The 288358-nt window shown below is 44.6% G+C and overlaps 6 protein-coding genes and 1 pseudogene across 17 annotated transcripts; 4 read left to right on the forward strand and 3 right to left on the reverse strand.

Moving 5' to 3' along the window:
- The first annotated feature begins 6064 nt into the window (after positions 1-6064).
- Positions 6065-90766, forward strand: LOC119174691 (uncharacterized). 6 transcript variants are annotated; one of them, XM_037425720.2, is made up of 18 exons: positions 6065-6350; positions 50004-50094; positions 56925-57082; positions 62179-62262; positions 64035-64097; positions 65978-66077; positions 67505-67571; positions 67786-67879; positions 68494-68702; positions 69230-69325; positions 70005-70075; positions 71021-71095; positions 76701-76820; positions 77324-77500; positions 78055-78249; positions 80826-80987; positions 81672-81767; positions 82719-90766. In XM_037425720.2, exons 1-18 carry the CDS (start codon positions 6294-6296, stop codon positions 82877-82879), a joined length of 2076 nt encoding a protein of 691 aa, XP_037281617.2. In that variant the 5' UTR covers positions 6065-6293; the 3' UTR covers positions 82880-90766. The 6 variants fall into 6 exon arrangements, with proteins under 6 accessions (XP_037281617.2, XP_037281619.2, XP_037281618.2 ...); XM_037425721.2 differs by having other exon boundaries at positions 6068-6350; positions 71024-71095; XM_037425725.2 differs by lacking the exon at positions 6065-6350 and adding an exon at positions 46451-46605.
- LOC119172393 (uncharacterized) lies at positions 71245-73576 on the forward strand. The gene is made up of 2 exons (XM_075885137.1): positions 71245-71530; positions 71632-73576. Exons 1-2 carry the CDS (start codon positions 71302-71304, stop codon positions 71745-71747), a joined length of 345 nt encoding a protein of 114 aa, XP_075741252.1. The 5' UTR covers positions 71245-71301; the 3' UTR covers positions 71748-73576.
- A 7191-nt stretch (positions 90767-97957) lies between the features above and the next one.
- Positions 97958-127125, reverse strand: LOC119174169 (acylamino-acid-releasing enzyme-like). 3 transcript variants are annotated; one of them, XM_075885130.1, is made up of 23 exons: positions 126987-127125; positions 122994-123184; positions 114618-114850; positions 113750-113837; positions 112126-112201; positions 111118-111233; positions 109702-109931; positions 107744-107784; positions 106943-107064; positions 106055-106112; positions 105518-105618; positions 104942-104993; positions 104762-104850; positions 103687-103807; positions 103407-103478; positions 103063-103143; positions 102227-102315; positions 101922-102032; positions 101320-101368; positions 101163-101190; positions 100176-100284; positions 99247-99353; positions 97958-98307 (listed from the first exon to the last, which is right to left on the reverse strand). In XM_075885130.1, exons 1-23 carry the CDS (start codon positions 127084-127086, stop codon positions 98208-98210), a joined length of 2364 nt encoding a protein of 787 aa, XP_075741245.1. In that variant the 5' UTR covers positions 127087-127125; the 3' UTR covers positions 97958-98207. The 3 variants fall into 3 exon arrangements, with proteins under 3 accessions (XP_075741245.1, XP_075741246.1, XP_075741247.1); XM_075885131.1 differs by lacking the exon at positions 126987-127125 and adding an exon at positions 126790-126921; XM_075885132.1 differs by lacking the exons at positions 122994-123184; positions 126987-127125 and adding an exon at positions 117781-117973.
- LOC142790145 (uncharacterized) lies at positions 126994-234973 on the forward strand. 3 transcript variants are annotated; one of them, XM_075885128.1, is made up of 20 exons: positions 126994-127123; positions 197111-197274; positions 198476-198669; positions 200700-200829; positions 201632-201748; positions 202670-202798; positions 202980-203084; positions 203363-203502; positions 203956-204515; positions 205502-205668; positions 206929-207011; positions 208068-208137; positions 214447-214492; positions 218057-218268; positions 220036-220112; positions 220719-220787; positions 221545-221594; positions 222285-223801; positions 225329-225746; positions 229771-234973. In XM_075885128.1, the coding sequence occupies exons 3-20, from the start codon at positions 198563-198565 to the stop codon at positions 229797-229799; spliced, it is 4026 nt and encodes a 1341-aa protein (XP_075741243.1). In that variant the 5' UTR covers positions 126994-127123; positions 197111-197274; positions 198476-198562; the 3' UTR covers positions 229800-234973. The 3 variants fall into 3 exon arrangements, with proteins under 3 accessions (XP_075741243.1, XP_075741242.1, XP_075741241.1); XM_075885127.1 differs by lacking the exon at positions 126994-127123 and adding an exon at positions 191299-191676 and having other exon boundaries at positions 208071-208137; XM_075885126.1 differs by lacking the exon at positions 126994-127123 and adding an exon at positions 191303-191676.
- On the reverse strand, positions 130694-141064 carry LOC142790146 (uncharacterized). The gene is made up of 2 exons (XM_075885129.1): positions 140931-141064; positions 130694-136149 (listed from the first exon to the last, which is right to left on the reverse strand). The coding sequence occupies exon 2, from the start codon at positions 135384-135386 to the stop codon at positions 132546-132548; it is 2841 nt and encodes a 946-aa protein (XP_075741244.1). The 5' UTR covers positions 135387-136149; positions 140931-141064; the 3' UTR covers positions 130694-132545.
- LOC142790141 (uncharacterized) lies at positions 137412-140058 on the forward strand (annotated as a pseudogene).
- On the reverse strand, positions 140904-154563 carry LOC119174690 (uncharacterized). 3 transcript variants are annotated; one of them, XM_075885135.1, is made up of 8 exons: positions 154238-154563; positions 152583-152746; positions 151240-151369; positions 150296-150439; positions 147617-147927; positions 145225-145308; positions 144412-144843; positions 140904-141228 (listed from the first exon to the last, which is right to left on the reverse strand). In XM_075885135.1, the coding sequence occupies exons 1-7, from the start codon at positions 154382-154384 to the stop codon at positions 144414-144416; spliced, it is 1410 nt and encodes a 469-aa protein (XP_075741250.1). In that variant the 5' UTR covers positions 154385-154563; the 3' UTR covers positions 140904-141228; positions 144412-144413. The 3 variants fall into 3 exon arrangements, with proteins under 3 accessions (XP_075741250.1, XP_075741251.1, XP_037281616.1); XM_075885136.1 differs by lacking the exon at positions 154238-154563 and adding an exon at positions 153736-154201; XM_037425719.2 differs by lacking the exon at positions 145225-145308 and having other exon boundaries at positions 154238-154550.
- Positions 234974-288358: the final 53385 nt, after the last annotated feature.

Genomic DNA, 288358 nt, shown 5'->3' on the forward strand with positions numbered 1-288358 from the left:
TAGCAGTGAAGGCTAGTTCACATTGGCGACGCTGCAATCATGCAACCGTTTCAACTCTGTCACTCACTGCGTGGTTCACACCACTGAGTCGCACTACTGTAGTTGCAAAGGTGGCAGATCAGTCATCTCAGTCACGCTCAGTTTGTACGTTAAGCAAACTTGACAGGAAGGAAGCGAAGAAAAGACTAGCAGGAACACAGGGACAAAATGTGTCCTTGTCTTGTAAGGTGATGGCAGACATAGACATAATTGGCATTTCGCTTGGGGAGGCGCCTCTTTTGGTGCGGTGATCGATAGATCACACTAGCCGGTGGGATTAGTGGTCGTATTTAAGTGCTTTCTGGTTGCCAGCTGCAAACAGTCATGCGGCACCTTCAAGTCGCTGGTGGGAATAAGTTCTAATAGTGCACTGTCTTTGTTTTATTTATTGTTTATACATGGCACTTCATGCATTTTTTATGCAAGGTTGTGTTTGTTTACTTTCCTTTTTGGCGAGCATACCATTCCAGGACAAAAAAAGAATGCAGTACACATGTATATAGATATATATATCTGGCAAACATTCAGGCTTGCCAAAGATTGAACTCCTAAAATGAAATCCAAGGTTTAAGTTGTACTTCTGTTGACATATAGTGGGGAAAGATGATTCACCTCTGCATCAGTTGTGCATTTTCATGATGTGTTGGGTTGCTTGTGCTGGTTAAATTGTCTCGTCTTTGTTTGTAGTTGTGGACCATTGAGTTGAGGTGGGGTGCCTCTGTCATCAAGGACAAAGAGGCAACGGTGGCTGATTTCTCTGTATATAGGCTGAATGCACAGGGTGGCCTGTACTTTAGTGTGTGATGCCTCTTGAAGCATTGGACATGTGCATCTCTGGAGGAAGTTATTGTCGGAGGGGTCTTGGAATGATAGTGTGGATTGAAGAAAGTTCTGTGCAGTGCAGATGGTTTACCACTTTGCGAAAGTAGAAATCCATGCAGTTTAAATAAGTATTCTGTGCGGCTTACTTATGGTAGTGGCATTAAATTCGTGCAATGGTACAAGTGCCTGTATGCAGACCAAGTGTATTGATAGTGAAAGAATCGCATCATTAGCGGTGGTTACACTGAAATCTCCACTTCTGCCTATGGGCTAAAAATTCTTAGCGACTGCAATTGGTTTCTACAAATATGTAATTGTGATTGTTTGCTATCATTTATTGGCAATTTCTGAAGTATTGTTACGTTATCAATATGCTAGCAATATGATGGCATCCGGCACTTTGTGGAAGCGTTCCAGAGCTGCGAAAAGGCCTTGTGTCCCAACGGAGCCAGTACAGGCTACCCTGTGCACTACTGTATCGCTGTACATAGTTGTCACATAGCACAACACGTGTCCCCTGATGTAATGGTATCCATCACGTGTTGCTTAGTGGGCATGCATTAGATTGCCCCATAGGTGGCCCCACCCCCTCCTTGTTTTTCTCCGTTCGCCTCCGAAGCCATACGCTTGCTGTCGGAACACGCACACGAAAGCATACGTCCTAAGTTATGCATACGTCCTAAGTTATATCTCCTTGCATCATCCTGTTGGCAATGGTTCTCTTGTGTTCCCTGTATGATATGGATGCACTGTAGATACACCCTTTTTCCACTGCAACCACACACACTCTGGGAGACAAGCTGGTGACCAATAAAACACTGCTTCTTTACCACCCTTGCTTCTCGTAAATCTCGTGTTCTTCGATGCTCGTCTCTAGCTGAGCTGCCGATCACCCTCGTAAAGTACTTCTTAACAGCGAAGCTATGTCAAGCCTGTGCTGTCCTGCGTAACACATGTGACATGACCAGGAGATAGTGAATAATGAAATTCACGAAATTATGATGGCACTCATAATTATGGCAATAATGAAACGTTGATGGCTAGGCTTGAGTTGTTGCTTGAAATTAGAGTAGGTTGGCTTAGTTTATGCTTTTGCAGCTTCACTGTCCGATGGTTCTCGTGGCGTAGAAATGGCAAAATTTTGTAACAGTGAAGACGTTGAAACTCGCTGTAATTTGTCTGTTAAATACAGAAATGATGCAGAGATTGGGACCTAGGGTACCGCTACTGTAGCGGGCCAGTCCGCATGCCTGGTCTGTATAGAACCGTAATGTGTAAAACAACGGGTACAGGGGGAAAGAAAGTTAAATTATTGTTAAAAAAGTTCTTCACGAGGTGGGATTTGAACTCGCGTGGGTGAAAGTGAAGTCTTGGATGCCGCATCGAAAGCGGAAACTGACCGTCGCGTTCACATAGTGATTGATTGGTTGAAATAACTATTGTGATTGAAACAATGTTATCAACCCTAGTGACGCAAAAATCAAAATCGTCGTGACATGACATCGCCACGTTTGGTGACAGGGGGGCCGATCTCGGAGACTCTTCAGAACGGTGTGAGGTGCTGGAAGCTTGCAATTCCTGCAATCCCTGGAGACAGTGCAAAACCAAATACAGAATGATTTTGGAAAGGACTGGCACAATAGACTGATGAAAGAAAAAAAAACAGATGGCGTTCGCCTTTGACGTCTTAAGCTAATGCATCGGAGATTGTGGAAATTTACGGTAATAGCCGTATGTAGAAAAAAAAAGGGGGCTTGCAAAGTGTGCGACCGTGGCGCAGTGGATAGCGTGCCGGGCATCTGTTGTCGCCGACCGAGAGATAGTGGGCTCGACTCCTGTTGACGGAACCTCGTGTTTTCTAATCGTGTTTTACGTCATTTCCGTGACGGAAATACGTCACTGAAGTCTTGGTGGACCCCGGTATAAATCATTTACGTGTAAAAAAAAAGACTGATATTGAAGAGACACCTTCTAAACAGCAGCACATTTTTTCGCGTATTAGTAATGTACCATTCAACGATACCGAAAACACCACTCTTACCGCGACACGACGCCTAGTAAGCGAGAAATCGCGCGAAAGGAAAATACGGGTGGCGACGCCAATGAGAGATTTCCGCACTACACACCAGGACGTAATAAAATATGGTGTCTACTGGGTCCTACGCAGCTTCCAATCGATTAAAATAAAGCACATTGTCACTTGTGTGTGTCATAAACTTCGCACACAAAGTTTCAGAAAATCTTGTTGAGCCAATACCATGAACATACCGAAAATACATTTCGAAGTTTCTGACGTCACTCGCAGAGTTTTGGCGTGAAATTTAAAAATTACATTTCAACCTTGATTTTCTCCGCTAATAATGACCTTATAATAGTGAAACATATGGCGTTAAGAGTTTTCCGAGTGCAGTTTGTTAATCTAAACTAAGTCATTATTTCTCTTTGGTGTCCTTTTAAGGGAAGCATATATTAAATACGCGCAGATGTTTCGTCTGTAAAGTTGGCTTCGCCGCGGCACGATGGTGTCATCCTGTACACGGAACGGCTCAATGAACAGACTGGCGCAACTGCTCGTTTGGAGAGCGCCTAAAGGGACACCTGCACCCTGCATCTGCCTTCCCACCACGAAAAACATCGCAGCACAGCTTTGAGTTGGGTCGACGCTTCGTTGTCGTTGCTACTTGTGAAATGTTAATGCCGAACTCGTGCCTCCTCATTGCGATGTGAAATATACGCGCAACAAATCGTGCGCTTGTGCTACGCACCAACCGTTATGGGTGCCTTTAGCGCCGATTTCCATTCCCGGGACTTACCTTTTAGGTGTTCATAAGATCCCGAGACAGCGAACGGGAGCATTAATTGGTGAAGGCACAACGCGTGCAGCGCTGCGCAATCCAGCAAATTGTCTTTTCAACTTTTTTTTTGCCTCTTCCTTCCTATTTCTGTATTCACTCGATTTCCCCCCCAGTCCCTGACTGCGTCGTTATTTTTTTTTTTTTCGTGCGCAGATTATAGGTGGACAACATTGTCACCTCGGCACTGTCGCGAGCGATTAATGATTGCTAGTTAGATGAGTGCGTATTGGCAGCGGTGGAGGCCTTGGAAGAAGCTTGAACGTAGCTAGACAACGTTAATAGGGAAAGGGGGGGGGGGGGGGCATTTGTTCTTCGTGTATGCTGGTGCGTGTTTTTGTGTGCGTAAGTATACATGCACATACGTGAAAAGTTCGAGAATTTAGGGGTGGGGAGCGTTTAACCCTCCCTGACTACGCCAATGGGGAAGGGTAGATCAACCTGCCCTCCGGAGCCCGTTTACCCCAACCATAGCATATCCACGGACGTAGCATATTCATCGCTTACAATAACGCGCAACATCAGTCACTTGCTCAGTATCCCCTTTCCAGTCGAGCGCGTGCGCCAAACCAGAGGGGGTCGGGCACCAAGCACAGACACATTGTACACTGAAGCGTGCCCCGCTTCGTAATTTGACTATGTCACTGCCGATCAGCCAAATATAATTGATCGACCCAACTTAGAGGTTGGAGCACAGTAACCCGGAACGCCGCTTTGTTGGCATACTCCAGCTTCGGAGTTGCCAATACAGGTGCCGTAACTGTTAGCTGAATGACATCGCTCGGCGGCAAAGCCTTTTCTCCATTTTGAACTGAAAAAACTCGCTGAAAGATGGCAGTACGGTGGCAGTGCAGGAAGCCTACCTGGAGGCTGACGATAAACTGCCTCATAGTAAGATGACAATCTTAACGTGCATTGCGAAACAACAGAAACAACAACTACAAAAAAAAAATTTGACGACACGTACTTGATGTGATGGCGTTATCCAAGTTATGAAGGTGATCACCATAAGCGCGCTTCGCCGCAAAAATTATCGTGTTGTGAAAAGGCCATCTTTCGCGAACATTTTTGTTTGTATGGTCGTTCGCGCGTCGTTTAACACATATCTACGAACAGTTGTATCTTTATTAACAAACGCTTTCTTTAACCTTACCGCGAGCTTCCCCAAACGGCTTCCAAGCCGCGATTATGCAGGCTACCTGTGAGGAGAAGGTCTGCGTTCTGCCCCGCCGCAGTGGCCTAGTGGCTAAGTTACTCTCGGCTGCTGACACGCAGGTCGCGGGATCGAATCCCGGTGGCGGCGGCTGCATTTTAGATTGAGGTGAAAATGCTGTAGGCCCGTGTGCTCAGATTTTAGTGCATGTTAAGAACCCCAGGTGGTCTAAATTTCCGGAGCCCTGCACTACGGCGTCTCTCATAATCATATGGTGGTTTTGGGACGTCAAACCCCACATGTCATTCAATGTCTGCGTTCCAAATGGTAAAGAAGCAATATGTATGTATGGCACCTTCGCGCTTTTAACGTTTCAACTACCGTTTTTTTTATCTATTTTTTAAAGATTTTTCTTGATCGCCCATTTCAGAGGGTCATTAGCTTACAATTATAAATTTTCTGAGACTTCAATTGTATTCAAATCAACGAAGCCCGTAGCATTGACATGGTCACTTTTAATGCACGCAATTACATCGCATAATTAGTCCTCGACCATGACGCTTGCAAGAGCATTTGGCAGATTCAAGCTTTAACGGTATAGGTAGACGGCGACGAGTACAGTAACCTTCCCATTAGCAGTTAACCTTTCCTTTTTAAGGGCGTAGGGCTTTTTACAAATTTACATGACATTCTACATTACTAATTTAGCAGTTAATGGTACGTAATAGGACGTATTTTATTATTTTTTTTTGCCTTATCATTGAACGTTTGAAACGTCGTTTACGCCAACGGGTTTGATTTACATATGCCAAAATAAGAAGGAGCTTTTACGATTTCAAAGTCTTAGACATTTGGCACGCTTTCTAGTTCTTTTATTGTTATTATTTTACTCAAGGCGTATGCGACATATAAACATGCAAGAAAAGTAAGAAAGCATGTCTTATTAATTTTATCATCGTACGTCTGTCATGTTTACCCACTTGGAGCCGCACGGGAATATTTCGAAAATGCATGCTTCGAGGACTGACCGGCGGAGCTCTCGGAGCTCTGGCTCGGCTTGGGGCTATAACCGGGTCTTTCAAGCCGGAGTCCGAGAGGCCGGCCGTAAAAAGTGATCGAGGGGGGGGGGGGGGGGCAAGGATTTTCTCGGCGTAAAAGAGGGAAAGGAAGGAGGGGGAGAGAGGCGAGCGCTTGGCGCGCCGCACCGCAACAAGAAGCCAGAGCCGTAGCCGTCGGCAGCGCAGGGCCAAGCCCACCAGCACCCGGCTCTCCTGCGTGCAAACACACACGCACTGCCGCAGCCTCCGCCGTCTCTCCCGTCCCGGCGCCGCAGAGAGCTCCGCTGTCGTCGATACAGCGCGGCGCGGTTTCTTTCCCATCTTTGCTTGTGTTGGCGTGCAGACGAAGTTGTCGCACACGGCAGGCCCATGATTAACACCTTCTGGAATCTGTGTCGCGCCTGCCCCATACCGGCAGAGAGCAAGGTAAGACGCCGCCGATGAAGCTTTTTTTTCCCCCATTCTTTAAGCAGCGCGCTCGCGGGAGGGCTGCGCCGTCGTGCACCTAAGCCTAACGGTGAAGTACGCCCGTCTGCAGCTCACGCTGACGCGCGTGGGAAGCGTGTTTCCCGGTTCTTGTTTTGCCCTTGGTGACCGGAAAGCGGCCCTCTCTCGCGCGTGATTCATGGTCGCGTGCGCTCGCACGGTTTCTCCGCGAGCCGCAACTCAACGAAGAAAGCTGTTTTCCATTTCTGCGAGTCCAACGAGCACTTCCAGTGTCAGTGCGTGGCGCTGCTCTGGCATTGGATCTTCGGTGGGTTAGAAGCGACGGATATTTGTCAACATCGCTCCATCACGGCCGCTTAGGCGTTTGGCCAGAAGGGCCTGAAATCTCTCTTAAACCTCTCGCTCTTCTTGTACGTTAAGCAAACGTTGACAGGAAGGAAGAGAAAAAAAGAAAAGCCGGAACCGCCATATTCAAGTGATATAGGGGCTTTGTGGTTTTCATCCTCGTACTGAGTGTAGGTGCGGTCGCCGTGAATCGGCCCCCCTTTTCTTGCGTCGCACTTACGGGCGTAATTTAATTACCGCGTTAAAGAAATTAGCGCTACTGTCAGGTTACACCTGTCGCCATTAATCAAGGAAACGGGCGCTAGACGGCTCAATCTATTCAGGTAATGAACGGCCTGCCAGGCTTTATTTAACACAACTGGCCTCAGTACGGATAAACCACTTTGTGACGCGACGTCAGGTATAGACATACTGCAGCATAACTTCCCTTCTGCTCAATCCTGTCGGTAGTTTTATACTTACACGATATTTTAGCTCAAAAATACGCCATTGATGCAACAGGGTTTCTTTTGCGACTTCCGCATGCCACATGTATTTCGTTGTTTTCAGCAGTAATACTGACAGCTCAGAACTTCAACTGGAACGAAATCACAAATCAATATGTATCGTACGTGATATTTTCATTTTTTTCATTATCGAAAGATTTTTTTCTGTTTGTTTTCAGCAATGTTTTTAAGCTGACGGCATCTCCGTATCTTCATTTTAAGGTGTGTTTCCTGACGACCGCATTATATTTATCATTGAACTTCTAGCGATTCGCATTTCTAATTAATCGTTGTTCAGCCAATAAATTGCTTATCGCGAGTTATTATATCGTCACATCGTGCTATTTTTCATGGCACTGGCAATAGCATAAATAACGTGTGTCTATACTATCATGAAAGTTTTATATTTTCTCTTAAAAATTACGTGCTAGAGCGGGGGTTAGTAATACCTTGAGTAATAATAAAATAAAATCAGCCACGCTTAATATTTCCTATACTGAGACTTGTGCAAACTTCTTTCGAAATTCCACGAAATTATCGAAGATGTTCGTGTAACACCTTTCGGTACCTGTGTGCTGCAACTTAAAGGACACCTCTGTTCTGCAAGTTAAAGACGGAGTATCCAGAGCACATGTAGCGTCATGGCGCAATTGTTCCCAGCAGCTATTATAATAAGTCAAGTCGCGTTTCTTTACCACAGTCTTCCAAGTATCTGTCACACACAACGAAAGGAGCGTTCCCGCAGTCTCTGACGAGCACGTACTTTACTGAAACGTTCCCGTATGCGAGTCCAATAATTCCATATGTTTCCATACAGAATGCATATGTTTCCCATATATTTCCGTAAGAATCTTACGGAAACATACGGAATTATTGGACATCGCATACGGAACGTTTCAGTAGTGATATAGTGTGCCTCCTGATTGGCTTCCCGAACCCTATGCACTCATCTGGGCGTCACCCAGGAGAAATTACATTGCCTTATATTCCGCCTTCTCTTCCGTAATATAGGAGAGCTAATCTGTGTGTCATCGACCATTCGCATAACCGTGATTAGTGATCCATCACTGAAACTATGCAGGTGACTTTGTCTGGAAAACGTGGTCAGACTTCGATTTAAAGTTTTATTGTACGAATATCACGTCCAGATAAAAAAAAAGAAATATATATATATATATATATATATATATATATATATATATATATATATATATATATATATATATATATATATATATATATATATATATATATAGCATCGAACGCGTAATTCGAAGGTCGTAGGTTCGTTTCCTGCTCACAGTTGGTAATTTTTTCATCCACTTTTCTTTCTTCTTTCTTCTTATTTACATTCCATTGGTTCTAATAACTTCCCCTGTACATTCCTTGGCATTACTGTCTGTTATATCTCATTAATATTGTGTTAAAACACGGAAAAACGAGCCCTTAGGTATACACTTCTTTCCCTTATATATATATATATATATATATATATATATATATATATATATATATATATATATATATATATATATATATATATATATATATATATATATATATATATATATATATATGTATGTATATATATATATATATATATATATATATATATATATATATATATATATATATATATATATATATATATATATATATATATATATATATATTGGGAGTACCAGGGAAAGCCACACTTATATGGGTGCGAAATATATCGCCGGTGTAGTTGTAGTTAGGTTAAGGTGCATGTTAAAAAATACACCCTCCCAGTGTGGTGCTTCTAATATTTATATCTTTTTTTCTTACCCATAAAATCTCTTTTTTTTTTTTTTGCAGACTCGCTGCATCGCTAGTACATGGTGCCGCAAACATAAGACAGTTTATCTCTGTCGCAGCAGCGATACGGCCGTTGCTGTGCCACAAAATTATAAACGGTGTGAACAGTGGTAGCGTGTCGCACTACTGTGCCACCGCAGTGCGACATGCGACCATTGCAAATCGTATGACGATCTCTACAGTTGCGACGGTCGCAACGGTTCGTGAGCAGGAAAACACACAACGTAGTACTTGGTCGTATGGTTCTTCGCTAAGGTGGTTGTTTTGGAGTAGTGCTTGGGGACGTGCGCAAGCTTCTGGTACTAGCTTAACGTTATTCCTTCTTTAGAGAGTGTAATATCCTAGAATTATATTTATTCTTTATTCATACATGTTCCCGCTTTGCCCAGCGGAGTTACAATAGGGTGTTACGAAGTTGAAAAAAAAAATTGTGCCCACTGTGCGTTAGTCGCGCCTCTCGTGACCTATAGGCTCTAAATAAAGTTCCACAATCCATACATCTTCATTAACACTGCACACTTGTTCAGACGTCAGGCTATTCCACTAATTAATAGTTTTCACAGATAAAAAAAAACAAATTTGCGTTCATGTTGTGCTGTTCGGTGTGGCCTTATTTCGAATTTGTCATCTATGTATTCAGATATGTAATCTGGCCGTTTTTAAGCAAATGCCTCTATTAAATCCCCCTTTTTTTACGAAATGTCTAATATGAAAGCTTCAAACACATTTGTATACGACGGAATGACAGTCTTCCAGTTTAACCCCCTTTCTATTTCAGTACAACTGCGATTTTTTTTATACATTACGACTGAAGACAAACCTGGCTTTAGCTGAGAAGTTTTACTTGTCCTGGTTGTTGTTTACAGTATTTTACAATGTGACTGCACCGATCAAATCAATACTTATGGAATCGCTGCGAAGCGATCGCTCTCGCTGAGAGGCTAATCAAGTGCCCTCAGCTGCCGTGGTGGCAACGGTGCCCTTCTGCTGACCCGCTCGTTGTGAGTTCGACCCCAGCCGCGGCGGTCTGATGGAGGGCAAATGCCAGAGTTAAGTATCAGTTTCGTTAGATAATCCCTCCACTGTAATTACGTCCCCATAATCATATCGCTGATTTGGGACGTTAAAGTCCGAACTTATTACTACAAATTAAATGCTCTTCTTCGCCGTCAGTGACGTAGCCAGGGGGGGGGGGGGGCACACCAGACACGTACCCCCCTCCCCCCGACAGATGTTTTTTTCACCGTGGTATATATGTGGAGCGCAATAAGACCGTTTACCTGCCCCGCCCCCGGTTCAGATTAATTTGGTGCCTACCCCCGAAAAAAAATTTTTCACCTCGCCCCCGTTCGCCTTATATATGAATCATGGGTGTTTAGTATGTAGTATACGCACCTCCTCTCTGGTGAATCGGGAACGTGCAAATACTGCCACCATGTGACCAACGAGATCAGAGTGACCGCAGATTACAGACTCCGGGATTGTTCACTTTTGTTACCACGCCATCCGGAGAATAAACCTGGATTATAGCATTACACTAATCGCAGGTTTGGCTCACCTTCGCCGACACCTCCGTGACCCTTGAAACGGACGCGACAATAGACGAGAAAGGCGGCATATATAAAGCGCCTCTTTAACGTTAGTTTCATTTATCTATACCAGACATACAGCCGTTCTCTTTGGTATATCAAGAGGGAGGGCGTATACATAAGAGAATATTGGTACACGAGGGGAAAGGGGGAAAATCACGTACATAGTATTCAATGTAATGCCGATGAAGTGGTGCAACAAAACATACGTCATAAGAACATTTTATAGCGGTTACAAAAAAGAATAAATTTTTTTATTGATGTTAAACGGTAGAGGAGGCAAACATATGTGGTATAAGGACGCTAATAAAGATGACTGAAATGATAATCACGGTTCCTACCTAAATGTAGTGACCGTACGAAAATATTACGTTAGAAAGTGCACATGGCTAACGGAAACTAATACAGGTTACCTGCACGATCAGTGAAAGACCAATATGTGATATAATTAACGCCACAAGGAAAGCAAATGGGGTAATTAAATGTGTTCACATGGTTTATTCAGGCGAAACGCATAAGTCTCTTTCTAGTAATTACAGGAAGCCATCTGAATTATTACATGTCGCAAGTGCTGATATATTGTTCCAATTTCCCTGATTCCCTGCGAAATAAAAATGAGGATTCAGAGCTGTCGGCTTTGAAACGGTACATTGCTGGAACTCTTTGAACGATTATGACGTGAGTGTGTAGTTTCCGCGTTAGAAAGGTACTTGGCGCTGCCAATCAATGCTATAAGTTAGTTGCAGTAAACATTAGATACCATACTTTTCTTCGATTTTCTTCTTCAACATCATGTCGGAACTCGAACGCTGGTTATAGCGTACGATATATAGTTCAAAAGCATTGATCGTTATTGAAACGTTAAATTCTCACACCAATAGCTGTAGGTTCTATGCTTCGTTTCTTTAGAGTGCAACGTTGCTTTTCTTCACCAAAATGTGCATCAGCTTTGTAGGGACTATTAACGTTTATGGCGTCACGGCAAGGTTGCATGGAAACTTATGTGGCGTAGCCACTTGCCCCTCTCCCCCCTCCCTTATTTTTTGCTATACCGCATCACGTCTTCCTTTCATAACATGAGTGGCTACATCTTATTTATTGCGAATACGTCGATTTCCAATGCACCTTGACTTGGTATTAGTGCCGCAGTTGTTGGAAACTCAAAACTGACGCTTGCTGTTGGGTTCGCACTCCTCACCATTTTTATTTCGCCGTCGTCGTCAAAGCCATTGTCTCGAACTGAACTGCACCTCTCACCGTGAAGAGAATGAAACAAATATACATGCAAAACATAGACATGTTGTTATGGCGCCTCAGATATGCGCAATATTTGCTTTTTTAACTGACAATCGCACAACTATGGACGCTAAACCTTGAGCAATATTGGTGGGCGCTGCGGATGGGGTTGGCCGTTTGATGCCGTTCAAGATATCGGTAGGGCAGACAAACAGACAAATGAACAGACAAACAGACAGACAGACAGACAGACAGACAGACAGATAGACAGACAAAGACCGAAATTTTTCCGTCGAAGGTCCCCAAGAAAGACTGTAGTCTTTAAAAAAGAAATTTTCCCCTTACAGTCATTAGGTATCGAACTAATGTCCATGCGGCAATGAGCGTTTGCCGTCTGGAGGCGATAACCAACGTGCTATATCCCGCAGCTTTGAAGCTTCGGCAGCGACAGATGAGTTCCTATATATATAGTATAGCGTAGTCAAGCCTTGCCCAGGCCCTTGCCTCAGCATACCAGCCATTAAGTCTGAACCTTTCTGTCCGAACTCTCGTCGCGTTTATTTGTCCGAGTGTGTAAGCCCGCCACCATCGGCATTACACACACATCGGGAGGAAAACCAGGCTGGGGCATCTAGGCAGTGAATGGGGAAGGAAAAGAGGGAGAACGTGAAAGTGGGGGAATGAAAAGGGGATGAACGGAAGGAGGGCGCCCTCCCGTTTGTGTCTTGCCGCCGTGGCGCGTCGCTCGATAACGGCCAGGATCGAAATGGCCTGTCGATATGTGTACGTGCGTGCGTGCGTGTATGTACACGTGCTGGAATTTACCTTTGAGCTCCGTCTCTCTCTTGTTTCTTTCCCCTCTTTTCCCGGCCGTCCCTATACTCTCCAGACGACCGTGATAACGTCCTTGACGAGAGGCAGGGCGATGGCGCGAGTGTATTGTTTTCTGCCGTGGAGAAGCAGACGTTGTTTGTGTGGTCGTCTGCTACTTCTGTTCCGTTCCGTTTTTCTTTGTTCTGGTACTGCTCCGACTAAAGAAGGTTTTTGCGCTTGTGAAATGTACAGTGCGCGATCTTAAGGGAGGCCAGAGAAGAGTGAGGATAGGTTGAGATATACTGCGCTCTTCTGCTCAAAAATATACACCGTTTGCCCGGTGATAAAATCAACACCTACAAACTTACACACACCCTCCTCACATGCATACATGCAGACACATACAAGTTGATATTTGTTCGGTCGGGGTCTCCTCTTGAACTAAGCTGGACCACCACCTTTTCTTGAGAAAATAGAAACTATAATGCAGTATCGGTGTTTGTAGCGTTAGTTCATGTCTCCTATTTTAGAAATTTATATGGAATATACACACAAAAATGAAGCAACCAAAGGCGTAGCCACGATTTCTTTTTCGGGGGGGGGGGGGAAGGGAGGTTAACGTGAAAAGAGGAGAACTCAAGCACCTTTTGTGCACTCAATCGTTTAGACCTGAATATACACATGCAATTTCGAAGAGAGAGAGAGAGAAACGAATTTTATTTTACCAGGACCTTTATACATCAGCCCTACTGTGGGTGGCCTCCTCAGTCCAGGTACCCAAACCCCAAGCTGCGCCAGTGTAAACAAATTAATCAGTGAAAGGAAATAACTCAGCAGGGCTACTTAACATTTTTCTAGAGTATATATTGAGGAACTTTTTCACAAGCAAGCGAAAGTGCTTCATTAAAAAAAAACTTGCCTGAGATAAAAGCACCAAAAAACTTCCAGACCGGGAAAAAAATGGTGCTCTTATACAAAACTATAATAAGTGTTTTTGTCTGTTGTTGCACCACGTCGCTTCGTATCGGTACGAAGTCTCGTGATTTATATAGCTAGTCACGTGATTCTTTTGTCTATAGTTACTCATCGAACACGTATACGGTACGAAAACGTGAAATAGAAATCGACACAAGAATACGTTGATCGTAGATACGCATCGTTGTGTGATGGCTACACTGTTCTCGCGATTCTTAAGTATGGATAAGCATTACAACAACACCCTGCAAGCTTGCCGTCTCGTTGAGTAAGGTTATAAGATCGGTTCGCATTGGTTCCTGTGCTTGATAGTATGGCTTGTGTTGATTTTATATACCAAGAATAGGAAAGCCGCAGACATGCGGAGCATGTTATTTTATGCGCTTGTTTACTTGCTCATTTTTTGGGTGAATTTGCACTTCGTTCACAGTGTTTGCTTTTGTGAGGGACGCGTTGAGTGGTGGGAGAATTTTGATCAAGCATTGCACGACTGACAAATGCAATGCACAAATAAAAAATTCACAGTGTATGATCGCTGGACTGCATCTGTGTGTCATCAATTAACAATTGTGGCTTATCAGAACATATTAAAAAAACGAAATTTAGATATTAAGAAGGCAATATGGCTTGCCACTAGGAATATTGCTCAGTTTATGACGGTGTCCAACCTGGGAGGTTTTGGGCTAGTGTTGTTTCTTTACAAAGAACAGCAAATTAATTAGAGAGTTTTTCGGGGGCTCGCACACATGAATGCCCAAAAACCATTAGACACTACTTAATTTCTAAATGCAGTGGTTAAATAGAGCGTCATTCAATTCATATATAAGTCAATAAATATCTTTTGCAATTATAAGGTTGTAGACATAAAATGAAATAAAAAGAAAAAAGATACATCCAGGTTGTAATCGGGATATGCGACACCGACAAAACAATGTACTTATGCGAAGTATATATTCCAGAACCTGATTATTTTTACAATTAAGAAAGGGACATAAGGCGAATAGGCTTACCACTGCTTAATAAATAGGAGTATTCTAATATTAAAGTATATTTATAGTTAAGCGAACACGTTCACTGATAAGTTATAACAAAAATGCCGTACGCAGTATTCTGATAACCAAAGTTTTATCACATCGCATATGCGTGTGCGAAGAAGTATATTCAAGTTGATATCATGTCTTCGAAGAGATATCTAAAACCCATCAAGATATTTGAATCTGCCATTTATCGTCACACCTGCTTCAATAAGCGTCGCGCTCAGGTTTAAATTAGGCTGCATGTTTAGGATTGTCTCCACTGAACTTATTCACAAAAAGATACGCAGATATCGCACATTCAACAACAGCATCAGAACGTATCCATTCACTGATGGTGCAACGCGCTCTTGTCCCGACACAATGACTCTACACATGACCGATTTTCCAAAAACGCCGCTATACAATTTAAAGACACAGAGGTCATACATGCGGGACGCGCGTTGAATCTCACGAACGTGCCCCACATTGACGTCGCTGTAGTACGACCCGCTGATTCGCGTTTCGATTTCCTTGTATTACTTTTTAATGGAATAAACTTTCCAAGGTGCTGTAGTCGTAGCGCACAAACTGCGGAAGACATTCTCCGCGCCGTTTGGTCGTCGGAGCGGTACGGCTGGCAACTTGCCAGAAGCGTCTGTGTAGGCTCAACGCGACTAGATTTACACTCTTTAATACTGATCCTTTCGAAGTGTGCTCCGCAGTTTCACTTTTCGCCGCTTTTCCTTGTAGTTTCTCCTTTATTTTTTATGTCCCCCCCCTCTCTCTTCCCTCTGTTATCATTTTGTTTTTGTCGCAGTCATCGCTCTCTATCAAAAGGTGGAAGACGTGGACCGACGTCGTCGGTATTGTCATTTGTTTTTGTCCCCGTTGCTGCGTTTTTCTTCATTTTTTTATTTATATATTTTTATTGATATTCTGGTTATAAAAAGGTTAGGAGAAGGAGATGCATGAAATCGAAACTGGCACCAGATACACTTTTCTGTCGACCGTATAAAGTCGCGATTTGGTTGGGTTATAGATCTGCCTTCTTTTATTTTACTTCATGAATGGCTGCCCCAAGACGAGTGTTTGAAGAAAGAAAAACTATGAATAATAATGTGACCCCGTATCGTGCAGGAATTGCTGCATAAGCTTTGTTACCACAATCATTATGCTACTTTGTCCATACACCATTGCGATCATGTCTGCACGGGCATAATATGCTTTCCGAAAACCATCTGCGAGATTGTGTAAGCACTTCCAGAAAGCACATTATAGAGGCGGCTGGAAAGACAGCGATGCAGCATTAAAGTTTTTATTGTTATTTCAGTCCTCCTCCTTGTGCAACGAGTTATCGTAAACTGATGGATTGGTTCACCCGTTTTTGCCGACAGATCATTGCATTAAGCCCATCAATCATAGCACACTTCATTCGTCTGATTTGATTAAAATAGAAACTGTGAATAAAGAAACAAGAGCATTTCAGTTACTTCTTCAGAACTTTAATGAAAACAAAAAAAATCAAAAGGAGCTTCGCAGAGCAAGCAAAGAAAAATTGGAATAGTTATACGAAACAGGAAGTGATGCAATTTTGGTTCGGCATGTAAACGATGTATGGCACTCTACAAAATGTTCTTCCAAGTGTCGCAGCTTTTCCCACGGTTTCGACATCACCTATTCGCTTCAGTGTTACAGAAATTGCTCCTACGGTCCATGTCCTCCCCAGTGGCTAGACTTGTAGATTCGGGAAGAGTACTCAATATATATTTGGCTTCAGAAGATCAGTGGGTTGCTAACACGCTCCAGTGTTGCGTTAAGATTTGAATGTTTTATTTTTCATTCTTTTAATCTTAGAGGGGGGGGGGGATGGCAACGCGTGCTTCCACGAAAAAAATATAAAAATTTTAGCAAAGATAAGAAATGGATTAGCCTCGAAGAGCTATAGCTACACCAAAACTAATTAAACCTAAATTTTGGTTATAAAAGCTTGGACGTGGGTAATACGCCAGACACTTGCGTCATTATTTGGCTAGAGGTTGCGTAAGGAAGCTTTGACAAGCAGCAAGGATAGATAAGTGGGCTTGTTGAAGTGGGTCGTTTTCTTAAACTTTGTTGCAGCGTGGCAAAGCCCATGGTTCCGCCCTTATTGACTTCATTTCTTGTTCAACGGGCTATGTCGTTCACGAACTCCGTCGATCCTTGTGGTATTGTGACCCACATCGTCAGTTCCGTGTGCAGAGAAGTACAAACTTTTAACGTGATAGTGAATGTTACAAGTACCATTGCAAAGCGGAAAGAAACGCTTGTTGCAAGTTTGCGCTTTGTGTCATCTACGTTTCTTTCTGGTGCCCACGTCCTTTGCCGCGTCGCAACGAAGTTTGATAAAATTTAACACACACGTGACGCTTGTTACAATGCACTAAGGCGGGACATGTGCCTATTGATGGGCACCGAAAGTGTTTACCAATTTCAACATTTACTTCACATCTCGAAGCTCTGTTTACGAAATTTGAGGCACATTTCACTGTGGGAAGATGTATTTGTCTAGGCATTTAAGTGCATAATAGAACACATTTTTTAAAAATTAAATGGACAATATAGATGGTACTAAAACACCCGATAAACGCCTTTAGCCAACAGTTAGCCACAACAAACCTACATTGATGATCAGTAGGTAACGCTAGTCAACACTACGCTGTTATTTTAACTCACTAGATGTTCAACAACAACTACAACAACAACAACAACAACAACAACAACAACAACAACAACAACAACATCAATAATAATAATAATAATAATAATAATAATAATAATAATAATAATAATAATAATAATAATAATAATAATAACTTCCTCATTTCCATCAACCATGGAGGAGACTGTGGGTAAAAGTTGCTTGAGATACAAGCAACTTGACAGAAGGCTCGTATCCACCGTTTCTTCCGCAGTATAAGCTCGAAAAACATTTCTTTTGTCAATAAATGATTCAGGAACTGCTTGTGAAGCACCTCTTATTTTCCCTAAAATTTCTTGCTTGAAAAACTGACTGTCATTTATTGTAGGCTTTGCCACGTGACGTTAGTTCCCACGTGACACATGACAATTAACTTACCGGTGGATTCAGGAGTTTTCTTGGGAAAAGTAATTGTTCAAATTTTCTTAACGAGGTATACAAACATAGCATGCGCAAAGCACTTCCTTTTAGTTACTTCACTAATATATAATAAATAAATGAAGTAATGACGTCATAAAGATATAACCCTGGTTGGTTCTATAAGCTGTACAGCACAAACAGTCGACGTGAAGAAAAGACACAACGTAATACCCTACGTGTGTATTTTTATTCAGTTTATTCGTAAGCACTGCAACACAACTGTGATATCACAGGGGTTGGTTTACATGTGACATCCATCGACAAATCGACAATGATTGTTTCGAAATTGATGACGCAGCGATGTGAAGATACAAGCTGAAGGAGAGAAAAAAAAACTGCCATTGGCGGCCTTTTATCATAATCGTACAACACTTTCTCGTAAATTATAAGCTTTCTTTTATCGTTATATGAAAGGGACTCATAAACCGTGGATCACTGTTTGCGTCAAAGCGAATGAGCGTCGCATACGAGCAAAGTTTACAGTTATAGAAATCTCGTTTACGCAAACAACTCTTCGTGAACTGTCGCGAGCACAACAAAAGAAGACAAATAGTCGCACAATTTAACATCGCTTTGGAGCAATCCGCAGTACAATAGTTAGTGGCGTTGAAACAAACAGAAAATAGCATACACACTCCTGCACTACCGCGTTCAAGCAACTGCCTAACTATAAATAGGCTTTCTATTTACATGTTCTTATCCTGTAAACAGAAGTATAAAGCGTGTTCCGCGCGGCTAGGTTTCAGAACTATAGCTTCTATTTGCTTTGGAAAGATTTGCACTTAAAGAGTATTTGTTCCGTATCTTCTTCTTCTTCTCTCTCTCTCTATCTCTCTTGTCACTTATCGCTATTGTTCCGGGTTGTCACTGTTTTTATTTATAAAATCACGTGAAAGGCGAAGACTGGGTCAAACAACGAAGTGAGGAAATTACTTGCGACAGGGGGACACATATGGCCGCACTGAAAACACGGATTACTACCGCGATGCGTTGCGCAGAAAAACACCATGAGTGGAAATAGCAGCCACAAAAACAATGCTAAAAAATGGTGGCTCGCGTACGCGTATAAATATATAATTTCCACACGACCCGAGCTTTTTATTCTCCATACACTCGCTCGCTCTTCCAGAACGACGAATCGTCAACGCGATGAAAATTATAAAGCTGGAAAAAAAAAGAAACATGTTGAGAAGTAACGATAAGGCTTCCGTACACGCACTCCCCTCTCTCTGCAGACGACACACGCACTCACAGGCCCAGCAGACATCATGAACGTCTGGCATGAGTGCGCACGCACCATAACCTCCTCGATCCTTTTTTGCTGTCCAGACGGCACTCTGGAGCAGACGAACGTTGATGGGGGAAAACGTCGCACCGCTTTCACTTCGCTCCGTAGGCTTCGTTGTGGGCTTGACTCGACCCTTTTTATTTTTACTGTCTTGCTGGCCAGACTCGCCGCCTTTCTCGCTGTTTTTCTTTTGTTGCTGGCTGTCCTTGCTTTATATTTTACTTGCCGGTCGTTGGAATGAGTATTCCGCTCATTCGCCAAGAGCTTGGGCGGAAAGGAGCGCCCTCAGATAGACGAAATGGAGTCTGTGCTGAACGAGACGCACCGTTGGGGAGGAAAAGTGAAGAACTCTTTCGTGGGTACAAAGTTTGAGTGCTTGCGAGCTGGCCTGGGACTCCGTTCCAGAATCTTGAGAACACGAGTCCCTCTAAACGGCGGCAACCGAGTGCCAAGTGTATGCGAGCCAGTGCTCCAAACTAAAACGGCTTGGCTCGGTTCCGTATCAACCTCATTTCGTTATAGCCCTCGAAACATGCCAGCCGTTTTACGGCGGAAACGGAAACAATTTCGCTTGATGTACTTTGGTAATCCGGATGGGAGAAACGAATCGTGAATGCGAGTGGGAGCGGCATAATCCGCAAGCAGCCAAGAAATGGGAAAATGCCTACGTTCTGGTCAAAGTAATGTATACAGTACACACGACACATTGTTCTTCCAGTATCTCCACCGTAATCAATTCTTTGTGCGCGCGTGCTGTTGATCGTCTGTTAGTTTTTTCTTTTTTTTTTAGTTGAGGAGGAGACTTGTGCTGCTAGTGACCATGACTTCGTCTAAATTGTCGTAACTAATCATTCTGACGCCTCTAAGCATTCGCATAAATCGAAATAACAAATCATACTTCTCACAAATAGGTAACCGGTCTGATTTTGTGGAACATGACCTCAACATGGAACACTTCTCTTCAAACACAGCAAAACTATAGTACCCTGTATATTTTATTTAGGTTTGAGACGTTTATTTTTCACTTTTTTGGACTCATTTTCTCGCCGCTAACGAGTGACTAAAACGAAATTTCCAAGTGTGTACGGAATCCGACGACAGATTACTATTAACAGCGTAAATAGAAAGATTGCTCTTGCGCATGATTCATACATTTATGTCCACAAATGTACAATAAAGCTACCTATGGATTAAGAGTTTAGAACAGCATCCTCGATGTGCGTCCATGTTTGACCCTTACTGAGCAATTACTGAGCAATTACTGAGCAATTACTGAGCACCGGGGGAAGCTTCTGTTGCACCGCACTTCATAGACCAACCACTTGTAATTTGTAGCCATTGCAGAAAACAGGCTTTGTCAAGTTTGCGAAGAGGTTATACAAATAGGTTATGTAGGCGCAAAGAATCGCCAGGTTAAGAAAAGTATGGAATACAACGTTTCGTCATTTATACTGCCCAGATTTTTTTTTTCATTCTTTGAAGAAATAATTGTGCCTTAAAAGCTGGCTTCTCCACTTTAATAACCTTTATGAGGTGAAGCTGGCTTTTTATTGTTGATGATAATATTGATGATGGTGATGATGATAATGATGATTTTAACTTTATTTTGGTCCATACAAGACGCAGGGAGTCCCCATGCCACCCGACTAATCTCACGTAGGGATAGTTCCCTTTGATATTCTACTTGACTGTTGTAACCTCTACGAAAAAAGACATTTAAACCATTCCAGTATCACTAGTGAAAGTTGACACAAATGAAAAATTACAAATAAATAATGAAATTCAGCCACACTAAGAATCGTAGAGACAGGTTCTTTTCAATTCACTAGTTGGTGCCTGTAGTGTAGATGTAATAGTTTCTAGAAAATTCGTGGATTCACGTTCAACGCATACCCGCGGTTAGGTTACCAAAATGTAAAAAAAAATAAAGTTATCAGACGGTGACATGCAGTATACAGTTACTGTATGTAAGCAAAGGTAACGTCGGGAACATATACGTAGGGAACATTTACAAAGGATAAATTACATGCAGCACGGGCAAAAAGCCAAGGATTGTCGACTGAAAAGCGACTGCCTTCTCTTGTCGACTGCCTTCTGTCGACTGCCTTCTCTTGTCCGTGTTCGTTGTCTGCGCTACCATCCATCATCATGCAACCATACCAACAAGCCCAAATCGCCACCCTCATTGAAAAGCGAAGGTTCAGAATAATACCATAACGATTGCTTTCACCGTCAGTACCGAGTAACAAAAGATAAGCGAGGTAGTGTATTGGCGTCCTCCTCGCACGGTTGATCACATTCGAGAAAGCGCGTAATGGCATCTTTTGTCAGAGTATCTGGCACGCCATTATTCTACCCTAACGCGGCTCACTCCTGGCACCAATCCAGCTCATGTGCACAACAATGTACGGTATGGGTGCTGCACGCAACTACGAAATCGTTGGTCGTTGACCATGTATACGTCTGCGTGTGCGTATACGCTCGGGAATCGAACAAAACAGTGCCTCGTCTGTTTTGTTTCCGTCACAAATGAATTGCAGCCGGCGCCATCGCGCGGAACGCAGCGAACATTGCCCAATGCGTGCTCAATATGCCACTCGTCATGTGTGAAGTAACCCTTCCCCGATTATTTCTTGTTTTCCCTTTTCTGTTGGTGAGATGGGTGGAGTCGACCTCTGAAAGAGTGCTGCGTCGCAGAGCGACTTGGACTTTTGTGCATTGCGTGCTTACTAACACGGAGGTAACCCGAGGTCACGCGGGTTTGGCTTGTGCAATGTCTTTTGACCCGAGAGGGAAAATTGAATAGAGGGGAAGAACAGAAGTGCGGCGACATTGCTTGCTGTGAGTGAGTGAGTGAAATTGAGTCTGTGAATTGGAGACTGAGTGAAAGTGAGTGAGTGACTGAGAGGATCAGCGAGTGAGTGAGTGATTGAGAGGTTAGGTGCGTGAGTAGGTGAGTGGATGAGCAAGTGAGTAAGAGAGTAAGTGGACTGAGTGATGGAGAGGGTGAGCAAGGGAGGCAATAGGTGAAAGCGAGATTAAGTCTGCGAGTGAAAGACTTCGTGAATGACTGAGTGAGTGCGGTAAGTGTTACGCTATTTTACACTGGTTAGATATGTGATTGTCACAAGTTTTTTTATAATTAAAAGCCCTAGCATGAACCGGGTAATGAGCTTATAGACAACTCTTCCTTGCACAATGTCTTCAACGTGCATGTTCGAAAAAGGAGAGTTACCACTAAAGCCGTCCTACTTGCACAACGTGCCACGAGGGAGATGAAAAGATAAAGAGAGAGGGAAGGGGAAGATGGTGAGAGGAGAGCGGAAGAGTTAACCATGGACGTTTTGTCAGCGTGAGCAAGTAATTTAAGCGCTAACGCTAATTTATTGCACACTTCATGGCTTCGCGACGGCAACTTCTCCCCTTGTAGCACTTCCTTAGCATCACCAAAACAAATTTAGTCTGCATCAGCCTCGTGAATGGTAAGCGGGCTTCAAGGTCATTCAAAGAAAGCACTCTCCAACTGTATTACAGCATACGCTTGGAAGTCTGGGCGTCGGGGGTATGAACTCTTATTTCAAACAAAGCCGCAGGGGAACACGCTCGTTTTGGAGTTCACATGCCCTTGTCGCTACATCCGGCATCACCGGCTGAGAAAGTTGCTTCTCTTTACTTTCAGTCCATACGTTTTCTTTTTATACACTCTAATTTTGCATCTTACGTGCTCACCAGTATGTCGGTGCCTCTACGGCTTGCTGTCACGAAGGATCGTGCCGTTTGACTAAGCTAATCAGCTAGAACAGTGAAACTTTCAAAGCTTGCGTAGTCTAAGTGATCCATCTTTACGAGGTCGAGCATGTTAATTGTATCTCTTCATCGTACTTTTCGTGAGGCAAGCGTGTCGTGCTAACGAGCAGTACATAAGATACACATCCGAGACGCAGCTTTTAGTTCCAAAGCGGCCTATTCTAACAAAAACTAAATGAAACAAAAACAAATTAAAAGCGTCGAAGCAAGAAAAGCTATAGAACGTGAATGTTTTTTTTTACGATAACCAGAGAAAAACATGAGCGCAAAAAAAAAAACACTCTGGAAATTTGATTATGTGTAGTGCTACAGTATAGACAAGTGAAGCCTGTAGACTTTGTAAACTATGAAGCAGCACTGGTCAAAAGGTATTAAGATACCTAAGACGGGTGCTTTGTCCTGCATTGTTCCATTACAATTTGTCGTATCCGTGTAATGGTTCTGAAGACGATTGCTCCGTCTACCTTGGTACGGCACGGTTTGTCTGGCGTTATATGGTTCTTGACGCTCCGATTTCAATGTCAAATAATATAATCGCCTTGTGTTACAAACAATTACATTGACAATGAACATTATCCTGGAACGCTTGAATTATGCAAATAATTATGCAAATAAATGCATTAACTATCGGTGCTGCGTTTGTACAAGTAAATACGGTATGTCAGTCTCCCCCAAACGATTGGGTTCGCAAATACCTATGAAAGTTGCTTGCAAATTCGCCCTTCTTATTGCTAACACATCAAAAACAAAAAGTGCTAACGCATTCCCGCATAGGTAAGTCATGTAATGGCATTACGTGCGCTAGCGTAAGATTGACGTGTTAATACGCCACATTTACACACTAATCTTACGCAAACACATTAAGGCATTTTTGTGCCAATACAATAAAATGTAAGATACAAAATTTCACGTACATGTTGAATGCTTTATGCTTTGCGGGGGATCGACATACTGGTGACATTGGCGTCTGCGACACTGTGACCTTTGAATGACCTCGCGAGCGCCTCTGGGAAATTGGGCGAAAAGCGCTGGGCGACGTCGCCGATTACGTTCTCACTACTCGGTGGCAGTCAGGCTAATTTCATCGATCCTTGACAGAGCTCGTGAAGACCGAAAGCCCTGCCCTTCTCGTGAAAGGCCTCCGCACGTGGCGTGCAGCCGGTATTATGCACGGCCATCCTTGCTGCGTGCTCATGTCTTCGCCCCGTGGCACTAGAGTGCGGCGGCAAAGCACTGCGACTATTTATGTATGTTTGGACACGAATGAATTCGGCTCTCGCTGATCTATTTCCGGGGTAACTGGTTCTATATATACTCCTTATAGAGAACTGACATATTCATACTGACTAAGGAAGTAATGTAGGCATGCAGCTGAAAACACATTTTTTACACATTACCTGAAGGCGCAGAGCGGCTCGCTTTATGCTGAACCTTAATTGGAAAAATAATTAACCTTGTTTGCCTTACAGACAGACAGACAGACAGACAGACAGATAGATAGATAGATAGATAGATAGATAGATAGATAGATAGATAGATAGATAGATAGATAGATAGATAGATAGATAGATAGATAGATAGATAGATAGATAGATAGATAGATAGATAGATAGATAGATAGATAGATAGATAGATTGGATTACCGCAAACTCTGCTCCTGAGTTATTTGAGATTATGAAAAACGCTGTTTTATGTAGCCCACACAAGAGAACACGGTGCAGCGCCTTTGTGGGGAGTGGGAAGGAGAGTGATGAATAGAAGTTAGAAGAAAGGAGATTCCACCTTCCACGGTGCAAGAATGTCGGCCGATTCAACGGACATTTATAGGCGCTCGCGGTGGAAAAGTGGCATTCAATACCATTAAATATACAATCGCTGCTGTGATTTTCATTTCATAGTCATTTTTGTGCCTGTAAGGGTATTCGCTTTTCTCTTTCGCGAATGGCGTGTACTTGTACTCTCTACTCGCGACGCTCGAGTGGGCCTGTTTTCTTCCTGGTGTATGTAAGCGTACGCGTGCCTCTTTTCGTATACGATGTCGTCTCTGGAACGAAGCCAATACTCCCGGTCCGGACTCCTCCGCACCCGCTATTGATGCCAGCGCGCATGCTTTACTCTAACGTTCACATCGTTGCCACGCATAGCGCATTTAGAGAGGCGAACGTAGCAGTGATACAATAAGAGATGCAGGAACATCCTGTCAACTATACGAGGCCGGAAGATTTGTCGATGTTACGCGCGATTGTCGGTAAGCGGAGCTGGCATGCAGGCGCCGACAGCAATGCGGGATATCGCTGCACGTACATGAGCTCGCACCACATGGTATTGTACGGATATGATTGATGCTTTCAGCCGGATATTGAAGTGTGGGCTTTCATCTTAATGCAACCATGTGAACAGAAGGTACGCGCCCGTGGGAGGAGATAGCGAACGCGACAGGGGCTCTTCTTCTTGGTATTCCGCGTACAAGTAATTACGTTACGTTGTGCTATCATGCACTGATTCCCTGGAACTCGTAGCCTGCCATTGCAGCCGACGATCTTTGCCACAACATCGGTGCACCGCCTCCCTCGAGAATCCGTACCGTGTTAATAGTTCGTAAGCTCCTCGGCTCGTTTCTAAATTCAATATTGATCGCATGAGCGCAGCCGATGTGTCGAATCGATTGTTGAGTTACTCCTTCTAGAGCGCAAACGAACAAGCTAGTTTCGGCGTCAGCGTGGTTGTGAGCGAAAAGAATCACGACGGACACAAACAATAAAAAAGCACAGCATATCCACGAAATGAATGATGATCAGAGGGTCGAAGCGTTCGTCAAGCCGCCCATGCGTCCATCCATTCATACGTGCACCTGTTCGTGCGTCCGTTCGTGCGTCCGCCTGTGCGTGCGTCCGTTCGTACGTCCATCCGTCCGTGTGTCTGTCTGTCCGCCTGCTTGCCTGTCTGTTCATTCGTGCGTCTGTCAGTGCGTCCTTCCGTCCATCTAGTGAACAGTTAAAGTACCGCCATCTCGCTTCTTTTTATCATATATTCATCATATACAAGTACCGCCATCCAGCGGACAATTCAAGGACTTAACGAGAGTATGTACCTCATTTCTGCTGTCAGCGCTTTGTTAACACCAAGAGCGTGATAACGACTCCGTGCTACGTTTTTTGTAACACGTGGACTTGCGGATATGTGCCCCAGGGCCGGTATGTGCCACTGGTATGCGGGTATGTCCCACAGGTTACGCACTACGGGGACGCACAAGCTACGAAAAGGAGCTTCACCCAAAAAAATAAAGTCAAGTTCAATAAAGTACAATGCTGGGCCAGTTGGTACAACATAATGTGAAAATATATGAGCGCACAAGGTAGAAGAAAAAAAGGACTTGACAGGAAAGATGCTTTCCGTCTTTCCTGTCTAGTCTTTTTTTCCTTCTACCTTGTGCGCTCGTATATTTCCACATTAAAGACAAGTTATTTCTCCCCTATGGCCCGAGGATTCCAACGAACTATGTTCCGCTATTGCTAACGCACCACTTTTATCACCGCACGGGTTGGTGGTAAGGCAGCGTGCTATACAGGACACGACATTGCACAGTACATACCATGGCACCGTGGGGGTCTTAGGACATCATCGAGACGTATGAGCAGTCGCGTTTAGAACTAGTAGGTAGCCTGCTTGCAAGTGCAAATTGAACCAATCGTGAATGAACTGAAAGGTGTGGCGATATGATTCGCACTTGGACACGGCATCTACAGCACCTTTAACCCTGACCGTGGCACACATTTCAGTGAGTTCGGGGATATTAAGGCGTTCTATACAGTTACTATAGAGCGTACGCAGCAATGGTGTTGCTTCTGACGGGGAAGCGTTTTCGATTCTAAGCGCGTAAAGTGCATTGCCTTTCACACGCACCCCTTTTCTGGCGAGGCCTGATAGAGTGCGCGTGTTCTTTTTTTTTTTTTGTCGTGCGTTTTCTCCTTTATCGCTACGCTGTGCGCTGTTCGGCATCTACGCAGTTGCATTGTATACTCAGTGCGTGCCGCCTGAAAAGCACACTGCTTCTAACCACGGCATTCGCGTTCCTCTCGCAATGCTTCCCTATATGTAGACGACCCACAGTAGGTTAGGCAAGTTTTCGCGGCATTGAAATGGCCACACGTAAAGAGTTGCCGTTTATTCATCGCGTATCCGCCTCTCCAAATTTATTTAGTGTTAAATATAAGCTCTTACAATAAAGAAACGATCTTGTTTTTTTTTTTTTTACATCAGACCATACTACAAGCGCCACGTTGAAGTTTGATACTACATTGTCAAAAACGTCAATCACAGCAATACTTCTCTTTTTTCATTTTTCCCGCCTGTTTGATTTCTGCTCTTCTCTTCTTCATTTTCCGTTTGCCTTCCCTCACTGTGAGGTAGGAAACACGGAGCCTCTTTTTCGGTCAACTTCCCTGCTTTTACCATCTCACTAACTCACTCACTCTCTCACTCACTCAATGTCAAACCGCAGACCGCGCTCGAGTACGTGCGTCAAGGCACCCGTTACTTTGCCGAAGCAGAGATTTGCGCCTTCTTAGGTCCTCGTCAGCATGATGCTCTCACCCTCGTTATGGGTAAGCACTTCGGCCAGGAGGCCAGGTTCTAAGTGGCTTTGTGCGCCAACGCCCCTCAAAGCGTGCCCATACACCGCTGCAGCGAGCAGATGAGAGGGCGAGCTGGCGGTCGCCCCGATCCCGATGCTCTCGGGAGTCGACGCACGTCTGGGCCTGGACAGCAGGGTCGGGCAGAGTGACGGCCCTTTCCTTCTCGCCTGTTCATCGATGCTCGTCGCTCTTCGACCATTCTCTCCCTCTCTCCCAGTCTAGAGCAATCGATGGCAGCAACGTAGCGTGTCTGGGCGTGCGTGCCGAGTCCGCGGACTCCTTCCTTCCTGTACTCGACGCACCGGCGTCTCTCAAAGGAGGCCGGCGAGGACATAGAAATGGTCGCATTACACGGACGGCCGCCGTAAAAAAACAAAGCAAAACAAAAAACCGCGCGGGGAAGAGAGAAAATGCGGCTGTTTCGCGTCACTTCGTCCACGGCCTCTGTCTCTTTCTTTCTCCTTTTCCTCCCTCGGTGCGGCGTATTGGAGGGACACGTGGGCCTGGTATCCGTCAGCGGTTGACATATTGCTTTGCTATACTAACTGTAGGCGTTAAGCTGGCTACACTTCCCCGCCAAGACGCCCATTCCGTGTGGTACGTTCGCATTTCACAGAAACAGTGCAACGTTCAGCTCTCACCAAGTTCACAATGTCATCCCTGAGGGACGTATTGTGACTGTTCACAGACAACGTTGGCGCATAGTACTTTGGTGGGGCTATAGCCATGACTATTTTGTTTTATCGCCCAGCGTCGTCAGATACTCTTATTATATTTCATATTTTTGCTCTTGATTTCCCCTTCTCAAGCACGGGGTAGCAAGCCGGTGGCTTTTTCTTAGTATACCTCTTTGTCTTCTCTTCATCTCTCTCTCTCTGTGTGTCTGTGGCTCCTCCAAAATCCTTCACTGGCGTAGAGCAGCAGGTCAGAGACATTAGGCACTGCACCGTGCTCCCGACTGGGTTGCAGAAATTAGGTGCCTTTTCTCATCTTTTAACCGCTACCACCACCGCCACCACCAGAGACATTGCACTAGAGGTTATCTCTTCGCGTTTCTCTCTCTTGGTAATAGTATGCGAAGGTTGACCTATTTGCTCTCTAGTGATGGCTTGCACGTTTAAGGGTTACAAACCAGCATGTAATAGCGCGAACGCATAGCTCATACACGCTCATGAAATAAACCGCATGGTAACGCGAGAAGTCATAAAGCACGTTTAACGCTCTCTGGAGCGTGTGCATGGTGTACAGTACGTCGCTAAACTTATGCGGTGCAACGCATCTCCAGAGTGCGACGATAGGCCACGGTAACCGAACGCCCACTACTGATTGCAGAGCGGCATCACCTCACGTTTAAACATTTTCAACGTCGAGCTTTTCTTACGTTGTTTCGAATGTGCGGCTTGTAATGTTTCTCGTTAGTGCCAGTTATGTTGAGGAAAACACCGCAGCTAGCCTCCTGACCAGACGGGCTCTAAGGCATCGGGAGACGCCGCGGTGGACTATAGCAGCTACGGTGCCGCACCACTGAACCGAACGTCGACGGATCGAATCCAGGACGCGGTGGACGCTTTTCTATGGAGGCGAAAATGCTTGAGGTCCATTTACTTAGATTTAAGCACACGTCAAAGAAGTCCAGGTGGCTAAAATTTCCGGAGCCCACCAGTACAGTGTCCCCGTAATCATGTCGTGTTTCTGGGACTCAAAACCTCAATCAATAATATCGGCAAACCATCGGGCAAGCCGGACGTACCAGCAATGAAGACGTTGACTCGGGTCTGCTAGCGACGTTCCTTTCAAACGTGCACTGATTCTTCTTTTGTCTTGCAGACCGCCTCGTTGTCCCGGTTATTGCCGCACTTAGTTATTGTTCATTCTTTCGCGGTGGTGCGAGTGTATATCGCGCCGTGCTATTGAATACGGCGAGCAACGAGCGCTGACGTGGCGGGGTGTCCAACGAGACACCGCTTGGGGTGCCTTGGTGAAGCAGATTTTTGTGTGCCAGAGGCGCTGATGGCATGTAGATATTATGCTGGAGGCTACGAGAAATGAAACGGTGATGTAGCGTGTCTGATAAACATTAATTACGCGCTCCCTTTGTCGACGTATTCTTCCTGTAGAGGCTGCTTTGCCTGCATGACTTGTAAGTGCTGAAACGAAGCCAACTTCACTACAAGGCGAAAAAGTGGAGAATGCAAGTGTGCGTACATGCGTGCGTGCGTGAGTGAGTGAGTGAGTGAGGCAGCGAGGGAGGGTGGGAGTGAGGGAGGGAAAGAGAGAGAGAGGGAGAGAGGGAGGGAGCGCACTTATGTGTTTAATTTCTCAGAGCTAGGTTATTCTTTATTGCGCGTGTACGAATGCTTGCGCGTTCGTGTGCGAGCGCATGCGTTGTCCTCAAACCACCATTCAAATGACGTCAGGAACGGGCTGCCCTGAATTCAGAGCTATTTTCTCGTGTATCGTGTCACGCGTGCAAGTATTACCTTCATCTAGTTGTCAATCTGTCTTCCGGAAGTTTCTCTTTATTAATGCGCCATTCTTCCCTCTATTTACGTCACATTTTTACGTCATCAATGGATCTTGATGAGAAAGTTTTGTGAACCCGTGTCTGTCATCTCTTTTGCCGGCTTAAGAGTGGGTACTGAATTTAATTAAAAATATTTTGAAAACGTTACTAATTTTGAAATGCGAAAGCGTGACTGGATCACGCGCCCGACTTAGTCCTATGTAGGTATGGGTGTCGGCTGGATTTCATGTTGGGGTATGCAAATTAGTGTTGCATCGTCGCGGTGTCAGGGGAGCATTGCTGTAGCTTGAGTTGGGAGCAAGAAAGGGAAAATCTACAACCAGCCGATAGCACGAAGCCGAACCGCGGACCAAGACTAAGAAGCTTTTCTTCCTGAGAAATCCGTACGAATTTTCTTGTGGTTTCGTGCTACAAATGAGCGGTTGCCTATTTTTTTTCTCTTTATTTTGACCCTTCCGCCACGTTTCCAGTCTTCGCAGAACTTACTTACATTACTAGTGGGGTGCAAGTGCTGGAGTTGCTTGAGGGAGGAAATTGCCCCTTTTTAACCCCCATGCCGATGCCCATGCATAGGGACCGGCAAGGTCAGTCTAAAGAACCAAAAAAGAAACAACGAACAAAGAAAAAAAACATTACTGATCCCTCTGCAGCCCAGAACATGCCTTCACAGAAGTGGCTGAACATTTACTAGGCATTGTTTTACCACAATGGCGAATGAATGAATGCTATAGCAACAAATTGCAATGTCATGCGAAGAACGGCAAACAGTTCCAGACACGCAACGACCCGTTGAATCAGAAAGAGCGTGCGGAAAGAACATACACGGGCTGAGCGCGAACAACTGTCACGGCTCGACACTCAATGCGGGCTGCTCAAACACAAAGCAGGAGGCACGAAGTCACCTTCGTGCGTTCTGTAACTTGCGGTGAGAGCACAAGGCCTGCAAACCACTCCCATCGCGAGATAATCGCGCGTCGCAACGGGCGGGGCGGCAATCTTAAAAACGCTCTCTTTAGGCCTACGCGCCATATCGCTATTGATGACGAAAACACGCACAAGTGGATGAGTACTACCCAAGGAGAAACCTTCTTGGTACCGCCAGAGAGAAGTGGCGTATATAAATAGCTCGCTGTTAGTACTTTCGACAACGTGTAGTTTTTAGCCGAGAAGTGCACGTTCAACTCCCAGTGGCGCAATTTTTTTCCTAGTTTTTTTTTGCCGTATATGATACATTTTACAACATTATATCCGTGACGAAAAAACGTCAATGAAGCTGTGGTATATTCTGGCATAAAAACCTTTCCTGTTAAAAGGGAAGCAAACAACTGGCTGGTGTTATTTATAGTTCGCAGTGTTTTCCGGCGTTCAGCGTTTTTTTTTTTTTTGCACTGATGGTTATTACTTTTCATTAAGAGCCTAAAATCACAACAGTCTGTTCCAGTAAAGTGCTTTTTGCCAGTTGATTGTAAGTTAGTATAAATCATGCTAATCGATCACTATAAGCAACCGGAATAGATTAACATAATATTCCGCACAGTGTTCCTTTCAAGCAAGAACGAAATACATAGTTAATATTCGTTGAGACCAAGGTTAGGTCGGCAGTGACAGACCATTGTAAATAAATTATGACGACCGAGTCGCGTAAAGAAGAGCACGCCTTATATAGAAAGTCGGTGGGACAAAAATAACACTACACCGCCTTGCAACACTTAGTCAGTCTGGCGTCCGACAACTTGAACGCGGAAGCTATGACTTTTTACAGAACGCTCTCAAAGCATAAGGGAGCAAAGCTGTGTGTGTATGTATTTACAGACTATAGATACTCTGTAAAACAAACGAAAACTTCAAAACTGCGGTTCAGTCATATATATAATGAGGTCTAACAGACAAATATGCCAAGGAATGTATAGGGGAAGTTATTAGAACCAATGTAATGTAAATAAGTAGAAAGAAAAGTGGGTGAAAAAATAACTTGCCGTGAGCAGGAATCGAACCTACGACCTTAGAATAACGCGTTCGATGCTCTACCACGGAGCTACCATGACAGCTCTCCCCCAGCCACTTTATTGGTTTATATATGAATTAAACGTGGCAGTGTCAGTCAGCGCCACCAGTAGCCATGGCGGCGAGTGTGGTACACTCTTTTGAGCTTGTTTGGCGTCACGTAGCACGTGAACTTATTATGAGTGGGCAGCTGACCAATAGTCCCTCGTATACAACCTAAAGACACTAAGTGTGCCAGTACGAGACCCTCGTTAATTAATTAAGAAAAAAAGTGTATACTTAAGGGCTCGTTTTTCCGTGTTTTACACAATAATAATGAGATCTAACAGGCAATAATGCCAAGGAAAGTAAATGGGAAGATATTAGACCAAATTGTAATGTAAAATATGAAGAAAAATGGGTGAAAAGATAACTTGCCGTGGGCAGGATTCGAAGGTGCGACCTTCGAATGACGCGTTCGATGCTCTACCACTGATATATATATATATATATATATATATATATATATATATATATATATATATATATATATATATATATATATATATATATATATATATATATATATATATATATATATATATATATATATATATATAGTAAAGAGATGAACAGACAACGCCCTTGCTGTAAACCGGCTCTTGTTATTAGATGCGAAGCAGCTATTTGACTCACGTGTGTAACGCCATACGTGCGTGCGTCCACCATACGAACGCGCCGCAACGCATTTCCCTCGCCACAGATGTTGAAGCGGTGCAAAGTAGGTCACGCCCCAGCTGCGCGATGACGTCACGCTCTCCTCGCACGCTTCCCTCGAAGGTGCACGCTGACGTCACTTTCCCTCACTCGCAACGCGCTCGCCGCAGCATCGGCAGCTGCCGGCTCCTCCACCCGAAACGCTCGACCGCACGTCGAGTGAAAACACTCTTTCGGCTCGTTTATCTGCCATCCCGGCTGAAAAAACGTCCACCATAGGAATGGTGGATTCCATCATTTTGGTGAATTATGGTGCTGGAAATGTTGGTGGCACATGGTGTGTGGTGGCGTATGGTGGATGGCGCGCTCCAGCCGGTTGGTAATGCTGGAGCGCGAAGCAGTGTCAGAACCACCGTGATGAGCTGCCACTAACGAAATAACAAAAATAATTGTATAAAAACAATGTAGAAAGCACCCGTAAAAAATTAAGGGGCGACCACGCGAAATATAACCTGCCACCTTCAGATTTCCAACTGAGCACACAAGCCACTGCGCCACGCCGACAGATTGCAACGATGGCGTTAAAGAAGTAGTCAACTCACAAACTTAGTGTTTAACTTCAGTTCTGTTTGTCGTTTACGCGAGATGAACGGGATCTGCACCTGCTACTAAAATTTGCACATTTGATAAACACGAACTGCTGCCTGTAACGATTGCCGCTGCGATAATGCCAACAGCGCTATGTTTTCGTTACAATTTGCAACCGCAAGAAGAAAAAAACAACTCAGTGGACTGAGGAGCAGGTATATCGGAGGTTGCTTCCAAGTTTAATATCCGTTTCTCGCTCCTTCCAAAGGGCGATATCTGTTCACGCTTTATGACGCTTCTATGCTCATTCGATTGATACGCCCACACAATTGATTGTGATGTTTCTCGCGCAACGCAGAGCGCTGTCGTGCTAGCGCACCACTGTTGCTCTGTCGTTCGTAGCAATTACATAATGGCTTAGCCAAAACGAATGCAGTGCACCAGAAATATTATGCTATCATATTGGTTCAGTAAGCATACGAATTGACGAGTCTGTGTTCTCGCGTAAGAGCCAGTGAAGTGCCGGCGAGAGCGACCGGTGGCTGTCGGTCAGGGGAAGCGTACATTTAGTGAAAGTGCTGCAAGCGCGTCGCATCGATGTTTGTCGCTTCTTGCACGGACAACGTACGCAATAAAAAAGGCTTCATTTAGGTTAAATGGTGCCACAGCTACTATGTATTTTCATTTGTACTCGTCGAAATCGTGTATTATGAAGCCAAGAAGCGCCGATAACACTTGTAGGGGCTCGGTCGGTAGGGCTATCCTTTGGTGGAAATGGTGGTAGAACAGAAAGGTGAAAGTCAAATTCGCTGGGGCTCGTCTCGACGCTATAGCTGTAGGACTACCGATTAGCACAAGCACCGACAAACTGTTACAGCTGGGCCTGCACAATACCATAGATGAGCTCATTGAGGCGCAGCGTACGGCGCAATATGAACGTCTCTCTAAGACACGAGCAGGAAGACATATTCTAGAGCGACTAGGTATAACGTATAACGCACAACACGGCGTAAAGGTGGACATCCCAAAAGAGACCAGAGAAACAATGATGATACCCCCCTTGCCAAAAAACATGCACCCCGAACACGATAAGGCCAGACGTGAGACAAGAGCAAAGCAAATACAAAAAAAGTTCGGCAATGACAAGGACGCAGTTTTCGTAGACGCTGCTCAATACAAGCGCAGACGGGAGTTTACGGCAGCTGTAATCGATAGCAACAAACGCTGTACGACATGCGCGACGTTACGCACCACAAGAACCGAGACAGCGGAAGAGGTAGCCATAGCGCTCGCAGTAGCTCAGACAAACGCAACCGTGATAGTCAGTGACTCTCGAACGGCAGTGAGAAACTTTGCCAACGGCCGCATCTCCCCGGAGGCACTACGTATTCTACAAGGAGGGTACACCTGCTCATGCCATCGCGGGGGACAGCAACAAAGGGGTGGTACATGACGCAGCTCGAGGGCTCACCGACCGAGCTGCCCTCTCATGTGCCGCCCCAGCCTCCTCCCGTGATTACGGCGCATCAGACGAGTGGGAGTGGGAAGACAGAATGACCAGATACAATGAAATTACAAAACATTATAGATTACAGTGGGGCATATTCCCGCCCCTCACCCAAAATTAACAAAAAGACAGTCTGTCGAATGGCGGCAGTTACAAACCAGGACGTATCCGAATCTTGCACTATTGCACATTATATATCCTGATATATACAAAACGGACAGGTGCAAGCGTTGTGACTCCAGAGCCACTCTGGAGCATATGTTATGGGAATGTAGAGCGATAAATACTCACAACAAGTATGCGGCCTCTGCTGACAGCCTTCGCGCGCACTGGGAAGACGCAATGCTCAGTTCCGTCCTCGAAGACCAAATGTGGGCCGCCCAGCGGGCCGAGGAAGCCGCCAGGATTCAAGGACTCCGGGCCGTAACCTAGGCGGGGCCAATCGCCCACCCCATCTACTCGCCGGACTCAGAATAAAGTTCTTTCCTCCTCCTCCTCCTCGTCTCGACGCATGTCGAAAGTGAAAGTTTATGCATATTCGCACGCACTTTGTTAGCTTAAAAGTATGGCTCAAGGAATAGATCCGAGTGTGCAAGAATCGCTAGAGTTGCGTTTCTTGCGTGGCGACGTCAAGTGACCGCTGTGTTCTGCTCTAACATTGAAAGGGGCAATTGCGAAATGGAGCTCATTTCTTTCTCGACAACTGCGCGCCGATGTAAAACATTTACTGTCACTGTTCACAGTGATACCTCTAGTCTTCTAAACATCTCAACAAAGAAACACATCGCGGATGTCAAACTGATGTAAGTACGTGCGCTAAATGTGAACATATTCACGGTCGCATGTTCTACGCTCTACAAAAATTGAAGCGTTGTTGACACCACGGGAATAAAAAAAAAAATAAACGTGCTAGTAAGCGTAATGAGCAGCGTTGGTTTCTTTAGACCGTTAACATATATAGCTGCGCATTCAAAACACTACAAATAAGTGATTTCACATATATGCTTTTTGATCAGGCCACCATCATCCACCAAGCTTCCATCAGGCCACCGTCATCCACCTTGCTCACCAAGCCTTCCACCAAACACGTTTCGCCTCGCCACCATCAGCCGGCATTTTCCACCATCACCACCAATGGCTCACCACCATTTTTTCCCCTCTAGCCGTCATCTTCATTTTCAATGGAGGCGGAAATGTCGAGGCCCGTGTGCTCAGATTTGGGTGCACGTTAAAGAACCCCAGGTGGTCAAAATTTCCGGAGCCCTCCACTACGGCGTCTCTCATAATCATATGGTGGTTTTGGGACGTTAAACCCCACAAATCAATAGCCGTCATCTTCGTAAGCCGATCATGTACCTGTGCCGTATACCACGCAACCACAACTGTTATTCACACTGCGAATGCGCATTTGAATCGCCATTGGAAAAGATGAACGCAGAATTTTTTTTTGCGGTTTTAAAACTTGTTCTTTTAACGATCGCAGCAGAACACATAAGAGATGTAAACAGCACGGGCGCTCAGACATGAAAGCTTATTTGCATGTATAATACGATGAAAGTGTGCAGACACGCGCAGAATCCACAAAGAACGCAGATATACCAGCTGTAATATCTCTTCAGATACGCGTCAGATATACACACGTGGAAAAAAAAACAGCGCTAGTGAGACAGGGCTTTCAGCGCGCGGCTAGCACAAATTTAAAAGTGAATAACAAATTTATTTGCAATTTTTCGAAATTGTCACAATGCCTAAGATAAAAGTCATATACGGTGATCGAAGCGCTCGCGAAATAACTTGACAAAAAATAAAACGGCGCAAAAATTAGGTGCTAAATTTTCACAAAATACTAAATATTGGCCATCACATTCCTGAAGGGTTTGTAGAGTTACGTGTGAAAGCGAATGCACGTGATTTTGAGTCATGTTATGCCGTGCAATCTTAAATAATATGCCCCACAGTTGAGTACGACGCACTCGAAATCGTTAAACATATTTTTCTAAACACAAGGCCTTCGGGGCGACTTTATGCTTGTGAAGTTTTCGTAGCGAGACGGCTCAGTGCTCTCCCATAGTTGAGTACGAAGTACTCGAAATCGTTAAACATTTTTTCTAAACACACTTCAGGACGGTAAATTACGTCTGTTTTGACATCATCGTTGTCGTATATGTCTAAGAAAAAAATGTTTTGTTGAGTGTTATTGACGTTTGTGACATTTTTTTATTAAACAGGACGGCTTTCAGCTCTCCCATAGTAGAGTACCGAGTACTATAAATCGTTAATAACTTTGTCTAAACATACTTGAAGCGTTGCCCGCTTTTTCTAAACACATAGTAGAATACCTCGTACTCTGAGTATATAGTTAACACCTTCTTCTAAACACACAGGTACCAGACCACCAGTCGACCACGAGTTTTAAGGCACAGCTACATGCCCTACCATAGAAGAGTACCGAATACTCAAAGTCGTTAGCCACTTTTTCTATACACACAAAACGATATGTGTGAATATTTGTAGCACTGGGATGGCTTCAGGCCCTCCCATAGTATACAGAGTGGGTATGGTGCTCTAAAACGTTCACAATTTGACACAGCCTCCCTGAACACAACGAGGAAAATCTACTGCTGTTCATCGTGAGATCAAGGAACATTATTACGCTGCGAAAGCACCTGGCAGCATGCTTTTCAAGGCGTCCAGCGGAATAGACCTCTTCCTGTTTGCAAACAGTGTGACGTCACTTCGAGCCCCGCGACCACCATTCCCTCCCTATGCGCAGAGACAGGTTGGCCAGAAAGTTCCGCCGACGGGATCTTTCTGCATAACAGGGCTGCGTGTGTCTGCATTCCTCGGACACAAATTTTGGCGAATTGTTTTTTTCTAAAGCCTCTAAAAGGAAGGGTCACTGCATATAATGCACGATTCTGTTACATTCACATGCGGCGATTTGCTCGTCGTAGACGGCAGCCATTAAGGAAAAAAAATGTTTTCCTCTTCTAAATTGACCCTTCTACATTTTGTCGGTAACGGATGCTTTGAATTTCCATCGTGACATGTGCACTGCAGTTTTAAACGAAGCACAGCATTGTCGGCAGCATGGTTTTGAGCTGACGTGCGATGTATTTTGTTGCTGGTACAGTCGCATGAATTGTGTGCTTGTTGTTCTAGACTATAATGGTTGCCAACCAGCACACCACCGGATGGTATTATGCGGCCTTCGGACGCTGAATCCTTCCCTCTTCCCTTATCATGTCTTACCTGAAAACTGACATAGCAGTTTTGACCTAATATGGCATTTTCGCTTGTTGCTTATGCTTATTAGCAATTATGACATGCTTACCCAAAATAAACGTGACTTTTTTTTCCTAATCCAGTTTTGTGAATTATAGCAAATTTGCTCAATCTTTTTTCTGCAAAGCCATCTGATCCACTTTAATTTGCTGTGTGGTCACCACACCAACCCACCCCCGCTGTGTCGGCGACATGCAGGTTGGCCCTTCGCCTAAACGGGTTGCCGATCCCCTATTCTAGGAAACGTGTACTTCTTCACTGTCATCACATCCGTGAGGAAAATGATACCAGCCAATCCTTGGTAAAGCCCGGCATAAGACCTGTTCGTATTAAATTGCAAACACTGAATCGGGCAGACGCACAGAGCGAGACGCCTGCACGGCACTGTCACGAAGACGAAAGTGATATATATACAATGTTGGTTGAGCAACCAGTGATGATGACCTATGTATATACGGTCAGCGATAAGCACAACCCATGCTGCATATGAGGATTTAGATATATCACAGTGGCACGTGGATGTTTATAGATGAAGGGGCACACATGCAGGTTCAAGTATAGGTGTACTGTGGCAAAAACGCTACATGAACCACGAGGCAAAAAGAAAAAAAAAAGAAACGCTACATGACAGGATACCCCAAAATATCTCGTTTGTGGACCGTGTAATTGAAAAAACTTTAGGCAACAAAAAAACACGCGCCTTTGCTCCCATTCCTCCCTCCCCAAGGAGGGGCGGGGCAGGGAAGTGAAAAGTTTATGCCAATATGCTTACTCCAAGGAGCCAAAGGAGGGAGGGAGCAGGTACAAATTTTAAGGGAGAAGTCCCCGCTCCCTTCCGCGCCTCCCCATTGCTCTGTTGCACTCGTGTACTCAAACATGGCGATACTATCTATGTCAACCGGCACCAGTGCTGCAGACTATATTGACGAGTTATAGAGGGGTTGCATCATACACGGGTAATTCATATACCCGTTAGTTGGCTCCAGTATTCGGCGCACATATAATCATGCATATATTCTGGGTGAGTGCAAGGTTACAGACCGACCCAAAAACTGCCACGCCAACAGTGAGAGAGTATGTACAGAAGTTTCACTCACATCTGCACTATGCATGCCCGTATAGTTTAAGACATATACTATAACTCAACTTTACGTCATTTTGAGGGGTAATAACTAATTGTTTATGTGCATTATTTGCAATAGTTTTTCTATACTCTCCGATGGAGTACGTTAGCTCTCTTTGTATCCCCAGTCGGAGTACACGTGCTTGAAAAGAAGCGTAGCACCATTCAAGAAATGTGAGCAATCACTCTCGCCAAAGCTGTTTGCACACCGTTCATTCGTAAATCAATAAACCTGACGGACTCCAGTCAGGCGCGTAGCCAGAATTTTATTTGGGGGGGGGGGGGGAGGGGCACCTTTTTGATTTCGGGGAAGACACCCCCTTGGTGTGGTCATGGTCATTTTGTGCTCTCTATGCCATGGCGAAAAAAAATCAGGGGGTGGAGGGCACGGGCCAGGTGTGCCACCTCGTGGCTACGCCCCAGACCACTCCTATCCATCCAAGCACAAGTCTATAATGTTGAACTAATTTGAACTGTACTACTCTGCTGTAGCTCAAATCAATAGGAGTAGGGTATTAAGCACGATCGTATGCAACAGTCAAAACTTGAGCATTGCCACGCTGCCATAGGAGCAATACAACCTGTATATTTATGAGTAAGTGCGGGGCCTCCTTAACAAATTAATGCTGGATACAGCACCAGAAACCAAACCAAGCAAAAACAACAAGAGAAGACGCAAGTTTGCTCTCGGATAGTGCACCAAACGGGAAAGAGCGCAGACTGGGAAGAGAGGCCGGTCGTCTGGAATTATGTTGGTCGCGTCAGCTGTGTTTAGGGGCTAAGCTGTTAGATACACGAGCGAGTCTTTAGTTTATGTTAGTTTGTTAGCTTCTCTTTATTTTTTTTATTACCGTGTCCGTCCAACTCAGTTTGTAGACAACGCCCACTCGCTAATTCACTCAGAACGCTATCATATTTCGTATAAGCTCATATGGCTGACGTTGTATCTCGTCTGCGACAGCACCTTAGTATGCCGACGTACATATATACTAACATGACCAAATTATCTCCAAAAAAGGCAGAAAAAATGGGGGTGGGGTGGAGTACTTTTCAGTTCAAGCACATATGTGCTTGAACTGAAAGCACATATGAGCCCTACAAAAGTCACCATTAGTACTTCATTGGCGTAAATAACGGGAATATAGGACCTTTTTTCCTCGATTTTTTTCATACGGCTTGTCCTTTCTGTGACATCAATCGAGCCTCTATTGATTTTCTTGATTTTTTTTCTGAAAGTAGCATGTTTCAAGTTGTGCACTTCTGCCGACTATTTCAATGCTCGTTTAATTTGGACTTTCACTTACTTGCCTTAGCTGAGGAATAAAATCAAACGAGTATGAAACAAAATTATCCAGGGCCTTTCGTTGATGCCCTTTAAGAGACGTGTTAAGGAACCCTGGTATTATTCTCCCCCCTACGGGGACCACTTTGTGTGGTCACTCGTGGGAAGCACCCCATTTCAGAAATAGACTTTTTAAAACTGTTATGCCAGCGAGTCCTCGTCAAACGTCCGTGCCTCGGAAAAAGGCAATCTGGGTCAAGGCCAGCCCGCAGTCTGCCTGGCGCGATCAACTCGACGGAGTGAACACGCGCGGCGCCTCCCTGGCCCACGTGCATTGAGTCAGCTGCGCGCGTGACAGCGAGCCGGCGTCCGCGTGTCTGGTGGTCTGACGCATGGCGCGGCGACCCCCATTGGCGGAATCTGCCCTGACGACCAGCGGCGCTTCTGATTGGACATTTTGGTTGGACCCGGTGTAAATAAAAGAAGCCCTGCGGCGCGTCGCGATCGGCGGTCCTATGTGAGAGGCGTCCCCGTGTCGGAGTGCCGACATGTGTGTGAGTCAGCGGTCTTAGGCGAAAGGCTGACCTATGTGTTAGAGAGGAGAGCTCGGCTCTTCGAGTCTCTGTCGGCCCCAGTGCCGAAATTGTAACGCCTCTGTATATATGCTGTACATAAACCTTGTTTAACTCACCGTCGTCTCGTCCGCTCGTCTTATCAGCTCTGCGCAGAAGCAGTCGCGAGCTGATAAACATACGCTACCAAACGGCTGGTGACCTTCCCGGCGGAGTTGGAAGCAGTGGCGCCATCGGGACCGTGTTGGCGTCGCCGTCTTTCGCAACAGTGGTGGCTTCGGCGGGATCGGTCCGTCGTTCGCAACAGTGGTTGGCAGCTGCGGGATCGGCCGGCGTCAGCGACATCGATGCGGTGAGTGCCTGATGTTTTCCCCTCAGTTCACCAGACTACTCTAGCTCAGGTTGTAGTAGTTTAGAGAAGGGCTGTGTGAAGCATTAGAGTGAGCTTTGATCGTTTCAAGCAAAGTCGAAGTGCTTTGAAACCAAAGTTAATGCGGAGGGGGTAAACACGGGAGAGTGAAAAATTGCTTGCGCGTCTTGCTAGTTGACTTATAGTGGGTACGGCAAGTAAATTGTTAACAGGGGCAAACAGCAAGAGGCTAGTGTGAACGATGGAGAACCTTAAGGTGAAGGAACTCATCGAAATTTGTGAGGAACTCGGCATTACTTTGGGCCGTGCGAAACGAAAGCAAGCGATCCTTGAGATCATGAAGGATGAGGGAGTGTCGGCTGAGGAAGTCGATGAGGCCTGGGTGGATATTAAAGCACGCCGTGAGGAGGCTGAAAGGCGAGAAGTAGAAGCTCGCGAAGAAGCTGAAAGGCGCGAAGCTCGCGAAGAAGCTGAAAGGCGCGAAGCTCGCGAACGTGAAGAAGCTGAAAGGCGCGAAGCTCGCGAACGTGAAGAAGCTGAAAGGCGCGAAGCTCGCGAAGAAGCTGAAAGGCGCGAACGTCGCGAGGAGGCCGAGAGACAGGAGCGCCTTGAGATGAAACGACTAGAATTGGCAATCCTACAGTGTTCGCAGGCGCCTAGCGTAGCTTCTCCGACGATTCAGGTCAGCGGTTTTAGAATTCGTGACCAACTGCCACCGTTCGTAGTAGGCGAGGACATGGCGAAGTATCTCGTCAAGTTTGAACACGTCTGTGAGCGAAACGCTTTGGAGCGGTCTCTTTGGGCGCGGAACCTGCTAGCTCTTCTTCCCGGCGAAGTGTCCGACGCGATAACTTGCTTGTCGAGGGAAGCGTTTGAGAGCTATGACGAGGTTAAGGAAGTGCTCTTGAGACGTTATAAGTTGTCACCCGAGGCTTTCAGGCAAAGGTTCCGGTATGCTAGAAAGGGAAATGAGTCACACGTTGACTTCGCGTTTCGTCTTAAAGCCGATTTGATTGAATGGCTCAAGGGCGAAGGTGTGTATGACGATCGCGATAAAGTTGTGGAATGCGTTGCATTGGAGCAATTCTACCGCTGCATCGAGGATAATGTCAGACTTTGGCTGCAGGACAGACTTGGTGAAGTACAGCTAAACAAGGCAGCAGAGTTAGCTGAGGAGTATTATACTCGCCGAAAGTTGCACAGCAGGGCAGTGCGCGTTGAAAAGGATGAGAGAAAAGAGGGCTTTTCAAGGAAACCTGATCAACGGAAACCCGTTCCGCACCGTAATTTCAAAAAGGACCCGTCTCTTACGAAGGACAGCGTAGGGGAAGGGCAAACAAAAGCGGAGAAATCGAGTGAGGTTTCTACTACACAGGCATTTGAATCGGAAAACAAACGGAAGCCGCTAATCTGCTACAACTGCAAAAAGGAAGGGCACATCGCGAGAAACTGTCAGGAAAAGTTTGCCTTCGCAACGATCCGAGAATCAGAAAAAAACATTCGGTTGTTGGAGCCGTATCTCCAAGAAATTAGGGTCAATGAGAAAACGTGCCGAGCACTTAGAGACTCAGCGGCAACCATGGACGTTGTCCATCCTTCATTGGTGTCTCCGGATGACTTCACAGGAGAATGCGCGTGGATTAGGCAAGTCGCCGAGGTGCAGAGTGTTCGCTTACCAATCGCCACGGTTGTCATTGAAGGCCCGTTCGGTAAGCTTCGCACCGAAGCAGCTGTGTCTGCCGCGCTAAATGATCGTTTTCCTTATCTTTTCTCCAACAACTCGGAGCAGCTTCTCAAAGAGCAGGGCAAATCGTTCTTCCCCAACTTAGCGTGCATGGCTCTCACGCGATCGCAAGCGCGAAAGCTTTCGCGGAAGCTTGACTTGGTTCCATGCGGTGAACTCTCAAGTGACCTTGTCGGCGGGTCGACGGAACCCCAGAAAGGAAAGTTTCCGCATGAGTCATGTGAGCAGTCACGCGAGCGGCCCGTCGCCGAACCTAGCTGCGCGGTTTCCGGAGAAAGGGGAGACGACATGGCGCCATTGAGTCAGAGCGAGAGGGTTGCAACGCTCTCGCCTGTAGCGGAAAGTTGGAGCGAGCTGCCGAGAGTTGATCGAGAGACGCTCATTCGAGAGCAGCGTGAGGATTTCTCGATTGAAGCGCTAGTGGAAAGCCAAATTGAAGCGCGAGTGGAAAGCCAGAAAAACGCGGCAAAAGTGCTGTCGAAGGAGCACTACGAGGAATCGGTGAAGAAGCGTGCTTTTGAAGTAGGGAGTCAGGTAATGCTGCTGCAGCCGTTCAAAAGGAACAAGCTTGAGGTTGATTGGGAAGGGCCCACCACAGTATTATCGAAGCCTTGCGATTCAAATTATGAAGTGAAATTAGGAAGGCGGCCGGACAAAATTTACAACTTGATGAAACCATACGTTCAACATCAAGCGGTCGTAAATCTGTTGTTGAATGCTTCAAAGGAAGAGGAAGCAGAAATTTTGAGTTCTAGTGAGGTAATTGAAGGGGGATCGAAAGTAATCCGGGAGCAGATAAACCTAGAGCCTAGCTTAAGTGAAGGAGGACCTGAGAAAGAGGACCTGAGAAAGATTGGTTCCGAGTTTGGAGACGTGTTTTCGGACCGCCCCGGAAACACGAGGGTGATCGAACACGATATCGAGCTAAGCGGTGAGGAGTCAATCCGTAGCAAGCCGTATCGTTGTTCCCCTGTGCAACGTCGCAAGTGTGAGCCGCTCTTGGTGCCGCATAGGTATCGTCGCCTAAAAGTGGCCGGTTACTGAGGTGGAGCATGTTGCTCCACAGCGCAACTTTGACGTTCGCTAAAGAAAAAAAAAAAGGAAAGGTAAACGTTAATGCAGGTGCATTGAGCAGTGCGTTTAGTTAGTACCTTCTCAACCTTTCGGTTTCTGGCTGGCGATTCGGGGCAAAATTTTGACCTCATCACGACCTGGGCTGAGCGCTCTCGTTCAGAGTGATCTCAAGGGGCCAACTTTGTGGTATTCTAATTCGTTACGTTGTTGTACGTGGGAAAAAAAAATTGAGTTGTCATTTTAAGAGTCTTGTGTCCCACATGTGCCTCTTGATGTAGAGGGAACAAAATTCCAATAGACACGTAGATAGGTATATGTTGTACTATACTTTGTCTGGTGTTCTGTCGGGTGACCGAGGGCACTTGCTTGTGTCGTGTGTTGTCGAACCGTTCTTGGCAAGTTGCAGAACCATCGACAAGTGCTGAAACCGAAGATGGTCAGAAGAGACGAGTGAAACTGGTCGACAAGTTGTGGCGACAAGCCAGTGGAGCTGGGATCCGTCGTCAAAAATCGGATGTGTTCCCGGAACAGTCTGGAGCTGTATTCTCCCCATGGCCCTGGAGGCGAACCTGGAGGGACCTGGCGAACGAGCGCACCTGACATCCGAGCCCCGTGGAAGCAGCTCGTCTTTCCGGTGCATTGTCTGGCGGCGGGGGTGCTGTTATGCCAGCGAGTCCTCGTCAAACGTCCGTGCCTCGGAAAAAGGCAATCTGGGTCAAGGCCAGCCCGCAGTCTGCCTGGCGCGATCAACTCGACGGAGTGAACACGCGCGGCGCCTCCCTGGCCCACGTGCATTGAGTCAGCTGCGCGCGTGACAGCGAGCCGGCGTCCGCGTGTCTGGTGGTCTGACGCATGGCGCGGCGACCCCCATTGGCGGAATCTGCCCTGACGACCAGCGGCGCTTCTGATTGGACATTTTGGTTGGACCCGGTGTAAATAAAAGAAGCCCTGCGGCGCGTCGCGATCGGCGGTCCTATGTGAGAGGCGTCCCCGTGTCGGAGTGCCGACATGTGTGTGAGTCAGCGGTCTTAGGCGAAAGGCTGACCTATGTGTTAGAGAGGAGAGCTCGGCTCTTCGAGTCTCTGTCGGCCCCAGTGCCGAAATTGTAACGCCTCTGTATATATGCTGTACATAAACCTTGTTTAACTCACCGTCGTCTCGTCCGCTCGTCTTATCAGCTCTGCGCAGAAGCAGTCGCGAGCTGATAAACATACGCTACCAAACGGCTGGTGACCTTCCCGGCGGAGTTGGAAGCAGTGGCGCCATCGGGACCGTGTTGGCGTCGCCGTCTTTCGCAACAGTGGTGGCTTCGGCGGGATCGGTCCGTCGTTCGCAACAAAACATAGTTCTGCATCTACATACAATGCACCGTTCACTTCATTATGCAGTGCCAGTGTTTCGTGGACAGCAGCTCTGTTAGAGCAAACAACGTGAGCCGATATAGTTGAGAAGGTAGCGTTGAAACAACAACAACAACAACAACAACAACAACAACAACAACAACAACAACAACAACAACAACAACAACAACAACAGAGAATAAGATGCAAACTAAAGTAAGCTCAGTTGCAGTCGTCAGAGCGCCGTAGGAAAAAATAATTTAACATTGCGAAGCGTCAAGTCTTAAAGCGTCCAGTCCGGCTGCTTGAACAGACTCCACATCGTAGCTGACGCACGCACGGCGATTCGTTAAAATTGGGCAGGAGATACGCCACGGGTTTCTCCGCGCAGTAGAAACGTTTTCTTCGTGTCGAAAGCGGTCTTAGGACAAGCTATTTCTGCTTTTCAGAGTTGGAGCAACCACTCGTGCACGTTTATTCGCAATGCAGTCGATGGAAAGCGTTCAAAAGAGCCGCCAAAAAGAACCACAATACGAGGGTGGCGATTTGGGCTTGTTGGTATGGTTGCATGATGATGGATGGTAGCGCAGACAACGAACACGGACAAGAGAAGGCATTGTGTCTATGTGCCTTCTCTTGTCCGTGTTCGTTGTCTGCGCTACCATCCATCATCACACAATACGAGTTTAGATTTGTGGCGCCATCTGTGAGCTAAAGATTCAACTAACAACGGCGCCTCGTTCGTGAGGGAGGGTCGACCGACGTACCCCTTGCCGCCAAGCTGGTAGGTGTTCTGTGGGGTCTCCATATGGGACGCACGTTTTCTTGCTTTGTTGCTCGAAACAAGTCTCCCTCGGGCGCTGAAGAAAATCGCCGTGTATTCGGCGTCGTCGTCGTGAGCGCTGGACCTGTCGTCGCCGCGTCGTCAACCGCAGCACCCGGTGAGACGTAGTGCAGCGCCAACGATCCAAGCGGGCAATGTTTCTTTTTCTTTTGACTCTGGACGGGCCGTTTCCACGGCAGCGAAGGACGACGGCGATCGAGGGAACGCGAGGGAGCGGAGGGGTATCCGCTCCGTTTCGTAACATGTCGGCCGCCACGGCCGTCTCGTGAAAGATCAACCGAAAGCTCGATCGCTTGGCCCCTCGTCGGCGTATCCTCGTCAACATGGTAACGTGAAATCGTCGCAACTACCGTTACGAGCGATCACCGCGATGCCAGGTTCCTAGCCTTACCGTGTTTACGTCTCGCATGGTTCTGTTTTGGTCGCCGCGCGGACGTTTAATCCGGTTCTCACTTAGCTCCTCCTCGCGCCCCAAAGAGCACGCGAGTTCAGGTGTCGTTTCCGGGACCGAAAGCGAGTTTTTTTCCTCCGGCGCCTCCGTGTAAGATATGTGGTGGATACCGGTCTCCGCGACGGGCGGATCTAGCGGCCTTGTTTTCTGATGAGCCGCTGAGTGAGTAGCAGACACGTCCGTGTGTGCATTAATTACGTCCGGTCTGAGCGTGCGCGTTCCCTGTCGGAGAGTAGGCCAAGGCAAACGGCAGGCACTTAAAGAGAGGCTAGACGTGTGCTACGTTGCCGTTTTTAGGGACGCGCTGTGACCGATTTGCAGTGGACGCAATGAGTGAAAATCTCGCCGTGAAAACGCCCTCGTTGCGTAATATGCGAGGCAGTGCATTGTATGCACGGAACGTGCATTGCAGCATGCTTTAAAAAATTGCAAGTGTGGAACCGTGAACCTTTTACTTTGTGTGTTGTATATGTTTTTCTCTAAGGTGTGCAAGTTGGCGCACTTTGAGCTCGCGTGCGCGCTCGTGTTGAAGACTAATCGAATGTAAATTTCGCGTGAGTTGTCATGTGTGTCGAACAGAGAATATGATGAATATTATACGCACATAATTTCTGGCGTGTACGACCGTTGGTTGCATTTCTCATTCAAAATAAGTAAACGGGTAAAACATGTGGTGCTCACAGCCGTACTTAAGATCGCTGTGTATGGTAGCTCACAAAAAATAAATAAATAATTGGTGTGTTTGACACCTCACCATAGCTTTAATAAAGTATTGGCATGGTTAAAATTTATCTACTGCCAATGGGGATCGAGCTTTAATGGTGATAAATGGTGTTATATTGCGGAATTTTACACTTGTGCGACCAAAGAGACATGACCTCTGTGTCTGAGTTACGTGTATTTTTGTAGTCCACTCGAGGGCATCCAGCATACACATTTCTGTGTATCAATGTTTTCACTTGCTTGCTTCCTAGTCATGGTGTTTTTAATGCACCAAATTGAAGGCTAGTCTTTCGTGTACTATACTGCAATAGAAGGGAACCTGTGTTTACTTTTAGGGGAAAAATTGTTGACTCGGCATATTTACTTAGCACTCTGAAATTCCGCACGACCGCAATGTACTAAACACATGCAGTCATTGTTTTAACTTTTAGTGAACCTTCTTGACAACCCTTTAATACCTGAATTATGAAAATGCCAAAGAAAATAAATTATCATTTTCGAGCTTTGAATAGCATCTTTTCAATCATTCCACAGTTAAATGATCTAAAATGCACTTATAATGCATACTTTTTGTGCATGTCGCGAATTCTCCACATGCCACAGAAGCGAGGATCTTGCCATAAAAAACGAACTTCAGAACTACGTAACATGTCGGGTGCCATGTCTTGAGTGCATACACATCATATAAACAAAATTATTGAAGACGGAACTTGTGTCAGCCAGGCGAGAAAGAATGAAAAAGGGAACGCTCTTGCATGCGCTTCATGCTATCTGCCATCAGCTACAGAACAATTGGTCCTAGCATAAAATACATTACACGAGATAGCGCTAGATTTTTCATGCTGACAGTTGCGCTCTCAGTGAGTAATTAACAGCCAGGGCTAAAGGTGGCATACATTTCGGGACCTGCTTGCTAGAAGTTTTTCGTTATGTCGCAAATTCATGACATTAGGCAGTAAAGGGTTAAGCTAACCATTGCTGTTGGTGATATCTTCGTAGATGTTGCATGAAAGGAAATGTTATTTTTAACTGAATTGTTTAGCATGAATATATTTAATGGAAGAAACTGTGGTGTTTGTGCTTTCTACTGGTTCTCGCATACTGTTCATACACTCACACAGTGTGCCCTTTATACTATATGTAAAATCTGTGTTGAGTGTTGGAACATGAAGCAGTCTTCGCTACCTTTAGTGCCCACACGATGTGAACCTTATGGCATGTTACACTTGTGCTCACAGGAAATAGAAACAGTAGCCATGTTCAATTGAACGACTCGAGTTGTGCGGAAACTTGACTGTCGCAGGCAACACACCTGCAATTAAAAGGAGACTCAAGTTAACATACTTTAGCTGACACCATGGTGAGCATATTATGAAGCACAGTTTATAAGGCATACACGCAGTAGTTGCACTTTTTATTGTCTTTTCTGAGCATCACGTGCACTTCAGAATTGATATACGCAGCTGTCAATCAGTTCTGAGGGCATGCTATCATATGGCAAACGTTTCGTCTTTATTAAATAAATGAATGACTGAGTTACCATTTATACACTTGTGTTGTCACCAGGCATAACAAGCACCCTGATACTTCAAGCAAGCTGCAGGCAAAATAAACATTCTGTGAACTTGTTCCTCGTGGTGTCATAATTGGATGGGCATGTATACATCTTCAAAGTGACATTTCACGAACTGTGAAGGCCTTTCAGTTATTTAGGAATTTATATTTGTTTATTTATTTATATTCATGTGCTTCAAGGGCTCTGGAAGGAATATAGTATAAATACACTGCCCCTTCAATATTAACTATAGTAATATTAATTTTTATTTGCACTATAATATGAGCCTTCAGGTGACATGCTACACAGATAGACAATTTTCTTATGCACATGCGTGTGCTAGATTGTCTCTGGAGCACAATGCTGACATCAAGATTCCACACATTTTATGAAAATTAGATTTGGTTATCCCTTTCATTATTGATGGGTGATCTGACCATAATCACACTAAAAAGGTTTTTGTGTACGTATAACTGGTAGTTGTTTCCGAATGTTTCGCCTCTCAGTTGCTGTCTTGAAGAAGACAAGTATGTTTCTCGAAAGGTCTTTTCCAGCGACACCCATTGTTTCACAATGTTTATTTTTTCAAATGTGTTGCCTGGAATTAGACTTTTTTCTGAGCAGTAACAAGCCTTGCTGATGGCTATGTAACCTGTTTAAATAAAGCATGAGATGATAAACTGAATTGTGGGGCAGAAGTTTGAATTTGCTGCTGCAACTCGGTAATTATTTTCTTTTCCTCTTCTTTTTCTCTCTGCCATTCCAGTTGCACGCTGAGTACAAGAGGAGCTTTGCGTGGCAGCCAGGTCATCCAGAACCAGCGGGAAATGTCGTCGTGAAGCCACCAGATGCAACTTGTGAGTCGACTTGCATTTCCTCTCGGTTCATGTTGGTGGTGTCTTTAGTGCATAAAAAGAATACTACTGTTTACTTTGATAAGTGCGCTAGCAATCGTGGGGGTTAGTGGCTAAGGCTTTGCTGTTGAGCACAAGAGCAAGGGTTCTATTGCATATCCTGGCAGCCCCATTTCAATGGTCATGAAACAGTGAAATTTAGGCGCTTGCTAGAGGACCTCAGATAGTCAACATTAGCCCAAATTCCCTCACTGCTGCTTCTATTATGTGTCTCATTATTGTATCCCTTTTGCACGCAAAACCCCACAATCTAATTTTCTGTGTGTGTGAATGTGCACAGCTGTATATGCTTTGGGGATGCAGGTATGCCACTGCTGTAATTCGATGACCCTCCAAAAACGTTTCTATATGTTAGCTCTGCCGTAACTACAGCTTTTCTACATTGTCTGATCACATTGATTGGCACCTTGTTTGTACACTGGACGCACCATATATACATGTACCCAGATTGATGCATCACCACTGGATTGTACGTTTTTTCATGTAAAATGCTTTGGAAACCCTACAAGATGTTTTCACTGTAAATACCAATTACATAACATTAGCAGTGGCAATGCACGTATGCAGCTCCTTGTTGCAATCAAAGAGATACACCATTAGCTTTGAAAGTATTGGGGCAACAATTTCCAATTTCCATTGTTTAAACATAATTTTCAGCACAGTTTTAGCAACAACAGTTTGAAGCACTGAATGTGGCATTTTGCCCAGAATGCTGTCATTTGTTTTCACCTAAATGTGAATGTCGTGTTGCTGATATTTTTAAAATAAAATTTTCTGGTTAGAATACGTTAAAAAGAACATAAAATGAAATTTGTTACTTTTTCTTGATTTCTTTATTATGTATAGCAGCCAGCTTCAAGCAAACAAAATATTGTTAGATTTATGTGCTCTTAACATCTTGTCACAATAGCTACAGTTTCTACTGGGGCTTTTGCCATCAAATTCTTTTTTCTTTTTCACTTTTCTTTTTGGAAAGAGGGATCTACTTTGTCTAAGTATAAACGCAAACCTCGTTATGTCTTACAAGAAAAATAAGTTCACTATATCCAAAAATTCCTTATAAAGGTTATTCCTAACACTGTATCTATTGCAAAAATACTTTGTCATTTGCTTTGTTTTAACTTATATTTAATTATATCCACATTCATTATATTCAGGTTTGAGTGTATTATCTTGCATAATTTATAAGAGGTTCTAAAAAAATTGCTGGTGGTGCTTTCAAGGGCATGTGTGAGTCAACTATGGCATTTGACACATTATTGGTAATGGTGGCCAGCCATTGCTAAAAAACATGAGAGCCGCTTATTTCATAGCATACAGAAGTGAGATAGAAAAAACTGGAGTGGGTGGGGGGAACTAATTGAATGAAATGCGGCTCTTTACACAAGACAAGTTTTTTGTTATAAAATCATGTTTAAATGTCAGCCACTGACCTTTCGGTACCTTCTAAAAGCTCTTACTAGAAATACACTTGCTGCTACAGTCCATGCACACACTTCAGCTTGGTATTTGTTCCTGCGTTGTTTGCTTTTGCTTGCCTTTTCTTCTCATCGGTTTTCTTCTGTGTATGGTTGCTTCTTTTCTTTATGAAAGCTGTACGACATTCACCGCATTCTCGTGGCTGAGAAATTCTCTAGCGTCACGCCTCAGCAGTCGCTGACGAGTTAAACTTGTCGTTGTAGGAGAGGCCACGTTGGAGCACAATAGGACTTTCACGTAAGGAGGGAGTATGCTGTTCGGATTACAGCAACAGACCGAGACATTTTTCTCGCGTGCATGTGTGTGTGGGGGGGAGAGGTCATGAACGAATTATGAAAAAAAAAAAAAGAAATCAGCCGTGTAAACTGTCGTACAGCAAAGCTGCAAGTGCACGAGTGTATTGATTGCCTAGCAAGATCACGTGGTGTCGGAAATCTGCCACTAGTTTGAAATACACGTGCTTACACATTCTGAGCATCATCATCATAATCTCATGCGTCGTCATCATTTCATTTTAGTTATTTCTCTGTTCAATCTGCCTTCTGATCATGTAACCTGCGTGATTACTACTACTACTTCTACTACTACTACTACTACTACTATGACGCCGACGATGATGATGGCACAGGGAAGACTAAGATAGCTTTACTGTTAAAAAAGTTCTTTATTACCTGTTGCATATGAGGAAAATGGCATGGCTAATGCATTATTCTGGTATGCTAAGAATATTCATTAATGAATTGCTATAGTAAAAATAAAATCTCAAATGATTTCTACATTTAGCTGCATCTTAAAATGAAGGTAGTAGTAGTTGAAGTAGACGTTCACATTGCTGCCAGCAATCTGCACGTAACTTTCTATTTCTCTTAACAGAGATCATAAAAGCACGGCATACTTACCAAACTAACAGATCTCACGTGAGACCCTGAGGTTGAACTGCTGTGAATGTTCCCTAAATTGTGTTTATAGGAAAGAATAATTAATTAACGGGAGATATCAACCTTTCGTAACATAAGCTTCTTTTATATATAACGCAATGTTTATTGTGAAATAGAAAGCAAGTGCACAGAATGCAAGTCATAATAACACAGCTGTCATTTGGGCCCTATCTCACCTGCCACAAGATGCGGTGCGAGTGAAAGCTAGTTCCTGACCTACATCTTTTTTTTTTTTTTTTAACTGTTGTGCCCAGCTTTACCCAATCCGGTGAGCTGTAGACGGAGCACAGAAAACCGAGCATGTGAGATTCCAGGCTGTAGTACAGCATGAAATTGACAGTAGCTTCATGGCAGTGACGCACGTGTGCTCTTTGTAACTGTTTTGTTTCCCCTTCGTTGCTCGACTGTTGCACGGCAGACGATGGGCTGCCATCAGTCACGCTTGGCTCGTTTGCTGGTCCCCCCCCCCCCCCCCCCATTTTCCTATGCCCTTTGTTAGACTGCACGAGGCATCGTTGGTGTGAGTGCCTCTTTCATCTCATCTCCCGCTGTGTTGTCGTGCTATTGGTTCTTCAAGTCTCCGCATTCGAAGTTGCCCATTTGAAGAAAATGATGAATTTTCTGAGACCAGGTGCGTGTATGTTTGCATGTACTGATGTGTGCTTGTAACCTCGATTGTGTTAGATTTACTTACGACCCGGGCTGCAGGACGTGCTGAGAATCAGTAATTGAATTCACGTAGTTGTGGAAGTCATGTTTACGAGTCGTATTTCTACGTAAGCTAATGAATGAACGGAGATGCCTTAATCGGTGTTCATAAACTTGTATACACCACAGGTACTGACTATAATTGTCATTGACATGGACTAGTACTTGTGCACACAGTTGGTATGATATAAATTATTTTAAACTAACATGGTGTATAATCTGCGTTCACTAAAGTTTACTGTGTTGTGTGAAACAATGTTTGAAGTCAATATGTGCATCGAAGTTTAGGCTTCACAAGGGAATTAGGTATCTTACTGGGCATAACCTGACAATAACTATTCACAGATTTGAATTATAACCCTAGACTATATTTTGCACATTAAAAAAAAAGAAGCTTATTCACTTTAAAATTAAAATCAAGTGTTTTAAACACTTCCTCTCGGCTGTGCTTTCGTCAGTCTGTTTAAGTAAAATAAGGTAACTATAACATAAAAAAAATCATTTGAAGAGCATACGTATCTATTACATTGCTTTCTGGCAGCTATTCTTTATTGATATTTCTTGTATATTTCATAGATATTTTTTATGATCGACAAAACAAGCCGTGTAGTGAGCAGTCTAACATTTTTTTTAAATACATATTTATGTTTTTTTTTGTTTTTTTTAAATGTGTCTGCTGTCTCAATGTTTATTTTTAGCTACTGAGTTATGTTCTAACTGAAGTATTTATATAATAGCACTCCTAGCCTGAGCTAGTAGCTTGAATCCTTTCCAGTTAAACAGCATTAAATGGCATGCTGAGGTAAAGTGAGAAAATTATGGCATGTAGATTCCAGTTTCAGTTAATAATAAATTTCAAACATGCACCATTCTTGAAGTGCATTGCATACAACAGTTATTTGAATATATAACTGTGAAAACAACTTTGTTTGGTTGTTTACTTTTATTTTACTATTTCACCATTTCCTCTCTGCACTACCATGGTTTAATACTTGTTGAGAAAGAAGCAACACTCTGTGAAAATATCTACTGAGTTTTAAACTAGACACATACACAGATTTCTCGTCCTCATGTTCAAAAATATTTTAGTTACAAAAACATACTCATCTGTTTTAGTCACAGTATAAATACCGGAGATTACCAGACCATTTGAAAAATGTACATGACTTGTGCAACTTCTTTTGAAAGTAATGAAAAAAGACCTTCTGCACAATCATATTCTTGACATTATTTAGCTGGCATCTACGTTCCACTTCTTTCACCTGACACAGTCGGCACTTCATTCATAGTAATAGACATTTCAGTATACTCTCATATGTGATCATGCTTGTCCTAAACTGTATACTAATTTTCTTGAATGTCATCATGTAATTTAGATCTTAAGGCCTTCCCTCAACATGTCATAAAATTGTGAATGTAGTTTTCAAAATTGGTTTCTTTTAACGTTTCCAACAAAATATCTCAAACAACTTTCATTGTTGTTCTGTAGAACAGGCTACTTAATTTAGACGGTTACGAGGAGAATACAAGTCATTATCAGCCTGCAAGCAGGTTGCGAAATCGAATCTTGGCTGCGGCGGCTGCATTTCCAATGGAGGCGGAAATGTTGTAGGCCCGTGTGCTCAGATTTGGGCGTACGTTAAAGAACCCCAGGCGGTCGAAATTCCCGGAGCCTTCCACTACGACGTCTCTCATAATCATACGGTGGTTTTGAGATGTTAAACCTCACATATCATTCAATTATCAGCCTGCAAATAGATGAGCCCTTCCCCCATCACCAGTTTGTTGAGCAATTCAAACATTATTTTTTTGAATAAGTACGGACCCAGAAATTTTGCATTATCTTCGTTCAGTTAAAATAAGTGGCTAACGACCCACTTGTTATGGCTTGAAGCCTCATTTCCTAGAGTGTGTAACTGTTAATTACATGGAGACATTTTTATTGGGCTCAGTCACAGTTTTGGTTTCAAGGAGTGCTCAGTGAAGTGGGACCATGTTTTTTTCCTTTCGTAAACACTGCTGGCCCTTCATTCTGCAGAACAGTGATGAACATCATTCTGTGGCAATGCGTATACAAACCTGTGACGCAGGTCGTTGCCAGTTGTTTATATTATTACCAAAGTGATGACAATGTCACGAGGAGGTCTGTATTGTGCTTAGATGCATGGCATACACTTTCAAATTGATTAGAAATATGCTAAGAGTTTTTCTTTGTGGATGTTTTATAGATATTGTGTGTGTATTCACACAAATTTATCTCACGAGTTATCGTGCTGTCAAATTTTATGTCTGTACCTCAAATTTATTTTAATCTCAAATGCTAAAAAAAATGCATCTTATTCATGTTCCTTACATCAGAATATGCCACTAATATTTACTTATCTGTTTTTCTCACCGCAATTGAGAATCAGGAATATGTAACCCCAAACTTTCTGGAATAGTGAAGATTCTATAGTCACACCTGCCAGCCATCCTAAATTTTCCCAATGTTCTTGAGTGGTGGCTCGTCACATGATTTCACGCATGTTTCATAGATGTTTGATGAAATAAGTTTTTTATAAAGCCTCACTTCTCAATCTTCAGCTGTACTCTTGCAAGTATGCTGGCTGTAAAAGGGCACTAGAGTAATTAACACCTGCTTTAAGAAGGTTTATTGAAATGTCTTCAATAAACAGGCAAAGTGTGCAACAATGAAGTCTTGAACATAGTCGAAGAACACTACTGCTTGTTGTTGTTTGTTATCCCTATTGTCCTGTGCATAAAGATAAGTCATGGTTTATGATGTGCATATACACCCTGCGAAATCTGTTTACTCCAAAATAATTGTTTTAAGTTGTGGGCCTCGGTACTGGTGTCCTTATGATGGTGCTTTTCTAAACCAAAAAGTTCACAGGTATCTATTGCTGAATTTCAATGGCGAAGTCGGGGCAAGTTTTTCTGCTATTTTGAAGCAAGTGTGTTCCAATAGCAGAGTGAGGGTGGAAGTCAAGTGCTCTAATGAGAGAGTCGGAGTGGATTCAGAGCGGCAGTGACTCGGAGGAGCAGGAAAAGTTGCTGCGCCGAAATTGGCAGAGTGGACCAGAATTCAGCCTGACGCACTCTCTTTAACACATTCGCACACTTGGGGGCCCCACCGCTGTGACATGTTTTGCGACAGCTCCAAGTCGGTAAGCTCCAGCTACTGCGCAAGCAGTTAATCGGATCATGCCACCCACACTGAAACCACTACGCACGAGCAGCAATTCAACAGAATATGACAGCGGAATCAGCAGAATGTAAACACTACATGCAAGGTATTCTGGGCAGCTTAGGGACTTTCATTTCTTCCTTGCTTATATGCTTACTACGGTGGCAGGGATTGTATTCCAATCGCAGTTTCGTAGGTGTTGCTCCATGCCAGAGTCGAGTGCTTGCTCACGGAATCCATCAGCTGCTCCGACTCTGCTATTGGAATTCAACATAAGAGTTAAGCAGAGTGACTTGTTCGGCGAGTTAGTTCATTCTTAACGAGCTTATGGCGTTAAAAAAACATGAGAAAGATGAGCGCTTGTCCTTCTCATGTTTTTAACTCTTATTAATGTGCCGTAAGCTCGTTAATAAGAATTGACTTTTCTGTGATGTGGGACTGACTTTGGGCCATGAATGTAGCACTGGAACCAGCACTCACAAGGAAGAAGAAGCACCCGGAGGTAGCATATCGGACGAGCGACATCTTGGGCACCGACGGGAGTCACCATCAGGCGGCGGCTGCGGGATCAGCCGAAGCAGTTACCCGTGACAGCAACGACCACTGCTACAGGGCAAGGGTCAGTTACCACCTGCTCTCTCTTATTGTTCGAGCAGTTTAGAAGCACCTCTCAGTGGTGGTTGCTGTACATGATCTGAAGTGGTCATGATTCATGGTTCTGAATGGCTGCACTTGTTTGGCCAACGGTTAACCAATGTGTAGATGCTATTAAAACCCTGACCCATAAATCACATGCTCAGGACGCCCAAATATTTAGATATATTTAGTGTGCTAAAGCTTTTGCCTAATTTGGAAAGGTAAACCATGAAGTACTTGATCATTAGAAACATTCAGAATCTATGTCATTTACTGCAAGTGGAGATGCACATTCTTTTTTTCTTTCACACTTTGCTATCTGAAGTGCCCATTTTCACATGCTTTCTATCTGAAGTGTTCATTTTTGCATGCTTTCATAACGTGTCCACCTGTATTTTAAACAAAGTATTTCATAGAGGTATCTCCTTTGGCAATTCACATGGCAGCAAGAGCGTAGTTTTCATCAAGCACAATATTTGCACTGAGCCGTTTTCCACCCTTTAGTGGAACTGCTGACCCATCTTTTGTCCCAGATTTTTTTCCTACATTTATGTTCCTTCAGAATCCATAATTCAATTGCAGTCGATTCTAGAGGAAGAAATAGCTGAAGGCCAAGTCAAAGTTGTCTATTCAAAGGCACATAAAGTCCTGGAATGCTGCCATTAGGCAACTGGTTTTAATTGGGGTTTGTTGCTTCATTATCATATTATAGTTCTGGCAAAGAAAATGCAATACTTAAAATTTTTTAAAAGCACACACTTGCAAGTTGCTTTCGTTTTAAAAGGTATGCTGAGGTATTGTGAGAAAAATGTGTGTCTTTAGCTGACTTTTGTTTCCACTTCATGACCTGTTCCATATAGCCGCCAACATTAAAGAAAAAAATGATTTTTCGCATATTAGTAAAGTGAGGTTTCACAATCTCGAAAACACCACTCTTAACATGACATGACGCTTGGTAAGCGAAAAAACGCATGAAAAGGAAATGTGGGTGGAGACGCCACCTTGAGATTCTTGTACCAAACGCCGTGATGTCATAGATCTTTAACGTGTCTTTTGAGTCCAGCGTAGCTTATAATTGATAGATATGAAGTACATTGCTATCTGTGGGTGCCATAGACCTAACATACGAAGTTTCAAGAAATTTAGTTGAGCCAACGTTGCAAAAATACACAAAGTACATTTTGAAGTGTTTGATGCCATGTGAGAATATTTCGGTGTGAAATTTTAAAATATAACTTCAACCTTGATTTTCTCCGCTAATGATGAACTTATGATAGTGAGACATATGGCATTAGAGTTATCAGAATGCAGCTTGTCAATCTAAACCAGGTCATTCTTCCTCCTTGGTGTCCCTTTAATTTAATGAAAAGATGTAAAAATAGACTGTTGCACGACTTCGTGTGTTCACATATGTCAACCTTGGCAACATTGACTTTCTATGTAGTATAGTATATTTAGAAACTGACAGTGATGCAATGTAGTACATGCAATTACTGGTAGAAAATAATAAAGCAATATGATAGCTTTTTTTTTTGCTTTTTCATCTCGAACTCAATTCAGACAGTACACAGGTAGAGCAAAGCATGTCCCTGGGTTAGGGCTTTGTCACGTAATGGTTCATTAGGCAGGGCAGGTGTACACGTCGTCGAGAGGGTAGTTGGTGCGGCATTCAATGGGAGTGCTCCTATCCTCACTAAGTGCAAACAAGATTGACCATTTTGCTCCCCCTGTGGAAAGTGGCAAAAGGAGAGGTTGTGATGTAATGAGTGAGAGAAGGAGAGCGAGTGACAGAGGGTGAGGGCAACCATGTTGGAAGGCCTGGAAGAATGGCTCTTAGAAGTTAAAGAGTAATGAGAAGTCAAGAAAGGAGAGGGCGGGGAGGCATGGCATATTGGGTGCGTCTGCTTTAGTCGGTCGGGTGTGTCTGCCTCTGAGGTCACGCATTGCATCGGCAGTGGGGAAGGGACCGGCGGGTAAGGGGAAGAAAGGTAGAGGCTCGCCGCCTGCCAGGTGTTTCACTCGGAAGTCAACCTTTGTGCGAAGGAACACATAAAAATCAAAGATGGGGCTGGGCTTCTCAGCGTTCTTTTTTTTTTTGTTTATTCTAGGTTTTGTTTGTGTCTATGCAAAAGGTTTTGTTTGTGTTTTGTTTGTTAGAACAAAAGGTTTTGTTCTAGGTTTTGTTTGTGTCTATGCTTTTGTGTCTATGCAAAATGAAAGAGAGACAGTTGCTTCATATAAATTACTCTGAAATGTAGAGCTCCTGATGCATATCTATCACTGTCCATCATTCAATAGTTATAAATTGAATTCTTCAAAGCGTGGCTGCTCCAATCAAAGGATATTAACCCGTGTAGCACCATTCTGTCCTGGGCACAGTCCTTTCGTTTAGCTCCTCTTCAGTCTAACTTGCATGGCTGTTCTTAGTGCACCATTGTTCCTTATTTTACAGAAGAAGAAAAAAAAATTGAAGGAAAGAGAGAGAGGAGGGGTGGGAGAAGAAATTGAGGTTCATGTTTTTTTCTCGCTTGCCTTCACAAACCACCTCTATTTCTGCCTTCTCCATAAAAACAAAATAAATAAATAAAAATGAAGAGAGACACTCACACCTTCTTGTTTCTTTTTGTCCTTGAGGATAATGCCCTCCCCTTGCTCTCTACCAGTAACTAATGGAGATGCTCAGGCTGGAGAGCAGCTGGAAAAAAAAAAGGGAAGATAAATATAGGGGAAGGGAGCACAATGCTTTTATTTTTGTACTCGTGTGGTAGAGGAAGTAACGGGACATAATGTGTTGGCTGACTCCATGGCATTTATCATTAGGGTGGGTACATATTTGGCTTTCACATTAACCACTTTTGTTTTATTCTGCCAGTTGCGAGGTGACGAGGGGGAAAGGAGGAAGAAGGGGGTATGGAACGAAAACAATGATAAAATGAAATAAAACGTGAGGTTCGCCGAGCAGCAAGGCACTCCCTCGCAAGACTGCTCAGTGTGATGACAGGGCTCCCCTTGTCCAGCAGTATGCGATAACATACTACGGTTAGATGCTAGTGAAAGTGCACTGTTATCGCCGCAAACTCAGGAATGTTGATTGCACGTGTAGTGTTCTTCACCTGTGGACAAGTAAGCTTTATTGCTTTTAATTATCATTGCAGATGCTTTCAATTGTTTAGGTATGGTTTTATTATAGGTTGATGACCTTTTAGGGTCAATACGAGTTATAGTACTCCTTAAAATTTTGTTCTTTTTTTGTAGCTTTTATTGTTTTCTGACCAGCGTTGATTGAAGTCAGGGTACCGGTACATTGTGTTAATATATTTCCTGGGGTGCGAAAAATATTTCAGGGCGAAGCTTTGTCTACATTCATGTAATGCTTTTATTGTGGTCAGCATAGCTATGGCAGTTCAACAAACATTTTTACTTATCACTGCCTTCTGGTCCACAGTCCATGCCTTTATTTTTGTGAGATTACTTGTTTGCATTTAAAGGGGTAGTGCCACCAAATTTCGAGGCTATCCCAAGCCTCTTGTGGGTTTTCTCTGTATACAAGGACTCTCCACACGAAGGGCTGGACACCACAAATGTGTAGAATATATTTTAATTCACTAAAAGTGTAACTGAATGCTCACTCTCGTGATCTAGGCCCATCGCTTGTGCAGCAACATTAACAGTTCAGAATAGGAGAAGCTATGGCAGTTGTCGTGACGTCACACCAGATCTGTAGTGATGTGAGCAACCTCCGCCATCTCCGAAACGAGCGTACCCAACGTAGCAGCAAAACATCGGTTGCTCTATTACTCGCCAATTACTTGCTGTATTAGTCGCTGTATTCGGTCGCTTCTTTGCTAAGTGCTACGCATCAAAACCTGCGAAGGCATTCAGTGTTTTGTTGCCGCTTGTGTGGCAAGTGTGTGTGAGAGTAGACAAAACTCAGGACGATGTGCGCCACAGCCTTGTGTGGTCACGTGACCAAGCCACCTATGCATCGACATCACTGCCCAACCCGGCGCCGCAAAACTGAAACCGAAAATGGTCCACATAAGTAGAGCAATGCCAAATTATTTAGCTAAAATAAACGAATCTTGGTGTATTTATCATGCTTCTTGGAGCTGTAGGAAACACTTACAGCAAAGAACATGCATGCCAAAAAATTTGATGGCACCACCCCTTTAAGTAGCTGCTGAGGTGCTGTGGCAAATTTCGAAGTACCAGGAAAAGGTCAATAATGTTTATATGAAAAGAAAAGCTTTTGTAATTTTGGCGGATGTCACACATTCCAGTGTGTGACATTGGCCTTTAATAGTTCCTCTCAATCTTATGGCTGGAACCAAATCTACATGGAAGCATGCATGGTGTGATCCATTCTTTTGTTTGTACTGGCTGGGCTGTGTAAAGTAGTGCGTTCTAACTTTTTTTTTATGCAATAAGCGCAAAAAAACGCAGCCAGTACGGGGACAATATACACCTCTAACATTTACTGGTTCATCCCGGCATATTTTATCAGTGCAACAGTTCTATCTTAGTGGCTGCAAAAGTAGTGCAGCGATCGTGGTATCTGCAATAACATTATTTCCATGCTTTCATCAGGGATACAGACCATTCTCTGTTTTCTTTCTGTATGTGCTTGCAGCTGCCATCAACAAAAACTGCAACACGATGGCCACGTTCAAAGTGGCCCCGACCATACGCAGTAATGTCGACATAGCCAAAATTGAGTGCTGTTCTGATTACTGGCACTTCCTTAGTTAACCACTTTTACATTTGGCCCCTTGGGACCCACTTGATCGTTGGCACTATGTTTCGGTTCATATTAAGCACTACTATGCACTCATGCATACGTATACATCTTACGTGCACGAGCACATTATAAATATTGGTTCTTCTTGACGCTTCTGTGTGTACTGGGTTGTTTGGGAGCAATGTGCGGATGATGCTGGTTTTATAAGGAATGCTGCTGGGACCAGTGGCCAAGTGTCCGCATGCAGTGTGTTTGCCACTATGTTTCTCAAAGCATTAGTTTGTTCAGTGTAATGCAAGTGCAAGTTGGAATCTTAATTCCTTCACTGTCACTTTGCACAGCCCGGCGAGCGGTCGGACAAATCCAAGGTGGGCTCCCGAAGCAGATCTGCAGACCCCAGCCTTGGCCGTGGCAGGCCTGTCATGGTACGTGTTGTGCTTATGTTCCGAGTCAGTGCTGTAGATTCCAAATGAGTACTGTAGCACGATACAGTGGAACCTCTTATTCAAACTCTAAGGGAACGGCGATGCATTGGACGTTGACCTTTCATTTTGGGTCTGTCTAGAATTCGGGCCATTAGGGAGAAAAACTTGGAAGGAATAACTTCGTGTAGGTCTAGAAGATCAAACTTGCTGAACTTCTGTTTCGCCAACTAGTCAATCAGAGTTATCTGCGGATTGAATTAAAGAGGTCTTCCATAACCATGTCATTTTCTGGAAATTTTACCACATACTTCTTGAAAATTGTTCATATAGTAATTGTAGGGGTTAATTTCACAAGCAAAAATGTGACGTTTATGTGTATGCACATGCATGAAAAGAAACATAGGAGGTGGGCTTTTCTCAAGTTTTGTTTTACTTTGACCCAAACATAGTGCACTTAGATTTATTCCGAGCCTGTACATTCTGTTGAGAATTATGTCGGAAACATAGAAGCAAGGACAGCATTGCCTCAACAATACATTCCAACCCTGTCATTTTCACAAGATTTAAGCAATGACAGTCCATGCAACATGACGTTTACCTATATAGGAAGTTGTGGGGCTTAGCCTCACAGTAATGCCAAAAGAAAAGCGCGTGGCATGAATGGTTCAAAAAAACATTTGCTGGAGTGCTGTGTCAAGATAGCCGTGCGAAGTGGTAGATCATGAGCAAGTGAAGAGTTAAACTTGTTCATGTGGTTTTTCAACTTGTCTCTTGAGCTACACCCCACATCGCACTGCTTCTCTTTTATAATCGTGTGCAGCTTGTAAGCTGTGTTCAAACATTTCATGTCGTTTCTGTTTTCCTTAATGTGTCTTCATATTTATAGCTTAACTGAGCACGCTGTGATACCTTCTGTGGTACTTTCAACAACAAAAAAGAGTTGTTTCTATGTAGTCTGTTGCTGCAATTTGCATAGGCTTGTTACCGCCTACTAAATGGTGAGAATGGAGCAGAGTGACAAGTGCGTACACTTGCCAAACAAGAATTTTCTTTCTTTTCTGCAGAGGAAACTGAATTCTAGATGCTACCTAATTTTTTTTTCACTTGTAGCTCATATTGTTTGAATAATGGGTGCTGTGTGCATGATGCATTTAATATTTACCAGTGAATTCAGTACTGGCATTTTGTAATTATTTTTCTTCTACTTTTGTAAATTTTTGTTTCCATATGTAGTATGAAATCAGTAGATGTCTCCTTGATTACCAGGCTACTAATTGCTATTACTTTGCTCGTGCATTTTGGAAATGATTGTCTCTTACGTGTGCGTCACATAGCTCAGGTACTAGACAGTAGGCGCAAATATGGTAAAGGCTCATATAAAACATTACTGGTTGCTAAACATGCACTGGTTTGTAGCTCTTCACTTTCTTTCGAACAGTGAACATGTTGTTGAGGCTGTGATGAGTGCCTGATTTATTTATTTATTTATTTATTTATTTATTTATCAATTCTCGTTACTTATTCTCCTAGAATAAGTAACGACTCGTTAATGACTCTCATTACTTAAAGCCTAGAATTATATTATTGCCAGCTACCTTACGCATAAAGTACTGTCAAATGCATAGTCTGTAAAAGCAAGGAAAGGTCTGCTGTCACGAGTATGCTTTTGCTACAAGGAGTTCATGAATTCTTTCTTACTACAAGGAGGAACGTTGTTTGTGCATTGATTGAAAGTAAGCAGGAGCTTCCACTCCCTTGCATCACATTTTCAGAGCAAAGAAGAGTGTTGTGCGGAAGGCCCCATGAATGGGGGTTGTGATGGCACCAGCCCAGAGGTAGGGGTGCGTTGTCACCAGCAGAACAACATAGCATGTGCATCATCAGGGAGAGGCTGGCTTTCTAAGCGCTACTACTCGCTGCTTGCTTCTGAGTTTGCCCATTAAGAGGCCCAGCGGAGACCCGCCTACTGTAGGTAGCATAGCCAACTTTCTGCAGGGCATACCCTCTTCGGAAAGCCATAGGAAAGAGGAATTTATTTAATGAGTGCATTCTTTACCTGATTTGTTCACTTCTGTTGACTCGTTGTGACTCGTTGTGACTTCTGGGTCGGTCTGCCTGTATTGTTAGTGGCTATGCTACCGGGTGGCAGTGTTTATTTGCAAGCCTTTACTGTCATTGCCTTCACACTGGCAGTTGTGATAAGAAGAGCCTAGACTGTTGAAAAATCATTTTAGTGGCATAAATGTGCCTTCAGTTTGTCGCAGACTCATTTTTAATACTCTGAGGTGTTTTCTTATGTGAGTGGTATATTACTGAGCAGCTGCTCATTACATTAGTTGGACTGAACTCTACAATTTGTTACAAAAAAGTTTGCTGTGTTCATGGGAGTGACTAAGGCTTCATATATATGTTGCAAAAAATGACAGAGTTAAAGTACTCTGGCAGTATAAAGCTTGCTGTGTTAATGAGCTTGCCTCTCACTAACAGGGGAGTTTCACTAACTTACCGATGAGTGTCATGGTGTCAAATCTAACAGCAACCACTCAGTGGGCTGGCTGTGGTCTTTCGTTGGCTTTGCTTTTTGCCTGGCTTGTGATAAAACTGCTTGCAGCTGTATGAATGTGTGAAATGGAGAGCTTTTTAGAATGTACCTGGTAAGCATGCTCCAGGTTGTCTGCAGGCTGTAAAGGCCATGCAGTAAAAAATAAATAAATAAATAAATGTTGCCTGTAAGGATTCACACAGGCATGTACTGCCAGCATAAAGTGAAGCCCAAACAAACAAACAAAAGTTGCAACAATACAACCCATGCTTCATCAACCTATAATGATATGCGCAATCAATCTGGAGCCGATTTCTTAACATAGTTCGGTCCCAGCATCCCTGATACCGAATTAAGGAGCAGCTACAAGCAGGTTAACGCGGGGGTGTAGCAATACATCCTGGTCATTTTTTTTACTTATTTGTATTTGAAATCATGCTGGCAGTATGTGCTTAGGACACTTTCTTAAAGATCTCATTGTTCAAGAGCATCCAACCTTATCAGAGTACAGACTCGTGATGTTTGCAAATGTTGTTTAAACTAAGTGGAAAAAAAAAATTCTCGGTTTTTGTACATATTTCAGATTAATTTATACTACCAAAGAGATCTGATATGAAAGAAAAGGTGTGGAGAGTAAAACTGCATTCACTTTTTGACAAACTTGGGCAAAATTGGTTGCAGGACTGCTGTGAGTTGCTGGTGCGAGCCTCAACAGAAGATTATCTGTCATGCAAATAAGAAGTCTAATCAGTGGACTTAAGGAAAAAAAATTATGTTGTCAAGATTAATTAGCTTGAAAGTGTGACAAATGTATCATTATGCATTTGGTGTTGCATTATTTTAGCATGAGGCCACATGCTTAGAGTGACCCAAATTAATAGTGTCTTCACTATTTTGACAGTATATCTCTTGTATCTTTAATTATTCAAATATGCTGATATTATGGGGAAAGGGGTAAAGTTGACCTGCAAATAAACAGAACCAAGAGTGGTTTACATTACTTAGTGGGTTTATTACACTGATAGGAATGAAGTAACTTTGGGAACTTCGAATAATTGGTCTACTAGTGGCATCCCAAAACTCCGGAATTGGTATCAGCGTACAAGTGTGTGAGTAGATAGACAGTCCAGCCGGTTTTGATTGAATGCCTCTGTGTGTTCTTGCCACTGGCAGAGCCACGGTGATGAGGCTCCTTGTAAGACAAGCGAGTACAGGGCTGCCTTTGCCTGGCCACCCAAGCCTTCTCTGCCTCCAGCCACCAGGGATGTTGTCGGTAGGTACTGCATCCTTAATTTCAGTGTGATGTTACGTTGGAAAATTATATCAAAGCAGCCATTTGGGCTAGTTAGCAACGGTTACTTGTGAATGCAAGAAGTGGGACGCAGTATGTAACAGGGATTAGAAAAGAGAACAACACAAATGCAGAATTATCAGCTGTCAATTATCAGTAAATCACACAGGCAAGAACACAGGCGCACAAGTAAAGGGGCACAATTATCAGATTTCTTTTGTGTGTGTGTGTGTGTGCGCGTGTGTGTGTGTGTGTGTGTGTGTGTGTGTGTGTGTGTGTGTGTGTGTGAGAGAGAGAGAGAGAGAGAGAGAGAGAGAGAGAGAGAGAGAGAGAGAGAGAGAGAATCAAAGACTAAGCCCTCAAGAGAGCCTAGAATATGTACTGGTGAACATGAGTGCACACTAAAAAGGAACCATAATATGTTTTTAAAAGTGCATTTCAGTTCCTTTTGTACCCTGTGTCGTAGCACGGTATGAGCTGGGCTGCGCTCGTGTAAGGTGTCGTGACGTTTTCGGGGCCGCTTCGCTCCATGACTGTGTTGTTGATACACGGGCGCCCATATTTGAATGTTTTGGTACTTGCTGTCATCACATTGAGCCACACTGGAGTGTACTACATTACGGTAGGGTTGATTCAGTAAGTGCACTATGCAAAATAAACTTTAAGGTCTAAATAAAACATCAGCATTCACTGAGCTTCACATTTCCTTTGAGCCCTTCATGTATACAGGATATATATATGGCAAAGTAGACCCATCTCTGAAAGTTGGTCTCAGTACCCCTTAAATCATGAAGAAATGCACAGAAAAAGAAGCAACGTGATTGATGTTGGCTTCTCCAAATCTCTATTTTCTGTGTTTTCTCCTGTATTGATGTAAGTTTGGCTTAGAATGACAAAAGGTTTAGCTTGTTTCTTGAGATTCATCACAAAAGAAAGTAGTGTAGATATGCACAGATGTTGGTTTGTTCTCTTCTGCAAGTGTGTCTATATGCCTTGCCTTCTTTCATGATAAATTTGGCTGTTTAGGTCAAGTATTTGTCATCCAAATGTAATGATGTAGTGCAGTGTAGCTTAAAATGTTACTCTCGTCAAGCAAGAGAATGCATTTGAGAAGGAAAACTTGGAGCACTGCATGCAGAACAAAAAAAAAAAAAAAAGAAAGAAACAGTCGTAGAGGTACTTTTATTGCCACAGCTTAGCCATGTATGAACAAGTCGTGTAATCAAAATGGTACTGCATTTAAACTTTTACCCACTTCGAATTAAGAAAACCGGGTTTTGATGGAGACGCACTTTCAAGAGTTGTCAACTGCTTCAGTGAAATCTCTAGGCGGACTTCTTTGTCATAACCGAATGGCTCTTTTTACCTGGTTTATACATTGTTATAACTCATATTTTTCATAAATGCAGATGGCCCACACCGAGCTGAGCCCATGGAGAGGTTGTTGCCTCGAGATGACACCTCCCATGAAATCAAGTAAGGCGTTCATATTTTCTTATAGTAGTGGCTGTTGTATGGCAGAGAGAGGGCCCTTGTGCATGCCAGTGTTGTAAATTCTTATATACCATTCCACGAATTGCCATGTTACACCAAGTCTGTAAATTTCAATAACTGGTTTGAAGCATACTAAGTACAACTACATTAACGAACTGTCCTCGTCAGTTTGCTTATGTGTGTTCATCTCTCGCAGAAAAACTACCAATAGAACGGAATACAAGGCTAAGTTCAAGCCTTTCTCATCCTACATGTACATCGATGGCAGCTGGAAGAAGCCAAGGGCAATTGTGAGTGTACCAAACTCTTTCTTTAATTTGTTTTATTGATTTCTCATTCATTTTGATGATTAGTACTGCCTTTTCTAGCAAAAGCTTTCGAGTGTTGCTTGCATGAATGGAGTTCCCAGCAGTCAGGTGTGGTTTCTGCTAGGCTTTGGTAATTTTCGTTGTTTTTTTTTCATCATTTAAAATGTAATTGAAGGTGTTTCATGTGCTGTTTTGTTATCTTGTCATAATTTTTGCGCTGTATAAACCTTTTATGAAAAATGTAATACCAATTAGTCCACGTCATTCTGTTGGCTAGCAGCAAAACTAAGGCCCTTTAGTAATCACGCTCCACATGTTGAGTGCATCTGAACTTGTAAACGTTGACTAGCGCAAAATAACCATCACAGAAGGAAGACACACATAAACAGGACAGGTGCTAGTCCTGTTGCTTTACGCTTTTTCAAATGTAAAAGTTTAGTTATCATTAACTTGTGCAAATTTTCATGTTGTAGCCGAAGTTTGTCGGTCGCACAAAAACTTGCATTTTAAGCAAATCTTGCACTGTTGCGTCGTGTCCCGTTGCCTGTACTCCTAAACATTGGACATGTCCACGTTTTCCTCATTACTGCTTTCAGATGCCAGATGCTCCACCCATGGTGGACCCAAACCAGTGGTACACTGAGGTGGTGGAGCGACTGCACATGGCTGATGAATACCGCAGCCGGTCACGTGCTGGCGCGCTACAGACAATGGGACCGACTGCATCGCACAGGACGACCACACTGTGGGCCAAACTGGACTCCAGTGCAAGCCTCGCTGCCTTGGCTCTAGCACACACGCCAAGGCAGGTTTTCCTCGTTAGCGATCGTTATTGTCACATTCATCAACCCAATCAACTCTGTCTGCATGTCTGCTTGCCTAAAGCCATGTCAATGGCTTTGGGGGAGACTGTTCAGTGACCCATCAGAATGACAGATGACCAAGCTGTTGAAGGTTCACAGGACACAAGAACAGCAACTAAGTAGGAAAGACAAATTTTAACTGTCAGCATAAATATTGCACAGATGCACGGAGGTGAAAAAAGAAAAGGGTTGTGGTAATATTGATCATATTGATGTGCCTCAATGCGCACACTTTTAATCTGTAAATAAGGCATTTTTTACATGAATAGACACATTCGCAAATTTTAAAGTCAATTTTTTGTACCCCTGGCATTAAAACTTCTCGCTTGTCAAACTCCGATTCACTTTCTTAATTTCTGCTGGCATGTCCATCTCACTGTCTTTATGTGTCTCCCAAAAATTACACCTGTAGTAACTCAGCTGATGGCGAAAGTTATTCATATGGGATCCAAATTTTGCAATTCTGCAGGCTAACCTCTGCAAAGACACCTTCTCGGGAACGACCTACTCCAGCTTCTATTCATCGATCTCAGTCTGCTAAGAGGAGAGAGAAGACAGATGCTGAGTAAGCACCTACTGGGATGTTTGTGTTAGCTCTGTCTTGTTTCAGAACAAGAGCTATTTACATCTTGGGAACGTGCTTAAAGCTACCTCTTTGCAATCCACATTAGTATTATTAAACTTACTCTATTATAAACTAAAGTGGATTTTTCTAACACTCAGAAAGCATATTTGTTCACATCCATTCTGTAACTATGTGCTTTGAGTATATACGTTGGTAATGAATACAAACGGCATAAGTACGCCAAGTTCAATCCTATAATGATCCTAATTGACTGCTGTTCAACAAGTAAATGCAGTGCTTATGATCAGATATATATATATGATAACACAAAACAAGCATATTATGCGTTATTTGCCTCCTTGTTTGACAACGACATTATGTTGGGCATCAGACTGTTTTGTCCAGCTGGAAAAGAAAACACAAAAAAAGCTGTTGCGTAATTTATGGTCCTGTTCAAGCAGGCTGGTTCTTGCCATATGCCATAGGTAAAAGAAAAAACAAAGCCACTGCTCAACTTACACCTAATTTTCTTTATAGCACGTCAATATTACCTAGCTGCTAAAGTCATGTATTCAATGCCTTGTGTGTTGGAAAGAAAAACAAAGAGTAGTTGTTTCATACAGATATCTGTTTTTGTGTATTGCGGGCCACACAAAGTACAAATGACTCTCTTGTTTAGGGCTGGCCGCTCTACCGATTCTTCTGAGAAGAAGAGCCCGACAAAAGCAGTGTCTCCAGTCAAAGCCGAAGGTGTGTTGAACAACAGCGAGCTTGCAGGTTTCTTTTTTGTGACCTTATTGGATGGAAGCATAACTGTCACATTTTATTAAGTATCACATTTTGTCTATTGTCTTTATGATATTGAATGTACATTAAAATGAAACATTAGGAGTTTCTCTTTGAGATCCTTATTGTCAATAATTTCCCCTTCACAGGTCAGCTATAAAATGAGAAAATGAAAGTTATAGTTTCATGTTTGTATTTCGCTGCTGAACTTCAGCATGTGATCGCCACAGTAACGTCACGAATTTGGCAGCTTGCATATTTTCACTACAGTGGTTCAATAAGCTTTTCTTCAGTTTACTGTGTTAAGACTTTGTGTCCCCAAGACTACTATGTGAATAATATTTAGCAACAAGTGGTTACACAGGCCCTAGAAAATGCTGTCCGGATTGATGACGTCACAGTGAGCTGTTGCAGAAACTTCACAATGTTGTTGCCACTTTTGTTTTTCTTTTTGTGCATTTTCTTCCTTACCAAGCGTCCTCTCGCATTAAAAGTGGTGTTCTTTATTGTTAAAGGATAATTTACTACTATGAAGAAAATTGTTTGTTTTTTCTTTAGTGTCTCTTTACACTGTCTTTTCAATTGATAGGTTTGTAGAACAGCCTTTTATTATGACTTATTAATTCATTGTGCTGAAGTACTTCAATCGTGGTATCACTTCCTTAGATCATGGCTCGCCAACTGTAATGTGACCTTACTTATTTTCCATTGCTGCTGCAATTCACTTTGCAGTGTTACTAGCACAAGCTTTCTCATCACGTGAAAAAATCTACTATTTTTTCCTCTTCTGTTCTCGCTGCAGTGTTCATGACTCTGTATTACAGTAGCAGGCAGGCAAGGCTGTACCTTACTCATTTTCTTTGACGTTGTTTTACGCTGTTTTGAATCTGTTATCATTTTATGCATCAGCAGGTAATCAACGCAAGGCTTCTCCGGCAGCCAAGACTGCAGCTCGGCAAAAACAGACGTCACCGAAAACACCAGGTGCGAAGCTTTGAAACTGTAAAATGTTCTTGCAGTGATGCTGATGCTAGTATCAACTTAGTACTAGTTGATGAGGGATTTACTTCATTGGAATATCTGCCGTGCATTGGTGCCAACAATAAAACACACACTCGTAGTATAGTGGGCACGGCGGCGTCGTAGTGGGCACGGCGGCGTAGTTGAGTGGGCACGGCGGCGTCGTAAAGATGCAGCCTTCAAACCCGTTCCTGTTTATCCCGCAGATTGGAACCCTGCTGCTTCTTCTAGGCCTTTCTGCAGCATGTGCGGAGCGACAACCAATGCTTCGACCTACTTTCAACGGCGATACGGATCTGCTGATAAACCCAGCCTCAACTGACGAACGCTACCGGTCCTTCAACGATGGCGCTGGTGTTACATCATCAGAGCCTCTGGGATCACCGATGACGTCACCATGTAACGATCCTTTAAAAGACAGCGCTTACGGCACAATCGGCAGTGGGCACGGCGGCGTCGTAAAGATGCAGCCTTCAAACCCGTTCCTGTTTATCCCGCAGATTGGAACCCTGCTGCTTCTTCTAGGCCTTTCTGCAGCATGTGCGGAGCGACAACCAATGCTTCGACCTACTTTCAACGGCGATACGGATCTGCTGATAAACCCAGCCTCAACTGACGAACGCTACCGGTCCTTCAACGATGGCGCTGGTGTTACATCATCAGAGCCTCTGGGATCACCGATGACGTCACCATGTAACGATCCTTTAAAAGACAGCGCTTACGGCACAATCGGCAGTGGGCACGGCGGCGTCGTAAAGATGCAGCCTTCAAACCCGTTCCTGTTTATCCCGCAGGTGAGCAGACGCTATGTCAAGTCATTTCGCAGTAACGATGTCTGCCTAATTCTGCTGCCGTGCCCACGGTCGCTTCGTGAAGCCTTTTGTAAACTGATTGTTTCCTTGCGCTTATTGCTACTGTTGAGCGGAGATGTTGAGTTGAACCCAGGCCCTGCACTAGACGCCATAGCCGAACAGTTAAAGCAAATTGCAGGAGACATTCAAGATATTAAGAAAGAAAAATCCGCAACAAACACCAGACTTGACGCGATTGACAAAAAACTTGAAAAGATAACTGGCCTTGAAAAACAGGTCACTGAGTGCAATAAACGAATATCTAACTTAGAAAAAAACCTAAAGGCTATGCAAATGAAAGTGGATGATCTAGAAAACCGGAGCCGTCGGTCCAACCTTGTCATTTATGGTGCTGAAGAACAACAAAATGAATCGCCAGACATGCTTGTCGAGTTGGTCGAAAAGAAGATTTTAGATGGTGTGCTACAGATAAAAACCAAGGGAATCGAAATAATCCACCGTCTAGGAAAAAAGAAGCCAGTTGGTATATCTAGACCCAGACCCATTATTCTAAGACTACTCGATCATCGAGACAAAGTTTCAATCCTCAGACAGTGTTCAAAGCTGAAGGGCTCAAGTTTCTCTATCAGTGAAGATTTTTCTCGTAATACTCGGGACATCAGAAAGAAACTGTGGGATCGAACGAAAGAACACCGGGACAGGCAAGAAAGGGTGTCACTGGTGCGCGATAAAGTGCGAATCAACGGTCAACTTTTTGCTTGGGATAGTGAACGAGAAGATATAATTGCAGTGAAAAAAAACGAAGTTGGCATAGAAAAAAGAGTCACTCGAAGTCGACAGAAGTAACCCTGTTGAATGTGAACGCACGTAGTCTTGTAAATAAAGTAGATCAATTCGAAGCTCTCCTTCTAGAAATTAAACCTGACATAGTTGCTGTCACGGAAACATGGCTGTACTCGGACATCCTAGACCATGAGGTCACGCCGCCAGGTTATGTGATTGTGCGCAAAGATAGAGAGACTAGAGGAGGGGGCGTGGCACTTTTTTTCAAGAAGGAATTGCGCTACTCTGTCTTACCGGGCAACCCTAGCATTGAAGCGGTGTGGTGCAAAGTGCAGCTGCAAAAGGGCTGTGTATTTGTTGGAGTTATTTACCGACCACCTAATGCTGAGACAAGTTATCTGGAACTTCTTCTGGATTATATGCACGATCACGTGACGGGTGGTATGATCATCATGGCTGGAGATCTCAATCTGCCTGAAATAGAATGGTCATCAAAAAAAGTGCGAAGTGCTGCAAATGACGTCATATTAGATATGTTGTTCAATTTTAACCTCGAACAACTGGTGCGCGTCCCCACACGTGTACAGGGCGTATCCAGCTCTATTCTAGATGTTGTGCTCGTTAGTGACCATTTTCCAGAAGACCAGGCGCGCATCGAAATCTTAGACGGAATATCTGATCACAACTCAGTCCTATGCACACTGCCTCTATCTGGTCTTTCTAGAATCCATAGCCCCGGTAGACACGTTCTTGCCTTTAACAGAGCAGACGACGCAGCAATAATAACATATCTTAATCACGAATTTCTTGCCTTCTATGATCTTTGCATGGACAAAAATTTATCAATGGATCACATATGGTTACAATTCAAGGCACGTGTCATTCATTGCATTGAGAACTTTGTCCCCACACAGCGAAAAATTACAAGAAAGCATAATGCCTGGATCACACGTGACATAATTCATATAAAACGTAAAATCAGTAGGCTGAGGAAAGCTAGGTCTAGCTCACGAGCTGGCTACACCGCTCAGATCGCCACTTTATCAAGAACACTGAAAAGCAAAGTACGCTCTTCAAAAATTCACTATTTTGGTACCACGCTAGCAAAATTCATCAAAACCTCGCCAGGAAAATTTTGGCGCTATGTAAGTGGCAAACACAGTGGCCAAAACGCCTCCCCCTCGATAGACACAAAAGATAAGGCAGACAATTTCAACCGCTACTTTCAGTCCGTCTTTACGATCGATAATGGGCTAGTGCATCATCCCGAGATTAGGCCACCCACTGACAAGAAGTTATCTAAAACTCCGGAAATAACTGAAAGCGGTATACTGAATCTGCTGTTAAACCTCGATGATAAAAAGAGTTGTGGTCCAGATGGGATACCGAACGCTTTTCTCAAACGGTATGCGGAACCGGTTAGTAAGTACCTGCGCTTACTATTTACAAAATCTATTCAAGATTCGCAGATTCCCTCTGAATGGAAACTTGCAAAAATAATCCCAGTGCATAAATCTGGGGACAAATCGACTCCATCAAACTACAGGCCCATTTCTTTAACTTGCACTAGCTGTAAGCTACTCGAGCACATTATCCTTAAATTCATTACAAAGTTTGTCGAAGAAAATAACCTATTACACCCCAACCAACACGGTTTTCGGAGTGGCCTATCGACCGTAACGCAACTAGCTGAAACAATTCACGATCTGGCCGAAGCCATTAATCAACACTCCCAAATTGATATAATCTTTATGGATTTTTCAAAAGCGTTCGACCGGGTTTCCCATGAAAAGCTAGTTTTCCAGCTGGTTTGCAAACTCGGGGATGGGCCAGTGACCCGTTGGATATCCAACTATTTGTCCGGTCGCCAACAATTTGTACACTGCAGTGATCACGTCTCTGACACATTAAACGTTACGTCCGGTGTTCCTCAGGGATCCGTCTTGGCACCGATATTATTTCTTCTATTCATAAACGATCTAACAGTCAACATTAACGCAAACATTAGGCTTTTTGCAGACGACTGCATATTGTACAAACAGGTTAAAAGCTCCAGAGACCAAACTGAACTGAACGATGCCCTGAACGACGTTGTACGATGGTGTTCTAACTGGCAAATGGTGATTAATTCTGACAAAACAGTCGCCATGCAAGTAACAAAAAAGAAATCACGCCTACCTTTCCATTACGGTTACAACAACATCGTGCTACGAAATGTAAGCCAGTATAAATATCTTGGTGTGACTATAACTTCCGATCTCAGTTGGACAGTGCACCTAGAAAACATAGCCGAGAAAGCCTTAAAAAAATTATTCTTCCTTAAGCGGACGCTGCGCCACGCTGACCGAGACACTAAGCTTCTAGCATACGTCACACTTGTCAGACCAATCTTGGAGTATGCGAGCATAATCTGGTTTCCATTCACGGATAGTGGTATCAGCACGCTTGAAAGAGTCCAGCGCAAAGCGATTAGATTTATTTTTAACCGGTATCGTCGCCTCGACTCCCCAACACAATTACTACGCCACGCAGATTTGCCGACACTCGAAAGTCGAGCAAAAATTCATCGCCTAAAGTTCTTATACCTGTTATTGCACAACTGTCTTAAAATAGACCACGCTAAATACGTGAAAACCAAGACAACAAGGCAAACACGTCACACACATGATCACACACTCCAAGAGTACTCTTGCAACAATAACACATTCTATTATTCTTTTTTTCCTAGATGCATTCGAGAATGGAATGCTCTTGACCGACTTATAGCCGAACAGCGTACAGTTGATGACTTTCTAGCAATGTTGCAAAATACACATAGCACTTAATCAAAACGCTGATTACATAGTATGTATTGTATTTTCATTTCCTTGTGTACTTCCTTGAATTGACTTGCTTGCCAACATTTGTATTTGCACCAACTTTTACAGCTATGATTTATTATCCTTCTTTTCTTTTCAACGGGTGTAAAATATGTATAATGCGCCCACTACCACTTTAACTCGTTCATGCAGCCTCCTTAATTTGAACTTGTTGAGAAAGGCTACTCGGTCCAAAATTGATTGTTACTATTGATGTGAATGTTTCTGTTTTTCTTTGTTCCCCTTCGCTCCCACTCCTGTAATAACCCTGCAAAGGGTTAACAGTATGTGAAAATAAATAAATAAATAAATAAATATAGATTGTGCAGTGTGCATCCAATTAGTGTCTTTTATAAAATGAGGTCATAGAACAAGATTGGTTGAACACAACAGGCATTAAAGGTGTGATAACACGCAGCTGAGAAATTAAGATATTCTGAAACTAAATCATGTTTTTCACTACATTGCAATGTCAAGAAATTTAGTGAAGTACATTTAGCACATATAGCATACTCCTTTCGAGAGAGTCGTTGAAGTACATTGAAATTGTGTTCAAAATAATGATGCAATTAGCTGATGCAATTAATGATGCAATTAGATGACAAATTAAATGTTCTTGAAGTGTTCAGGTTAGTAATATATTAACTAAACCGAGTTTGTCATCGTGAGAGCTTATTGTAGCACAGATTCCATCTGTGGTACAATTCCATCTTTTGCATAATTCATTTTATGCTCAAAAGTAGAAAGCACTATCAAGGCTAAGGTTTTGTTTTGTTTGTGTGTTTTACCACTGACTGTGCACATTAACGGCATATTTCTAGGTGATCGCATGTGCAAAAACATGTTGCAATATTTTGTATTTACACTCAAACCGTTATAGTGAACCCGTGTATAACGAAGTATTAGTTATAATGAAGTCAATAAAAATTAGTCTTACAATAGCTACAATGTTAGGAATATACCTTTATAACGAATTTTCGAATATAACATACTTATTTTCGTGTAAGATGCAATTTTCTTATAACGAGGTCTGATTGTAATTCTCGTTAACAATGGTTGTGTGTAGAACTGCAGTTTGAAGTCTTAAGCGAGGTTATGCACATTTTTACCATGCAGCAAGGCATGACGAAGATGGAGCAAAGACAACTGCTTCTTCGCGAGCTAGGGCTGCTTCATCCCCACCCCAAAGGCGCACACCGCTGGCTGAGGCTGACAAAAAGGACGATAAGAAGACAGGCAAGTACAGTGGGCAGGAAGAATGGCAACCTATTTTATAAAACCATCTCGAACCATTAAATCGCTTATCAAAAGCACTTTTCGGGCGGCTATACACCCATACAGCTCGTATAGTCACTGTAAAAATTGGTTTTAGCGAGGTTATGTTGAAAGTTGGCCCAAATGGTTGTTTCAGGTTCTTCGAAAAAGTTCATGCCTTGTACTCTCAGATTTCTTATTGCAGTCACATACCAATATGCTTTATATTAAATATAGTGTGCTGGTCTTGCCTCTTTTTCTATTGCTAGATGCACCCTTGGAAGTTCTCTTTTCCTAAATACTTCAGTGGCAGTGTCGTTTGGTTTTTAATATTCACATCCCCCCAAATGCTGCCCTCGAATAAGTTTGCGCTTAAAATTGTGATGTAACCGAGCGATGGATTAATTTATTTATACTAGAAGACGATTTTACATCAGAGAAGCCTAAGCAGTGCACTTGAAATATTGAATGCAATGCTTCTTTAGGGACTTCAAGACCCCGGCGTCCACTGCAAGAGAGTGCTGCACCCCCTGCTGCGAAACCCCGGGCTGTGGTCCGGCCAGCGTCGGCTGCTGTCAATGAGCAAGATGGCAAGATCTGGCTCAAGCCACAGGGCAAGCCGGAGGGAGAGGAAGCGGCCGGCAAAGAGCAAGATGGAATAGGTACACCACCACAAAACAAGAACTTGGTGATAACCATCGTCATAAGTGCTCCTTTGCATTCTTCCTAATTAAGAATTGTTATCATTGCATTACCAGTTAGCTGCTACTGATGGCATTCTGCAACTCGATGAAACAAGGCTCATAGCATTCAGACTCTGGTTTAAGTTTCTTTTGCTCACTCGGGTGTTGCTCATATTCTTTTTTTTTTTTCTATAGTGCTCTTCAGTTTTCTGTATTGAGATCCTGTGCATTTTCATTAAATTAAATTTTCTTCGGATGCATTAACGTTTCGACTGCTGGTACAGTATGAACAGTGCAACATAAGATGAAAATAATAGGCACACTTTTTTTCATACTACGTGCACGCGAGGCATTTGCCACTGAAAATTTCAGAAACCAGAGGCCGTCAGATAGCATGTAACCTTTGCAAATGCGTTTCCACTTTAGTTCTGATGAATGCATGCTACCAAGAGACCTCTAGTATTGAAAGCACTTTCCGAGTTCACATGGCAAAAGATAAGATAGCGTGATGCTCACATCTGGTGGTGATGTAGGCAAGGCGGAGGATGCTGGCGGTGGCGAGGACGGTGTGCTGGTGCCCCCGGCAACGACACCGGCCGAGAGTGTGGAGGCAGCCACTCCCGGGTCTGGCTCAGAGCGCAAGTCAGATGCAGTGCGCCCCAGCAGCCTGCCACCCATGAATGGCTCCAGTGCCAGCTCTTCGGCCCTGGCCTCAGCCGACATGGCCAGTACGTAGTACAGCATTGGCTTGTTCCATTGTAGCAAGGATTTACGTGAATGTTTGTGCATGTGTGTGTGTACGTGAGTGCGTGCGCATGTGCAATCGCCATCTTGGGGGTTATAGAAAATGCACTAGTGCTGTCCTATGTACAAAGGTCACGGAAAAAAAAAAACATGGACTGCACGGGATGCTGTTTTCTTTGCACTGTGACCTAGGCGGCAATAAAAATATGCTAGAGTGGTTCTTGATTGCATCATGGGTGACTGCAGTGGCTTTTTGTTAGCATCCAGGCTACAACTGCTTGAATGCGTAGATTCCACACCGTTTGCATTTCTTTCCATTGCGACAGTACACCAGACATAGTGCTCCTCTGTTGAAGGAGCTTAGTGTGCTAAAGCATTTGTGTGTGATCACAGGATTGAACTGAAGTTTCTTGAAGCATGCGCATAGAAATGTCGATTATAGCATATCTGATAGTATGACCACTTGTGTTGGGCAAAAAACATCGTACTTCTTGTGTCATCAGGAATAAGACTGATTGCTACCTGCCGAGTGCACTCAGAATTTGTGTATATAACATAGTGCAGCGTTGACTTAATCAGGGAGGAACCTGGCAGCCCATCTCTGCATATCTATCAAGAAGCTATCATTCAACTTATGCAGCTGTTATCTGGTGGTTTCTGCATCTTTCCTGTAGCGCTTTTTCTTTAACTCAGTCATTTGTCCCATAAAATTTCCAATCGTATTTTAAAGATACTGCAGTCCCCAAAAATTTGAGATCATTAGACTCCTCTCCCCCCAAAGTAATCTAGAGAATTCTCGAAAATGCAGCAGGGTGCTTACCGCAGTTTTGTGTACAACCTATACAGCAGACGCTTAAGTTTCATGCCCTGAGAAAGATAGGCTTTTTTGTTGTTTTTTGAAAACCTTTTGTGACTGGCTGATCTGTGCCTCTTCAATTAAACAACATTCAAGCCTCGTTGATATTGTGCTGTAAAATGAAGGTGCCGACACATACCGTAATTACTCGAATCTAACGCGCACCTTTTTTCCGGTTAAGCGAGTTCATAAATCGCATGCGCGTTAGAATCGAGTACGAACAAAAAAATTACGGTCAATCTATTGCCATCGCAAATCCAAAATGGCCGCCCCCTACGTGCGTTGGCATGGTGCGTCGGCTATTTCTGCCTATGTGTTTACCATGTGCGGCACTTCGTACGTGTGCTGAGAAGTTCGTCATCTAGTAGTGCATTAGCATCGACGACTTGGAAGGGCCGACTCCAAAAACTCGAGTGCACCACGATGCCGCTTTTAAAAGAAAAGTCATCGCGTGTGCAGAAACGGACGGAAATCGGGCCGCATCGTGGTCCTTCTCGAAACGTGCGTGCGGGACCGGCGGAAACAAAAAGCAGAAGATTGTGGACAGCAAAGCTTCACGCAAAGGCTTCAGTGAACCACAGCAGGGTCGGTTTCCGCAAATTGAAGAGCTGCTCCGCGAGTATGTGCTTGAGGAGCGAGTGGCACAGCGGCCCATGACGACAGAACTGCTCCAAGTGCGGGCTATGCAATTAGTCTTAGAAAAAAGTCTAATGCGGAGCCTGTTTAAAGCGAGCAGGTGCTGGCTAATTAACTATATGAAGAGGAAAGGCTCTTCCCTCCGAAGGGGAACATGCATATGCGAAAACTTTTGCGGAGAAGTACGATGAAAAGCTTTACAGTTTTCAGAGGTTCGTCCTAAACTTGCGGCGCAACAACGGCTACCTGCTTGGGCAAATCTGGAATGCCGATCAGACGCCTCTTTACTTCGACATGCCTGGCACCACAACTGTCGAGAAGAAGGGGGCGAAGCAAGTTCGCGTGCTGACATCGGTCCACGGTAAAACTACAGTGACGGCAATGCTCTGTTACACGTCAGATGGGCACAAGCTTCGCCCGTACCTCATATTTAAATGGAAGACAATCCCGAAAGGAATCGTTTTTTCGAGTGGTGTGATCGTGCGGGCCAGCGAAAAAAAAATGGGTGCGCGTTGCAATCGATGTCTTACGTTTTTTTTTTTTTTTTCGCGGTGGAAATCGGGTGCGCGTTACAATCGAGGGCGCGGTAGAATCGAGTAAATACGGTAATTAAAGAAGAATAATGGAGGGCTGAAATCTGTGGCTGTTTTCTTGTCTGGAGAATACTTTCTCTGGCAAATATTAGTTTTGGTCTGTCCACTACTCCAGTATGCACAATGGGTTCTGCATAACATCACATTTTTCAAGTGATGTAGTGACATCGTGTGAAGCTTCATTTAACACAACTTCTTTTTGTGTGCTCGACAACTGTTCTTGCTGTGAAATCTTTTAAAAAAGGCAGTGGTGATTACGTCACTTCCAAAGCTTGTACCAGCAGTTATGGATATGCTCATTAGAGCAGCTACAGTTATGCGTTTGTTTTATTGATCACTGCATTGCCAGATGGTGCCACCATCCCATTCACGCTTCCAGTAGACTCATGATAACATAAACGTTGAAAAGTTTGCAAGCGAACTAACACTTAATTTTTTCTGCTGACTCTAGTGCCTCATGAATGACTTTTTTCAGGCCCGTCGCCACTGCCAGAACCTCAATCTGGGCCTGTGCCGTTGACTACAGTCAAGTCACCTGAGGAAGTGACCGGGGTGAAGTCACCCGACCCAGAAACTTGGACGGTTCCTCTGGACACTGGCCGAGGCCTCGAGTGGACTGACGGCCAGTCACCAGCTGGTAAGTGTGATCACAGTCACTTAGAAGCCTTGGGATTGTTTTGAAGTGTTTTGTGCTACCTTTAAGTTGTCACTTGCTGTCGTCAAACAAGTGTAGATGTTTTCATTATGTCTCAATGAGCATATTTCAAAGTTCTAATCATCTGTATGTTGCAATATAGTAGGTTTGTGAGCACATTTTTCAAGAGACTACAGCAAACGAATGCAAGTGGAAGCTATACAATACACAACAATTCTATGGCACTAGAATAATAAAATGTGTCGTATTAGCCTGGAAAGCAAAACTGGGAATTCGTTAATGACAGCCTCTTGTTATTTTAAGCACTGATATGCACTATACCTATTCGTGTTTGACCGGATGTGCATACCCTGGTGTGCATTTTTAATTGCCAAATTTTGTGGTTTTTTCGTCCTTGGGTTGTCAAAAAATTGTTTATGCTTCATCACTTTTGTGATCTTTGACTTGGGATGGTTGTGTAAGTTATAAAGCTAGAAAATACCGTTTCACACGTATAACCTCTGCTTCAATGCTCTAATTTGACTATGTGCTGCTAAAGTCTAGAAATAGGAGTATAGAGCAAAAAAGACGAGACATGGGAGGTAAGCAGACAATGCACCAACTCGCCCAGCAACGCATTCTATTATGTGCTGCTGAAGCCTTCAACCTGACGCGTCTGTCACTCAGGTGACTGGCCAGGGAAAGCGAAGGGCACCACTGCACCCATCATCGACACTGCCCCAAAGCCAACGTCTGCACCTAAAACAGAGTCTACCATACCTGGTGAGTGATCCATTCCCCCCCGCCCCCTTTTCTCTTTAATATAATGATGTCTTGGTACATCCGAATGTATGCAGCTTGCTGCATAACCTCGATGTTAAGCACTTCTAGGGGATTGCATTTATTTTGTGTGCTTTTGCGTGGCACTAGGCTGCACTGTTCATAGTTAGAAGTGCTATTCGCATTCAATAATGACCGTCTTCGGTTACACCCGCCACTGTGGTCTAGTAGTAATGGTGCTCAAGTGCTAACCGATAGTTATAGGATATAATTCCAGCCGCCGTGGCCAAAATTTCATTGTAGGGGATATGCTAGAGGCCCACGTAGAGCCGCCCAAATCTTTAGCTATCGTGCGCGAGCGTCGACTTTTTTGTGCGTCAGCGCCGTACGATGGAGCCGAGTTCCAAACAGTGCGAGAGTAAGCGCATGCCCAGGAAGCACACTCAGCTGGGCTCATGGTCTGCTTGGCTGTTCCTTTGTGAGAACGTCGCCCTGCATTAAACTCACTTCAGATGATCCACATTTGTCAGCTTATCTCATGCACGAGGGCATGTGATGTATCTGCGGATCTCATTTTCTGGGTTGCTTGCTGATCTTCGAAATAAAAGATATGAGCAAGATGCGCAGCCTGTTCGTCTGAAGTGAGTTAATGCAGGGCAACGTTCTCACGAAGGAACAGCCAAGCAGACTATGTACCCAGCTGACCGCGCTTCCTAGACATGTGCTTACCCTTGGCTTGTTTGTAACTTGGCTCCGTCGTACGGCGCTGACGCACAGATAAGTCGGCGCTCGCACACGATATATAAAGATTTGGGCGGCTGTACTTAGGTTTAATACACGCCAAAAAACCCAAGGTGGTCAATGTTTCCGGAGCTCTCCACTGTGACATCCTTCATGAACATACTGTAATGTTGTGATGTAAAAAGCAAACAATTATTGTGTCTTCGGTTACAGAGGGCAAGGTGGACCCAATACCTAAGGCAGCACCCGAGGAATCCCCTCACAAGGGAGCTCCGGAAGATCCGGTGAAGCCGCAGCCTGCCGGTCAGGCAGGTGTGGACGTCCTTGACAAGGCCCGAAATCGCCTCGAAGAGTTTTGGGTCACGGGAAAGTGAGATGGCATTGCGCGCCAGAAAGTCCACCTCTGGAGGCAGCACAGTTGTCTACCCGTGGGGTGAGAGCGCTAAGAGAAAAAAATGCAGCGCGGCATAGCCGAGGTGCACACTGGGAAGCCGGGGTTTGGTTTCCAAGACAAGTTCTTGGGTAGCCTGCTTAGCCTAGCTTTGTCTTCCGTCAATTTCTCTCCAATCCTCTCCCCTTTCTTTGTGTGTGATTATTGGACTAGCTTCGCCTTACCACTAGGGACATGCATTACTATATTGTTATCAAAAGGGTAGGCATGTCACACTGATGACACAAATGCTACAGTTTGCATCTTTTGGGGCATATCTCGGCCATTAAACAATAACCGTCATCTATGACGCATTTCTTTCCTTGTCAATTCCACTCTTTTTGCCTTCCTGCTTGCTATCTCACACCGGTAACATGCACGCGATTCTCGACTAGAAAATATCAAGCATGCAGCGTTGAGGAAAGACAAATAGTATAGATGATGGTGTTGTTTAAGTACAAGATACACCGCAAAGGGTGCATACTTTTCCTTAAAGCGTATCGAAGAATGGTTAAGGACCGGAGGGAGTAAAAATGCGGTCTTCTGGTGTGAATATTCTGAGCGAAGCTGGTGACCGCTGCCTATATGAGTCCCCTGTCAGAAGCCCCAGAAGTATCGAAACAGGCGGTTCGAGCCCACACAATAAGGATAGGAGAAGGCCAGGAGAGGAGAAATGAGGCAGGTCAAGAGTACTGAGGGAAGGCACAAGTTCGTGAGTCAATTTTGTTTCTGAGACACAGGGTCGTTAAGCTTTTCACACTGCTGTTTACTGTTTTGTTTTCTTACGCAACTCCTTGTCGCGGGAGAATTTTTTCTGTAGGAGAATGTGCTTGTGAGTCTATTCGATCTCTCAAACGCTGCATTTTGTTCTCGAGTGTCTCTGTTCTTGTCAAAGCGCACTCGTAATTTTTCTAAAGCATGGCAGATATTTTGGCAGATTGTAACCTTCAGCACCGAATTCAGCAGAGCTAAAGTGGTTACATTAGTCGTCACTATTGTGCGCTCGACGAGGAGCATAGCTAGGCAGCCGTCACGAAATCTGTAGGCTTCGGAGTGTTCGGCTGAGTTGTCCTACCTGTTTTGCAAGAAAGATGGCAAGAAGAAAAAAGCCTTAAACACTTTGATTGATTATTTCAGATATCTTAAGGTTCCATCATTATCCTGCATCACGTGTGTCTTATTTTACAAAAGGCAGCTACGCGTAAAATGCCCAATTTTTTATTGACAAACACATCTAGTCTCTTGTTACTTTGTTGGTTGTGCTGTGCTAAGAAGCTTCTCTTATCACTTTCTCTGCAATGCACGTCTCTGTTCCTCACACACCGCAACATGCGAAGGAGAGCGCACAGTTCATGTCTGCAATGTAGCCTAGGGATTATTTAGCCATTAATAGTGCTCACAGGACTCGTTCTATTACAGGTTAGATGTTACACCTGTTGTGTTGGTCATCTTGTCAACTACAATGTTTGCTCGAAATGTTAATGCGTTAACATGCTGCCGTTTTAATTCATCCTGCATTACTTACTAGCTCTAGTGCAAGTTATTACTAGAATCTCTGCTTTTTAAAATTTATTTTGTCACTGAACAAATGGGTCGTGTACGACCGCTTTATTCTTGAAGTGTAATTGACATCTGACTATTTAAGAGCAGATAAAGTAATATTGCCACTTGTGCTATTCGCGTTTCAAGTGACTATTATACTGAAAGGGGTTTTATTTGCGAATTACTATATTACATTGTTTTTTTTTCTATTGTTAAGTCTTTAGAAGTCTATTTTACTTTTTAAAAGAATCTTAAAGAACTTAAGTTATTTTTGATGTCGTTGTCATGATAGTATGACACGTCGAGCTTAAGATTGTTTTTTATGCAGGGAAAAGCTGCTGGGTGTGTGCTATTTTTTCTGCTTTTTTTTTTTAGCATGCGAATTCCATGCTAACATAGTACTGGTTGTCATTAGTAAGTCAGTATGTTCCATGCAGTATATAGCATTACAGTAGACTGTCGTTAATTGGCACCTAAATGGAACACAAAAATATGTTCCATTTAACGAGAGTCCCACTGATTGAGAGATGAACAGGGGTGTTGAATTGAAATGTTAGACCATTCGTACATACTGAGGGAACTGTTCTATGGAAGCAGCGATTTCGGTTAGGTATTTCTGGTTACTGAGAGTTTGCTTAATATAGTTTATATTGGTACATCATTGTACATCAATTGATTCTTCCCACTTTTATCGTGTCGTGCAATACATAAACCCATTGCTACAACAAAGCAACCAATGATACATTGTTTCATTGTAAGTGGACTGCACTGTACTACACATTTTTCAAACACTGACATCTTTGTAATGTTTAATAATTTTTTGTCAAGTTTATGCTGAGAAAAAAAAACAAGATACGGATTGAAAAGACATCACTTTGATGCATGTGTTGTTAGCAAAGCATCCGAAAAAGTTTCTTTTTTTTTTATTCTTCTCCTAAATGGTCTTTCTTTCTCGGCTGAAAAATGGTTCTTGTGTGCAAATAGCATTGGCGGAATGTATTGCCAATTGAGATCTAAAGCATCCGTGTTTTGAGCTCACAAGCAAAAACTGGTTTTGTTCTCATGACATCTGTCATCTGTATTTTTGTTGTGCACACTTCATAGTTCCACGAATGCAAGCAAAAAGCATGAGAAAGAGAAGGGGGCGATATTGTGCTGGTTTACTAATTTTAAGCCTAGGAATAATATTTGTAGAAGATTCAGGGGCCATCAATCAGAGGTTTGTTGAGAGTTCCTGCAGGTGCATGAAAGTAATGACAGCAGCTAGTGATTTGGGAGTGAATGTGCTTTGGCAGTGATGTTCCCCAGCTGAATCACTCTTTCTCTCATATCACAGGTTGAACGTTTCATGCGTCTAGCGTTAAACGGTTTCTTGAAACAATGTACTGTGTTTCCCATTCACCTCAAAACTCCCGACTTTTGATTATAAATGTCATTGGTGTTGTGTGGGCAGTCTCTGCCTGCGTAAAAAATTACTGATGAACTAACGCACGCTCTTAGTCTAAAGCACACGGTCAGCCTGAAAATAAAGTACAATTGTAGTGCTGCTGGAAGTTTTGCAACGTTCCTTGGTTGCACTGAGCCAGGACACCAGCTTGTGATTTCAACTTGAACCGAACCAATCTCATTTCATTGGTAACCTAGCATCGCTGTTGATAAACACAACTGATAGTCTGAGGTTTTGATTGGCTTTAACTTCTGGACAGGTGCATTGTCATGATCGATATAAGTTGCAACGTGGTGCCCTTAGCCGAAGTGGGGCCAACACTGCACGGCAGAGCCAACGGGAGAAAGATTTGCGAGCTGAACGTAGCTTCGATTACTGGTATTTTGTAAAGACATTCACTGTATTTTGGTGTTACCGTGCAGGCTTGGGGCCGTCTACTGTGGGCACTATGTTACAGTTGATATTGAGCGTGACTCTACGTGACTGGCTGACGCTTTGATTGGCATGTGATTGTACACGGAGTCTTGGCATGTGTACGAATTGTAAAGTGCATTCTTTCTCAGTCTCCTAGTTACGATCAACGATGCACCAAAGTGTTTTGGATGAAAAAAATTCCAAAGAAAGAAAAAAAGTAAATGAAACTCCCCACTCTGCCTGTCTAGTGTTACGTACAACATATTTGTCTGTAAGGCACCAAGTCCACTTGGACTTGGAACCATTGCTAATGCAGCCCAAAGTTGTCATTTGCTGCTCTGATGTCGTAAGAGCATGCTCTTCTCATCAGAGCCTAAAGTAGTCGTACTTCGAGGATGCTTGTCTGATAGTATTGTCAATTAGCAGTGTGTTAGCTCTCTCTCATTATAGTTGGGTAGATAAGGTGTTTTGTTATTTCGATTATATCAGATCTGTTTTTGTTTTTTCAAAAGCAAACACGAGCCTAGATCCCATTCCTAAGAAAATAATGTGTGTATTGAATGCTTGTGCCCCGTCCCGGCCTTTCCAATCAAAATGTCTGGGTTACTGCATCAATGATGTAACAGGCTGCATTGATGCTATAACTTGTAGATGTTCTCAATAGGACAGACCAAGCATATTAAATAAGTGTGTCTTAAAAAGAAATATTCAAGTGGCATCTCGATCTGTGTGTACCGGTTAGAAATGCAGAGGTCTCTATTTTTCTCGCTGGAGAAATGCGAGCCGCGAAACATTGCTATCTGTGCGCACCTTATTTCGTTATCATTTCTGCCGTTTAGATTTTCAATATATATTATTTACACTTTACAAATGCACCAAAGAAGCAAGGTATTACAGGGCACTTTTCTAAGCTAAGGTTCTTATTTTGTGATACAATTATTTTTCATGCCTCTAGCGGTATTATTCAGCGTTGCATTGACTTTTCGTGTGCGTGACTTGTCGATGTCAACTGGTGGCATCACATTTTTTTCTCTAGCCTGTGTCATTGCCTGTCAGAGTTGTGAGGTAATAGGATTATGAGATTATATTTAGTCTGTATTCTAGGAAATGTTGTTGAACCTAGATTTATATTCAGATGTTTAGGTCTTTACACTCGTAAGGCAGCGTAAAATGAAGAGAACTGCGCTTATTTATTAGGGTTCTTCTCCAAGAAGCACTTGCTGTGACCGGCACTCTTGTTCCACAACTCTTCCTAAGGGTCAAACATTAGTATGCATTAGACCTTTCATGCAGCTGTTTTCACGCAGTACTGCTTGCCTAAAGAACTAGCTGTATTGTTACGGTGATAAATAAAGTATGTAGGTAGTAAAGCAATTTCAGCTCTACTCTTGTGTGGAACAGCAGATCATGGTCTTTAAATTTCACATTTGAATACAACAGTCCCTTAAATTATGTGACGTGTAATGTTTTTCTGTGTGTATATGTATTACCTTTGAGTTACACTGTCCTTCTCAAATAAGTGTCCTGCATGTATACATATATATTTTATTCTCTTGAATGAACAAAGTTGATAGAATGTGCCAAGGTGTGAAATAAGTATAAAGGAAGAGGCACATTGCTCACGGAGCATTCTGCCAATGAGTACGAGAGTTGACGATCTGGAGGTGCGTGTGAGTTCTACATCATTTCGTGTGGATGTTAATGAAACGAGTGAGTGAGCTTGAAAAACTGTCTCGCACCACTGTGTTGCGTTGTTTTGAGTAGCAGGTGTGAGACCTGTTGTGTGGCTCCATACAGCTCTTTGTTTGCTGCTCGTTCGAGGATGGTGTCTGGTGGATGTGCAATATTGCCTAGACTGGCAGGAATTCAAACTCCAATTATTTTGAACCGACTGAAACATAAGTTTGGCTGGCCTACGTTGTTTTCAGTGCATTCCAAAGCCACCTCGCTGATCCGATGTCAATAATTTTTCATTTATGCAAGCTTTCTGGTTTCTGAGTGCAAAACAATGCGGCCACAAAAAACCTATTAGAAAACTTGTTTAGGATATAAATAGCCAAAACATGCCCTCGTTTAGTATATAGGCATCTAATAATACAAATGTGAGTTGCAGGTCTATTTGTATAACAAGCTGTAATTGTGGCTTGGGCCATGCCTCATTCAGTTTCCGAAAACCCGAGACTTGGGTAATTCACATTAAAGTATGCTGCCTAGGAGTTTGAATTGATGTGGGTTTTTATTATAGTATTAAGCGTGTGGCATTTGTTCTTGTTGGAAGTTTCACAGAGGCATGTGATTGCAGGTTTTTTTTTGCTTTTCCAATACAAGTCTATGTGTTATCAAGATCTGTTTCTATCAGTGAAGAAAAGCATAGGGAATCTCATTCTCCTTATCAGCTGTTCTGCGGCTAGCATACATATATTATTCAGTGATACTTGTTTCTTGTAATCGCTCCTGCTGCCTTGGTTGTTGTTTGGTTATGTGAATGAGAAATGTGTTTATAGGCTCAGTGTTGGAAGAGTGCATCAAGTGTGAATTCAGGCCTCCTATCAACCTAAATTACAAAGCTCCGAACTCCATACATTTGTAAGAATACGTATTAAGAAGTTTTTTTTTGCGTGCATTTCATTACCTTGCCCATTTCGGTTTTCTAGCATGCAAAGGTGTTCCACATTGTCGAGAAACTTGTTTGCTATTTATTTGTCATAGGTTCTAAATGTCATGCAGTTTCGCAGCCTTAATTCTTAAATGCACATAGCTTCCTAAACAAGGACTGCAGTAATATGTACATTTCCTTAAAATAAGTATATAAATTGAGTGATAAATGATTCAGTCTTCTGCATAATGGTGCACGCATGCAATTAACTTGTTATAACAGACAAAGAAATGTTCCTTCTGGTACAAGCCAAATATTGCGCTATTTTGCCTCAGTTGTGCTTACCGCATGGTGGAAGAAAGCAGTTGGAGGGCTTAGCATGTACAAACTGCTTCAACATAGTTCCTATCTTCATATAAGATGCTTTCACCAATGTGAGTGTCTTCATGTTGGTGTGAATTCTTACTTCATTGAGCATTACAGGTGGCACTGTTTGTTGCTATAGCCTGGCACATTCGCCAGTGCACGTGCCGAATCAATTCCTCAAATACCTAGTTATCTTGGACGCACTTAACAAACTACTTGCTTTTGAAGTGTAACTCTTATCTTGCAGATATATAAATTTTAATAATATTGTTTACTGAAATGAAAAAAAAAAATTCCAATTTACCACAATTAGTAACACGTAAAAGAATTATCACTCTTCAACATCAAACAATCAGGCCGAATGACAAGCTGAGTCGTTAATATGTACTACTAGTGGGCCTTGTTTTGCAGATATTGTATGTCATTTACACAAAGCTATGTTAATGTATGTTGACATAGCAGCAAGAAAGGCTGATATGCTTGGTTCTGTGTGCTTGCAGTCTATGCAAGTGTTAGCACAGCAGGTACCTTGCCACAAGCATGTCAGAGCTAGATTTTGTCTATTCATCAGCTCACATCAAGATGATGAAGTTTTCTAGGAGTACAATGAGAAGCTTCTAGAGGTCTTTGTGGAAAATAGGTGGTTGCATACTGCAAGGAGTAGTCATCTATCTTGTTGTCATGCGTCAAATCTAAGCTAAATTATTCTAAGCTAGTGTTGTCTTTGGAGGCTTTACAATAAGCAGGCATTGTAGACTACACTCGAATCACAGCTTAAAAATTTCTCACATGGAAATTCATCTTATTAATGTAGCCGTAATTACACATTGTAATTGTCCATCGTATACATGATCATTTGGTGCACTTGAGGATTATCAATAATCCTGTGAAATGGATTCGTGCTGATCAGCCACATGCAAATACTGCACAGACTACTAGTTAACCGCAAACCATTGCTGTTCATAGGGCATTTCTTTCACTAGCAGTACTGAAAGATTAAAGAGACATTTCAGGAAATGATCATAATCCCAGCTTGCGCACACTAAAACAGGAATAAAAAAAAAAGCTTGAAGCTACCTCTCTCGATATACGTTAAGCTGATGTAAATGCAATCGAAAATTGACGTTATGCAAACAAAATTGGCCGTAAACTGCACCCTTAGTTGCCTGTAATGTTGGCGCATAGTTTGGTTCTTGCCACCGTTAACTTGTTTATAACTGGCAGCATGTCCTTGGTGTGTATTTGTGAGTGCAATTTCCCAAAGTGCGAGTTGTGATATGTGGCGTAGTTTCGGGAAATACTATGGAAACGTTTGAAGCTTAAAGATGTGTTTAAGTGTCGCGTTTGAATATCTAGTGGGGTGTGGGTTTTCTTGTGGTTATATTTGCGATTACTGGTACAAGTGTCATCTTTTTTGTATGTATACACGGCTGTTATTAGTATCAATAAAGAGAAACACTACTCAACATCCCTTGAGATCAAATGCTTTTTGGAGTTGTGAACTCAATACTTTAAAAGCTCGTTAATTCGAATGATGGGGTTGAGAAAAATTTCTGAATTAATTGAATGCCAAATCATCGAATGTATCACACAAAAAATGATCAAATGTCTGTTACATCAATACACATTGTCTTTTATTTATTTTTCATTTTTGATGAATTCGTTAATTTAGTACTTATTTTAGGTGAGAGCAGAGCAAAAATCACAATTTTCTTGATGCCATTCATATGAAATTCGTATGATGCCATTCGTATTGAAATTCAGCCAAAATGTGCTCTGCACCCCTGCCTTATTACCTACTGCCATCACCACCACCACATGCATGTGACGAGAGTTCATTCGCAGATAAAATGGCCGGCCACTAATAGTTTGGCCATGGACTTAGGGTATGTAGCATCATTTGTCGGGAGAAGAGAGCAATTTCTGACTTAGAAAATTGCTAATTGCAAATTCCAGGCAATATGTTACACTATAATGGTTGGCTTGCTTGTTATCAGGGGCTTCGACTATCAATCAGCCATGTTTTCAGACCATTCTGTAAAAATGTTGCAGGGCTTTTCTAAAAGAATGATAACCTTTATAATTGACTGTGGTATGCTTTATGCAAGACACTTTTCCCAAATTAGAGTACAAGTGATTTACATTCTTTAACTATGGCCTAACCATATACATAAAAAAAATGTGGGGGTAAGGGTGACAAAAGCGTATTGGTAGAGCTCTCATTGAGCAAAAAAATCCAGAAAGAAAGAAAAGGCACGGTTGATAAATGGGCAAAATAAGACAATAGAGAGGCTTGTGGACGGCTTTTTTTACGAGTCTGGATCAGTTGTCTGGCACGCTGCCTTTCATGTAAGCATTGAAACTTATAATGCTTATTCCTATTTTTCTCAAAAGACAGTTTTAATTTTAGTGCTGCAGCAATTTCAGTCTGATTTCATTCAATAAAATATTCTTTGGAAACTTTGTAGGCTGTTTCATTAGATATCAAGAGGTGCAACAAACTAGCATTTGTATTTTACAGCGAAAGCTGTTATGAGATCACAACTTGGGTCACCCGCCACCGTAGTTGTCCGCCGACGTCTTTGTCCATAACCACATCGCACGTAATTAGAAAACCTAGCGCCAACGACACAATGGGGCGTGAGCCCGGGTCCACTGGGTGCCAGCCCAGTATTCTACCACTGAGCAATGCCGGTGTTTGGGGCTCGTTGGCAAACTTGCCTTAGGCAGACGATGTCGAGAAATCAATTGCGGTAATACAACTTACAAAGCGTTTTAGAATAGCGAAAGAACAGCCAGTCGTCGCACAATGCGAATAGCATAACGAGTGGGTCGTCCATTGCTCCAACCCATTACAAAAGGTAGTGTCTATGTTGCCGGCAGCCGGTACAGTATATCGACATACCGGATGCCGGCAGTTAACTCCTATAGGAGGGTTTGAAGTGACGTTCTCTGGGGAGTGTGCCGAGGCTGTTCTGGTGCTGCGGAACCGCGAGGAGCTGCCCAGGCTAGAGAAATACTGTGACCTAGGCTTGATATTGTCCACCTTGGAGATGCTCGTCTGCGAGCTAGCTCTGAGGTAGACCATATCATGCCTAGGTCGTGGCACTGCGAGCTAGCGGCATACTGCCTGGACAATGCCTGTAGGGCGTGTTAGGTTAAGTTACGTTAGGTTAAGTTAGGGAAACTCAGGCCCGTGACTACCCTCTGAAAATCTCGGTATCTCCATACCAGAAGACGACTTGGAGCGTGCACATCGGCTTGGTCGATACCAGCAAAACAAAAGTAGACCTATCATAGTAAAATATGCAAGATTTAAAGATAAATCAAAAATTCTTGCAGTTGCGTCCAAGCTCAAGGGCACGACTTTTTCAATTCGCGAAGACTACTCAGCTAGAGTTCGACAGGCACGAAGGAAACTATATGACCATGGCATGCTGAGCGGCAAACCCTTCAAGCTACGCTTTGACAAGTTACTACTTGAAAACAAGCAATTTTCGTACCATGCAGAATCTGATAGCGTTGTTGAATTGCAGTCGTAGCAGTCATTTCTATATCTCAGGCATGCGCGTCGCCCACTTCCCCCCCAACCTTGCCTCGCCCCTATGAATGATCCCGTTTGTCAATGTATGGCAGTCTTAATCGCTAATGTGCGTAGTTACCTGCCTAAGAAAGACGCTGTTGAATCCCTTCTGAATGACAACAACACTGATGTTGCAATATTTACGGAATCTTGGCTTCAGCCGCACATTGCTGACCACGAGCTATTACAAGACGGCCAAGCGTACGCTGTTCACCGGCTTAACAGGGTGGGGCGGAGGGGGGGCGGAATATTGATTTTTGTTAAAGAAAGTGTTCCTTCTTATGTCATCAAAATGAACTGTCAACACGAAATTTTCTGTGTGAACATCTCACTTGCTTCAAAAATGACTGTGATTATTGCTTGTTACCGCGCTCCTAATTGTGATGCCTCCTTCATTTATGAACTAAATACAGTCCTAGTACATCTTTACTCTCGTTTTCCTTCTGCTTATTTCATGCTCTGTGGTGATTTTAATTTTCCAGATATTAACTGGACAAATTTTGAGTCAGATAACCGCCAGTCCAAAGATTTTCTTGAAATGACCCTGACGTTTAACCTTACTCAGATGGTTAATACACCAACCCGTGGGGCAAATATCTTAGACCTCGTACTTGTTTCCAACGCTGATACAGTTAAATCGATATCATCCGTTGAAGGTCTAAGTGACCACAATTTAGTGCTATTTAACCTAAGCATCCCACGTCCTGTTCGACAGCGCTCAATAAAACACATCAGGGATTACAACAAAGCCAATTTCACAAAAATAAACTCAGAATTAAGTGAGTTCCTTGATTACTTCCGTCGGTCTGCTTCACTTCGTTCAGTAGACGATAATTGGCTGTTATTTAAGAATAAGTTAACATCGCTTGTAGAGTTACATGTACCCCTTGTACGCATTCGCGGTGACCTGGGAAAACCCTGGTTTTCGAACACACTAAAGAGGTTGTTAGAGAAAAAAAAGCGTCTTTTCCGCGATGCGAAGCAATCGGTAATTTCCTCAAAGTGGGAAAAGTATTTTACGAGTCTGCGTCAATATACTTCTGCTTTGAGGCAATCCAAAAAGAAGTTCTTCCACCACGACTTGCAGACCATTATGCGTGTCAACCCTAAAAAATTCTGGAAAATCCTCACACCTAGTAAAAGCTCCAATAACATTTCTTTGAGTTACCCTGATGGTTCCAATGTGCCAATTGATGAGCGATCAGATGTAATCAACTCGTACTTTTCATCTGTTTTCACTAATGAACCCACGCTAAACGACTTTGATCCGCCCAACCTTTCTCTTTCCGATATGCCTCTTATAATCATTACTTCTCAAGGAATCTTGAAGCTCATTGAAAAAATGAAGATTTCTAGTGCCCCAGGACATGATGGTATTACAGCCAAAATACTAAAAGGCACGAAAGTGTTCTCTAGTTCTATATTAGAAATAATTTTCACGCAGTCAATCACTGACAGTTCACTTCCGACGGACTGGAAAATTAATAAAGTAGTACCTGTATACAAGTCTGGCAGCCGCTCGGATCCCTCCAACTATCGTCCCATTTCGCTTACAAGCATTGCCTGCAAACTCCTAGAACATATAATATACTCACAAATAGCATGTCATCTAGGTAATCATTCCTTCTTTTTCCCCAATCAACATGGTTTTCGGCCTAACCTATCATGTGATACTCAGCTTTTTGAATTTGTTACTGAGCTTCACTTAAACTTAGACTCATCCTTTCAAACTGACGTCATTTATCTTGATTTTGCGAAAGCTTTTGACTGTGTCCCCCACCAGCGACTTCTGGCCAAGCTCTCATGCCTACAGCTGGACCCCCTAGCGTTGTCATGGATCCGATGCTTCCTGACCAATCGTCTCCAATACACGGTTGTCGGTAATCACTGTTCAGCCACTACTAACGTGATTTCTGGAGTACCACAGGGATCCGTTCTTGGTCCTCTGCTCTTTCTCATCTTCATAAACGACCTTCCTAATGTCATTTCATCTTCTATTCGACTTTTTGCAGATGACTGCGTTCTTTATCGTCGCATCGCACACCGAACTGACCATGAAATCATTCAAAGCGACTTACATCAAATCGAATCCTGGTGTTCCAATTCATTAGTGAAACTCAATATTTCGAAATGTAAAGTTATGCAGATATCCCGTAAGCGCTCCAACAGTAATTACACGTATTCCTTAAACTCGATAGCTTTGTCCCTCGTCGAATCTTATCGTTATCTTGGTGTCACAATAAACAAAAAATTGACATGGTCCGATCATATCACCAAATTAGCAGCCGACACTACTAAATCACTTGGTTACATCAGACGTTCCCTTTCCTTGTGTCCCTCATCCACGCGAAAACTGGCTTACGAAACATTTATACGAAGTAAGCTTGAATATGCCTCAGCTATTTGGAGCCCTCATCAAGCATACCTCATTAACACTTTAGAATCTATACAGCACCGTGCGGCCAGATTCATCTCTTCTAGGTACGGCCGTGATGAAAGCATCAGTGCCATAAAGTCATCATTGGGACTCGAGTCATTGTCGTTCCGTCGGAAGATTGCAAGGCTGTGCTTGTTCCATAGGCTTTACTATAACTTCCCACATCTTCACGGTAAACTCTTTATCCCGCCAAGCCGTACATCTCGTCGCCTTTTTAACTCGTGCAGCGTCCAGCGTTTGCACGGTTCTATGTCTTCTTTTAATTAATCTTTTTTGCCAACAGCCATTGCAGAATGGAACACTTTGCCAGACTGTGTTGTCGTTGAGCGAAACCCTATTGCGTTTAAGCAGTTGCTCACTGATCATCTTACGCTGTAAAATTCTTTTACACTGTTCTTTCTTTTCGCCTTTATATGCCCGATTCAAATTGTAACATTTTTTTTTTGTGCTTTTAAATAAGTCTGCATTTCTATGTGTTATGTTTCAGTATTGTGATCCGATATGTTTTGTAACTCTTTATGTAACCTCCCCCCCCCCCTTATGTAATACCCCGAGAGGGGCCTTTAAGGGAAAAATAAATGATGATGATGATGATGATCCTTGACAATAGTGATCAATGTTGCAAAATGTCGGAGAGCAAAAATAGCTAAATGACGACAAATACAGCAAGGCCGCAAGTCAGGCTCACCAGAAATGTGCCGGCAGATAAGTCACATGGTTATGGGCAGCCAATAAGAGAAAACTGCCGGCAACATGTTTCCTGAGATAATAAGCGGTTGCCGGCACTATAGGCATTGCCATTACAAAAACTTGTTCTTGTTCACCCATGAAATGTAGCGCATACCCAATTCAGGCATCGTCGTCAGCCACTGCATGAACAATTGGCACAAAATTCCTTGCAAGTGTTTAGCAGATACCACATTTCTGAAAATAATGACGAAAAATAGCATAGCTAATGCCGGCCTACTACCAAAAAAGTTTTATCAATAATGCCGTAGTGGGTACCAAGCAAGTGTGCTTGCAGTAGTTACCCAATGAGTGTTTAGAAATGGCTTTGACAGGCCGTTCGTTTAGCTTTCGCTGCGACTGTGCTGTGCCTTACGCGCAGGTCTGACATTTTTAGTTTCTGATAGTTTCTCTAAACATATATCCCATATTACCTTTATTACATTTTATTTCACCCCTTTTGCCTGCCCAAATTCCGGAGTGTTATTGGATCTAGCAAATTTTGCCTTTTAAAAAAATGCGTATAATTTAAAGACAACCTCTTTTGCAGCTTTTGTATGCATAAATAATGTTAAAATGGCATTGTCAACAAGGGACAGTAGTAAATGCCTAAAATTGCGATTGCTTAAGTTCCTTTCTAAAAGAAAAATTTAAGTTTATGGAACATGATAATCCTACGAATTTCAGGCACGTTACACGCACATTGGTTCTACAACTGTAGTTGATGTGTTACTACATTGATTTAATTTCTCTTAAAGGAGGTCAGATCTTAAAGGAGGTCAGACACACAAATTCGTAGTTGTGAAAGCTCGAAAGAATGCTTCTTGCATGTGAGAACATCGCACCTCAGCAAGTGTGGCGGTCAAGAAAGATAAAATAATTATATTGTTCGTCACAGAGATTGCCTTGAAATGCCAGACTTGGCACCATGTACATTACTGTTACATCATGATACGGGTATCTCATGTCGTCTAGCCGCTCGTATGCAGTAGCCCCAATAAGTTATCAGGACTGACCTGTCGTACTGCAGTTTGATGGTTTCGCAAAAAAAAAAATTACAGTTCTGCATAAAATGTGCCCTGCAACACTTTCCAAAGCAGCCGTGGAATGAATAAAGTAAAGGAGCTTATTGCTCAACAAATCAAAATCAACAAAAAGTTTTAGAATCTGTACTAGTATGAGTGGAGTTACAAATATTTGTTGCACGTTGCAATAGCTTTCTCTTTTCTGTCGTCCCAATGAAAGTGTGCTAAGTATGGAGGGATCGCATGGGGAAAGAAAATATGTCGTGTGCACTTCTTGACCTTGAGCATTTTTCATATACTATTTCTCTCTCTGCTTTTTTTCTTTGAACGCATGGCTTTTTAGTGTGATCACGTGTGCATGCACGGATAAGTCTCAGCCTCCCGTGGCAGCTTTAGCAATGCCCGAGCGTACCATGCTCAAATGAACCAATGGTGTGTTACCGTCCTGTGACGCAGCGATTTTTCAGTATGCAGCATCATGTGTCGAGAGGAAAGAAAGCCATTTTCAGCTGACCTTGAGAATTTATTGTGAATTCCATGTCACATGCTGCGCAACAATATTTGGTTCTCATGTTCATTGGAGCCTTGACTACCGAATGGCAGCGTCTCCAGACAATGCTCAAAAAGTGTTGCAAGGCCCCTTTAAGGTACTCTGGCTCTTAAAAATATTTATCTAAAGTTTGGACCACTTGGACATCTATTTAAGATTAACAAAATATAACAAAACCTTGAAGATCCCATTCCAGCAATTTTATGAATGGTGTTTAATGTTTTCTCAACTTGCAGACATGCAACCATTACGCATGTGCAAGTTGCAACAGTTCTTGCAGTCACCGAAACTAATGCACATATCTGGTGAGTCAAGTGACACAGCACACACATCAGCGATACTCCAACTTTTGTGAGTGTTATTTTCATAATGCACACATGTAACAGTGATGTTTACGCAAACAGATTCGTATTTTGAGGTGCCAACATTGTGCCGGCGTGAACATGTAAAAAGAAAGCTCCCTGTAGTTCTTCACAAGTCTACAAGGTCGTGTTCCGACTACCGGAATTCAAGACAGCAATTATTCTTAAATTGCCGCACGGTAGGCATTAATCTCAACAGGCACTTCTTGCTGACACTTCACAACTCAGTTCATGAATCTCTTGAACCAAAGGACAATGTTGACAAACACGTCCGCTTCAACGTTGACTTTGGATAACGCGTGGTTGTCGTCATAGATGTACATCCTGAAATGAAAAAATATATATATAAAAGATGGTGAAATGGCTAATAATCCCCTATGCCTCATTTCTATTTTTCTCAGAGAAGTACGCCATATTAAAATCTATGCACATGTGACCAGAATGCCTGTAACATTTATAGGGTGTAAAATCACTGAATAGCACAGTAACCTCACCATATTCACTGATTTACTTAGAACTGAAATGTGCCTAAACTGTTTGTTCGGTCAGACAAAAATCTTGCAAGGAAAAAGTGTGCGCCCTACTGACAGTTGTTTTGAGATTTAACAATGACCATTGCCCAGGTTATGCGAACAAAATGCTACATTTTCTCAGCACGGAAGGTTATACAGTTTACTACATCACATCAATGCATGCACTTTAATAGCTATGTAAGTAATTCTTCATTGTTTATTTAATTTTTTTTCAGTAGCACAATGCAAGTTATTCAACATAGCTGCCATTAGCATTTCGTCCCTCATATTTGTTTTAACACAGCCAATTTTTTTAACACCTCAGTCTTTACATGCATTTAAACTTTAGGAAATGAAGGTCTCCATAAAAATAAATATTCTTCATAAATTACGCAATGTTTGCAATTCAAAGGCAGTGACTGAGTACATGGCATCAAACAAAACAACAGCCAAAGCTTTGATGTCTGTTCTCCTAGAAATGAATGTATACGAAGCTTTATAATAAAATGAATTGTACAAAATGGAATACACACGATAGACGAAGAAGCACACATGGATGTCTTTCGCCTTGTATTCCATGCTGTAGAATTCAGTTTGTTATGAATAAGGACCAAATATAGGTCATCTATCCGCCGTGCCAAGTATGAAGATTTAGCACGTCGAGCTCTCTTGTGGATCCAAGCATTGTGCAGCATGCGTTACGAGATGCAGTGATGTTTACATGTGCTGGCACATTAAAGTGCACACTTACTGTGAACTGACTCCCTGGGCGAGAAGTGTCTTGTAGAACTTGATGCCTTGTGTCATCGGCACCCGTCTGTCGTTTTTGCCCAGCAAGAACAAAGTTGGCACACGCACCTGTCGGCAAAAAGCATTCGTAACGTACAGACAAGCTCCTTTCCTTCCTGGCCACGGAGCGACAATAGAAATATTTTTCATATAGGTTTGACAGCCCCTTAAGTGTTGGTGACACTTCGAAAATAAAGTCTACCCAGTGTGATGCAAAGATTGCACTGATGTCATGCGGTGCGTACCACAACATAGGGCAGAAGCCTTCTTGACTTCATCTTTCCCTCAAGCCCTTCTAATGCATTAAAATTGGCAGCTATACTCAGGCAAAATGTGTATGGTTAGGAAGGGGTTGACTGAATTTACTATGCATACGACGAGTACTGGCTAATCTTGGCTAACTTAGATAGTGTTAGCTGTCAGGCAATCGGAGATAATTAATGGAAAATGGTTATGCATTTGCCATTTACCGCTAAATTGCTTATGAATTCCATTTTCTGAATAAGAACGCCAAAAGTATGTAGATGCTAGTGGTGTTTGAATTTAACAAAAATGTTAGAAAGAAAGAACTTTCGAAAACTTAGTCTAATGCCAGATGCAATGTCCTACTGCCACACCTGAAACAACTCCATAGAACTGCAACATCAAGTATATCGTAATTTAGTTTCACAGCTTCACATGCCAAAACCACAGTGTGATTACAAGGCTTGCTGATGTGGGGGATTCGGCATTAGTAGTACTTTGTGTTTTCCACTTGAATGTTTAAATTTCCATGCTTTCACATTTTGCACCCAACGAAATGAGGTGCCCACAGCCAGGAAACAAACCTGTGCTTCTGTGTTCAGCAGCATGACAACACAAGTGCTTGTCTGCCACAATGAGTGCACTTACGTTCTTGATAAATTTCATGGGCGACTTGTTCCACATCTGCTCCAGATGCTTGGGCTCTAGCACGCAGTTTGTCGAGTAGTCTTGGATCACGGCACTCTCCACGCAACGCCTGCAAGGTCATTGACAAAGTGTGAGGTGATTGGTGTGGGTGTAATACAGTGAAACCTTGCAATGATGGTTCATAATGCACAAAAATTGCTTTGCTATAACCATATGCCAACAAAATAAATTGGAATCACACAAGCAACATTGTTTGCTGGGAACCCCCTCACATTTTGATTTGGCATAGTTTTACTACGCAAGACCCACTCAGACGCATGGATCCATCTGAGCCTGAACGAATTGACTCATGAGATAGAGTTAGCTAAGCTATATAGTTATAATAATACACACTGACAACAGCAAAGGAAGTAGTCAGCTTTTAAATTTACATCACAGTATCCAGTCATTCATCACACGCATATTCACTGCCGGTGAAAATGACTGCCGGTTATCACAGAAATAAATCGCTAAGATAGACAACAAACGAAAGGAGGGGAATATTAAGGCCACTACATTAATTGGAACCAACAGACAAGAAATCCCAGGAATGTATAGGGTATGTTTACAGTAGTTATGATGTAAGTGAGAAGAAAGTAATGTCGACAAAAAGTGCTTGCCACTGACAAGGCAAGTTATCTTTTCATCACCTTTACATCCTTTACATCTTTAATTACTGCAAATGCCATCCACCATACTTTCCTCGGCTTTCATGTCTGTTCACTCTAAATAATGTTGAGATAGCCAATGGGCTACGGAACACAGATATACACGAGAACACAAATTGACAGCTGAAATCTAGAAGTAAACAAAAAGAGAGCCAGAGAAGGTGTGCAAAATTAAGGGCACTCCACAAGGCAAGCTACTCAGCGATACTACAACAAGTTTACGCTCGAAAGAAGTCATCTTTACCAACACACACTGTGAACGATTAGAAAATCAACTCACCAGTCAGGAATGTCAGTTCCATCCATGGCTGTAATTGTAAGAAAAACATCAGGGATGACATGTTGCAAACACCACAAAAATATCATAAAACAATTGCTTGATTATCAGGTCGACATGATCGGGTTATTTTGAGGTACTAAACTGATCCTGAACTTACATGAAAGATCCACGACAGGGTTCCGAACTGCACATGCGCGATAGAAGCTCTGTGAAAAAAAAACGTGAGTGCAATGTTAGACACCAACACTTAAATTTCAACGTATGGGACAGCTTCTCGGCAACCCTGGAACTAGACGTGTGAGTGGTTATCGATTAAGATAACAGGTACTGTTACATGCCTGGCTTCTCTGACGGAGAGAAAAAAACGTAGCAGAAACAATCACATATGATTGCCAAAGAAGTTAGTGACAGCTTTCTTATGTGTGACACTACTTCACGACAGACAATGCGTGCACAGTTTGAAGCAGAACTCGTAGTAAAGAGTGACCACCCTCACAAACCAGAAGAGGGAACTGCCTCTGCTGGTTCAATAATGCTTCAACCACGTGTCACGTGTTGCTGGTAACATAACCGAGTTCCGAAGTCTCCTTGAACACGTGTATAATAAAATACACATATTAGCCCATTAAGTAATATGTTGATAACATTTCAATCTAAGTCGCATAATTCAAACAAAATCTTAATGTACTTAGAAATCTGAGTTAATTCAGATCAACTGAAAATGAAACGAAGAAAGTTGAAGCCTACTCTGATGCTTACCGGAAACTGGCCAATAGCATGGCAAGCCAAAAAGCCTCCATGAGAGCCACCAAATATAATCGTCTTGTCTGGGTTGATTTCATCTCGCTGAGCTGCGACTTCGGCTGCACACTGCATGGAACGAATACATGCAGCGTAGAAAACAGGAAACGTTGGATTTTATGTCAGAAAAAATTACTATTCAGTGACACACACAAACAGTTTTTCAGCTTTAAAGCACTGCTGCTGCATGCATTCATGAATACTTGCATTGCATATTGTAAGTCACATGATTAAAAACGCTGAACGGTAGGCTCTGAAGTTACCTGAACATCAAATACGTCTTGCTGGCCAATCTTCCCCACCAGTGATTTGAGATTGTCCTCCCCAAATCCCCTGGAACCTCTGTAATTCACTGCAAAGAAGAAGGAAATGTATCAATGTCCTAACCATCACCTAAATGAAAGGGCCAGCCTCATAAACATAGCCAATCATCTACTATTTGCCACTATTTGACTTTGGGCACAAAAATCTTTATAGATAAGGTCCATAAAAAATGGTACCGAAGAATGGTACTAATGTATGCCATTCATGTCACACATTGAATTTGTTATGAACATGAATAACTATTGTTTAAAATATTTGCAAGATTATTGCTGTTCTTGAATCGATGCCAATTTTTAAGAGCTAGTAAGTTGCCATATGTGAGGGTTAAAACGCCGCTTATGATGTTTAATATGAAGTGGCGGGAGGAAACGATGCACTACTCCTTCTCATGAGGTAACTCTCAATTTCATACGTGGTCAAGTTGGGTAATCAGAACTGCAGAGAGGGTGAACTAGGAAGACTCAGAAGAGGCATGCAAAAACATGTAGAGCGCTTCATGTGTGTGTTATTGCACGCCTCTTCTGCGTCCTTGTATTGTGTATTATTTACAATTTCAATGTGCACAGCCAAACAGCCTATAGGTTTCACCTTGTTAGGCAATCCAGCCCGTTAAGGTAACACTATTCGAAAAAGAAAGAGGTTTTTGAGTGTGCCAAAGCCGTAATGCTCACATAAAGACGTCTATGATTTCAGTTGTGCATGCTTCCCCGGCTGCATTTCTTACAGATGCAGATTAAATTACAAAATAGATTTCTGTATCGCGCTGTTTCCTTACCAAGAAGCACAGCAAATCCACACTTGACAAAGAGGACGGGGTACAGCTGGAAACCAGCATGGAAGGAGCTGTGAGGGCCACCTGAAATACATGAGAAGGAGTTGGAATGAACAAGGAAGTGCATAAAAATGAGTTGGACGAAATTCGAGAATATGCGAGACAAAGAGAACAAATGGAACGGGACTCACAAAGACAACTGCGTTGTCGTGTTCTCGCATGCTGTTGTATGCTCTGTTTATTCAGCATGCCATACTACAACTAACTGGCGCTCTTGATCTAGCTCCAATTTTATAAACCCGTAAATTAATCAATCGAACACCTTAAAAAAAAAAAAGAAAACATACCATGTGGCCAAACGATGAGTGGGAGATCATTCTCATTCTTTGGTGTCACTAGCGTGGCTTCGAAGATCATATCTGTGTTCAAAGCAAAAAACAGCTATTGCAGATCATGTGCCATCGACTTTGTGCAGTAATGCAGCAATAATTTTGTTCTATAGTTATAAAGCACAAAAGACAACACTCATCAACTTCAGGAAATGTGCAGTTTTATGGCTGGCTAATAAACCATAAATGAGTCAGCTACCATCGTAGCATAGAATGACAAGCAAGAAGTGCAGCTCACTTGACTCATCGGGCGGCGAGAACTGCAGGATGTACCAGCTGATGCCGGACACCTTGTTGTCGTCAGGCTCGATGGGTGTCCACACTTTCACGTCATTTGTTTCCGTAAGCGCGCCTACAACCTAAGCAGAGAAACAAAACAGAGGACAACACTGAGATTACAAACCGAATAATAACAATAATACTCGCATCAAGTCATTTTGCCAAGCTTCAAACAAAGCTGCTGTCATTTACAATCAATGATTTTCGCAAGTGCTGTTTAGCGAGTAGCAGCCTTGTGGAAAATACCAGGCAGCATTGCCGATTGCTGTTAATACAAACCAAGATGGCTCGGTATGGCTGAACTATCTCTGTAGTACTGCTTGTTAATCAGTATTACAGCCTTCAGTTTTCATTCTCAACGTTCCTCTATAAAACGAAAATGTTGCTGCATTTTTACTGTTTAAAATTATATTACAACGTCTTGGGGAGGCATGAAATCTGCGTGAACCAAAGTGATATTGGTTTCTAGAGACGAATTTGAAGCAGACAAAAGCGAGAAGTCTAGGACTGGTGCTTAACTAATATAAAAAAAAAAATACTTGTTATTGCTTGCACAGCCACGGAATCATGTACAGCACCTCTATTTTCTCAGTTGCCTAGAGGTGAATGTGGCGTGTTTTACTACATTGGCAGTCGAACTCCTTTAGGAAGGACAGTGATATAAGAGACAAATGGGTATAAGAGACACAAGCGTGCGTAAAGTAAACTACGGGTTGATAGGAAAATGCATACGCAGTACCCTGCTTACAAGAAACATCTCATAAAAGACAAGAACTGCTGCCCAGAACATGCCTCTTATAAAGCGGCTCAACTGCATTTGATCAGTACGTTAACACAGCCAAACGCAGTGTAAATAAACTGACTATGGAAGAAGGTAAGGTTGCCACACATACCAGCAGGAGACCCCTTAAAAAAACTTCTGGCTATGCCACTGCAATCCAAAGCATGGTCATATGGGACACTTGATAGTTTTTTTTAATGTGTAAAATGAAGAGTTTGAGTACAAACTGTAGTAATAGAATGATGCAACTCACCACATGAGGTGTTGAATTGAGAGCTGAAATGCAGGCGACAATGAAGTTCTCTTTGACTGTCAGAACTTGCCAGCAGCCTACGGTTTCATCTGTGCATGGTAGAATGTAGCGTTCATATTGCAGGAACAATAGAGAAAATGTGTAGGGCAAGATTCAGTGAAGGGTGTCACAGTTACCTACCCTTGCTGAGCTTCGTGATAGTGCCAAAATTGAGGTTGACTCCGATAACCTCCTACAGAAAAGAAAATATAGTGACACGTCAGGAGAGGCACGAGACTCCCATATTCGAACGTGTGGACTCGCCAGTACAAAAGCAACTGAATCATATGCCACGGTTCAAATGTACTCACTATTTGAACACGTTTCCTCATACGTTCTAGGGTAGTCACTTGTGCAAATATAACTCAAGAATGTGTGATACTGATCATGGTGCATGTCAGTGAAAGTGCTAAAAAACATTTTGCATGCTGCAAACACATGTTGCACTAAGTGTTGACTTATGAACATATTTTTTCTTTTGAAGAACATCCAGTGCTAAATTTTGAATACAAGTGCGTTTGTATGCGTGTGTGTGTGTGTGCTTGTGTTCAAAGCTTAATGCTGGATATTTTTCAAAAAAAAAAATGTGCACCAGCAGATAGCCTCAACATGTTTTGTTAAGCTTAATGACCGTGGCGATTCGGTGAAAACATGCTCCAGCAAAAAAGTAAAATAGCGCATGGCGTACGTGATGAAACACACTTCTGAGGCACTTACCCATTTGCTGTGCCAGCAAGTGGAAAGTACGACAGTACTTCCGTCACCAATGAAGCAATTCTGTGGCAGTGCATTCAGGTAGAGGCCAGGGAACTCATTGCCTGGAGTGAAGTTTAGTCATCAAGAACACTTTCAAATTTCAAGTCCAACTCACGAGAATAAAAGCTAGAATCAAGTAATTTCAGTTATTGAAACAAAAACAATAAAAACACCTAGGCTCAGGCACTAGACTTTCGATGAGCAACGCACTCGATTCGAGTGAGACTCTTCATCATTTCAAACCTCTCACTTTCTCACTTAAAGCCTCTGCATTCAAATACAGTAGGACAGGCAAAGCACGTTGATTGAGTGTTCATTTACTTTAGTATGTCGCACTCGGCGTTTGTTCCGAAGTCTTTTACGCTCAGTCGCAGGACGCATAAAGCCGTGCAATCAAGGTTTTGCAAGAGGCTACACCACCATGCAAACTGTAAATTGGGCAAGCATCACAAAAAGACTCAAATGCGATTGTTTGCCACAGGACTGCTGGTCACTCACCTACTGGCGTGCTGATCCTGTCGATTATAACTAACGTCTGCTTAGTCTCCCAAGAGCACTGCAAAATAATTAGGCATGAAATTTTCCACCGTGCAAAATTCACGTCCCTTATCTAATCAATCACACATTTGAAAAATGAAATTTTTCTAAAACGATCTACAGTAGAATTTATTTAGCTTTTCCTTCTGGTTTGGTTTACAAGTTTAACGTCTTTAAGTTACCCAGGCTATGAGATAGGCTGTAGTAGAAGTTTCCAGACAATTTCGACCAGATGGAATACTGAGACAGCATATGGACCTCCAGTATTTTGCTTCGTCCATTAAAAAGTGATCGTTGCACCTGGAATTAAGCCCGTCCTTTATTTAGTTATTTATTTATATACTTGAGTGTCCTCAAGACCCACAACAGGGTGCCACAAGGGAAGGAGGTTGGTTACATTAAAAAAAAATGAAGTAAACAACAAAATTAAATGAAAAAAAGCTACCATAAGATTCTGTGCAAGGGGGCACCACCTATGGTGATGGATAATTTGGCCAGATTTGGGGGGAGGGCTCAGGGCCGGACCGGTCATTGGTGCTTATTTGGCGCATATTTCAGATCTTCTGAAAAAGGGAGGGGGCGCTCGCTCAGCATTTTACGGCAGTCAAATACATTGTAATTTGAGGGAGCCACAAGTACCATCACCACTGCACTACCAGAATGGCTAAGCTTTTACGGCGAGGCTGCAAATGTGCTGATAGTAGTCCTTTTTTCCCCCCTCTGCAGTTGTACATCAAATGTGCCTTGTACTTCACCCAGAGAGGAAGCTTTAAAAAATCAGAATAAAATTTTTGTGTCCCTTTCTACAATATGCTGTAATCATAATGCCAAGGTGTAACATCGAAATACCTTGACCAGCTGGCAGGCTTGAAAGTGGGGACCTCCAACCTCCGACTGCAGGTAAACAAGAGAATTTCCATCCGGGCTAATCCGTGGCGAGCAGATGCTCTTGTTTGTGTCGCCAATGGTGGCTAAAGATAGACAAGGAATGAAAAAAAAAATGGTGGGCACCCCTGCCCATCACTCGGGAAAATTTTTCCATCAGAAAACGCACTGCGAGTGAAAGGCGGCATAAGAGATAGTAACAATTTAGAACATTTAAGGTCTTCACCAACATCTGGTGAAAACTAGTTGGACGATGAATTATTACGTTATGTAAAATACCACGTTTTCATGTAAAACCAAAATATATCATTTTGGCGCAATGATCCTTGATGATCCCAACTGTACGAAGAAAGTCCCAATTACTCTGCAGATTATGATGTAGTGCTCTCACACAATGCAGAAGTTTGGGCAAAGATTGAGGCTTGAATTGACGAGAAACTTCTGAATAGAGAATGTTGCCAGAGCCAATAATTCAGTAAGAGGATGAACCTTTGCCAGGGGCAAGTGCCCTTACGAAGACCAGTCCTTAAGCTGACACATCACCTGCAACAACGTTCCTTATTCAATGATTTCTAATTTCGCATGAACGGTATTTTTTGTGCTTGCGACAATCCAACGAAAAGCAGGAAGCTTTAAATTTCGGCTAAGCACACAGCTTGCATTTTAATGCGACATACGCATTCTATCAAGAAGGCGATTCGTATCATGCTCTACATCTTGAAAGAGCCAGCAGGTTAGAGATCAAAGATAATGTGTGGTACTTACCATAACTGTCTGTCTCGAACTCGTAGAAATACAGGCGGGATCTGCATGAAAAAAAATTATAAATATACTTGACAAAATCAGACGGTCAAGGATCTCTGATTAACCGTTAAACACTTGTCAGCAGTTCAAGTTTTCCAGAGCTGACGAGAACTGACCAAAACATCAAGGCATTTCAACAAATGAGCTGAGAAGAATTCATGCCAAGCATAAATTCCTGCTTAAATTGTGCAATCTGAGGAGGGATACCCAGAAACACTTGTGGTCTCTGTGGCTAAAGGCTTGCTGAAAAAGATCAAAACAGGGAAGCAGCGTGACAAGAATGGTGTGGCAGGTTTTAGACGCATACAAGAAAATAGCCGTTATCCCGTATATTCATCAGACGTTCCATAACCTGAAAAAGATAGGAAAATGTGAAGGTGTCGATGATGTAGTATTTTCGGCTCCATTAAAACTTTCACTTCTTTGCAAGAAAACGAAGCCATGCAGTAGCAAAGAAGCAAAATTGTGCAGTACTGAACAACGAAATCGGTTTGTGCCTTGTGACGAGGGCGTTGTGTATCGGGTGCCATTGTCTTGCGGAGACGAATACATAGGGCAGACAGGCAGATGCGCTAACATGAGGCTAAAAGAGCACAACAAGAACATAATGGAGAAAAATTAGGAACATCTCAACTTACACTGCGGTAACTGCGGTGATAAGCCTACGCACTGGTGTACTCGGCTTTGCACACCTCAGTTTGATAAAAGTGGCATTGTTTACCACCACAAATACCAGTGCATCAGGGAAATAGTTGAGGTGGTAGAGATTGCTTGTATGGGAAAGGAATGTGTCATCATGTCATCACTTGGATTGACCAAGGCTGAACTAAGGTTTTTAGAAACTTGGTCAGCGCTCTTTACTCTCTGTCTGTGCGGTATTTTCTAGTTTTATGCGCTATTCCATATGTTGCAATATAGATGTTGCTTGGATTCAATTTTACAATCTGGAAGCATGCCATAAAAGTAATAATTACATGGCTACTAGCATTGCTTACTCAACTAACATTACAACGCGGTTTATTGTACAAGATCTGCCCCTTCCAGGAGTCGGGCAATCCACCACGGGCACAATCCAACAACAGCATCCACTTAAAAAGTCCTGCATATTCACACACATGTTGCAATGTGTGTGAAGCATGTATTCAAATGTGACAGAGCTAAATACAATGATTTCTTTACAGCTAATGGGTATAATCATCATTTGGCATTCTGCAAACAGTAATATTATTATAGTAGTGGTGGAGCTTAAGCTCCTCATTAGTTTTTTAGCACATTACTGCCACATTATACGACATTATTCACTTAGGTTATGACATTTAAAAAAAGAAGAGAAAACAGTGTGAGATGGAAGCCTGAAAGGATGAGAATTTCACGAACGTGAGGTGTCGCTGAAGCCGACGTTTCAACAAACCGGCTTGTCTTTTTGAACGTTGAAGCCCTATAAAAGGTAAGTGCGCTTGTCAAAACCTCTGCTCCAGCTGCACCTCATGTGCACAAATTTTTCATCTGTCTACATTATGAGAGAAGCCATAGTGGAGGGCTTCGAAGAATTTTGACCGCCTGGGGCTCTCTAACGTGCTCTGACATCAAACAGTCCACAAGCCTCTGACATACTGCTTCCATAAAAATGTGACTGCCGTGACTGGCACGAAAGCCCAATCTTTAAATCAGTAGCACACTGCCGCCAATTGTGAAGCACTTCCCATTTATAGTACACTCAAACCTCCTTTATAACAAAGTTGTATCTCCAAGAAAATCAGTTCGTCACATCCGAAAATTCGTTATAGAGGTTTATTCCTAACGCCACATCTATTGCTAGCGTATCTTTTATTTAATTCGTCATAACCGCTATTTCGTTATATGGGGGTTTGAGTGTAGCGAACCAGCCAAAGCACTTGGAAGTAAGGGAAACCCCATGCCTGCGGTTGTTCGTGTAGACCAGCCCCAGCTTCCATGGATCTCCTTCCCAGCCAACAAAGACAATTCCCACGTCCTCGGGAGCCCACACAGCCTGTCCCGGTGAGATTTTCTCGGGCATGTTGTCGAGCACATTGATGGCGCTGCTGTACACATTGATGGTGCACACCACGGGCTGGCAGTGTTCCTTGTGGCACTCGCCCCAGTTGTCTCTGTGCAAGAACTGCGTACCCTGCAAAAAAAAAAAAAACGCATTATCGTCACAATTAGCATCATAACTTTGTTGTCTTCTTGTTTGTTTTTTATGTCATGCACATCAGCGTTTATTTATAGGTTGTGAATTTAAAAATTCTCATGTCATTTACAGATGGGTTCACTGTTGAATGGAACACTTTCGTGTGCACTATGTCGGAATTTTGTTTTCTGGCAGAAGCATAGACGCTTACGTTTTCATAAGACTAGTGCTGGTTGACTGTTCTGGCTCTTATTAAAAAACACTAATGCCGTGTGCGAACAATTGTACGTCTACCTACAGTTATGGGTCCTGCAATGTGACAAGCCATCGTCACAGTATTCCCTTTAACAGTGGATGATACTGCACACATATCTAAAAGGCAACATGTGTGCCTACTTGGGCTTAGAGCGAACCTCTGCACTATTTCCTAAGTGGATGACATACAATGTTTCTGGCTCAGTGTGGATTAACACGTTCACTGCGGTGTGGGTCGCCGGATCACAGCCTGTGCTACTCCTATGCGGACGTGATTTTACGAGCGCACCTCTGCTTGCTGATGCGACAACTTCATCACACATGAATGCAGAGGTACGGTCCTTGCTGCCAAGAGGTCATATATATCCAGAAGAAATTTTTTTCCGGTGTTAGACGCCATTATGCCATCTTTCTCCAACGGCGCATCTGGCAGATATGCTGAGTGGCCCACCAATCGGTCACTCCGCATATGAAACGAGACCTCGAGAAAGCTTGCCACAATGAACGTGTTATGCAAGATGCATTTCATGCTATCCGGTTGTTTCAGAGTCAGTTTTTCAAAGGTGCCTCTTTGCATGCACTAAAAAGTGCTACAGGGGTTCACTAAGTGCAAGTGTGAAGGAAGGAGGATATACTTATATCAACTTTTTGAAACCCGCACCACGTTATTCTGTTGGGTTTGCAGTACTAGCACAACATAAAGAAAAATGAACGCAGTGCGAGTACAAGTGGACATACAAATAGTAAAATTTTTGCAAATTACAGAAATAGCATTGTAAATTGCAGCAGTAGTATGGAACATAGCACTATTTTGGAAGATGGGTTTTCAATGTGCTTTTGCCAGCTGGACCTCCGGCCTTTTGCAGGGATTTAGCCCTGATCTAAACACCCAAGCCACAACTTCAGGTCAAGGTTGAAACTCACGCACCTTTTCAACTTCTTGTTCAGTGCGGCAGAAGTAGGAGGCTCGCTTAGGCTGCTTTTTCTCAGCGATGTAGAGCAGCTGGTTCTCGCTGTTAGACCACGAGAAGCTGCTGAATGTTCCTGCACACGACAATTACCAGGAACAAAACATAGTTTTTTTTTATGGGCATTCACTTTATAATATTGTGCCCGCAACCTTAACCAGTAAATGTAGATGCGTTATAAGGTTAACACAGGAAGCAATGGATGAATAGACAGGAGGGCAAGTTCCCACTTTGTACGTAGGGAATGTTTTTGAAAGGCTTTTCCCACACACTGTTGGGATAATGTTAGTCACACTGAGCACAGTCTTGGTTAATAGGGCAAGTACGGAACTTTGTGCGCTGTAGTCACAATTGCACACTGCTGCAAGACTGGCATTACAGTCCCTGCTACTGGGACAACTTACGGAGTCCTATGAAGATTTACTGTGGTTCAATCCTGCTTCAAAATTTGTGTCCGTTAAAACCGAAATGTTTTCTTACACTGTCATACCATTCTAGCATGCTCAGCTTAATTAAATGGCTCTATTTACGAGTACCTTTAGCTCAGAGGAAAATTTTCTGCTGCACACTTGTCCTATTTTGTCACAACTGCACTTCATGAAGACAGTGGCAACAATACTTTTGAAACGAAGTGAAAAAGTTTATTTTTACCACATGAATAGTATACTTTGGCGTAGCTAAACAGCAAGGATGGCAGGATTATGCCACTTGATGGCAGCTTGACAGGTCCTGCCTCCACACGAACAAGCATCGATATGGCAAAATATTCATTCTTATGGCAAGACAAACAGAAAACAGTCACATACAGACAGAAAAGACAGAAACTGAGGTAAATCTACTCCAAAAGATTCAGCTCCATGTCCAAAGTCCTACATTAGGTATTGCTTGTGCATCATACTATGTGTGTTCCAGACAATACATTTATTATAATGGTCCATCAAAGATGTGTAATGAGGATAAGAGCTCACCACTTTCATGGACCTTGCCATGAGCATTCACGGCCTCCAGGTCGACCGAGTCCAACCTCATGTTCTGGTCCCAAAACTGAGCGAGAGTGTCAACACTTCAGTAAAACAAGAAATGCCAGAAGAATAGGATGTAATTCCATCAAGCACATTTGACCTCCAGTCCGCAGAAAGACACATGCTCCCGTACAGTGGAGCTTGTAAACCTTCAAAATTCAAATTTGAAGGTGATTTAGAGGTGACCATTTGGCTAGAATGCCCCACGGAAATAAGAAAAACAATTTCAGTCTCTGTATATGGGTGATACATCTACATAATACAACTTGAAACATCATAGGTGGCCAAGACATATAGTACACATACGCAAATGCAAAAGAAAGTAAATGGAGGCAGCCTCTAGCTTTATTGGTAGAGCATTGCAAGCCCCGTGCGTAGGTTGTGGGTTTCTCTTGTGCCTGTGAAAAATCATAGTTGCTTCAACTTTAAAAGTATGCCTTAATTTACTCTACATTTTAATTGGTGTTGCATCTTTTTACAGGGAAAGCTATTATGAGGTCGCAGCATGGGTCGCGTGCTGCACCGTAGTTGTTCGCCGCCGTCGCCGGTGTCCGTAACCACTATCGCACGAAATAAAAAAAAAAAAGCTCAGTAAATAAAGTAACTCCAAGGACACAATGAGATTCGAAGCCGGGTCCCTTTTGTGCCAGCCCACTATTCTACCATTGAGCCATGCCAGTGCTTGGGACAACTTTGCAAGCTGGCCTTGGGCAGAGAAGGAACAACCAGTCATCACACAATGCGAATTGCGAACGAGTGGATCGTCCAATGCTCCAACCCATGTCGGCAAAGGAATTGCGTTAATATGAGTAATAAAGCGTTTTAGAACAGCGAAGAAACAACCAGTCATCACACAATGCGCATTGCATAAGAGTTGATCGTCCAATGCTCCAACCCATTACAAATGCTTGTACTTGATCACCCATTAACTGTAACGCATACCCACTTCAGGCATAAATCCTCATTGTCGACAGCCACTGCATAAAATATTTGCACCAAATTCCTTACAAGTGCGTAGCGGATACCACGCTTCTCCGAAGAATGATGAAGAATAGCACAGTGAATGTCAGCCTACTACACAAAAATTATGATTATTTATGGCTTTGTGTGTACTCAACAAGAGTGCTTCTAGCAGTTACCCAAAGAGAGTTAAGAGAAGGCTCTGAAAGGCTGCTCTTTCAGCTTTCGCTGTGACTATGCCGCGCGTTGCACGCAGGCCTGGTGGGTTTGGTTTGCTTCCTGTGGCAGTTGCTAAAAAAGATCAGGTTAGGTCACTCTCTTACACTGATTTTTCATGGTCTGAACAATTTTCACTATATCAAAAGCAAATGCACATTGGCCAAACTTTTCTTACTTGAACATAGTGAACCGTAATATGCTTAAGAAAGGAAAATAAATTGCAAATTATGCATGCAGCAAGAACACACTTCAAAAAAAAAATATCTGTACATTCACTCTAGAGCTCCGTTACAACATAAGAATGTTAAGGCAAACATATAAATCCACTGTATTCATTATCATGCGTAATCATTGCTCTTGCCCCAAAAACAAGTAAACATGAGATACAAACCTCCATCATCTGTTTGGTTTCTCCTTTCTTAGTGACTTTCCTCAGGACTGCCTTGTGGCACCCAGACTGAGAAAATGCTGTAAGGATTCTGCAGAAAAAAAAAACGGAGGAAATCACAAATATAGGAACGGTAAAACGGAAGAAACGAATTCCAATACTATGTCCAGCTCGAACATTTAGAGTAAATACTCTCTATGAAGCGTCAAAGAGACACCAAAGTAAAACAATAAGTCAGTTTATACCGCTTAATTATACTTCGAAGCTATATTGCTAATTATACCATTACAGATTCATTAACAGAAGAGAAAAATCAAGGTGGAAGATTCATCTTTATTTTTACACCGAAATTTCTGCACATGACCCCATAAATTTCTATCTGTCCTCCCCCTCTGCAATGGTTTAACAAAATATGCTGAAATTGGTATGTCAAGTCTTTGGCTGGCTCAAAGGACAATGTACTTCATATTTGCCGATTACAAACTACATAGGCCATAGTGGACATCGTCGAAATCTCGGATGTCACAGCGATTTGTGCGAGAGTTTCAACATGACATCGCCATCCCTATTTTGTTTATGCACATTTTATCGCTGGCCAAGCCTTCTCACCGCAAGTGCGATGGTTTTGATATTGTTAATAATTAATTTTCTGTTCTGTTAGAAAAATAATTTTATTTTTACTCGTTTTACTCAGTATGTGAATGAGCTTTCATATTTAGACCTCAATGGGAAATCATTTAGTCGGTGAATCGATGAGTGCGTTTATATGTGGCTCTCTCAGCATTGGCTCATTGAGCCTAATCTTGAGTCACGATGTACATGCCGATACATTCAGTGCATCATCCCTCCTTTGAAAGAAGTGAAAACTCACTCCGACGAACATTCCTGGGGATGGCCAATGGCCTGGAAGCTGAGCTTGTTCTCATCATCCAACAGACCCAGGTGGTGGCGACAGAAGAGGGCCTGTTCCCCTTGTTCCACATCGCGCACTTCCCACAGAGTGTGCACAGTCAAAGACTGACCGTCCTGGCCCAGATGCACAAATGCATCACGTGCCTCCGGCACGCGTGCAATCTCCCGGTACAGGCTCACAATGTTGCTCACCTGTGCAGATAAACAGGCGCCGCAGTCAATTCGTTAAACTTCAAGGCGCCAAGTAACCATGCATAAAGCAGCCAGCGATATTGTAATTGAGTTGCACGGAATCCCGCAAGGTGGCAGAAGTATCATGAAAGAAATAATGAACAACCACCCGTTTGTAGTACAGAGCCACAAGGAAATCTATGTGGACTTCTCAGAAAAGAACACTTCAAGTTGAAAAAAATTTGTCTTCGTCCAGGAATAGACCCTGAGACGAACCAGTGCGAGGGCAAATTAGTAAGGGGTGTGCAAATAGTGAAAATTTATAACCAAATCAAATATGAATCGCATCCTATTCGAATAGCTTTCAAATATGGCAACCACTTTGAAGACAAGTCTGAAATGTTACATTTTTTTTTGTTTAACAAGTATTCACAGGTTTTGAGAACGTAATACTACCGTTACGTTTAACCAACAAAAGATGCCACAATAACGTAAATTGAAGTATGCCCATACAACTACAGCCTTCAATGTGGTGAAGTAATTACAGCAATTACTCCAGTATTTGAGGGGATACTCAGTCACCAGCTTTTAAATAACACTAAAATCAAAAAGTTAATGTTTGGTGAATGACCACAAATGTCATGAAAGTGATGGTGAATAGAGGACGCATTCGCTTCAGTAACACTTCGCCTTAAAGCAAGGCACTAAGTCGGGCTAGTTAGGCTCATTAACTGTGCTAACACACACAGACAATGACGAGTGAAAGACAGACTCTGCCTATCCTTTGGCATTACCGTACAAGTTTGAATTGGATGCGCCTTGGCGATTCACCAATTTAAAAAAAAAAAGAAAAATGATCCCTCACTTTTACAACATGTTGTTCTCGTGGTGTTTTCCTATTAGTGCTAATTATTTGAAGACTATTAAAAAATATTTGATTATTCAAATTTGCACTAGTCAATTGTGCACCAAATCAAATACAATTCTATTTGATGTGTTCTTTGAAATTTCCGATTATTCGCTCATCCCTACAAAGTAGTAAAAAACTCAAAGCACATGGGCGCAAATTATTGCTATAGAGTTCTGCGCAATCCTGCGCGATGTTTCCGGGTTCAATCTCCAAATGTTTCTTCAACCAGGTGCTTTCCTTTTTTGAGAAACTGCCATGAATTTTTCTGTGGCCTCTTGCTACAAATGAGTAGTTGCCTATTACCCCTTGCATAAGCAGCTAGCAAGTGATAGCACGAAGTGTACGAGCTAGCCCGAAGCAGTATACTGTCATTACAAGCACCTTGTCGTGAGCATGAAAAGTAGGGCCCGGGATAACATATTGATTTCAGTTCTAATACCTTTGAGTGCTTTGTTATTGTCGCAAAAATCAGGTTGCCATGATCAACAAACAATAAGAAACAGAAGTGAATACCTTCATACCTCCTTAAAACAAAGTTGCATTTTACATAAAAATAAGTTTGTTATATCCAAAAATTCCTTATAAAGGTATGTTTCCATTTGTAATAAAGGTATATTCATTGCAAGACCATTCTTCACTTACTTTGTTATAAACAATATATTGTTATATCTGAATTCGTTTCATGGAGGTTTAAGTTTAATACAAATCCTTTACTTAACATAGACCCAGTTTGAAAAAGAAGCAGCTTCTGGTGCATATTTTGCTTTGTAAGTTAGTGACATGCATTTCTGAAAGCACCATGTCCAGGGCACATTTCAATTTACAGAAGGATGACATAACTTCAAAAGTGCTCAGCAGTGTTTCCTCATATGGAAGTGTTTTTAGCACTGTCATTATGCTACTTCTGATATGGACTGATGGCTCTAATAACTCAAATTCTTTGGCCATGTTAAGCATAACCTGACAAATGCTGTCCAAAGAAACATCTAAATGCAAAATTCAACATCAAAATTGACTTGTAAGAGTGCCAACACACCGACGATCCAAGATTTCCAGGTAATACACTTCACCCAAAAGTACAATGATAACTCTTGCTTTTCTGTTGATTGTGCTGCCTCGTTGATCATGATATTACCTCATTCTCAACTAAGTGGGTCTATCTGCACTTTTTTAAACTGAAATGGCTCTCATGATAGTGCCTTTGTAGCTACACTGACATCTGCAATCTAGATATGTACCAATGACCCATTTGTATAAATGCAGTACACATGTAATTGTGATACATGTTGCTTGATGTTTTCATATATGTTAGACCAATGTGTGTCACCATATGTCACTAAGTACAATGCAGGTAGATAGTACCATGGGCATAGCCAAGAAAGAATTCTCTGGAAATTTTTTTCAATTTGCCATTGTATATATACACACACACATACAAACACATGCACAAACATACGTAAAGTAGGGTTGAACCCTCCACCTCCTGAAGAAAATTTCTGGCTATGCTACTAAGCACTGTATTTATATGATATTAGCTGCTCTCTCTCTCTCTCTCTCTCTCTCTCTCACACACACACACACACACACACACACACACACACACACACACATATATATATATATATATATATATATATATATATATATATATATATATATATATATATATATATATATATATATATATATATATATATATATATATATATATATATATATATATATATATATATTCATTTATGCATGCACAATCACATTGCATATGAATTTATGTACTTACACTCAATGACTATAGTTCATACATATAAACTATGTTCACGAAAAAAATTAAGAATTGCATTTGTTTGCAATTTAGTTCTCTCTCTTTCTAGGGCTGACAACTCTGCAAAATACCCACAGCGGCACACTTTCGAGATTGGCATCGGTTTAGTCACAACGCTATCAAAGCAGCTCGTCGCCAGCCAGATTAAAGTAAACGCAAGTTCATGCACCTGGACTTGTCCCTTTACGACCATCTAAATAACAAAATAATTTCACCCACGTCCATACTGAAGTACGCGGTGCAACTTCCTCGGGCACTGCAGCGGGCTCGTCTCGAAAAGTGAAGCTTTCTTTATAGGAGGCCTGTTATTCGGATTCCCGCGATAACGGAAAGCGCGGGAGATAACGACCAACAGCTGATGTTGGCAGGCGGCGCCAAGAGGTACACGCCGTTGTGAATGATATCAGCCGTGGGCCTAGAAGACCGTTCGCGCGCTAATGCCGCCGTGTAGTTTCATCGGACGCGGCCGCGCGAAACCGCACCGCGTGCATTCGAAACAAAAAGAACACGATGGCGACACGCAACAGACAAAGAGAGAGAGAGAACGGCCGATTCATCGCAGCTTATTCCTTCCCCCATGGTTACAGCCGCAGGGCGAAGCATACTATCGACGCACGCGTTCTATTTGAAACAGTATTTCTAGTGTTTCTTTTCGTAGTTCGTTTCGCGTTCTCGTAATTTTATCGAGCCAACCGCAACGTGACGCCCGGCGAACAGAATGCGTGCAGCTGCGCATGGCGACCCAAACATCCGGCTCAAGCAGTTGTCCATTGCACGCTGCTGTACTACAGTGTACTCTCTAGCAGTACGACGTTCCGCGCGAGGCAACTAATTCCCACCATGGTTTCCGGACACCTCGAGATCGGCTTTTAGCGATATTTCAAAGAGACGCGTCCATCATTAACTGCATGCGACTCGTTCGCTAGGCTAGATTACACTCTAAACGGGTGCAATAAAGAGTGACAGCCGGGCAGGGACATTCACGCGGAACATTGACAAACATATGGGTCGATCGCCAATGAGCTGCACTAGATCAAAGCTACCTTAAAATATAGGCTTCTTCCGCCAGATGGCGCCAGCGAAGGCGCCGCCATAGCCGCGGTCACGACCTCCTCGTGGCTAGTAGTGCACGTGGTCTACCGGGAACCCAACATATGACAGCGCGATATTTGGCGGCGCTGCACCTCACTAACCCCGTTTTCATTGAAGAATATATGGCAAGCCGTCAGACGTTGTGCCGCAGCTACTCCGCGTGTTCGAGGCAGCACGATCACGCCAGCAAGAACGACGACGTCTGTGGACGTCCATGCCAGAGCGGGGATAAATAAAATATGTAGGAAACCAAACGCCGCTCGTCTTTCTACAAGTGGTGACCCGGACTTCGAGCGGAAACGCGCACCTACTCGTCCTTTCGCCAACGCACCAAGCGTCACGGCCAACTCTGCTTCTTCAGCCCCGTTCATTTCGGCTGACCGTCGACACCACACCCAACAGCGACGCCACGCCGAATCCCTCACAGTGGCCGCCTCGGAAGTCGCCATAGGAGCAGTCTAGCAGCAGTTGGTCGACGGAGTTTGGCAGCCGGTCGCTTTCTTATCACGGAAACTCTCACAGACCGAGCGTCGTTATAGCACATTCGGTCGCAAACTGCTCGCGGCCTGCTGTCGCAAACTGCTGTCAAGCAGTTTCGTCACTTCCTAGAAGGTCGGCAGTTCCATATCCTCACCGATCACAAGCCGCTTACGTGTCTCGACCGCTACCAACTCTGCCCATACCCCACGTGAGATCCGCCAGCTTGCCTACATATCGGAGTTCACGAGTGATATCCGGCACATAAGTGGCAAAGACAACCCCGTTGCTGACGCGCTTTCCCGAACAGAAATCAACGCAACTATGGATGAGCGCCCACACCAGTCGATTTTGCAGGCATGGCTACTGCACAACAGGACGACAGCGAGCTTCAGGTGTTGCTACTCCAAGAGAACTTCCTCAAGTTTGAAAATGTCCAACTTCCAGGCTGCGATATTCCCCTCGATTGCGACATCTCTACCGAGTGTCCTCGCCCTTAGTTCCAGCACCGTTTCGCCGCAGAGTCTTCGACGCCTTGCATACCTTGTCGCACCTCGGTATACGTGCGACTCAGCGCCTCATCACAGGGCGATATCTAGGGCCCCGAATGAATTTCGACGTCCACCGCTGGACACGTGCTTGCCTCAAGTGCCAGCTAACCAAAGTACAGCGCAACACGGTCAGCCCACTGGGTACGTTCACGCTTCCTGACTCGCGGTTCAGTCACGTGCACCTGGACCTCGTAGGCCCTTTGCCCCCATCGCAAAACAGCCGGCATATGCTAACTTGCGTAGACCACGGTTCACGCGATGGCCTGAGGCACTACCCCTCACCGACATCACGGCAGAGTCAGTCGCCCGCGGACTCATCACCGTGTGGTGGATAAGCCGCTACGGAGTTCCCAAGACCATCACAACGGATCGAGGTCGTCAATTTGACTCCGCGCTCTTTTGCACCTTGTCCTGAATGCTTAGTGTCAACCACATCAAGACGACGGCCTACCACCCGATGTCGAATGGCATGCATGGTTGAGCAATTTCACCGCCAACTCAAAGCTTCGCTAATGGCCTCCCAATCATTGTGACTTTGGACGGAGCGACTACCACTCGTCCCGCTCTTCAGCTGAGCTCGTATTTGGCCCTACCGTAAGGCTTCCTGGACAGTTTTTCGACACGTCACCAGTATCACCGTTGGACGTAGCTGATTATGCCAGTCGCCTCAAAAATGCCATGAAAGATGTGTCACCTATTGCTGCACGTCAACACTCACGCCCAAGTTTCGTCAGTCGTGCGCTCCGTGACTGCACCCACGTCTTCGTGCGCAAGACGCAATCAGACCCCCACTGCAACCTCCTTACGACGGACTCTTTAAGGTCGTCAAGCGTTGCCCGAAGCATTTCGTTCTGCTACTTAATGGACGCGAAGACAGTGTCTCCATTGACCGCATAAAGCCGGCTTTCCTCGACACTGACGCCGTCCTCGAAGACTGCAAGCCATCCGCGAAAAGCAGTCGAACGCGCTTCGCAATAGAAGAACCTACAACCTGCTCATAGGGTTCGCTCCTTCGAACACGGGCTACCTCGCTAGAGGGGCGCCTTATGGCAAGCCGTCAGCGTCTCGGAGAAGACGAAGTTGTGCCGCAGCTGCTCCGCATGTTCGAGACAGCACGAGAGAAGACGCCAGCAAGAACGACAGCGTCTGTGGACGTCCATGCCAGAGCAGAGATAAATAAAATATGTAGGAAACCAAACGCCACACGGCTTCCTACAAATATCAAAGTCGCATGTGCTGCCGAGAACTTTGGTTGTGGTCAGACGATGATGTACTATCACCGTCAAATGAAACTCGAACAGCGGCAAGGCTTCGCGATAGTCTACTTATCACCGTCTACTTATCACTACGAACGGGCACGCATATGTGCGCAAAGCTGCTGAACAAGATGCGCGTGCCTGTCAATGGTGATAACTGGACGGCACGCACTATACTATCGCAAAGGCTTGCCGCTGTTCGGCTTTCATTTGACGCTGATAGTACGCGCGCGACGCGAGACCACAGGTGTGGCGACTTAAGGTCCCTAGATGAAACAAGTTTCCATCTAGGGACCTTATGGCGACTGCCGCGCCAGCGCCACATAGCGTCACTTGAATACGAGAGGAGTTCTATCGCGTGACAGCAGCGCCGGAACGCACTGACCGGGAGATAAACAAAAAGCGATATTGAGATGGGCCAGCACAAAATGTAACGCGATGTGCGCGTCTACCCAGGCCTGCATGAGTGGGCGGACTGTGGCTGAGGTGGGGGGGGGGGGGGGTTAAGGACGTAGGTGCGATGGCTTTTTAGGCCTAGCGGCACTGTGATCAAAAGAGATATTTGACCGGCAAGGTACAGACTTGGATAAGATCTGTGGTCCTAGCGGCTAATGAAGGAATCGAAGCCGTTATTAGCACGGATTCAATTCACTTGGTATTCTATGAAATCGTAGATGAGATTTTGAAGGACAAAAAAAAACCCTCCATTTTTGACATCCAATAAAAAAATAAAAAGGAGGAGGAACCGAAAATGGGCAGGTAAATGGCATTTATAAATGCTACTCAATGATGGGCACATTCAGTGGAGGGGGGAGGTCTGCATGTCCTGACACCCCCTCATCCCATAATTTTTTTTTTCAAGGTGAGTACACCTCATATACTCAGCTTTAGGTATCAGTGTTCTTATAAGCTCACCTCTTCCCCCCCCCCCCCCCCCAAAAAAAAAAACAAGGAGGTTGAGACCTATCGTTATCAAGAAGCCCATCTAATGAGAAAAATATGGTTGTGCATTAGAATGACTGTATTAACAGTACACTATAGCGCTGCAATGTTCTAATCTTACTAAATTCCTCTTCCAAAGCCAAAGTTTTTTTATAATTAAGCACAAATTGGCCTACTACTAATTGAATTTCATCCAAAATCTAAGAAATATCTTCAGTTATTGCTCTAGAGCCCTGCTGTTGAAAAGTTCAACCTGCAACAATAACACATTTTCTTTTTTGTCCTTGGAAAAAAAAAGAAAATATGTTGTACTAACCCAACAGGCACACTTGAGCTAACTAGCACAACTTCTGTTTTAGTGTTCAAGCCTCGTTATATGTGTGAATGTATCCTTTGGATGACATTTACAAAGTAAACAGGTGACTTTGAACAATTTCTGTCTAAACATACCTTAGAATTTCTAAGTGAATTTATGGAAGGCTTTGTGTATTATTTAAAACCCCCATCTTTATGAGGGAGGGAAGGGAGAGGAATGCTGCATCCAGGCAAATGATCTCTCACTTTTTTTTTTTCCTCCAGCTTGTTGGTCTCTGCATAGCTGGTTTGCAGGACTACATCTGCTACAGGCAATAACAATGGTCATGCATGAAGCAATGAATGGCAACTGTGAAACATGGCAACGCGAAATGACAAGCAACCTCGATAAAATATCAGGCTGCCATGCCAAAAAACAGCCAATCGGCGACAAGCCTACAATCGAGACAGGATCTGTTATTGGAAAATAGTGTGCACAAATATTCATGAGACCGGCACACCTTCGAGGCATTCCTGTGCACCCGCATTTCTCTACGCTCACCAATGCCAAGTTTTCTGCATGAACGCTAAAAAGTTTAAAAAGCAATACCGACAACCGCTTGGTGTTTATGCTGTGCAACCAGCGAAATTCGCACATTTCGAATTGTTGGCTGTGTGGCAAAGCTTTGCAGGGCCGCCGATACATGTAGATTGAGGACACATCGCCTGCTGCCCTAGCAGTACAACAGTAAAGAGAATGTGAAGAAGGACCAAGCTGCCATTAAGTGTAACTATAAGCAACAAAATAAGAATAACTTACGTCAAGTGATTCAATGCCTTGCAGCCGGAGGACTGTTGACATGCGCTTGCGGGGCAGCTGCCCCTGCATGGCCTTCTGGTGCTTGCGTGAAGTCGAGTGAGACCGGATGTCGCTCAGCTTGGCCGTGAAAGTGATCTTGCAGTTCTTGCAGAAAGCTATGCAGGCATTCTCTGCCACAGGCGCCAGCCAGCCTGTTTTGTTCGGTAGGGGAAGAAAGCCATGCACATCAAGGGTGCAGTTCTGCAATATCATCTTTTCCTTGAAGCTATGAGACAGCTTTACGTGAACAGCGTAGCTCAGGTTTTATTTCTACGGGGATTCGTGGGAGGTGGAAAGGAGCAGTGGTGGGAATCGAGGAAATTACAAGAGTGGACACACATCTTGCCATGGTGGCCATTTATATATATACATAAAATCTGAATTAAAAAGTTCTTACTGCCATGCCCCCTCATGAGGCTGATGGGACACCCCTTTTACACATATTTGACCACCTCCCGCCCACCCCCTTTTTTTCTTTTCAATGAAAATCAGGAACTCACCTGTGATAATGGCACGCTAATTTCAAGTGCTTTTTTTTGTTTTACAGGGAACCTTATAGCAGTATGCATCCTTTCTTAAACTTTTGGAAATCACTTGACCTCCTTCACTATAAAATATTTTAGCACTTTGCAAAGAAACCATCAGCAGGACAGGTGATTGTGTGAACGCCTATGGGTGAGTTTTGTACTTACAGCACATGTAACTGTGCCAAACTTCATTGGAGAAGTAGGAAGACTGTATTGAAATGATTACTGCACGGAACTCTGCAATCCTTAGCATGTGCCATTCTAAAGATGTTTTACTGCGTAATCTATTCCAAGTGTACCAAGCAGTGGCTGGGAAAATAACGACACTGCAGCAAAATGTTTCAACAGTTGCAATCAGTAAAAGGAAGTATCAGCTTGTATTTTTTGTTGTGAGGAAGCCCGGAGTGACATTTGATGTACAGTCGGCCAAATCTTTAGCTATTGTGTGTGAGTGGCAGTTTTTTCTTTGTATTTTTGCCATACAACTTAATTAAGTTTCAGTTGAATTAAAGACAAGTGTATGCCCATAAAGCACAAGTTCATGAAGCAATTTCTTGTAACTTTGTTCCATAATATGGCGCTGACAGGCAAAAAAGTGGCCGCTGCGCACAATAGCTAAAGTTTGGCCCACTGTACATTCTCACTTTTTATACTGTTTTTGTTTTTTGGCCATGTAAATATACTTTTTTTTTGATGGGGGGTAGGTGTGAAAACAAGAGAAATGCATACATACATTATTCCCTTAGAAAAAGAAACCGACTTCGAAAAAGGTTCCTTTTCAGCCTTTTACTTCAGTACCTGTTTGGAGGCACTGATATCTTCTTCACTTTTTACTGACTTCTTTAGTGTCGTTACTATAGGGCGTGTTATTAAGAGTTTATTTTTCTTGAAATTGAGAGAGTGTTTATCGGAGCTTTTTAAAGAAAATTTGCTGTTTATTAAATTTTATTCCTCATAAATCTTTAATTGACCAAAATTCAGTGTTTAATTTTACTATATAAGTCACTGCATTGTCTTCCTATTAATTTTAATTTAAAAAAATGTGTTGAATTATTGCTCATAATCCTGTTTTTTCATCCTTTTATATTTTCTTTTCTGACTTCCTGCTCAATTACCGCGCTAATAAGGCTGCTGAAGTGCACTGCTGTAAACGCTCCAGAGTGTACTCTCGGGGAGATGTGTCCCGGCATTTTTCTTCCAGCCTTCGTCACCTTCTTTATGAGAAAAAAAAAAGACTTCTTGTTATTCTTAATACTACGAAATCTTAGATAAAATGACATGTGAACACGAATATATGTGAACAGACTAAGTGCGCTTCAGATGTCAGGAATGCTTGAACCCACGAACAGACGTACAAGCACTGTTGCTTGAACACAATACACCTACACTTGTTCGCATTACAACCTCATAGATTTTTGTAATGAATGCAAATATAATTTGGCAGGTTGCTGCTGCTGCTGATAGAGGTGGCACTCTTTTCGCATGATGATGGGCAGCCTTGAAAATGCCCTTTGAAAGTTAAAGTGGCCTTTCAAAATCAGAGCTTATGGAATAAATACGAATTGTCGAAAAATTTACCGGCGATTGTTGATCGAATTTTTAAAATCTGAAAACATAGAGTCCTACTTATTACCAATAATTTTTTCTGTGTACCTTTCACTTTTGCATGCTTTATCTGTAGATGGCATCACACATTGCTTTTTTTTAAAGTTAGTTATTTAATTCTTTACTACTAACATAGCTCTGCATCAAAACTGTATTTCTGATATGGCATTGTCTGTATTGCGCATACTTTGCAGATTCTTTTACCTGGTTTACTGTACAAACATAATTTGCCAAAATAATGACTTCCTATCTCACAAACTTCATGAATTGATGACTAGGGCTTTTCTTGATCAGCCAGTAAAAAAAAAAGGCAGATGTGTGTCATCAGAATCTTTGTGGCTAACCACGTAATGCGACCACACTTTTGTACATGGATAGAACTTCGCTGCTTAGAGCTTTAAGCCCCAAAGCTGCAAATACTCTATGTGAATTAATGTTCCTTTGCATTTTTGTCAGTATACTCTATGGTACTCGTCTGAACCCTTGTAAATTAATTTGTCTGCTCTACTGCAGAAACATTTCAGCACCCTTGCTCCCAAATTGAAAAAAAAAAAAAAACCATAAGCAGGAGAGACTGGTGAGCAAACTAGATGCAACGAAAGCACTTCTCAGGCTTGACTGGAGAATAAATCAGGCTGCAAGTAACAAGAGATCTCTGTACAGTGTACAAGACATGTTAACCACTTGTTTGAAGAGTACAGGTTGTGTCCCAACAATGCTTCTCAGTTTTTCCTCGTTTGCCTACCATTCACGCGGCATCAGCGCAGCTTTCAACGCTGACAAAACACGAAAAGACCGACGCCAATGAACTACTTGTCTATTGACTGTGTTGAAGGTTGCAGTGTTTATTTCCACCACATAACCATACCAACTCGATCGAAATACACAGCAGCGTTTGTCTTATTGTTTTCTATTGTCTGTATTAAATGTTGCGATATTTACTTGGACCATGTATATGCACTATCTCGTTTTGATTACATTAAGTATGTACGCAGTGGAATAAGATTGTGCATCATTAGCCCATCCAATTATTTCTTCTGTCACCCTGAGAAGCAACGCTACACCACGGCTCAGTGGTCTGTGAGCGTCGCTCGTGTACAGTTAAAACGCCCTTTGCAAGTAACGAAACAAGCGTGTGCCGTCGCAGTTTTGACGATGCATGCATGTGGGGACCGCAAATCGGCTGCAAAAACGGCGATGCACACCAAAAGTCACCGGTGAGCATGCATGCCATGCGTGTTTTTGGGGAACGGCCAACACCAGGTTAAATCGAGGATTCTTCCATAGGGCGCCGACTTCATTGTTACACTGTACCGTGCCGTGCAACACAGCAAACGCTCAAGTCGGTACGGTAGGTGTTCTGCGGTGTACCGTTCACGATCACACGCGGCCGTTGTCGTAGTTGATTCGTTAAGACCACTCGGCAGCAGCAATCGGCGTCGCAGCGGGAAGGCTTAACCAGTCTACAAATGCCGCACAAGCGTCTACGAATGCCGTACAGTGCCGCCCGTCTGTATTACGCATTTAAAATAGACTTGATTGATTAACGACACATGCATGTCGAATGCTCCGCAAAATTCAGCGAACTGCACAAGCCCCTGGTGCCGCACAGGCGAAAGCATTACCGTGAATCCGCTATACATGACGGGGAAATGGACGACGCCTGCAAACCGCACTTTTTTTCGCGATGTTGCACGTAGCTAAATGTAGCGGAATCCCGTGCAAATGCGCGACGAGTGGGGGCTCCTTTAAAAAGCGAACGTGCATCGATGGAAACGCGCAAACGAGATGGAACTTGTTCACTGTAGAGACAAAAGCTTACCCCGAAATGCCGGGCATTCTTCCCACTCCTTGCGGTAGCGTTGCTTGTACTTTGGGCCTGATTTCATTACCCACTTGTCGGAGTCAACCTTGTCGTTCATGGTTAGCGCAAGGCCGGCGTAGTGTCAGTCAAATAAGGTAAGGTCGAGCATGCACTTTTTTTCAGAACTTTCAGTATTCTTCTCAGCAGCGTTTCTTCGCCCGTCGACGCTGTCGTTGAAGGCTTGTAGCAGTACTCCGTTTTTGTTCACACTAGTTTCGTACAACTTTACCGTACACTTCGCGTCTCGTTTGAACCCCTTATTTTTACTGTAAGAGCCGCTAGCGTAGTTTGGCTGACCAACAGGAATGTGCGTGAGCAGTTCGTGTTAGAAACGATTGCAACCGTTGCGTTGTCAACGCATGTTTACTCAAAATTTTCATTCATTTTTGTTTTCCGCGTTAAATGTGTTACGGACTGCTGACGCCAGGTTGCGCGCTGAACACTGACGCTAGTTTCGGTTTCGTTTCTTCGTTCGCGCCTTTTACAAAGATGCTGTGTATATTTATTGCACCCCAGATGCGTTCTGTGCCCTGCGCTTTTTGTGAATAGAGGGACATTTGATACAGCGTATGTTTGAACCCCACGGGAACGAATTCATTTCTCTAAATTTCTCAATGACGAACGCTAATATTTACTAATAGTGCGGTCTTCTAGAACGCTGTACTAATAGGTGGATAGAAAAATCGTGGCTCTCGCAATAAGATGGATGGATGGATGTGGCTGTACCCTTTGGATCGGGCGGCGGCTAACGCTACCTAGACATAATATTTAGTTAACCACTAGATTTATCTTTTTTTTTTCCTTTAAATAGTAAAGTTGAGGACTGGTAGTTTGCAGTGAAGGGTTTAATTTTCACTCGTGCCTCGACTTTAGTCACCAATCAGACAACCTTCTTCTAGTTAATTCTACCCGCTTAAGGTCTATTTTGCCCTCCCTGTCCCTAAACCCCAGTGCTTTGAAAAACTCTGTGCCATCATCATGAACTATAGGGTGAAGCCCTTTACAGAACATTATCAAGTGTTCGGCAGTTTCCTCCTCCTCTCCACATGCACTGCATACTGTGTCTACCCCTTTGTATTTGGCCCAATATGTATTGGTTCGCAATACTCCCGTCCTGGCCTCAAACAGTAGAGAACTACCCCGGGTATTATCATAAATCCTTTCCTTGGCAATTTCCTGCTTAAAAGTTCGATAGATCTCTAGTGCGGACTTGTTAATCATGCCGATTCTCCACATGTCAGTCTCCGTTTCCTTCACTTTTTTCTTAACAGATAGTTCTTTTTGGTTTGGCCCCCTGCTGTTTTCTAAGTACTTGGCAGTCAATTTCCTGGTTCGCTTCCTCCATTTTGTATCGACATTCTTCATGTACAAGTAGCTGAAAACCTTCCTAGCCCAACGTTCCTTTCCATTTCCCTCAATCGCTTCTCAAATTTTATCTTGCTGCTAGCTTCCCTGCCCTCAAATGATGTCCATCCCATATCACCTTGTACTCCCTGATTTGGAGTATTCCCGTGAGCTCCTAAAGCAAGCCTACCTATTCCACGTTGCTTAATTTCTAATCTTGCTTGAACTTCTCATGCACAAGACCGCATTGCCAAACGTCCGACCAGGAACCATGACCCCTTTCCATATTCCTCTCACAACCTCATACCTATTGTAATTCCACAGTGCCCTATTTTTCATGACTGCTGCATTCTTGTTACCTTTAGTCGTCACGTATATTTCGTGTTCCCTTAGGTACTCGGTCCCATTGCTTATCCATACGCCCAGATATTTGCATTTATCTGTTATCCCTAGCGTGACCTCCTTTATTCTAAGCTCACTACCTTCATATTCATTAAAAATCATGACTGCTGATTTTTATTTACTGAATCTGAAATCTAATCTATCTCTCTCATTACCGCAGATGTCCATCAATCTCTGCAAACAGATTGTGCAAATAGATTGTGCAAAATAGATTGTGCAAATCTCTGCAAATAGATTGTGGGCTGCAGCGCCGTCTGCACCGATTTCCGGTTCGAGGCGCCGTGATGCCGTGCGGGCATTCTTGCCAGTGCCGTCGTTTTTAGCGTGTTTCACCTTGCACGCGTGGTGTCATTTTCTTTTATAAATTGCTGCGTGATACTTTGGAGTGATATGCAGCATGATTGAATAATAAATGAAGTTACTACGAGATAGTTAAAATCGCGCGAGCGGTCATTTTTTTATTGAAGTGGCTTGCACCTCCGGACACATGCTTGTTGTTTTGCAGCGAAGGTTATATTGAGCATGTTTTGTCACATACAAAGATTCCTGCACATCATGGGATCACGAAATATCCATTCACTTGTTTTCATGCTGCTCGCGTACCCATAAGATGATTAATTTAGTTTTTGGTTGCAAAGATATCTTTCCGGGCTCGATATAGCGAAGGGCCGTAGTAATGTGTTTCGAACGCTATAAACGAAACTTGCTCGTAGTTCTCTGGCTTTTTAGGGGCGAAGCTCCTTAAGGCGTGGGCTGTGCGTCCCCTGTATGTAGCCACCTCTCGTTTAGTTCTTGCAGTGTCCACTAAATGGCGGTACCGTCTCCTGTATGTCGCCTCCTCTTGTTTAGTTCTTGCAGTGTTCACTAGATGGCGGCACCGTCTCCTGCATGTAGCCACCTCTCGTTTAGTTCTTTCAGTGCTCACTAGATGGCGGGACTTGTAGCTGATGATGAAAAGATGCAAGATGTTATAAACTAGACGGCGGTACTTGTAGTTGATGATGAAAGATGCGAGGTGTTATAAAATAGGAATGATGTCACATATGGCACGTGTCATTGGTGGAAGGCAATCGTTCGATTTAGTGCGGCGAGGTACGCTAGGGGGAGCATTGTAATAAAATCGAGTAGGCAAAATGTACGGAAGATTCATGGTTTACCAGGTTTTCCTCCAGAGCTTCGCCCACTCATCATCATTCACTTCGTGGATATGGCGGCACTTTTTATTACGCCTCTAAATATCTCCCTAAATAAGGTGTCATCACTCACCCGCTCGAACAATGTTTTTCAATGCATGCAAAATTATCCGTATTCAGCATACAATTGTGCACGATAGCCTTTAAGGCTATGGGTCGGAGTATGACATGACCTATCAGCACTGCACGCTTCCAAGTCTGACAACAGAGACGCCATACCATGCTAGTCGTTGCTTCAAAAGCGACTTCGATCGTTTTACGTCGCATGATACCATTATTTGAGTGGCCGTATTGTTCTGTGGGCTTTTTACGCACTCGCCTCTTTCAATCAATTTGACAGACAGTTAGCGATGCAGATTTCAAATAGAAGTATACTATATCGGCAGACTTGATCGCGCAAAGTATGCGTACATATATAGACATCGTATGTATATTGACATATGACAGCATGTGAACATATGTGTGAGTGATTTTGAAGTGGTCTTGGTAAGTGTATGCGCTCGAAAATAGTAAATCGAGGTGATTCTGCAAAAAGTTACTGCGTGTTTCAAAGCATAATCGCGCGCAGTGCTCGAAACCCATCTCTCAACGTTCTTCGTTTTGTCGATGTCCACATCTCGCTTGGTTCCCTGGAATGCGCGAAATATCATTGTGATGTTTGATGGTGAGGTTCGTCGCGCCGCAGAGCGTGTGACGCGTTGCGGATGGAGGAGACGATATCTGACGTTAACAAACCACACTACAATTGTATTTGACAGCATACACACACGAAATACATAAAGCGGCAGCGTACACTACTAGTCAATTGTCTCACGTGGCGGTGCTTGGGGACCAGGAGGCTGTGGGCTGGTTGCGTCCCTGTGATGACGTAGTCGTCGTCGGGTAGATGTCCGGTGTGGAAACGACGTAGCAGCAGCAGGGGTTAAGGGCCGAGTGAACGAACCGTCGCTCGGTAGCCGGTAGCCAGACAGGGCTCGTCCGCGCCAGGCCAGGACCTTGCGACGCTCGTCTCGACGGCGGTGGACAATCTGGAACCTCGCGCGTAGGTGCGGGTTCTCCGAGAGCAGCAGGCCGCGTCCCAGGTCCTGCCAGGCGAGGACCGTGAGGCGCTCGCTGTCCCGAAGACAGGCGCCCTGTGTATGCGAACCTCGCGCGTAGATGCGGGTTCTCCAACAACCTGCCGCCCGTTCTGCCGGCGTTCCAAAAAAAAAAACTGTCTCGCCTGCGCGCGCCCTTCTTAATCTTCTCTGCAGCCCGAGCTCCTTCGTTTTTCTCGCCTTCCAGCGATCGGCCGCTCCGTCGTCTGCTCTCGCTTTCCCTGCTTCGTCACATTACCCCCCCACTTAAGAAGGTTCTTCGCTGTGAAGAACTTGCAGCTGCCACTGGACCCCTTGGGACACCGTAGTACACGCGCACTCGGAGCACTGCACTACACTTCCGAGCCCCGCACACTCGGCACACATAAGAGACACAAAAGTTGTCACCAGTGTTCAGGGCCCCGCACACCCGACACTCTCAAAGGTACTCGCAAGACGAGATGAAAGTTGGTCCGTCACGGTAAGTAATGTGCACCGGAAAAAAAAAAAAAATTCCATCAATTATACCCGACACTGCGAAATCCTCAAGCCGTGTAGCGATGATGTTCATGCGCTTGGCAACCGGCTCATATAGTCTGCTCCTACATTCTCACTGCCTTTTATATATTCAACGCTGAAGTCGTACTCCATGAGTATGAGGCTCCAACGTAGAACACGGCTGTTGATGTGTTTGGCGGAGTTGATGTAAACGAGAGGCTTGTGGTCGCTTTGTAGTATGAACGTTCGCCCGAACAAGTAAATATGAAATTTCTGGATGGCCCACGTGAGTGCCAGGGCTTCGCGCTCGATTGTCGAATAGGCAGTTTCTCGTGGTTGCAGTCGTCGGCTAGCGTACGACACTGGGTGTAGCATAGCACCATGCCGCTGCATAAGTATGGCACCTACGCTTGTTGACGAGGCGTCGGTGCGAAGTACAAAAGGCTGAGCGAAATCGGGTGCTCTCAAGACAGGTTGTGTAGACAGCATGGTCTTGAGTGCATCGAAGGCTTTCTGTTCCTGCACTCCCCAAATTACTTTGTTAGGGGCTCTCTTTTTAGTCAGTTCAGTTAATGGTCCTGCTATCTCGGAGTACTTGTGGACGAAATCTCTGTAATAGCCCGTAAGTCCAAGGAAAGAGCGTACTTCTTTTTTCGTCTGTGGGCGCTTGGCTGCCCGTATTTTATCAAGGGTTTCGATCTGGGGTTTGATGATGCCATTTTCGACGTGATGACCGAGGAACTTTACTGACCGCTGACCAATCTCACTTTTCGTTGGTCGAATCGTCAACCCGGATTCGCTAACTCGTTGAAGAAAGGCTTCAAGTGTGGCCACGTGTTCTGTCCACGTCTCGGTTGCAACGAGCACATCGTCGAAGTAAAAGTAAATATGGGGTATATCTGCTACCACCTTCCTCATTAGACGGTTGAAGACAGCTGGGGCGGTTTTAATGCCAAACGGCATGAAACGAAACTGATAAAGGCCTGCTGATGTAGAAAATGCTGTCATTGCTTTGGACTCTTCATGCATCGGGACTTGCCAATACCCTTTAGCAAAGTCGAACTTAGAAAAATATCGTGCCTTCCCCAGTTGTCCAACGGGAGTAGCAGCAGCACCTTGTCTCCAACAGCTAAACGCCGTGGTCTAGTCTTCATGTCATAGTGCTTCTTCTGCACAAGTTTGGCTTTCTGCAGCTCCTCCTTGGCTAGACGACAAGTGTTTTCAAGACGTCTCCGCAGGTCAACTACATAGCCGTACGAGGTCTTCGTCTCATCATCTAGATGATTACCAGTCCACATCTCTTTCAATATTGACATGGGCCATCTGACGTAACGGCCATACAGTAAGTCAAACGGGGCGAAGCCCAAACTTGACTGCGGAACTTCTCTATATGCGAAAAGTAAAGGCGCTAAGTACCGGTCCCAACTTTTCGGGCACTCTTGACACATTCGTCTTATCATTCGTTTAAGTGTGCCATTGAACCTCTCGACAAGACCATTTGCCATGGGATGATATGGTGTCGTCGGCAACTGTGTGAAGGATAGAAGCCTGCTGAATTCGCGCATTAGGTGGGACGTAAAAGACGTGCCTCGGTCGCTGATGATTTCCTGAGGTACCCCCACTCGCGAGAACATCTCCAACAGTGCTTCAGCGATCCTTTCTGTTTCAATGCTTGGCAGCGCCACCGCATCAGGATACCGCGTTGCCATGTCCACCATTGTCAAAACGTATCTATTCCCTTTTTCTGACTTGGGAGATAATGGTCCCACAATGTCAATGGCCACTCTCTTAAACGGTGTATCAATGACGGGGGTTTTACCCAACGGTACTCGCCCAACTAAGTGTTTTGGGAAAGTTCTCTGGCACGTGTCGCACGATTTCACAAATCGTGTGATGTCAGAAAGTACCCCTGGCCAATAGAACTCCTCGAGGATACGGTCTGTTGTGCGTTTTATACCCTGATGGCCCGCAAGAATTCCTTCATGAGCCATTTGCATTACACAATGGCGGAGGGCTGTAGGTACAACAAGTTGTTCAGTTTCTCTCTTCGATCTGAGCTTGTACCTCCTGTATAGAATTTCTTCTTTTGTAAAGAAAAGAATCTCGGCAAACCTGGTCTGGATGGGTTTATCGACGGCCTCAAAGCATTTCTGTAAGCTAGCGTCATCCCTCTGACTTTTCTGCAAGTCACGTGCACTCATATCTAGGGGACTTATTGTTGGTACCGGCAGGTGACGAGAACTCTGTCCGACTGTCGCGGCGACTTCGTTTTCCTTTGATTGCCTCGCAACCGAAGTGAATGCATCTGTAGTATAAGATCCAGTCAGCGATCCGTCGTCCGCTCCCACCCTAGATGATATTTTCATCGGACTAGCTGGACGTAGGTGTCTTTTCCAATCTTGATCAGGATCGGAGGCGTCACGGACCCCTTGGACGTTTCCCAGAACGACGTCATACAGTGGGTCATCCATGCAGATCGCGCGAGTCTTGCCTGAGAAAAAGGGTGAAATAATTCGCACGTCTGCCTCCGGCAGTTTCAGTACCCTTCGATCAAGAAGACACACAGAGGAAACTTTCCCCGTCAGATTGCTGACTGGTACAAGGGACCTTCTCACAATAACCGAGTCGCATCCTGCATCCCGTAAGACCGTAACGGGCTGGTTTTCAAGGACGCCTTCGGCCGTAGGCATAGACTTGTCCTCCCACTTGATTCTCGTACGTTTCGAGCAATCAGTACCTTGCCGGGAAGCCTGTGTCTCCTGGTTTGATGCTTTCGGACCTTCTGCTTGCTCTTTCAGGCACGAGGCTTTACCGCTTCCCTTGTTAGGGCAGTCCTCTTTGTTATGCCCACTACGTCTACATTTTCCGCAGAAGGCTGGTTTTGTCCTTGGCCCTTTAGTATTTGCCCAGCAATCTGAGGCCTTATGACCGCGCTTTCCACAAAGCAAACAATGTGGTTTGTCCTTTTCCTCTTTCCGTAGTGCGGCCTGCGCTCGATCTGGTGGCTTTTTATGGTCCTTGTCGTCCTTACCTTTACCAAGGTTGACGAAACCCTGCGCCTCCATATAATGATCAGTAGCTTCTACTAGCTTTTCAATTCCTCGGCAATCCCTTTCCCGCAGGAAGATTGCCAGCTTCTCGTGGCACTGCGTGATGAATTGCTCTGAAACAATAACGTCTCGTAGAGCTTCGTACGTCCGTTCGGTCTTGGCCATCTCTTGCCAATGGTCGAAATAACCTAGTAATCGCCCAGCGAACTGTCGACCCGTTTCGCAGTCCTCAGGCTTCGCCGACCGAAACTTAGTGCGGTAGCCCTCCTCTGTAAACCGGAAGCGCTGCAACAACGTTTTCTTTAACGTTGCGTAATCCATGGCATGGTCAGGTGCCATCCTGCCAACAACACTTAGCGCTTCACCTGTCAAACAAAGGCTCAGTGAAAGGGCCCACTTGTCTTGCGGCCAATCCTGGCTCCTGGCGACGCGTTCAAAGCGCTGGATGTACGCGTCCAGCTCGTCGCGAACTTCGTTGAAGGGCGGTATGAGTTTGTGCGGACTTTCGTAGCTTTGAGGAGAACCCATGTGCGGACCCTCTACTGATTGACCTGTAGTCACGCTACCCGTTGTCGCATCTAACTCTCGGAGCTTCAACCTTAGTTCGAGAACCTCCTTTTCTGCTTGTAGCCTCGCCAGTGCCTCGGCATCAGCTTCTTTTGCCGCATTGCGTTCGGCTAAACGTACTTCCCGCGCTTCTCGTTCACGTACGCGCTCCTCATCGATCCACTGCTTTAGCCCTGGACCGCTCAACCCCAGTTCCTTTCCAATTGCTGTGAGCTTGTCCGTCTCCATCGTCAACCGTCAGACCCGCATAAGCGACGCGCTGCTCTTTTATAGGATAAGAGCGGTCCTGTCGCGCGGACGCCAGATGTGATGTTTGATGGTGAGGTTCGTCGCGCCGCAGAGCGTGTGACGCGTTGCGGATGGAGGAGACGATATCTGACGTTAACAAACCACACTACAATTGTATTTGACAGCATACACACACGAAATACATAAAGCGGCAGCGTACACTACTAGTCAATTGTCTCACGTGGCGGTGCTTGGGGACCAGGAGGCTGTGGGCTGGTTGCGTCCCTGTGATGACGTAGTCGTCGTCGGGTAGATGTCCGGTGTGGAAACGACGTAGCAGCAGCAGGGGTTAAGGGCCGAGTGAACGAACCGTCGCTCGGTAGCCGGTAGCCAGACAGGGCTCGTCCGCGCCAGGCCAGGACCTTGCGACGCTCGTCTCGACGGCGGTGGACAATCTGGAACCTCGCGCGTAGGTGCGGGTTCTCCGAGAGCAGCAGGCCGCGTCCCAGGTCCTGCCAGGCGAGGACCGTGAGGCGCTCGCTGTCCCGAAGACAGGCGCCCTGTGTATGCGAACCTCGCGCGTAGATGCGGGTTCTCCAACAACCTGCCGCCCGTTCTGCCGGCGTTCCAAAAAAAAAAACTGTCTCGCCTGCGCGCGCCCTTCTTAATCTTCTCTGCAGCCCGAGCTCCTTCGTTTTTCTCGCCTTCCAGCGATCGGCCGCTCCGTCGTCTGCTCTCGCTTTCCCTGCTTCGTCACAATCATCTATCCATTCACAAAAAAGAATTCAAGATCACAATCATTGACCAAGCAGCAGCAAAAGCGTCACAGAATTGCACGTGTTTCCACCCCGATTACACTGCGCAGCAGGCACCTTGAAGCAGCGAAGGGATAGGCCTCGAAACAGAAGTACCGTAGCAGACGAAGCGCCGTTTTGCTATCCACCTATTGCCATTCAATGCAATGGGCCGCACTGTCAAGGAGTCCCTGCTCTCTGCATTATCCAAGACCCAAGAGGGTATGTAGTAATCAACTATAGTGGTCTCTGCATCATGATTTTACTTCAACTGGCCCCTGACTCATCACTTTACACCAAGGTCACAGTCTTTGCACATTGTGATCAAATGAGAGTGGTGAAAGACTTAAACAGGACTGGTTTGCAAAACCGACTAAGTCCTTATTGTGATGGGTTGCAAAATGCAACAACCACCTGCATGCATAGATTTAGATGCATGTTAAATAATTGTAGGTGTTAAAAATTAATCCAGAGCCCCTCACTAGGGCAGCATGCCTCGTAATCATATCGTGGCTCTGGCACTTAAAACACGAGCATTTATTATTATTATTATTATTATTATTATTATTAAACACTTAAGAGGAGCAGTACCAGTGTTTAATTAGATTCATCATGGTATTTATCTTTTGCAACAAATGCACATGAAAAAAAAAATCAATGAAGTAGTGTCCGCATATTCGAGTATGTCTTATTTGGCATGCTTGACTGGCATAGCATGAAATAGTTGTACCGACTAGGTGAATACCGACTAAGCTCAAATACAAAGCTCTTAACATTGTTCCTTAGCAAAAAGAAAAAAATCAGATTGCTGTGTACCATGCAATAAGTTCGTTTACAAAAAAATATGAAGGGAGGCTCTTTTAAGAAAGTTGCCATGAAGTGCCTCTGTACTGTGTGTGTTTCTGTGCGGCTCTGTGTGTGTTTTGCAAAGAAGGTTGCAGTGAGCACTGGTACCAGTGCCTCCTGTATAAAAATCTGTGCCGGGCACACCGCCGTCGGGGGGTCGTCGAACGCCACTTTTCTCCGCTGCCGCTAGGGGCGCTGGGTAAACAGGGTGCCGCTGCTGCCATTCCGTCCGGGTGTTGCGCGTGCAGCCCATTCAGTGGTGCGCAACTTCGTTTTGTGGGACAGTTTTCGGCCAGTACGTGCATAGAATGCTTTACGATGGCCTACTGCTGTGTTCCGCTATGCAAATCGGACGAGAAAAAGAAACCAGCAGGGCTTTCCTTTCATGAACTACCCGCTGACGCAGACGCTCGAGCGCGCTGGCTTGCCGCAATACGACGAGACAAGTGGTGGCCGAACACCACCTCATGCTACACCAAAGTATGCAGTCGCCACTTCAAAGAAGAGGACTTCATCGAAGGCAAGCGGCGACGCCTAAATAATGGGACTGTGCCGTCAGTTTTTGAAGAATATCCGCCCCATCACCAGCCGAAATCAACTCCGGCGCGAAATACAGCAAGCATCGACAAACGAGTGAGTGCTACATGGCGCGCAGCGACTCCGCGAGCGGCAACGTTGCTTCAGCAGTGGAGGATATGTCGGATTGTTGCGCTATGGACACATCGTCGGAGGCCAATTTGCGTGATCAAGGGGTCCAGGTAGCCAGCAGGTCAACTTCAATTAAGTGTGCTTGTCGCAAAGAAAGTGAAGTGGAGAAGAAAAGAAAAGGAATTGAGGAGCCAGCTGCTTCGGCTGCAACAGACCATCGGCAAGTACAAAATGGAATTGAAAAAGCTGCACGAGGACGCCCTGGTTGCGGATGTTTCTTACATCAAGGAAAGGGCGAAAGAAAAGGAACCCGCAGCTTTATTCTTGATTGATCAGATTGAAAACTTCAAGATGAAGAGGCCCAGCTGGTCTGAGGAGACAACCCGACGTTGTGTAGTTTTAAGGCATTTGTCGACAAGGGCGTACGAACACATCCGCGGTGAAATGCTTTTGAAGCTTCCTTGCAGAATGACTTTGAGCAACTACTTGGGAACCACCAGTGGAGAAACAGGCCTCAGCAAACTCGCCGAAGCTCGCCTTAGAGTAGAAGCCGAGAGCTTGACTGTATCACAGTCAAGGGTGTGTTCACTCATAGTCGACGAATTGAAGATCAGGGAAAAGCTGCACTACAACAAACAGCAGGACTGCTTTGTGGGGCACGCAGATGTCTCTTTGGAACAACATGGTGGGGACCTCACCTTAGCAAACTCTCTTCTCTGCTTCCTAATTACAGGACTCTCGACGTCGTATCGCATTCCAGTGGCCTACTATTTTAGCATGGGGTTAACAGGCCCACAGCTTCACAAGTTGTTGATTTTTGTGCTTGAATGAGTAGAAGCCTGTGGTTTCAGGGTAGTTCGCTTAGTGAGTGATAACCACAGAGTGAACGTCAATGCCATGACACTTTTGGGCGATGGTCCTCTTACGTACCGGATAGAACATCCCTGTGACTGTGACAGGCTCCTCTTTTTAAGTTTTGATCCATGCCACGTTTAAAAAAAAAAAAAAAAAACGTGCGCTCGCAGTTTCTAGCCCATGACATTGGTCCGAAAGGAGAGGTCTCGTCCTGCTACATCAAGAATCTCTACGACCTACAGAAGGACCTGCTTGTAAAGCCTGTCCGCTACCTTAGCCGAAAACATGTCTGTCCGAATAACATAGAAAAAACGAATGTCGCAAGGGCAATTCAGGTCTTCTCGCCTGATGTTACTGCAGCCCTGGAGCATCTCAGAGACCAAGCTGGGCATACATCGAGTGTATCATTCGCAGCTGCAGGCCAGACCATCGTTTTCATGCAAAACATCCATCGTTGGTTCGTGCTGCATGATACAAGTAATACGACCCAGCACATCCACAAGAAATGGCCTGACACTCGGCAATTTGACGATGCTGAATATGCAAGACTGGAGTGGCTCGAGGTTACGCTGCCCGTGTACTTGGATGAACTGGAAAAAAGCTGTCGAAGTCAAAAGGAATTTTTGACGAAAGAAACGTATGGAGCATTCCTCCTGACCACATATTCCACAGTTGCCTGTATCAAGTACCTACTCAAAAAGGAGAAGTTCTTGTTTGTGCTCACTCATAAGTTTAATAGTGACCCCATTGAGTCGCTGTTTGGAACACTGCAGATGTCCTCTGGCTGCAATGACATGCTGAATGTTCGTTCGGTTTTGCAAGGGCTGGAGAAGGTTTTAAAAACTGGACTTGCCGCATCCAGCATGGTATCAAACGTTGCACACAGAAAATGTGCCCAAATGTCAACAGGCACACTGCTCACTGAAACTTCTTCGCTAGCACAGCAGCCGCCTCAGCTACAGAGAGCTATATGTGCTTTGCAACGGATCAATGCAACAGTCTTGCCTCAGCACTTGCCGTCACTTGAGATTTCTGCAACTGTTTATGTTGGGGGCTATATTGCCCGTGTCATAAACGAGAACATGTGTTGTGGAAGTTGCACTGCAGTCTGCACAAAGCCAGGCCAGCGAGCAACCAACCTATCTTGCAGTTCACTCGCAGCCAGGACCGAGGTGGGCTACTTTACCCGTCAGACCAAACGACGTGCTGAGGGCATTTGCGGATCGTGCTCTGAAGGACAATCCCACGCTAAAAAAGCCATTTTCTACCCTGGTTAAGTAGGCTGTACCAGCACTGTGTGCTTCAAACCTGCTCAAGTGCAAGGAGATGGATGACACTCACAGAGCTAAGCTCATGGAGCTGATATCTGTTCGGTTTTTGCGGCCTCTGCTGGTGAACTATGCATTCACTGTCAGTGACAAGCATCATGCTTTCAAGTACATCGCGAAAAAGCCTCTGTCAAGAAAATATGCAAAACTGTGAGGCTACCGAAAATAGAGGTACTTACAAATAAATGTTCCTTTTTTTTTGCAAAATGTATTCGTATCGCATCAATTGGGTTCATTTTGCAGAATATAGAGCTGCTATGCATGGCAAGTCAATGTTGGAAATTTATGTACATTATGTCCAAGCATGTAGGTGTGTGCGTACGCGGCATGTTTTTGGTATTCATTTAGCGAGGCGTTCTTCGCTTGTGGCTAGTACGTGAAAGTTGGCAACCAGATCTCTGAAACACTCGGTAACATAATTCAGCAATTACAGCCGCGATATATTGAGGTTTGAGCGCAGAACATTAAGGATTTAATCTGTTTAATTTTGAGTGCGGCGCCAGAACCACGGCGGCTGTGGCACGTAGCGAACTCCGGCACCCTGTTAAGGCAGCGGCACCTGGTGGCGAAGCGCCGCACTCGCGCCGACGGAGTAGTCCCATTGTTCTCTTCCGCTTTACCGGGCACTGAAAGTTATAAAAGAGGCACTGCTGGTACTCAGCTGCATGGGATGCTATTTTTCTGCTAACAGGATTTCAGTTCCTGGATGCAAGCTAGACATTTTTTTTGTGTGTGTATTGGTCATGATTTATATTGCCCGGCTCAGCCATTTCACCTTTCGCAATATGCACAGGGCCAGTTCAAGTACGCTCAAACCTCGATACAATGAACACTGATATAACAAATCATCAGTTAATTGAAGTACATGAAAAATAGTCTTCCAATAGATGCAGCATTAGAAATATACTTTTACCACAAATTTTGGGATATAATCAACTTATTGTTGTGTAAGATGCAACTTTGCTATAATCGGGTCTGAATGTACATCATGTCACAATACTTGTTCTCGCGACTTGGTAAGATTAGCAAAAAAAAGGTTAGGAACATCGTTTTAAATAATCATGTATATTTACAGTAACTTGTGCTGTGCGGCCATCAACCCAGTTGCACATCTCTCCGGACTCCCAATATACGCACGTCATTGGTTGGACCAAGAAGAAAGTCTATGAGTGATAATCTTGCAAGAGCACAAGTGCCATAGGGTTGCTTGACGCATTCGGTTGAACGTCCAAGAATAGAGCAGCGTCAAAGCGTGCTAACAATGTCACAGGAGAAGCGTCCACTTTTTCCAAGAGTTGTCAAAGCATTGGCTGCACTGTCTCGCCAAGAGTCGATGGCTTTGCAAGACTCGTACTTGACATTCAACAGCATCTATTGAAGAAAAAAAATAAGATTTCTATAAATTTATCAAAGTGTGACACCTGTTTTGTCATGTCGCAGGTAGCGGAAGCAAACACCACAGGACGTGTTCATTCTTGCACAGGACTGTGTACATAATCATCAGCCTATTTTATCTCCACTGCAGGACGAAGGCCTCTCATGATGATCTTTAGAGGGACACAAAAGTCAAATAACAATTTACGTCGGAGTGAAAGATCAATATATGACATCTAAAATGACGAGTATTATCAACAGAAGTGCCCTACTTATCGAGAAATTAAGCTAAATGCGTAAGAATGCATGCACTATGCGTGGAACTTTCGCAAAATGATCCCGATGATGTCAGATGAACCGCCTGCAATTAACCACTTGTAATCGATCTAGCTGTGCTAAATAAAGAACCTTCCGTGCATCAAGATACACAATAAAATGCTGCTTGTTCATTTCCGCTTGATTTATGAAAAAAAGAACCGCCAGATGTTACTATGAGGAATGGCCTGAGGGGTTCAAAAATTCAATTATTGCGTAGTTAAACTAGACAGGTCGTGCCATCTAGTGGTGCTCAGTTGAACCAAAACACGTCGGCCATTTCGGAGCCAATGGCAGGAAATTGATCAATGGCCGTTGTTGCTGCTGTGGCTCCCACTGCTTTTGTTCTACTACTAGTGTCGGCAACCCTGCACTAAAGCCGGGCAACGTTGTGCACGGCAGCAGTGTTGTGAGATAGTCCACTTCTTGAGGCGGGTATTTTTATGCGTGCTAACCCGACCCAGAGTACTAAAACGTGATTTTATTTAAAAATAAGCCCTTCCTTGGCACAATAGAAACACTGCGAGGTTTCTGTACCGCTATTTCAACAATCGTCAACTTAATAGTTGCCTTTAGTGTCCCTTTAATTTTCCCCATCTTGTGCTAGCTTATTGATCGATTAAAACTTTATTTTGGTTCTGAGAAGACGCAGGGGAGACCTCACGCGACCCGGCTAATCCCACGTAGGGACCGTCAAGCCGAGCTTGGCGGCCCATTTACGGGCACTCTGGACGGCCAGGGTTTGATCGTTAAGTTCGGGGCTGCGTCAGAGCGCAGCCCACCTGTCCTCACAGCAAGCTGACTATGTTTTATGCAAGAAAACTTCGTAATTTTCTTGTTCCCTCTACTCGCTGTTGTCCTCAGCTACATTTTCCAGTCCAACGCATCATATAGCTGATCCAGGTTCATTTCATTAGCATAATGTCAACTAAAATATTAGCTATAGCTGTTTTCCCCATTCCCATTTCTTCGTCTTCCGATCTCTTAATATACGATAATACCTCTAAATACCTACGATTCTCCATTCCACTGCCTGCAAAACGGTCTTTAACTTCTCGAGTTTTTTCGTTATTATCAAAGTTCCAGCTCGTGTTAAAACTAGCAATATAAAATGATCATCACTTTTCACATTCAGGTAGAGCGGCAGGTCGCCTGTCATGATTTGGGGATGTTTGCTGTGTGCACTCAAGATTATCTTTACAGTTTGGCAAGTTTATTTTTCATGAGCAGGCTCCCCTGTGAGCAGTTAACTTGCTTGTACAGACATACATACACATTTGGGCTGCATACTGACATTAGGGCTAGGTAGTATGTGTTCATCCTGATACAAAAAGGTGGGGCACACTAACAGACAGAAGAAGAAGAGGATACAAGCACACACTCGCTACTGAAAGTTTACTGAAGACAACACATATACAGAGCGTTTTCAGCTAAAAAGCATCAAGCAATAAAAAATTAAAAATGAGTGCTACGTGTCTCCAGCTAGCGCAGTATTGTTCTTGGCTGTATGTAGCACAACAAAATGTTTTTTTATCCACCAAGCATGGTAATTAACAAATATTGCTTAATGAACTTTTGAAAGATTGACTCTAGAGAAAAAATTTCAATACAAGACTTGTAGCTCTTATCTAGAAATAACAAAATTTTCAAGTTGGGGTAAGATAACAACGCTGGTTAATCATTCTCCGGAGTTTGTTCAAAGTGTGCGAAATTCAAAAAATACCACGCGATTGCTGCCTTGCGCACGGCGCTTTGAGTGACCTCAAATGTAAGTTGAACAAATTAGCGAAGGCTTCTCACGCACAAAGGTCGCTTGAACAGGCTATCAGTGATACGATGAACATTAAGCGATGGTTGGATGGTACCATCAAAAAACAAGGGTGGGAGGGGGGCGAGAGAAAGAAACGAAGACAATAAACTCCGACGAAAAAACGGCTGCCACGTGCATTGCGATACGATACCAGAGACAGCATTCGGTGCGGTGCAGAAGTTTCTTTTTTTTTTTTCCTTTTCAGACCAACGATAAACATTATGGTGGGAAAGAGGGTTCGAAAAGAAATCGTTGTCGTGCTGCCCTCGCCAGTAGCTTACACAAAACTTGTTGACTCCAAAGTGACTACCGGCGGTTTCATTGCCATTGTTTAGTGCATGATCAATCACTTTCAACTTGTAATAGCATAGCCACAGAATGGATGCAACGTACCACGCTGCTACACGCACTTGCCACTTTGGCTTGGCTTGAATTGTATTGTGGCTCCGTGTGTTCATAGTACACACACTGCTTAAGAGATAGCGCCAGGCTCTCATGTGCTATCATCATCAGTGGTTGAAAGAGCAAATGACATTACGGTTGCAATTTTCTGGGGTGCGATGGTTACTCACGGGGAAAATTGTATTTTTTGCAGGGCAATGTGGGGGGTGCGAGAATTGAGAAAGTGCCCCGCCGCGGTGGTCTAGTGGCTAAGGTACTCGGCTGCTGACGCGCAGGTCGCAGGTTCGCATCCCGGCTGCGGCGGCTGCATTTCCGATGGAGGCGGAAATGTTGTAGGCCCGTGTGCTCGGATTTGGGTGCATGTTAAAGAGAATCCCAGGTAGTGAAAATTTCCGGAGTCCTCCACTACGGCGTCTCTCATAATCATATGGTGGTTTTAGGATGTTAAACCCCACATATCAATCTATCAATTGAGCAAGTGTGAGGATTACACAACTCAATATGTAAAATGTTAGAACGGAAACAACTGCTGTGCTAGCGTTTCTGTGATTTGTACAGTACATTTATTAGTGCTAAAGCATTATTTAAAGCGCCTTGATATGCCTGAACGCAAAACTCTGAATTTCCTAACAATCAATCTAGAGGGCACTTGCCTTTATGAGAGAGCCGAAAGAAGGGGCTGCTCATGCAGATGTGATAGCGTGGCCTCTTTCGATACACTTGGCACGTGCCATTGCCACGGAATCTCTCCCACGTCACTACAGAAGTACGCCATGAAGTCGTTCCTGGTCCCTGCGCCAGACACGTCCCCATCTTCCGTGTGCTTAGCCTCGAGAGGAAAATAGTGTGGCTCTGTTTCATTTGCCTCTGCCACACTTTGCCGCCAGCGACCCGGAACCACATTACCAACGCTGTCTTCAGTGTCTTTGTAGCCTTCCAGGTGCGGATTTAGGACAGTGAGGAAGTTATGCAACATGCAAGCTGCCCTGATGACATAGTCGGCATTGCTTGGCTGTAGGTGAATAGCTTGTAGCAGCACCCTCCACCGAGCCGCTGTGAGTCCAAAGGCATTGTCTGCGCATCTCCTGCGTAAGCATAGAAAAGGAGTGAAAGAGAACAAAATTACATTTATTTGTTGTGTTTAGTGTCCAAAAGTGCAACTTATGTGGCATGCTGCAGTGGTACGTTCCGTATTAACATTCACTTCATATTAGTGGAGTACCGTATTAGGTTCCATATTAGCATTCACTTAGTATTAGTAGAGTACCATATTAGGTTCCATATTAACATTCACTTCGTATTAGTGGAGTACTGTATTAGTGACACTATACTATAGAAATGTAGTAGTATACCGTTCCGAACTGAGGTGGTAAATGTCAAGTGTGAATTGTGATGGATGCTGTAGTGGAACGTTCCGTATTAACATCGACACTATATTAGCACAGCAGTAGAAAAGGTGTGTAAACCTGAGGCTGAGGGAGCACTGAAAGTCCCTCCAGGGTATTTTCCCATGACACACTTGGCCGTGCACTGCCGGGACTGCGGGTGCACTGCAGATTTTTTGAGAATGAGGGTTATTTTCCGCCACTGCGACCAGTTGACAAGGTAAATATTCGAAGCCCACAGAATTCAAAAGGAAGGGCAAAACTGTGTCGGTGAACTGTCTTGCTCACCATGGTAAGAAAATATAATTTTCAGATTATTACCACTAACATCGTTAGGACAAGATGCTTCGTGTCTACACAGTTTTTTAAGGGCGAAGCTCCTTAGTGTGTGGGTCTGTCCATCCTCTGATGGTGTATGTAGCCACCGGTGGCACATACCAGAAAAAGCGGTCCTTAGAATGTCCACTGGATGGCGGCACTTGTATATGATGAATACATGATGAAAAGATGTGATAGCTGTACTTGGGAGTGTTCACTAGATAGACGGACGGACATATAGATGGACGGACACAAAGACAGAAGGGTAGACACACGGATGAACGGACAGAGAGACTGCCGCATGAACAGATGCACAGACGGACGGGCAAACAGACGTACGGACGGATGCACAGAAGGACACACGAAGGGACGGATGCACCGACGGTCACACGGATGGACAAATGCATGGACAGGCGCATGGATGGATGGAAGCAAGAACGAATAGACGAACGAAAGCACGGACAGACTGATGAACGCTTCGCCCCACCAATCATCTTCACTCCATCGATATGCTGTGATTTTTTTTTCAGTTTTCTTGCCTAGCAAGAGCAAGCGCAAATAAATGTATATGTTTGGTGTTTCTTCATTAAATTTCTCAGTTGAAACAGCACTTTTTTTGTGTCCTTCCTTTACTCTGTCTTCATTTTTTTGTGCTGTTTATCTCGACCAGTAGAGGAGAGTTCTTTATTATCACTTATGTTACTTCAACACTTCAACGTGTACCCAAAGCATAATACACTACCGCTTAAGTATTCTTCCCCCAACAATAATCAGCTGCTGTGTCCAGAAATTTTTGCTATACAGAACTTAGCAGCAGAATATTATTTGATTGGGGCAAACAAAACAAATTTTTACAAAGGAGCACAGTGAAATAAATGGCTAAAAAAAACTTTTACCCAGAAAAGGAAAAAAAAAAGTAAGGGAGAAGAGGTTAACAACCAGCATCGCAACTTGACATACCGAGATAATTTGCCATATTTGCATAACTGCACCCTAGGTTATCGCTGAACACCACAGTCTGAGGATAATTAATATAATGAAATCCATCAATAAATGCAGATAGAAATAGACTGTGATGAGTGGTTATTTTGCGAGATTGTTGATTGTTTCAGTTTGTGCATGCTTTTTCATCAGTGGCTGCAATAGTCTGTAAAAAAACAACAAGATGACAAAGCAATGTAAAATGAGCTTGTGATGACTTCAGCGATTGGTTGATTGAGTTTTAATATACTAACGCAGCAGTTGGGCTTCGAAAAACACCCTTCTGTTAAGTCAAGCTTAAATTGTAATAAGTAAAATTCTGTAGCCACAGAGTCATGATGGTTCATGACTACAATTATTATCTATGTTTAATGATTCTGTTCAGTTTCGTGCAGTTGAAGACAGATGAACTTAACGCAGTGACGTGTGTCGGCATTTCTTGTATTGTGCAGAGACAAATAAATTCATCATTGTAATGGCAGAATGGTGTGCCACCATAACAAAGGCCACCACCATACCAAAATGTTTTGTGTTGGCAGTGAATTATATATATATATGAAGTTTTTCCAATAGGCCAAACGTACTTGGGAAGAGAAGAGACACAACTTAGTGGTTGTCTTAATTTTATTTCTAATGGTTTCGACCGGTGAACCAGCTTTTGTCAGTTTTGCGGACTCGACAACACACACATGTTGGGAAAGAAGAAACACTCGGTACTAATAAGCTGCGCTTTTATGCAGTTTAATCTCTGTAAGCGCACAGATTACTGGTAAACAAAAATTAAACAATTGCCTACGTGAAATGTTCCGGCAAGGTTTTTTCTATGAAGTGAAAATCTACGTGAAATATGCTCATGAGAGTAACTATTCAGCGAATGAAGTACAGTACTCGCGAATCGAAATGCGAATTAAGGCACTTTTGTTTCTAGCATCTACAGTTTTTGACGAATTGGTGTAATTTTGACACGACCACTTCCATACGAGCTAGCATTACCTTCAGAGACTAGGTTTGCAGCAACATGATGCAGCCTTCATGAAAATCTTTTATAGTAGTAATTATACAAAACAAAAAATGTTGCATTCCAATCTACGAGTACTGTAGACACATATCCAAAAGCGAGTCGCAGTACCCAAATACATGCCTCATTGCATCCAACTTATTATCAACGTCCTACCTCACTCTGTTCAACCTGTAGTTGAAGACTGCTTTCTCGTCTTTGGCCTCTCCAGCGGGGAATGGTATCATGAGGTTTCTCCGTAGAGGACATGCGTCCTCTCCGGCGAAGATGTAGGGGGCCATGTGGCCGTCAGCGCCGGGTAACGCAGCTGTCGAAGGATGTTTGAGAGAACCACCAAGCAGTGCCTGGCCAAGGTCTGAACTTTCAAATACATCACCCTGTTGTTCACGGCTCTTGGCGTAGACGTCAACGAAAGTGTACTTGCAGTTACTGTCGACGACAGCTACTAGCACCACGGAGAAAGAACCCTGAAATATGGGGCTAGGTTGTAAAAGCGAAATTTGAATGCACAGAATTCAGGTTGTGACGCTTTTATACCTTCTGCCTTGTTCTCAAAGTGTAATAATAACAGTAACGAGAATGACAGGAAGAATGAAGGTGAAGAGGAAGACAATCAATTTAAAAAAATAAAAGCGCTAACTCTGGAGCCGGCAGGAAAGTCAACTCCTGAAGAAAAAACTGAATGGGTATAAAAACGTAGGGCCAGTTTTTAATATTCAAAATTGAAGACTAAACGTGGGTAGAGAGTCTGCTTATCATATGATTTTACCCAGACAGACGAATCTGTGTCAGATAAGTGTTTCTTTAATAATAGCCTCTGATGCTGCCTCTGAAATTACATACGTGAAAGTTTCACATTTATGCATTAAAGTTCGTCATTTTTTTTTAACTGGAAAGAGGCTACAAAATTGTTCTAATTAAGTAAAGTTCGAATTGGGGGGCAGGCTCTAAAAGGAATGGACATCGTGCCACACTGTGCATGCAGTACCAAAAGAAGCCACCTGTGGACTCATTATCACAAATTAGGTACTGCTACAGCTTTGTGGCAGATGATTTCGTAGATTGAGTTCATGGAGCTCTAACAAAATTAATCAATCAGTCAGTGATACACGAGAAGCAGGCACCAACATGTATTCATCTGAGCGGTGAACATCAAAGTTGAAATATACGAGCTCTTTATGCTCTACAAAACGTTTATTCTCATGGCATAGTTAACAAAATCAAAAGTAAAATCAGTAATATGCTATTGCTTGCATTCTTTCAGTCGCGAGCATTGTTAGCAGTTTACGCATGAGCTCCATCACATCTGCCGAAGAATGCTCCTCTTTCATTGTTCTGCACCTATAGTAACTTTGGTTTGATTTTTTAACACACTGTGATCACTCACGGCTGACTGCTGCGAGCGATGAAAACCAGGAACTTCCCATTCAAATTAAGTGTCGGGGATGCTGACGCACTCGAATAATCTGAAGTTCTGCCACATATAATTACATGGGGCTTTTGCAGGACTAGGGTGTCAGTTTGAATTAACTGTAAGTTCGAATTAATAGAATTAAATAGCTTTTGCTACATGTGTCTCGTCTTTGGGAGCCTATAGAGTGAATGTGAGGGCAAGGCAAGTTTTCACATTCATGCACATGGGCAAACACCAAATTATACAGCCATGTAACATTTCATTTCTACTTATGTGCACATTAAAAAAAAACCTGATCAATAATTCCCGAGTACTCCTCCCCCTCTAACCTCCTCTCTTTACAAAATCCCTCATAATAATATTGCTTTTTTGTGATGTAAACCCTCAACAATAAAATTTCATTTTTACATAAATTAGTGTCAATAATAGATAAAATACTTGTGCATACTGTATCCTAGAATTTATCTATCACTTGCTGTGTTTATTACCTTCAGGCACTACAGCAAACAAAAAGGTAAGTGCATCATGTTATTGTGCAGACGAGCAATGAGGCAAGTCACTGCCAGTGCAGAAAAAAAGAGATCGCAGTCACTCTGGCTGCCTTTACATAGGCTTGTACAAGTAGTGAATTTTAGGTTCGAAGCAAAGTTTGCTCAAATAATTTTGATTTGAATTGGAATAGAATATATATTGCATATTATAAAAGAAAGGGGGCATATTTGTCATTACAATATTTTTTTTTAAATTCAAACAAGGCCTGTGCAAATTCCAATACTTTTTTGTGTCAATGGAAGTGGAAACATCTTTGAATAGGGCCCGGATTTGACTTCTGGTAGAATGCAACTGATAGCATGTAAAACATGTTACGTTATAAAATTTCCTCTACATAAAGCATACAAGTCGGTATTACGAGCTTCTAAACTGAAAAAAAAATATATATATATATATTGATCGGTGTGAGGGTACTATCCTCATTTAACTTCGAAATGGAGCTTCAAGGCAGCGTAGATTTCTTCTGGATGTGCGTTTTCACGGTTTAGCACCACTTCACTGCAGTGAAACCACTTTTGTGGAAGGTTACACACAAACTAATATGCACTTGAATAGGTATTTTCACGGCTTAGCACCCCTCCAGTGCAGTAAAATCGCCTTTAAAAAACGTTACATGCAGATTAATTCGCATCTATTCATTCGTTTCGAACAATAATTTAAATGCAATTCAAAGCAAATTCAAATACTGCATTATTGATTCGAATATTCAAAGCATTAGAATATTTGCAAGAGCCTACTTTTACATAATGAATCAACTGTGAAGATCTTTGTAAAATACTCAGTGGTTTTGGCAAGTGGCACTCTGCATGCGCAAGTGCTCACTTGGGTAAATCGTCATTACACAAACACCGCCCAGCATATATACTTACCTTGTGGTTCATGTATCCACAACCCGATTGGCGAGGGGTGACGACTGTAACGTGCCTGCCACCAACAGCACCCAGGCAGTTGGGAAACTGACAACTCTTCTCAAAGTTGTCAGCTATTTTCAGCCAATCTTCTGTAGTCGGCACCTGCAATTGTTTATCAAAGAAAAAATGAAGAGCACAGTCTTCAGTCTTTTGCAGAAAGTATTTCTGCCAGGAATACCTGTCATTATGAATATTGCCCTTACAGCACATTCACACAGCCCTAGAAGCAAGCTCTCACAACTGTTCTAATGAGGGATGCTAGTAATCTATCGTCTCCTCCGCTGCGTTGTCATGCTGCAGCACACCCGTTCAACCTTGTCTTGCATGACTGTCATGCACTATCAACTGATCTTGCTTTGTTTTGTGTCTTTTCCACTGCAAAAGCAGAGATAACAAGTGTAGCAAAGAACTTTTAAATCCTGACAGGCTCAACACAAAGTTGTGACATTGTCACCGTGTATATGCACAAATAAGTGGCGAGAAGAAGATAGCACTTGTAATAAATTGAGGCAAAACCACTCTTTCTTAAAACTCAGAGTGGTTTATAAGCTCTTTAAAACCCCTTGGCAATGCAGCCATCATGGGTCTGTTAAAGGCGGGGTAAAATGAAAATGACTTTGCATGGCCGTATTAAGCGCACCATTCTAATTAAGGAGCTTGTACATTCGAGCCATTGTGAGTTGTAAGCGAGTTTGTCTGTGGCACTTGAGGCATTCAGAGATAAAGCATACAGCCTTACATCTGTATATTCTGCCTGAGCTTAGCTATATATCTGCAATAAAAGAATGAACGCTCTCTGCACAGCACATGCGAGTTGACTAACACTTGGCAACTTTGTACCACCAACCATTAGTTTGTGTAAAATGTGTATTCGGGACTGGCAATAATTTTGAGTTACTTACCTTCAAAAAACGGTGACTCAAACGAGTCCAGATCGCCCGGCAGGTGTCATGAATGGTTTTGCGTGCAGTTTCAGTTCCCACGAGATAAGCATTGGCGACTTCTCTGATGTCCTTGCCTGTGGCTAGGTAACTGCAAAAAGAAGGCACGGCATCATCGTAAATTAAATTAAAGCTTATTTTTTATTGCAAATAGCATTTTTGTGGAAAACGTGTCTGAGCATACACACACCAGATAGATATAAATGAAGATGTTCTGACAGCCAGTTTTAAGCTTTTCCTGGCTTATAGTGCAAGGACTTACAAGTCTTGCCACCATGCCACAGTTTCTTGCCTGGAATAAAAATGTCATGCAGGCTTCATGGGCGTGCATTTCAACGCTTGACGCATTTTGCAGATGACAATGGTAGCCTCTACAAATTCCTTCACGCATGCAGCTTGCATGTCGGCACGCTTAGCATGTTTTTACACCATGGAGGAAGTGAGTCTTTGAGTTGTTGATATGCTATTCGCATGTATTATGATGACTACCACTGGTCAATTTCTGCTGTTTTAGCTCTCTCTGACTGAAGCTAGTCAACAATGTCAGTTCTACCAAGCTCATCGCACTTTGCGTGTGCCCTGTATTAAACATGGCATCAATCTGAAGCATTTTTGTACTCTGGACAACATAAACATACAGCACCAGCATCGACACTTGCTCATCATCATCGTTTCCAGCTTGTTTATGTTTACTGAAGGATGAAGGCCTCTTCAAATCATCTTCAGCTTGCTCATATTGTGCAAGCTGATTTGATTTTATGCCTGCGAATTTATTTCCGTCACCACGTATAACTCTGTGTTCCTCGACGGCGTTTGTCACTTCTATCCATTATTTCCCGTCCCTTCTGAATCTTTGTCCACCGGTTGTCTGTGGCCAGCCCAGGTCCATTTTTTTCCGCTTAATGTCAACTGAAATATCTGTTACTCCTGCTCGTTCCCTGACCCATTCTGCAGTTTTTCGATCCCTTAATATATTGCTATCATTTTTTGTTTCATTGCACGCGACACGATGCTCAACTGCTTCTCTCGGTGCTTTGTTATCCTTTATGTTTCAGTCCCATATATAGGAACTGGCAGTATGTAGTGATGCGCTTGCTACAGGCAACAGTCTGCTCCTTTTATTTTCTTGTGTTGCCCTCTGCCGATTCGGTAGAGTTTTGGTCAGAATTCGGAATCGGAACCATGCCCACAACGAAATCCTCAGAGATTAAGAGGCGTGTTGGGATGTGTCTGTGCATAGACCTTAGCATTGTGGGAAAAAAAATAACGAGAAAAATGGCAGATTGTATGTAAATACGACCAACCTCAACGTTATTGCGAGTCTCTCTCCTGGTTCTAGCGGCTCCCTGACCAAATGTTGCCGAGTTAGGTCGTCCTCCACAAAGGAGAGCAGAGCGTCGAATAGCCGTGGTGTCATGCGATACAGTTTGAGGAAAGGATCATAATCTCCCTCACGAAGTCGACGCATCTGAAATGTAAAAAAAAAAGAAGACAGGATCACCAACAATCAAAATTATAACATGAACCTCTGCTCCATGCAGTGAAGTGAATGACTTGTCCCTTTTTGTAGCACAAAAAAGTGCTGGTTTGGAGCAGCTGCTGACGTTTTAGTAGCAGATGGAAAAATATGCTCTACTACCCCTGGTGTTCAAAGCACCACTGAAGTATCTCATAATTACCAATATTTACTATGAAAGATATTTTGCAGACAATAGTCAATGTGATGTGCAAAGAGCAATAAATGAAAAAGTTGGTGCAACGTGAAAAAGTTGGTGCAACGTGAAAAAGATGGTGCAACGTGAAAAAGATGGTGCAACGTGAAAAAAGATGGTGCAACGTGAAATATACCTATATTTAAAACCTATCGCAGAAATGATATCATGCTGACAAGGCTGAGTACCACATTATAACAGTAACCATGGTCACAAATAACTATTGCCAAAATAGCAGTTGCCCCGCCACGGTGGTCTAGTGGCTAAGGTACTCGGCTGCTGACCCGCAGGTCGCGGGATCGAATCCCGGCTGCGGCGGCTGCATTTACGATGGAGGCAAAAATATTGTAGGCTCGTGTGCTCAGATTTGGGCGCACGTTAAAGAACCCCAGGTGGTCGAAATTTCCGGAGCCCTCTACTACGGCGTCTCTCATAATCATATGGGGGTTTTGGGACGTTAAACCCCACACATAAATCAAAACGGCAGTTGAATCGGCATGAGATCAAGTAAATCTGTTATTTTCTTATTTAACCTGCAAATCAAATTAATAATAATAATAATAATAATAAAAAAAATCATAATAATAAACCGCCAAATGAGCCATGCGCTTAACGCAGTACCAGTACTTCTTGCATAGATGAGACCAGAGCCGAAAAGGCTGCGTGCTAGCAATCCGGGATGATAGCATACAGATTGTCTCTGGTTGCTTTAGGGGCTTGCCAGTTGGTCACACGGTTGAAGTACCTCGTCTGCACTTTCTTAGTGCCGTTTCAGAGCAGGTTCCAGGCAGTGCTTAACAGCAATCAAAGTTTGGAGTAGTATGTAGCAGCACTCCTCTTTTAGGGCAGTTTGGAGCGATTGGAACAGCACTTCCATCACTGTACGTTCAATGATCCATAGCGTAGTGACGGCACAAAAGACGGTAATGCGGACTGGTTGGTTGGGATAACTTGCACTGATTACGGTAGCGCAAAAATAGACGCTACAAAGGACACGTTTATAGGGCGATTTGATGTCTAGCATCACATGAATAGCGCATCCAGGACAGGACAGAGAAGACACATACACAGCATTGTTTTCTTCTCTACCCCGTCCTGGATGGGGATAACAAGCGCGTCGTGCAACCTTAGTTGACGTCTAGCGCCCGTCCTGTCTACGTGGCCTCCTTTGATTCTATGTTTCTATATTTCGTTTTTTTTACGCTACCGACATGAATGCAAGTTGGCTCAAAAGAATAGATAGTCACCGCGGTGTAGTAGAGACTCCTCTGTTTGCGTTCCAGGATCGCTGGCCGGACCCAAACACGCCGCCTCTCTTGGCGCTGCTCTTCCAGCAGCTTTAAAAGAAGGATTTTCTTTTTCAAAAGCAACAGCTTTCTTCTCCTGCTGAACATCGTGAACCTGTGTTGAGTGAGGATCAATTAAAACACTAATCAACAAAGCAGCTAACGCAGTAGCAGCAGACGAGAAGGTGAACTGACGATGCCGCTGCCAATGTGAAACCGAGTCCTGCTCTATGACACTCGTAAAGATGACATGTATTGTTTGTTTGTTTGTTTGTTCCTTAAACTTATTACTCGCACCCACTCAGGAAAATGGGCCAAGAAAGCGTAGTGCACTTTTTCTGTGAGCATTACAACTATGTGTAAGAATGAATTTGTAGTATAATATAACTAATGTAAGGAAAACCACACCGTTGCCATCGCGACATCTTTTTTTCTTTTTATTGTTCTTGAAATTAAGAATAAATTGACGCTTGTAGTGATAAATTTTGCTGTATTTACTGTAGAAAAGTGCAAAGGTACAGCCTTTGAGATTTGTAGCTAAGACTTGGAGACAACAATCGTATAACGTAATTGGCCAGAATAGTGGAAGAAAGTAATTTTCATAAAACTAGTCAGAAAAAAATACATGATTGTTTGTAACGCTTTATCGTCTCGTAGAGATGTTGGTAGTCACCAAGTCATGAGGGCTTTTTTGGTTAGAATGCGCTAGATGGCAGGACCGGTTTGTCAAGTCTAAGGACCTTAGTCAAGTCAGGCACTAGCGCGGCAATTTCAATAATGCAATAGTATGGGTTCACGGCTATTACGCGGTATTACGTACCAAAACCACAATATGACGGCAGGGCACGCCGCAGTAGAGAGCAGACATATCCCCCTCCCCCAGGTGTCTACGTGGGAGGTGGAGGCAGCCCCTTGCCACCCCCTCTCCTTCCGTATTACATTTAGCTCCTGTGGAGGTGAGCCGCCTCGTCTACTGTAGGCCGCACTTTTGCGCATTTTTTTCATTGTTTCTGAAGGTTCGAGTGTTCTGGCCGTACACAAGCCATTCGAACATACTCATGTTCTACAATCCACATACTGCAAGTTAAACTGTATGTGGAACTGGAAGCTGGATCATGATTGAGTTCCAGTAACGTAGCGAATGTTTCTACAATGTCGTGGGAAGGGGTGGGGGTTCAACCACGCTTCATGCATCTTCGTGTATGCGTTTGTATGTGTGCCTGTATATATACCCGGGAAAAATTGCAAATGTACGGAGGGCTGACTTTTCCCCTCCCCCTGCTACGCCACGTGATGCGTAGATTGCGGGTTCTGTTTATCCGTTTACCCAATTAATCTCCTAGTGAAATTTCGAAAATTTTCGGAGGGTTGACTTTTCCCCTCCCCTCCCCCTGCTACGCCACGTCATGCGTAGATTGCGGGTTCTGTTTATCCGTTTACCCAATTAATCTCCTAGTGAAATTTCGAAAATTTTCGGAGGGTTGACTTTTCCCCTCCCCCTGCTACGCCACGTGATGCGTAGATTGCGGGTTCTGTTTATCCGTTTACCCAATTAATCTCCTAGTGAAATTTTGAAAATTTTCGGAGGGTTGACTTTTCCCCTCCCCTCCCCCTGCTACGCCACGTGATGCGTAGATTGCGGGTTCTGTTTATCCGTTTACCCAATTAATCTCCTAGTGAAATTTCGAAAATTTTCGCAGGGTTGACTTTTCCCCTCCCCTCCCCCCTGCTACGCCACGTGATGCGTAGATTGCGGGTTCTGTTTATCCGTTTACCCAATTAATCTCCTAGTGAAATTTCGAAAATTTTCGGAGGGTTGACTTTTCCCCTCCCCTCCCCCTGCTACGCCACGTGATGCGTAGATTGCGGGTTCTGTTTATCCGTTTACCCAATTAATCTCCTAGTGAAATTTCGAAAATTTTCGGAGGGTTGACTTTTCCCCTCCCCCTGCTACGCCACGTGATGCGTAGATTGCGGGTTCTGTTTATCCGTTTACCCAATTAATCTCCTAGTGAAATTTTGAAAATTTTCGGAGGGTTGACTTTTCCCCTCCCCTCCCCCTGCTACGCCACGTGATGCGTAGATTGCGGGTTCTGTTTATCCGTTTACCCAATTAATCTCCTAGTGAAATTTCGAAAATTTTCGGAGGGTTGACCTTTCCCCTCCCCCTGCTACGCCACGTGATGCGTAGATTGCGGGTTCTGTTAATCCGTTTACCCAATTAATCTCCTAGTGAAATTTCGAAAATTTTCGGAGGGTTGACTTTTCCCCTCCCCCTGCTACGCCACGTGATGCGTAGATTGCGGGTTCTGTTTATCCGTTTACCCAATTAATCTCCTAGTGAAATTTTGAAAATTTTTGGAGGGTTGAGTTTTCCCCTCCGCTCCCCCTGCTACGCCACGTGATGCGTAGATTGCGGGTTCTGTTTATCCGTTTACCCAGTTAATCTCCTAGTTATGACACTAAGTTTTTTAAAGGAAGAGTGCAGATAACTCCTCCTGTGCGTTCCTTTGTTTAACTCAAGCTGTGGGACAGTTGGACTATTGGTATCTGCTGGCTTAATTCAAATGGTTGTGTCTAACAAAAACAAACTCCTAGATCGCGATTGCTCTTCTTTCGTTCGTTTTGGTTATGGCAGTGGTGCAACCTTCCATAGGCGTGCGCATAGGAGGGCAGGGGGGGAGGGCTGTCTCCTCATTCACTTTGGGGGGGGGGGGGGGGCAAAGACAGTCTCATACTTTGGCATAATAGAGAGACAGGGAACTTATGCGTTGTGTTTTAACACCATGATTTGGGGGGGGGGGGATACGGAGAGGGTCGAATCAACCCCCCTCTCCAACGGAAATAGATGTCTGCCTACACCTCTGTACATAATCGACGTAAGACGTACGTACACCCAACGCCGTTTGATTAGCGTACCGCGATGCGCCTGTCAAAGACGCATGATCAGCGAGACCACTCACGAAAGCCGGTTTTTCAGTACTATAATTTAGGTGTTATGCTGTGATACGGCAAAGGAGGCGTCACCTGCCTACCAGCGAGGCTGACTGGTTCGCGAAATACTTTGTATTCACGGTCAAAACATGGCCTTCTGTTCCATTCCTCTCCGTCCTTTTCGGAATACGTGACCAGCTGATTTCGCATGTACACCATGCGTGCCAACGTATGTGACTCGTGCACGGTGCACAAGAATTGCACCTGTGGCAGCACGCAACGTCTTGAGGCAACAGTGTAGCTCTGTGGTAGACACTCAAGGCCATGGGCTTCGCAGTTGAGCGCAAAAGAGGCACTTACCCCCTCAAGCCGCGCCATCACTTGCACCCCCCCCCCCCGCCACTTAAGCTAAACTAACGCTTGGCCCATCCTCCAGTAGTGATGCGAAACGTATTTGCACCCTCCGAAAGAAAATCCCGTGAATGACCATGCGCAAGGTACAGTGGCGTACGACTGCCAACCACTCAATTCCTATGTTCTTACTATACTGCAATAAATGTTTCTCTCTCTCTCTCTTTCTTACTATACTGCGTCGGATAGTAAACGTACAATCGTGTAGCTTCGTTTGTTCAACTTGCACCCCCCCCCCCCCCCGCCACTTAAGCTAAACTAACGCTCGGCCCATCCTCCAGTAGTGATGCAAAACGTATTTGCACCCTCCGAAAGAAAATCCCGTGAATGACCATGCGCAAGGTACAGTGGCGTACGACTGCCAACCACTTAATTCCTATGTTCTTACTATACTGCAATAAATGTTTCTCTCTCTCTCTCTTACTATACTGCGTCGGATAGTAAACATACAATCGTGTAGCTTCGTTTGTTCAATTATTTCTTTCTTCTGCTTTTTTTCCTTTTTGTTTTTTTTTCTTACAGCACGCCATCGCGCTGACGTTCTTCACGTATAACAAATGCCTCCTAAACTACGTGAACGAAGTCGCAGCACTTATTCCTGCCAATAAACGGATCGCCTCCTTTAGGTGGTATATGATAGAGAAGCTACCGTTTTTTTTTTTTTCACAAGGATTTATGCCGATCTAAATCATCAGCCCACTAACAGCCCCCCCCCCTCTTCTTACACCCCCGAAAATTCTTCCACACCAACCTAAATCCTTCGATTGATTGATTGATATGTGGGGTTTAACGTCCCAAAACCACCATATGATTATGAGAGACGCCGTAGTGGAGGGCTCCGGAAATTTAGACCACCTGGGGTTCTTTAACGTGCACCCAAATCTGAGCACACGGGCCTACAACATTTCCGCCTCCATCGGAAATGCAGCCAACCCAAATCCTTCCATTCTTACAGAGAAGTACTCACTCACCCCCCGCCCCTATCCATATCGAAATTACGGGTAAACCGTATACTTCAAGTCAAGACATGCAAGTGATGACGTAAAGCGTCCCAGGCGTAAAGCGTCCTATGCCTTGAGTCTCGAAGAAAGCAAGATTATATGTTTATTATTACTCCCTGCCCTCCCCCTCTCTGTCTCGGCGTATCGCTAAATGCGCGGGAAAAGTCTCAGACAGGAGCTTCCATCTCTCCTCCGCTGTTCCCGCGTGGCAACCGCCTCGCAGCTGGGTTGTTATCGGAGGTGTACGTCCCCGAATATCTGCGTAAAGTCACACGAGAAAGGGTCGAAAACACTGAGAAAACCGGCGTATTGGAACACGTCGGGCATCGAAGTTAGGGGACCGCCAGTAACCGTGCAGCGTGCATGGATGCTAATGGTATAGCTGAGGCATCGTCGGAGGCCAATTGGCATAGTCAAAGTGTCAGGGTTCATAGCCGGAAATAATTTTTTATTTAAAGTGGGGGGGGGGGGAGCTTAGTTGCTCTTTATGTATATTTGTGCGTGTGTTTGTATGCGTGCGTGCTTGTTTACGCACGTAAAATATAAAATTATGCGAGGCAGGAATTGAACTCTCCAACCCATGGCTATTCCAGGGATGTATACATAGGCCAGGCCAGTAGCTACAAGGTGCCCTACACCCCCCCCCCCCCCCCCCGAAATTGTGATGGAGGTGGTTTACCGAAAATAAGCAACGGAAATACATTTTTGTAAAGTGGTCAGTCTTCAGAAAGTACCACCCCCTCCAAGAAATTTCATAGCTGCGGGCCTGACATAGGCGCACTCAGACACGAACATACAAAGTGGAGTCGTATAAATGGCTGCCCTCCCACCCCCCCACCCCCCACCCCCCCCCCACCCTCCACGATATAATATACCAGCTTACGAGCCGGTAAACCTCGTTGAATTCCAATCGCTCCGTTGAGAAGACTTTCGTAACACGTGCAAGGATATCTGAAACTTCTTACGGCTACCCAAGAAAGTGCTCTCCTAATTCAAGCCATGTCATTGTGATTTGCCGTCGAATGATGAGTGGCAGTGCATGCATACAAAACAAAACCAATCTGTCACTTACCGCGTAATGACAATAATCAAGGCGGGCGATTGAACCGTGTATGTGCAACCTAAACTGGGGAAAATCTTTGGACTTCAGTGCAACCTTGTGCTCGTATGGCTCGCTTTCAAATAACTGACATGCATCGATATACATCGAGCGCGCATATTGATTATTTGTATTGTACCCTACTTCTTCACTTGCTCTTTTAACCTGAACGTTTAATATGTACATACATGTGGTATTTAAGCGTTCCGTCAAGTTGGGCAAGAGGTGGCCTTCTCATATTGATGTTCTGATTCCCAGCTGTTTACTTGGCTTTTAGCCGTGCTTGTATGTTGTCGCAGACTTGGGAGGTGCTGCTCTTCTGGTGTCATTTCTTTTTGTAACATTTCAAAGGACACACGAGTGCCCGGAGCAGGCCGTATATTATCCGCTACCCGGCAACGCTGCATGAAACTAGCAACAACGGGGTGTAATGTTCGGTTTCCCCTACCTCCCTTTCTCGCTCATTGAAAGAACGCCTTTTTCATCCCTCACTCTGCTTTCTTTATCCAGCTTTATCTTCACGGCAGCTCGACCTTTCCACCCAAACTCGCGACCGCTCGCTGTTGTACTGGGCATTTGTTTCCTTCTGGCCCGGCCAGCCGCAGCTGGGGACCGTGAGGAAAAGATCATGTGTGGGTTACCCAGGCGTGAAAGGCGCGGCCTCGAATTGCACGGCGAAGGTGGCCGGGACTACAGGGGTGGGGGATGGATTGGGAGGGGGGATGATTGTGAACGACAAAAGGCGAAAGTAAAAGTATAAAAGGACGCGTCTGCCACTGTACTTCCCCCTCCCTATGACCTCTAAGCACCCCCCCCCCCCCACCCCCCAACACACACATACAAATTTCCAGCCAACAGAGTACGGGCGTCTCTAACTGTGCCCGTGGCTGCATGCATACTGCCCTTGCTCCTCATTGCGATGTTTACTTTCGTGTTGGCTTCTCCTTGTTCGCAGGGTGGTTAGCCCTGTGTGAGTCATCGCTTCGCGAGAAAGTGCGTGAGGGAGCAAAGTATGTGCAAGGCAGAGTGCATTTCTTTGCCCAAGAAAGGGGATCAGTTGTGCGCCTCTGTATGCTTCTTCTTTTTGCAACCAGCCCTGCGGGGAGCCCCGTGTCTGTAAATACAAAATAACCGTGGCGCCGTTATCGGCGCACCTGGTTTCTTTTGGCACGATGAGTCAGCTGTCGTGGTGGCAGATAGCGAACGTGTCGTGACGTGTTCGTGGCGCGAACAGACTTGACCTGGATTGTCCGCTGTCTATCGAATCCACGTTGATTAGTTGTCGTGACGATGTGGCACCCTTAAGTGGGCGCTAAAGAGTAAAACGGTTTGTCTCGTATCAGTGAACTACAATAGCACACCACCGAAAGCACCGCTCTTACCGCGAGAAGACGCTTGATGGGTGAGAGAGCGCGAATAAAGAGAAATACAGGTGGCGACGTCGCCTTGAAGTTCTCACACCAGTTCGCCGTGACGTCATAGATTTTGACGGCGTCTACTAGAGCCTACGTAATCATTATCGATAAAAGTTGCATTGTATTCTGCGGCACCCAAAGCTTTGAACAAAACAACTTTCAGGTATAATTTCGTGACCCAATGAGTCCAAAATACTCGAGAAGTATTTGAAATTCCTGACATTACACCGACGTTCACGTGTGAATGTTCTAGCGCCATATTCATGCATAGTACTCTAGCTTAACTTTCTCTTGCAGTAATTATACAGTCAAGGTAAAATGAATGGCAGCAATAATAATTTATTTCATTTTAGTGTCTATCTCGTGTGTATCTGTATGTTGCAAGCCGAGGTGATAATGGTCGTACATTGCACCGTTACTGTTTTAAACCGCGTTTCAAGCCATTCCTTTTCAGATACCCGTTTCATTATATTGACGCGTTTATCATTCTTTAGGAAACCGAGACGTACGAAGTTACATCCATAAGCTCGAACTCCGCTGTATCGCTCGTCATCGAGGGTGTCTCTACAGACCACATATGCGATTCATGTTTTGTATGGTGTAAATAAGGAATCGGTTCTACGAAAACTGAGCAAGAAAGAGATAATACTTTGGTCAACAAGGCCGCAACTTTGCCACTTGATAAGCACTTGATACGCCTCCTCCTGTGATTAGCCGGAGGAGTAATAATAATACTATTACATGGTATATTACGTCCCAAAACTACGATATTATCATGAGAGACGCCGTAGCGGAGAGCTCCGGAAATTTTGACCATCTGGTGTTTTTTTTTTAACGTTCGGTGGCATCGCACGGTGCACGGGCCTCCGCATTTCGCCTCCGTCGAAATGTGACCGCCGCTGCCGGAGTTCGAACCCCCAACCTTTGTGGGCCGAGCACCGTAACCAATGCTTCACCGGGGCGGATGTGATTAGGGAAGTAAGCTTGGTGCAAAAACAGTAGATGAATTATGGTCCCAAAACAAGTTACCTTATTATTCAGTGGCGTGAATACAGAAAAACCACAACGAGAGACCTCTTGTCATGGTGGTTGTTTAGTTTTATTTATATAAACAATTAAAGTTATGCTTCAAATAACAATGAAAAAGAAAGTGGCTTCCCAGCTATAGTGTAATTGTTATGTTGAGGTTTCTCCTGATGCGGTCGAGCGCCAGTTGCGATTTCAATACTCTTTTGCACACTACAATATAGACAGGCAATAACAAAAATGTTCAATGTGTTATACTTAACTGTCGAGCAATTCAAACATCACGTTCGAAGGATAAGTACCAACGGGAGACACTTGCAAGGAGTGTTTTGCGGTTTACGCCACTGCCCTGGTCAACAGTTCCACCCTTGACAGTGCCACAATGCCACCCTTGACAATGGCCCCGCCGCGGTGGTCTAGTGGCTAAGGTACTCGGCTGCTGACCCGCAGGTCGCGGGTTCGAATCCCGGCTGCCGCGGCTGCATTTTCGATGGAGGCGGAAATGGTGTAGGCCTGTGTGCTCAGACTTGGGTGCTCGTTAAAGAACCCCAGGTGGTCGAAATTTCCGGAGCCCTCCACTACGGCGTCTCTCATAATCATATGGTGATTTTGGGACGTTAAACCCCACATATAAATCAATCAATCACCCTTGACAATGCCACTTGACAATGTCATTTTTTATTTGTTATGCTTTAGGGGAGAAATTGCCTCGCACTTAGTTATAACGCCGAGCCGTGAATGCCCGGGTGGGTAATTTCATTACAGAAATGAGTATACGTTTCGGAGGCCGTGTCCTTATAGTCAAACACAACGCAACGTAGCAGGTACATGACATTGACGGAGCGGGATGCTAATCACTATGACGGTTGCTGCCGCGGAGTGGAAATCGTACTCCACGCGTAACACCCTTTTCTCATTAACTCTACGCTGGCGCGGCCTACTTCGCATGCGGGCGCTATCGAAGCCCGTCTAATGGAACACGGCGCGTCACATGACGTAATGGCCGGCGTGCTCTCTCTCCCTGTCTCTACTCTCTCCCCCTCTTTCGCGATGCTTTCCTATGCACAGAAACACGGAATGACCTCGGGGCTCTCTTTCAAGCCATCCAAACAAATGACCCACCTCTCTCACTCCCAACCCCAGTACAGCACTCTTTCCCCTATATCGAGTGGCAAACAGAATGCAACGTGCATTACCGCGTTCGTTGCCTATCTACCTGTCTACCAGAGAGAGGAGGGGAGTCGTCGAGGGCTGAGGGGGAGAGGAGGCGGAATATTATACGATCCAGACATCGCCGTCAGGGCCCGATCCCTCGACTGTGCCACTACACCACAGATGATGGCATCTAAATTGAAACACTGTGCAATGATCTGACTGGAAGAAATCGGAGAGGAGGTAGGGGGGATGGAAAAGTATGATGGGGATCTAAAGTACAAAAGGACTGAGGAGGACGGGGGGAGAGGGGGGCTATAGGTCTTTGCATCGCCACCGGAAACAGCCTTTGTCCACGGAAATCATGCACGAAAAGAGACAGGAGAGAGAGAGATAGCACGAGATAGTGTGTAGCGGGCTGCTGAGGCGTGGTGAGCGCTTGGGGGGGGGGGGGGGGGGGGGGGTCATCTAATAGAGCATATAGAGATGAGAGCCGGGCCCCACGCTTCGGTCGAAGTGTAGCAGCGTGTTGTCCTCGTCGCTCGACGTCCATAAACAGGTTTCCACTGCAGCGAAGATGCGACCCCCCCCCCCCCTCCCCGCATCTTCCCTCATTCTTTATTTTTGTTATTTCTTACGGCCTTGCTCTCCAGGCATTTTTCTCTCTTCTTTTTCAGTCTGATTCCCGCCACTTCGGCCATTCGCTGCCCCCGCCTGCATCGCTGCCGGGCCGGTAGTTGTTATTACCTGCTGCCTTGGTCGGTCCATCGGCGTGGTGCGTGTACGAGTTCGCATCGTGCATGCGGGATTATATATGATGGGACCTCAGATCGCCCTCGCTCTTTTTACGTTATTTTTATATTCTCTCTCTCCCACTCTCTCTCTCTCTCTGGCTGGTCACTCTTACGCGCTGGTCTGTGTGTGTGTGTGTGTGTGTGTGTGTGTGTGTGTGTGTGTGTGTGTGTGTCGGCGCCTTCTGATTCGAAGACAAAGGAGGTAATAAATGACAAAGTGTGTTGGGAGGGGGGGGGGGTTAAGCTGTACGAGGAAATAGGCATATGCGAAGAACCGGGTTAATCTAAAGAAACAAGATGAAAGAGAGTCGTGCCTAAGCTCTGCTCCAAGATGACATCAGGAATCTCTGTGGCGAAATACTTGAAAAAATGGACAGGAAGCGAAGAATACGCGTATTGATTGATGCATAGTGTTCTGTGGCGATAGCGGGATAACGCTGAGAGAGGAACAGCGTTGCAGGCGATAGAGATAAAACGTTGCTCTGATTCGCCTGGGCACACTGTAAGAAGTTTGGACATCCAGAGCCCGTCGAATACGAGGAACGTTGTCATGTATAGACTCTGAAGTGATAGGAAACGATAGTTTATACTAAAAGAAAAAAAATGCAGAAACAGGGGTTGTTTGCTCGAGCCGATGTTTCGACAAGTAGACTTGTCTTGTTCAAGGCAAGGCTAGATCTTAAAGCTGTAGCCCTGTGTTTCTAGCCCCTGTGGGCTCGATGTTCTAGCTCCTTTGTTTACGATTTTTTTTTTTCATCGCACGCTTCTGTCTTCCCTTTACTGCCGCTTTTTTTTGTAGTTTATACTGTAATATATACTTGTATTTGTACGGGTTTGTAGTGATGCTATAGTGCACGCATGTGCACAAGTCTCGTGTACTTTATTCTTCTAGTTACATTCAGCACGATCACATATCTATTCCATCTGTAGTTTAGTGTTTTTCGTACTAATTAATTTGAAGTTTTTTTTCGGTAATTTTGCTTCGCATGCTGGTGATTTTTTTTTGTCTTCTTTTTTTCTTTGAGTAGTATTACTGAATCCGCATGACGTGAGTAATTGGTTGATATGTGGGGTTTAACGTCCCAAAACCACTATATGATTATGAGAGACGCCGTAGTGGGGGGCTCCGGAAATTTAGACCACCTGGGGTTCTTTAACGTGCACCCAAATCTGAGCACACGGGCCTACAACATTTCCGCCTCCATCGAAAATGCAGCCGCCGCAGCCGGGATTCGATCCCGCGACCTGCGGGTTAGCAGCCGAGTACCTTAGCCACTAGACCACCGCGGCGGGGCGCATGACGTGAGTAACCCTTGACGTTATTACAAAACACGCGACATTTAGAGGCATACTTTGCTATACTTTCCAAGGGGACGGGTTGAGTGCAGTGTCGTCGATCATACTTGATTGAGCGAATTCAACGAGGCCGGTAATTTAAAAAAAGAAAACGGCCCCGCGATAACCGTTGCCATTTACGATGATGCTCGTCCGATAGAGTATATATCGGACCGATTCCCAAATAATTGTGGGGCGTGCTGACAAGGCATCACAATCACGTGTTTCCGGCGGCCTCAGTTTTAGCGGTTCCTCAATTGTTGCGCTAAAGAGGCCGCCGAAATTTAAAAAAGCACATTTATACAACTTGTTATACAACCATGGTGTGTGCGCACCACATTTAACACCGTGTGACGAGTTTTACGCCATTTTTTGGGGGGTACTTTGATTTTCCTTTAAAATCGGCACTCGTTCGTTCACTTACGTGTCTTAAGCCTTGCAAGTGGAGGGTGCTCGGCTGCTAGACCGAAGGTCGCGGGTTCGAGCTCAACCGTGGTGGTTGAATTTCGATAACGGCGCACTTGGAGGTCCCGCTACTGTGCGATGTCGGCGCACTTCGAAGGTCACCAGTTGGTCGAAACGTGCGCAGCCCTTCCACTATACGCCGTCTCTCACAATCGTATCGTGGTTCTGGGATGTAAACTAAACCCCTGCTATTATTAATAACGTTTGCGAGTGATCTGTTCCGTGTGCAGCTCTAGAATTGCGCAAGTTGTCCCGATCGGATAAATGACGTCCCAAGTTCAGTTCCGACATGCGCCCCATCGTTTCTTCCGTCTGCCCCTCAGTGCCACTCATTCAATTGGACGAACCTCTGTACAACGAAATCACTTCTATATCGAATCACCCCTTATACTCCAACGCGGCTACATAGTAGTAAGACGGTAAGTAGTAAGATGGCGTCTACATAGTGCGAGCGTGGTAAAGGTGCGCGGCATTTTACAACGAAGCAGAGGCCTGTACTTTTTTCAGTTTCACCCCCCCCCCCCCACACTCACACAGCAATAAAAAAAAAAAAAAAGGGAGGGGGCAGGTTAGCCTTAGTGGTGCCAGGCCCGAAGGAAGCGTGGAGCTGGACAGCCACCTTTGTTTCTCTTCGGATTTCTCTTTTCTACCTCCTCTCTTCATTTCTTCTTACCTTTTCCAGTTTTTTCTGCGTTTTCTCTTGATTTATATGTTTATTTATATTTTTTCTTGTTTTTATTTATCTATCTTTCTAATTTCTCGCTTGCTTCCTCTGTCAAATTTTAAACGTAATTTATTTCCTCGTGTTTCCCTAGCCATGAGGAGGAGCAATGTCCGCCACTGGACTTCATCACGAAGGCTCCCGAAGAACACGAGGAAGAGGAATTCTCTCTGGCGTGAGCGTGCGCTCAACATGGTACACGCTATACGCCATGAAGCGATGACAGTGTGTGACAGCCTGCATGCAGCGTCCTAAAGGGGTCCGCACTTGGATGTCTGGGGAAGAGGGGAGGGGGACGTACTCATTCTTGACCCGACCCCGTAACTGCCCTGAGGTCACATAACGCCGACGGGCGTCCACCGGTCAGCCTCTTTTCGATGTCTCGGTCGTTCCACTGGTCATCCGCAAATGGGTGACAGGCGAACAGCGGACATCCGCATGACCATAAGGCGCGTACTTATTGGCAATCCAGCAGGCGTCCTGCGGGCGTACATGGCGGACGCGCGGATGTTCAACGGACACATAAGCTCTTTTGACTCATCTACAACAAATCGACATGCATACTACGAGTATATAACGGAGTATTTTGAAGGTCACGAAAGCGTTCATATGAATGTGAACAATGAATATTTTTTTTCCAGTGATTAGTAATTTGCTGCGGCCCCGCCGCGGTGGTCTAGTGGCTAAGCTTCTCGGCTGCTGACCCGCAGGTCGCGGGATCGAATCCCGGCTGCAGCGGCTGCATTTCTGATGGAGGCGGTAATGCTGTAGGCCCGTGTGCTCAGATTTGGGTGTGCGTTAAAGAACCCCAGGTGGTCTAAATTTCCGGAGCCCTCCACTACGGCGTCTCTCATAATCATATGGTGGTTTTGGGACGTTAAACCACACATATCAATCAATCAATCGATTTGCTGCGTACTCGTGGCATATACCGCGTGCATCTTTTGCACAGTTTCCTATCTAGCTATCAATGATTACGAAAGCAGCGTCGGCGTCCTTTAGAACCTGTACGCTGCGCGTCCTGCGCCTGTCCATCTTCCGCGCCTTGCTGCTCAAAGGGCCCTAAGAGGAGGCTTCGCTTCAACGTCACCTTTGTTCGGTTCGCCGGCGTGAACCGCTGGCGCATCTCTCTTGTATTTCGTCGCTTTTTTTTCCCGCGCCACTGAAGGCTGCGTCTGCCTTCGACGCGCTTTTGCACACGCGTCCACGCTCCGAGTGCCCGCTGGTTCAGAATTTGAAGCAGACGAGTCGGATCAGATAAAAGGGGCAGTAAAAAGGTCAACGCCGCGCAGTCCTAGAGTGCATGTGTGTAGCATGTAGGAAATGACTTGCTGGACCGGCGAGAATCGGCCGAGATCCCTATAGAGTCGCCTGCGGAGATATATATATATATATATATATATATATATATATATATATATATATATATATATATATATATATATATATATATATATATATATATATATATATAATGTGTGTGTGTGTGTGTGTGTGTGTGCACACCCATATAGACGCACACGCAAAACATGGATAGAGTGTAGTTGGACGTCCCCCCCCCCCCCCCAAATTAAAAAGGTCTAAAAGATCAAGCAAAACCAAGTGTAGCAGGAACGTTGCACATCTTGTGGTCTTCATTGCTTTTGAAACAGTAAGAATAAAAAAACAAGACAGAGAAACAAGCTTTCATTGTCCGGACTTGTACTTAAAGGCAACCCGCCTGCTAAAGCAGCAGGCGACTTCTCCGAGGGCAGATACAGCACAAATATTTCGCGTCAATCATTTTACGCGTTACAATATACCCTGGCGTATATATAGGAAATTGCCGGCCTACACGGCAAGACGCACGACATCAGAACACGGAATTGGGCTACGAAGATAAGAGGCAAATTTGAGCACGTTGCGAGCACAATAGACTATCTGAAGTGACCTTCTTCAGGCTACCCGAATCTATCTCTGAACGGTCGACGGTGAACGGACAGTGCGTATATGGCTTCGCGTTTGCCACGTCATGTTGACATGCCCATCACAAGGCAGGAGCGTTCGAATTCGGTCCCATATATATATCTTTATATATAGGGCTGTGACTGACGTATGTGTAAATGCATTTTCTCGTTTATTGCCGTTTGAACCTAAGATATAGCACACCCCCAAGACGTGCGAGCCAATTCGGGAGACGTATATATATATATATATATATATATATATATATATATATATATATATATATATATATATATATATATGTCATAGAAGAGATTTAGTGTGAAAGCATCTGAGCATCTGGCCGGACGCAGCAGTGGTCAGCTGGTGGAATCCAAGCTCCTTGAATGCTTTCTGCGCTGTTGACGGCGGGGTTATCGCAATAAATGTGCAGACGTAGTCGCACAACTGCATTTTATGCGCGAACTATAGTTAGTTATCTGACTGGACTCTATTTTATGTTGTTGCTTGTTGTGTCGATATTTTACGTGAATAGACCTCGTGTAACATGTGATAATTATGCATGTGTTGGCTGACTTACACTAACTGTGGGCCCATGCGATAATGTTTATGCATGGCTTCACTGACTTACACGAACTGTGGGCCCTGGATGCTCTATGTTGTGGTTTTTTTTTCATAAGCTGTGATTTTCACGAATTCATTTGTCTGTGAAAAGGAGTAGCCGGCTCTATCTGAAAGTGCTAACATTTACTCAACAGCGTGTAATCTTAAAAAAAGGTGCTAAGTTCTTTCTCTCTCATTTGGCCACGAGTGACACCGAACGAAATCGTTTCTGTGAATTTCATCTTACCTTAATTTGAAAAAAAAAAAACAATGAGCCGAGTTTTTCAATAAGACCAAGTATCGTTAGGTATCATGAGGCGTTCGCACCATACACAGCCGTCAGGTAACAGCCAACATTTACCCAGGGCTCTAAGCGTTCAAAGACATCTTCGCTCTTCTTAACAGCGTCCTTAAGGAGTTTCCTTTTAAGATTAACTAATCGTCTAGTTTATATTTCTTTTTATAGTTTTATGTTATACCTTTATCGCGTATTTTTTAAAACTAACTACAGCTGAAACTCGTTTTAACAGGTGATCACTAATGACCATACTCAAATTATATCGTTAAATCAGTAAGTTCGTGAAATCGAGAAAGCGATCTTTAGGTCCTTCAATATCTGATATTGTAACGCGTAGCTACACTCAAACACTACCACGATCATAGGTGCGCCTATGAGGGAGGCTTGTGAGGGGTGGGGGTGCCCCTAATTATCTGAATGGAGGGCCAAGTCTGCCGTTTGCCTGTACTGAGTCGGACCTCTCCCGCCATTTGCGCAGGAGTGCTACCCGTTCAGTGATATGAACCAACTACCCTACATAAGAAGGTATTAACGTCTGTAAAGAAATCAACGTTTTTTTTTATTTAACTTCGGTAATTCAAGAAAAACATTGTTATATTGGCTTTTGTTTTCGGGGGGGGGGGGGGGGGACTTGTTTGTCAGTTCGAATCGTTGACAACACTGAACACTACGGGTATTTTCCGGAGAATGGAAATTTTTTGACTAGATCAGGGACTTCTTAAAATGGTCTTTCATTAGATCGGGCTTTGACTGTAGTTCCTTACTTACCAATTCTAGCCTTAAAGGTCTTTTTTTTTTTTCTGTGAACTTACACTGCTTCTGTAACTCCAGCTCCCATACGAAATGCTTTCATTGCCTTAAAAAAAGCGAAAAAAAAAGAAGGTATTTACTATTCCTCAACTTCGAAACGTGTGCGCTCACGTTCAGGAACACTGCTTTTTTCCCAACCACAAATGAAAAGTTGACATTCCGCGGTTGCCAAGGTGTCCCCGGCGCATCATTTACGCAGGAGTTACGGAGAGACAGGGCCGGGGCTCCGCGGGGTAAAAGGGCGTTCGCGCTACAACGTAAACGAACACCAGTCTTGCTTCCGCCTTGAATGGAATTCCTCCGCGTAGCCAGGTCTTGCATTCTCTCACGTTGCATCCGCGCACACGCGTACATAAAACTGCCCACCTACGCAGTGTAGTAGGCCGCCGCGTGGTCACATGCAAGCTCGGATGGAAAGAGGAAGACCAGTTTGTAGGTTCCTCCCCCCCCCCCCCACCTCATTTCTTACTCCATGCACCCCCTACTCTGGTCTCTCTCACGGGCGTGCCTGTGTTTGCCCAGATTGTCGCCAGTGCCCGACGAGCGCTTCACTATCCTCTCTGGCGACGTAGTTTGGTACGCATACCCCCCCTTCTTCCTCACCCGGAAATGTGCTACCGCTCACTCACCCCAACATGCCCTATCTGGATTCCCTTCGTGATAGATGTATACATATACGACACATGTCGTGCTTTCGCTACACGCCGAGCGCGGCTTGTGCGTTGCGGCACGCACACTCTGGTCCACGGGCGCGGTTCTCGCAGTCGATCGGAGGGACTAACTCCTCCACAGGAGGGGAGGGAAAAAAGTATAGACAGATAACGGGAGGTCGAGTCACGTGCGAACCTCTGATAACATCCATTCATTGGTCGCTGTGGGTCGTTTGATGGACGCAGCGTATACTCGCTCCCATTGACTCATCCCGGCAGTACGTCTGTTGGCGTACATCGATAGCTTGCGAGCGTATCCTAGGGAGGTAGGCAGAATGTTTTTTGTTTGGGATGGAGAGAGGGAAATAGACTTTTTTGTACTTTTGCGCATGGCTAGTTTATGTGCACATGCAAAAATAAAACTTTTTCGGGATAGTGTTTGGACTTCCCCCCCCCCCTTCCTTACATGATAAGCGCCAGTGGCGTTACTATACTGTGTTTGAAGCTCCGCTTATACGCTAACCAATGGTCCCAACAGACTGTTTAAGGCAAAAAAAGGCATGTGATACATTACATTGTTATTTTTAATTGTATTTTAAGGATTCCGGCCCAAAACGGGAAGAAAGTAACGTAAACAAAAAACGCACTCTTTTGTCGGTTGAATGTGAACCTATAACCTTCGTACATATATAGTTGTGTGTTCGCTCCTCGATCAGTTCCTCTTGTACGCCAAAGCTCCCCGAAGTTCGGCGCTGTGGTCACGTGTTCGACAGCATAACGTGCGCGACCCTACACGACTACCTCTTTCCGAGCGGTTGTGTTTCCCGACGCGACCAGGCCCGTCGAGCTCTCCTTACCTTTATGAACCAAAACGGACCTGGCCACACGTTTATAGATGGTCTTTTTATTACTTTTTATTTATGTTTTTATTTACTAATACTCGTCGAAGTCTTCATCATTTTTTCTCTTCCTCATCTTCCTTCCTCTTTATCCCCTCTAATCTTTGTTTCCTCTGTTTCTTCCCTCCTCCCAAAAGAGTGAGCAGCCGCTGTGCCCCTCCAGGTGGCAGCCGCCAGCTTGCTCTCTCCCTCTTTCCTCCGTGTCCTTGTGTATCTGTGTATGCAAATAAATAAAATAAATACTCTGGAATATGCCGCATTAATTTTTACTGATGTCCACAGACGTAACCTGTGTGCACGTATATACGCCCCACTGCGGCCCCGGGGAGCCGATCGATCGATTACTGGGAGGCTGAATTGGAAATAGTGGTCCCAAAGTTAGCATGGCCGCTGTCGGTTCGACGCGTGTGCAGTTTCGAGGACGATATTCTAGAAACTATATACCACTCTCTCTCTCTCTTTCACACTGTTTACAGTGATTGTATGGCGCAAGCACAGCTTGTACCGCACGCACAGGAAGCCTCGACGCTATAAGCACGCACGCTTTAGATCTGTTGCTTGATCTTTTTTTGTTGTTGTTGGTTGTTGATACTGTGCGCAGGGATGATTTGTCCTTTAAATTTTAACGCCGGAACTGTTCAAGACTGGCCATAATAGCTTTGGTGTTCGCAGAAGACCATGCAAAGGTGGGCATGCGCCACAGCAGCTGGGCAAGCCCCATCCGTCGAGCACAGGAGGTGCGAGTGTTAAACGAAAACTCAGCTCGGTGAAGTGGAGCACGTGAAACATGAGAAGGAGATATATAGAGAGAAACACAGACACACAGAGAGAAACAAAGTGATAGAAATGAAGAGGAGAAAAATGAAGAGAACTAAAGCGAATAAAGACACGCTAAGATAGAAATACACAGAGATAGAAAGATACCCGAAAACGAGACAGAAGAAACAGAAAGCTAGACTGAAAGAGAAACGAAGAGAGAAATAAAGAGATAGTAGGAAGGACAGAAAGACAAAGAAAGAGAGAGATAGCTATAGAAGGAGACACAAAAATAGAAAGAGCAAAGCAAGACAGAAAGAGAATCAAAGAAAGATAAAAATGAGCAGAGAAAGAAAGAAAGAAAGCAAAGCATGAGAAATAGAGAAAGAGATATACATAGATAGAGAGAAAGAAATAGCTAAAAAGCAATATGTACAAAAATATACAAGAAGCGAAAAAAAAATGAAAAAACAATGAAGAGAAACGTGGCTTCTTCGCCAAGCCTAAAAGGAGAGGAGAGCATAGCTGGAAGGGCTTTCCAGCTCAGCTCAGCTCCTTTTAGGCTTGGCGAAGAAGCCACTTCTTTTAAATTTCTAAATAAGATCTATTGTATAGTGAAATCTCACTTATTTCTAAATTAGATCTATTGTATAAAGAAATTTCAAAGTTGTAAGCATGCAATCGGATAGAATAACGTATCGTTTAGGTATAGCAACTAGCTGTACCAAATTTTAACACCTATTGCGTAGTCATTCAAGTGATTAGCATTAAAGTTTAGCGAATGTTATCTACGCCTGCTTCTGCAATTACTTCGTGGTGTGTTCATCATCATCATCATCCTGACCACGTCCACTGCAGGGAAAAACTTTCTCCCATGTTCCGCCAATCAACCCAGTGCCCTGCTTGCTGCTGCCACGTCATACCTGCGAACTTTTTTTTTTATTCTCATCGGCCCACCTAACTTTCTGTCTCCCCCTAACCCGCTTGCCTTCTCTGAGAATCCAGTTAGTTACTCTTAATGACCAGCGGTTACCCTGCCCACGTGCTACGTGCCCGGCCAATGTCCATTTCTTCTTGATTTCAGCTATGATATCCTTAACCCCGGTTTGTTCCCTCACCCACTCTGCTCTCTTGTTGTCTCTTAAGTTTACACATATCATTTTCCTTTCCATCGCTCGCTGCGTCGTCCTCAATTTAACCCTTTTTGTAAGCCTCCAGGTTTCTTCTCCGTGGATATAACTACTGGCAAGATGCAACTGTTATGTATACATTCCTCTTGAGGGTTAATGGCAGATTACAATTCATAATTTGAGAATGGTTGCCGAAAGTGATTTACCCCATCCTTATTCGTCTAGTTATTTCACTCTCATTGTTCAGCCCCGCGGTTACTACGTGTCCTGTATATACCTGTCCTATATCGTTTAAAAAGTGCTTTTTCAAAAAATGTTTTTTTTTCTTTGGTAAGTTCTTAACTAATATTGTTCGGCACACACCATTGTTATATAACTTAATCCAGTGGTTGTCTCACTTTTCCATTAATATGCGTACTTACTGCAGCTATAATATCGGCAAGTTAATATTGTACTGCTCCTGTCTAGTCTGCGATTTCGATTTTCGACAACGACCACATTTCTGCAAAGATGAAATGCGTGCAAAATTGTTCGTGTTCTTGTTTCACTGCTCGTTGAAGATTTCTAAGCAGCCAAATTAATCAAATTGTTATTCTCGCTCTTAATACACCCATGTAACCTTTTTTTTTAAATTTCGTTAGTATTATTTATTTTTATCTAATAAAGAACCACGCATATTGGATGTGAGCGACTTCCCTTACCGTTTCCATATAACGCGTTCAGGTGAAGCGCTTTAGGGATAATCCGATTGATTGATATGTGGGGTTTAACGTCCCAAAACCACCATATATGATTGTGGGAGACGCCGTAGTGGAGTACTCCGGAAATTTTGACCACCTGGGGTTCTTTAAAGTGCACACAAATCTGAGCACGCGTGCCTACAGCATTTTCGCCTCCATCGAAAATGCAGCCGCCGCAGCAGGGATTCGATCCCGCGACCTGCGGGTCAGCAGCCGAGCCCCTTAGCCACTAGACCACCGCGGCGGGGCTAGGGATGATCCGAACGAAATAACATTAAACGAAACATGAACAAGGGTGCTCGCTTGGCTTGCTTGCCCACCGAAGACCGTAAATACGCAAAAACAGCAACGTACTCTCTTTGATGCATCCTCCCACTTTAACGCATCCGCCGACGTCTTAAAATCTTATCAGGCAAATTGCCCACTTTTTTTTAAGTTTGAAGTTTATTCATCATTGGAGTTTATACATAATTGAAGTATACGTCTTTATCCAATGGTTTAATGGGAAGGGAGGGGCGAAAAGGCAACTAAATGCCTGACAATGCGCCAAGCCCCGCTCAGACCAAATTTTGTGGCGTCAAATTCCTCGTAATACCAGAAATCAAAGCTAGTCGTACGCGTGTTTGCTTGCTTCGTTCTCTCGCGCTGACCCAGACGCGCCCCAGCTCCTCTCTTCTCGATGAGACGCCTCTCTATGGCAGTCGCGTGCGGCGCGTCCAAGGCCGTCACGCGTATTAGCGAGAACGCGCCGTTCAGTCACCTCTGGCGAGCGCGATTTCGATTCGGTATATTGCGAAACGTTCCCTATATCGCGTACGCGGCTCTGCCTGCATCACGGAGCCAAAACAGCAGCCGCTTCGCTTTAATCGACCGTTCCATCCTCCCTCATTTCTCTCCGCGCTCCAGTTCGCATCGCCCAAAGGTCAATTTTCCTTCGCTTTACCGGGTTTCTTGCAGTTTTTTTTTTTTGCGTGCTCGCTGTCTCGGACGGGTGCTTGCGATAGAAAGAACGCGTCTGTGCAGTTTTTCAGCGCTAAAACATTGGGATACATGCGGCTGTGGCGCAAAGATCGCGTGCGGGGGTGAGCTATACTTTTTTTTCATTTGTCTTTTGCTGCATCCAGGCTGCATCGTACAAGCATCTCTGGACTTTCATTTGTGAAACCTCGCGATGTCTTAGCTGACCGTGGTCGACCCCTTGGGCACGACCCGGCGATTAGCAACAAGATGCACTGCGCAGCACTGACATACATAATGGAAGTCGCCCCTTGCGCAGTTTGTCGTGGGCGAGCATGTGTTCCCCGCGGTGTGTAGTCTATACGGTACCCGCCTGATAGTTCGGTGCAGTGCTGTGGAAATTCAGAGCGCAGAGATCGAAAGAGTTTGTGCGCGTACAGTTCCATTTCTCTAGATTTGTACTGTATATATATATGCGCTTCGAAGCGCAGATTTTGATGTTTCCTTAGTAAAGTGATATAGTCATATAAAATACGATTTCTCAATGTAATATTTTTCAGGAGATTCAGACCTTGTCAGCCCTGTTTTGTTCCCTTTGCCAGTGCACCTGAAAATTGTATACTCATGTACTGTTGTAAAAAAAATAAAATTTTTGATTAGACACACGGGGCGGGGTATGCCGGCCACGTTCTTTTCACCTCAACCTGACGAAACCTGTGCCAAAGATTTCATTTTGGATGTTCTAACGCAGACACTGTTATGCCAGCGAGTCCTCGTCAAACGACCGTGCCTCTGAAAAAGGCAATCTGGGTCAAGGCCAGCCCGCAGTCTGCCTGGCGCGATCACCTCGACGGCGTGAACACGCGCGGCGCTCCTCTGGCCCACGTGCAGTGAGTCAGTTGCGCACGTGACAGCGAGCCGGCGTCCTCGTGTCAGGTGGTCTGACGCATGGCGCGGCGGCCCCATTGGCGGAATCTGCCCGGACGACCAGCGGCGCTTCTGATTGGACATTTTGGTTGGACCCGGTGTAAATAAAAGAAGCCCTGCGGCGCGTCGCGATCGGCGGTCCTATGTGAGAGGCGTCCCCGTGTCGGAGTGCCGACATGTGTGTGAGTCAGCGGTCTTAGGCGAAAGGCTGACCTATGTGTTAGAGAGGAGAGTTCGGCTCTTCGAGTCTCTGTCGGCCCCAGTGCCGAAATTGTAACGCCTCTGTAAATATGCTGTACATAAACCTTGTTTAACTCACCGTCGTCTCGTCCGCTCGTCTTATCAGCTCTGCGCAGAAGCAGTCGCGAGCTGATAAACATACGCTACCAAACGGCTGGTGACCTTCCCGGCGGAGTTGAAAGCAGTGGCGCCTCCGGGGCCGTGTTGGCGTCGCCGTCTTTCGCAACAGTGGTGACTTCGGCGGGATCGGTCCTCCGTCGTTCGCAACAGTGGAGGTCAGCGGAGGGATTTCGGAGGTGGCTTCGCAACAGTGGTGGCAGCGGTGGGATCGGCCGGCGTCAGCGACATCGATGCGGTGAGTGCCTGATGTTTTCCCCTCAGTTCACCAGACTACTCTAGCTCAGGTTGTAGTAGTTTAGAGAAAGGGCTGTGTGAAGCATTGAAGTGAGCTTTGATCGTTTCAAGCCAAGTTGAAGTGCTTTGAAACCAAAGTTAATGCGGAGGTGGTAAACACGGGAGTGTGAGAAATTGCTTGCGCGTCTTGCTAGTAGGCTTATAGTGGGTACGGCAAGTAAATTCTTAACAGGGGCAAACAGCGAGAGGCTAGTGTGAACGATGGAGAACCTTAAAGTGAAGGAACTCATCGAAATTTGTGAGGAACTCGGCATTACTTTGGGCCGTGCGAAACGAAAGCAAGCGATCCTTGAGATCATGAAGGATGAGGGAGTGTCGGCGGAGGAAGTCGATGAGGCCTGGGCGGATATCAAAGCACGCCGCGAGGAGGCTGAAAGGCGAGAAGTAGAAGCTCGCGAACGTGAAGAAGCTGAAAGGCGCGAAGCTCGCGAACGTGAAGAAGTTGAAAGGCGCGAACGTCGTGAGCGCGAGGAGGCCGAGAGACAAGATCGAGCGCCTAGAGTTGAAACGACTAGAATTGGCAATCCTACAGTGTTCGCAGGCGCCTAGTGTAGCTTCTCCGACGATTCAGGTCAGCGGTTTTAGAATTCGGGACCAACTGCCACCGTTCGTAGTAGGCGAGGACATGGCGAAGTATCTCGTCAAGTTTGAACACGTCTGTGAGCGAAACGCTTTGGAGCGGCCTCTTTGGGCGCGGAACCTGCTAGCTCTTCTTCCCGGCGAAGTGTCCGACGCGATAACTTGCTTGTCTAGGGAAGCGTTTGAGAGCTATGACGAGGTTAAGGAAGTGCTCTTGAGACGTTATAAGTTGTCACCCGAGGCTTTCAGGCAAAGGTTCCGGTATGCTGAAAAGGGGAATGAGTCACACGTTGACTTCGCGTTTCGTCTTAAAGCCGATTTAATTGAATGGCTCAAGGGCGAAGGTGTTTATGACGACCGCGATAAAGTGGTGGAATGCGTTGCATTGGAGCAATTCTACCGCTGCATCGAGGAGGATGTTAAACTTTGGCTGCAGGACAGACTTGGGGAAGTACAGTTAAATAAGGCAGCTGAGTTAGCTGAGGAGTATTATACTCGCCGAAAGTTGCATAGCAGGGCAGTGCGCGTTGAAAAAGATGAGAGAAAAGAGGGCTTTTCAAGGAAACCTGATCAACGGAAACTCGTTCCGCACCGTAATTTCAAAAAGGACCCATCTCTTACTAAGGACAGTGTAGGGGAAGGGCAAGCAGAAGCGGAGAAATCGAGTGAGGTTTCTACCACACAGGCATTTGAATCGGAAAACAAACGGAAGCCGCTAATCTGCTACAACTGTAAAAAGGAAGGGCACATCGCGAGAAACTGTCAGGAAAAGTTTGCCTTCGCAACGATCCGAGAATCAGAAAAAAAAACATGCGGTTGCTGGAGCCGTATCTCCAAGAAATTAGGGTCAATGAGAAAACGTGCCGAGCACTTAGAGACTCAGCGGCAACCATGGACGTTGTCCATCCTTCATTGGTGTCTCCGGATGACTTCACAGGAGAATGCGCGTGGATCAGGCAAGTCGCCGAGGAGCAGAGTGTTCGCTTACCAATCGCCACCGTTGTCATTGAAGGCCCGTTCGGTAAGCTTTGCACCGAAGCGGCTGTGTCTGCCGCGCTGAATGGTCGTTTTTCTTATCTTTTCTCCAACAACTCGGAGCAGCTTCTCAAAGAGCAGGGCAAATCGTTCTTCCCCAACTTAGCGTGCATGGCTCCCACGCGATCGCAAGCGCGAAAGCTTTCGCGGAAGCTTGACTTGGTTCCATGCGGTGAACTCTCAAGTGACCTTGTCGGCGGGTCGACGGAACCCCAGAAAGGAAATTTTCCGCATGAGTCATGTGAGCAGTCACGCGAGCGGCCCGTCGCGGGAGCGGCCGGCGCGGTATGCGCTGGGGGAGACGACGTGGCGCCATTGAGTCAGAGCGAGAGGGTTGCAACGCTCTCGCCTGTAGCGGAAAGTTGGAGCGAGCTGCCGAGAGTTGATCGAGAGACGCTCATTCGAGCGCAGAGTGAGGATCTCTCGATTGAAGCGCTAGTGGAAAGCCAAATTGAAGCGCTCGTGGAAAGCCAGAAAAACGCGGCAAAAGTGCTGTCGAAGGAGCACTACGAGAAATCGGGGAAGAAGCGCGCTTTTGAAGTTGATAATCAGGTAATGCGGCGGCAGCCACCCAAAAGGAACAAGCTTGAGGTTGATTGGGAAGGGCCCGCCACAGTATTATCGAAGCCTTGCGATACAACTTATGAGGTGCAAGTAGGAAGGCGGCAGAACAAAATTTACAACTTGATGAAACCCAATGTTCAACATCAAGCGGTCGTAAATCAGCTGTTGAAGGCTTCAGAGGAAGAGGAAGCAGAAATTTTGAGTTCTAGTGAGGTAATTGAAGGGGGATCGAAAGTAATCCGGGAGCAGATAAACCTAGAGCCTAGCGTAAGTGAAGGAGGACCTGAGAAAGAGGACCTGAGAAAGATTGTTTCCGAGTTTGCGTATGTGTTGTCGGACCGTCCCGGAGACACGACGGTGATCGAACACGATATCGAGCTAAGCGGTGAGGAGTCAATCAGTAGCAAGCCGTATCGTTGTTCCCCTGTGCAACGTCGAAAGTGTGAGCCGCTCTTGGTGCCGCATAGGTATCGTCGCCTAAAAGTGGCCAGTTACTGAAGTGGGGCATGTTGCTCCACAGCGCAACTTTGACGTTCGCTAAAGAAAAAAAAAAGAAAAGGTAAACGCTAATGCAGGTGCATTGAGCAGTGCGTTCCAGCTAGTAACTTCTCAACCCTTCGGTTTCTGGCTGGCGATTCGGGGCAAAATTTTGACCTCATCACGACCTGGGCTGAGCGCTCTCGTTCAGAGTGATCTCAAGGGGCCAACTTTATGTGGTATTCTAATTCGTTGCGGGGTTGTAATTGTGAAAAATTCAAGTTCTTACTTTAGGAGTCTTTTGTCCCACATGTGCCTCTTGATGTAGAGGGAACGAAATTCCGATAGACACGTAGATAGGTATTTGTTGTTCTATACTTTGTCTGGTGTTCTGTTGGGTGACCGAGGGCACTTGCTTGTGTCGTGTGTTGTCTGTTGTCGAACCGTTCTTAGCAAGTTGCAGAACCATCGACAAGGGCTGAAACCGAAGATGGTCAGAAGAGACGAGCGAAGTTGGCCAGCAAGTTGTGACGACGAGCCAGTGGAGCTGGGATCTGTCGTCAAAAATGGGATGTGTTCCCGGAACAGTTTGGAGCTGTATTCTCCCCATGGCCCTGGAGGCGAACCTGGAGGGACCTGGCGAACGAGCGCACCTGACATCCGAGCCCCGTGGAAGCAGCTCGTCTTTCCGGTGCATTGTCTGGCGGCGGGGGTGCTGTTATGCCAGCGAGTCCTCGTCAAACGACCGTGCCTCTGAAAAAGGCAATCTGGGTCAAGGCCAGCCCGCAGTCTGCCTGGCGCGATCACCTCGACGGCGTGAACACGCGCGGCGCTCCTCTGGCCCACGTGCAGTGAGTCAGTTGCGCACGTGACAGCGAGCCGGCGTCCTCGTGTCAGGTGGTCTGACGCATGGCGCGGCGGCCCCATTGGCGGAATCTGCCCGGACGATCAGCGGCGCTTCTGATTGGACATTTTGGTTGGACCCGGTGTAAATAAAAGAAGCCCTGCGGCGCGTCGCGATCGGCGGTCCTATGTGAGAGGCGTCCCCGTGTCGGAGTGCCGACATGTGTGTGAGTCAGCGGTCTTAGGCGAAAGGCTGACCTATGTGTTAGAGAGGAGAGTTCGGCTCTTCGAGTCTCTGTCGGCCCCAGTGCCGAAATTGTAACGCCTCTGTAAATATGCTGTACATAAACCTTGTTTAACTCACCGTCGTCTCGTCCGCTCGTCTTATCAGCTCTGCGCAGAAGCAGTCGCGAGCTGATAAACATACGCTACCAAACGGCTGGTGACCTTCCCGGCGGAGTTGAAAGCAGTGGCGCCTCCGGGGCCGTGTTGGCGTCGCCGTCTTTCGCAACAGTGGTGACTTCGGCGGGATCGGTCCGTCGTTCGCAACAGTGGAGGTCAGCGGAGGGATTTCGGAGGTGGCTTCGCAACAACACTGCACAATACTTCATATTTGAAAAAAAAAAAACTTTCGATGTACCAGTCTCATTTATTGTACGTAATTAAATTGCGTGCTCAGGTATATAGCAACCATTAAACGTTGACCTGCAAAAGTGTCGCAGAACATTGGCTTGGGTGCAAGTGGACAGAATATGAGCCTGTAAAGCAACGGTTCCTTTGCACGAAGTCAACGAAGAGAGTTCAAAAATAAGTTATGTCTATACAACACTGTAGAACATAATATATATAGCGCATTTACTATGTTGATGAATAGGACGCGTTTTACTCCTTTCTCCAGCGCATAGCAGCCCGACGTTTACGCTGGCTAACTTTCGATGCCTCTGGATTGTGAATACAGCATAAGCAATCGTATAGGCTTTCACTCCCTCTGTAACACCCTCTATCACCTGCAAGCACGTATTGCCCCGCCGCGGTGGTCTAGTGGCTAAGGTACTCGGCTGCTGACCCGCAGGTCGCGGGATCGAATCCCGGCTGCGGCGGCTGCATTTCCGATGGAGGCGGAAATGTCGTAGGCCCGTGTGCTCAGATTTGGGTGCACGTTAAAGAACCCCAGGTGGTCAAAATTTCCGGAGCCCTCCACTACGGCGTCTCTCATAATCATATGGTGGTTTTGGGACGTTAAACCACACAAATCAATCAATCAATCAATCAAGCACGTATGAGGTAGCAAACTGGACAGATTGCGATAGCCACCTCCTTGCTTCTCACTCATTCCCTCTTTTCTATTTGGCATTTTCCCTCCTCATTATACAGCACGTAGTTGTGATGCACTTGCCACGTAATGAGATAAGTACAAAGAACATTAACGATGCGACACCGACTGGAGTGTTCATTTCACCGTCAAACTGTATAGAGTGTCCCCGGATGTGGAGCAGTGATTATTATGCTGCTCGGCTGCCGACCCGAAGGTTGTGGGTTCGATCCCTGCTGCTGCGGTCGCATTGCACGTTAAACACCTGATGGACTAAATTTTCGAAGCCCTCCCACTATACGGTGTCTCTCGTAATCATACCGAGGTTTCGGGACGGGAAACCCCATCAATTACTATTAAATCATTTTACAGATAAACTATATATAGTGCGGAAATACTCATGACAAAACTGACCATGCACTCCTTTGCTTGCCCCCCCCCCCCCACTGTTTTCCCCTGGTGCCTAAAAGCCTCTTTCAATTTTATATGATATCCACTGCTCGGGTACATATATTTGACGTCACACGTTAATAAATAAATAAATAAATAAATAAATAAATAAATAAATAAATAAATAAATAAATAAATAAATATCGCGCACGCTTAGATTTAGGTTCGCGTTAAACGCCATCTAAGTAAGATGAATAGTTCCCGTGTATAGTTGGAGTGTTACTTCGGTACGTCAAGCCTCACGAATCAATCGATCAATTAAGCGAATTTATCTCGCGCTAACTCGCATGCGTCGTCTGAGTTACAGCAGAGCCACTGAACGGAACTACACAACGAGTGGACGGGTGTTGAGCGCCGGACCGTTTCGCCGGCTCGTTGGGCAAGTTGCGGCGCGCCTGCGTGTATGTAATGTAACCGGCCTGTCAGAAGGCCAGAGACGCATGCACGTAAAGACTGAAAAGGAATATTCGGACGCTTGATGGTAAGTGCGTGTGCGTGCACGTATTCGCGTAATCACGAGGCGAAATGCCACAGCATGTGTACTATAGTACGCAGCGCCGACGAGAGATTTGCAAATGTTCACAGGGGGGGTTAGGAGGGTACCGTTAACAGCGCCCCTCGACGCATCGTATGCCGCGCAGAGTGATGACGGATGAGCGTGGCCGTGCGATGTGCAAGCAGATGACCGCAAGGCGGGAATGCGCGCTTTCAGTCCGCGTTGCGCCAAGCTGTGAACGAACCCACTTAACGGAGTGCCTGGGCTATCGCCGTTGAAACCAGAGAAACGTGTTTGAAAGAATGCAAAGAACACGAAAGGAAGAAATTATACGAGACATACAACTATAATGCATATTCAGTAGTGCCATGCTCTTTTTACTACAGGTGACGAGAAGAACCAAGCAGCACAGGTGCTATTAGGCTCCATGGGGACGAACTTATATTGAACATTTGTTGATTTATAACACGTTATAACTGTTCTTTATAGAACGTGGTGTCTGTGCAGTGCAGTACATAGCGAGAGTGGAGAAACATAGCTCTCTGTGCCGATTTGTATCTTCGACAACCAAGCGAACAGTCGGCTGCGGATACGCACGAATGCGGTTGTGTTGGTGATTTAAACATTTCGTGACATTGTTAATTCATGTCATCACGTTTAAAATAAGAAAACATTCGCTTAACAACCCATTGTGGTGGCGCTCATGTGCCCTGCATAAAATTGTTTATGCAGGGCACGTGTTTATGCAGGACGCGAGAGGTCAGGGGGATTCAATTACATCTTGCGTGTTTCCGTGCGTTTTTGTATGTATGCATGCACAAACAAGTGCAAAATTGAGAGAAAAAAAAAAAGCTCGGTTGGGTTGTAGTTGAAACCCCCTCACCCCCTCGTCGTTACTCCACTGATGACAACAGTATACATAGCATCGATTACGAACGGGTGCACATACGGCTCATCAGCATGTATTCAAACTTCTGTACATAATATCTGTGGTTTTATGTGCCGAAACTATTTTATAATTATAAGGCACGGCGTATAGTAGAGAGCTGCGGAAAGTTTGACCATTTGAGGTGTACAGACATCGCACACTATACATGCGCCACTGTACCATATATCGCTTCCACCTGCTATGCCAAACTGGTGAACATGCCTAACTTTCCTATCTCTTTTTTTCCTTCCTTCCGAAATGCGACACCGCCTGTGCAGAGCTCGGCTGCATGCTGACCCAATAGTCGTCTGTTTGATGCCGACCGCCACGGTCGGCATTCCTTGAACCACTACGGCGGACAAACGTCCAGTGTGTATAGAGACGAAAGGACAAACTAACCCATATGTTGAGCCCTTGTTCATATTATATTCGTCTTTCAAGACAGACGGACGCGCAGAGGGGCAGACGCATACAGGTACACCTCATCATGTAACACTTCGCCAAAATGCTGCTTCATTGTTTGGTGTAGCTTGATTCGAGCCCCAGGGTTCGGAGCAGGTTCCGCCCTGTAGGTGTCCCTTGCTCGGACGACCAGTTGTGGCTGGTGCACTGGGCCTGCCTAGACATGTCGGCCAGGGGGCTCCCAGACGTCTAGGGGCCCAACCACATTTACTTTGCTTATTTTTTTAGTTGTATCCTCCTACTTCATTGTTTGGTAGGTTGCAGACGTGGTGATGCCGTTATTTCAATTCTCTAACTCATTCGTCTTCACGTCTTTCATTACTCCCTCGCAATTGGGAGCTCTGAGCCGTGCTTCTTTAAAAAAAGATGGCGCCACCATTCTCTTCCCAACTGCTCTCCCCTCTCATACTCACTGAAGCGCGCGCGTTAAAAGGGTGTTGTAAGGTATAAGACAGCATGCAGGAACGCGCTGCTTGGCACAGATCTAGAGAACGTACACCGCCCGTCAAGTCCTTGCACGTGCTGAGACGGGCCAGTTTTCGCTTGCGGTCGGAATACATAAATGGAACCACTTTAAGTGCTCCAACTGCTTACGATGTGTAGCAACAGCACGGCCGCTGCGCGCTATGTATAGCGTCGCCCCATACACATACACCGATTCCCGCCTTTCTTGGGGCCAGTCCAGCGCCCGGCGGTGTCGCCTTGCGACTGTACGGCTCCTGCCAATATTATTATTCCGAGCACTGCTGCCGGAACGCCGCAAATACTACTTGCGCAGGAGCACGCAAGGCGAAGTACACGTCGCCCAGCGTGAAATATAAACGTACGTGCATTGTGCGTCACGTATATACCGTACACTAGCATGCATGCAAGAGCCGTTTGTCTGCTGCTAGTTTCCCGTGACGGCCGCGTAGAAAGCGAAGTGTGGGATAACCCGAAATTACACGCTTTGTTTTCTGTTCATCGCCTTTCTGTTTTCTTTCTTGTACTATAGTTTGACTTGTACAAACGTTTCTTGCGTTCGCAGCTGCGAGAGGTGTATATACGGCGAACAGAGCAAATCTTGTTTTGCGAAGTCGAGGCCTCCTTATCGGCGTCAATCGAAGAGTTTTCTTTCCTTCGTAGTTTGGACTTTCACTGGTTGGCTGGCTGGCGGGGAAAGAACTCCTCCGTTCGTGGCCTCGCTGACACGCGTCGAAGGGCGGCAGCCAACGAAAAAAAAAAAAAAAAAACAAGATTGAAAGATGCATGGAGAGATGAGCGTAGAATGAATCTGCATATTTACCCGAGCGGCGGTGCTCGGGCGAAAAGGCGCGCTCGCATACTGATGCGCATCTGTCCATGCGTGTCATAGACTTTCTCTCGCTTATATAATAAATAAGCCGAGCACGATTTCTAGTTGCCGAGCCGGCTCTTTAGCGTCTATTCACGCAAGGCGTCCTTACTATATCGAGCGACATTGTGAAACATTCTAAAAAAAAAATGTATATTTGAGGAGTATTTCTGCGACGTCGTCGACTACTTCGAGTGGTTTTCTTGCGCGTTATCAGAGCACTTCCCGGTCACGAACCGAACGGTGCGCACGCTATCAGCGTGACATAACATTCTTGACATATTAGCGGTTGGAGCCGATTTTTCGAGAAAAGAAACGCGAGCAAGCCAGATGGCGTCTATTGCTCCTTGGCAGAAATACTCCCCAAATACTCGATTCTTCCTTGAGCTCCCGGACAAGTTTTATATGACATTGTACAATGCGTACAACTCGCGAATAGGCTCGAACGTGTCCTACAATAACGAAGGCACCTATGATAATAACATTTCGCCTTAGCACTGTATCGTGATCGTTCCGCACATAAAATTACAGTGCTATGCATGTGCACGTCGTTCCGTCTGTAGGTACCATGGGCGTATCCGGGAGGTAGCACACCAAACCCAAAGCCCTCCCCCCCCCCCCCCCCCGCGTCCCGAAATATTTTTTAGATGCGGAGCATCTAATACTCGAGGCTTGTAGTGCGGCGCCGTCCGCAAGCTTCCTCCTCCTTCTTCCACCATCTGTGCATCCCTTCCTCCTCTACACACCGCGCGCGCTTCACTCCTCCACCATCTGTGCACCCTTCCTCCTCTACACACCGCGTGCGCTTCTCCTCTTCACGAACATTCGCTAGCTGTATAATGTAGCGCGCATGCGCCGTCACGCTTCGAAAACATCGGCAGCTGACGCGCGCGCATGCGCCGTTGCGCTTCTCCCCCTTCTCGAACATTCGACAGCTGACAGTGCATGCGCCGTCGCGCTGTATATATACTCAAGGTCGGTGCTCGCTCGCTCAGTTGCCGCTCGTCGGTTGGTTTGTACGGCGCGTCGACGTCCGAGGTCGCAATGATCGACGTCCCTTCGACCAGCGCCGGCCAAAGTGTTGGCGGAACCGCAACCAAGTCGTCGTCCGAAGACAAGGCAGCGCGGAGAAGAGCTCGCGACGCCGAACGTAAACGTCGGCGTCGAGCGGAAGATTCTCAACTTAGAGAACGTGAAGCCGCTGAGAGACGTCAGCGTCGAGCAGCAGCACCGGATTCGGCCGCTTTTAAACGTAAGCGTCGACAAGAGGACCCGGACTTTCGAAAACGGGAAGCCGAGTGCAAGCGTCGGCGACGAGAGGCCGATCCCGATGCTGCCCGCGAGCGCAAGCGCGCCGAGGTAGCGGCGTGGCGCGCCAAGCAGTATGCCACGCCCAACGCTCGCTTCAAGCGCGACTTCCTCGACCGAAGCTTCGGCCACACCTGCAAAGTGTGTGATCGTCTTTTGTTCGATAACAACTTAACTCGGATCGGCAACATTCAGAACAATTCCAAAGCGTTGTCGGTTCTTTGCGATACGTTTGGAAAGGGCACCGACTATGCCGATTACGTCGTGTGTGCTACGTGCAAGCAGTCGTTGATTGCCGGTCGAGTTCCCTCGGCTAGCGTGAGTTACGGCTACCGCTACCCGCCCCGAACATCTACCCGAGTTGAACGCGGTTGAAGAACGACTCATCGCTCCTCGACTCCCGTTCATGAGTATACGACGCTTGACTCACGGCAACGGACAGTACGGAATCAAGGGCCAGATCGTGAACGTTCCCATCCAAGTTCCCACTGTCGTTAGGTGCTTGCCAATTATATGCTCCGCATCCTCCTCAGTGTTCCCCCGAGGGAAGCTGCGGGCAATTTTTTTGCCGTGGCATAGAGAGCAGGAGGAGGAAGAAACTTTATTCAGAAAAAAAAAATTGAAATGCAAGCAGTTTGGTCGGGCCCTCAGTCCAGGGCTCCGCTGGCACGAGTGGCTCGCTGGACCTGGTCAAGCAAAGCTATTTGGCTCTGCTTGTCCTCGTCCGCAAGCCATGCCTCCCACTGCCTGTGAAACATGTGTGGTTGCTTCGTGATGTGTAGGAATGATTACTTTAAGGGGGTGCAAACCCCGAAATCAAAGTGATGCCCACCTCCCTCTCCAAAAAAAATATTTTTGGCTACTCCCCTGGCAGGTACACCCTTTTTCGAGCCTTAACTTTCACTCCCCAGTAGAACGCTGATACAACTGCACTTCTAATAACATTAATAACTACTGTGATTTGCAAACTGGGAATAAAACATAGCTCATTTCTCCGTGTAACGGGCACCACTGATGATGATGTTGGAAACAATTTAGTACTCCTCACGAGGGTGCAACAGCTTGTCCATATACACTCATTTTTGGGAGTCTTTGTGCCCGTATCGACCGTGGAGTATGTTTACTACACTTTGCTTCACCCTCCTTGCAATGGAGTGAAAATGGAGTTTAAAAACAGTTAACTCCCCTTTCTGATGTGGGTGCTTAAAACATCATTTCTGAGTAGAACTTTACGAGGGTAAACATAGTTGTATTCATTCTTTTTGTCAGACGATGTTAGTACACTGCAAGCCTGTTCAGTAATTTCTAACCCGAGATGTTCGACAGAAATATAAGCGTAAAAACAATTATAGTGCCAGTTGGATGAACAAAAATAACGGGGGCTTTACAGGTACGCAACGGTATTGCGAAGTACCCGATGTTATGACCGCCATCGGTAGGCGCCATGCTGTCGCTGAAAAGCGTAGCCGGGCCGCGTTCCCACGCCTGGAACCCAGGTTTTCTTGGAACCAGCGTCGAGAGCTGACGGGGAAGCGGCGCTCTTTTAATCCTCAAACAAGTAGCCGTCTCGCCGAATGCATATGCCCGCCAGGTATTGTCCTGCTAGCCGGCGGATGAGACGTCATGTCGCCACAAAGCTGTAAGCCGTTCCAGAGGGGACAACAAAGACAGCGTATTCCTTTGAAGAAACGGCGACCGCCACCACAAAGTGCCCTGCTAATTGAGCGGACAGATTGGCGGACCGTTTGATGTCTGCTGTCCGAAGCTTGGAACCTCTCGACCAGCGACATACACGACGAGCAAGAGCCTCTCTGGCGCCACCTTTAAGTGCAGTGATCTTGACTCGAAATTGGCTGTTCACGTGCGCCGTGCATGCTCGTACCCCTCACCTGTTGTGTGTGTGTGTGATTGGTGTTCCCCTGAAGAAGGAGGAGCCCGACAGGGCTTATAACGGCGCCGCAGAGTGCAGGACGTCGTTCTGGACCAAGTAAAGGTTCAACCACCACGTTCGTAGGTGTGAAGGCTCTGAACCAAGTAAAGGTTCAACCACCACGTTCGTGGTTTGTGAACTCTTAACCTCATGCTGTAAATATTTGTAAATAGTGCCATAAACCTTGTTTGTTTTTCGTATCCCCATCTTGTAAGCGGTCGTTTCCTCAACCCGAAGCTACACCACGCTACCACAGCACCCCGGGATCACGACAACTGGTGATCAGCGGTGGGATCACGACACCGAACTATTCCTGGCCTTTCTTATGCACTCTAAAAAATATCGAGTAAAAAGGGTGTATTTTTGTCCACAATAATCGTCATCAGGCTTGCGTGCGCTTCCTTTCTTGAAAACTCGGCGCTGGCCACTTTCCTATCGAGAATGCAATGTAACCCTGATAATGGGCATGTCGATCGTGACCGGAATGTACCGGGCGCGGGGCGATAGCGCTAGGATGGAACGCAATATAGATGACGATTATTGTTGTGGGACAAAAAGACACCCTTTTTACTCACTCTTTTTTTAGAGTGTGGTTTACTTTTTAAAACGCGTTAATTAAAGGACATTTCTGAAAAGGTTTGCGAGAGTTCACCTTTCTTTACCCGAACATTGCACCAGTCTACGGCTACAGTGAAGGGATTTTTGGAGCAAGAAAGACAGCGTACATTGATAGGAATATGAAGCGAAGAAAAGCAACGACACAACCAGCGCTAAGTGCGCCGATCCTTATTACCGCGAAAACGTGATGAGCGCGCGCGCGGGCATGACGCGCGTTCTGCGAACATCCAGCGCAGCGGCACGCGATGCGTGCTCAACACGTGCAGCGCGAAGCAGGCAGAGCGCACGTCCGGACGAGTGACGCGTTTCCCGTTTTCCCACGCTGCAGTTCCGCCTTCTCCAGACGCGTTTTGGGCGACAAAACGACTCGGCCGAGAGCAAAAGTACAAAGTTCTAGCCTCTCTAGCTAAAGTGCGCGCCCCAGCTCGAGCTGCTCCCTCCGCACACATAGACGATAAAGACTCTCAAGTCCGGGGAGAAGAAGAGACAACGGCGCGGCGGAGGCCCCCACGCGGGGTGACATCGGTGTAACGATCCTTTCTAGAGGCAGTCGGGGAGCAGCTCTAGTGGCGGCCAGAAACAGAATACCCCCCACCAAAAGGGCGAGCGGTGCCCTCTCGAAACGCGAAAGACAAAAAGGAAGCCAGGGCCGAGAGCATCGCTACCGAGCCACCAAAAAAGAAGCCGCGCACGGCGGAAACGACTCGTTTCTCCTCCGCCACTGCCGTTGCTTCCCAAACTCAAAATGTTGAGGAGTTGAGCGCCCTATAGCTGCTGCCGCCGCACACACACGCTCGAACACAAGCGACCATCGTCACCGTCGAATCGCCGCGTGCTCACGCATACTTCGGACGTGATGGTGTTTCATTGCCGTTTCTTTTTGTTTCCTCTCAGCGGCTTAGAGCCGCTGCTTTTCCGTACGACTCTCCGCTGCTCCGGTGTTCGTCTCGCGTCGACGAGCGATCATTATAATGCGCGAAAAAAAGCGGATCAAGCCCCCATCCCCCCCTCATTCTCCTCATTCTCGGAGGAGGCGCAACACAATGCCAGCACAACACAACGCAAGTGCAAACGCAAACGAAAGCGCAAAAGAACATGAGGTGTGCCTCGTTCCCGCTCTGCTTTTCTCTGCTGCCCTCTGTTGCTCCTTCTCCTCTCCATCATCTCCCGCCGAATAAAATGAAGCGAAAAACGAAAGCTTTTTCCGGTCGCGGAGGAGAAAATCGTGACGGGCTGCTGCAGCAGCGGTGGCTTGGAGGGGAGGATACTCTACGGGGAGCAGCAGGTTGTCCATGCAACTCTGCCGCCGTGCCGGCAACCCTGCCTGGGCACGCACTCACAAGGGCCGAACCGTCGCTAAGGGGCTAAGAACTCGTCGGAGTGGCCGTATCCCTGTGTGGCAGCGCAAGACCTGCTTGTAGGGGGCACGTCCACCGAATCACGTAGCCGAGGAAAGGCCCTTGCATAAGTTCCAAGATCTCTGCGAGGAGATGCAGTATATGCGCCATTCATTCATTAGCAATCTCAACTGAGTAGTGAATCCCATTAATATTTTTTTTCTGCATAATTACCAACTAATACAATTTTATTGGCTTGGCATTGACGCAGATTCAACGATGTCATAATCCTTCAACTGTAAACATCACTCATGGTACAGTATTGTAACTTCGTATATGAGCTAAATTCGATCAGTAACGTGCTGTTCATTTTTGCATTACAGTGAAAAAACTTTAGCGGTGAAACGTACAATCCAAAAACGCATTTCAATTCACATAGTGCATTTTAACAGTCACCACAATTCCGAACTTGTGGTGTCTTAGAAATACGTTATTGCGATACTTCGTTGTAAACGCGCATGACCAATATAATGAAAGAATGGCTTTGGGAGTATACACCCTTAGTTGGCGTCGGCAATGAACTAGTAGGGAGAAGAAATACCGCAGTAATTGCTTCGATCAAATTTTATTATTTTCGTTTTATTGTTGTCCACAGACAAAACGTCACAGCGAAAGTTACCCAGAAAGAAACGTGCCGGGCATGTCCGGAATTCCAACGCTGCGCACGATCATCCGTTTCAGCGGAAAGCGTTATCTCATGTGTGACCACAATAGAAGGATCGCCGGCCGAGACTAATCTAAATGCATGGTTGCGTAAATAACAAGTTCGACACCGGAAGACGCACCTGCGCGGAGCGCACAGTCGCTCCGAAACTGAAAGCGGACCTGCAGCGATTGCACACGAGTCAGTGGGCGCCACCTTACGGCGAGCGACGGTAGTAGGGAGAAGATGGCGTATATCAACATTGCGGAATGGACACCGGAGCACGTCGCGGACTGGTTAAGAGGTAATTGCTCGTTAATTATTTTCGAAACTAACTGTGTTACGTGTCTTAAGGCATGCCGGATCGTTAAACATGCGTAAACGTTCAATTGCACGCACCCTGCCGTGACATTTCGCCGCTTGCTCGACGACGTCGAAGGGAGTTGACCGACGCAGGCTAGGTGATGCGATGCTCCCCTGCGGAGGAATTCTCGATGATGCGGCCAATTTCTGTGCCCTATCGCTGCCTGAGGTCGCTGCGTCCTGAAATGTTCAAATTTTACGAGTGCTTTGTGCGGGAGTTGCCGCGTGAAGTCACGCGCGTTTCTTCTAAGCTGATCGAGTGTGAGCGTGAAATCGACCGTTTAAAGGGACGGCGGTTCGCTGCAGCCACGGTGACGTTCTCGGGATTAACGCACTTTGTCAGTTGCGTCGCCGCGTGAAAGGTTATGAGAAGATTGCGTAATTGCCTTCGAAAACTTCGCTGTTATCCAATTCTCTGTATCGACAGCTGATTAAAAGAGTTCTGTTCGTTCTCCCGACCGTCCGCAATGGAGCGCTTCGCTCTGGTCGTTCCGGAACCGGTGCATTGAAAGCTTAGAATGAATAGTGCGCGTGCGGACCGGGGAGAAATCGATTTTTTGTTCGCACGTGGTGGTCGGTGTCGTCGCAGTGCACGCCTTTGCTTCTCTTTTTTGATCCGCCGGAGCGAAACCAATGAGCTTCGCAATTCATCACCGGATAAATGAGGTTGATTGCGTGCGTTCGATTTCTTGAGTGAACTCGTTATGTAAACTTCCATCTCTCAGATTCTGTTTTGCTTCTCGCTCCAGGTGACTATTCGATCGTCGCGCTAAGTTTAGAGCGCGTCTTCGGATTCCCGCGTGAGGTGCTGTACCGTTGGGTGTTTTTCTTCTCGGCTTTCGTATGCTGGTCGTCTATGCCGTGCTTCTCTCTTTTTTGTCTGACTCAGATGATTACTCGGTGGCGGTTGTTTCGCGCCGCGATGACTCAAGGTCTACCACCCGAGTCATACTGTGCGCTCATTATAAGAGCGCCGTTTCGGTGGCTGACTGAGTGCGCGCTGTCTCTTACTTTTTTTTTTTCTCCTTTTAAACATCATATGTTCCAGACACCGGCGGCGAAAGGCGGCTCGTTTCTATCCTTTTTTTTCTTTCTTTTTTTGGTTGGGTTCCTGCTTCGCACTGCTTGCTACATGCTAAGAGCATTTCCTGCGACGTTCGGGTGAAAGTGAAGACTGTGTGACCAGAGAAACCCTGCGGGTGCCCTTCATTGTCGTTCTTGTTTTGCTCGGACGCGAGCTAAGTGGTCGTGAAGAAAAGGTGTCATTAAAGGATTCGAGACAATACTGTCCCTGACTGGATTAAGCCGTGGCCTAATTTGTGCTCTGCAATTACTTGCGTGATTGTTCACCGTTTTCATGGACGCGAGGGCAATCAGTGGCCCGAGTTGTAAAAGCTAGTCCTGTTAGTCAGCCGATGGATCTCTGCCAATTTATGCTAGTGCATGTAATTAGTTCATGACTTCCTGCACACAGGCAGGCATCGCATGAAAACAGCATGTGGCACTTGCTGACAACTGGTTTTATGTGCTTTAAAATAGGCGCATCCTAATCTGTTTATGCCCCGCAAATGTGATAGCTGGCAGGTATTTTCGAAGGCATCATACTAGTAGAGGTAAAGAACCAGTCTCTCTGACTAAGTACAAAGTTGTCGTATGTAGCAATGATTACTAATTGTGGGTTTTCCACTAATAACTCTGTGGTTTGCTTGACAGTCCAATAACGAAAGAAATTTGAGGTGTGTGACAGTGGAAGTCAAAGGAATATTGATGGTGTTAAGATCTTTCCTAGTTTTTACTTGACTTTACCTATTATCAAGCTGTTGCTCTTAGCAATGTAGGATGATCATATTTGAAATTTGTTGAACACTGTTGCAAATTCTATACCAAAGGGGGTGTGTCTAGCATGATAGTATATGTATTCCTTAATTCATTGCTAATTCTCCAATGTTTGGAGAAACGAGTAATAATGAGTCAGCACAGTGCTGTCAGATATGAGGCGTTTTTAAATGCAAATAATTTCTTTGCATACTGCAAGCACTTCTAGCGTCTATCTGCGTATGTATCTATATATCTAGCCGCCTATGTCTAGGTGCTCTCATGATCGCCGCCTTAACTTGGGGTACACTAAAGCTAGCATGGGAGGGTAAGATGGTTTGACGAATAGGACTCGCTGGTCATGACATTTTAATGTCACTATCTCGGGTATGTCGTCAAACACTTTCCAAAAAACAGTGGCACATACCCGGGGGTAGGGATGTGCTACTGGTATGTGGGTATGTGCCACAGGTGACATTTTATGTCTACCCAGGAACAGCAAGAACGCACCAGTGTACTTTCAACACTTCAGCGTTAAGAATAAATGTCAGTAAGAAGTGTCAGTGCTCCAGCAGGAACCGAACCCTAGCATTCTGCGTGGTACTTGGGTATGCTACCACAGAGCTATGCCAGGTCTCTGGTATGCTTCTATTTATTTCTTTATTGCAAACACCTTAAGGATCCTTTACACAGGGTTTTACACGAGGGCAGACTTTTCAAGGAGACCATAATGTTTGTAAAATGTCAATTATGGTCGCATTACTGGCTATCCAATTTTATAAATATTACATTTGTACTCTTATGATACAGCCTTCATGTCGAATTAATATCAGTTGTAGTTAGGAACACTGTACTTGATTTGTGTAGCAGTGTTTAGGGCTACCATCCTAGCATGCATCACTGCATATGCCAGTGCTTCATATCAGCTTACCGCTTTATGTTGCTCATTATCCGGGTTGCTGTTGGAATCATTACAAAACTGTCAACAATTGCCAATATAAAACATATGCAGCTTCTTAGCGTATGTGTGTGCATGGATTTGTACACATATTTAGTGCCGCTTCACAACATCTCAGTCAATAAAAAAAATTAAAACACATTCACTTTACATCTGCATGCTTCACATAACATCGATTCCAAAGGCATGTGGGATCTTCTGAATTTTTTTTTTAAAGAGCCACGTGCACATCAACTGAAACTGAGAAAAACGAATTTTTTTCCACTGACATTATAGTCGGGCCTGCTCAAATAACTTTTTGCCAGTATGTTTTTCTCCCCTGAATACCACAAATCTATTGCCCAATATCGTCAATATTGAGGAGTAAAGTTTTTATTTGGCTTTTTTAGATTGAAACATTTTGTTTGGGCTGGAATTAGCGCATAAAATAAGTATAAAGTGAATCTAATGTACGGTAAAGCAATATTTTGCGATAGAATTAACACCATCCTTGTGCTTCTGTCGGTGCTGTGCTTCGTCGCATGGATGTATCGGCAATTAGTAGGCTCGGAAGAGCGAGTGGTCCTTCCTGGCAAAAGGCGCACTATTCTGGACTGCCATCAGTGTTTTCTTGTTCTGGGCATCTATCGACGGCCATGAAAAGCCTTCCAGCTCATTTTATGCCATGCCATTTTGGAGCACTTCTTTTTGTTTATGGAATACATGGATTCCTAATATCTTCATTTCATTTGTATTTTCTTTTCAAATATACCGTGGTGGAGCCAATGGAGGCATTATACTTTAATGCTAAACTCGAAAAGAATCAATAAAAGGCTAAAAGTAGGAAAGTCGGCCTCCTACTCTCCATAATCGAGTTTTGTTATTGAAACTCGTGTGCTTCAGTAAGTGCCACAGCGCCCTACAAAAACCTAATTGTAGAACGTAAACATGATAACAAAGCAACTAGGACACAAATGAAACATTTTGGGTGACATCATGTTGGTTGTTTTGATCACGATTGTTGGAACAGTGCTGGTTTAATGAATGTGGCTCAGTTTGATTGAAGCAGTTATAGTGTTTGGCTCATTTTTGATTAGAAACTATCTTCTTGAGTTCTTGTTACAATAAGAAATTGCCACATTTTGATCATAACTGTTCTAAAAGTTGAAGATACTTAGGCGTGGTTTACGTTACATTGAAATTTAGCCTAGTTTCGATTTCTGCATTTGGCTCTTTCTGAAAAAAAAAAGAGCTGCCTGACATACAATTAACATGCAGTAATAGTAATTGTTATGGTTCAACATCCCAAACCCACAAAAGACATAGGAAATTTCCATGACCTGAGGTTCTCAAACGTGCGCATAAATCTAGCCACACGGGTCTCAAGAATTTTCGCTTCCATCAAAAAAGCGCCTGACACGGCCGGAGTTTGATTCCGCGACCTGCATGTTTATGAATAACATGAAATCACCAAGTAAAATCGCATTTGATAAATAATGAGTAGGCATATTTGTCACTTGAGTGTTTCTCATTCGTAAGGAGAGTGTGCCGAATAAGAAGATGGATTCTTATTATACGCTTTTACAGACATTTGGTCTTCGGTTTACTGTCACTAGGTCGTGACATTGCATCCTTAGACAGACTATAATTTTGAGACATTCATAATGAAATATCTGGTGAAACAGATAAGTGCTGCTTCCAGTACTTCCATTGAGCACATTAGGAAAGCTAATTAGGAAAATGTTTAGAAGTTATGGGTGTCTCCCTGTTATGCCTGAGGGCAATTAAAATTTTTCTAGCTTTCCTGTTATTTGATAATGGGGTACAATTGACACTACTGTAGCTGTTACAGAGTGAAGAAAGGAAAGAAAATGGGAAGGGGGTATAGAACTTTGCACTGGTAAGCTCAAAAACTTGCTCAACTGTCATGGTTTGATAGAAGTGTTAAGTCTGTGACAGTTATCTTCAAGGCAAGGTGCTTTTTACAGCTAAAGCTGTTATGAGATGACAACAACAGGTGATTTTGGTGGCGTTATTGTTCGCTGGTGGTGGTGATCGTAAACACTATCACGCGCAGTGAGACGGAAAAAAAAAAAGAAATCCAGGGTCTAGCAGGATTTGAACCTAGGTGCTTTAGATTGCAGTTTAGTATTCCACATCAGAGCCATGCCTGTGCAAAAAGACCCTGCAGAGGTCTCATGCTGAGATAGAAATCACGTATGTAAAATGGCATGGTAAAAGAGTAAAATGACAACCAGGCATTACATTTTGCAAATTTCGTAACAAGGGGGTGGTTTAAAGCTGCGTACTCATTACAAAGGGCTCAGCCGTAATTCTTCATTGTCATGCGCCACAGCGTCAACAAAGTACACATAATGCCTTACAGTTACGTAGTAGCTACCTCGCTTCTCTGTGAAATGAATTATGGCATAGTTGGTACATTCTTACTTTGCACAATTACGATGATTTATGGCATAGTGACTGCCTTGCAATTGTGCTTGTAGTGGCCGGTCCAAGAGACTTGAGAGCGGTCTCTGGAAAGACCTCTCTCTGTGACCGTGCTGCCTGTTTTGTACAGGCCAGGCCTTTTTTTCACAACTTCCTTCTTGCTTTACATGTGCAGGCCTGGACGATATTATTATTCCATATGTGCACTTCTTCCTCAACAACAACATCGATGGCCACCACCTCCTCACCCTTGGTCCAGATGATCTCACTAGCCTCAACATTTCCAAGGTCGGCCACCAGGAACTCATCCTCGAGGCTGTTGACCACTTACGTCAACTGGTGAGCCCTTTGAGGTTGCTGAAGACTAAAAGACAGCTATGTCTGTGCAAATATGTTCCAACCAGCTACTGTTTACAAATGCGGAGTTCTGATTTAATTATTGGTTCAAAACGAGAAGCTGGGCGAGTTAATAGGATAAAGGGGTACTGTAACCAACCATAAAAGGCGATATCACTCGACCGTACTTATATCCTGCATACAGAGAAGACTCTAAGCAAGTGTGAAGCCCTGAAATATGTGGATGAGATGTTACACTGACATTCAATTGGATTTTTACCTGGTGCACCTACTGACATTGAATCATTATGACATCAGGCTACAGTGTCGAATCTGGTGACTTCCCGCACCAGTATGGCTAGTTGCGATGAAGTCGGGTACCAAAAATTTCAGAATGGCTGCTTGTGTATGGCCAATGGAGCCATGGGGCAGCCAATAAAACGTCACGATATCTTGTGTGATGAGAGGCTCATGCCAAATTATGACATCAGGGTACAGTAGGAACTGAAGTAGCTTTTACAAACTTACAACAAACATACAATGATTTTTTTTTTTTCAGGGTCTTTCAGGGGCTTACCAATACATTTTCTAGGCTCTTAGGGGCTTGGCCTCTCATTTGACACAATAAAACAACCACTGAAAGTTTGCATGTCAGTCCCCCTCCAACATTTATAGCTACAGTACAGTGCTCGTGCTGTCAGAGTTTCTGTGCCTTATTCGCCTCGTGCTGTTATCCTAAATGTTATTGGCGTTTGGATCTACAGGAATCGATAACCCAGTTGGATGATGCGAAGTGGGGAGATGAAACATTGTTTCCAATAGTGGTGCAGTAGTCCAGCTACTGGGCTTTAGTTATGTGCAGCATGCCCCGTAATTTTATGTTATTTGCTGTTGAAGTGTAGAGACTTTTACGTGGACCTCCTTATTGAAGTAGTGCTAATAAGGTATTGTAGAACTATGTGTTGCATACACAAAGAAAGAGTGGTGTTTAAGACAGCCAATTTTCGATGAGTCTCCTGACGATTACCATTACTTGAACTCCGAAAAAGCAATATTGTTGCAAGTAAACCTTGAGGAGTTGTTACTTTTATCAGTTGTGCATGAAAATATACAAGAATAACGGCAGTTATCCTTGCTGCTAATTTACTCATTGATATTGTCGGCCGAATTACTTAGTTGCACGTTTTCCCACCGAAATGCGCAGCACTACAAGCTGATCACAGAGAATCTGCAGTCACTGGCACTGAAGCTTGGCTGCAGAGCGCGCAGTGTTTACAATGAAATCAAGCGCATGACAACCACGGACCAGGATAACGTCGTGAACATAGCCACCAGCATCCTGGCCGATGTGTCAGAAGTCCTGCTAGCCGTCAAGTCTTTCGTCTCGTGGCTGGACAGGTGATTACAGCGCTTGTCTTCCCTTTGTTGTTGTTGGTGCATCCTGTTTTTGCCTAATAGCAAAGCCTCTGTATAAAGCATGCACAGTCCAGATAATTATGCAAACAGCTACAGTCAGACCCTTGTATATCAAGCTCTTGTATAAAATATTATTGTATATATCGAACATTCAGAACATTGCCTTGAAATATTTTTGATATATGAAGTCTTTTATGCAGTTGAACACCTTTATAAAGGACACTGATATAGTAAAGAGACACTGGAGTATAAGACAGAGGAGTATGAGAGGCACCAATGTGACTACATTGAAGTATGAATTGATAAGAAAATGTAAACGTGGTACCCTGCTTATAAGAGACTCCTCATAAAGGGACAAGAATTTCTTCCCACTGCCTATCACTTATAAAGAGGTTTAACTATATCGAATTGCCTATGTGTAAAACCTTTTTGTGATCTCCTTCAGATTCAATATCAATATTCAACTGTAGTAAATGGAAGCCCCTGAAAGCCATATATAAAAGTGAAGCATCATTCTCTCGCTAAATTTAGTGTGGATGTGTCTTTTGGGGCTAACTTGTGTCTTGTTAAATCTTGCTGAAAATTTCAAAGTGCAACCCAAAAGATTTTAGCTGAAAAATGTTTCTCCTTTGAACCTTGTGGAATGACCGGAGGATATACAAAAGAAGTTGGACAGTTTGTTAATACCTATTCTGTAACTTATGGTGAACTTTATGCACATTTATCAGTAAAATGAGCTCTTGTAATACATGCATTTGCTCACAATATTTATTGCACTGGTAGTAATCTAATCACCTTTAGTAAACTGAAGATTGTTAGTTGATGCTTCAGCCGCTTTTCAATAAATTAATTACAGTTTTTTGTTGTCAATTGCTTTGAGGTATATAAATAACATTTATTAACTCTGAGCACTATACAAGCTAGATTGTAAAACTAGTTTAGACCTTTTTATGAGTTTTAGTAGCAACTTTCGTGCACTTTCTACTACAATTCTGGCTTCATGAGTGCATGTGCTATGACGTCAATGCTGTGTTGAAAGTTCAGTGCTCAAGACTTGTCTGGCACATTTTAGTACTGTCTGAGCATCATAGTAGCTAATGGAAGGTTACCTTAACCGATACCTGTAGGATAATTAGATGTTTTCTGTAATATTACATGGTTGTTTAATGAAAACATAAAGATGCCCTATAATCATGTCTTACATACTAACTAGGTCCTAATTTCCTTTGTGTATGTTCGTGCTGAGATGCTTGCAAAGCACTGTAGAGTGCAGTCCAGGGTTAAAGAAAACCTGAGCATGTATGGCACGCTACAGGCTGTGAGCACAAGCAGTTTCAGTGCAGTATAGAGCCATTTAGGGAGAAACTAGTGCCAAACGCTGCCAGTCTTTCACTGCGAACCTAGACGCTCGTAGTCACGCTTCAACAAGGTATTTGCTGAATTCACGTGCTCAAGTGTTCTCTTTAACAAGAGACCAAAGAGACCATTAGGCAATGGGCTGTTCTGTGATGCATGTTCTTTACTCGGTTACAACCTAAGGAAAAGTGTCGGCTCCACCCAAAGCATCGTGGTCCCTCCCACAGGAAATTTGCATATGTGTTCTGACCAATAGCACCTCCATATTTTGATGATGTGAAGCAAATTTCAAGTGTTTCAGAGAGTTAATTTTGCCCATAGAATTTGTGTCGCTGCGTTTAGCTAGGAAAGTTGAGCGTCCTGGTAGATTCCGTCAGGGATTATGACATTGTGGCTCAGCCAAACTTGACTTTTTTTGGTAGCAACGACAAACGACTTTTATTATGCATAGTGTTCTCATTAGCTGAGAAGACGTACATACAGCTCAAGCGGAAACCGTCTAGCACGACCTGTCTTTCACAGGTGAAGGGCAGACGTGCCGCTGGTTCTGTGGGTGGAGCCTACATTTTTCTTTACTTAGGTTGTAATGACCGTAGTGCTTGAGCTTTCATCAAGTGGGCTAGTCTGCACAGTCTCTGGCTTCTGGCTGCTTGCAGGGCACCCTTCGAAGGCCAGGAGCGTTACACCAACATTCGACAGACAGTGCTCAAGCTGGGCATCGAGCTGGCGTCCACGGCTCAGCGAGACCATTTCGCAGCCAAGCCCTATGCCGTTATACAGAGCAGTGTGAGTGCTGTCTTCATTGTGATGCCTAGCTTGTATTTAGTCTTTCATCATTTATTTATGTTCGTGGTGTTTAGTAGCCCTGCAGCCTGATATAATTTTGTTTTTCTCGTCTTTGGTTAATACAAGGAGAAAAAATGTTTTCTTGGCTGTAAGGGTAAATGAGCTTGTGGTAATAGACAGCGGATAGAGTGAGTCTCACCTCTTCTCAGTAGTGAATTCTGTGGACTTTTGATCATTTATTTATCATGCTTGGCATATGTACTGGGAAAAAGAAATCTTGTTTCGAAATTGTGTTGTTGAGATCTTGGTGCCAGTTCCTTTTCTTTAATGTCTTAGTTCACTGGCATTCTGTGTGTATCGTATTGCTAGAGGATTTGTGGCTTTTTTAATGCAAAATACTCTTGATAATGTAATCATTTACTTGTCTTTATTCTCTTGTTTGGTAACAGTTCGGGATATTACATAGGCATTTTTACGTACGCTGCACAGATCTTGGCCATGCTGTATTGGATTTATTATATATGGTTATGGCAATACCATAGTCATTATGCCTGATTCTCTCAATGTTACATCACTTAGTGTAGACAGCACCTATAAGCAGTGTTATGAAGTTTAACCTCAACTGATGTCCTACTGTGATTGGAGCAATTAAGATACGCAGTGGCATCGCGAGATGACTATCTGCTACTCTCGGGGTATATTGAAACCGTGCTCGTTGCCACGACATCTTGACCTTGCCTGATTTTGGCAGGAGTTTAGATTGCTTGTGCTCACCGGGTATCTGCCTTGCGTTTTGCTGCAGTGCTACAACCTTGCTGACATCTGTGATATCATCATTCAAGAGTGCCACGATTCCCTCATCATCCAGCCTGCTTCTCTTGACGTAGCCACTGTCAAGAAGAAGACAGATGAAGAATGGGTATGTTTGCCATTTCTGGATATGTTAAGCTAACCTGCAGAATTTCGTTCCTTGCTGCAATGTCATTTTTAAACTTTATACACTTCTCTTCATGGAGTTTATCCACTGGGCACAGAATATTACTGTATGCATTTGTTGTTGCACCTTCTCGTGAATTGAGAATCTTTTTATTATAAATAATGAATATTTAACAAAGGTAGGATAGCTTCAAATTCAACTTAGTTATGATGATGTTTTGCTGCTTAGTTTTACCAAAAACTTCACCAGGATGACTACGTTTGATGTTTTATGTCTCGAGACTGCACTCTGATCGTGAAGCATGTATAGTACAGTACTTCAGGTCAGCTTTGATTGCCTGGGCCCTTGAGCAGCAGTGCTTTTTACTTTCACCCAATATTTCACTGGGACCTTGTTGTTATCTGACAGACATGTTCATCCTGCTGCGTAGCTGTGATGTGCCCAAGATTTGTTTAAAATACTGTGCCCAATGCTTTTATACAAGATGATGCAATACTCTGGCGCAGAATACGAATGAATCTATTCATTCAAAGTGCTGTATTCCTGATTTGCTGCCAGGAGCTTTGGCTTTCATTCTGGTTTCACGGAACCACTGAGAAACAACTTGGCAGGTTTTTCACACGCATTAGGGTCGCCACAGACGAATGGGGTACCCATTGAGGTATGCGACGGGCACCTAATAGATGTACTCAGTTTGTGGCAAACTTTGGCGCAGTCGTTTCTGTAACACAAATACAAGTTTGTTTAGGGCATTGTGCTTATTACTTCAGAGCCTGCTTGTTTATGAATTCAGTATTATACAGAGGTCACCATGTGTACTAGTGTGAGCTGGTGCTCTTTATATCGCGTAAAGAATTGAGAAGGCAGCATGGACCACATTAATGTTCTCTCTCGCATTCACAGGGCATGCAGATTAATTCATCTTACTCGGGCATCCATGTTGTCGGTGGAGTCAAGTTTCAGAGCCCAAGCCATCGATGCGGCAAAGTTGATGTTGGCGACGAGATTGTCCAGATCAACTACCAGACAGTGGTAAGCAGGTTTCTCAGTTATACCCGTCACCCACTGGAGAAAGCATGTTGTGTCAGTGGTTCATGCTGCTCTCCCGTTTCAATCTCGTGTCGGGGTTTAACACAATGCTCCGTTTCCTTTTGTATTAGTGACTGTGTGCCAGGTGCTGTGTCTGCATTACATTTTATGTCTTGCATTCCAGGTGGGGTGGCAGCTGAAGCACCTCGTCTACATGCTTCAGGAGCACCCCACCGAAGTTTTGCTTACCCTGAAGAAAAGGCCACGACACACTAATATTTTGGGGCAGGTAAGCATTGCAAAGCATCATTTAACTTCTTTACTTAGTGTTGTTGTATTCTTCATTAGTGTATTAAATATGGGTTCTAGAAAAAGGGATGAGCTTTGAGTTGAATATTTTTATTCTGCAAACACCAAATTACTATAAATGTTCTGCATTACATGTTCACATGAAAGCCATTTTCAGATATCAGCTTCCATCTCGGGGTCTAATAGTACATGGTTCACAGCCCCCCCCCCCCCCCCCCCAAAGTATTGTTCACGTGTTTCATGCCTTCCCATTTGCAGGTAATAGTGTTGAGGCCATACAGAATACCACTGAAAAAGGTTACCTATGGAAAGGTGATGTGGCCTGAGAATGGTGTCCAGCCAGTAAGCATTGAAGAAGTCTTTCCTGTAAAGACGCAGCAAGAGCCTTCGAGCCCAAGGCAAGCAAACCTTTGCTTTCTCTGTTGAGACACACATGAAGTGCTTTTGACAATTTTCGAGACTTTTTTACAATATTCTCTTATCAGCTAACAGCTAAGACATCTCTCTTCAGTTCACTTATCCCAATTTAAGCTTTAGTGAATGAGGTGCACAGACTCACAAGGTCTGTTTGTATTTTCAATTAATGTCAGTGTTTGTTATCACTACAAACTCATTTTTAACAATGAGTTTGAAGGAATAGCAATATTAGGCTTAAAAAAAAAAATGACTTGACAATTTAGTTGCATGCCTGAACTGTAGTGCCCTTTAGAGGATTTTGTGTTAACTAAGTTCACATGTTTGCTTAGTTTTGGTAATAGGTTTGTGTGTTACTTTTATCCAGCCGGTTCTGCACTGAGTAATCGGGTGTGGTTGTACTAAGCTGAAATGCGCCTGTGCTCCTTCATACGCAGGGCTGTGCTTCGAGAGGTGGAAGACGACGACTCGGCGTTTTTGCCAGACGCAGCTGTTCAGAGTGCCACGTCGACGACAACTGCATCGGTCGCAGCACCGTCATCCATTCGAGCGCAAGTGTTTCCTCCGCGGTCACGGGCGGCCATTCATCGGCGAGCCACAGTCAGTGGTGCATCCCCTACGGTCACGAAAGCACCCGTCAGTCTACAGGACTTGGTTGCCGGTGGAATCCCTGGTCTGTTCGGTGGTAGCTCGAAGAAGAAGGACACAGTGTTTCGTTCAGTTTCTCACGATCCCGGCTGTCACGGTGCTGGTGGGAAGCTGTCCGTGGCAGATGGCTCTGGCGCAGAAGACGGGAAGGAGGCCGAAGCAACTGGGGTTGAACAACATCAGGAGAAAAAGCAAGAGCTGGCGTCGGATGCAGCCAAAGAAGCTCCCATGGTGTCCAAAGGCAGGACGGCGTCTGACTCTGCTGTTGTCCCGCTCGTAGGGAGGTCCTTTGGAATGGCGGGCACACTTTCTTCGCGCCTCAGAGAAGCCAGAGGCTTGACAACTGGGGGTGAGTCTTCTGCTATGTGGCCTTTTTGGGCAATGTTCAGTTGACTGTGCTGGGTGCTGAGTTTGTTTGTGTGTTCTCGCTGGATATTAAACCTTCCTTGTTATACAGCAAGTGCAGAGGACTGAATTTCAGACATTTTTTTTTTCACAATTTAGGTCTGTTATCAGTTGACTAAAAGGGTCAAGAATTTAAAGACAACCTGAAAGTGTTGCTATTTCGAACGGGAATATCTTAATGCAGAGCACCTTGATGTCTTTTTCTTTCCATGTGCTGTGAAATGTCGAACAATGCTGCATTAACTGGCTCAGCGCTCAACCTTAGTGTGTAGAGAGCTGATTTGGTAGGCATGCAGGCTGAATTTGCACACTCGTACAAATCAGTTGGTTGCACTTTCTATACCACCTTATTTGCAGTGCCACTTGATCTCCCTGATCACTATTTAAATGGAATTTGCCACGAGTTTTATGTGGGAATCAAATGCTGCTTTAACTGTTAGATGAATGAATAGCAACAATCATTGGAGATATTTCTTTCCAAGTGTGTCAGATTTTGCCGCATTTCCTTACTTCTCTTCTACATTGAAATTTCTGAGAAAATAACAATCGGCACCACTGTGGGTTCTTCATGAAATCAAGTCGAAAGATGTTGCCATGGGAAGATGAAATCAAGGGAGAAGCTTATTGGTGCATGAGTGTGTTGGTCAGCCCTGTTTACTCTTTCTGCTATTTTACTCTGTAAATACATCCTGTATGTACAATATTGTAACCTTGAAATGGTGCTTCCAGCTAGGGCACTAGCTTAAGGTTTTCTGGTATCTAAGTGAACGGTTTCAAGGTGACCGAGTCTATAGGCACCTAGTTAATAGTAGAGATCATAGACAGGATAAACTTGGTATACCATTAACTGCTTGTCTTTTTCTGGGCATCAAACATGCCTCACAAATAATGTGGACCTCTGATCATCACATACCTTTTTTTGTCCTGCAGAGTCCACAAAGCAGTCCAGTGGGCCCCCTGCACCAGCCTGTGGAAGTCGGGCTGTGGCTGATGTGAGGTCAGAAGTTGGAAGCCAATCGCCACGGGAGAGAAGGCTGTTTGGGCCGGGAACGGGCCGGCGGTCACCCATGGTCACACTCAAAGTTCCCAAAATAGAGGTCGGTGTACCCTTGAATTTAAATTAACGTTAAGGGTGAAAGGAACCAGATGTTGGTGATGAAGGATGAGATCTCATATAAGGCAAACTATTTCTGTCCATGCAATTTAACCCTTTGTGGTCTAAATTCTTTACCCACCGGTTTGTTCTAGTTTGAAACTAAAAAAAGTAAAGCTCAAGTAAAAAAAAATTTTACTTACTCTCATAAAGATGTACCATAATGCAGAGAGAAAACGCATGCGTGAATTAGCCGTGAAGGAGCTTGTCCCTCAGTGCATGACATTGTGCCATTGCGACCATGTTGTGTTGTTGGGAGGGGCCCGACAACGAACCGCAATGGCTTAAAACTGTAGTTGGCAGAGGGATACCTGTTGCACAGCATGTTCCGAGACTAGGGCCAGACATATCTTTTAAGTAGCGCTGTGCTGAAGAACTCTACGAAAATTCAGAATAGTATAATTTGTCTGTACTGTCGAGTCCCACTGGAACAGTGACAAAAAGAGAAATTTCCTGAGTTATTCAATTATTCGGTTTATAAAGAACACAATAATTGTCAGAATAAGGTTAATGCTCACAAAAAGTTTGTACAAACAGCGTAAGCATATAGTAAAAACAATTTGGCAATATTGAAGTATAAGAATAGTCAGAATGCTACAGGACAGTACTTGTAAATTGAAAAACCAATATGTATGATTTGATGACGATTAACTACAGTTTAGTACATTCTCACTGCGAACGTGTAAACAAGTTGTGCAGGTGCCTCCGAGCTGTTTATTCAGTGCTCTTTAACATGTTCTGGTGTTATTTCAAGCACACTTTTAAGAGCAAGCGAGAGAATGAAAGCACACGGCAGCTTGCTTTTATGAAGGATTTATTAAGTCTCTAATATTAGGCCTGGCATGTAGCACGTAGACAGGATAACCGCTGGTCATTAAGGGTAACTAACTGGATTCCCAGAGAAGGCAAGCGGGTTAGGGGGAAACAGGAAGTTAGATGGGCAGATGAGATTAAGAAGTTTGTGGGTATAAAATGGCAGCAGCAAGCAAAAGACTGGCGGAACATGGGAGAGGCCTTTGTCCTGCAGTGGACATAGTCCGGCTGATGATGATGATGATGATGTTAGTTTAATGTGGAGGAGTTACTCGTGCTGCAACGGCTCAGTTCAGTCAGGGTGCTCACTTTGCGATGCCACACAAGTGTCGTCAGTATTCGTGCCTGCATTGTGACAGTGCCTGACATGTCATCTATGTTATACTTGCAGGATCTGAAGCACAATCACCTGCACAGTAGGTCCAGCAAGGCGAAGGCTCAGGAGTCGCTGACAAGTGCCCAGGCTAACCCTAGGTAGGCGTTTCGCTGCGATTAGAAACTTTCCGACATTTTCTGAGAGTCTTCCACGATGTCTGTTCTGATTATCAAGTCAACTCTTGCTGGCTTATTGAGCCTGCTTTGCACTGTTTCCGACTGGATGCTCTCGGCTGTACGTAGCCGCACAAGGTCAGCCACTCGTTCCCTTCAGCGCTACCGGATAGCGCTGTCCTTTGCACATCGCCACAGTGGTCGGAAACAGAGGCGGAGATGCGGGTATTTGGAGATTGGTTTAGATCAGTGCTGTTGCACTTGACAGGTGCATGCGTTTTGTGAAAGCATTTTCCTGGCTTCCGTCATCTTTTGGTGCACCCATCCTGCACATGTTCTTGGCTTTCATTACAACTCTATGTGTTCACGAAGATGGTTCAATGGGTTGGATGATATTGCATCTTAGAAATGCTGCGGCGAGCACAGATGTGGACCAAGTGAAAAAAAGAACAAGAGACAGCACTGATCAGTGCTGTGGCTTGTTCTATTTCTTTCTTTCTTTTTATCGCTTTGTCCTTGTCTGTGTATTTCTAAGACTGTCTAGGTGTTCATGCCTTAGTTTATCCTACATCTGGTTGCACATCTGGATGCTTATACATCCAATTAGCAGCTGTTCCAGCTCTCTGCTGCTGTAACACAGTTCTCTGAACATTGTCTGCTTGCCTTGCTGCTTGGATTCAGATCGGTAAATGGTACTCTTACCATGCACTCCATTAGCAGCTTGTTTGTATATAATACTTGTACTCTCTACCTTGCCTGCTCATTGCGTTGACTCATTATGTTTGTTAATGCTCAGTATATGTGTAAGTGGCATGTATTTATTTACTACACTGTGGATAGTATCTACCGCTCTGGCTACTGTGATGTGGATGTGGTGCGTGGCATTTCATCAATTATGTAAAGACTGTATTTACCTGAGGGCTGCTTTTGAAATAGTTAAATTATTGAAATTAGGAAACTAACTTATTCTTATAAGTGGGGCTATTCGCAGTACATTTGTTTGATTGATAAACTACCCTTGAATTGCGCTCCTCGTTGCAGTAGCAGTGATGTGCCTGGTGCAAAGATTGGTTTCGGTGCCAAAGAATCTCCCAAGAAGCCTCTTGCCCAAGTGAGTAATATTCCGGGGTTCATTTCATCCTTTGTCCTTTATCTTTTCTGCATGTCGAGATATCGCCGCACTTTTTCCAGGCGGGATTGCCTGCATGAATTCAGGGAGAAGCAAGTGCCATTTAAAATTAACTCTGTTTGCTCTTTTTCACGCACAGAAATTTTCTTTCAGTACTGCATGTTGTAAAGTAGAAAGCAACCAAAGAAAACAAATGATTGCTGAACAGATTATGATAATAACAAAAAGTAGATTATATAAGTTCCCAATAGATTAGTTGTGTTAATGGGGTATATAAAAATTGTTCAGAAGGTAGATTTGATGTGTTAATGAAGTAGGTTCAATGTTTTAAAAACTGGGGGCTGTTTGTGTCGCCCATCATAACCAAGGTATATCACCCTTTGAGTTGAGGAGCTCAGATTTAGTTTTTTTCCATGTATGCGTATATACAGTATTTACTCACATAATAGGTGCAACCACAGTTTGGTCACGAGAAATCGCATTTTTTTATTTCAGCGCATAATAGGCGAACCCGGACTTTGCCTTGATCAGTAGTTCTGTGCCATATTTTCACAGTTGCAATTCGACGTCCTTTTATGTTAACTGAAGTGGGGAAAAAGAAGAAGAAAAAAAAAAAGACTATAGCAGCGTTGCACCAGTTCCGTGGGCTCGCCGAGTGAGGAAGAAGGGAAGTTTCCTGGGTGTTGTAGTAACCTTTGCACCAATGCCGGCGTGTCTTTGGCTGTGTGCGCCCACTCCGCATGGAACGCGCGATCGCGTCCTCGTAAAGTGCGCATTGAGTTTCATGTTGGGAAAGTGTCGTCGTTATCGCGTTCGTTACCTCATCCGCAAATTTGAAAGCTTTTCGGCTTTATGACGCGAGCTTTTGCCTTCGCTGCCACTGTGCAGACTTGCACGAGCTCGGTGGACTTTTGTTGCCATTGATTTGCTGGCCGCGAGCCTAAACGTTTTATTACGTGCTTCTCTGGGATCAGTGCTTGAGTGCGATTTTTTTGACGCCCATTCTTCATGTTGTCTTGTATGAACTTCCTGCTACAACACGCCGAATCGTAGCCTTTGCCTAGGTAATCCCTGTTGGTGCTTGGGGTGGTCGCAGGCTATCAAAGTTGCGGTTTTGTAGCGAATCCATGGAATTCTTTTCGGTGGCTATACTACACTTGAAGGAAAGGGGGGGCTTAGGTGGCACTTCTGACACTCAAATGGTAGTTCATGATTCAAATTCAATGGCTTGTATATGAGCTGAGAGCTCGTGAAATCAAACAGTCTGTACCGTTCAGTGCCCAAAATTTCGATTGTGACTATGTGCATAATCTAGGTGACCTGAAATGTAATCGGTGAATTCCCATGATTGTGTCTTCTTTTCGTAGTTTTTTTTTTCATTAGCAACACGGGTGTATCGATGGTAGTTTTTGAAAATTTGAATGAGCACCGCACTGCATGCCTCGATTCTCGGACAAGCGATACTGCATGTTCAAGACGTTTTGCACTAGTGTAGCCTATGAAGCACGTTGTTCCAGCTGTAGTGCGGATATTCGTGAGTTCGGCTACGTGTACATAATCTGTGTTCTGAATGAGCACCGCACTGCATGCCTCGATTCTCGGACAAGCGATACTGCATGTTCAAGACGTTTTGCACTAGTGTAGCCTATGAAGCACGTTGTTCCAGCTGTAGTGCGGATATTCGTGAGTTCGGCTCCGTGTACATAATCTGTGTTCTGTACTGGTCGCAAATAAATATTTCGGAAATGTTACCCCGCGTAATAGGCGCGCCCCGAATTTAGAGCCCGATTTCATGAAAAAATAGTGCTCCTATTATGCGAGTAAATACGGTATATAAGCTAAGTATTCTATAAACAGAAATGATTTGAAAGCCTTTTTGCAGCTTGTTACTAAAAAAACAGAGTGGCCTTTGATACTTTGGTAGGAGCTCTCAGCATTACTACGAATGATCACTTGTCACTCCATGTCTTTTTTACTTATAAGGGCATGTTATCATTTTTGAATGCATAGGACTGTCCTCGATTGGTCAGTGAGGAATGGTGAAGCCAATACATAGGGCTCAAACTGAAGAAATAGTGTTGAACTTTATTTTTATCCTCTATAAGGAGGAGTATAGAAAGATAATTTTTATGGAAACGGCTGTCTTGCCTGAACGTTGCTTTGAACAAGCATGAAATATGGTAAATAATGTCAAATAAATCTTGAATGTGCTTATGGGAGCAAATGTTTGCCATCCTATGCATGTACTGATTCATCCAAGTTGTGCATTTCTAGTACTTTCTTTCAATCGCACTTTGTGTATCCTTTGAAATTCATACTATTAGGAGATCGAATGTACTGATGTTAGCAAGAGATAGCTAAATGAAATGCGAATTGCCATCGTTAATACTTGCCTTTCATTCATTAGCTGCATTTTCCAGCTCACATTGTCAAGATAAGTCAGTTGGTGTTGTGAATGGAGAACCATAGCACCAGAATGGCATTTTTATTCGATCGGTGGGTGAGAGAATGCATGTGTCAAGAAAATTTTGGAGTATCTTGCGAAGCAAATTTTTTTTTTTCTGACGTCACCAAAATCGTTTCACTGTGTAATATAAAGATGACTTTGGGTGCCAACATAACTTTAAACTTGGGGCTCTTTTGTTAGAGCATCTCTTGCATTATATTTTCCATTCTGATGACTAGCTTCATTGCATTCATATGGCGTTCCATTGGGCCAATAAGTGCGCTTCCCTCCCTTCATGAAAATTCATCATCGACAACACTAACACAAGACAAGAGTTCAGCTGAGTGATTTGTTTGGTGCAATATTCCTTACTTCGACGCAGTGCCGGTGGCCTGTGGCTAGCATGCGTAAGTGGCTGTAGCATGCCTCTCCTTGAGTGGCCTTTGTAGGCAACACTTACATACTTCTTGATTGCGCATTGGACGATAATATTTACTCTTAAGTGCCCTGGTGTGGGCACTCTGTGGCGTTTTGAGTTTGTTTCGTTGTTTGGTTTCGCTTGGCTTAGTTTGATTATGGGTGACATGCATGTGTAGAGACTGGATTTTCTTCATTCAAAAAGTGTTGCATTGTACAGCAGATGCTTACTTTTGCTCTATTTAATGCAGATCTTATCCACCTTCCATCTGTGTCTCAGAACTCTGTCATTTGTGCCAGTTGTGTCTTTGCATTAGGCATGTTTCAGCGGAGACGTTAAGTATGTTAAGATGTGCAAAGATACTAGAGATCTGCAGATATCCGTGGCCTCTCCATCATACTTTATGCAGCTTTTGAATGACGAATAATTGATCTCAATCTGAGTTTAAAGAAAACAGCACCTCACACTATATCAAGGCTGAGACAAGGATGTGATGTATGATAAAAAAACTGGTTTTATGTCTCATAGTTGATCTTTCATTAGAAATAATTTTTCATTTTCGTCATTGAGCTGCACCCTCTTCAAAATTATGCTTAAACTTTATCTAATATGTTTTGCTCACCCATTGTTGGCTGAGCATTCCCGTCAAACAGCAGTAATGTAGTTGTGCGGAAAACTCATGCGCAAGACCGTTTCGTCATATCTAGTAGTAGCATACACCAGAACCATGCCTATCATTCTATTTGCATAGAAAAATAGTGGTTACATAGATTCGTAAATAATTTGAGAAGGAGACTCCTGAAAAAGTTGAGCTAATGTTTGTGCTCCATAGCTTTGCACGAGTTGTGTGTAGGACGAATTGGTGGTGCTCAGAATCCTGTCTCTATTCATGTTTTATTTATTTGTTGGCTCAGTACTGAGCTATTGGGTACACTGTGCCTTGCAAGCATGGTTTTGTTTGTGCATATTGCTTGCTGCCATTTCTTCAGCTTTTTACGTACAACTGCCTCTGCTATTGAGTGTTTTTTGTGCTATGTAAGTCAGTAACAGTTTCCAATCTGGTACTTTAATTTATGTGAACAATAGGGGAGGGTAAAAGTTCGAACGAATAAACGTGCACAGGATATCCTCCTGATTCTTATATTTGAACTGCCCCTTGCATTATAAGCCAGTCATAGCAGCAATTTGCAAGGCAGATAGCCTTGCATGGCTTCATAAACTCGTTAGCAGTTCATGGGTATTTTGATAACTGAAGTTTATCCCTGATACTTCTTGTTGTGCGTGTAAGCTTTTTGTGTTCTGTGAACGCACTTATACAGCTCCCAGTGGAGTTAAGTAAACGTGAAAGGAAAGCTAAATAAACTAGCAGTGTAAAGAGCTTGTTAGTGTTTAAAGATAAAGAAATGATACCAGTTTCTTGATAGAGTTTTTGTTTGTCTTGCATCTTTTATGGCTATCTTGTATTTAAGTGATCAGAACCCATGCAGATTTTCACCCTGATAACTGGCCAACAAAGTGAAAAACCTTAATGTAGCAGTATTTGTCTGAAGTTGATTTGTCAGATAGCCGAAGGCTGTGACTCAGATAAGCTACATTGTTTTATCTCTCATAGCACGAACCGAGGCGGAACGAAAGAAAGTTGCTCTTTTTCGGTTTGTGATTACTTTTGTACAGTTCTTGGACATGGCGATTTGCACACAGATGGAAAGAAATGTAACGTAAGCATCGTTGCGGTTGTGGCATACGAACTTTACTAGTTTTGTGCGTTGAGTTCACGCTGACTGCAGTAAATGCAATTCACACTCGTATAGAACTTTATATAAGCGTACGCAGGCACACACAAATGCATCTACGCACGTATATGTGCAGCTTTTGTCAAAAGAAATGAAGCCATGGCTTCAGTGTTTGCAGCTGATTCATGTATGTTTAGTGAATCCACTGTTACATCGCTGCTACTCGGAACTTCGATGTTGGAAGTGAATTTTACGTACACACTTCAGATCTATGTGCCAAAAGTTCTCTTAAGATGCGAGTGCTCCTACGATTCACCAAGATTCATGTTCCAAATGGCCTTGGCTTCACTTTGACAAAACCCACGAAATGAATTTTAGGAATGAAAACAGAGCGTGTTGTTAGTGTGTTTTCTTGCTTTTTTGTTTCAGCTTTGTAGATATTGCATTTTCATGAAACATAGGCACTGTAGGCATGTTTGTTTGACATCCGTGAAGCCTCTGTTACCCTGTATCATGAAAGGGGAGGATGGTTTATGACAATAATGTCCATGGTTTATATGAAATCAAATTGGTTTATTTGGCATTTATAGCACTATCAGCATACAAACTTACATGAAGACGAAAAATCAGTTTCACTGCAAGGGTGAACCAATCAATGCTATGGCGACAAATTATAACGTTATAGGAAGTGAGGCTGGTAGCTAACTCTTTTGGATGTAATCTCGCGTAACTCTATAAAAGGTCGCAGTTGCTGCTCGAGCTACCCTTCCTCCTTGCGTTTTTTCACGCTCGTTAAAGACGGGGGCGGTGTTTCCTCTCTGATTGAGCATTGGTCGGCTGGTCTGGCAGGCGGGGCGGGGATCTTAACGCATGTACCTCGGAGTGACGAAGATGGGCTGGCTCGTTTGATCCCTGCTTCAGCCATGTTGGCGCGCTAGTACCAACAGGTAGAAGGTAGGATCCATTGGGGTATCTTATCAATTTGGATTTTGTACACGACACGACGCTGACGGTGCCAGCAAAAAAACGTTTAGACTGTCCATATAATTGCCATCGCAATAAGACAAGAAGTTGTTATATTACAGCTTGCAGTTATCCTAGCGACTCACATCATTGTTATGTTTGTTCACATGTGTCCATTGTGTTCAGCTTTCTTGTGGTCAAGTTGCCAGTCTCGTGTGTGTACGTGTGCTTGTGTGTGTTAGAAAGGCTAGGTACATGCCATCTTCAACAAAAAAACCTATGACAGGGACTCTCAAAAGTGCACAGGCATTGATAGCAATCCTAGGGTGCTCCTCTTGGACAAATGAATGTTCTACGTTAAGTGGATGGACGGATGATGGCACATTATGTGTCCTGTGTTGTTTTGCTCATCTCTTCCAAATGGTACTACTATAGATTGTTACCAACTGAACCACAGTGGTCAATCCTCATAGGTGCATGAAGCAGCTGGCTTTGTGTGAGGCCTTTTGCCTTTGTTCTTTTGCAGTGTGTTTTCAAGTGTGCAAGCACTTTTCGCACGTATCGTCTCACTTGTGTTCAGTGTTTTGTTGTGTTTGTTTTGTTTTGCATGCCGTTTTCTTTGAATGCTTCTTTGCTCTCCTTTCTTGGCTGTTTGGGTCGCCGTGTTTGTGTTTTGTTTCACATAGATTTTTTCCTTCCTTTTGGCATTTTTTTTACACTTGCCATTACAGCCTCCAGCCATGAACACAAAGACACAATGTTCAGAGAGCACACTAGGTGAGTGTGTCGATGGTTGGTACGCGCTGACTTTTTCAACCTTTTTGTCTTCCCCTTTTTTAATAATTTTGGCCGCTGCTACGGCATGAGTCCAATTTTTGCCAGAGTATTTTTGAACAACAAATTATTTTACAAACCAGTTTTGCGTAAAGACATGTTTACAGGCACATGATAGGAATAGCGTAATGTTTCTGTCAATAAAGTGTAGTGTCGTCTTTCTTCCTTCTGGGACTACCCTTCGTTTAATTGTTATATGTTTCCCTGTGTTTGCTTATGTGATAGTAGTGTGTATGTATGTGCGTCGTGTTTCTTTAAGTTAGCTCTATGATGACGTGCAGGCTGTTGGTCCTTGATGAGGCAAAAGACAGTGTATGTTTCATAAACACGTGAATGTTGTGATGGTGTGTGTGTGTGTGTGTGTGTGTGTGTGTGTGTGTGTGTGTGAACATGCACAAGTACATGTGAGAGTTGGTCAGGGTGTGTCATTCGATGTTGCGTTTTGGACTTTGATGATTAACTAGAGCAGTGGGTCTTCATTTTTCTAGCAAACACGCAATGGGCATTTTGCAAAAGCATAGCTCTGAATTGGAAGTTGTCTTTGGTTGTGTAAAAAAGGTATGTATACAAGAGTTAAGACGACAAATGAATTAGCTGAAACTTTGTTGCATTTTGTTGCAAACAATGCCTGCAAAAAAATTAAAAGCCTGCAGAAAAGTACAACGTAGAAGAAAAGATTGAATGTGTGTGTTTACTACTTGTTCGTGCATTCCGTTGTTTCTTCTCATATGGCTCTGATATTTCTCTTCATGCGGTTACAATATCGGAAGTAAACCACTTATGCCATTATGCACCAAAGTTGTGTATATAATATACCAATAAATGAAATTATGCAGTCTATGCTATGATTGAAAATTCATGAAAATAACTGATTATGTAAAACAGGCACATTAAAGGCACATAAAAGGGCACATTTACCAATTGTATGCACTTCACCGACAGAAACGACTCGCTCGGTACTTCTAGTCTCCACAATGATTAGGATCAGCCATATCGTCTCGGTTCTTGTACACGTACTTATGTAACCTCTGGACATTTACTTCAGAACAGGTGGTTTTGAATTTAACGTTAGCATAACACCTACTAGCAGTGCAGAGAGTACTGCCATTGAAATTGTCGCATCACGTGCATCATCATGGCAGGCTCGCACATTTTTTTTACCAAGTAGCTGATCTCACAGTCTGATTGCTAATGAGCTCATTGTCTGCCTTGCTCTCACAGTCATATCTTAAGCAGTGCTCATTTCAATGCTAATTTCTAACTAGCCCAGTTTAGCCCACTTTAGTGTTTACTGGGAAGATCTCAGAGCAGTGGATGTCGCTGAGATGTTTATATTTTAATGTCTTGTTAAATTATACTGGTGTATTTTTTGTAAGTTCAACATCTAAAGAGTAGGCTTGTGCGAACATTTGGGCCCTTCAAATATTTCAGCGAATATTGCGGCACTTGAATTCACTTCAATTTAGATTCAAGCTTATGAAAATTTTGAAGTATTTGAAATGAACGAATAAATGTAAAAATACTAGTTCCTATGTAACTCTCTGTAAAGGTGGTTTCACTGCAGTGGAGGGCTGCTATACCATGATTACACATACCAAGGCGAAATCCACACTGCCGTGCTGCCCCACTTTCCTTAGTACTTTGTTTAAAATTTAAATATATATTTTGCTGGTTAGTAGAGTCATTACAGATGTGTTCATTTTTTTTTATAGTATGTGATATTCAACATCGATTCTAAATTATTCGTCAAAATTGCTATTCTCTTTGAATTTGATTCGAACATAAAATTTACTATTTGCACAAGCCTACTGAAGAGTCATGAAGTCACTGCCATACATTCCATTTTCAGCTAATTTAACACATAGTGTTTAGTCGTATCAGAGCCTTGCAAAATAGGCAGAAGTGCGTTTTTGTTATCTTTATTCTGAGTTGCACTTATTTTCAGTGAACTTTGTTAACAATGAGAGGCCAGGTCTGCCTTTAATTCTGCAATCAAAACTTTAGTTATTTACAATGAGTGCATGCTAAACTTGGGACTTCTCTCTCTAGCATGACTTTATGAAATTTATCATCAGCAACATAATTGCGATGGGAAAAGTGGCATTGTGTTTATTTCTTCTATTCGTTCCTGTTTGTTTATTCTTTTTGTAGAATAACATGAGCAGGCATTTTATCATAGTACGCACATGCGGCCTTAGGGTAGGGAAACTGGCTGTGTCCCTGTGTCTATATGATATGATTTCATTCAAGTCAGTAGCCAACGACATACATTGCCTACACTGGTGCTTAATGTAGTATGATGCCTCATCGTCTCTACTTTGCTTCGAGGCTAGGAGGTTAGCAAGCATGGTGCAAGGGCTTTTGAAGCCACATTTGTTAATTTCTTGAAAGAAATTTACATGTGGTAAATAAAAAAAGAGGCAAAAAAGAAACGTTTCGTTAGAGAAGACTCTCTAATATGCTTATGCATACTAGAGAGTCTTCTCTAATATGCATAGTAAGAGCTTCAATATGCCCTTAATATGCATAGTAAGGGCTTCAATGCTTTATTATTCTTGTATCTTTCCATCATTTCTGTATGTTATTGCTCAATGCAATTTAAGTTATCGCACATGCTATCAGCAGAGCACATCTCAAGGTAAGGTCTGCAGGTCGTCGTTAAACACACACAAAAAAAAATTGGCACACAAACACGAAAGAGCACGATAAGGAGCAGGGCAACATTTTGACAGTACCCTATGCTGCGTTTTTTTAAACAACTTTGAATTTGAGCAGGCTTCAAGTCATTGAAGTATAATCTTCTTAGTTTCCTGTTCCTCGTGTTTCTGTGTGGTTTTTGTCATTCAGCTATAAGAATTCGCCCTCTTTAACCCCTTCTATGCCATAGACAAGCTGTGCTCTGCACACGCATTTCTAGTGAGAATGGCCTAGGAATAGCTCAGCTCATTGGCAGTACTTGCTTGCACTGCCTTAGATGTTTTTGTTTTCTCAATTGGTTTCTGCTCTGAATTGTTTTTGGGTGTTTTCCTCCTTCTTTTTAACTTCGATGATTGGCTTGAAACCCATTGTATCTCTAGGTGGAAAGTGTTTCCTTCATTATTTTAACTTTATTTCTCACGTGGTGTTCAACTCGGCCATGGATGACCTGGCTTTGCCTCAGTATTTCGCTGCGCTCTAGTTGGTGGCAGCGCACACCGCAATGGGCAGTGAAAGCACGAAGCAGTCTTTTTGCGTGGAATAAATAAAGACTGGCAAAAGCCTCAAAGACTAAAATTCTGCCATTTTCGGTCAGAGTGACACAGAAAGGGTAACATGCTGCTAAAATTGTTTGTGCTGTGCTATCAGAACCAAAAACGAGTTGTTGTTGCCTCTAGTTTTAAGCGTGCTCTGAGCATCCCCCACTCCTGAGACTTGTGTTTATAGTGAGACTGTGTGTTATTGAAGCAAGGCCTTGTGTCTAACTGCGACTGTCGTTGCTGCTGCTGTGGCTGCTGCCGTTATCTGCAGGGAATCGTGGGGTGCCGTGCCCGGAGCTGGGGGTGGCCGAGTGCGAAGGGTGGCTCCTCCGGCGTCGGTGGGGGGGGCAGCAGCACCAGCAAGCAGCGCCCCTCCTAGCAGCGGGGAGGACGGCGGCACCAGCGATGGCAGCCCTTCCTCCCTGGCGCCGTCGCTGGGTCCTCCTCCGGGGTCCCCAGCTCTTCCTCTACGCCACTCCCCAGGTACGCATTTCATTTCTCTGTTTTTTTTTTTCATTTTTCGTCAATTGATTTATTTACAACAAAATGTTGTGAGAGACCAGGGGGAAAAAGCTAGAAAATCAGCTTGAGGATGTCCTGGCCGTCCTACACTTATTGCAGTGTAAATGGTGGTAACGAACAGAGAACAGAAAAATGAAATGCACACATAATATATTGCACATGACTTTCCTCCTCACAAGAAAGAAACATGCTTGCATAGACATTATAAAGGAATATTAAAAAAGATTACTTCCTTTGAAAAACAATTGAAACGACGGTATTCTTTCAGAGGCAAGTTTATGGGAAAGATATTGTAGTGAAAAGTCTCCGTAATGCTGAGAAAAGGTTTCCGGAATGCTAAAAAGCTGCTCTTTACTAATTATATTCAGTAAAGCTGGTTAATGCGGTCACTACTCTGGACTGATACCTCATTAAATAATTACAGAGGTTTGATGGTGTGTGTGCTGTGTGTTGCCATCTTAGTAAAATGGATATTCAAACATCATTGTATCACACTCCAAAAAAAAAAAAAAAAAAAACACTTCATTATCACTTGTATTCTTTTATTGCCGTGTCACCATCTTTTACCACTTTCACAGGTTGTGCTGTTTGGTGCTTAATGACCGAGCAGATATTGTTCTTGTGTCATACAGTTCACAATACATGAGCACTCCAAAGCAAGTAGTACAACCATTATCATACAAACATGCATCACATGCATACCCAGCAGTATTTAATGTTGGTGGCTAGTTGGTTCATCTTCAATGTGAACAAAAAGCTGAATCCAAAAAAAAAAAACGGCCCACTATCTGCATGTAATCTGCAAATGTCATGGAAAGACGATAGTCTTGCGTGTGGAGAGTGAACAAAGCATTTCTTTGATGTTCTGTGCAAAAAAATCGGTGAATGGTATTCCGGAGGCGCTGCATTAGAGTGCCTCGAGCGTGCAGCGGAGGCGAACGAGCGCATAAAGTCACGTTACACGTGAGACATGAGCGCCATCTGGCAATTGTTTTTTTTTAAACAAAGCGTGTGGCCCTGAGAGTGGTGATAAGGTGTAGAATGCAAGGCGACGGGTAGGGGCCACCACCGTGTCTTCTTAGCAAAGCGTTGGAAACACTCGCCTTTCCGTGCAAGTGTTGCATGGTCAGCGCAGCGTGATAAGCGCTACGGTCCTTAGAATTACTTATGTATGCCTTTTCTAGTAAAAGACGAGCATGCAGAATATATACGTGTTGTTATGGTGCCTCAGATATGCGCGATAATCGCTTTTTAATTGACAATCACACATGTATAAACGCTGTTTCTTGAGCAACATTGGTGGGCGCTGCGGATGGGGTCGGCCGTTCGGTGTATTGGCTGGTGCTGTTTAAAGCACCCGGTTCGTAGTAACGGTGGACAAACAGACAAATGTACAGACCGACAGACAGACAGACCAAAGTTTTTGCGTCGAAGGTCCCCAAGAAAGACTATCATTTTTAAAAAAGTAAACCAACTAGTACACAATGAACGTTCGCTTGACGATGAGCCATTGTGATGGCATTCCAGTGGGGACAAACGTGCAAACTTATAATGTCGTATACATAACAGTGTTCCCCATAGCTCAGCTTCACTTGCTAACGACAATGCCATCAAGAAACATGCGTGGCAAGAAAACTTGGCTGAACGTTTGTTGAAGCAACCTGTGTACTTTCCTCCTGCTTTCTTGGCAGTGTGCCGATCGCTTTAATATTTCCGATTTGTTTTCAGGACCAGAAAGCAGAATGCCTGCTGTATGTGCCTGGTTTTGTGGTGTCCCTTGCGCCCGACTGTAAATCTAAAAACTGGTAAGAACCTGGCTAACAATAATAATATTAATAGTTTCATTAAAATGACATATCGGGCATCCTGTGCTGTGGCTGTTTGCTGCTTTTTTGTTTATTGCAGGAGTTGGGAAGGGCTAACCTAAGGTCTTAGTCGTTAACGTTTGTTGGAGCCATGTATGGGGTCACAGGCCCGAATGGAGTCTCTGGCGTGAAACTTTTGGGAAATTCCTGCTGTCGTCCTGTAAAGTCTGATTTATGCACCCAGTGAGCATTCTGTTTGCATTGCAATTGCGGCAACAGCGTCTCCATCGTCAGACAGTGCTTCCTCATCTTTTCTCAAAAACGAAGTGCCAGTTACAGCCTATGTTGCTAAAACTGCTGGCACCTTTTTTTGAAGAGAAAGTGAGTGCTCCATCATGCTGTCTCATGATGGATGACAAGTTACTGCAAGGTTCTAAGGTGAAATGTTGATTAAGTTCGTTACATCAGGACAACTCATCTTGGGAAGCTTTGCCAGGTAGACCTAGATTGAAGCCCTCTATCAGGGGTTCGTAACATGCCAATTATTTGCTTCGTGTATTCTTCCTGTTTCTGAAAAGCAATATCTTTTTTTCCTTTTTCCTGTAGTGCCTTCAAGCTCTGCAACTCCAAAAACACTTTTTATTTTGCAACAGAGTCCACGGCAGATACATCAAGGTAAGTTGGGTATTCTTACAGCTACACTTTATCTGCTCCATGAAATGCCTGTGTTCATCTGTTCTTGATATTGCTGGCTGATGAAAGATTTCCTTGTAAATAGCTTTAAACAATTTTTGAGGGATTTTTTTTTTCATTGAACTGGCAGTTTTAAAACCCAATGTGCTGGGTATGTTCTCTGGTAGGAATCTTTTTTTGAAATCTGTAGCTACGGTTTTAGCGCAGCCCTTGCTGTTATCGTTTTTAGCCCTAAACCACATTTCAGCAAGGTAATGTTGCTTCATTTACTGGCAGTTGTGATTTACTGTGGCATGAAAAATCCCATAAAAAAGGAATTGTAGGTGAAATTCAGCTGTATTTGTTCGAAACATCAAAAAACTAGAACAAATTTAAATGCTGCCTGTGCTGTGAGTCATGCTGGCGTCGAGGGCCTTACCCAGATATGTGTGTACGTAGTGCGCAATAACAGGGATCGGCATCAGCTGCTCTTTATTCTCATTCCTGGAAGCTTGAAATGTAATTAACGTTGCTGAAGTGATGCGAGTATCATTTTATTCTTTTTGAGAACTGCTAGCAGCGCTCTCTTTTCTCAGCTTGTGCACTTTGGACATGGTTGCCAAATAAGTGTATGCTTAACTCAGGTTGCCTGGAGAGAATATGTATAAGAATGCGAGGGGGAAAAAAAAGAAAGAAAAAGTAATGAAGCTTGTAAGATTGCACTATTTAACACTTCTGGTTACCCGCTCTTGTCTTTCAGATGGTTAACCAAGCTTCAGCAGGCGGCCAAACTTTTCCCCGATTCCGCAGGTAAATAGACAATACTTCTTTGCTTCTGCTTGCTTTGAAATATTCAATAAAAGTAGACTGCAACAACATTTTGCCTTGACTTTAATTGATGACTAGTGTTTAGTCCTCTCGGAGCAATCTTGGCAAAAGCTGTGGGGGAGGATGTTTTTGTCATTTTTATCAGACATGTATCATAAAGACAAATACTGCTCAAAAAAGTGATTCAGCAACTTACATGAAATGTAAGGCATATTGTTTAGAATGAGGATATTTAGGAGGACGGATATTGAGCCAATGGATACAGAGTCAGCATGACACAGTATATTTTGTAAGAGTGGCGAGGTCTGGTGATTTATGATATTGGCTATGGTATAGGAGTGGAGGTGTCATGCTTCGAAGCTGGCTCTATTCTCGGCTGTGGTGGTCGCATTTCAGGGGGGGTGGAACGCAAAAACACCCATGTGCTTATACATGTGGGTGCATGTCAAAGCATCCCAGTTTGTCAAAATAATGGGATCTTCAGACTACGGCATGTCTCATAATAGTATCCTGGTTTCAGAAAGTGAGACCTCCGAATTAGATAATTATTCACAGCAGTGACAACAGGACACAAGGACACAAGTGATCAGGGAGAACTGTTGTCTTGCATTTTATTTAGTGATATGATACATGATGATTTACCTTCTCTTTCTTTTCCACTTTCAATGTCAGGTCCATGCATCTGGGCAAGTGATAGTGATGAAGATGCAGTGCTGGACAGCGCATTGTTCAAGTCAGCATCGTCGTCATCATCGTTTTCCAGTCACAAGATCAGCATTGTGCCGTCACCTTTGGACAGGCCAAGACAGCCATCTCCAAAGCCAATGCCCAGAACTATATTTCTCCGCTCGACTGTGGCTCCTCCACAGTTGACAGACAGATCAGCCACTCTTTCGCCTCGACGGACCACCGGGGAGCCACCTACGACGAGTGCTTCAGTTTCCTCACTGCCCAGAAATCGTGAGTCATCCAACTCCCCGCCGGCAGCACCGTGCCCTTCATCATTGGAGCAGTCTTCAGAGTGCAGTGACGGCTCTTCGTGCAGCCTAACTGCAAAGCAGAGGTTGTCGGGTGCCTGGGACAAATATAGCGATGCGCTGGGTGTTGTAGTACAGCCAGCAAAGCGAGATTTTAGTAGTGCTAAGTCAAAGCCTCCATCAGGCCTTTACATGAATGTTTCCTTCAAGCACAACAGTAGCGTCAAGGAGCCGTCCATTCCAGCGGGTGCGAGCTTGCCCCCGCCAAGTGAAGTGATTCTCGGAGCCAAAACTGGCAATTCGGCCAGATTACCGACCTTGGCACCTCCGTCCCCAGTGCCGTCTCGCGCAGTGCAGCGGCGCCCATCAGACTCCGCCAAGTTGTTGCGGAGCAGGACCGCAGACAACTTTCCCCAGATGCAGACGCCGAAGGGCGAAACGCTGCTCGACCGAGAGTACAACAGGGTGTTTAAGAAATCGCCGTCGGCGTCGTCCTCCCCAGATCCTGCTGCTCTCTCGGATAGCCCAGCCCCGTCCCCGGTACCACTGCCAGTGCTTACTAATTCTCTGATGCCGCGCTGTGCCACGAGCCAGGAGATTAAGGATCTCTACACGAATCGCCGAAACTCGTGGAGGGGCTCCCAGCAGGAGTTGATGATTCCACTTTCATCGGTGGGCAGCAGTGACCTTGGCTCTCCTCTAGAAGGGTGTGTGCAGTCACCGGACTACAGTTTTCGGGACTACTCATCACCCGATTATCCGTCGCAAAGGCCGGACGTCATTCCATCCCAATACCACCAGGGTCGGTGCAGACCGTCCCATCCCGAGGAGGAAGGCACCGATCCATGGGTTTCTCGTGGCACCTCGAGTCCATCTCAAGGTGTCGAACGAGCACCCAGAGGTGAGAAGTTGTCGTCATCATCTTTCCTAAGGGCGGGTGCTGCGCCTGCATCGGCTTGTTGTCAGGCAGCGCCTTCTCCCACCCCAACCAAGACATCGAGCCGTTTCTTTCACTCACCGAAGTTCCTCAAGAAGTTCGCTTCCTCGACACGGGAGGGCTTGTCCAACATGTTGCGTTCGCCGCGGCTTGAGAGAAAGAAGCTGAGTGCTGAAAGGGACATGTATGGGTCGCCCAAGCTTAGTCGCTCTTCTGGCGTCCGATTACTCAAGTCGTCAGCGTCTGCTTCTGCTGTGTCATCATCACCTGCAGAGGTGAGTGCTGTTGATCACTTTAAATCCTTGAGTGTGTACACAAAGAAAATGATTGAAGCGGCCATTTTGGAGTGTAGCTCTTACGTGCTCGTTCTCGAATTGAGTGGCATCGTCGTTGCTGTTGGCATCAATGGTGACATAAGAAATATAATGTGAGAAAGAAATGACCGGGATCAAATTGAATTTGAACCAGGTGTCTGCCACTGATAGCGTGCGGGATAAGAGTTAAATAAAATTAGTCATCACAATGCTAATTGTGCAGCGAGTGTGTGGTAGAAAGCTTCCCACCCACTGCAAAGTGCTTAGCCATAATTTTTCATGGTAATCAGCCACGTGCAGTGTCAACAAAAGGCACATAATGCTTTACAGACGGGTAGCGATACTTCGCTTATCTGCAGAAAGACAAATAATGGCATAGTGGTTCCTGTCCCACAACACAAAAGTTATAGTTTATGGTGTAGTCGATACGTTGTCGAAAGCTAAAACTTCAAGTTGGCCTTGCCGCACCACAAAGCTGTGCACATAATTCATATTAGGCAGTATCCTAATTGTCAATGAAATTTTTTTTGTTCGTTCGGCACAATCCCACGATTTCAACAGCAGATCAAACCAAGAAAAGCATCAGAGCTGTCATCTGTAGCTTTCGATTGAAATGCAATCCAATTGTGGTGTAAAGTGTAGTGCACATGGATGAAAAGGCAACTTTCTGCCTCTGGGGATCAAACCCATCATCTTCATGCAATGTATTTGATGCGTATACCAGTTGCGCTGCAGTGGCGGTCGTTCCCCGACTATATTTTAAGGTATTTGTGTAGTTTGTGAAATACTGAAAGTGTCTGGCCTCAAAGGAAGGCTTTTCGAGTAATTTTCCATAAAATATGCTTTACCCTCAGAGAACATGGCTCATATGATTAAGTTTGACTGCATTTTTAGAGGGAAACTGTCCTTGTCTGCTCTGTGCTGTTGCAGTAGTAGTAGTAGCAGTATAGTAGTAGTAGTAACAGTAGTAGCAGCAGCAGTAATAGCAGCAGCAGCAGTAGTAGTAGTAGTAGTGGTAGTAGTAGTAGTAGTGGTAGTAGTAGTAGTGGTAGTAGTAGTAGTGGTAGTAGTAGTAGTGGTAGTAGTAGTAGTAGCAGTAGCAGTAGCAGTTGTAGTAGCAGTAGTAGTCGCACCACAGGTGAATTACTTTTTTAACTTCCCGTAGAAGAGTTAATGAATTAAGAAAGTAATGGCATGATGATGAAACAAACAATAATGATACTCAAAATGAGAATAAGTTGTTTTAGTCTGCCCTTACATACACTGGAATGTCTATAGCTTCGCTGTCAGAGGGCTTTCTTGACATGGAAGTAGCTGAAATATTTTGGCTGGTTTCATTAGGAAAACTGTTACTTTTCAGTTGGTGTTGGTGTTATCACCTCATGTGTGTTTCGTAGTTTTTGTGTGCACTTTTTCTTAAGCTGAACTTTGTTTGGTCATTTTCATAACCATTCATGTTTCTGTTATTGCACATGCCAACATTGGCAGGTCCCCGAGGAGTCATCGCCATCGCCTTTGACGCACAAGAGTGGTAGCAGCAGCAGCCTCAACAGCAGCACTTCGGCGGGTAGCTTTGTCACGTCGTCGTCATCGTCGCACTGCTACGCCGAAGTGTTTGCACCACCCGGATCGGCACCTTTGGCACGGCCCGAGACGCCGGAGACGCCCCGTGCACGGCCAACGATGGGAGTGTCCATGCTTCGGGGCAAGCGGCGCACTTCATCGAGTGCCGCGGGATCCGAAGAGCGCTCCTTTTCGCCCTGCTCGTTCGCGTCGTCTGCTGGAGGGAGTGGCAGTGGAGCCCCGTGGTCTCGGGATGATGGCAGTGTCTTCGGTGAGGAGACGTCACCTGGAGGGGGCGATGCCTTCCAGTTTGGGCACGGTGTGGATGGGAGCCCTGAAAGTGGTGAGTAGTAACATGGATGAAGCGCACGGGTCTAATGAAACTGACTGGCTATGAAGTTATGGAAGGGGTAGAGGACATTACTTCTGTGTCTCTACTGTAGTATAGTTCGTGTCAAACCTCTTTATGAGACACACGTCTGGCAGCAATAAGCAGGGTATCATGTGTGGCCCCGCCACGGTGGTCTAGTGGCTAAGGTACTCGGCTGCTGACCCGCAGGTCGCGGGTTCGAATCCCGGCTGTGGCGGCTGCATTTCTGATGGAGGCGGAAATGTTGTAGGCCCGTGTACTCAGATTTGGGTGCACGTTAAAGAACCCCAGGTGGTCAAAATTTCCGGAGCCCTCCACTACGGCGTCTCTCATAATCAAATGGTGGTTTTGGGACGTTAAACCCCACAAATCAATCAGGGTATCATGTGTGCATTTTCTTATCAACCCCTATTTTAACTTGGGCATGCTGGCGTCTCTTATACCCAATCGTCTGTTACATCAGTGTCTCTTATCAAGGGGTTCGGCTGTATTATGACATGAATGGAAAGGAATTAAAGTGGATGAAAAATCAGCCTGCCGCAGGTAGAAACCAATCCTACAACCTTCAGATAATGCATCCAATGCTTTACCAATTGAGCTGGCGTGGCTGTGGCTCTCCCTTCCATTGGAGTATTTGTGTAATCCTGGTAGTGTTAGCCAGTGCCATGAGGTTTGCCTGTTGCTTTAATTCGGCTGGGTCTAAGAAAAGAAAGAACCCTTGATCAATCTTTCCTTTGTTTTGTGCATAGTGGTCGTGTTATTGGGTGTTATTGTTCGTCCTCTACTTAAAATTTTTGGTGGTGCTCATCTCCAGTGGATACCCACTGTTTTCGGCAGTCTTTGGGCTCTTCTGCATTTTGTGCTTGACAGTCTGAAACTTTGCAAACATCGCTCTGAAATTGACATCTAGACTTGTCCAACAATGCATTATATGTAGTGTTCCCTTTTTTACTCATTTTTGCATCACTGCAATACAAATATGTTATGCCTGAGGAACAATAACAGAGATGCTTGTTCATAAAGAATTTATTTTTGTGCTTGAGGTATGCTGTTGACACAACCTTAGCATAACCAGAGTCTTTTAATACCGTTCTGGTCACGAAACTTCTCCGTCACTCTATGGGAGAGCTTGATATGCTGCCAAGAGCAGCCGCTACGCGGCGCAAGCTGGGATAGGGGGGCCACCGCGTCGTTGCACCCGGCCATTGCCAGGCGGAACGCATTGGCAGCGGCGGCAGCTCAAATGCGTTGTGTAAAGACTGCTCGGGGTATTCCTTCGAACAAAGTTTTTGCATCAGCATCACGAGAACTTCAAGGGCAAGCTCTCCGCGTTCAAGGTCGACGGCATGAAAATTCGAAGGAGCAATGCCTAATACGTGCTGTGTGACGGGCTGCAGCACCGGATACAGGAGAAGCAAGAAAAATGCGTCGCTCTTCTTTTTCCCCAGTAGCGCCGAACTTCGGGAGTAATGTATATTACATTTCTTCACGCGAGAAAAAAAACAAAGCCTCGCGGGCAACCGTGCGTGGTTCATGCCCGGCAAGTGGGGGGCGGAAGCCCTACTGTTAAGCATAATGGTTGTGTATGTTCTCGGGCTGCAGCATGCGCTGCTTCATTTCCCGCCATCCCTTGATGCCCCAGGATCCAGGTGACGTTGGACAGAAAGCAGGACGGGAGGGGAAAGAAAGCAGAAAACTTGACTGGGTCCCACCCCCCTCCCCTTACAAGGCACTGAGTGTGTAACATTACTGAACACAGCCATAATAGTTTCTAGTGCTTCTCTTCTCCAAGGTGTTGTTCTCTGTGTATTTTGTATAAACAAAACATGTTTTCAAACTTGCTCCTCAATAAATGCACCTGATGGGAAGCTCCCATTCATAGGTACACACCCAAATACTAAGCGGCGTATCATTAGTACCAAATTTCAGATTCATTGCATGCTTTAAATCGTATCCCTGCCCCCCCCCCCTCCCCCAAACATAAAAAAGTATGGTATGGTACCTAGGTGGTGTGACAAAGGTCGCCGAGCAGCTAGCACTGGCATCGAAAGGAACTTCCAGATTAGGCTGCTGTACTTCCCTTCCCTACGAAATCGTGGGTTGTCGGCTAGTAATTAATGCTGCTCTAAGCAGTAAACATAAGGAAACGTCAAGAGAAGGGTGTCTGGACTAAATTGCGTGTAAAAAAGGGATCACTCAGATGTTAGGCACGTGAAAATCGTGCCTATTAAAAGACCCCCTTAATAGTGAAGCAAGTGGTCGCAAAAGCGCTGAGCTGCTATAACCGCGACATCAAAGTACCCGCGTCAAGAAAGCGATCAGCGCTCACAAACGTGTGTCCAGAACAACTGCGCATTTGGGTGCAGACTCAAATGAAAGGTCTAGAATAAAACATCTAGCTCGACCATTCCCTTCATTTGATTACCTGGATAGCAGCGCGCGAGAGACGAGCTGGATATAAACCAATGCGATTTCTCCTGTTTTACCTAGTCGTGTTTCATTCCGTTCACCTTCCTCCCCGTATTTTCGGCCTTAGTGCCAGAATAGAAAGCTCTACTACCGCATAAACAGAATCGCCCTTTGGCCAGGCGCGAACACGTTGTCGAGCAGATCCAGCAGTAGATGCTTGCATCGGGAGCACGGAGCATGATAATCGTCTTTAAACCCTGGCGAGCAACGAGGTACCGCTTCCAGGCATCGTAAATACGCATATAATTGGGCTATGAGGTAATTCTTAACACAATGCGTTATCGCGTGGTGTTAAAACACTTTAAACGCGCTGATATTTATAAGGTTGGTCCGCACTGCCAAGCAAACTACGCGTGCGTTCTTAAGTAAACAGCTTCCATTCGTCGTTGACACTGGATCACGTTTATACTGATCTGATTGCATTGCTGCATTCAGTGACATTTAATAAAAGGTAACAGGAAGAACAGCACGCACATAATCAAGTCGAAACGTCGGCAATCGTGCGCATATAATCCAGGCACTGGCGGCGGCTTGTGGCCCCCCTACGACTGGTGGCGCCGCTAGCGGGAGATTTTGTCCCTATATCAACCTTTGGGCGGAGTTTTGTGACCAGAAAGCATCGAAGGACTCTGGCATAACTGTGTCATTGCCGTAGCACCATTAGTGGTATACGTGTATAAGCCATTCCACTACGCGTACGTATTTAGCTCGTGTTATTGACTTCAATTGCTCAGATCCGAGTGAGGTGTGTAAGGTTTGCAGCTTGGTGCTAAATCTAGCTCGTTACTTGTTTTATTTTTAAATTGACTAACTACTGTTCTGTGAGCTAATCATTGTAATTCTCTTTGCATATGTCTCATCAGGAAAGCATCAGAAAAACATTACCTCAGAGATTTTGCGGGCTTCACCTGTGAGTTATTTTTCAGGAGAGCCTTTGCAAAAGTAACAGTGGACATTATAGAATATTGACTCATTTTATGCATTAATCAAACACATCGCTCGTGTAAAGGTTACATATTTTCACGTATTCGCATGACACGTATGTAAGTTGTGCGGAACAGTATGTTGTTACAGTGGTAACTCAGGGGGAGTGGGGGATGTCATAAACCTGCAGCCATTCCTGATTTGACGACCTTGTCCGCAAGGGTATTAGTTTTGCTTGTTACTGCACTATTGCGCACTCGTGTTTTAGTTTGAGCAAGTGTGCTATTGTGAAATTTCTTGTATCATATCATCACCATGAGGTGTTGGTGGTGCACTACGATAACTGTAATGACGTGGCATATGCTGATTCTTCATAACTTTCATTAGAAAAGTGCAGCCACGTCGATGTACTGCATACTGTGCTTGCCTATTCATGTGATAAATAGTTCCATTTAATCTTAAATCCTGTGATGTTAGACGTTGGTCTACTCTTGCTGATGACCTGTTTCTCGAATGAACTGGACTAGGATCAGCCTGTCGATCCAGATTCCGCTGCTTTTTCTGACTATGTCTTTTCGGCATGGCCCTGCCTTTTCTGTTTCAGTTTTAGGGAGTGGATCCGAGAGGGAGTGACGACTCCGTGGGATCATAGTGGCAATTAAGGATGGAAGGCGACCTGCATCAAACCAAAACAGTGACTAGTATTCTGTGTGGTTAGGCATTTCCACACGCTTGAGGTGCACCCCACGTATACGGGATATTGAAAGACGTGAACCTTATTCTTGTTACGTTTTGTTGCTTCTCGCCTGTTGGAATTCTCGGCTCTCCTACGAGTAACCTGTGCTGCTGCTGAGGTATTCTTCCACCTACCCGTCAGTGAGATTAGCTGTCCTACTATTACTACCAGTTCTAGTGTTGTCTTTCAAGGAAAAAGTTGGCGAATCGTTCAGGGCCAATGAGCCGTTTCCATTTGATGAGGTACTACGCGATACAGCTATACTAAGAGTGCCTCGTATACATGATGATCACCATTTTGGTGATAAGTGCATAACATTGATTCAGGCACAATGTTGCGCCATTGAAGTGATAGAATTTTATTAGTCAGCATTTGCAGGGTCCGATAAATCATCGCTGGTACTAATCATAACTTTCTGGCAGCAGCCCTGGGATCAAAATAAAAAGAATAACCAACAAAGGAAACCAATGGTGATTTTCCGTCGGTATTTCTGAAGTTTCTAGGCATTGACTTCTAGAAAGAAACTGTTGACTATAATTCCCTGTGCCTGTACATTTCTACGAGGCATTAAGGCAACTGGTAGTCTCTGGTGACTCGTACTCATTCAGGAGAAGGAGGGTTGAGCTTTGTCGAATGTCTGTTTAAAGCGGCGGCTGTTCAGACAGTCGGCTACATTATGACATCATGATTTCCCGCATGTTTTTTCAACGTGCAAATTTCGGCACATTCCCATCAAATTTTATTGCTGCTGTTTCTTTTTGCATTGATTAGACTGCGTGCTCTTATAGCAGCTGCTGACAGACTTCGACGACAGCTTTAAATTTTCTGTAGCAAACTAGATATCACAAGGTACACACGCAATGCTCATTCAAAGGTGCTGACTAAAGCAAGGTTGTAGTGTTTGGACACAATGATGTCTTGTGTACCACGCAATATTTAGGCCAGTTTGACGGGAAAGCATCGCTCTAGTAATTCAGTGCCATCTTTTTCTTGGTTCCTGACTGTCCTCGAGGCATTTTGTACGATGCGGGCGGCACTTTCGTGATTGTTTCAAATGTTTTTGATGCGCCTTGCCATAGGAAGAGTGAGGAACGTTTTTGTGTTCCAACATTCTATAAAGCCTAAGGGTGTTGACCATGTTTGCAGTGAGCATGGTTTTTATATGCTCCTAGCGAGCTGCCATGTATTGTGAGCTGTAATGTGTTTCCTCTCTTATAATGTATTTGTGAGTGACAGACCTGCAATAGGACTTTTTATTTAGTTTAGCATAACCTGTCTTCGATACGCCACCTTCGAAGTCTGTAGTAGTGTGAAAACTGTATTATTCACTAACTCTTACTGAACTTAAGCCACTCATTTTTTAAAATCTGCTGTTGTAACTGCATGCGAGCGTGAGACTGTGTGTTTTGCTGTCTTGCGGTGGTTTATTCTGTAGCTTTACGCTTTTTTGAGAGAGTAGTGCATTTGAGCCAAACTGTCTTTAGAGCTGTCTACAGTTTCTACGCTCTTTTATGGCTTCATTCTAAGCTGTATTCTTGCGCTTTGTCACAGTGTGTAACGAAGAGCCAGCCGCCGTATCTCTCACGGGACTGGACCCTTCGAAGTGTTCATGAACAAACTTTTTCACTCTTGCTGCTCTTTGTAGAAAGTTCCTGTTTTTTGACACGCAACTTGCCATCTGATGGTGTCCCTTACTGCGAATCATCTACGCAAGAAAAAAAATACCAGGGTTGTGCTCTTGCTGCACAGGCTATGTCATTTGTCAGTTGTGTGTTAGTAAAGGCGTCTTAGATGAGCTTTGCGATTGCAGCCAGGCCATTGTGATGGAAGTCCACTGTGAAGCCCATAGACGGGCAATGGTAAGCCAAATGTGGTTGTGTGTGTCGGAGGTACATGTGACAAATATGTGGGATGGAGGGAGAAAGTCCAGTGCTGCATATAATAACTACTGTTCAACCGTGTTGATGCATTCAAATAGGGGGGTGACAAAAACGACATGTAAAGGAGAACTCAGGATTATGTTTGTATAATATGAAATGAGTTTCAGAGTTTCCTGCTGAGAATGTACAAACGTGAAGCCATATTGAATCGAATGCATTAACGAGGTTTTACGGTGTTTAAATTAACATCCTCTGGTCTCTGTCACTCTCTGTCACTCTCTGTCCGCCGTCTGTTTTGAGTTGCTCTACTATTGTAGAGAAGGTTGTTCACTGTTGGACTTAGCGTTTACAATAGCTAGCCCGGCATAGGTGGAATGAAATCTTGTGAATAGATTGAATGATTCACATCAGTTTAGTCTACTTCTTATTTGAGATAATTGTTTGATTTCTAGATTTGTGTAGGAGAGTGTTGTTCTTTGGGGTACAGCTGGGAGAGGGTTTCGTCATCATTTTTTACTCAGGGGCCAACTTGAAGCATCTAATCAAGCTTGACAATGTTTTGCTTTGACTTGTATTAACTTGCCCCAACTCATTGAGGCGAGCAGCCTTTTTTAGTGCCAGCTTCATTTGTGTGTTTCGCTAGTGATGCATGGAAGTTGTCATGAACGGCTGTTTGTTATGGGCATTGACTGCAAGAGAATCTTGTTGACGAAAGAGGGGTGCCTTGAAATCATGGGCATCACTTAAATCTTGATGAACATTATTGGATGTCTGCACGTTACCTGCTGTCATTGTATGTAGGTCTGTTATGGAGTGAAATGCTAAAAAGGCCTTCTTAAAAAAGAAAAAAAAATTGATATGTAGCACTACTAGGCTCAATTACATATGTTCAAGGTCCCACTGTTATAGGACATCCTTGAGCATATTCATTCCACTCTCTCTTGGCTTCTACCTTATATTGCTTGCATTGAGAACAGTGTTTTCTCGACAGCCTTGCAGATAGATTGCACTGAACACAATAGGGTCGATGTTAGTATGGTCATGAGTAAGGTGGCAATGTATGCAGTTGCTTCCAATGTCGCTGATCTGCTTTGAATAAGTGTTCTGTCACTTTCTCTGGTTTCTGTATCCTGGTGCATAATTCAGTTCACATTCGAGGACAATGTGGCACATGAACTGGTTCATGTCATGCATCAGGTCTGTTTACAACGATTTGGAGAATTTTCAAGATAGTAGCCAGAGAAGTCGCACCCGAGCTGAGCGTTCATCTGTGCTCTCAGAGTCGACGGAGACACCGGTTGAATTTTATCAGATCTAAATTGCACTTATTGATCGAAAGCGAGACCACACTTTTATGTTCATGCCCCGCCGCGGTGGTCTAGTGGCTAAGGTACTTGGCTGCTGACCCGCAGGTTGTGGGATCGAATCCTGGCTGCGGCGGCTGCATTTCCGATGGAGGCGGAAATGTGGGCCCGTGTGCTCAGATTTGGGTGCACGTTAAAGAACCCCAGGTGTTCCAAATCTCCGGAGCCCTCCACTACGGCATCTCTCATAATCATATGGTGGTTTCGGGACGTTAAACCCCACATATAAATAAATCAATCAATCTACTTTTATGTTATTGTTTGCAAGTTTGATTCTGTGAGCAAGCTGTAAAAATTTCTTCTGTGTGTGGTTTTTGCAGACAGTCGATTGCAAATTCCTCAACAAAAGCACTTTATATTGCTGAAAGTCACCAGTTTAATGCGCCATCAGTGGCAGTGCCAAATGTCATTTTTGGGGCATATGTGGAGAGGTTGGAGAGGATAATCTAGTTTTCTGAAATATCTTGACTTAAATCGAGAACAAGACTGGTTCAGTCTGAATAAGGTGACGCCTGACATGAACATGCAACAGTTGCTGATTACGTTTTTGTAAGCGCATTCTTAAGAGGCGTTACGATGACATCGGGTTTTAAGCCACGTGATGCCTGAGGTTAAGTCGCATTTCCGTATACTGGGATAACGAGGTAACTTCATGATGTGAACATAAGGGAATGAAAGAAACGTTCAGCACATGATTGATGGCATGTTTTTTGTGAGAAACTAGTGAGAGGGGGTACGTAAAACTTGAACAACTCCTCTTTTGAATGAGGTTGTAGCAGTCAAATGGCTTAATTTTTTGTTCCTTTGATCGCCATAACCTGTGAGGCGAGATGTGGATATGTTGAGACGTAGAGGCATTATAGACTATGGCGATTCCGGTGAATGATATTCTTCCGGTGTTTTCTATTAAAGTATTGTTTATAACAAAAGCATTGTTCTGGGACACAAGACACAGTAATTTTCGAGCTCACAGTCAAGTGTCAGCCTATATATAGTATGTTATGAAGTGTAGAGGAGGCACATGTAATACATGGCAACATGCATTCTTTTTCTGAAATGGTACATTCCTCCTTGTACAAGATCTTGACAGAGCTAGACCGTATGTAGGCATTAGTGATAACTTGTTTGGCAAGCATATCATGTTTAATTTTGGCACATAAAACACCATAATTGTGCTGTATAGTCACTGACCAACATCACATCGATTCAGCAGTTTTCTAATGGAAAGTGGTCTAATCGAGCATTGTGCGAAATTCTGCCAGTTCAGCCCTGAGTTCATGATACAGAAACTTGTACTAGCTAAGAGAGAGAGAGAATCAGTATCAGCCTTGATGTCTTGACATTCTCAGGTCTGTGAAAAATGTGGCCAAAGCATTCTTTTTTCACATGACTTGTCTTGCTGACATGAATTTCTCTTAGTGATCTGCTCAAGGATGTTCTAAACGGTTAAACCTTCACACCATTTTTTTGTTCACATTGTCTGAGCTATATAAGCTTTTTTTGTACGGTAGTGCTAGTGCACGCCACTAACATCGGTGTGCCATCGTTGGTAAGCTCTGTAAATTGCTGGTAAGAGCAGATGATTTTGGAGTAGCTTGAAATGGGAAACGTTGTTAAGTTTAGAAAAAGAAAGTGTCTAAGTGTCTAGAAGAGTTAGTTTAGGTTTGAAGGGAATTACTTCTTTTAAACGAAGGAGCTGTTCGTGTTTTCCTTCTCAACGCAACAGTCTTGTACAAATGTATATTTTTGTCTCCATATTGTACATATAATTGTATACACAAGGTGCATATATTAAAATATTTTATTCAGTGTTACGCTTCATAACAAGCAGTGTGTTTTGCCTCATTATTGTCACAATCTGGTTTGGTGGCTTACGTGTTTGTGAAAGTTGTGCAATTTGTTGCCAGATATAAGTGCTCGGTCTTCAAAACACTAAGCAAAAAGAGAGAGAGAGAGAAATGGAGAGAGGCAGGGAGGTTAACCAAGCTTTAGCTCGGTTGGCTACCCTACACTTATGGTTGGGCAAATGGGGAATAATAGAAAGGAAAGGATAGAGAACAAAAAAGAAGAAAGAGAGGGATAAACAGTCAGCTTGAAACTACAGAACACGGTTTCGCGCTGTTCGTTCACAAACGCTCGTGATGTCCAGTAGTCCGGAAGAAGCACAAGAGAGCTTTCATGGCCTTGTGCATCTACAAGACCGTATACCAAGGTCCTAGGATCTTCTTTACTGTGAGTGGTCTTGAATCCAGGAAGTGACTGAGCTTGGTTCCCATACCTCGTTGTTGAGTCATGTATGTCTTGTATGATTGTCTTAGCATTTAAAATCACTCTCCCCCCTCCCCCCCCACCCAGGAAAGGACTACGGCTGGATCGGGTGCATCTGGCTGACATTGAAAAAAAATCGAGGCTCTAGTCTAACGCGCGCACCTGCTGTACTGGGTAGTGAGGTTTGTCCAACTCCTGTTGCGCATACACCTGTGGTTTCTTGCGGCACCTCATAAACTACGGCTAGCTACAACACTTTCACCGTTAAAACCTGCGTGGCCCCATAGCCTGCCTCACTGAACGATGGTGGACCTGGTCACACTGAGTAAAGTATCGCGCGCGAACGTTTTTCTAAAGCTTCTGATAACGAAAAGTGTTTGATTCGACTCGGACGTGGTATTGAATGCTGCATATTAGGAGGAACGATTATTTTTCGAGTAGCAAGCAGTGTTGAAAGATATCAAAGGCTCATCGCAAGGGCAAAGAAATTATTGCGATATGAACGAAATGTAATGTTACCTTATTTACTCGATTCTACCACGCCCTCGATTGTAGCGTGCACTCTGTTTTCACGACGGAAAAAAAAAAGTAAGACATCGATTGCAACGCGCACCCATTTTTCTCGTTGGCCCGCACGATCACACTACTCAGGAAAACGACTCCTTTCGGGAGCGTCTTCCGTTTAAATATGAGTTACGGGGGAAGCTTGTGCCTATCTGACGTGCAACGGAGCATTGCCGTCACTCTTGTTTTACCGTGGCCTGGTGTCAGCACGCGAACTTGCTTCGCCCCCTTCTTCTCGACGGTTGTGGTGCCAGGCATGTCGAAGTAGAGGCGTCTGATCGGCATTCCCGATTTGCCCAAGCAGGTAGCCGTTGTTGTGCCGAAAGTTTAGGACGAACCTCTGAAAACTGAAGCTTTTTTTCGTACTCCTCCGGCGAGTTTTGGCCCATGCCCGTTCGCTTTCGGAGGAAAAAGCCTTTCCTCTTCATAAAGTTAGTTAGCCAGCACCTGCTCGCTTTGAACTGGCTCCGCGTTAGTTCTTTTTCTAAAGGTAACTGCATAGCCCGCACTTGGAGCAGTTCTGTCGTCACGGGCCGCTGTGCCGCTCGCTGCTCAAGCACATACTCGCCGAGCAGCTCTTCAATTTGCGGAAACCGGCCCTGCTGTGGTCCGCTGAAGCCTTTGCGTGAATCTTTGCTGTCGACAATCTTCTGCTTTTGTTTCCGCCAGTCCCGCACGCACGTTTCCGGAACTCCGAACGACCGCGATGCGGCCCGATTTCCGTCTGTTTCGGCATACGCGATGACTTTTCTTTTAAAAGCGGCATCGTGATGCCGCTTTTACACACAGGCAGAAATGACCGACGCGCCATGCCGAAGCACGTAGGGGGCGGCCACTTCGGAAACGCCGATGGCAATAGAAGGACTGTATTAATTTTTTTTTCGCACTCGATTGTAACGCGCATGCGATTTATGAACTCGCTTAACCGGAACAAAGGTGCACGTTAGATTCGAGTAATTACGGTATATGGTGCAAGGCTGGCAGCTTACTCTTTCGGATCCGATCTCGTGTAACTAGACAAAATGCTAATGTAAGTGAACACGGCTACTCCAGGGAGAGCTGCGCTTTTCTCACAATCTCTTCGGGCTGAGAGCGCAGCACACAGACGGGTATACGAGCCGTTCCCCTCTTCTATTTTAAAAGAGCTAGAACACAACGCACGTGTGAACACGCACAGATCTGAAAATACTGCAGGCCCGTGTACTCAGCTTTGGGTGTACGTTAAAGAACCCCAGGTTGTCGAAATTTCCGGAGCCCTCTATTACGGCGTCTCTCATTATCATATGGTGGTTTTGGGACGTTAAACCCCATATCGCAAAGCACATCTGTGCGTGATATGAGTTGCTCTCGCTGACACTTGCACAAGTACCCAGGGAACTTGCCGGAACTTATGCGTTGAGTTTTGTCAATGTTTGCTCCAGGGGCACAAAGGGGAGGGGGAGGCGAAAATTGTGAGGTTGCGGTGGTGGTTACAGATTATAGTCAGTATTCCCGATAAACCAAATCTCTTCGTTTTCCATAAATCTGCTCGCTCGTACAAAGGCGGAAAGGTTTACAGCAATGTAGCTCGTGTTGTGTTCGGTGTTTCCAGCAAACTAAATGACGAGAAGGGGTGCTGCTGACTATAGCTGCCGGCACAAATTATGAAACTGCGCGTTGCATATTTCGTAACCGCTGCGCACGAAGCTGATTTCGAAATGTCGCTGTGACGTCTGCATTGCTTGCTAGAGATGCGCCAGCTGTTGCTGCCCTTCCCTTTCTCTCTCACACACAAATGCACGCATGCACGCACACTCTATTGACCACTCGTTAGTCTTCCACGGTTCCTACAGGGACCAACCTCGGGTGAAATGTGTGACATCGCTACGTCATTGGTGCGGTGCTGCAAGCTGTCGCCCGGGCCGACCACAGTTCATTTACGTGTAATTTCCGCAGTGATGCGCTCGGCGGCAGACCGGAATGACAGGTCAAGTTCTCGCACCTTCGAATCCTGAGAAGATACTATCAAACTCGCTGGGGTCCAGTCAGCGGAATACGCGTGCGCTTAAGAGTGTCGAAAGTAGTTTATTCGTTGCACAGTTGGCTGCGCTCCTTGAGAATTCGGTTTATTCCTTTGGTACTGGGCTGGTACGTGGCAGTAGTAGTAGTAGTAGTAGTAGTAGTAGTAGTAGTAGTAGTAGTAGTAGTAGTAGTAGTAGCAACAGTGATGCTTGTCGATTTATTTGATTTTGATTTATCTACAAAGTTCTTTCGACGCCGTAAAGGTATTACTGCAGATGTGGGGTTGAGTGTGCAAATAGAGAGTCGTCATGGTTTAATTGTATTTGTAGGATAGAATATGCAAACTCGACGCAGATTATAAGAATGATAGCATACCACTACACATCTAGCACGACAATGAAATAATAAAAAAAAAACACGTGGAAAGTGTGTACTGTGCAAACCACAAGTCACAACAACGAAAAAGAGAAAAGAGACAGTACTATTGACTGTGAAAAAGGGTTTATTGGCGACTGTTCCGACGGTGGTCCTACGATGAAACACGATCGGGAAATAGCAACGGTCAAGCAGATGCCGGCGATGATCAGCACGAGCTGAGCGAGCCAAGCCCAGGACCCAGTACCCAGTACCCAAGCGGAGGCGATGTTCACAATTTTCCCCCGCCGAAAAAAGAGCCATCCTGGTGACCTAAGAGTCTGGAGGCAGAGGGCTATAATATGGCTTAAGGCGGGCGACGTGGACGATGTCACGTCCACGCCGGCGCATGTCGTCAGATGGGGAAAGTGGCTCAATGAGAAAATTCACCGGTGAGGTTTGCTCCAAAACGCGGTAAGGACCCTCGTACTTCGGGACTAGTTTTGAGGAAAGGCCGGGGGTTTGGTAAGGAACAGCCAGCCATACAAATGATCCCGGGGAATAGCTGTGGCTTCGTGAAGAGCCGGCGTTGTTTTCTTTCTGGCGCTGCTGTTCTTGTGACGTAAAGGTGCGTGCGAGTTCACGGCACTCTTCCGTTTTTCGGGCAGCTTCGGACACAGATGGGCATTCGGATGCGTCAGGACGGTATGGAAGGAGAGTGTCGATGGTGTGGGATGGTTCGCGTCCATAAAGGAGAAAGAAAGGTGAAAATCCAGTGGTGGACTGTGCCGCGGTACTGTATGCGAACGTGATGAATGGAAGAATGCGATCCCAGTTAGTATGATCAGATGTCACATACATCGCGAGCATATCGCCGAGTGTGCGGTTAAATCTCTCCGTGAGCCCGTTAGTCTGCGGATGGTATGCCGTGGTCTTGCGATGAACAACATGGCATTCACAAAGCAGCGCCGTGACGACTTCTGATAGGAAGGCTCGTCCTCGGTCACTTAGTAGTTCTCGAGGAGCACCATGTCGTAGTATGAATCGATGGAGGACGAAGGACGCTACGTCCCGCGCAGTGGCACTTGGAAGGGCGGCGGTCTTAGTGTAGCGTGTTAAATAATCCACAGCGACTACGATCCACCGATTTTCATCTGATGTTGTCGGTAGAGGGCCATAGAGATCAATTCCGATTCGATCGAAAGGTTTGGCAGGGCACGGAAGCGGTTGAAGTGCACCGGACGAGTGAAAAGGCGGTGATTTGCGGCGTTGACAGTCAGGGCAGCCCATAACGAATTTTCGAACAAAATTATACATTCCGCGCCAGTAGAAGCGACGGCGAATGCGTTCGTAAGTTTTGAAAACTCCAGCATGGCCACATTAGGGATCGTCGTGAAAGGTGGTGCATATTTGTGATCGCAAGCTGCGGGGGACAACCAAGAGCCACATAGACCTTCAGGGGCGTAGTTGCGTCGGTGTATCAGCCGATCACGAATGGCGAAATGAGCAGCTTGACGTCGGAGAGATCGTGATACCGCAGTGGTTGACGATCCAGAGAGACAGTCAAAAAGGAAAGCGATCCATGGGTCCTTGTGTTGTTCACTGGCAAACGAGTCGAGGTCGAGAGATGCGACGGAGTTGGTACCAGTGGTTCCGCAGGCCGAGTCGGGAGGTAAAGGCGAACGGGACAGGGCGTCGGCGTCAGAATGCTTGCGTCCGCTGCGATAGATCACGCGAATGTCGTACTCCTGGATTTGCAGTGCCCACCGAGCTAGGCGGCCAGAAGAATCTTTCAATGTGGCGAGCCAACAAAGCGCATGGTGGTCCGTTACCAGGTCGAATGGGCGACCGTACAAATAAGGGCGGAACTTGCGAAGCGCCCACACTAGCGCTAAGCACTCTTTTTCAGTGACGCTGTAATTGGCCTCAGCTTTAGTGAGCGTGCGACTCGCATAAGCGACGACGTATTCGGAGTAGCCCGGCTTGCGCTGGGCGAGGACAGCGCCAAGACCAACCCCGCTAGCGTCTGTGTGAACTTCCGTTGCAGCTGTTGGGTCGAAATGCCGTAGAATGGGAGGAGATAGCAGACTACGGAGCGTGGCGAACGCGACGTCGCAGCCAGGAGACCAGGATGAAAGGTCTGCGTCACCGCGTAGGAGGTTGGTCAGTGGAGACATGATCGACGCGAAATTTCGAACGAAGCGCCGGAAGTACGAGCATAGTCCGATGAAACTGCGTAATTCTTTCAGTGTAGTAGGTTTCGGGAACTCGGCGACTGCTCGCAGTTTTGCAGGGTCGGGTAGAACACCATGCTTGGACACGATGTGCCCTAAGATGGACAGCTCTCGCGCAGCGAAGCGGCACTTTTTGAGGTTCAGTTGGAGCCCAGCGTTGGTTAAACACGTCAGAACCAGTTGGAGCCGAAGCAGATGTGTAGGAAAATCGGGAGAGAAAACGACAATGTCGTCGAGGTAGCATAGACACACAGACCACTTCAGTCCACGCAGTGTGTTGCCCATGAGTCGTTAAAACGTGGCAGGGGCATTACAAAGCCCTAATGGCATTACGTTAAATTCACACAGGCCATCTAGTGTAATGAACGCAGTTTTCTGGCGATCAGCTTCTGCCATAGGGACCTACCAGTATCCAGATCGTAAGCCTAAGGAGGAGAAGAATTCGGCTCCTTGGAGGCTGTCAAGGGCATCGTCGATGCGCGGTAATGAATAGACGTCTTTCCGCGTCACCTTGTTTAATCGCCGGTAGTCGACACAAAATCGAATTGATCCATCCTTTTTTCGAACTAGAACGACAGGAGATGCCCAAGGACTGTGCGATGGTTGAATAACGCGACGACGTGGCATCTCTTCGACCTGGTCGTTGATGACGTGACGTTCTGCAGCAGAGACACGGTACGGTCATTGACGCAATGGCTGGTGCGAACCGGTGTCAATGTAGTGATGTAGTGGTGCACTGCCGAAGTACGACCCAATTGCGGCTGAGCAACGTCGAATGAATTCGCGAAGTGCTGGAGGAGATTAAGAAGCTCGGAGCGTTCTTGAGCAGTTAAGGTGTCGGCGATGGAACTCGAGAAGGTGTCACTCGACGAGCATTCCAGTGGGGAAAGGGCATGAAGTTCGGTAGAGGCGCTACTGCACGATTCGTCTGGCATGTTAAGGAATAAAGAAGCATCAAGGTAATCCACTCGACCGAGACATTCGCCGGCAAGTAGCGTAAGCGGTGCAGAAAGGGGGTTGTGGACGAAAATATTGCTTCGGCCAGCAGTGACGTCAAGTGCAGCGAAAGGCAAAGAAACGGCTCTGCGGCTCATGAAAATGTCGGAAGGTGTAAACATTACCGTAGCATCGTTATAGTCATCGCAGCAAACCGGGACAACGGCAAGAGAGGATGGCGGAATTTCAGTGTCCTCACGCACGACAAGTTTTGGCGACCGCTCAAGGGTTTCGTGCAAAGGTTCGTCACACAGGTGCGAAAATTGAACTTCAGCGCGTGCGCAGTCGATGATGGCATGATGATTTGACAGAAAGTCCCACCCGAGGATAACGTCATGCGAGCACACCGAAAGGACGATGAACTCGACAACGTACATGGAGCCTTGGATGAATATGCGGGCCGTACAGGTGCCGAGAAGTCGAACTGGTTGTGCGCTAGCTGTACGAAGCGATAGTCCAGAGAGCGGCGTGGTCACTTTGCGTAGGGAGCGGCAGAGCGGGGCGGCTATAACAGAAACGGCAGCACCTGTGTCGACAAGGGGTGATTGATTGATATGTGGGGTTTAACGTCTCAAAACCACTATATGATTATGAGAGACGCCGTAGTGGAGGGCTCCGGAAATTTAGACCACCTGGGGTTCTTTAACGTGCACCCAAATCTGAGCACACGGGCCTACAACATTTCCGCCTCCATCGGAAATGCAGCCGCCGCAGCCGGGATTCGAACCCGCGCCCTGCGGGTCAGCAGCCGAGTACCTTAGCCACTAGACCACCGCGGCGGGGCGTCGACGAGGGCAAAGGTAGAAATACCATCGACAGATATGGCGACGACGTTAGCTGGTGAAGTGCGAGGACTTGAGCATTTCGACGACGGCGCAGTTCTTGCCTCTAAAACTGCGGCGTTCAGTTTTCCCGGTTGGAGGAAGCGGGTCTAGGACGCATTGGGGACAGTGATCGCCTGCGAGGAGATGGGGAGCGGTGAGAGTGAGTCTGAGGTGAGGGCTGGGGTGACCGAGACTCAGGAAGGTTAGTGTATCCATACTGCGGTGAGGGATAGGGAGCAGGTATGTGCATGGGTTATGGGTCATACGGTAACGGCCGAGTAGCATCGTGGAGTGGTTGGAAGCGACGGCGACAATATCGTGCCACGTGTCCTGGAGTACCGCAGGCGTAGCAGATCGGTCGATTGTCAGGAGTGCGCCAGGAATTGCTGACTCGTGGTGCGGCCCAAGGTGTCGAAAAAGGGGCGGAGTGGGGAGCAACTGAAGACATGGGTGGCAAATGCTGCTGGCGGGGTCGGCTGCGTACCACCTGGGCATACGTAAGAGGCGCGGCCACGGGCTGCATAGCCGGCGCATGGGCAACAGACATGGCCACAGGCTGCTGGTGGGCAGCGACGGGAACAGCCTGAGCTACCTCTTCGGCAATAACGTCGCGGAGTGGTGAGGGCAGACGAGAGGACGGCGGCCGCAGCGTGAAGGGAATCAACGACAGTTGCCGAGCTACTTCTCTACTTCTTCACGCACAAAGTCTTTAATCTCTTGCAGGGTTGGTGAGTGGTCGGGAACGGAAGTGAGACTGGAGAGCGAGTCGGCGTGTGAGGAAAATGGCCGAGTCAGGGCGCGCTGCTTGCTCAACTCGTCGAAACTTTGACACAAAGTGACAAGTTCCGCAACGGTGGCAGGATTACGGGCAAGGAGCAGCTGATATGCACCGTCATGTATACCTTTGAGGATGTGTTGAATCTTCTCCGACTCGGGCATGGTGGTGTTCACACGGTTGCAAAGACCAATAATGTCTTCGATGTAGCTGGTGAAAGATTCCGTTGGCTTTTGTGCGCGAGTCCGCAAGCGTTGTTCGGCTCTGGACTTGCGGGCAGCGGGTCGGCCGAAAACGTCAGCAAACAACGTTTTAAAGATGGACCACGTCGTAATGTCGTTTTTGTGGTTGTTATACCACATTTCGGCCACGTCAGTGAGGTAAAAGATGACGTTAGTCAATTTGTCCGCGTCATCCCACTTGTTGTTTGCGCTCACCAGTTCGTAGTTAGCGAACCAGTCTTCCACGTCGGTCTCATCAGCTCCGCTAAAGACCTTGGGCTCTCGCAAACGAAGAACGCCGGGGTTGCTGGGGGATGGTGTGGAAGAGCCAGGTTGCGCGTTGTTGGTAGCCATGATGGGAGGTAGCGTTCGGTTGCGCAGCTCCAGGTTTAGGCGACGACGAATGGCAGCACCCAGGTTCAGGCGACGGGGAATGTCAGCACCCTCCACCAATTGAAAAAGGGTTTATTGGCGACTGTTCCGACGGTGGTCCTACGATGAAACACGATCGGGAAAGAGCAACGGTCAAGCAGATGCCGGCGATGATCAGCACGAGCCGAGCGAGCCAAGCCCAGGACCCAGTACCCAGTACACAAGCGGAGGCGATGTTGCTTGCCAACGATGCGTTTTCTTCTTCACAACTGTGTTAAATAAATACGTTTTTAGGCAGCGGATTTGATTGTCCAGAGAGAGAAAATGTAAAGAGAACAGGAAGGCAGGGAAGTTAGCCAGAAGGTAGAATTTGGTATGCTACCCTGCACTGGGGTTCAGGAATAGGGGGTTGAAAGAGAGAGAAAAGGAAGAATAATACTAAAAAAATTACACCATCTCCTGCTAAAAGGAACCATGTGTAGATGTGAAGCAGCGGACGCTAACGCTTGTGTACACCGGCGGCGGCATTGACGCTGGCGCTCATCGCGGCGTCGCGCAGGAGAGAAACCTGTGGAGGCGCATAGCACGCAGTGACGAACCAGTGTTCCCTACTGGAACATGTCAATCGCTGCTGAGAGACAGAGACTCCTCAGAATCGCCCGAGTTAGGTCCGCAGTAAAGGTCGTGCCTTTGTCGGTAACGACGACCTCTGGGGTACCATCACAGAACACCTACCATGGCGCAGGACGATGTTCTCGACTGGGAACAGCACTGAGGCGTGATCTGCGCCGAGTGTTGCTCAGTCTTTGTGGGTTTAAACCAAGCACGTCAAAATGACACTTGCTGTATGTTCGTGCGTGCGTTTGTATATGCTAAAAAAATCGGGGAAGGTATGACCCCTCCCCTTCTCTCGTCCCCTGGCTTCGCCACTGGTAAGCAGTATGTGCAACGGGAAGCGCACCGCTGTAACGTGATTTGAAAGTTATCGCGCGAGAACCGACCAGCCTATAGACGTTTTCTTTTTTTTTTTTTGTGGGCGCCACCTTATTGCTGGCGGGCGGCCCTTTTCTGGTCTGGCAACCCATCTGGCATGCGGGAAGCTCGCTGTTTGCATAGAAGAGAAGCGTGCGGTTGCGGTTTTATCGTTCTTTTTTTTTAGCTTTTACGCGGTGAATTTCGACTGCGGTCATGCAGGGTCTTTAGAAAAGGGGTCTATGAGACGTTCTGACAAGATTCAAGTCGTTGAGGGCCAATTGTTTTGTTATGCAGTGCCGCGAACCAGTCCGCCTCTGTTGATGTAGTACATTCACAGCACCGACTTTTTGCTCGAAGAATGCACAGTATTTTCAGGTCTTTCATTTTCAGAATGAGCAACAGCACTTTGAGAGCACAGTGAATATCTTTCTTGAGCTGTACTCATCCGCTTTTCCAACAAGATTTTTTTTTTACGCCACGCCGTTGCGTCGGCTACCGCTCTTGCATGGAACCGTGCGTTGGAGTGTAGGGGTTCGTCTTTATTTCGTTGCACGGACAGTTTTTTTCTTAACTGTGCACTAACTGTTGTCTAAATTGCTTCTCAACTATGAAGGGGTCACCGTATCTTACTCGCTCGTTTGTTTTTACAGGTGTCCACTTCAATACAGTTCTTACACCAAATGACGCTGACGTGCCTGCGCGTCCTTTTTCTTCTTCTTTTTTTAATGGCGATATTTGAGTGACTCTCGGTACCGCGCTATACTTTGACCGACGATAGAAAGAAATGTTACATGGGGCTGTTTATCGGGGAAGTATTGTCATCGTTGGAATAGCTGTATAGGCTGCTATAGATTCCGTTCATAGCCGAGGTTGAGCATCGGTGTCGAAGTCCTTGCGGTTAGTTCGTCTGAGAAGTGCTCTGAACATACCTAAGTACCCGCCGAATGTACAAGTTTTTTTCTGTTTAAGTTTGTAATCCACAGAAGCTGCTGCTGCCCCACCGTGGTGGTCTAGGGGCCAAGGTAACTCGGCTGCTGACCCGCAGATCGCGGGATCGAATCCCGGCTGCAGCGGCTGCATTTCCGATGGAGGCGGAAATGTTGTAGGCCCGTGTGCTCAGATTTGGGTGCACGTTAAAGAACACCAGGTGGTCAAAATTTCCGGAGCCCTCCACTACGGCGTCTCTCATATTCATATGGTGGTTTTGGGACGTTAAAACCCACATATAAATCATATCAATAAATCAGAAGCCTATGCTCCTCGTCAACAGGAAAACGATGCAACTTGAAGAGTCCACAGCCACAAAAACTCCACGTCTTTGGTAAGACATGACATATTTCTTCCGACAACAGTTTCTTTTTTCTGCAGTTGTTACTGCACCAAAAAACAGCGCAGTGGCCCCCTGATGACGAACTCTTGGCCGTCCTAGCAACGAAGAAAAAAAAAACAGCAGGTTAGCTCAATTCACGGCAAATCGCTCGATATAACGCGACACATGCTAGCCTCAACACACACACACACACTGCAAGCCGTCGCCCGCATGCCAGAGAGGAGGAATGCGTTGGTTGCCAGACCGGACCTCCTCATCCGATGCGAAGGTCTATAGCGTCCCATTTCGAAACAGTGAAAATCAAGATTTGGCATTCTTTTATCCTTAGTTGGATGTTCCATGCTATAACAGTCACCACATATGATGCACTCGCCACCTTTTCTTTCTATTTTAAGCTTTGAATTCGTTGCGGTGAAGCGTAAACATTGTTGGCTCTTATTTCATGGGCGACTACCAAATTGGTGGGAAAGATCTGTTAAGGTTTGGTGTTCACTGCTTGTAGTTCATGGAGGTAGTTCATGTGAAGCAGTGCACAACTGTTGTGCGCTGCTTCACATGAACTACTTCCTAAGTTGTGCGAAGTATAAATATCGCACCATCATTCTGTGTTTTCCAGGGAACAAAATTGTTGGCAGGACTTTTGCAGGACGTTGCTTATGATGCTTGATGCGATTGAAGACCACATGCCGCAAAAAAAAAAAAAAAAAACCCTAACCACTTAAAATATATAAAGTGGAAAAACCACCTTCCCAAGACGGAAGTGACTGAAAGCAAATAACAAGTAAAAGAGTGAGGGTAGCTTGCATGATACATCTCTTTTCTCGAAATATGACTGTGTCGTGGCGCTGCTGTAAATTTTGTCCGACGATCGCACGATAACTTACAAATCACTCGGTCGTCCGGCGTTTCTTGATGCTCAGAGGGCATCATTTCGGGATGCGTGGTGAGTACAGTGCAATTTAGTACGTGTACACTTGTTGAATGCCAAGGCCTGCTAGACACGCCTAGATCGATGGAAATGCCGCTGGAGTAGTGTGCGTCGTCATGGATGTCATGAACCGGTTCGGCATCTCATACATCGAACAGAGTGAGTAGTTGGTTTCGTTTCTGTTTCTTTAAAAAATTCAGTAGTTCCCGCTTAGGCATAGTAAACCACAGAGTCGTAGGGTAAGCGAACAAGTCTTATTCGCGTAGAAAGTCTATAGCAACGACAAAAGGTTCCGTGAATCCAACGATCAGTAGGGTTGTTCTCGGCCCTATCAAATTCGGCCATATTGTCCAACTTCATAATGGCGGCATTTTAAACCAATCAGAGAGGTCGTAGCAGCCGTACGGGCCAATCAGAGTTGAGCAATGGCGGAATTTCAACGATGAACCCATCAAAGGAGGCACGTCCCCTGTCAACTATACACATAGCTGAGCCCGTGACTCCGTACCACGACCTCAGGTATCACGGTCGTGACAGAGTTCATGTTAGCAGACTAAAACCGTATTACGACCCCTTGATACTGCCTACGCCTTCAGGCGCCAGGAATTGTCTTTTCTCCCGGGGTCAATCGTAGTCAAGAAGAGGAAGAAGAAATGCTCGGGTGTCAGTTGCTATGCGTGAGATCTTCGTTTCTGTCGGACCGGCGCTAATCTGCAGACTTCACAGTCGCCACTGCTTCCTGAATAAATCGTCATACGACACACGTTTCACAAACTAACGAGTCCTGTCGGCGAAAAAATATTTTTCGTCGGCCTGAATTTAAAATTCTTCTGATCGTGGGAATATACCACAGCAGTATACTGTGCCTTGAGAAAGTCGTTTAGGAAAGTTTTTGAAGCAGCCGAAATAAATCGGCATCAGCAATGTCGCTAAAAAGTTCCATAATTTTAACTAAATGTTGCTCGTCGCATTATGCTGTTTCAGGTTGGATGATGGTTGTGTTTTGCATGTGCGTGTAAATGAGTGTTGATAATGTGCATATTCTTTCTTTCTTTCTTTCTTTCTTTCTTTCTTTCTTTCTTTCTTTCTTTCTTTCTTTCTTTCTTTCTTTCTTTCTTTCTTTCTTTCTTTCTTTCTTTCTTTCTTTCTTTCTTTCTTTCGTGCTTCTTTTCTATCATCTCGATGAGGAAGCATACGTGACGCATGTTTGCGAGAGCGTCCCTTCTTTGTCCCTGTTAGCCATAAAGCCACACTATATAGAGTGACGTGGCATGTACGTCATGTCCACTTACAGCAAGCCTCACGTTCACTGAAGGCCATTTCAATATATTTTTTTTTTGCCGGCGTCTTTATTCGGTTGCTTGCACGTAAAGTAGAAATAGCCAGTACGTTAGCGCTCGTACTCGTCTTTGGTGCTCGTTATTGCAGCTTGACGCTACACCCCAGTTCAAAAATGAGGGATTAAGAAGTAGCACTGGTCTTTCCTCTAAGCACAATTATACACCAACCATGCGGTAAGAGAAAGAAAGACGAAGTAAAGACCGTAGGAGCCTACCGGTTTGCCACCCTGTACTTAGGAAGGGGAAATGACATGCGAAAGAATGAAAGAGAACAAGAGTTTGTGGCGACAGTATAGGCGACAAAACGAAGAAAAAAATCATGAATGCAGCGCCGGCGAAGTGATTCTCTCTTGCAGATTACCAAGCGTTAAATGGTGTAAACTCTCGACTGCGATGCTAATTTGGCAGCCTGTTGCGACAAATGCAAGGCGCACATCATGGCGCAACGACGTATAAATAAAGTAAGCTGTAATCTGCCACCTATACGCCAACAAACTAAGCGCCAAATGCACCAACTCGCAACTGAGGGTCGTATATACCGTGTCGTGACGTGATATTAATAAGTAAACATAAGCTACCGCTTCAGCGCACTAACAAAGCGTTAAACGTGATTCCATCAGCTGAGATGCTTCTTTAACCGTCTACGGATCCACCGACACAAGGTACACATTGTGTCGCAAGATGATCATAGTACCATCTGCCAACTCCCAACGTCAACAGCAGCGTGCTATTTTCCCATTGCAGACGGAGAAATAATACAAGCACACCCTGTCTATCGATACACCCACGTGCAAACGCAACGACGATCCCTGCGCCGTGTCTGAGGTGAGGCTCGCGCATTTGGGATCGGGCCGCTACAGCAACGACATATATGCGCCAGATGCGGAGTGCTGGCGGCGATGTTTCGAAAGAATGTAGACGTGTTGTCGATGGCTCGGAGGACTTCGACCCAATCATGCATGCCGACAAAAGATACCCGAGGCGTGTAAAGGTATATGTATAACTTGGGAGTGGCGGAAGTATTGCGGGAGATCGATGTGGGGGATCGATTTTTTGTCGCGTGGATATCGTCTTCGACGAGGTGGAACGGTGATCCTTCGTGGCCCCGGGATGTAAACATATTATTCTTCTACTTTGGTTCTAAAGAAATGGGATGAAGCTTTAACGATTGTAAACATACGTAGTTAAAACTATGTGAAAGTTACTTTTGGCAAGGTTTTACAAAGACTAGGCTTACGACGTTTAATTAAGGTTGGGCTTTATTACAAATCCAATGGTGGGCCTCTTTGTTTTGCTTGAACGAAGACGGTCTTGTTGTTTGTGAAGAAGTTAGCAGGGGTGGCAACTCTGGCTTCTTTATAGCGTACTAATCTATACTATATAATTACTATATAATGTTCCGGCTCCTTTTCTAGTACCAAATAAGGCTGTAGTATATGTAAATAACTTAATATAGGGAATGATAGTCGCAAAAGAGAATGAAAAAAGTGAGCAGTGCGCAAGGTGCGGTGGGGATACATGATGTAAAGATGAAGTCTCTAACGATGATTCATCTTCCAGCTCGTCGGTCGACTATCGAAGAGAGGTTGGTGGTACAAGCAGGCACGAGTTTTTTTACCGTATCCAAAATACATATATCAAACTTCGAAAGTATACGCCTTCAGATCGCCGCCTATCGCATCATCATAAACCTGACTACGCCCACTTAGAGGGCGAATACCTCTCGCCAATTAACCCAGCCCTGTTCTTGTCACGGCCACCTCATCCGCACAAACGTCTGAATGTCATCCACCCACCCGCATTTGTGCATCTTTTTCGCATGCTTGCTTTATCTTGGAATCTATTTTTTATTAACGCGATAAAGTTAGTGCTCGTTTTACAGAAATGTCGGTGTCGTTGGTTGCGAGCGAGAAATTGAATTGCCATCTTGTCGGTGATCTAAACATCGACAAAGACGCAAAAAAAAAACTCGCAGCACATCCACGGAGTGAATGATGATGAGTGGGGCGAAGCGTCCGTCCGTCCGTGCGTGCGTTCGTCCGTGCGTCCGAACGAATGGATGAACAGAGGCGTGGACGGACAGACGGAAGCATGGGCAGACTGATGGACGCATGAATGGACGGATGGACACACGGAAGGACAGAAGAGCGGAAGCATGTGTTCTGAAGCATGTGGACGGAAGCATGTGTTCTACCGCACAGTCATGCGTCTGCTTGGAAGCAGGGGCGTAGCCAGGGGGTGGCATACCGGGCCCGTGCCTCCATATGCGAAAGCTTCACTGACACAAGCCACTTTCAACTTTGTTGATTACATTATATAAAGTAATCAACAATTTAAAATTCTCGAGTAACATCATGCAATAAAGAGTATGCACTCAGTGTTTGAAATACGAACTAGGGATCAGATACCGTTATCGCGTTCAATTCTTAAAGGCTAAGCCTAAGGATCCCCCAAGTTTTACATTTAGTGACTGGAGGCCACCTCGCGTTCTCGCTACATGTCCTGCTCATGCCCATTTCTTGATTTAGACGAGATGTTCTTAACACCCTTTGACTTGCTAACTCACTCTGCTCTCTTCTTGTGGTCGCGTGCGCGTCAAAGCGTTATATGACCTTCAACAACTGAATCGACCTTTCCGTTTTCCACAGAGCAATTGGATTTCGATCTGCAAAACTTTCAGTTCATGACCGGAAACGGACAAGTTATGACTTTCAGCGCCACCGGGAAGTCAGTACTATATGAAAAACTTGAGGTTGACCTTTAGGTGCCAGAGCACCAACATGCGATGTCCAATCGTTGAAATCGTCTTTAAGTGACGGGCTATAAATCTCCCCTTGGTCCCGGAAACATCCCGCATGCGTGTGACAGATGATTTCGCCTTTTGATTAATGCACTCTCTTCGACAGGGGCAAAACAATATTTGGGCCTTTCACGTGTGTACGAGGAGTCCCACTCCATGTACGGGTGTATAGTTGCGCCATGATGTAGGCAGTACTCGTTGAGCAATGAAGTATAGGCAATATTTCTTTCTCCTTCCTGCTTTATCTTGCACTCTTTAGATTAAGCGTTGGCCGATCTATTTTCGTACGCGGAAGCTAACAACAAAAATCTCCGGAGTTGGGTCTTCCGTGGTAAACAAGAGTTGGGTTCCACGTCCGCGTTCTTGTGTACCGCATGCTTGGACGGGACACTAATCGGCGCACTGTTTAGCTCGTTGGCTGTACTCCGTCTCGTATATAGAACTAAGGCGGACACCCGCTACGAGCGTGACGTTCGTCGTCTCTTTGCATTGATGACATTCGAGGGGGCTATCAGTTGTACTGAATGCAAGGAGGCAGAATGAAGAACGCTCTGATCGTCCGTTGCCTGCGCAATCCATGGCGTCACGCGGCATTCATGTCGTGATCTATCTATCTATCTATCTATCTATCTATCTATCTATCTATCTATCTATCTATCTATCTATCTATCTATCTATCTATCTATCTATCTATCTATCTATCTATCTATCTATCTATCTATCTATCTATCTATCTATCTATCTATCTATCTATCTATCTATCTATCTATCTATCTATCTATCTATCTATCTATCTATCTATCTATCTATCTATCTATCTATCTATCTATCTATCTATCTATCTATCTATCTATCTATCTATCTATCTATCTGTCTATCTGTCTGTCTGTCTGTCTGTCTGTCTGTCTGTCTGTCTGTCTGTCTGTCTGTCTGTCTGTCTGTCTGTCTGTCTGTCTGTCTGTCTGTCTGTCTGTCTGTCTGTCTGTCTGTCTGTCTGTCTGTCTGTCTGTCTGTCTGTCTGTCTGTCTGTCTGTCTGTCTGTCTGTCTGTCTGTCTGTCTGTCTGTCTGTCTGTCTGTCTGTCTGTCTGTCTGTCTGTCTGTCTGTCTGTCTGTCTGTCTGTCTGTCTGTCTGTCTGTCTTCATCGTTCCCCACAGTGTCACCTGCTCTGTCGGCCACCGACCTTCTGCCAGAAGGGAAGTACACCAATCTTCTTTTACACGCCAAAACAGCAACCCTTTACTTGATTTATTCCTTGCTTGCATGTAACATTTTACTTCCGTTGGCCATTTTCCATAATCTCGTCCCAAGCTTTTCCCTTGCCTTCCTATTTTGTCATTTCAATTTTCTTCTGCCCTGCACCAACCCCATTGCACACGGCGCAGTGTGACAAAAGCGATTGATCTTTCCTAGTAGTGGTCGCTGAATTCGACCCGCCATACATAATGCACACCGCCGACATTGTCTTCAACCTCACATTTTTCTAAACTCTGGCCTTCTTTATTTTCTGTATACTTTCGTCATTTTTCTAGTTATAGTGAATATAAATCTTGCCAATTTGTACCTTAGATTTGTTTTTGGCTTCCGTGCGTGTTGTATTTTATTTCTGACATTTCTTCCTCCGCTCCGGTTGGAACGAGATTCTGCCTGCTTCGGTGTTTCGCAAAACCTCGCGATCTTTCTCGATCCGGAACGATGGCCGTTCTCTCACATCTCACTTTTTTTTTACTTACTGCTCGCCACTTCTTGTTCTCTGTTTGATACCGGGAATAAAACGTCTCGTGAGGAGGTTGAACGGATCTGCGTTGATATCGACGTCCATACAAAAAGACTACGTACTTAAGAAGTTAGTGACGACTTAAACGACTTGTCAGTTCATTCACGTCGCGTGCGACGACGACTGATGAAGTGACAAGTCATGTTTGCGGTTAATTTACCAACCATTAGCCATAACTACATTTCTTGTTGCTATAGTTCTTTTTGAACAGTGATATTGTTACAGACTCTCTTCTTGATTGATTGATTGATTGATTTGTGGAGTTTAACGTCCCAAAACCACTAATGATTACACGAGACGCCGTAGTGGAGGGCTCCGGAAATTTCGGCCACCTGGGGTTCTTTAAGGTGCACCCAAATCTGAGCACACGGGCCTACAACATTTCCGCCTCCATCGGAAATGCAGCCGCCACAGCCGGGATTTGATCCCGCGACCTGCGGGTCAGCAGCCGAGTACCTTAGCCACTAGACCACCGTGGCGGGGCCAGACTCTCTTCTTTCCCGCTCGTTATTTCACTGCCCCTTCACAGGTGCAGGGTGTAAACGAAGATTCCCTCCGGTTAACTTTCCTGTCTTTTCTTCATCTTTCTCTCTCTCATGATAGCGGAACGAGTTTTCTTCGTAATAAACAAGTGCTTCTTATTGTTTATTTTATTCTAAACTTACCTTTTCTTGGTTGGTGTGTTCCTCGCATTTTACTCCCTGTGTTTCTTGCAGTTCTTTGAGATGGTGATAGTAATGATCATTTTTTTTTAGCCATTCATGTGAACGACAACGACAACTGTCACTTTTACCGTTTGATGCCACCTAAAGGAGACAAGACAAGACAAGGTTACGGTATCGAATGCCGGCCTCGGCGGACGTATTGCGTTAGAGGTGAAATGAAAGGTTCGTGTACTTAAATTTAGCTGCACGTTGAATAACCGCATGTGGTCGAAATTTCCGAAGCCCTCTTCTACAGAGTCCATCAGTCATGTGGTGGTCTTGGGACGTTAAAGCCTTACAGTTACTAGGACGAGAGCCTTAGATCACTCAGTAGGTTGAGCGTCGGCGATGTCAACACGAGTGATGCAGAAGACTGTCATGAAGTCATGACATCACCATATCACCTAATCATCGCGTTGCATATGACAAAATTTGTGGCGTCATTGTGACGTGACATCACATCGTATCACATCGCCCTTAAAGCACAAAGCTTTGCGAAAGGGGCGAGAACTGGGAGGCAGGTGAATACACCGACGCAGAAGAAATAGGAAACAAAACGGCTTGAGGCTATGAGTCTTTTCAGGCGAATGCATAAGGCGAACCTGAGAGGTTATTATTACCCACAATACTTCGTAATGACACCTGAACAGGTAAGCTTCATTGAGGTATATTGCGCGCACACGCATTAGCATGTGCGAATGCATTGTCTCCCCCCCCCCCCCCCCCAGTGCCAATACAGACAAAGGGCAGTGTCGCAGCGATGAATTCCGTTCCCGCTGAGACAGCAATTTCATCATCACTTGGCCAAATTGCGAACGAGAGCGCATTCCCTTGCGACGCGCTCCTTTCAACGGCGTTCCATCCAGCGCGCCATAATTCCTAGAAAAGCCTTGTTTGCGCCCGCTCTGCAGCAGAGGACTTGCGTAAGCGAAATCTCGCTGCCTCTGCCCGAATGGATTATTAATCTATTCTATTATTGGTTAGCTTTCGTGGGGCAGAAAACTATTTTGTCCGAGGTGTAGTGCAATTAGAGGAGTCACTGCGAGCTATCTCACTTTTTTTTTAGTTTGCGCAAGAAACTTCGGTGGGCCTGATGGACTCGGGCCCCCAGCGACACCAGTTAGTGCTGTTGCTGTGCTTCAATGCTAATAATTATAGCTTGAATGTAGAGTCACAATCTAACTTGCTCTTGCCTTGCTTCTTCGATAGCTTCCATTGTGGCCAAGATTTCCCGGGTACATGTGCACATAATCCAGAACTTTCTTTGACAATGATTGCTTTCCGTTATTTGCCATACATTGATATACACTTTCCTGTTTGAAGGAGAAACTTGGTGTAATGTTTTTTTGAAGGAGAGTGTGATTCGATAAAAAATTTGAATCAAATACAAAAATAAAAAAAAACATTTCGCATGCTCGTATACGTATGTACCAGCCAATGCAACTATAGCTCTGCTTGTTCGTTCGAAATGTCCAAACCTGATAGAAATGACGCATTTAAAAGAATAAAATAAATGTCACCAAGACACGAGTGAACGGAAAAAAAGTGCAGCAGTGACAAGAAGAAGCCTATGACAATGTGCTGGGCCAAGACGAAAGAACCTAAGCGACAATGAGAGCATGCCGATGAATGCAGTATATCGCATTATTGTTAATCTGCTTCGTGTCGTTCATAAGCGTAAGAGCCAGGTCATGTTTTTCTCTCTCTTTCTTTCTTTCTTTCTTTCTTTCCTTCTTTCTTGCTTGCTTGCTTTCAGAACTGTTAGCTCTCTCGGTACAAGCTTTGCCCGGTGAAAGACGGTACTCAAAGCGATTACGCTACAGAAATTGCAAAGCTGGCCGATGTAATAATTCGCCCCGTTAAGTGTACCCCGTGCAGCAGTAGTTTTTTGTTTGTGCTTAGCTTTTTCCGGAAGACTTAGATACGAAATCTTGGCAAAGTTGTTTCGTCTGACGCGCCTTACTCACATATATATCTTTATTACTTCTTGATAGTGCTCTGCGCTTTAATGACTTCTGTTCTTTCCCGTCGAGCGTTCTTATTATTTTCAGCACGTGGTGGGCTTCGATTTTAGTCGTAAAGTGCTCCTCAATTAATCATTGGTGTAACACCGCCGGTGCTACGTCTTTATGATCCTTCTTTTAATCTCTCGCAGCTACTTCTCAAGGGTCTGAATACAAGAGAAACGCTTAACGTCATTGTAGTTTGGGTGCCAGATTTCTTCTTCTTACTGTTTTTGCTTTCGTTACTTTCTGTGAATCGCACAAACGCACATACAAATACGGGAAATAATGAACGTGTGCCACGCAGAAGGAACGAAGTGTTCCGATCGTCACTCATTTGCGGTGCAGTCTGAAGGTGGTTTTTGCTTTAACACGACTGGCCTGACGTGTCTAGCCTCTTGTTTCCTTTTCTTTGCCCCTCTGTCGAAAAAGGAAGCTGTCGAGACCGTCCGCGAGGTGAAGATGAGCGTTAAAGATTGCGCGCGAGTCGACTACAGTACGCCAGGGACAAAATTACAGATAGGGACTTTCGGGGCATTGATGTCGTTGTCACATCGCTGTTGCTATAGGGCACCTTGATGCTATAGCGACTCCAGGCTGTCATTTGCGTTGTTCTCTACATCACCTGGGCCCCGCCGCGGTGGTCTAGTGGCCAAGGTACTCGGCTGCTGACCCGCAGGTCGCGGGATCGAATCCCGGCTGCGGCGGCTGCATTTTCGATGCAGGCGGAAATTTTGTAGGCCCGTATGCCCAGATTTGGGCGCATGTTCAAGAATCCCAGATGGTCAAAATTTCCGGAGCCCTATATAAACATTACATATGTACTCCTATGATGCAGCCGTCATGTCGGGCTAACGTAAATTGTAGTTAGGCGACATGCGCTGAAATTGATTTGTGTCGCAGTGTTGAGAGCTACCATCATTCCGCGCACCAGCGCCAACACGAGCGCTTCATATCAACTTACCACTTCAGGTGTTGCTAATAGGCACGTTGATTTTGGCATCGTTACGTAATTTTAAACAACTGCTAAAATGAAACTTACGCGGCGGTTTAACGTTTGTATATACGTGGATTTGTACATTTATTTAGATCACTTCATAACGTCTCGCACAATGAAAAAATTAAACACATTCACCTTCCACCTGCATACTTCGCATGACGTCGGTTTCTAAGGTACGTGTGATCCGCAGAATTTTGCGTAATCGGATGGTATATTATTTTTCATTCGTGCGCACCTCTTCAGAGCTGAGTAGTTGACAGGCGTCGTAACTCTCCCGCAAGTTAAGTTTGCTCTTAAGCGAAGAGTATAGAAATGTCCCCTTAAAAAGTAACCGTGCCACTAAAAACACGAACTTCAAAGGTTTCGGCGAAAGTCGTCTTCGTTAAAGCACAAAAGTTAAAAAAAAACTTAATGGTATCTGTTTAAAAACCAAGCTATCCCAGTTGAATCTATTGTGACGTTATTTTCTCGACCAAACTATGTTAATTATAAGCACGCTGTCTCCTTTTATTATCGGGGCTTCCTTCGAAAGCACGAAGCTAATTAATTCAACTATGTGCTCACGAAGCCTAGCAAATATATTTCAGAATAATTGTGTATCTAATGAGGTGAATAATTCTGCCCGCCTACGCGTTCACGCTCAGCGCTCGAGGGCTCGGTGAACGGAAGAAATGTGTACGCGCAAGTAGCGCGGCTCGGTTTTCCAGAAACGACGTGGGCGACCTTCAGGCATCCGATGGCAGAAAAAGTGAAAAAGAAATGACAAATTTGCTGCGAGGACGAAGCGCTGAATTATATAGTAAGAAAGCTCGCAGGGTCTCCGGAGCATTCGCCTCAGATGACTTGAAAGCAAAAGCATACTTATTTTTTTTTTCTCAGTCGGTGCATTGATTCCGCCCCGTCACCCTGACAATGCTTTCTGAGTCTGCCGTGCTTTTGTACTGCTTCCGTTATTCGAGGCACCTCACCTGGTTTTAGGGGCGAAGTACATTAGGGCCACCGCATCCGTCTTAGTTTGACCCACACAAGACGTTACTCACATATCATCGGCCGCAGTGACTCCTGTCACCATTGCGAACACTGCCGTGTGACATAAACACTAGAGCACATACTTTGTGACTATACCCAGCATACGCACGTGAACTACAAACACTGATTTCCTTTACTGAACAATTTTGCAACAGGCCATTAACTGATGAGACCGTCTCGGGCAATTGGCCTGGCACCAACAGTGCAACTGTGGTCATAAGAGCTGTTATAGCCTTCTTAAAAGCAACCGGACTATATGCACGGTTATAACATTTTGTCAATTGAAACGAACTGTATATGCTCCCCTATCAATTTCCCCAATTATCATTAATTACTCTTTTTCCTCCCCTTTCCCCTCCGTAGTGTAAAGTAGCAGGCTGGAGCATGCTATCACTCAGGCCGACCTCTGTGCTTTTCTGCAAATAAACCTGTCTCTGTCTGTAGCCCCTTAGGTTCTACGCTTGTTCTTTTCCCGGTGTTGGCGATATTAGTGATGACGATGAAGGATAAGTGCGTTAGCACATGCACATGCTTGGTACCCGCTATGTGCCATGACAATGACGATGATGCTGAAGATGTTGTGAGCCACAAGTTTAGAATCGATATCTACAGCTACATCTACAAGGTGCCCGATGCCGACCATGAAACATTCTTTTTCTGGCATGGATGAAAACGAACGTAAGGCGGTGGAAGAGGTGAAAAAAAAAAACCGACAAAAACACCCAGCGGCCTCGGAGTTGAGGACTAGGGAGACTTCAACGTTGACATCACGGACAAAGATTGGCTTCTGCAGTGTATGACGCCTCGATACGCTCTACAATGCATTTTTAGTACGTCTGGAAGCAACCTACAACCAGCAGGAGAACGTACATAAACCTCGTCTTTGGCAAGCTCAGGCTAGATACGAAAGAAGAACCACCGACTCTAAATTTCATGGGCGACAAAACAATAATAATGGAGGCGAAACGAAATCCGCAACTCCACACAACATGCCATTTATGGCCAATAAGTGTCTGTCTATCCGTGGTTCGTCCATCCGTCCATCCATCGATGGTTCCTTTGTTCATCCATCCGTACCTCACGCTATGCATATTCTGGCATATCCGAGCTAAGCCACTGCTATTTTTTTTCTTTACTATGACTGGTGAGCACCGGTTCGCTGCGTATCCATTCATTTCGCTGTTCTGAACGACGTTCAAGCATGTACGAGTACCGGACAACGTGATCTGGGACTCGTATCGCACAAGTCTGCGAGAGAGTAACACCGAAAGTTGGGCGAGTTGGTGATTGTTCATGATTACAAATAAGCAGCGCACGACGTTTTACACAAAGAGAGACGATAGGGACACCGCTGCACTCTCAACTAGTTTATTTCGTAAACGACCTTGGTTATTATACAACAAGACGGTGTACCACGTGCTACAATGTCAACGTATTTTCTAAAAAGCCAACTTCGCAATCGCTCAAAATAATCGATGCTTGGCTTATACAGTAATTTTTTCTTTTTGCGATGTGGAAGGCCTCAATCACTTCCCTTGTCATCTTATCTCTGTGGCTGGAAAGAATTTTAGTCTCAGAGAACAGCGGGGAACAGCCACATTCTAAGCAATGCCGTCTTAAGTGCGAGTAAGCATTATTAGCTAATGCTCTCTTGTGCTCCGTTAACCTTGTATTTATGCACCGGCCTGTTTGACCGATGTACATTTTCCCACACGACATGAGCAAACAGTAAACCACCGCGGTTCTGCACTCCACAAACAAAACACTGTGCTTAACAGAGCACCGACACCTATCCTTTTTTGTCAATCGCTTCCTATCTAGCCTAGCGCATATCTTTCCTAGTTTGTTAGGTGCAGAAAAAACAACTTGTAAGCCATACCGGCTGCCGGAAAAAGAAATGTGTCTCCATACCCTATGCGCACAGTATATCACATAATCTAAAGAATGTAGGCAGCCGGTATGGCTTACAAGTTGTTTTTTCTGCACCTAACAAACTAGGAAAGATATGCGCTAGGCTAGATAGGAAGCGATTGACAAAAAAGGATAGGTGTCGGTGCTCTGTTAAGCACAGTGTTTTGTTTGTGGAGTGCAGAACCGCGGTGGTTTACTGTTTGCTCATGTCGTGTGGGAAAATGTACATCGGTCAAACAGGCCGGTGCATAAATACAAGGTTAACGGAGCACAAGAGAGCATTAGCTAATAATGCTTACTCGCACTTAAGACGGCATTGCTTAGAATGTGGCTGTTCCCCGCTGTTCTCTGAGACTAAAATTCTTTCCAGCCACAGAGATAAGATGACAAGGGAAGTGATTGAGGCCTTCCACATCGCAAAAAGAAAAAATTACTGTATAAGCCAAGCATCGATTATTTTGAGCGATTGCGAAGTTGGCTTTTTAGAAAATACGTTGACATTGTAGCACGTGGTACACCGTCTTGTTGTATAATAACCAAGGTCGTTTACGAAATAAACTAGTTGAGAGTGCAGCGGTGTCCCTATCGTCTCTCTTTGTGTAAAACGTCGTGCGCTGCTTATTTGTAATCTGCGAGAGAGATGCAACGCGGCACTAGGCCCAGTCATTACGTAAAGCAACGATGAACTAGTGTGTGCGCCCCTACTTGTATATAGATAAAATAGGAGAGATCAAACGGCGACTGCGGCGTGCTCCCTCCAATTGACCGTGGAACTATACTGCAAAGTGTTTTCCTCGTCGGAGTCGTCGCTCGCTGCACACACTTGGCATCAGCGCAGCGCTGCGTCCATCGGTCGGGCGACTCTTCCGCTACTGCGACCACACTTGCTCCACGGAGACAAATTTGTCTCGGCTGGTCTGGCCAAAGTGGACGTGCGTATGTTCTGGCCACTATCACCAAGGAAAACAAACCCTTTTCACCTTTTGTACTTGGTCACATTTTATCGCTCCTTTTGCTTTCTCTAGATACCACAAATGATAAACGACATGGTACTTTAGTCACATTGAAGTGCCCCTTCCACTAATACTTTATACCTACGAAGTAGCCAAAAGCGGGATGTTAACCGTACTTTATGTATGTTCGTGTGCCCGATTGTGTGGTACGTGTGTGTGCATATATGTGTAAACAAAATGAGACATTTCGGACGGTGGTGGAGAGCTGAATTCCCCCCCCCCCCCTCCACCTATAGCAACTGCAGTGATATAGGTGTTTCGTCCTCCCCTACCGGAATAAAACTGCCCGGGTGACGGAACACAAGTAGAAGCAGTTCACAAGACGGGTGCTTGTGTTCCGTCACCGGCGCATATTTGTTTCAATGTCATACCAACGATGCGTGCATAACTTGCGTCCTCATTTTACCATTCGCGGTCATCAGTGTTGTTATTTACAGCGAAGACATATATGCTTAGGATCTGCCGCGTCGATTCCGCGGACGAAATGACGCACGGAACGACAATTCTCTTCAAGCGCACTCGACAAGTTTCCCTCCTTTCCCGTCTGTTTGTCTCCTACACTGCGTCGACCACGTTTTCGCTTCGACTCACTGGTGCGCGACCGTAGGAGGAAGCGTCCTGGAAATACAGACTTCCGCGGTATTCCTCGACAAGTACTCCGACAACCGCCCGAAGAGTGGTCGCGAACGGCTGCGACGCGAGCAGTGGTGGCGAAACTAGGGAGTCGCTGAACCGACAACGACCGGGACAGGGAACGCGAGGGTCTCCGTCCAAGCTGAACCGTGTTGCCGTTGTGCACTCCTATTTACACCCCCTTCCCACCTCTTTTCCATAGCTCGGAATAACGGCGTTATTCTTTCTTTTTATTTCACGTCTGTCCGTCTCTGGGCAGCAATGCTCCGTGACGATGCCGCTCGCCGAGGCGTAACACGCTCAGATCGAAAAGAGCAGTTGCTATCCGCCTCGATGCTCAAACGTTTCTCATTGCACCTATTACCACCAATGGCCGTTCTTTTTTTTTTTTTTCGCGCTTAGAGGCACAAGAGAGAAAGAGAGCGAGTGGTGGTGGGGAGAAGGGGTAGGATATAACAGGACGGAGAACTGGGCAGGAACCTTATGAAGGCTAGTTTGTTAATAATTATAGAGCTGAAGCTGAAACAGCGTAATTAGGACAAGCACAACTTAGGAAGCAGGTTGGCGGGACAAGCGCTGACTACAAATTGAATGTTTCATGTCTTAATGCGAGAAAACCAGCCTTCTATCAGAAAAAAACATGAGCGTGCTAAGTGATTACTAATCGTAGTGACAACATTTATTTCAGGAAGTTTATTTTTCTCTCCGATAGTAGAGCAGTGGGCGAACAGATGCTATTTTCCTCTTCGTTACTTATTCAAGAGGTCGCTAATATTTCTCCTCCATCCTAATCAGGGTGGCGATTGTGTCAGTTCGCCTTTTCTTCAGATTTTTGAAAAGTGAAATAAACTTGCAAGAAAGATTGTGACTGGGATTAACAAGCGTTTTGTGTACGCATGTTTCTTCCGTAACTATATAAAGGGCTAATTTCCTCTTAACGAACAATGAGTTGGCATTCGGTGATTGTCCCGTGTTACTCGATTCTTTGTTGTCCTTATTCTAATCTCGCTGTTTCATCATCTCTTCTAACAGAATCAGGGTACGTGTAAGAAGCCCCTCCCCCCCCCCCCCTCTCCCTGACGCTTCAGTTTTTCCATTTTGTCGCTCCAGATGCAAAGCGTTACCTTGAAGTGTTACTGCAAAACACATGTTATTAGTTAGGTGATAACTAAAAACACTTTCCCACCCAAGCACGCACACCCACGCGAATGATGGTGTTTAAGGCGACCAAAGGCACGACACTTTTGTGACCGATCTGCATTTAACAATCTGGAGGAGCCTTCAGTCGCTTTCTAGAAACTTCCAGCAGATTCTCAGTAAGGAACGCCAGTTTTTCCAGGTGCGCAGGGGAATACCTCTCAAGGTTACGTCAGAAGAATCTCCGAGCGTATCGATGACTTGGGGAGTCTCAGAAGTGCTGCTGTTTGCCGTGATTGAGTTAGGGAAATGAGGTGGTAACCGGAAAGGAGAACTTTCGTTTTCGTATTTGGACGTCTAGTCGATCGCTTCTGATTTCCTCAGCACCGGTACCTCCCGTTCGCGAGCGTCTGTCCTCGTTTCGGCAGCCGATAATCGAAATTATCGCGCGCCCGTCGAGGAATCGACCAGGCAGGTGCGGAACGGAAGTCGAGAGGTGAGGAGTCGTTTCGCGCGACGGAGATCGATACGCATTGAGGCATGAGCAAATGTAGATTAATTCATGGAAGCATGGATAGTTTTTACTTCAAAGTTGGAGGGGGGGGGGGGCGGCGCAGCAGCAAAGAACAAAGTGGTGGTGAAGACAAGTTTCAGTGTGTTGGGGTAGCTGGGAGGCCTAGTAAAACAAACAAACAAACAAACAAACAAACAAACAAACAAACAAACAAACAAACAAACAAACAAACAAACAAACAAACAAACAAACAAACAAACAAACAAACAAACAAACAAACAAACAAACAAACAAACAAACAAGCAAACAAACAAACGAACGAACAATGTAAATATCAAAGAAAAAAACACAGTAAAGATCAAAGAAAAAACAAAGTAAAGATCAAAGAAAAAAACAAAGTAAAGATAAAAACAAAGTAAAGATCAAAGAAAAAAAACAAAGTAAAGATCAAAGAAAAAACAAAGTAACGATTAAAGTAGCGAACAAACAAACGAAAGATCAAAGGAACGAATGAACAAACACATGAACGAACGAACAATCACATGAACAAACGAACAAACTAAAGATGAAAAGAACGAACGAAGAAGCCAATGAATGAACGAACAAACGAACAAACACAATGACTGATAGACGATCAAACAAGAGAACAGACACAACCAAAATAAGTCTGCCGAGGCAGAGCAGTGGTTATGGTCTTCAGCAACTGACCCGAAGACCACAGATTCGATCTCGGCTGCGGTGGTCGCATAGTCGATGAAGGGCGAACGGTAGAGGCCCGTGTACTGGTGTACTGTACGATGTCAGTGTATGTTCAAGAACAGATGGCCGAAATTTTCGGAGACCCCCCCCCCCCCCCCCCCCGTCCACCACGGCGTATGACACTAATCACCGCACGGAAACATGAGTATATGATTGGAGGGTACTAGCATAGTTTGATGACGATTGCAATCTCTACCGCTTCATTTGCAAACCTCTTGCGGACGCACGCTGCAATGGTGAGGAAGCCGTGCGCGTACACGACAGCTGTCAAAAAAAGCATCGATGTTGCCGAGACTAACGCAACAGTATTCATCACATTGTCTGACTGTGTCCTAAAAGCAGGGACTATACCCTTCCTGATAAGACCAGCTGGGACGCTTCGTTGAGAAGCACAGAGCTCGCGGACCAACTCAAGGCAGTCCAGTGGGCCCGAGCAGTCGCCGAGAGACTCCGTCTCCAGGTTCCGACTTAGGCGTAGAGCTACCGAACTGACTCGAGCTCCTCAGGACTTCAATAAAGCTATTTTGATTTTACTTGCTTTTTATATGTTTATGTTACGTGCTCGAAAACACACACACACACACACACACACACACACACACACACACACACACACACACACACACACACACACACACACACACACACACACACACACACACAAACACACACACACACACACACACACACACACACACACACACACACACACACACACACACACACGGACGTGTACATGGAACATGACGGCGACGGCAAAAACCCGCCTATAGAATTTTTATAATTGATATCGCAATAATAAAAGAGCGAAAATGGCGAAGCAAGCAAGAACCATGTCTTATGTCGTGGTTCATCTTTCCGCTGTTTTCTGCGAGAGCGTTTCGTAGAGCGCTTTGGATTAAAAGTAATTGGAGAGTTCATTTTATTCGTATAAATTAACGGAACAGTATACGGGATCTGCCATAGCTTCTCTGCAATCAATCGCCCAGTTAAAGGCTTTCAGAATGCTGCTATACTGACCTCGAGTGAGTCATCAACATCATCATCATCATCACCCTGACTACGTCCACTGCAGGACAAAGGCCTCTCCCATGTTCCGCCAGTTAACCCGGTCCTGTGCTTGCTGCTGCCAATTTATGCCGGCAAACTTCTTAATCTCATCTGCCCACCTAACCTTCTGTCTCCCTTTAACCCGCTTCCCTTCTCTGGGAATCCAGTTAGTTACCCTTTATGACAAGCGGTTATCCTGTCTACGCGCTACATGCCCGGCCCATGTCCATTTCCTCTTCTTTATTTCAACTATGATATCCTTAACCCCCGTTTGTCCCCTAATCCACTCTGCTCTCTTCTTGTCTCTTAAGGTTACACCTACCATTTTTCTTTTCATTGCTCGCTGTGTCGTTCTCAATTTAATCTGAACCCTCTTTGTAAGTCTCCAGGTTTCTGCTCCGTAGCTAAGTACCACAAGATACAGCTGTTATATACCTTCCTCTTGAGTGATTGTGGCAATCTACCTGTCATAATTTGACAGTACTTGCCGAATGCGCTCCACCCCATTCTTATTCTTCTAGTTACTTCAATCTCGTGGTTCAGCTCTGCGGTTAGTACCTGCCCTAAGTAGACATAGTCTTTTACAACTTGAAGTGCACTATTACCTATCTCGAAGCGCTGCTCCTTTCCGAGGTTGTTGTACATTACTTTCGTTTTCTGCAGATTAATTTTAAAACCCACCTTTCTGCTCTCCTTGTCTAACTCCAAAACCATGAGTTGCAATTCGTCTCCTGAGTTACTCAGCAATGCACTGTCATCGGCGAAGCGCAGGTTACTAAGGTACTCTCCATTAACTCTTATCTCTAGCTGTTCCCATTCTAGGCTTCTGAAAACCTCCTGTAAGCACGCGGTAAATAGCATTGGGGAGATTGTGTCCCCCTGCCTTACACCCTTCTTGATTGGTATTCTGTTGCTTTCTTTATGAAGCACTATGGTAGCAGTTGATCCCCTGTAGATTTGTTCCAGAATGTTTATATATATGTCATCTAGCCCTGATTCCGCAGTGTCTGCATGACGGCTGATATTTCTACTGAATCAAACGCCTTCTTGTAATCTATGAAGGCTCGAGTGAGTAAATAAATTTTTTTGATCCACCTGGAGGTTGACAACGTTATGCTTTCAGTGCCGGTATACGCAAAAGCAGCAGCAGAGGTGGCGGTGACGATGACGATTACATAACAACAACGACGACGGTTGGTCAGAGGGCCGAGGCGAAAACAGCGCGTATTGACGGAAACGGACAGACACAAGGCTGTTTTCATCTCGGTATGAACAGCCAACTAGACCGAAATGTGTTATTCTAGTCACAAGGGTTAAGTCAGAATACGCACTTCCTCTAACTTACTCTGCGCGCAGCGATGTCAGGGACCGGCCTCGACGCCTGCTGACCTGCGTCTTTCTCCCATTTCGGTGAATTCTGTACGATGCTCAGTTCTGAACAAACGTCGTTAACCCTGGATACTGCATATAACAACAAACGCAGTATGCCCACGACCTCTATCGTTTATTCAGCCGCCAAATGTTTTGCCCAGAAAACCGGGCGAACGAAGTCGAGCGAAACAGGTCTCTCTCTATCGCTCTGCATTCCCATTGTTTATATTCAATTGCTCGCGGCGCGAGTGTCTTCGGCTTGAAGAACTCGCAACTCCTTCCATGTTGTTGTCATTCCTGGCACGTTCCTGGCACACGCGTAGCCGCGTTGACCCGTTTTTCAATCGCCCCTCTGTTGCTTCCGAAAACCTCCTCGCGCAGCTCCCATTGAGTCAAAACTGATGCCGCCTTCCTTCGGCACAAAGTGTCGATCTTCCAAAGTAACACGCCTGGCTACGAATGCACTTCCGACGTGGGGCGGAACGGGTTCACACTGTGTGAATCGGCATCCGTTTCGGCCCAATCGCATTCTCTGCCTTACCACAGTTCTGCACGCGTACTCTCTATCCCCATGCACCTCGCTTTTTTACTTTATTTTTTTTATTATCTTATAAGCGCTCAGTCTGCGGAACGTGGTGGACAAAGGAACAGCCTTTGTGATGCGGTCTGAATCCTTTCAACGAAGCTGAATAATAGGGACGAACGAAAGACGAGAAAAGAAAGAAGACGGCACAGCAAGCGGGTGCACTCGGCCTCACTCCAGAGGCTCTGCGGCGTCATTTAATCGTCACCTCCGAGTACAATGTTTCTATTTTGTTACGACAAAAAGGCAGTCCAGAAGTGGGAAACGGGGGCTGTTATTGAAACAGTAAGCGCGCGTTGGAACCGCTGAAATAGAATTAGCCTCGAGAAGCCTCCCAAGGTTTTCAGCGCCTCAAAAAATGGGAGGGAGAAAAGGGCGAAGTTTTCTGTAAGGGAAGAATTTTATGGAGTGTCTCAATAGCACAGTATGACGCGTGTGTTATTTTATTTCGTTTTTATGAAAATGAATAGCCAAAATTAGTCAATAGTAGCCATCACTAAAGTATAAGTTAGCCAACGGAGGTTGTTATCCCCCACCTTCGCGCATTTGTAGACGCTTTCGGGTTCATGGGCCTCCCTCCTAAGTTAAAATCCGAAGTGTCTTCTTCATGTAGCTGCCGTAAATTGCGGACATCGCAAACTATTTTACCCTGTCTAATACCAAATAAAATACTGGTATATTTGGAGAACAGTAGACTACGCACAAGTTCCACACTTATTTCAAAGTAAAGTTCAGTTAATGTTTTATCTCGGATTCAGTTTATACAGTTTGTATGTATTTAACTCACTGGCGGTATTTCTCTTCCCCCAATACGAGCTCGGAACACGCTTATCTTAACGACGACCCAAAAAACAGAATCTAATACTCCGGTGTGCTCCCTGGATTCTCTATGAAAAGAGAGCAAGTAGAAGAAGCATATATTCAGGCATGAAGATGGTCATTAAATATACTTTCACTTCGTGAAAACAAAATGGAAGACGCTTGAACCTTGCCTATAAAATTAGATCATGATAGCTTAATCGGGCCTCGTACTGATCACCTTCTGAACTGCTATCCTGCTTTGGTTTTCGGTGCATTCCTCAACCGTGTTGTAAGGAAACTACCGACTGCACGCGCAACATTGGCCATTTAAAGGTATTATCGAATGCCTATTGCGATGCAAATACAGTTGTTCAGTGCCCACTGGTACTACGCCATGATTATTTGCGAATCAGCGAAAAGCCAGCTACGAGTTCGTACAGCAGCACTGGAACCTACGCGGTTAATCACTGGTTCTACTGCTGCTGGTTAAATATTTCTAAGTGCTTTGCAATGAATGGGCCTTTAAAGACACCCACTCGTTGTTCAATTCACATCTTTTGACGCCTGACGTAATTATTAGCGTAAACCACGCTATATGCGAGTATTAAGGAGACTCCTTTGTCTACATGACAATCATATAACGTTATTTTCCAAGGCAGTTTTAACGATACTAATTGTAAATGACACACTCTCAAATGTAATATAGTTAAACTCATCTATACGTGAGAGATTTCCACTCTCACCTTTACTTTTTGCAACATACCTGGAACCACTATGTTTATGCGTAATTCTAGCATTACAGGATACGAATATAAGATGGAGGAAATTAAAGTTCTAGCGTTTTCTGATGACACCTTCTTTAGCGTCGCTCAACCCAGTGTTCAAGAATCACTAATAACTACACTACGTTTTAGTGAAATCGCTGGTGCCAGCGTCAATTTTCATAAAAGAAGTGAATTCTGGCTTAGCATGTGGGCTGCCTCGATGTTTTCGAATATCCATGGGAGCGCGACTTCTCAGCGATATCCCCGTGTGCCTCTCGATAACTATCGTAAACTAGCCCAGATAAGACGGCCGCGATAACTACTATGCGTAAAAAAATGTCAGTATGGCGTGAACGATATCTTTCTATTTTTTCGCGACAGCGAAAGCATGCAATATATTTTTTGCTTAAAAACTTATTTATATTCTGCAGGTGTTGCACTGCTCTCGTGAGCGCATTTAAGTTTTTCAGAGAATTTTAGCTTGTTTTATTTGGTGCTCTTCATGACAACCCATGAGAAGAAACGACCTTTCTCTAACACTTGATGTGGGTGGCTTCAGTCTCATGCATTTGCTTGTGCAACAGTTGGTTCTGCGTCTTTTTTTTTTACTTTAGTAAAATGTGTCGCACATTTCTTGTAGCGGTTTCTTGAAAAACGTCTGTGTAGCCACGTTCTTTTTATTTATGTAACAACAATCATTGCTTAGGAATCGCAGTTGTGAGGATTCCCAAAAGAAATGGTTGATACTGTCAATTTTTGGAAAGCACGATTCACTTTAGAATATTTATATGATATCGACAGAACAGCGCTAGCCGCTGCACTTGTGAGTAAACTTTTTCCTGAAGCTGTCCATCGACTGTCGTATTCGTGTTTGTCTGGTCATGATGGATTATTTCATGTACGTAGAATGTACATATCACCAGCAGCTAAAACGTCTTGTTTTAAGCTACACACCTCCACTCTACCAGTAAAGATATAGTTCAGCAAAAATCAGTAGAGGTGCTCTGGGCAGTAAGTTGTAGACTCTTCAACCAACGTGACATTATAGAGCATTGTTTAAGCCATTGTCATGATGCATTTTAGTTTTGGGACATTCTAAAGAGAACAACCAGAAAATGTCTTCCTGTCACAGCTCACGGTGCTAGGTTGCTACCTTTCAAAAAGAGTTCCATCAATATTACGCCAACAATATTACCTGTTGATGTAATTAGGAGTTATTTCACCGTGGAAAAGTCGCATGATTGACTGACACGTCGAGCCACCATGATAGTCAAGTTCTGCCTTCCGAGGTGAAGCTGCTCAAGGGCGCAGTGTTGTTGAACTTTTTGACTCCGTTTCGGAGAGGCTTACCCTTCTGGACGCTTGTGTGTTTGCCTAATTTTTGAAATACCTCCTGCCACATGAAATAATGTACGTGTTGCTTATGTTGAGACAATTCTAATGGAATAAACGATGTTGTGTGCAGTTCACAAGAATCACAGCTAATGATACCACGCATTAAAAAAAAACTTCTCGTGACTCTTTGGTAGAACGCCTGCTAGCCACGCACACGACCTGGGTTCGATCCTTACTCAGACCCAGAAATTTTTACATAATTTGCACCTTACTCGTTGTTTCAGCAACAAAAAGACGATGATTTTTCTATCACAACCAACGACGCCCACGCGGGCATCGACGCCGACGCCGGAATTCCTGCGAAACGAACTCCTTAGTACTATCGCATTATTAGGACAGCTATAGACTCACTCGCGGCGCAGATAGTGAGGAAACAGACGAGGTGGTGGTTTCACCTCCCCTCATCCTCTTTTCTTTTTTGCACTCCTAATATACTAAACTATGCACGAATATGTTATGCTTTACCCTTTCTTCTGATTCAATTCACCTTCCTTACACTTGCATCCATTTCCTCACCCTCACTTGCTTCCCGACACTTTCCTACGCTGTGTTATACAAGGCTATGCGATGCCTTACCCTCTGCCCTACTTTATCTTCCTCATTCTCTCATTATTACACTACATTCTCGCCTCCCATTTCCACATCTTGATACGCTATACTAGAATATTTTATAATTTACCCTCTCCTGTTCTCCTTTCAATCCCCCTCTCTTACTTTTTAGACCACTTGCTGTACTATACCAAATATGACTATGCTATACTTTACCCTCTTTCTCTCTTTTTCATTCATACATCACTCCTTCTTACACTCACTCACCCTTCCCGCCCCCTGTGGTATTATACTATATATACATATACATACGCTATGCTATGCTATGCGATTCTAGTACATAGACGACAGCTACTAAGTGGGCACTAAACGTATTCGTTAAAGTGCCAAGAACCGCCGTGATGTTTCATACGAAGTCGTCGAAAGTAACAGAAAAGTGTTCTTGTTGATTTGTTGCCCCGCCAGTGCCCAGGACGATGTCTGCGAAACTTTCAACTGCCCCACACAGGAGCGCGCGCACACACACACACACACACACACACACACACACACACACACACACACACACACACACACACACACACACACACACACACACACACACACACACACACACACACACACACACACACACACACACACACGCACACGCACACACACACACACACACACACACACACACACACACACACACACACAACACACACACACACACACACACACACACACACACACACACACACACACACACACACACACACACACACACACACACACGCACGCACAAAACGATAGGTCGCGGGAATTACAATCTTTCTTGATGTTGACCAGTGTTGTGAAGCAAGTCGACATGTGCTGCAATCCTTCCTGACCTGTCAAACAGACGGAAAACGTTTTTTTTTTGCAGGTTGCAGCCTACATGTACCGACCGTTGGCATAGACTATTGTTTTGTATTCACATGCTAGGCTATGTTTGCTTGCAGGATTGGAGATTTGTCGAGATCGACTTTCGTTGCTTATCTTCGGGAAATACACTAAAGAAAACGTGCGCCACATGTGTGCTCGCGTCGTGTTAGAGATGACGTTTCAAACTCAGGACTCCAATTGGACTGTCGTATGTAGAGTTTTTTTCTTTAAATCTTGTTTTCCTACGCCCCTGTTTCCTGATGGGCTTTGCTCTTGATAATTTGTGGTTTAGAAGGAGGAGATGCGCAAGAGGCAAGTTTGAACTCCTCTCTACTCTCTGTCGGTGGTCAACGTTGAGAAGGTGATTACTCGTCCCGTTCTTCAGGGGAACAGGAAAAGGCGGAAGTAAATACAGCACCAGTGTTGTTTCTTTATTTTGTTTTTTTCAGTTTGATCTAGGAACGCCAGAACCATCAATTCGAGCAAGCAAGCCGAAATGAGTTTTAGACGAAAAATATATTCTCGTAGTGGGCTCGAAGCGTACCGAACATGAGAAAGAAACACTCATATAGAACAAAAAAATTAAGACGAGGCAGAAGAGCACTGCGGACAATGTTGATGAATACAAAAATAAAAAATTTATGAGATGGGTCTACTAACTATGTATGACATGATGTGTTAGTCCACAAACTATAGGTAGAAATCGGATATAAATGCGTGTGGGCGCACGTTCTATCGCGACGTGATCTGCTGCGAGCGAAATGTCCCTGTTCATGCTATTTTCTTCATTTGTTTCTGTTTGCTATGTCCTTTTCTTACTTTATTTATTTTCGTTTCGGCGTAAATACTTTTTTTTCTGCAGAACGTATAGAAATGGAGTAACAAATGTGACGCAAACGTCGACATATCCACAGTAAGCCAGTTAATACAGAGCACAACAAAACCCGAACAGAAAGTTATGATCGAAAAAATTCGGTTGCGGAAACTTTGCGTGCATGTAGGGTTGCTAGTCAATTAAAAAAATGCTTTTGTTTGTGCTTAGTTAATTCATCTGTTTGACATATACTATCCCGTGCAGCCAGACGTCTTCGTTATCTGCCATATTTGTTTTTTTTCTCTCGTGGTACGTCAATTTCTCACATGAAGGGGGGCCGCATCGTAGCAGTGCGTAACTTGCAGCCACCCCCAAAAATTGACTTTTTATGTCGTATACGCTACTCCGGCCCCTACATGAAAGTGTATGTTGCGCATACTCTCATAAGTGTACCCGTATGTTCTTGCTGTATGTCTGTGCCCGTTCCGTATTGACATTGCTGATATCGGGATATCGCTGCCTCTATATCTGGCTCACTTTGTTGTTCCGTCTTGCTGCCCTTTGCTTTGTATTATTGTCTATAATACATACCACCGGGGCCGCAAACTGATCGATATACTACGAACCACTGACAATGCATTGCAGTCATTGCATTGTCAACGGTGGACGCTTTTCCGGGTCTTTCGATCATTTACAAGCATGTGTTGTTTGTCTTTGTTAGTAAACGGGGCTTGCGTTCAAATCCTCCATGGGACGAGACGTCTAACGGACTTGTTCTTCCTGCGATGAGCATAAGTTCTTTGCCTAGCTGCCAACTTGAAGCTAAAAACAGAGAGCTATTGTCTGACAAGCAATATATCAAAGAGCTTCTTTGCTTCATTCACTGTGTTGTGTGATCTGGAACCAAATTAAGCTTGTGCCTTTGGTAATGATCGACATCGGTACTTTCTTGTGTTTTAACCGATGCTAATGCGATCACAATTCTTTTTTTTTACAGTCAGCCTTAGTTTCACTTTTTCGCGGGTGCGCATTAATAAGCAGATGCAACTCATTTTCCCCATGTATCGCAGAACGAGCGCTCAAAAAGAGCGCGCCGCCAACTCCTCGCGACGAAACGCCGGAGTGACGCCGCGAGGTCAACGATAAAAAAAAAAGAAAAACACCCAGACTCCCCGGGCGCGACTCTCTCTCTCGGAAGCGTAGATTCGCCGACGAACCTCCTCACCCCACAACGGCGGCCGAGCAAGCACTCGAACTTTCTAGATGGAAAGAGGCGTGGTGAGGCCGGGTTGAGTCATCTGTCGCGGACGGCCCTCGTATCGTCTCGACCTTTCCCCCAGCCTTCGCTGCGCATCGCGCCGACAAAATGAGGAGAATTTTCTAGAATCGCGCTCGGAAGGTATTTAACCGAGCAGCGGAGATGAGAGATCAGGAGAAGACGGAAGTTAGCGCCAGAGCGCGTAGGGGTTCCGCCGTGTAGTCGGCGAAGGTTTTGTCCGTAGAGACAAAGCAGGAGAAGAGGATTTACACCTGAGGGGTGACGACTCGAGCTACAGGCAAGAGTGTGTGATTACTGCTATCGAGCAAAGACGCGTGGCAACAGCTGCGTGTGTGAAGCCGACGTGTTTCCGGCGAAGAAGTTTGAATCTTGGAGAGTGGCCAGTTGAAGACGCGAGGTTTCCTGGAAGAGAAACTTCGGCGAGGTTTGCTGGAAGAGAAACTTCGAGGGCAGTGGAACGACAACAACGCTGGACTATGAGTGAGTGATTCTCGGAAGAGTATCATCCAGACTTTTGTTCCAAGAACTTTGGACTGGATAGGTTTCCTATCTCTTTAGTCTTTAAGTTTCTTGGTTGTTCAATGCATGCGACTGCATTGTAGTGCGTATTGTTGTCTGTGTCCGTTGTTTCGAGTGGTGCTGATTGTACTGTGTAGTACGTTGTTTGTTTGGTGACATATTGTACTCAACTATTGTGGAGTGTGCATACTCGTATGTTGTTTTGATCTGCCATTTTTGAGAATATAATTCTGTTTTGTTTATCAACTCTCGGCTCTGACTTGTTCTTTGGGCCACAGCCGGCGTCCGCTGGTGCGCCAAAAAGGACTACTTCTAAATTGTCCACGCTTTCGTGGTGCGGTTCGGGGGACCGATACTTCGGCCCTTGGAATTAGCCCGGCAATCGCCTCCCTAATTAAAGGGACTTGTGACAATTAATCTGGCGTCTGCGACAGGACCCTTTTGGGGCACAGTGTGTCCAAAGTAGTGAGAAAGAGCCTCGAGTTGTTGATAGTGCTATCGGAACGATTTTGTGTGTTCCTCAGTGTTCTCGTTAACGAGTGCAGGGAAGTGTTCCGATAGACTGATTTAGGCAGATACTTTTTGGACGCGGCAAGGTTTTATTTGCGGGACACAATGGATCTCGAAAAGTTAGTCGCTCTTGGTGAGAAGATGGGTCTTTCCGGCGCCGAACTATGGAAGTGGGTAAGCCAGAAGGAGAAAGAGGCGGTGGAGAGAGAGGGGTTGGCAGCTGAGAGAGCCAAAGAAGAAAAAGCAGCTGAGTTGGAACGAGAGAGGTTGGCAGCTGAGAGGGCCAAGGAAGAAAAAGCAGCTGAGTTGGAGAGAGAAAGGCTGGCCGCTCAGATGGCGAAAGAAGAAAGAGAGGCAGAGGAGCGACAGCTGAAAGAAGAAAGAGAGCAGCAATTGAAGTTGGAGTTGGAGAGAGAAAAGCTGGCAGCGGAAAGGGCGAAGGAATAAAGAGAGGCAAAGGAGCGACAGCTGAAAGAAGAAAGAGAGCAGCAATTGAAGTTGGAGCTGGAGAGAGAAAAGTTGGCAGCCGAAAGGGCGAGAGAGGAAAGAGAGGCAAAGGAGCGACAGCTGAAGGAAGAAAGAGAGCAACAATTGAAGTTGGAGATGGAGAGAGAAAGACTGACAGCTGAGAGGGCGAAAGAAGAAAGAGAAGCGGAAATGGCTGAAAGGGAACGGCAGCGGCAGCACGAGATGGAACTCGAGCGGCTCCGTTTGCAACAGCGAAGTGAAACTCCCGTCCAAGCTAGAGTTGAAAGCAGCGAACGGGAAGATCATGGCTTCCGCTTGAACCCAAGCAAGCTGCTCGTAGCGTTTGATGAAAGGAAGGACGACCTTGACGCGTACCTTCACAGATTTGAGACGATTGCGAGGAGCCAGAATATGCCGGAACATCAATGGGCAACTGCTTTGAGTACCTGCTTGAGTCGTGAAGCGCTCAGTGTGTACGGCAGGCTGACGCCGACCGATGCAGCCAACTACGTAAAGGTGAAAGGTGCTTTGCTGAAGCGATTTAGATTTACTGTGGAAGGATTCCGGGACAGATTTCGGACAGGAAAGCCAGCTGATGGTGAGACGGCTACGCAGTATGCCGCCCGACTTTGCCATTATTTCGACAGATGGATTGAACTTTCAGGGACAGCGCAGGAGTACAATGAGCTTAGAGAGCTCCTAATTAGAGAACAATTTCTTACTAGCTGCCACCCAAGCCTGTCGCTGTACTTGAAAGAGAGGAAGGCTGAGTCACTTGAAGGAATGCTCGAATTGGCTGATCAATTCTTGGAAGCGCAAGGTGGAACTAATTTGGCCAGGGTCAAGAAGGAGTGTCCTGAAGATTCGAAGAAAACGGCTCGCGAAGAAAAGAAGCGTGCACCGGAGAGAATTCCGCGATGTTTTCTGTGTAACCGAGTGGGTCACCGTGCTAAAAACTGCCGAACTAACTTCACGAGCCCCACGGTTGTAAAATGTTTTCAGTGTGGTCAGACTGGGCACAAAGCAGACGCATGTCGAAACGGAGCGATTCAAGCTCACCAGGTATCCTGTGTGCTAGCAGCACCGAAATCCGATGATAATGCCGTCACCGACGGACTTGCAGAGTTGAAAAATGGGGAGAAAATCCCTATTGTGGGTGCTGTAATGACAAAACAGCCAACCGGTATTTCGAAGGGAATGCCAACGCTGTCTGGAAAAGTTGCGGATAAAAAGATTACGGTGTTAAGAGATACCGGCAGCTCCACTGTTATCGTGCGGAGAAATTTGGTACGGAAAAGTGAGTTAACAGGCAAAACGAAACCGGTTTGCCTAATTGACCGTACGGTTCGGATGCTTCCCGAAGCAGAAATTGAGGTTGAAACCTCGTACTTGAGCGGGAAGGTTACTGCTTTATGCATGACGACCCCCCTGTACGACCTTGTCATCGGAAACATCGACGGGGGGTGCGAGGACCGAATGATCCGGAATGTTTGGGAGAAGGCCCTAAGATAGAGCCCTCGCCAACCCAGCGACCGCGAGATACAGTGGAGGAGCAGCCCGTGACGGATATCACTAGAGCCCAAGGTGAAGCAGCGGTGCAAGAGACAGTGAATGAGAAGATGATCGTGTTGAATAAGTTCACATACTAGGCAGCTGGACTTACGTCGGCACGACCTCAACCGACCGACAGTGCAAAGGTGACGGAGTCGGCCAGCCAGGCCAAATGTCGGGACCTGAACAAGTGGGTGAATAACCGGACAGGATCGGTTGAGCGTCATGACCCGTTAACAATGTCGGAAGTGAGAACGATGGCTGAGACGCCGCCTCAGACCCCTTCGTTGGAAAGAGCTTGCCAAAAAAGAACGAGAAAAAACAAGAAGAGATCAAGCGAGCACCGGAAGAAAGGGCGCAAGTGCCACTCGAAGTACACGTTATAGGTGTTGAGTTCGATTCGGAATGTGTTTGACGGTGCTATACGTTAAGTTAATGTGGTTGTTGCCCTGTGTCACAACTGTATGTCGAGTGAGTCAAGATGTTTGTTGCAGTGATGTGATGTATAGTATTGTACAATTGTTGTAATGAGAGAAATTTGTACATTTGTATTGTTTGGAATATGTGGTGGAGTGTTGTACTCATGTACCTGTGGTTATATTTCATGTGTTGTGAGATTGAATTACAATGTACAATTGAATGGAGTGATCTATTGTGAATGTGAAGTGTCATGAGCGACGGTTTGTGTTACAGTCTTTTAGAGTGTGTGGTGACTGTTCGCGCTCGTTTGTGTGGTTTTGAATATTATGAGATAATATTCTTAAAGTGGGGGGCAGTATCACAGAACGAGCGCTCAAAAAGAGCGCGCCGCCAACTCCTCGCGACAAAACGCCGGAGGGACGCCGCGAGGTCAACGATAAAAAAAGAAAACAAACACCCAGACTCCCCGGGCGCGACTCTCTCTCTCGGAAGCGTAGATTCGCCGACGAACCTCCTCACCCCACAATGGCGGCCGAGCAAGCACTCGAACTTTCTAGATGGAAAGAGGCGTGGTGAGGCCGGGTTGAGTAATCTGTCGCGGACGGCCCTCGTTCGTCTCGACCTTTCCCCCAGCCTTCGCTGCGCATCGCGCCGACGAAATGAGGAGAATTTTCTGGAATCGCGCACGGAAGGTATTTAACCGAGCAGCGGAGATGAGAAATCAGGAGAAGACGGAAGTTAGCGCCAGAGCGCGTAGGGGTTCCGCCGTGTAGTCGGCGAAGGTTTTGTCTGTAGAGACAAAGCAGGAGAAGAAGAGGATTTCCACCTGAGGGGTGACGACTCGAGCTACAGGCAAGAGTGTGTGATTACCGCTATCGAGCGAAGACGCGTGGCAACAGCTGCGTGTGTGAAGCCGACGTGTTTCCGGCGAAGAAGTTTGAATCTTGGAGAGTGGCCAGTTGAAGACGCGAGGTTTCCTGGAAGAGAAACTTCGGCGAGGTTTGCTGGAAGAGAAACTTCGAGGGCAGTGGAACGACAACAACGCTGGACTATGAGTGAGTGATTCTCGGAAGAGTATCATCCAGACTTTTGCTCCAAGAACTTTGGACTGAATAGGTTTCCTATCTCTTTAGTCTTTAAGTTTCTTGGTTGTTCAATGCATGCGACTGCATTGTAGTGCGTATTGTTGTCTGTGTCCGTTGTTTCGAGTGTGGCTGATTGTACTGTGTAGTACGTTGTTTGTTTGGTGACATATTGTACTCAACTATTGTGGAGTGTGTATACTCGTGTGTTGTTTTGATCTGCCATTTTTGAGAATATAATTCTGTTTTGTTTATCAATTCTCGGCTCTGACTTGTTCTTTGGGCCACAGCCGGCGTCCGCTGGCGCGCCAAAAAGGACTACTTCTAAATTGTTCACGCTTTCGTGGTGCGGTTCGGGGGGCCGATACTTCGGCCCTTGGAATTAGCCCGGCAATCGCCTCCCTAATTAACGGGACTTATGACACCATGTGTTTGTATGTTCTTATACAGGACAAATGGTTCTGCAAGTAGTATGGTTTATTTGGTTTGCTTGTTGCTTTGTCTAAGTAAGGCCACTCGAGGGTGTGTTGGAATGATTTTAGATGTTGGATGTTATATGTTATGGCCGAGCAGGCAGTCACTGACGAACACATCATTGAAACAATAGCTTACTGTAACGACAGGTTAGTTGTTACCATAGTATACGCGGCTGACATAGTTTGCCATTTGCGTTTTTTAGAGAGAACCACTTAGGGCTGTCTAACGGTTCTAGATCAATGTTGGTGTTATGACCCTGCGTGTGCACTTCCGTGTAGACGTATGCTTCTATGCGTAATCGTCCATGCTCGAGGTAAACAATGGCTAATAGACGCTGCCTCTTCATGTCTTTATGTGACGCCGCATCATGGCATTCGCCGAACACAGATCATTTTTGAGCTTCTAACTAGAGCCATTGGTTAGTTTTTTTGTTTGTACTATAGAGTTATAATTGGACAGCTCTTCCGGGGAAACAGCATTTCCGAGGTCCAAATTTTCTTATCTTTCTCCTGCGTCTTTTTGCCCACACTACTTATCCGGGGTAATGAGTCAGGACAGACGCATGTTGCAAACTTTTTCATGGCGCTACCATTCAAGTCTCTCTCTATTTTTCTATTTAAGCAGTATACTTCTTTTTTTGAACCTTTAAACGTCAGCTACCACGTCGATGAAGATAATTTTATTACGGCGAAAGCCTTGAATTCCTAATCAAACTCGGCAAGTCATTGTGGGTGGCGTCAGCGTCCACACGAATAATGAAAAAAATTATGCGATGAAGTCACCGTATTACGTCATCATGTAACCACAGGTCGCAAAATTTGCGATGCCACTTTGATCTTACTAGGGCATCACATCATGTGACATCACACGTTGAATAAGCTGATGCCATGGTCATGATTTCCGAGTTTCTCTGTCTTTTCGTGTTTCGAGGATGCTAAGCACACTGTCCCCTCCATTGTCCACTACAGGCGGGAGAGAACCCGAAAGAGGGGCGGTTCAAATTGTCTTCCTCGGTATGTTGCTATGGTGCATGGCACGCCGTAACGAGTGACCCAGATATGCATGAGAGCCTGTGCAACAGATTCTGTGGCGATGGTGTTTTCGGTTAGCAGGTATACAATCTCATCCAGGAGCACAGTCTTGTGGTCAGTTAAACCGCCTCGTGTACTGAACTGGAATCTATCACTCAACAGGAAACGTTCTCTATTTATTGTACACCGTGTTCGTATTATAACTTTGGGCAGCCGTCAACGAAAATTGTTACCTATTATCTAACCATACCTGGACAATATTGGACAAAAACAAAAGTCAATAGTGTATGGCAATACAGGTCAACGAGTGCGGCGAGTTTGCGAGTAAATAGGGTTGCTGAAGTCACGTGTCGAGGTGAGACGCTCTTCCAGACTGTACTACCTTCGGTATCAGCACCTATTCGTTTGCTGAAGACCAGTCGAACGTGAAAGCCGTTTTGTATTTTCGCAATCATACCCGTTACAGAACGTGGATAGGAAAGACCAGGTATGGCATTGTCTAGAAAAGCCCGTGAAACCTCTATAACAAAGGCGAATAGCACAAACATAGTAAGTCTATCGAACTCTCTCACTCTCTTCATCTCTCTCCTTCTCTCTAACCATTAACACTCACGACGAAAAATTGTGGCTGAAAGCCGACGCCATCTCCGCTGGGGCCATTGCATCCGAGCCGGCGCATGTCGCCCCTCTTTTAACAAGAGGCCCCTCTCTGCGAAAGGGTGCTTTGATTATGACCGGCGTGGGACAGTCTGTTGTGTCTGTGGCGCGGCCAGAGGATCGATGAGCCCGGCTTCGGTATGTAAAGCACGGGCACGCAATCAGAGCGCGGCTGCGTCAGCTGTTTATTTTCATTAGCCCCGGACGCCCTCACAAACTGTCCACCCACAGCCCTCAGTTAATTCTGTTGAATGACCGCACGACTGCGTTTCGTTCTGCGAACCACTCTGCGCGTTTCGCTGAATGCACTCGAGTAGGGTGAGATAACCTTGCTAAAGCAGGTACGAATGAGCTTTTGAAAATAACCATGTGCGGCTATGTAGTCGCAGTTTTGCAGGTTTTGGCAGCAACACGGAAAGAACACATCACACAGGAAGTAATAAGGTCACTTGACGAATGCGGGCTAGATACTAAGCTGGGTTCATCCGTGAGAATAAATTACAGAAAAAAAGCCTTTCTTCTCAATACTTGTGTTCTTTCTTCTGGATTGATACTGACTTACACGATTCAAGGATATAAATAAACAGAAATTTATGAAATGTTTTTGACACGTCTCAGGCCTGGCGATAAATAACATGTCGCCGCAGTATATAAACTGTTCAGACATGAATAATGATGGTCTGTCAGCAAATATGTCAGATTCGCCCATCATGATTCGAGTGGACCTGATATTAGATTTCAAAAAAAGCGAATAAAATAATATGTTGTTTTACTTTAGTTATATATCAAATAGGTTTAACTAAACGTTTATTATTTCTACGCTCGTTTGCGCAAAACTTTTATGTAAAACTAATGAAATTTTGACTTGAAATGCATGCGCAGTTTATCATTGGTTCAGTTAATTTTGAAGCAAAAAAATAATAATTTCGTCATTGGTCCTTGAAAGTGGCGCGTTGAATGAGCGTGAAAGAGCAAAGAGAATTCATCAAAGTGATGGGTAACAGTCATACATAGCACAATGAGGTTAAGTCAAGACACGCTGAATATGCGGAATGTTCAGCTCGCGCAGTGCAATAGCTTCTGCTCCTTCTTTCGCCTGTCGGAGTTTCACCGTCGACACAATGGGTTTAATAAAAAGGGGGCAGCGTGCAGTCAAATTGCGGAGAGCTTTCGCAGTAGAACGCGCACTATTAGAGTGCTCTGAAATGAATAAGGTTTTGCAATCGAGGAATTAGCTTTTGTTTATACGTAACTGTATGAAGCCAACAGGCAATTAAGACAGTAAATGCATTGACAGCATCGTTGAAACATTCAATGGAAGTGTAGTAACCATAAGATGAAGAAACATTGAATTGGACGAAAAAAATTGCTTCTGGTGGCACCATCTTTCCTTTAGACATGTGGTGCACCACAAACTAGCTGTGTCAATGTGATGGCGCCTTCATCATTCATTGTCCCGGGTGTTTGTTTACGTGTAACCACGGGAGAGTTAGAGCCACTTGTGGCCATGGCAGGGAATGATTAGCATTTTTTAATGCCCCACGACCTGACGCATAAAAAAATACACTGTCTTGCAAAGATCTCAATCTCATTAAGCGCGTCATTCCTTTAAATAGCGCTCACTGGCGTCGCACCGGTTTGACAGACGATCGTTGAAGTTCCGATAAAACATCTTACTGAAAGGGAGGCCAATACCTGAAGCAAATTCTAATTGGAATTCTAATTGGGATAATCGGTGATAGTACTCGTCTTCGTACGAAGCTGAGTACTGTCATCGTTGTTCAGACAGCTATGGCGGCTCAGCAATATTTATCGCTCCATATCTGTCCTACACCCGACGACAAGATCTTTCTTTAGGCATCTCGCATTGCGAATCAGTGTGGATGGAATTAGATAATTCTTTTTTAAACGATAATAACAACGTTATTCTGGGGTGTATTTACCGTTACCCTTCTTCGATTATGAGGAATTTCATTTCTCGCCTGGATACCATTCTGCATCAGTTATCATCTGAAGGCAAACGCGTTGTCCTAGTTGGAGACATCAACATAAACTTGCTTAACACAGACAATTGTGCATGCACAGAATATAATGACTGCTTCAGTGGATACAGTTTTGAGTCTCTCATTTCATCTCCTACCAGATGTCCTATTTCTGGTGCTGCTTCATTGCTTGATCATGCCATCTGTAATTTCTCGTCCTCTCCCTCTGCAGAAGTAATTGATGTGAACATCACTGATCATTATCCCATATTTCTTGCTTTCAACATCATAAAGCCATTTGATCCACCCACGCGTGTTACTTCTGTACTGGACCAGGAATTGTTTTTCAATGCCATTATTAAAACTGATTGGTCCAGTGTTACGTCCTTATGCAATGTAGACCAGGCATTCAACAAGTTTCCTTCCCTTTTCCTTAAAACCGTAGAAGAATGTACTAAAACAGTCAAATGTAAAAAGAGGTACAAATATCCTAAGAACCCATGGTTATCTGAGCGACTGCTAAAAAGTATGCGTAAAAAAGATAACCTGTACAGAAAAGTAAAAAAAAACAACCATTTAACACTGCTCTAGCTTCACGCTATAAAAATACTCGAATGTTCTTTCGTGTCTTCTGAAAAATGCCAAGAAAAAATATTATGATGACCAAATATCTAGTGAAAAAAAAACAACTCTAAAAGACAATGGCAACTGTTAAACGATTTTCTTAATCGATCAATACATAGTTCACCTTTGCAGAAAGTCATATATAAAGGCATTACACATGATAACCCTGCAAGTGTTGCTCATGCTTTTAGTAATTATTTTTTCGAAATTTTTAGTGAAAAACATAGCAGTTCTTGTTGTAATCTACAACGTTCTAATCATTCTTTTTTTCTTTTCCCCGTGAGCCCTGATGATGTTTCTACAGCAATAAAAAGTCTCAAAGAAACCGGCCCTGGTATAGATAAAATCTCAGCACGACACTTAAAACTTGCAGTAGACATTATTTCTGAACTACTTTCTATAATTATAAACCTTGCGTTCAAGCATGGCAGTTTTCCTACTTTTCTAAAAATAGCTAAAGTCCTTTCGATCTTTAAAAAGGCTGACAAGCAATCTATTTCTAACTATCGCCCCATCTGTATTCTTTCTTCCATAAGCAAAGTTATCGAAAAACTGTTAATAACTCGGCTAAACAAGTACCTTAATAAATTTAATATACTGAAGCCCTGTCAATTTGGCTTTCGCGCTGGAAGTTCTACTAACCTTGTTATTCTTTCCCTATCAGACTTCATCAAACACTCCATAGGCGCAGCATTTGTAGCAGGGTCAGTTTTCTTAGACTTCACAAAGGCATCCGATACCATTAATCATCTCATTTTATCCAAGAAACTCGAATCATACGGTATTACAGGTCCGTCCCTCAAATTTTTAAATTGTTACCTCCATAACAGAAAGCATACTGTTTACATATCGGGCTCATTTTTTTCTACTAAAACAATAAATCAAGGGGTTCCTCAAGGGTCATTACTGGGTCCGTTACTTTTTTTACTTTACATTAATGACCTTCCTGACATTATACACATGGCTCACTGCGTTTTATATGCTGACGATACTACCATTTCCATTGCTGATAGATGTATTGACAACGTCACTAATAAATTAAATGCTGTACCTTGTAACGTGTCAAAATGGTGCCAGGAAAATTTCTTAATTATTAATCCAAATAAATCTAAGTTTATGGTTTTTAGATCAGATCAACGCAAGTTAACTTCCTCACCACAGCTCACGGTTGACTCTCATTTTATTAATATCAGCGACAGTGTATCTTTTCTTGGCGTTCACCTCGACACTAACCTTAACTTCGCTCTCCATATTGCTCACATTAGAAAAACGGCAGCATTCGACATTCGCGCATTACTCAAAGCTCGCTCATATTTTTCTCATAAAGCACTCCTTTCACTTTACTTCGCATTCATTCATTTTCATATCACTTATGGCATCGCATCATGGGGGAATACTTACCAATGTCATCTTTCATCCGTACAACATCTACTACATCGAGCTATTCGCTTTATTTTTAACTGTTCTCGCGACAGTAGCGCCGCTCCTCTTCTTCAATGCAATGAAATCTTAACCGTTAGCTGTCTATTCAGGTTTAATCTACCTATGTTTCTGCATAAACAAATAAAAAATCAACTTTCTGCGAATTTCATTAATCCTAAGATGTCAGTTGATACTAACACAACCAGGTTTACGGCCAATAATAACTTTTTACTTCCTAAGGTTCGTACTAACTATGGTAAATCATCTTCTCTCTACTGTGCCATCACCATATGGAATAATTTGCCCACTTCGCTAAAATGCGAAGTTTCTTTATTTTCCTTTAAAAACTCATTAAAAGAGTACCTGTTAAATAGTTGATCTATCTTCTTTGTGTTGTTTTATGCTGTATTATTTGTTTTTTGATTCCATGCCTTTTTGTTTTCATTCTGCTTTATATATTTTTAGTTCAACGATTCTAAAAGCTGCTTGTACTTTTAATATTTGTAATGATCACCGAGGGTCTCGTTGCAGTCCTGTACTTTGGGACCCTCGTCTGTATATTTTACTCCCTGTATCATCCTTTTATGACAAGATAATAAACTGATTTATTGATATTTATTGATATGCCTACTAAAACGATTACACTCCATGGATGTTCCCGACGTGCTATCAAGGTTCTTGCTTATGGTTTCTACACTATAGTTTTACACTATATTACTAGATATACACTAAGTCGTACGCTATATCACTTTATCTGGGGCAGCTCAAAGGATCCTCTACATCTGCCAGACATAGGAATAATTTGTTTCAACAATACCTTTTTTGTACTTTTCCAGGCGCAGGCACTTCTCTGTCAGTTGACCGGCCAAAACGCAGATGCGAATATTCCTCCCTCTTGGTGGCGCGAGTGCTTAGTTGGCTACCCGCACTTACTTGCCCGGCGTAGTACAAGAGAGAAGGTGATCATTCGTCGTTGTGCACACCGTGTTTGGGTCGTGAGAACGTGACCACGTGTCGGCCTCTAGAAACGCCGCCGCGCATACCGTATAACTGTTGAGCAACGCACTGTGTGATGAAACTGCGGTTGAAGTGCCGAAAAGGTGAGCATGTCGATTGCGTGCTGCGAATACCAACTGCTACGTAACTAGGTGCGTGCAAGAATCATTCCTTTTCCTCAGCTTGGCCTCCCTCCTCCGTTCTGTAGCCATGGCAAGCACGCACAAGTCGGGTTGGGTCGGAAGGGTCGACGGCCGTTCGAGAGAAAGGTCAGCGGATGTCGGAGGTTGTGTGGTCAAGAAACCTACCATGCGGTAGCACAGTAGAGTCCGCCTCAAGGTCGACAAAAAGAAGAGAGAATGATTTGTTTGGATTTGCTTCAGAAAGGTAGAACAGGGTCAGAGTGATTGACAGTGCATCTCCAGCAGCTTCCTCTGTAAGCTAGAAAAATGGAGTGAGGATTCAAGCAAGATTTTTCGGTGGTCAGAGAAAGAAAGCTTATGTGAGCAGCAAAAATAGAAAAAAAGGCGGGATTTTTAACATGTCTGATGTTCTTGGGAGGGAAAGAGAGAGAGAGAGAAAAGAAACACAGGAAGGCTAACCAGAGGACGCCTCCGGTTTGCGATCCTCTACTTGGAAAAGAGAACTGGGTGTAAAAGAACGAACGAGAAGGAGAGGTGCTACAAAGTCATAACTATAGCACCATGTGAGTACGACACACCAACATTGTATATGAACAGTCACTTTCGTACAGGCTACCCGGTCTTCAACGTGAACCGCTCTGAGCGCCATGTTGCGTTTTCTTTGAGGAACCGGAGTCATACTAGCATACCTCACTTTTTAAACGCCTTGCGCTGTTGTCGACAGGACACATGATGTGTCCGCGCAGAACTACATGATATAAAGGAATTTTATCCACTCTCCACGCAACCTATCGGGGTGAAAGAAATTCGACTGCCTATTAACTGGCATAGTAACGGCTAAGAAATTTGTAATGAGCAGAAAACGTAACAAAAAAGTAAAACACCACCTCGCCACGAACTGAAATCCACCTACGTAGTCTGCAAAGATAGGCGTTCAATCATGTGTGGTTTCAAAGACTGAGGTTAGTATGTTCCGTGGTGAAGCTCACGAAGACAGTGACACACCCGACATACACAAACAAGGCACCTTGTTATAACAACTTATAAATTGGGGGCTCTGAAATTATAAATGGTGGTCTAGCACTATCCCTCAAGAGGAAAATATATGGCAGCAGCATCTTGCCAGTACTTAACTGCGGAGCACAAACCTGGAGGCCCACAAGGAGGGTTCAACTTAAATTGAGGACGACGTAGTGAGCGAAGGAAAAAAAAACTATGGGTGTGACCTTAGGAAACAGGAAGAGAACAGAGTGGGTCAGGAAACAAACGGTGGTTAAGGATATAATTGTGGAAACCGAGAAGAAGTGGACATGGATTGGGCACGTAGCGTGTTGGCAGGATAACCGTTGGTTATTAATAGTAACTGACTGGATTCAGAGAGAAGGCAAACGTTTAACAGGGAGGCAGAAAATTAGGTGGGCAGATGAAATTAAGTAGTTGGCAGGTACAACGTGGCAGCAGAAAGCATGAGACTGGGTTCATTAGTGGAACACGGGAGAAAGTTTTTCCCTGCAGTGGACGTGGTCAGGCTGATGATGATGATGAAATTAAGGGCAAGATAGAGGTTCAAAGTTATGAGAAGTCATTAAACAGATCATGTCGCTGAATCTAACGTTCAGGCAAGAGAATCTGTCTTGTTCAGAGCCGAGGCGGTCCCGAAGAAAGCATTTATTCACTTCAAAACGCTGGACAGGGAGCCACATTCTATGTTAAATAGTGTTTCGTCATATGTAATAGCGACATATAAAAAGCCTGTTAGTAAAGAACTTCTAAACCACCCCGAGTTGGAAGACAAAAGCGTGAATCATTTCTCACGTTCACAACGCTTCCTACAGGTGCTATCTCCTCCTCGTCACTAATTTCTTCGTAAGACACATGGACTATGCCAGCGTTTTTTCTCGCACTTTTCTCGTGCAAAACTTCAAATAAACGTTTTATCCTCTCTACATACAGAAGACTATCGTCTTTAGACGACCTTTTCTGGTGAAGCAAGTGGATACGCCGCCAATTTTCTTTTATACAGAGAGTATTGCTTCAGAATTATTTCCAACAACCTGAGTGCGTTTTTATGGATGAACAGACGATGAGGAGCGAGCGGTATAACATCGTGCAAGTGACAATAAGCAAACCGCGTGACAATTATCCCACGTAGATGAAGATGCTTGGTAGCCGGCAAGATTGAAACGTCTCTTTGTGTCGTTTTCGTTTCGCATCCGGGACGCGCTGTGCCATATTAAGTGGCGCCTGCGGGAAGCGCAATCGTTGCTCGAAGCAAGAGGTGGAATGTAGTCGATCTCGGCGAGTAATTGCCATTGCATCAAAGATGAGGCGCGTTGCTCTTCATTGATTGGACGCGAGCAGATTGCATCGCTACAGGAATGTATCACGCCTGCATGACTGCATACTGAAGAGAATCAGCGTATGTGATTTCTCTTTTTATTAATACGCTGATACAATGTCGCCATAGGAAGTAAATGGTGGTATGTAGTGAGGCGACTCTTTCAGACTGTGCTACGGCAGTCACAGTTGGTGCATGTGGTGATTTATCTCGGCGTTTACATTTAAGCAATGCTCGTGATCTAAGCTTGGAACCCCGTGTCACTTGAAGCTGAAGTTCGCACCACTCTTTTATTTGCCTTCTTCATATTTGGAGTGGCCCTATTTACTGGGGACTATTTTTCTAAGTCACGGAGCACCGAAAATTTCCGTAACATTTATTACTTCTTAGGCTGGGTGAACGGGAACTACCGCATGCTTGGAGTTAGAGGGCTAGAAACCGTTATAACAGCCTAAGCGAATATGCTGTAGAGAAATTATAGTGAACATGAAAATTATAGTGAGCATGAAAGCAATATGAAAAAGTAAAAAAGTAAAGAACACATATTTGGTTAGGGTAAGTTCAGATCTCTGAAGCGGGGGCTCCGTGTTTTAATCATACAAAACGGAACATGTTCATGCTAACTCATTCTTTAATTGAGCTCCTTGCACTTCAGTAGACTGATAAGTTTGTTTTGCCTTCAAAATTGTAATTCAACAGTGAAGCACGCTTTACAGTAAGTGTAATTTTTTTTTAGGTTTTATTGAAGAGCCGGAACGAAAAGACTGCTTCGCATTTCACAAAGGGCGCACAGACAGACAGACAGACAGACAGACAGACAGACAGACAGACAGACAGACAGACAGACAGACAGACAGACAGACAGACAGACGGAGGACGGACGGACGGACGGACGGACAAAGCTCTGCAAATACGGACAGTACGGTTAAGGCAGAACACGTAGGCTATGCTACCCTACTTTCGAAGAGAGGAATAAAAGGGGAAACGGGAGGAAATGAGATTTGAAATACAGAAAAAAA

This window comes from Rhipicephalus microplus, unplaced genomic scaffold (genome assembly GCF_043290135.1).
Source record: "Rhipicephalus microplus isolate Deutch F79 unplaced genomic scaffold, USDA_Rmic scaffold_72, whole genome shotgun sequence".
NCBI lineage: Eukaryota > Metazoa > Arthropoda > Arachnida > Ixodida > Ixodidae > Rhipicephalus > Rhipicephalus microplus.

Excerpts from the sequence above, each read along its gene's own strand:
- LOC119174691 (XM_037425720.2), top strand. The coding sequence starts at position 6,294 with ATGATTAACACCTTCTGGAATCTGTGTCGCGCCTGCCCCATACCGGCA. Across the intron at positions 62,263-64,034 it reads GCCGTGGCAGGCCTGTCATG|AGCAAAGAAGAGTGTTGTGC; the intron begins GTACGTGTTGTG and ends TCACATTTTCAG. Across the intron at positions 66,078-67,504 it reads AGCCACCAGGGATGTTGTCG|ATGGCCCACACCGAGCTGAG; the intron begins GTAGGTACTGCA and ends TCATAAATGCAG.
- LOC119172393 (XM_075885137.1), top strand. The coding sequence starts at position 71,302 with ATGCAGCCTTCAAACCCGTTCCTGTTTATCCCGCAGATTGGAACCCTG. Across the intron at positions 71,531-71,631 it reads ATCACCGATGACGTCACCAT|ATTGGAACCCTGCTGCTTCT; the intron begins GTAACGATCCTT and ends TTTATCCCGCAG.
- LOC119174169 (XM_075885130.1), bottom strand. The coding sequence starts at position 127,086 with ATGAACGACAAGGTTGACTCCGACAAGTGGGTAATGAAATCAGGCCCA. Across the intron at positions 107,785-109,701 it reads GTCTACACGAACAACCGCAG|ATCCCGCCTGTATTTCTACG; the intron begins GCATGGGGTTTC and ends TTTTTCATGCAG. Across the intron at positions 102,316-103,062 it reads TGGATTTGCTGTGCTTCTTG|TGAATTACAGAGGTTCCAGG; the intron begins GTAAGGAAACAG and ends TCTTCTTTGCAG.
- LOC142790146 (XM_075885129.1), bottom strand. The coding sequence starts at position 135,386 with ATGGAGACGGACAAGCTCACAGCAATTGGAAAGGAACTGGGGTTGAGC.
- LOC119174690 (XM_075885135.1), bottom strand. The coding sequence starts at position 154,384 with ATGTTCAGCAGGAGAAGAAAGCTGTTGCTTTTGAAAAAGAAAATCCTT. Across the intron at positions 145,309-147,616 it reads TACAGGTTGAACAGAGTGAG|TGCACCCGCAGTCCCGGCAG; the intron begins GTAGGACGTTGA and ends AAAAATCTGCAG. Across the intron at positions 144,844-145,224 it reads CAGTGCTCCCTCAGCCTCAG|GAGATGCGCAGACAATGCCT; the intron begins GTTTACACACCT and ends ATGCTTACGCAG.
- LOC142790145 (XM_075885126.1), top strand. The coding sequence starts at position 191,619 with ATGGCGTATATCAACATTGCGGAATGGACACCGGAGCACGTCGCGGAC. Across the intron at positions 205,669-206,928 it reads TCAAAGTTCCCAAAATAGAG|GATCTGAAGCACAATCACCT; the intron begins GTCGGTGTACCC and ends TTATACTTGCAG. Across the intron at positions 214,493-218,056 it reads ATGTTCAGAGAGCACACTAG|GGAATCGTGGGGTGCCGTGC; the intron begins GTGAGTGTGTCG and ends CGTTATCTGCAG.